At 36.6% G+C, this 288,358-nt stretch overlaps 1 protein-coding gene and 2 long non-coding RNA genes across 3 annotated transcripts; 1 reads left to right on the top strand and 2 right to left on the bottom strand.

Annotated features, from left to right (window-relative positions):
* Positions 1 to 2,862: 2,862 nt before the first annotated feature.
* On the top strand, positions 2,863 to 4,613 carry LOC126371779 (uncharacterized). Its single transcript, XR_007567076.1, has 4 exons — positions 2,863 to 2,946; positions 3,061 to 3,129; positions 3,636 to 3,761; positions 4,503 to 4,613. It is a non-coding gene; the product is annotated as an uncharacterized LOC126371779 (long non-coding RNA).
* Positions 4,614 to 65,499: 60,886 nt separating this feature from the next.
* Positions 65,500 to 285,954, bottom strand: LOC126371991 (uncharacterized). Its single transcript, XM_050017488.1, has 6 exons — positions 285,720 to 285,954; positions 69,758 to 69,943; positions 67,487 to 67,674; positions 66,774 to 66,993; positions 66,216 to 66,444; positions 65,500 to 66,024 (listed from the first exon to the last, which is right to left on the bottom strand). The coding sequence occupies exons 1-6, from the start codon at positions 285,952 to 285,954 to the stop codon at positions 65,547 to 65,549; spliced, it is 1,536 nt and encodes a 511-aa protein (XP_049873445.1). The 3' UTR covers positions 65,500 to 65,546.
* LOC126371780 (uncharacterized) lies at positions 229,259 to 230,148 on the bottom strand. Its single transcript, XR_007567077.1, has 3 exons — positions 230,052 to 230,148; positions 229,718 to 229,773; positions 229,259 to 229,616 (listed from the first exon to the last, which is right to left on the bottom strand). It is a non-coding gene; the product is annotated as an uncharacterized LOC126371780 (long non-coding RNA).
* Positions 285,955 to 288,358: the final 2,404 nt, after the last annotated feature.

The following is a 288,358-nucleotide window of genomic DNA, read 5'->3' as shown; positions in this document are numbered from 1 at the left end:
GTAGATTTGCCGCAGATGGCATTAACTACTTGGCCGGACGAAAACAGATAAACACAAAGTACCTGATTAACTGCAATTAACTATAATTTAGACAGGATAGGAGACAGGAGATAGATTTTCAGTGATTGTGCCGATTACGCTATTTCAAACGAAATTTTATGATCAATATTTACAATAAGGTGGCGCAGCGGATAATGCGCTCGGTCTGCGATTGTTGAAGTATTTACCTTGCTGTAGGTAAAGGACCGCCAGTCATATGTTCCTTCTTGGCACATTTTACATAGTCCGTGACGGGTCGCAAGTACAAAACCACATACCATAGCGTTCGATATGATAATAAACGTAAATGTATATCCCAGTATTATCTGCCAATACGAATGTGTCGTTTTCAATTTACAGTAATCTGCTATCCTGTAAATTCTGAAATGGAGAGTTAGGTGAATAATTTAAGGTGATTCTAACAATATTTCTGCTCTTATATTGTCAAAAAGCATAAGAGCGAGTAAGAAATATTTTTATTTAGCTATGTGTTGAATTAGTACAAAGATTAAAAAAACGTAATATCTATACAACTGTACACAGTTTAAAAATAAATTATTATACGAAGGGTATACAAAGCATTTAGTATACACCGATTAAGCACAAAATTACGCACACGATAATCTCACAGTGAATTGTTTTTGGATTATTTTCAGTAAGGCCGGGAGTCTCATACTTTGCTGGTGATTGGACTTGAAATGCATTTGGGGACTTGTCAGGTCTACCTTCTTCCGACAGAAAGCAAACATAATTTGCCCTGAATGGCTACAGCGTGGAGAAAGGCTACAGAGAGAGACTCTTGGGCACTAAAATCACAATGTCAATTTCGCTTTACAAGTCCCTAACCATAACCATAAAAAGTAATACTCACACAAAAAGTTCATTAAAGTTTAATATGTGTGGCCAAATTGTAGGATTCCTAGCACAGACGTCAGTTGACAATAGCGAGAAAATTGGTAGCAAAGACGTTATATCTAATAATAATCTCTTGACAGACTTGGGCACATACTCCCGCTTCATTGCTTCATCTTTTACTTGTCTATAAAATAATATTAAAATAAATATAAACTAAAACCTGACTTCCGTAGTAAATCGTGTTCTAAAAATGTGAAATAACTTCTTATACAAACAAAGCAAATAATGTCGGTACACTTCTTCTTATCGTGTGGGTTATGAGGTGGATTACCAATCGCATCAACCCTGATCAGGGTTATCATTGAGCCGCTAAAGGCCCCTGACATGACTCATGTAACGACTACACACTTACATCAGTAAGTAGTAACCGGGACCAACAGCTTAACGTGCCTCCCGAAGCACGGATCATCTTACTGTCGGACAATCAGGTGATCAGCCTGTAATGTCCTAAACAAACTAGGGATCACAAAGTGATTTTTGTGATATGTCCCCACCGGGATTCGAACCCAGGGCCTCTGGATCGTGAGACCAACGCTCAACAACTGGACCACAGAGGCCGTTTACACTTCTAATAATAATATATATTTTTTTGCATTAAAATAGTTAGGTCTTTAAACTAAATAATAGTATTATTAGAATTAATAAGACAACTTCTTTATTTCAAAGATCAACCTATTTTAACACGTTGACAGTCCAGTGATCCATATACGGATCATGACGGACTACCTTCATAGCACCCCCCGTGGAAAAACGCAGTAAGTGGACTAGCGACATTTTTTTTTTATTGCACCATTCAATTCAGCGTACACGAATACACCTTCTCACAAATTTTCATTAAGATATCAGTAAAAATGAAGAAATTATTACAAAAACAATGAAATTGTGCAACATTGATAAAAATATTTTTCCACCATAATAAGAAAGTAAGTATAAATACGTGATTTTTTTTTGGTATTTTCCCATATAGTAAAGTCATAATAACACTTACTTCGATTTTACACGAAAGTTTTTTAGGATGGTCGAGTCGTAAGTAAACGTACTGACATGTTTCACGACATTATACGACACGACAGTGGTTGTACGTCTAGTTACTTCGTTATTCCACGAATGTTTTAGCGTTACTATTTGTTGTAACTCCAGCTACTTGCCTATTCTGCGAATCTTTTAGTGTAACGGTTTGGTGTAAATATAATCACGTAGTTTTTTCCAAGCAAGGTTTGATATTACTATTACGTTATTTCATTTATCTTCATTTTTCGATGATATATATTTTACACTATACTCTTCGTAAATATGAATACAACTCTTTTAAAGACAATAATTTGAATCATTTGTCGTGTTATTCTAATTACCTGCAAATATAGACTACTTATTAATGTCCTAAGTAAATATACTTACTTATCACTAGCGTAAATCCCTATGTTTTATTTGGTTACTGTACTTACGCCGTGCCAGCGGCGGCGGGCTGCACACTCAAAGAGAGGTATTAGAAAGATATTAGAGAGGTATTACATCTATCCACCAATTTTTCGTCAATCTCGACTTTTTATTCAACCAAAAATCGACCCTATTATTACTGTACTGTGATCGTTATTTGTAGGGTCGTATGCTGATTGTGGTTTTACCACGGTAAAACCAAGATCACCTATAGACAAAATTATTGCCGACGAAGTTTATAAAAAACGACCTTATTATTATTGCACTGTGATCGTTATTTGTAGAGTGAAAGCTGATTGTCTATTTGTGATCGTAGTTTTACCACGGTATTCCGTCAGTCAGCATACGGCCCTACAAATAACGATCGCATCGTAGTAATAATAAGGTCGATTTTTGTCAGAATAAAAAGTCATGATTGACGAATGTTGGATAGATGTAATAAATATCTCTCTATTTAATTTGTTCATGGTGGCTACTCGAAGCGTGCATATCTTTGTGTGGAAGTAAAAAACCCAAGGATTATACGTATGCTCAACTTGGACAAAATCGAAGATGGTGAGTTATTTACTTATAAATAGACTAGCTAGATTTTAGGTACCTATTACCTCACCTACTTAGTATATTACTATTTATTAGACTATTAATATTATAAATATTTTGTTTTGTAAGGTTTACACAGAAGCAGATCCTACCTACCTACCTACCCTACCTACCTACCTACCTGACGACCTACTTGACGTAAGTTGGTTTGGTTAATGCGTGATGATGATTGCACTGCTCTGTACTAATTATTAAAGTAAACTAAGCATGCCTATTTGCCTATTCGGTGCTTTTAATCTATAAACTAACTACCTATTTAAATTGGGGTGTGCCGTTTTTGTACATTCGCTATCACCTGGCATAGCACCTGGTATATGAATAAAATAAAGATATTTGAACAAAAAACTGTTACGTGATCAACTGTAGTATTTCGGCTTGGTTGTGAATTATCTACCTAGGTATATAAGTTAACTTTTGCAAAAACACCCTTGATTTTGTTGTTATTTGTGCGCTTGAGTTTGATATACATTTTATTATTAACGCATTGGTACTAACCTTCTATTTAATACCTAAATAACGATAAAATATCTAGGTTTGTGTCTAATTTTTAGGGTGATTTGGTAATGGGTTTTTTTTATTGCTTAACGTCTATTATGTACCTACCTACAAACAATGTATTTAAACCATTATGTTACAATTAACAGATTCCACTAATACTGCAACCCAATCCAGTACAACCCAGTGGAAGAATGACCAGAAATGCAAAAATATTTCAAGAAACTATGAGATATCTTCTCGTCGTAGTCAACATGAGACACATTCTCTTGAAGGTTCGTATGTACCTATCCGTATCCTACTAAAGTTCTTCTCTCGTGTGGGTTGAGACAATAATTGACTGACCTCATCAACCCTGGTATCAGGGTTACTACTGAGCCGCTATAGGTCCATGACATGCCTCATGTAACGACGACATACCTGCATACTTAATTAAGCCGCAACCGACTGCCTAACGTGCCCTCCGACGCACAGATCATCTTACTTTTGGGCAAAAAAAAATAATATTAGTACCATTTCTGATTTACGACTTGGCCGGGAAGCTAAGCAGCTGAAAACGTTCCATGTTTTGTATGCCGAAATATCCTTTCAGTATTTGTATTCTAGATTGATATAGGTATTTACCTACTAACCTGGAAGCGGCGCGTGGTAAAGTTTCTCTGAAATAGTCAGTGCCTGTGTATTTATGGTATAATTATTCTGTTATTTTCCTCTTATCATAACAACCACAGATATATTTTTGATTTGCTTAATGTAGTTTTTTCTAGAGTTATCTCCTATGCAAACCAACTGGCTTTTATGGGGTTTTAGCCAAGTTGCAAACGATTAAGTACGTAAAACGACAGTGACAGACCTTATGTCAATCACATACATTTTTATCACTGACACTGTCGCTTTTCGGATACGTTGGAAAATTGGCTCATCTCTAAGCTTACTATAATAGGTATTAATGGATGTTTTTCTTTTTAGTAATTTATTATCATACTTAATAGTTTTTTATATTTTGTCATTTGCAGGTTCTACCGAAAAGCAAAGAGGGGGTGATCGGAAAGGAGCAAAATGTTCAAGAAAACACTTAATGACTAACTGTAATAACTGAAAATGAAGGTTTTTCTAATAAAGGCAAGTGCCATACCGTATTAATATATTTTGTGATTATGCATGTATTAATTAATAAACGTTTTAAAATTAAAAGTTGGATTTTAATTACAAATAGAAATAACTCCCTGAAAACTAAAAACCCATGCGGGTCAAACGGCTTTCGGCACAGCTAGTAAATAAATATTTTTTTTTAATACAAATTAGAATAAACACTTAATTGGGTGGCCCAAAAGTTCACGTTCAAAATGAAAAATTTGATGGAGGGGCTTATTAGCTACCAGAAACACCCCCGTGTATGTTCAGCGATTATTTACGGTTTAGGAGATATGACCCATTTTACACCTTTTTCTTGATTTTCTATCTTACTTCAGAAATCATCATTTTGTCGCTATCCCTTTCTTAATAATTCTATTTTTTTCTTTCTAATTTCTAATTATTTTGCTTCATAACTATGCCTAAGTATGTGTATCGCTAGGTGAAAAAATAAAAACAATCGAATGAAAGATAAAAAAGTCATTGGAAGTTGGAAGTCAAAGTGAGAATTCGTCTAAAATTGTTACAGTTGTAAGTCTTCGCCGAAGAATAATAAACACATGAGATTTTCATGAACCCTGAAAGTGTTTTTAAAAACTGTTCCATTTAATAGGCTTTTAGACACATCCAAAAAAGTACCCTTAATAGGGGCATAAAACTAAGTAATTAGCCCTCAAAGATTGCAAGACAGACAGATTTTATTTTAGCATCTTATAGTATGAATCACCAACAGTGTTTGGGGATAACTTTTTCCTTCATTACAATATGAATACCAAAAGTGACTGCAAGTTTTGTCTTCAGACTGTTGCTATGTCTACCCTGTTAGCGATTATGAGCGTGATTTTTTTTATTGAAAATGTGTCTTTGACCACAAAGGTAGTTAAAGGTTGTTAAAGAACAACGTTAGAAAGAAGCAGCTACCTACATTGTATGAGAATGTAATTTTTTCCTTCAAATCTGTCTATCTTGCAATCTTTGAGGTCTAATTATTTAGTTTATTGCTTCTATTAAAGGTACTTTTTTTGATGTGTCTAAAAGGCTATTAAATGGAGCAGTTTTTTAGAGATATCTACTTTCAGCGTCCATGCCAATCTCATGTGTTAATTATTCTTCGGCGAAGTTTTAACAACTGTGACAATTTTGGTCCAATTCTCACTTTGACTTCCAATAACTTTTTTTTGTCTTTGATTTGACTGTTTTTATTTTTTTACCTAGCGGTATATATCTTTAGACATAGTTGTGAAGTAAAATAAAATAATTATTAAGAACGGGATAGCGACAAAATGATTATTTCTGAAGTAAGGTAGAAAATCTAGAAAAAGGTACAAAATAGGTCATATCTCCTAAACTATAAATAATGGCTGAACATACATGGGGGTGTTTCTAGTAGCTAATGAGCCACTCTATCTAATTTTTCATTTTGAACTTGAAGTTCTGGGCCACCCCGTATAATGTATGAGCATACATACTTCTACATTCTAGACTAACTCCTGCAACAAACAAGTATTTAAAGATACATACAATTATTTTGAGATATTTCCTTATTAAAAAAGCAATTTCTATAGTTACACTATCAAAGATCATTTACTTTCACGTGGAAAAAATAGGTTTCTCAACTTATGCAAAACATGTTGTTAAAAGTTTTCGTGTAAGAACGAAGTAACTAATACTTACAACATCCGAGTAAGATGAAATCGGAAGGTGAACAACGTTGTAGGTAAAGTTACAACTGTCAATGTTGTTCGCACTACGTAATAATAAAGCAGTATCTGTACTTACAACGGAACGTTTGATTATAGTTTCGTGGAATATCTACGCAACCGTGTTTTTTTAATTTTTTTTCAAATATACACAATTAATTAAAAATTAATAAATGTGGGTCAATCCGGGCTACTTTTTGCTATTATTTTCTCTTTGAAGGTTATTTCCAGGACTTATAACTAATTAGTAGGACAGTTTTTTTTAGCTCCTGAAAAGTTGATAAAATCAACTTACTGCGTTTTTCCACGAAGGGTGCTTACGTCCGTGACCCATACATGACCCATACACTTGAATCCCGGGTAACTTAGCAAAGGTTTAAGTAATATGCGGGACTTGCAAGGAAGTCAGAACGTTTTGTATGGGGACTGTCAACGTGTTAATGCAAAAGGTACTTTTTAGACATAGCAATATTCTGAAGATATTCATGGTCGTACGCCAATCTATCTTCATATTTTACTTACTATTTTCAGTTTTTGCGTCAAAGAGCAACAAACATACATCACTCCTGACAAACTCTCGCGTTTACAACATCACCAAGTCGTCTGAAGTTAGATTGAAGCAATAATTTTGATAATATTATGCATAAGGTAATGCATTGTGTATTACCTGTGTATTATATATAAAAACGTGTCACAGACATACACTGGATCACCAATATACCGGTAGTATATCAGGATATATCCTATTAATCCTTGTTCTTCAGTTCCACAACCTGTGCTTATGGAAGAATATATCGCTTTCATAGGACACTGTGAAGATATAAAAAATTTAAATGGATTACTTATAATGAAATAGTGCCTCAATTTATACTTAACTTTTAATGATTCCATAACTTCGTCTTATGTATGTAAAGAATACATCATAAGATTCTGAAGAATCAAATATTCTATAAAATATAATTAAAAAGATTATTCAGAATAAGAATCTTATTCCCGTTGTCCCATTTTTACAAGGTCCGCTTAACTAAGCTGAAGATTTTACAGGTCCGGTTTTTTACAGAGTCAACTGCCTATCTGACCTTTCAACTTGAATAAGAATCTTGTTCTTTATTAATTACACAACCACTTAGCACGTTTTAGGGTTCTGAACCTCAAAACGAAAAACGCAACCCTACTAGGTTCACTTTGTTGTCCGCCCGTCTGTCAGTGTGTTAAGACCCTTTTTCTCGGAAACGGCTGGAAGAATAAGTTATTATATCAGAGGTTCCATGAAGCTGTAAAAAATCAAGCTTTCATAAAATGCAGCAAATATTAGCCTCCCTTTCATACATTTGCTAGGGGAAACAAAACCTTTGGGGTACTCCCATATATCTAGAATCCTGAAATCAGCAAAAACGAAGGACTTACAGCACAAGGAAAGGAAAATCTCCGGAAACCGTAAATATGTTGTGCCATCACAAAAAAATATGTTGGTAAACTTATCGTGAACTACGTAGATGTGTTACGGGAAGAAAACCGGCTAAAAGAATGTATAAAGATCGAAGCGGAACGTACATATTTGAGAATATTAGTAATATTCACTAATATTGTATTCTGTTTAAAATGAAAGCTTAACTTACAAGTAAACATTTCAGAAAGGCTGTGCATACGATAATAAACTGCCACCACCGGCTAAACGGCAGGAAAATAATTTTAACCCATCTAATCGGCTGTTTATTATATTCAACATCATCGTCGGATTCCGTGTAGGATAACATTCTACGATATCACACTTTAACATCACAAAATAATCGTCTGTCCTGTAAATTATGTTTTACAGTAAATATCATTCGGGAAATGTTTGTACCTGCCATGCGTGACAACCAAAGATGACAAAATTTGCCACCAAAGAGAATATAAACCATTCTGCCACAACCAAGCCACAACGAGCATTTTATTCTTTGACAACGAGAACTGTTTTATCTTAAAATCGGGAACATAGAAAAACATGGACCTCCGGTCATATCCTAACCTCCGGCCCGTCGGAGACCCGTATTGCTCTATATAGCCTCCACCGTTTTTACAGGCCCAAGTAGCAACCGATTGTCTTAAAAGAGAATTGTAGATATCTTGAAGGCAAGTAGACTAAATCAAGCCCTTGTCTTGGATAAGTCTTATATGTCTCCAAGATATCCCTCAAGATATCTTGAAGATACAGTTTAGTAAAAGTGGGCACATACTTTAACTCTTATACAAGACAGACTTAAGACAACGCTAAGTCAGACTTAAACCCTACTTTAGACAATGTTCTTGCGTATTCTAAACTTAGAATTCTTGTAGTATCACTTAATACCAAGAATGTATACTTGAAGATATCTACAATACTTAGTTAAGACTATAGGATTGAATTGCACTGAGTCAATTGTAACTTAACGAAGTAAAACTTCAGGTCATACTTAAAACGATTTTTACTTCACGCGTCTTTATTTTAGAATATAATGGCGAACATTTACATTAACACAAGAAATGTCTGTAAGAAAATGGCGACTAAAATACTAGTTGTTATTTTAACAAAAGGTTATTCCGCCGTTTCACATACAGGAAATTATAAACGCATGATTGTTTCTCGTGTAAAATCGATAGAAAGTGTTAAAAAACAGAAGGGCCTTGAATATACCAGAAAAATAATAATAAAATTTGTATTGATTATTCAGCAAATAAAAAAAATGGTGACATATGGTACAGATAAATTCATTTTCTATTAATATGTGACAGCTGAACGCAGTAATTGTTACTACAACAGAAATATTATATTAATTTACTTCAGTTTTTGACGATAATATTGTCAAAAAAAATTACTTGTTTTCGTCCCGTAAGTGCAAAATGGCGTTAAGTAATATTTTTCTAAATGAAGTAAGACTTTAGAAACAATTGATTTCGTAAGAATCAGTTTAGAAAAGTAAAGTCAAGTTGCACTTCATCAAGTACTAGTTAAGATAAATTTTACTTCAATTGTCTAGGAGTATACCAACTTAAGACAAAAAGTATTTAGTGAATTCCTACTTAAAACTCTTATATCTAAAGTTATCCTCTATTTTGATTTAGTGAAGTATTGTCGTAAAATCATGTTTGTTTATTTTGTGCCAGAATTAGCTATGTAACAAGTAACAATTAAAATCGAACGAGCTTTTAAAACGTATGGAAAGTATGTTTGTTTAAGAGGTAAGTTTTTCGACTCGTGGAAGATAAACAATATTGTTATGCTAAGTTCTTACTTGGATAGGAATGTGATTTACTTAATTGTTTAATATTTATCAGAAATGGAACTAACAAACATAAACTCAATTTGCTAATGAGTCTCCGCGCATACATTCTCATAGGTTACCTACATGGTTCGCTGACGCAAAGTAGGTACGATCACCGCGCTTCTAATTGCCAACGGAAACAATGTGATTATTGTAAAAATTTACGAGTGTCCGTTGAATATTGTATATACGAAGAACCCTTGCAATTTGATTAACGTCGTGTGTGTGCGCGGTAGTTTCTAATCCCACCAAAAACATTATTGTTAATAAAGGCGGCCAAATTCCCGATGACTTTTATCAAGCTAAAAACATTGGAATCGAATCTAATGCTCACTTTAAATGCATTTAACCATACACAAAACTTAAAATATATTTATGATTGTGAATAAAGCTTAGTTAAAAATAGGTACATTTTTAAAATTATTAAAAGGAATAATGAAATGAAAGAAGAAAGAAAAGTATCTAGACACGCGGTAGCGTGTCAAGCCAAGTTCAAGAAATAGAACTGGCGAGCCGCACCGTGTGTAATATTACACGAACCATCTGGAGCCACTTTTGACCCCCTCATAAATCAAAAACTATATCACATAAACGTATCAAATTTGGCTCATATATTGAGACTTGCAACATACATATGTGTTCTAAATTTCATAAGCTTATCTCAAACGGTTATTTAGATATTAATATCCAAAAATCCTCATTTTTATCATTGTCTGACTGACCTATAGATCAAAACTCTAACCCAGTTGCAGATGACCTAGAAAGTTAAAATTTGGTATGCAGATAGGTAATTAGATGAATACAAAGGAAAAAAAAACTAGCAACTTTTAAATAATTAGATTCTATTATGAACGCTTAACATAAATACCTAATTAGTGCCTGTACCTAACTATAGATGTAAGAATCAGTAAGTAATCAAAACTCATGACAGCCGGTCTTTTTGTGGTAGGTATGTAGATTAACTTAACATAACATATCACGCCTATATGCCCTATCGGGGTAGGCAGAGCACTAAGTGATCATGGAACCACTTGATGCCACATTCGACAAGTACTATGAGGGTAGGTAAGCAAGTTGGAACATGTGTTTAGTGGTGATAGGTTGTCAGCTTTTCGCCCATGATACAACACAACTCTCATCCATTTTACTGGCATATATTTTTTTTAACTTAACGTGAATCTTAAACAAGTTTAATAGGTATTCAAATGTTTTATTTTTATAAAGTCGACTTTTAGTTTTGAATTTGTCCTTTTAAAAGGACCCACGCGTTACGAGGATATGTACTTACCTACAAAAAGTAATGATATCCAATCAAAAACATAAATGTGAAATGAGAGCCAAGTTCAATATTATCGTTAGCAAAGTTTTTTAGTTACAAACAAACTCAATTTGCTAACGAGTCACCGCGCATACATTCTCATAGGTACATGGTTCGCTGACGCAAAGTTGGTACGATCACCGCGCTTCTAATTGCCAACGGATACAATGTGATTTTTGTAAAAATTAACGAGTATCCGTTGAATATTGTATACACGAAGAACCCTTGCAATTTGATTAACGACGTGCGTGTGCACGTTAGTTTCTAATTCCACCAAAAACATTATTGTTAAAAATGGCGACCAAGTTCCCGATGACTTTATCAAGCTAAAAAAATATTGGAAGCGAATCTAATGCCCACTTTAAATGCATTTTACCATATACAAAACTTAAAATAGATATGTTTATGATTGTCAATGAAACTTTGTTAAAAATAGGTACATTTTTAAAATTATTAAAAGAAAGAATGAAAGAAGAAAGAAAAGTATTTATTTATTATTAGACTAATAGGTACCTACTTTTAAATTTGAACTTAGCAGGTTTTTAATATAAAACTCGATTTTTCATGGTGTAGTGTTGCCGTGCGCTTAGACTAGGTTAGACTAGTTTAATCATTTTTGATAAGATTTGTGCGAGACGTAGGTACCTGGGCCGCCACACGCTGGTTCGGAATTGAAAAACAGGAACTTACGATTTTTTTGACAAAATTGAATGATTGTGTTATACTAATCGATAGAAAAAATTGATAGCAATGAAGAAGATATCGCATCGCTAACAAAAACAGTAGGATGTGCATTATCACAGGTTAATTTTCTGTATTTAATTTTCTGCATTCGAAAACCACCAGATCTTTTTATTTTTTGAACTTCGTCCATCTTTCTGCTTGCTTCTATTTCGATTTTATCGTCCAGTGAATAGACTTTTCTTATGTTTTACTTATTGTAGTCAAAAACGAATAAAACAGTCTTGTATAAGAGCAACAAATAATCTTAACTAATCTAATCTCAAAGCTTAGTATTAAAATTGCCTTAAGTATATCTAGGCAATTCATTTTTTACTTTACAAGACTAAACTGATACTTCAGTAAATCAATTTAGTATTAAGTGAGCCTTCAAATAATCTGAGTAAAGTAAAAATATACTTTTAGACTTAACAGTAGGCTGAGACAAGACTAAATAGTTTTGAGAATACTTAACTTGGTTTTGTGTATTCTAAATTATCTAAAGTAGGATTTGTTGAAAACTATATAGTATTAAAGAAGGAAAAGAATTTATGAAGTCCTAATAAGTCCTATTTGATTTGGATAAATCTCACTTTAGCTAAAGTTTAGACATATATGACTTAATCACAATTCTTGTTTGCTACTTGGGGGGTCCACTTACCTAACTTAAAGATTTGACAAGTCTAGTTTTTCACAGAAGCGACTGCCTGTCTGACCTTCTAACCCGCGAAGGGATAACCCGCCCAATACAGTTTAGGTCACATACCTCCGAAACGCATTATTCGGGAATGTGCGTTTCCTCGCGATGTTTCCCCTCACCGCTAAGCACGCGACAATCATTAATGATCCAAACATGAATTCGAGAATCGATTTCGAAAATCGTAGATTTAGGCCCGTACTGGATCGAACCTGCGTTCTTCCAACTGGGTTACCAGGGCTCTCGGCTATGTAGCCTCCGATACATCGAAACACCAAACATGTTTTATTATTGAAAGAAGATTTTATCTGAATTATTCGAGATCCAGAAAACATTCTCAATATTTTCAATGGAATTAACGAAGTATTAAATAAATATGGCAACCGCCCTAGAAACACGTCCTATGTAAATTAAAAGGACGCAATAAGAAGTATATACTAAACAGAATGATTTTATGTACATAGTGTGTAGTAAAGTAATCTATCGAAGTGAAATAATATTTTATGTTAAAAAAGTAATTAAAAAAAACCTACCTATTTCTAAATGTGTCTCGTTATTGAATACAAAGTAAACAAAGTCTGACATCGCAGTTCGCAACCTTTCAAATGCCCCAATATGGTTGCTTTTACAACGGGTAGAGCATGCGTTTCCTCCGTCTTTCTACTTGCAGACTTCAGAATTTAGTTTCTAATATTGTATTCATTAAAATATTATTTCTTACATTTTTTAGACAGGCTTTGGTCTCGGTTTGTTTTTTAAATTACTTTTTTTTTAATACTTTCTTTTTATACTGGAGACTCAAAAATAATCACAAGTACGTTTACTATGTTTCTTTATTTTAGTATCTTTGATTTTCGATAGCCATTTATTTGTGGAAAAACACATATTATGGTATTTCGCGCACGTGTTCAGTGCAATTCCAACAATTTGCATGCAACGCCATCTATCTTGCGATGCATATACTAGATACAGTGTTAGCTACGTTGCACGTTGGGATGTAATACGGAAAAGGTAAGCACACATTCATTCAATTTTCCTTCATAATTTTCTTTTTCATAAGCGAATGTAACGTTTCTCCAACCACTTAAATTTCAAACGTAATAAATAATATTCTCTGTAACCATTACGACCATTATCACGTCTTCAATTATTTATTAACCTATTTCCATTGTAACACGATTGCTATAAAAGAAACAGCGCCAATTACCATTTCATTTTCTGTGGAATAATATTTCAATTATTTAAAGCCACGCTACGGTGGTTGTTGCTTTGAACGAGTATGAACATTTGTGTGTAAATGCAAATTATTAACGTTTTCCAGAAAGACCTTTTGTAGAAATTCAGTAGCTGCCCTATATCAAGCGCTTCATCGTCTTATCCATCTCACACTTCTTATCAAAAGTATCTGCAAGTCGTTTTCTGATGACTTGGGGCTCTATGAACTGTATTAGGGAGATTTTGTGTGTCTACTGATTTCTCCGGTTAATAGGTCTCCTCGAAGTTTTGGAGCCGTGACACACAACCAAGAGAAAACCCACGCTCTTTACAGTTTGTATTGAATCTCACAGATGACGCTACTGGTAACGTATACGAAATAATTTGTACAACTTGGTTATCTGCAAGTCACTAGAGTAAACTAGAGGCTCTTCTGAAATATTCTGATAGGGCCATATAAATATTCGATCATAAACATAAGTTTTTCTTTATTTAACATTTAAAAGCAGTTTAAGTTTTTATTTTTTATGTTTCGGCACAGGATGGTGTCCCTTTCTATAGTAAATTAATGCTTAAACCGTTTCAGTGTTTTAAAGTGCGTAATAAAAAGTTTGTCCTATTTTTCTGTTTCATCGACTCCTAAAGTCGCGCTACTAAAGTTTTCAAAGTTAATGATAAAGAAACTTAAGAAGGTAAATCTTAAAGGAATAAACTACTCACCGACAGACCCACCGATCACGATCACCGATCTCACCTATTGGAGAGCTTCCACCTTTTGGATTTTGTAGTGAAATGATTGCACCCGGTGTAAACATGGCCAAGTGTGGACCACTTGCAAAATTACTGCTTTCTTTTTTCTCCGAAAAAAAATTGTAAACTGTTAATAAATTACGAATGGATAAAGAAAAAAGTTTGGAATGATATTCGATGATGATGTCTTTTTCATCCGGGACCTTGACCCAGAATTTTGATTCCACTATCGAAACGCGTAGTACAGCTTTTATAGCCAAAAAGTGCCCGGATGAAAAAACCTGACGTGTCTTCGCGCTGGGGGAAATGACTAACGACTAAGTTTGCGATACCGAAGTAACTTGAGCAAATCTTTATCCCTGTCTACTCTTTACTGAGTAGCTTAGCTTCGAAATCGAATCTTACAGAATTAACTCGGCTTTACTTTATTTTTTCGACTTTGACAAGATTCTCCTTAATATTACTACTAGGAGACATTATTAATATTATTCTTCTTATTAATTTATTCAACAAAAACCTGCCCGTGATGGTGTATCCTTCACTTCGTTATTTTGTTTTTCTTTTCTTGTTTATGTCCAATAAAACGTTTGATTTTGTACGCAACTCTGACGAATCCCTTCATCGTGAACTGAGCTTTATAAAACTGAAATGTTCTTCAAGCCATTCCTGACAGACATGATGCTACTTTTCGGTTAACCAAAGTTTATTTGTTGTATAAACATTACTTTATCTACAGTATATTTCAAGATAAAGAAACATAATCAAATTATCTCGCCTTTAAAAGACTATTCAAGAGAAAATCGAGAAAAAATGAGCAGAAAATGTACGAATATTGCTACGTAACGCCCAGAGGGTCTTATTAATTTTATGGATTTTAATTCACCAGCTTCTCTCCCCTTTTGAGATAATTTTCCTTTGAATGTCTTATCCAAATATTATTGTGCTATTATCGCCATTTTATTAACGCCAAGAAGAGAAGTACGTCGTTTAGGGGTGGTTGTAGGCTTATTTTGCACCGCTTTTTATACAACGTACGCACTTCTAATTTGAATAACACGAAACAGATGATTTTTATCATCCTCGGTGTGTCGTCGTTCTATGTGAACCGAAGACGGTATAACCACTTAGTACAACTGGTTGCACCACGGGTAACACAGGGTAGAAATTGTCTGACGTACTTTCAAATTCGTGGAAGGAACCTAATATAAGTTTAATGGGCTGCTATGTGTACCACATACGTCCTGAACGATGAGCCAAGTTCAGCACAAAAAGGGTACTGCGGGGTGGATAAAACGTGATAGATCCCGGAAAATGTGGCGTGATGATCTCGATTGTTGTCGAGGAGACTGGACAGAACTCGCACGGAACCGAGAGTTATAGAATGACATTGGGTTGCCCTGCAGTGGGATCGAATGGGCTGAGAATACAAACAAAACACCCATTTACAAAATGATCTCCGCAAATTCCTTTTTCGCAATGACTTAAATCTTCATTTCTTGTAAAGATTTTCAGGGTTACAAAAAGAGCAATATTTTTGATGAATATACACCATTATCATTAGTTAAAATGAAGAATTATAATGTTGGTTAGGGGTGTTACACACATATTCGCATGTTGTACAAATTCACATGCATAATTCTGGATTAATTAGGCATTTCTTCGTCTGAAATTTTGAAATGTGCTAATATTTTATTTGCGTCCTGAGGTCCCTAAAATAAACCTTAAAATAGAAGAAACTAGAACTAAACGATATATTATTAAGAAGCTTCCCGCCCGCGTCCCGGTCACTCGGACTTCGGTTATCAAAGATAACTCTTATGTCTTACAGGAATAGCTTTCTACTAGTGAAAGAATTTTCTAAATCGGTTCAGTGGTGCCAGAGATTATTTCATACAACCAAACTCACCAACTTCCAAAAGATTTGTTTGCCTCGGATGGCAGACACTTTTCATTCACTACCTGGGCGAACAAATGAAGAACGCTGAGAGCTCTCTTTATATTTATACAGTGTGTTAGTGACATCGTAAACAATACTAAGGGGGATGTTTCAGACCATGTTTCTGAGTTGATATCAAGTGGAGTTTTCCGTCGCAAAATTCATGATTTTTTTGTGTTGTTTCAAATTATTTTCAATTCTATACTTTTGCGATGGAAAATTCCACTTGATATTAACTCAAAGTAATGAGCTGGATCCCCCCTCAGTGTTCGTTACGATGTCACTTACATCCCGTACAAGTACATATGGGTGTTATTGACATCATAACGAATACTGAGGGGAATGATTCAGTTGATGTCAAGTGGATTTTTCTATCGCAAAATTCATGAACATTTTAGAGATTTTTTAAATTATATTCACATATTTTTGCGATGGAAACTTCCACTTGATATCAACTCAGAATCATGGTCCGTATCATCCCTCAAAGTTTTCGTTACGTTGTCGCTAACACCTTTTATTTTACCCCGCTCCACTCACACTGCTCGTAGGAAAAAGAACCTTATCGCCATCACATTTTCTCTGACTATAAGTATGGAACACACTTTACTTAAGTTACTTACATATGAGATATGTACTCACGCGCACACATTCGTCTCGGTTAAGGCTTGGCTACGAATTTATGACACGATTACGTGATGTTGTAGATTCTAGGGTGGGGTGGCATAATATTGGACTATTCCAGATACAATTGGCAAGCGAGTAAAAAAAACAATGGTTCTGAAGGGACTGTTAAGCACGATTGTAATTTTAAATGTACTTAGTTTCAGTTACATCGCTTAAAAACGCTAATTCCGTACTAGTAATACGTAATAAATAAGTAATAAATTGGAAAGGAAATAATTCAAGTAACATATTATGTAGTATCACAAGTGACATAGCCTATAAGCGTCTTGAGTACCACTCCTCATCAATCTCAGAGGGTACAGAGTATATTCCAAAACGCCGCTCCCGTATAACGCACTTTCTAATAAATATTACTATTGCAATTCTTGTACACATCTATTTCTAAATATTCACTTCATCAATATAATCGATATGCAATGCGTTTCGCGTTCTATTCAATCGAAATCAATAACTCACATCGCGTACTGCGAGTTTAAAGCTAAAACCGGTCGCAAATTACACTTCCTCTCGATTCCAAAGCAAAAAACGCCATTCGCCTTTTCAGCTTGAAAACGCTAGCTGCAATCAACCCGGATTGAGATTCAATATTAAAGGAAAATAAATGGACTAGAGCTAGCTTGTTCCACAACCCTTTTAACGCCTCGTGAAAAAATATTTTATATCTTCTTCTATCTTGTAGGCTCTGAAGAGGATAATCAACCTACCAGACAGGTTACCGGATGCAGTGTCAGGGTTATAATTGAGCCACCAAAGGCCCATGTATCGACTGCGTACTTACATCAATAAGTACTAAACGGAACCAACGGCTTAAGGTACCTTTTAAAGGACAGACAATCTTCCTTTCGGGCGAGTTATCAGCCTGCAATATCCTAACCAAACTCACTAGTTTATTATCCTTCATAAAGTGATTTTTGTGTTAATGTCCTTATGTCCCCACCGGGATTCGATCCCAGGACCTCTAATCGTGAGCCAAGCGAAGCTTTATTTAAGTTTGAATGCGGAAATATAGAGACACGCCCATAATACCTTATAGGGTAGACTGAGCCACAAACAACACTGATCATCAGAAGGCGAACTTGCATACATTTTTGTTCATCAATCAGTACTGAACTTGCAATTTTTATTACATTTAAGTACCTCTACTTAGAAAAATAAGAATAACACGTGTGAATTTACATAGGTATATATATTATGTATGAACAGCTATACAATTCCGTTCGCAACTGAATACGCTGTCTTAAACAAGTGTGAGCGAATGAAGCCGCGTAATGGTGGCGAAGACAAAGCACCGAGCATTAGACTGATTGAGTTAAATGGACTACCTTCCTTCTCTGGGTGTTTCGTGAGCTCCACTGCTTACAGAGTAACTTTACGTACAAGAAATGTTACATATCCCATAATGTACCAGGAGCGAGTACAGGTGATGAAAAAATATTTTAGAACGCTATAGGGAAAGCTACTGAAATCAAAAGAAAAATGAAAACTTTATATTGAAATTTGCAAATGGAAACTCAAAACCCGGTGCGGTCTTCTGTCGACTCCGCCAACCCCGTATATTGTGTGTGTTATACCTATTTCCTGATGTTGGGTTAACAATAAAACCATTAAGTAAATTAATATTATAAATTCCTTATATTATATAATAATATGTATACAGCAACGTGATGTTTAAATTAGCAAGTAGCGACAGCAGAGCAAACATTCAGACACGTGACAATCGCTATTTGTGCAGTAAAGCTAACTGTTGCGAACGAGTTTAAATTGAATCCTGAAACTAAGACGGGGAACTTCAGATTTACTTTGATGTTGGATTGTGTAGAACATGTCATATGCATTATTCATAGTGATACTTGTTAAATACTTCAAGCTTAGGACTCAGGCTAGACTCTGGCTAGAGTCGATTTCAGGGTAATACGTACGGTGGGCAGTTCGCGTGCGTACTGTAACAAGACGATGTCTGTAGCAACGGCGCAGGGAGCGCAGTTCAGAATAAAGGACATAAAAAACACCCAGAAACGTAATGTTAGTCATACATACATACATAAACATCCTATTTACGTCCCACTGCTGGGCACAGGCCTCCTCTGAATCAATCGGAGGGGGTATGGAGCATACTCCACCACGCTGCTCCACTGCGGGTTGGTGGAGGTGTTTTTACGGCTAATAGCCGGGACCAACGGCTTAACGTGCCTTCCGAAGCACGGAATCATTTTACTTTTTCCGTCAATCAGGTGATTGAAGCCCGAAAAGTCCTTACCAAACAAAGGACAGTCTCACAAAGTGATTTTGACAATGTCCCCATCGGGAATCGAACCCGGACCTCCAGATCGCGAGCCTAACGCTCTAACCACTAGACCACGGAGGCCAATGTTAGTCAATCAACCTGAAAATAGTGGCAATCAATGAGTTATAAAGACCTATTAAATCATTGTCAGTATCGCTGATAGAATCCATGGGGTTTCAACTCATTACAACTCTTCAATTGACAATAATTATAGTACTACCGTGATCGAAGACGATTTGAGTATAGCGTCCATACATTTTGAGTATATTTTTGTACAATTTATTACATAACTTCTAAATACATGAATTCAATGTGCGTTACTTTCACTGATTTAATAACTCGTTGTAACTCATCGATACTATATGCGACAATTGGTTTTGGTTTTTCGTCCAGTTTGAGCACTATTCTTTGTATTGATGTGTTCTTGATGGCTGCGGCACAGGCAAAGTGACTGTATAGCAGCAGAGGTAGCCACCGCTACCCCGCCGGCGTTGCTGCCGCCATCGTCCAGTTTGCGGCATTAAAGGAACGGTGTTGTCTAAAGTGTCTCCATTTTAAAGCAAGGATGGTCCATATGGAGCATGCGCTTGCTCTGGAAACAGTCCAAGAAATCACATTCAGTCAAGCACAGTTTTTGGAAAAATAATGAATTTCCTTGCCGATTATTATATTGACTTTTTATTTTTATATTGTTATCATATTGAGAAATACGAAACGTTAAGAAAAGAAAACCGGTTAATAACGTCATTTCAAGCTAAGATCAAGTCGATTTACTTTTCTATAATCTTCTTATCTGCGTACTGACAGTACCTATGTATCTTTTGGTAAGATCAACCAAGATTTCTATCACGCCACTTCGTTGCTTGTGGACGGCTATCTTGATAGTTCGCAATCCGATAATCCTCCGAATCACGGCTAATCTTCGGTCCCCGAGAACTAGCACGGACTATGAGGTATTATAATGGACTGGGAAAAAAACATAATGCTGAACTGCGTATGAGTCCTGACATGTCGTGAAACTGTGATCAACGAATGAAAGTATATGCAAGTTGTTTTCAGATTACTCGAGCACTCTCTATTAGGGATCATTGCAATAACTTCATGTTTATTATTATCGTAACAATCGCGCTCTTAAAGCAAAAGTCGTTAAAGGACGCCTTCACAAACAATATCAAAGAATAGAAACCTCATAACAAAAAGACTAGAGTATCAATTGCAAAAGTTTTTCAATTAAAACTGTATTCATAACGGTGAAGACACGGAAGCGATGTTAATTGCCGCTGCAGCAAGTGTATGGCGCTTCTGAAACCTCTTAAAGAGCATAGACAAACAAATATTCATATTTTGACAAATTAAATAAACCCCTTATTATTTACTCGGAGCCTTGCATCAAGGACGATGCGAAGGTACGCATCACAGTTGCGAGGCATCTCGATTGCGCAAGTTATATTTTAACGTGTGTAGAAATATAGCATTTTCCACTTGGCTAATGTTATTGGTGAAGAAAATGAAAAAAAAAAAAACTCAATATTGATATCATGAACTTTACGAAACGACTCTTGAAACTTTATATCCGTTTTCTCAAAGTTCTAAGTATTGAATAATAATCGTTGGTCAGCTGAACCATTCATTGGTCGGCGCTCGACCGCTTTCAACTCGCTATACGTTTGGCTAGAGGTTCGCAAACTTGCAGGATTGAGTTTCAAGACTTTGTTTTATTGAGAATGAGAGAATCTGCGAAAGGGCAAGAGTGAGACAAATAACGGAGCAACTTGAATGAGCAAGAGCACTTTAAAGTGTATTGCAGTGTGCAGGAGCATAGAGTAAACAATTCGTTATAATGACGTGGTTAACTCAACTGACGTATTTAATACTTCTAATCTCTGAGCCCTGATTTTTCCAATAGGTTAAAAGCTTCTAGATATTTCTCCACAAAACGAACACTGTTCACAAAATTCTGTCTGTCAAGTATTGAATCTGAAGCGACGTTTGATTTTGGAGCCAGATTAGGCACTTTCGTTGTTTAAAATTATTTTCATGTTTATTTATTTATTTATTTGTACACAATGAAACAGACACAAGAAACATACAAAGAAAACAGATAGTACAGGCAAGCTACACACATACATGTTATACACGAGTGGGTACTCATTAAAATTAAAAACATTAATTTGTAAAATTACATTATCGTCTAATCCCACAAGAACGTGTATCATTCCTAAATAGCTCTCTTTGTGTGCAAGTCTACAAAGTTACAAGCAAAAAATCACGGAACGAGGGTCCCTATTTGACAACCGCTTGAATCTGATGAAGTTCATGTGGAACTTGCAACAATTTCAGCCAGTTACATCTTATCTTATGTGACAGGGATTATTGTAGATTTAAAATTCGTTATAAAAATAATATCGTCTTATTGAAATGCTAAGTGAGCGTCAAAATGGTCGATTACTCAGTTTATAAGTTGAAATGGTGCTCAATCATTGTTTCCCTATTAATGCTGTTTAGTGCCTAAATATACATTTGTTTCCAACATAAATATTTAAGAAATAATATAGCGTCAAGATGACCCATAACCTGGATCTAGATTCCAAGATGGGTGTAGTATTATGAGCCAAAAATCGCTTCTTTTTACTTCCTGCAAACTTTATAACACGTACAAGTTCCGGTAAAATATTAGTATTCAACAAAAAAAAATAAGAGGTATATGTATAGGTATATGTATGTATTAGTATTCAATGTTTCGGTTAGATGGCAATTGAGTGACTCGAATGAGATTTTAACGCGCTATCTATCCGAAACCAAGAATATCTAATTTTATTACTTTTATTTTTATCTATTTTATCGAACGGTTGAAAGATAAACACGTTCGTACCTTTAGGTTCCATAATATGTTCACCACAAAGCCTGCATTTCACTGATGCAACTTTGTTTCGCATTTTCAGCCAGAGTTTTCATTGACTATTTTTCTGGTTCCAGCCATGTCGAGGTCTGCAGTTTTGCAGGTGAAAATAGAAATTGCGAAATCCCCTTTTGCAAAGCATTTCATCATTAGGCAAGATTGTAGCGCATTGCTTACAATTTTATATGAAACATTTTTCTTCGACGGCCATTTTGTGTACGTTAATTTATTATTTCATAGCAAGATACATAGTAAATAAGATAATTTATGTGGCGTATCGTCCGTTATTTGACTTTAGTTTCCGAATAAAATATTATAATTTGAACAATATTATTAATAGACAAAAAACAAGACCAAATCTGTGAAGTTGCAGGTGAGATTAGCGGACCGAGAATAAAAAATAAAATTATGTTTTTGGGAAATCATGATAGATTTCTGGTAAGGTCAAACAGAGAGCTCGGTGAGGTGGGTACTTAGTTCATCTTGCGAAGTACCTCTGACTACCCTAATTGGGATGCTAATCGTGAGTAAGTCAATATTCTGGTGAGGTTAGTAGACTCTGGAATAAGAAAAATGGAGTTATCATTTGACCGATGATGATAATATTTTATTATACAAATAAGTAATTTACAGTCTAAACATTTTTTATAAATGGAGTGTTATGGAGACGCTTTTTAACGAAAACCTTCAGCAGGGTCTAGCATCATCGAGCAATTTTAAAAAGTAATAAAGTCCTCTTTCCCGGTTTATGTCCATACTAGCGTTCATTTGGTCTGTTTCAATGCTCGCGTGTAAATAGAGATTGCTCGCCAAAAACCTAAAAACTCGGAAGCGTTGGAAATGGTGGCACTTTATTAAAAAAAAAGTCGTTGTATCAATTTACAAATAACCGTTCACACTTCAAGAATTAAGTTGTTGAGTGCTTCAAACATCAGGAAAGTAGGTTTCTATATGTAATAATTATTATTCTGAAAATAATACAAGTCCTCTCTACCACGATGAAGATATTATGGTGTCGACAAATTTTTCAATAGGCTAGTTTCCAACTAGTCAAATCAGTTACTTTTTACTAAACGTCAAAACACGAAATTTCTTTGGAATTTGTATGAAAAAGCAACCTGTGACGTCATAAAAACGTGACAAAATAGTGCACTTATTGTTACATTTTTCTTTATTAAAATTCATAATTAAGTTAAATAGAACGCTTAACGCTTACGATAACGCTTTTTTCACCTTACTTTCCACCTAGGAAACTACACAATTCTTCTTTTAATACGAATTAATTTTATTGTTGAGATACTTACTTAATTAAATAACTCCGTTTCATTTAATTAAAGTGTGTCAGATATTTAAGGGATTGTCCCTCTTTATAATTATATTTAGTAGTTCTCCAGTTGTTGCCAGGATTTGACCAATTAATTAGAATCGGCTTTATATAAGAATTAAGCCGGATTAGGCTGAAGCAAGGCTTGATGTTAATTGATGATTTACTGCCGATCTTTGTCTACTAATCCAGATTTTTTTATATTTGAGGCCAGGCTTTATCGCAGATTTTTCTAAGAGAAGGGTTTCTGAGTATTTGTAATACTTATCTGTTGTTATACCTATACAAAAGTAGAAACATTTTTAGCCAGAAACGGTCGGTATAATCCGTTAAGGCGATCCTTTCGATAAGAGTTCAAACTCTTTTCATTTGATGTTCTTCAAATATCGTAACGCTTCACCGCGCATGCTTTCAGTGAGTTTCAATCGAGGGTATGCAGACATTTCTTACAGAAATATGTTGAATCTAACTTTCTTGATTGTTATCAATGTATTATAATTTGTTTGTAATGAGTTCATTATCATCAGCGTTATTCCGGTTTCACAGGGTCCGCGTTTGTTTGTCATTAATAGAATATTAAAATAGCGATTGCTTTTTGCGTTGCGTCAGTATAGTAAACGCAATGTAATTGAACCTAACTTCTTGTTTTTACTACTGCTTTTTTGTAACTTAGTTTTATATTAATTAAATTTCCCTACTTGTTCATAGACGTAGAGAACGCCGAATGGGGTCAAAAATTAAAGTTGTAGCGTGCCGATTTTATGTCTCAGTTTTATGTCAATAGTTTGTAGTTTTATAGGGTGGATAATTATTTGACCCGAGATTGACCAGTGAGTTAACGTCACAGGTACATTAACTACCACATACATTTCGACTATAGCCTTACAAGGTCGTAACTTTGCAGCCAGGAAATACGCTGGCAGAGGACGATAATGATTCTTAGGGCTGATTTTTCAATAAACAGATTAATTATTTTGTCAATCGAAAAAAAAGAAATGTATGCTAAAAATCAAATTTGAAACACTTTATTCTACGAATAAATGTTATCTCTCTAATGAGAAATCGGCACTCAGTCCTTTAAAACTGTTTTAAATTTCTGTGTATAAAGGCTTACTTACAACAAAGAAAATATTCTTTGGAATACTTACACACACACACACACACACACACATTTAGTACACTTTATAACTAGAAAGAACTCGTCCAAACTGACTGTTATAGGTACTGAAACATTATTAATGAATATGTTAATAGGTATTGAATTATAATAAAACTATACTTGTCAATAATGTATACCTTACTTTTCTAAGTACTTTTTTTTAATTAGTTTATTTCGGGGCTATATCCAAAAGGCATACTTAAGGCACCTAATTTTATAGTGCATTTCTCCTCTACATAACGCGTCTTTATTACTCGCTAGTGTTATGGCTATTACTGTCTAAATTTCTGCCACTTTACGAGATAACCGTCACTAACACCTGTCCTTAATGAAACATTCGCCATTCGAGATTACCACTACATCAAGATTGACTTGCTTTTTATGTAGGTTTATTATAAAGTTTTCGAAATGCGCTGTCTTTTCAAGAGTGTGTTCTTCAGTCCGTTGGCAATTTTACGTTTTAAAACAAGGTAAGTTATATTCATCAAGGAAAGCATACTCCCCACGCAACAATTTGTCAATTACAGCAGTTTTTTTGTCATTCTCATTTCACTCGCAACCCAAATTAGTCCTAAAACAAACGAGCTATTTCCACATGTAGCGCCAGGTAACGGGAACGCACTGAAAACTGTATTTTGCTTGCAGTTTGTTGCAACTTTTTAATTAGTGCAGTGTATTATTTCCAACGGTAAACGAAATAAAGAGAATACTTTTAGCTTTGAAATAATGTTAATGTGGAAAATGGGACAGTGTAGTAATTTACATTTCAATTTGGAGGTTCGTGTAGTATATCGCAGCGGGGGACCTCCACACCTTATATTGTTGGACTCTATAATATTTCACACTGTTCAACGTCTCATTACGAGTACAGCGAAATAAGATTCAAATTCAAATTTAAATTCTAAAATATCTTTATTCAGTAGGTACACTTTGAATCGTATTTTTTTACACAACGAACGTCTCATACGCCTAAAATTATTAAATATAATATCACGCCTGTATTCCCAAAGGGGTACGCAGAAGTATATACCCACTCCTCGCCAGCTATGTTTAGGTTCCATTTAATAGGGGCGAGACTATTGCCATATAAATAGATTACTATTTTGCTGTATGTGTTTGCTGAAGTGGCAGTGAGCAGGACACATAGCGAGGAGAACCGATGGCCGATGAGGCGGAAAGGTTCTAGAATGGCGACCACGTGTCGGACGACGCTCAGTGGGTAGGCCCGCTACAAGGTGGACCGACGATCTGGTGAAGGTCGCGGGAAGCCGCTGGATGTGGGCAGCGCAGGACCGATCGTCGTGGAGATCCTTGGGGGAGGCCTGTGCCCAGCAGTGGGCGTCATACGGCTGATGATATACTAGTTTTTATTTTGCTTTTGTATTGGTAATAGCCATCATCTAATTTGTGGTGAAATAGCTAGCATAGACGAGCGGGGCTACTAACACAAGTAAATATTTGCTTAAAAGTAGCCCCAAACACGAGGATAGTATTGATTTTTGGTAAATAAATAATTTTTGATTTTTTATTTTTGAGCTAGACAATCTTGACCATCAAACTAGTGGACAAGGGTTCGATACCCGATTGAAATAAATAATTGAAAGATAACTTTTATAATAATGTAGACATTGCAAGTACTATCCCTAGTTATATTATATTATTATTTTTTATTTTTCTGTTTTAATGCGACGAATAGGTGCCGAGACAAACCTCTGTGGTTTAACGGCATCATTCAAACCATGTATTTAGATTAAAGATATAAAGAAAATAACTAAAAAAAAAGTTGTATACATAGGTATTAAGAAAATTAATTAAGAACTCGATTTTGTTGGATTATTACACTTCGATTTGGTTTGATGGTAATTATATGTGTATTTATTTTCGAATAGATTTAAGCGATAAGGCCGCCATTTGCCATGTACCTAGTTAAGTCTTTTGTAATTCTTTGTTTTTATTTTGGTGCAATAAAGTATATTTGTACTGTATTGTATTTTATATGTGTCCAGTTTTGTACACGTATTGAGTCCCTTGATAGGCAGCAAACATAACTCGTATAACTCGTCAGTTCTTTTCTTCTTATAAAATACTTAAAAAGTGATTATACGCTTAATGCAAGCTTTACAAAATAAAAGTTAAATAAAATTCAACCCACCGCGTTAGTATAGCAATTATAAATCAACAATAGCACTGGCACAATAGCTCCGCGTTCCATGTTTAATTACGTTAAAGTGTTTTAAACTGGCTTAGCTTGTATATTCGTAATGAGATTTTACATCTTGTGCATTGTGATGGTTAAACACTTTAGTACTTTGATTTTATGAAGTAACACTTCATTTTGTTCACAAATATGTATTTATTACTAAAACTTTGTACGGCCTCCGTGGTCCAGTGGTTGACCATTGGGCTCACAATCTAGAGGCCCTGAGTTCGAATCCCGATGGTGATATTATATCACAAAAATCACTTTGTGATCCCTAGTTTGGTTAGGACATTACAGGTTGATCACCTGATTGTTCGAAAGTAAGATGATCCATGCTTCGGAAGGCACGTTAAGCCGTCGGTTCCGGTTACTACTACTGATGTAAGTATGTAGTCGTTACATGAGCCATGTCAGGAGGAGGTTGGTATTCCACCTCACAACCCACACGATAAGAAGACTAAAACTTTTTTAAATATGATACGTAACAACAGTACATGTATTTTATTGCTACAAAATGCAAATTTTTAAGGAATGTTTGTAGATGTGTCTTGGGACACATTACAAGTAAGTAGACACCACATTTACAGTTACAACAGAAAAAACACCAGTCTATACGGTATTTGAGTGAGTCGAATATAAATTATAAAACTCTAATTAGAAATTACATGATTGAAAATCAATAACATTTTTCTTTTTGATTTATCTTCGAAATTATAATATATAATGAATAACAAAAAGTACGACTTTTGACTGTTTTCACTGATGACGTCATAGGACAGAAATTCTATACTAATTAGGTCGTCTTCATATTCTGTAAATAACCTTACTCACTGCACATATTGAACCTTCGCATTCAAATGAAATCTGTAAGACTGTGGAATTATTCTGCAGTGCACTGAAAGTGACAGCTGATGTTGATTAAACTTTAATCAAGTCGCGGTGAACGTTAGAACACAGCTCCCGAGAGAATAAGCTGCTTTGATATGCTCTCAATTAGAAGTATACGCTCTCGTTTCCCTCGACTCTGTCTGTGTAAAGGTAGGCTACCTATAGACATAAAGTAAATCGTCATCACAGGCCTTTTCATCTTGATCAGAGGATTTATACAGCGTTTCTGTGGAAACGTCTTGTTTGGCTGAAAAGTCCAATACGAGAGCGGTAATAAGCACGACTGGCGACTTTCAGCTGAGAGTCGTAAAATAAATAATTAACCTTATGATCATTTCGACGAACATCCGTTTTGCTTTATTGTAATTGCTTTGTGAAATTTTTAAATGATGTTATTGTCTTGTTTTTATATGGCCTCTTTTTAGGGAGCCCCCCCCCCCCCCCCAAGTACCATTAAAGACATATATTGTAACGACCATGATTTACCTCACGTTAAATAATGTATAATAGTTCACTATAAAACTAGACTACCCTATCTGTTAGAAGCATTTCGTTTCAAGGGCGACACGATCACATCAATATATTAAAATTACCCATTAACTTTGGCGATAAGGTTTAACTAAAGTGTCGAGGTGTTGAATCTCATTAATTAATAATACAATAGGATAGACGATCAATTGAAGTGTCGATTGCTTTAAGACTCATTAAATATGTACAGAGGTTACACTACTAATCCACCGGCTTCCCTAGAGATTTACAGTAACAGGTGTTACCAAATACTAGTCGTTAATAACGCTATAACGCGCGTAATAGTTACTGCGACTTGAATATGTGCCAACTGCTAAGTAGCGTTTACTATCATTATGCAGTTAGTGGAATAATTAATGAAATGCAGTTTACGCTTCGATGATAATTATTGGGATATCGTATCAAATATTAGGTATTATTTTTATTAAATTCGATTCATACGCGTTAAGCAGTTGGTCGCGGCTATTAGCCATAAAACACCTCCACCAACCCGCAGTGGAGCAGCGTGGTGGAGTGGTATGCTCCATACCCCTACGGTTGACTGAGGGGAGACCTGTGTCCAAGAGTGAGACGTATTCAGGGTGTTAGTGACATCGTAACAAATACTTAGGGGGATGGTTCAAACCATGATTTTGAGTTGATATCAAGTGGAATTTTCAGTCGGAAAATTCGTGAAATTTTTTGTGTTTTTTTATTTTCAGTTCTATACTTTTGCGACGGAAAATTCCACTTGATATCAACTGCGAATCATGGCCTGAATCAACCCTCAAACTTTTTATGACGAAGTCACTAACACTTGTATAGGCTGTTTATGTTATGTTCAATTTTATTAAGCATTTAAAATATTAAGTGATTTACTGGAAAGGCTGGCAGACCTAATTACCGAACTCATTATCGTATTTGGTAAAATAAACATTTCGGGAAATTGCTGCTGAAAAATTATATTATATCCTTATTATCAAAAAATAGTATTCCAACACTTTATAACAATATTACTACACCCCGGACACTTCATACAAAAACCCTCGTTTAACATAGACGCTACTATACATTGACGTTATCGTACACGCGCATCTGTGTATTACGTCTGCCGCCCTTACGATTGAAGACTAAAGTAAGACCGAGGGGGTGAGGTAAACCAAGCTCAGTCACTGGTGGGGAACAGAGAGTTGCCGTTCTATGTTTAGTATTATTCCTTATTCTGTGGTATTACTCTGCTCTATGATCCGCGTTGATTTGAAGGTAATCTTTACGTCATATAAATCCAATGAAGATCACACAATTATAAGCTCAAACAAAATATCATTAACAACAACAATGCAAGTTTCTTTTTTTATCGGTTGCCCTCTGTTATATATGTAAACCCAAAATTAGGCTTATTTATTATATATTAACAATAGTAAGTGGCATTTTGTAAAATGATTACAGCAAAGTACCTATTCAACGATAAATTGATTAAGTAATCAAAGACGATATTAGCGAAAACATTGACCCATCCCTAAAATTTCCCCGAGGTGTAAGTGTAATTTTGGGCAAGTTTGTAAGGTGAAGCAACAATTATTGGGCTAATGAGACAATTAACTCAAATTGTATTGCCAGGGATGGCAGTAACGTCTCTTTTATAGTAAAGGGTGGCGTTATTAGGTCTTCAGATAATAAAATTAACTTGTCCAAGGAAAGTTTTCTTATTAGCAACTTAAGTCAATGGGCCCGGATTTAAGGGTGGCTACCGTCGCCTGAACCCGTTCAGAAACTTTTTAACTAAGCACTGTAGGTCACCAACTTAGTTTACGCTCAGTCAAATTTCTCCAATTCAACTTTAACTTTGCGAAGTTGAATGAAGGTTTGAGCTGGCGAGAGATATACGAAATGTTGGTGTCATAGTCAGGTATATTTATAATACATATATCTTTATTTTCTTCTATCGTGTAGGTTATGAGGTTGATTTCCAACCTCATCAACTCTGGTGTTAGGTTTAGTTATGGAGCCGCCAAGGCCCCTAACATGGCTTATATAACGACTATGTATCAGTAACCGAGACCTTCGGCTTACGTGGTTAACGTGCCTTCCAAAGCACGGATCATCTCACTTTTCGGACAATCAGGATTCAGTCTGTAATATTCTAAACAAACCAGGGCTCAATAAGTGATTTTTGGAATATGTCTCCACTGGGATTCGATTCCGGGACCTCCGGATCGAATCGGATGTATCACTGTAAGTACAGTCATGAGCAATATCATGCACCCACTTTAGAACCCTGTCGCAGTAACATATTTGACATTTAATGAGACTTACGGTTTATTTGTGAAAAAAGTTAATGTGACATGGTTTCAAAGTGTATACATATTAGTACTCGTGACCGTACATGTAATACCATTATGTAAAAAATATTTTAATATATACAATGTAATAAGGTTTTATCATTTTATATCAAAGGGTTTTATCTGTATTTATAATAAAATACCCGCAGTGGAGCAGTGTGGTGGAGTATGCTTTTTACCCTCTCCAGTTCTTTGAGGGGACGACTGTGCCCAGCAGTGGGACGTATATAGGCTATTTGTGTATGTATATAAAATAAAATATATTTAAAGAAAAAATAAATAAAAACGTAAACTCGATTACGAGTAACAATATTATAAAAGCATCACTATACTGTTAAACATGACAAGAGTTTTAAAAAAAATAAAGAAATTAAGAAAAATATCTCCGCAAACTGTAAGCACAAAATTAACAGGCAATCAAAACCAATTTTGACGTGCCAACTGCTCAGACCTCAAGTTTATCAAGTGTTCCATCGGCCATAAAAGACGTTCCCGGCGAGATGAACTTTCATAAAACTCCACAGGGCAAACTCAATCTCGCCCGCGCGGTACTATAGGTTCTGATTAAAAATTAATTAGCCACGTTATTTTGTAGGGCCTGTTTCAAGCAGCAATCGCTGTTAATTTTCGATATGACGTAGTTTATAGGTAGATGGTAGATTTCACCTTGTTAACAGCAGCATTCTTGGCCAAATTTAAGAAGAAAATTGGTTTCCGAAAACAGATATTTCGGCGAATTATGAACCAATTTCGAGTTGTTTTTATTTAAGGGTTATGTGTAACAAATGAAATATTTTTCTTCTGTCTAAGGGCTATTACAGACGATCTGCTTTTAAACTTAAAACCAGCTCCATTATTGTAGATAGGATAAAGTTTTGTTTGCAGTTGTCGTAACTGCATTGCAACTTCAAACCTCCTTCAGCAGCAATAGAATGCTGTTGCAGTTCCCGTGTCCATGTCTAACATAATTGCTCCATTATAATATCAAAATATCCAGAATTTCACCACTACTTATGTGCAACTACCGAAAAAACTGTAGTGTTCTTCGCTCTGTTGAGAATAGGTAATCATTGCAAGTTACCAACGATCTCTCACTTTATTTGGATTCTAAGTACTACACAATCACACAAAAAAACACAAAGAAAGAAGAAGGAGAAACCTCGGTGAGGTGTGGGTATTTAGTTCATCTTGCGAGCGATTTACTTCTAATTACTCAAATTGGGAAATAGTCGTGAGCTTATGTTATGTTGTTGCATGTAGAAACATCTCGAACATATGAAAACTCTCAACTCGGACGTCTCTGATAGATGATTCAAATTCATGCCTATATATTTTTGACACATTACAAAACTTTGTGAGTTACGTCGAAATAAAGAATTGTTGCGTTGACAGCGACTCCCCGAATGGCGATTCCCGCATATAAGTACTTGGCAAATGTATTATTCGTTATCACGATTTTTGTCATTAGGCTATGTCTAAAGCTCCAAATACTTGACGTTGTCTTTACAATTATCTATGTATTTAGTACTACTAGTCCGTCACTCAGCACTCATTCTCTTCTTGTGATATTTTCGTCATCCGTGAGTTTTATCTGCATTTATAATTGAATTAAAGAAGATATAAAATAAACTAAAACGTATTCTTGTCTTCCCCTTCCTCTAAACCTTTCACTTTCATGATAAGCACTTACATAATGATATTATCTTCCTTTCGCTGACGTGTGATCAGAAATTGACGTAGATGACGAGTTCGTGTGAATATGACGACGTAGTGTAAAGGACGCAGCCGGTGAAGGGTTAATGTTTCAATCTTCATAAACGACGTTCCTCGTTGTTCGGGAATAATGGCCGATTAGCCCGCTTCATTTTACAACAGAGCGTATTTTAATTGCATCAGAGACTAGATTAGGCTATCGTCGAGAATTAAAATATGAAATTTAAGCGCGGAGTAAGGAAAATTTACAGCAATTAGTTTTTAATATTAGTTTTATGATGTAGCATTTATATTGTAAAATTCATACTATTTTGTTAACGTATACTATATATACATAAAATCAAACCAATTTCCGTCCTGTATTTTGTTTCTTTTTTTGACGTGACTTATTGTAGATTTGCCGCAGATGGCATTAACTCATTATCATCAATTTAAGAGTCACGCTCTTGTCGGTGCAGCATTTTCCATGCTACTTTTTTAGGGAAAAATAGGGAAGTGGTTTCCCTCTAACTACTATGGTATGTGTGTGGTGACATTTACTACTTGGCCGAATATTTTGTGTTGCAAAATCCTCTGATTTAAGGTCTTTTTAAGAAATTAGTAGAGTAACTATTTCTAATAAAACTCCTACAAAACTACATAATTATAGTAATATATATATTACGTTATATATATGTATATATCGATCGTCGTGGAGATCCTTGGGGGAGGCCTATGCCCAGCAGTGGGCGTCATACGGCTGATGATGATGATGTATATATATATATATATATATTATATCGTATTCTATCGTATTATATCGTATATATATATAATATAATTATTCACATATATATATTACATATATATATATATATGTGAATAATTTGTAATTTGTTTGTGTTTTTGTTGTTATATATATCTACCCTTTACACACAAATTATTCATTACAGCAAGAAAAGCCGCCAAATACATTGCTGAACTTGGAATACGATTAAGAAGACCAAACAGCAAAGTGGTTGCTAAAGTATTCACTCATTTGCGGCAATCAGCAAAGTATGAAATCTCCGTTTTAGGTTAAAAGCTTGAACGACCGGTTTAATGTTTCCACATGGGAGAATGAGGACGTCTTTTATATCAAGTTATCTCTTGCTAAGTGACGGTGAGGGTTGTTAAGGTGTAGGTATAAAATATTCATGACTTGACATGGGTCACGCGTTTGAGTCCCGCTTGTGGCCAGATTTTCGTTCTTTACGTTTATTTAACATTTAGGTATGCCATTAAAAGAAACAACATGGTAATATTAAATACTTCCATAATTTACAAACCTACATTTCCCGGTGTTGTGGAGCCGTATTTAAATAAAATTAAAACCATGAATCGGTTTACCATCTTACGGATTCCCTAAAAAATAAATAAACACTCATGATACAATAGATACTTAGTATCGACCTATTCTTTGACCACTTATTGAATGAATGAATAAACTGTTTATGTATATCTTTCACATTTACAAAGAAAATCTTTTACTAAAGTATCTTGGCAAAGACGACCAAAGTATAAGCAGACTTAGTATTTTTTTTTTCGAGATACTCTCGAGTTATAATGAACTCAAAATATTTTCACAAGTGAACTCTCCGCTTTAGAGCGGAAACGTCTCACAATCTCGGCGCATGACGTAACTGGCGTAAGTCCAATAAACTCTGATTAAAATTTAATCAAGCGTGTAACTCCGCTTACACTGCGTTTTTGCTAACAAGCGAATGCAGCCTTCATCTCAACGTCTACATGAAGTAAGTACCTACAGTACCGATTGAAGGGTGCCCGGGTGGCACTGTAATCAAATTTTATGTGAGATATTTTAAGTTATAAAGAATTTACTTACTTATACGCTGTTCTTAGCAGTTAAATCTAAACCAACTTGACTTTTGAGACAAACATTTATTATGAGTAATATTTTGAAGTGGATATAGGCTTAAACAACATGACGGTAGCCGCTGAGTTAGAAAAGCCTTAGGAAGGAGACCCAAAGCAAATGATAGACGCGACATCAAGGCACTCGCCGTAAAGAGACTCGCCGTAGCGGGAATCGCCGTTCCGGGAGTCGCTGTCAACAATTCCTGAGAACAGGCAGACCGCTCAAATGTAAACTAGTTTCATCTTAATATTGACTTTGTCTTCAAGCTAAAATTATAATAAACTGGTCACTGTTTATATAGAAAAATGATCTCATGAATTATTCATCGCACTATCATAAAAAGCGTTTAAAACTCTTCTTCTAGAATAATTTGTTTTATTACATAAAATATTAAAGTACGACCCAGTAGATCCGTAAGTTGAGATAAACACGATAATCGATATTTAATTTAGTATATTTAAAGACTATTTACAATTTCAAATGAGGATTCCATCGTTTCAGTTTCACGGTCGATTTAACCCAGACTTATTTTGCCGATACCTACTCTCTATATAAACACACGTATTTATATACGATGGCTATAAAGTAGGACCGGCCGAAAGAAGTTAATGATCCGTAAACTCCTCCACTGCGCGACTAATCGGGATGAACACGGGAGGGTTATGACGTCATACGATCTTTACAAATAAAGAGTTGAAGGGAAAGTTAAAGCTTTGAACAGAAATAGTATGTGCTCTTTAACTTCCTTCAAGTCAAGTGTCGAAAGTATCATACAGGGTGTTAGTGATATCGTAACTAATATTGAGGGGGATGATTCAGACCATGATTCTGAGTTTATATCAATTGGAAATTTCCGTCGCATTATTCAAGATATTTTTTAGTTTTTTTTTTAATTTATTTTCAATTCTTTATCTTTATCATAGAAAATTCCACTTGATATTAACTCAGAATAATGAGCTGAATCATCTCTCTCAGTATTCGTTACGATGTCACTTACACCCTTTACAAGTACTACAGGTAGCCATACAAATAGGTATGGGTGTTAGTGACACCGTAACGAATACTGAGGGTGATGACTCAGACCATGATTCTGAGTTGATATCAAGTGGAATTTCCTGTCAAAAATTCATGATTACTGTTTTTTTTTAAATTAATTTCTGTTTCATACTTTTGCGACGGAAAATTCCACTTGACATCAACTTAGAATCATGGTTTAAATCATCCCTCAAAGTTTTCGTTACGATGTCACTAACATCCTGTATTAGTATAGTAGTCCGTTGATGAAAATCATCGTTAACCTTGGCATTCTTGCCATGGCAACCATTGCCGTTACACTGTGTTGTGACACCTTGAAGCCAGAGGCCTTGGGTTCGATTGTTGCGTTAAATTCTGAAGTTTTATATTATTTATCACCTAACTCTGCGACACTGTCCACGTGGACTTGTTATCGCGCGCGCCACATTCTCTTCCACCCCATTTTTATCCAGTTAAGAGGCGATTTCGAAGTAAAAAACTATCCCATGTTCTTTTCTGCATCTCAAACTATCGCCATTCGCCATACCGATTTCATTTACGATTCGGCGGTTTAAGCGTACTAACGCAATATAGATAGACAGAGTTATTTTTGAATTTATTAATATTATGAAGTATGAATGTGTTGATAAAAACATGCAGGGTGGTTTTGTGTACTAGTTATTTTGGTGGTTTTATGCTCGTAAGAACCGGATTTTAAAAGGCATCTAGTTCTTAGGAGGTTATTAATATTCTTTATAAACGCATTGATGTGAATTTTACATTAAAGTAAGTAAATACAAAAACGGTTAAAAAATGTTTTATAATTACTTATAGCTTTATTTTGTTTTATAAATGAATGAATACGATACATGGTAATGGGTGACGTGTGTACCACTAGCATCGAATATTTCATTCGTACCCACAGACATGTCTAACTAGACACGACATCTGAAAATAATGTGTACGTTACACACTACTAAACTAAAATTGACGTTAATTTAGTTTACAATAATGTAACAGATATCAATAAACTAAATAAAGCTATAAAAATTACTTAATTTAGAGGGTAAAGATCTTAGCCATGATAAAAGGACTATTTTAATGTAAAAATGTATAAATTAAGTACACTACAAATATAGTTCATAAATAAAATTTTCACAAATAAAAGGTATGTCTTTCCTTTTTATTTGTATTATGAATGAGTAGCATCTAGACTTACAAAATTCCGTGCTTGTTACAAATTCGGAAGCTATTATTTTTAAAGATAACCATCACTGCGCCCCAGTTGGCTTAGAGCCTAAAATAATTTTACATTAATAAATTATTCTAGTTATTTCAATGCTGTAAACACAGTTAAGTTATGGCTGAAAGACTTATTAAGTAGTGTTATCAGACAAAGTATAACTTTTCGTGGCTACTAAGGAATATTAATTTTAGCTCAGTATTAAAGACAATTAAAACTTAATCGCAACAAAACATGCAAACTTTTGTGGTAAAGCAAAATTGTGGAATTTGCGCATCCAAGATTTTTTGTGGCAGATACCTGAAAGTGGTTGTCTGGAAGAGAGTGCTTCAGAGCAACAAGGCCACGCATTTGTACTGTTGCTAATTGTTTATATGTTTTGTTTGTGTGCAATAAAGTGCATTTGATTTGATTTGATTATGGTAGCTTGGGAAATAAAAAAGTACATCGTTCATAATTGTACAATAATTTTGGTGAAAGTGTGGTTTTAACGGCTGCAAATTCTTGCAAATTTTTGCTCAACGCGAGTTATTAGCGACAATTACTTTTTATTTATTTAAGCAGTGCTGTGAAATTATATCGGTTTTGAACCCTCAGCCTTTGTCAAGCCTTCTTAGAAAGCTTGTGTATGTGAATATAACTACTAACTAGAGAAGTGTATCAAGATCGAAGCAAATGGAAATTCTAAATAGACGTAAGTCTATTGTGTATTATGTTTTATTGTCTTCCCATCGTGTCATTTCTATTTTAATATTATCTCTTCACATTCCATACCGACTATGTGTTTACCGTATAAAAACGTAAAAACTAGAACACGACTTCCGGGAAATCTGTTGTCCGCTGGACTGCTTTGTTATTGTTTAGTTACAGAAGTGTGTTATGTCCAACTGCAGGTGCAACTAGGAACAACTTGCGCACAGATAACGAACTGGACTGCGGTCTGTTATACTCAATGTACATCTCGATAGTGATGTCCGGAGAAAATGTAGCGCGTAGCATATATCTGTCTAGTATTAGAAAAAAAAAAAAAACATAAAAGTATTCACCTGCTTTTCATCCTATATGTCGACTAAGGGGATTAGCCAATTACTGTCACTGTACGATACATCTTAGGAGTTTTTATTACAAGTGAGTGCAAATTTATATTTTAATAACTTATGCCTCTGTCAACGCCTTTAGGTATTAAAATAAGAGTAATAAAACTTTGTTTATTGATTAATGTCGCACACAGATGTTGTGGTGCTCTGCCTGGTGTGTATGAGAAGATGTTAAAGAATACAGCGACTTTAAGTTGACCACGTTTTTTTATTAAATTAATTAGGCACACACAATTTCCGTTATTACAAACTTGATCGTAGAAGAAGAAGGGAAAAAAAAGTATTGCCATTTTATGAATTAAAAAGTAAAAATATTAAAAATTTTGTTGGATGTTGCCAACAATTAATGAGTTATTTATGTTTCAGTTTTACCTTTTTTAAGATACGAGTTGGCAGCGGACGACGTGAGGCAGCAGCGGACGACGTGTTGCAGCGACACAACTGGTTTCTATATATTTCTATAGCGGCGACATGTCGTTGGCAATGAAAGATATTTCATAGAAATAAATTCATATTCATTTAATCATTGCAAAGTCACAATGCAGTTAGGTGTTACATACACGGTATTAGGTACATGTGACGCCCTGCAAGGGCACAGCAACGTAAGAGGTGACAGCAGCATCATTATAAAAAATTTTAGTAAGTAACATAATAAATAGAAACTAGTAGTGCCTCTGCGACACGTTGTCCGCTGCTGCCTCATGTCGTCCGCTGCCAACTCGTACCTTGAGTTTAGCCTTCATTTTCATTGCCTTATCTTTATCGCTTCAACTACAAAAGTACCAAAATTGAATCACTATTTAGAGGTACTAGTGCAGTACTGTTTCTAGTACAGGAATAACAGTTACACGTTCAGCCGATAAAACTGTCGCCACCGCTCGGCGCGTTGCCGCCCGTCTCTATGTTGCTTGCCTTTGTTTATGAGGCACGCCGAACGTAAACTCACAGACCATAGCCCCAGTTAAAACTGTTTCTACTGTACAAATAGCACTACCTAGTTTGAACAGAGGAAACGGTATCTGATTACAAATCCTTATTACTATGTATGATTTAATATTAAAATGTATTTTTAACTTTTTTCGCTCCTCTATCTGTCTATGATTGTATTTTTTCTTAATCTGTCTTCAACGTTATTTGCTTAACGACTGTCAAGACACGCAAAGCTCTGTTTATACTTATGTTGATTTCTAAATCACTTATTTTATTATTAAATATTACATTCATGACAATTCTTGTGGAAATCATAAAAAATGCATAAAAAGTCACACTTCAAAAACTCTACTTGGCGACTGGCCAACAATTTCAGTATACGTAACAAGTTTCATGAAATACTAATTTGACAGTTGATAGAGTCGTTATATAGCACGATGAGTCAGTGAATGAATTATTAAAAACTCAGTCAATTGTACGTTTCAGTTCTGTAACGGTACTTTCCTGAACATGGACAGTTATGAGGTATATGACAATTTTTTCATTGTATGATGGTTAATACGAACATTGTCACTTCACCATCTCCCTAGCACTATCACGTTTTCACAGGGTACGCTTACCTAACATTAAGATTTGATAGGTCCCGTTTGTTACAGAAGCGACTGCTTGAACTTTCAACCTGAAAACTGGTTTTCAGGACTTTTGGACTGGTCCAATAACAGATTAGGTAGATATTTTCGCAAATTATTAGTGTAGGCCCGTACTATTGGATTTGAACTTATTCTTGCAAGTATATAATTATTATATTGACTTGTATTCTAATTCAGAAGAACAGTACCTCCCTCACAAGTAAAATGTTCTTTTAATACGAACAATTGAAAATGAAAATATATTACCTAGATATATACGTATTGTTGTTGTAATTGTGAATGCAATATGTACCTTTAATTGGGGTACATAACTTAAGGCTTGAACTTTATAACTTTACAATATGTGTACTGTTAGTATGCCTATCTAAATAAAAATAAACCTAATTAGGTGTATTTGGAAATCTAAATTGTATTCACTTTTATAATTAATAGAATATCTACTTTATAATCAGAATTTTTCTTAGATAATCATTTTAATTTACTAAAGCAAGGAATACTCACTTTTTAGAATATGATGCCGTCTACATCGTTTCCTTCCTCCTGGCTTATTACATTCTGTAAAATGTTGTCAACACTATAATATTTTAGCTTAAATTACTTACTTACAAGATTTTAAAGAATTATTTATTACTTGGAAAACCAACTTACAAAACTAAACAATTCAGATTTTAAAATACAAAAATAAAACAAAAAGGTTTTCACCATAAAAACATAATAGCTAAAGTCAGCCGCTGGTGGCTGACAAAAGATTTTACATCACTACCCTCGCTCAAGTCACATCATACGCTATACTAAGGACTATGTATGTTTAAAACGCGCTGTCAGATTAGGCCATAAGCACATCGGTAACATAAAACTCTACTTTCCTTCTGACAGTCTCATTCAATCTACTTCAGTCGCGGCCGATATGCAATTCACATCAAGTTTATGTGCAAAATCCAAACCTTTTACGCTAAAAACGGCTCTATGAAGCATAAAACGATCTGAACGTATCCATTCCCTTCGTCCGAACGTTTAGTTATTTCCCATTTCGTCGCGAGACGCCTGTACTCATGGGTGTGTGCCCCAAACAAATTGCGCTTCCGATGAGTACCAAAGAGATAAGACAAATAATCGAAGTGTTAGCCCTTAATCGGACATATTGAGGTATGGTCCTTGGACTTACGCTCGATTGCCCTTTGATTGGCCCTGTCCGCCCCCACAGGATGTTTCCCCCATTTGTAATAGGAGATTAACGTATGTGATGCATAGTGGGTGTTTTAACGGGTTGACTGGGTTTCTGGGAATGATAATGCGGTTTTAGACACCGAAATTACGGAGAAGTACTAGGGTATTCGTCGTTACAATGAAGTCTGTTTTGTAGTTTAGTAGATTATAAAATTATAAATAATATTTATTATTGTATACATAGATACGATTACGCCTATTTCCCGTCGGGGTAGGCAGAGGCCACGGAATTCCACTTACTACGATACTCGTACACCACTTTCGCTTCTTCCTCTCTCATCCGACTATTACAACACAATACAATATAATACAATGAAATATAAATATAGTTTATTGCACACAACATACAAAACAAGTTTTACACAAAACATATACGAAGATATAGTACAATCTGGCGGCCTTATTGCTAAGCAGCAATTTCTTCCAGGCAACCAGTGGTAAAAAAAGAAACATTTATCATAATTGGATGCGGGACGGTACAACATCTAGTATAAAAAAAGTATATAATAAATACTTAAAAAAGCAAACAACTACCTACTAGCATAAAATATATACTATTATTGCAATTGTTTTTTTGTTAAAATTCATGTTTCGAATATTATACATGACTACTGTTTGCATACCTACAATTATATTTTGACGTAGTCTAAGATTGATGATGTATCTAAACACTATATAACCGCTTGGACGTTTAAAGTTATATTCATTTGTATGTTACGTCCACAGTATCCACACTTAAACTTTGTTACGTATTTACTCGTACACACTTAGCTTCTATTTTAATCAGCTTAAACATTTAGTCACATCCTGGCGTATGAGGAAACTTTCGCAGACAAAATTCATACCTAACAAATTTACCGTTAACAAGGCTTGTAATTGTTAGAAAAAGTTCCTAAGCAAGTTTGTTTTATGGACTTTGGGAACAAGTCTGTGTGTGGTGGCGTGCGCGGTTTGTACTTTCCCTAACTTTGTCCCATATACTCCTTGGGAACATTGGCTATCCAACAATTTACTACACAAAAATACGTTGAACTTTTTTGCTACTTGTCCATTGTAGATTCGTCCTCGAATAGCTTTCATTCACTACTTCGTCGTAGAATTGATAATTACATGACTTGTAAGTCAAATTACCAATACTGTAACACAATAACACAACACAACATCTCACATACTATATAATTATATTGCATTTCAATAATTAACTATTAACTATCGCTAAACGTTATGGCTCTAGTTAATAGTTTGTAGAAAAATTGAAATGAATTGTTTCTTACATTTTAATATTATTCTATTCTTCACCACAATCCGGCAAAGTAGTTAATGACATTTGCGGCAAATCTATAATAAATCACTTATCTTCAAAAAACAGAATCTTTACCACCTATCACGTCGATCTAACAGAAAGTTCGATGAAGCGTGGATACTCAGTTCACCATACGAAGGATGCACTTCTGACTAACCCAATCGAGAATATAGTCGTGAGATTATGTTATGTTACTTCTTTGGTAAATAAAGTGACACCCATAATTTTAATAACCATTTTATTACTACATCGCCATAGCTACACAAACTCCACTCGATTACAATTTAAACCAATTTACCCGCCAGATAACCTCACAGAGTTCAATTTCTAATATTTATCGTCTGCTTAGTCCTTCCCTCCTCCAATTTCGTCCGTAATGGTATATCAATAATTGATTGTTCCCACTCAGGCGGGAAATAAGATACCACCTGTAATATCCCGGGACTAACAGAAAGGATTTAAAATAAAGGGAGTGCCTTGAACGAGCATGATTAACGTTGAGACTGCCATTGTTGTTGGTATCTGGCACTGGAAATTATGCCAAACGAAACCGTTTGAACGATTCTGTAATGTTCCTGTTGGCATTTAAGAGAAAGACCTTTGTTAAAAAGCTTTAGGGGATTTTTTTTATTTATTAAACGGGTTGGGATTAAAATACTGAAATTAAATTCAAAATTATTGTTTTGATCCTGCCGTTTCAATTAGATCCCAGCACAAGACATGTGCCCTCAGCGATGGCAAATGGAACAAAGTAACCGGAATTATGTTTGCTGTGGCATCTACATAAAATTAAACATAAATATACGTACCTCCGCTGGGCACAGACCTCCTTGGAAGCAAACGGAGGGGTTATGGAACATACTCCACCACGTTGTTTCACTGAGGGTTGGTAGAGTTTTGAGAATATGTTACATACACCTTTAAAAATAAATAAACATAATACTACTGAATAATACAGGAGCGTACAGGAATCAGCACCGATGTAATGTTAACTAGGAAATTAAATCAGAAATCAGAATCATTTATTCAACGTAAATATCATGGATAAACTTGTTGAAGGTCAATGTAACATTTTTGAATTCACGTCATTTCGCAAGATGTTATTAAATCTTTATGTTGTAACTCTAAAAATAGTCTTTTAGATATTAGGCAAGTGACGATGGTGTTTAAGGTAATTTAAAGAGAAAGTTTTAGCAGGACCCGGAAGTCGACTTCTGTAGACATCGCCGGCGAAATTATTTAACCATTACCTCCTCTGATAAGGAACAACTTCATTCATAAAATACATTATTTATTAGGTGAAACGTTACTTGGACATTTTTAAAATGGACTACAAAACTGTTTTACATTATAAATGTATGTCAATTACGGCAAAGTTTAAAATGAGATAGGAGGGAAAAAAAAAACTTAAAATGTTGCATGATGCTCCCTCACGTGAGCCTAATTCATAAACAATGGTCTGGTAAGCGAATATTTCTATGTAGTTAGTTTACTCATGAGTGTTTGCATGATTTTTAAACAGACAAATGTTCACCGGCTTGCTTTTCAATTGGAGAACGCCGGTTCAAATTCCTGCCGATGAGTTATTAATTTATTTTAGGTGACGTTTTCACTAACACAGTTGGCTCGACTATTATATACGGCGATACGGCTCACCACCCATCACGGTGGTCTAACGAAGAGCTCGGTAAATTGTGGATACTTAGTTGGTCTTGCGATGGATGTATCTCTGACTACACCAGTTAGGATATAGTCGTGAGCTTATGTTAACACACTGAATAGTGTCCGCGTCCACAAAGAACATAACCACGTAACCGGCTATACGTTAACCCTTTCACGGACAGAGACCATGGGTCATTGATGGTTCATAATAGATAGTATGACACCTTGGAATCGGAACGTCATTAGACGTTCTGTCCTCGAAAGTGTTAAAATGGTTTACTTACATGATACACATCTTTACCGATATTAAAATAATGATTACGTAATCTTGTATAAATAAGTAATATAATATTCCCAAGAAGACCAGGCCAACCGTAAACTGTGGGATGAGAATCTCATAAAATATTAATAATACAACTTTATTCTTGAGCGAACTTTGACAAAGAGTACCTAATAAAATTACGAGGATAAACTTTTAAGACGGTAAGGATCGTCGACGTAAAAAATCAACGGTTCCTGGGAAAACATTGCCCCCTCAGCAGTCGGGTAAAAATATGGAGCTACTTCGAAGATTAAAGATTAAGGGATCCGTGGGTGTTCATGCGACACTTTGGATTCAATATAAAATTATAATATAACATAGTTTCGGACTATGGCGTTGTTATCATACAAAAACAACAATATTATTATTGTGGAAAATAGCACATCTTTTTATAGAATTTTACCTTTTTGTATATAGTTTTTTATTTCTTTATTGTCTTTGTTTTTGATAATCACTTTTGCCTTTTGTTCTTCTTGTAAAAATATATTATAATGCTGCTTGCACGAGAACCGTTTTTGTTATTGGTAGATCGCCAATAAAGCTTTATTGTTAAGTTATTTAAGTGTGTGCCCGGTTTGTGTTTGCCGCAAAAAATTACAAATTAAAAGAAAATCTTGTTTTGTGCAAGTGAAATATTTTTCCTGTGTAAGCGCGAAAAGATTCTAGATTTAGGTATATTATCCCATTTCGTGTATTTTTTGCCTATGAGAAATTCAAAGTCATTAATAAAAAAAAGTAATTGGTTCTGATTCCAGCCGACACCTTCTAATTAAAGGAATTTTCAAGTTTTTAATTACTGTATTCACTGTCCTATATCGCATTTGTTTTTTGTTGTCATTTTTCCAATGATATAAAGAATAATTTTGGAATCCAATAAGCTCGTATAAACCCACATTTCACTTTCACCGTCTCGTGTCTGCACTTTGTCGTCAATAACATATTTGCGCACGTATTCAACTGGCGAGTAGTACGTGTCTTGAAAGATATAACTTCAAATTCATCCCTAACGTCCCGCTGTTTTGTTAACTACAGTATGAGAATCGCGGGACTTGGTGGTAAAATTCGATTTATTCCATCGAGAGGTGCCGAAGTGAAATGGAGCGTGGCTTGATAGTGGGACATGACGTTTATTCCGACTGAAAGGATCTTGGTAGTGTTAAAATGATATTTTAAGGCCCGGTTTGCGGTCGAGTGGACACATTATTGTATATGGATTGAGATGGGTAAAAATGGCTTTGGGTCAAACTATGGCTGCCCCAAGTGACTACTTATATTTCATAGGATCGCCTTATGTTTATCATATTGACGCTCTTGAGTTTTTCCTCATATCAACCAAAAAAAAAAAATCGGACTGGATTAGAGTTTTCTGACCTATAATTCGCCGCTATAAACAAGGCACCATTTTTATTCGAACCTATTTCTATTTTTGGATGGCGATAGGGCTAAAATCACTTTGATTTAACAAAAAGCTCGGTGAGGCGTAGGCGTGGGTACTTACGTAGTTCAGCTTACGACGGATTTACCTCTAAATATCCCAACTGTGATATACTCGTGAGCTTATCTTATGTTGTGTTTTATTATTACTTTCATAATTTTAATAAAATATTATTAAATATGTACTACGGTATCTCTTTACAACATCACATCTGGTTTTATTTGTAAAATAAAAACGGTAAAATAAATCCTATGTTTATTTATTTAAATGTGTCGGCGGATCCTCAGGGATGTTTACACTGTAACTTTTACTGACAGCTAATAAATAACTGTATTGAGCCGTAAAAACAAAGTTACTAAACTGTCACTTTATCCATTGACGCCGCCGTAGTTTCCAAATAACGAATACTGAAGACTTCGTAGCTTCCGTGCTACGCCGTAGACTTCGCTACGGGATTCGGCGTCGAACTGCTACGTATAGGGTGTCAAAGTATTATTAACCTTTTACACAGCATTTGAAAATTTTCAAGCAAAAAAATGTTTACATTTTTAATTTCCTACTGTATGGGACATACCTAATAGTCTACCATTTATGGTCAGTCACATCTCTAGCGCGAGCAAACCAACGCGTCTCAATGTTTGGATCTTGTAATTTAATATAATATCCTAAGTAATATAGTTCATTCAATTATTTGTGTGGGGTTTTATTACAATTACCAGCGCTCCCTACACCTACTAAAACAGAATTAATATTTAATTTTATGGTAACTGGAAGGAATTAGTATTTTATATTAAAAATAACACCCGTTTTTCGCTAATCTCGGCTTTGGTGAAAGGTGGGCTTCTTGACGTTGCTTTTCATCAATATTTTGTAGAATCAATTTTTTCATATAATATATTTATTTTTATTTTATCAGAAAGTAATGAAACGTTAGCCAAAACAAACATTCACTACTAACTACAATTAATTAATGTTTTATTATTGACTTTAATATTGTTATTTATAGATTGAATAACTTAGCCACTATTAGGTGGAGACTTGTAATTAGCCTTTAGTTATTGTCTGGTTATTATGTTTGAAAATGTATATGGCCGTAAGTCTTCCTCAAAATAAATAAATAAATAAATTGCAAAGTACAGCAGAATAGGATTTACTACAAAGACGTATAATAAGAGAGAAGGAAATCGACAAGATTTATATTTGAAAGCTATTATTCATCTCACAAATCGTGCTTTTGACAGGAAAGCAGCGTGTTCGCAAATGGGCCCGACATAATTTGTATGCTGAAGGGAAGTATGGCGCGTATACAGGATGTTAGTACCCTGTATGTCATAAGATATAGCGACGAATTAGTGTATAATACAATGCACAATACTTTATTGTACAAAGGAGGAAACATACATTAACATGAATACAATACATTCACAGGAATTCAAATTAAACAAACGAACTTGTGTACGAGCTGCCTTATGGCAGCCTCATTGCTAAGGTATCAATTTCTTCCGAACGACTTTTGGGTATAAGCGTATTGTTATCAGCATTTATAATACTGGATATAGAACGGCAACTCTCTGCTCCCCACCAGCGGCTGAGCTAGGTTTACCTCACCTCTCTCGGTCTTAGGGTGGTATTAATAAACGAATTTCAGCTGAGACTGCCCTCAAGATCATGCTCAAGTCTCTGTTTTTATATGAGAACTGTCACATTGACATGATCTTGAGGGCAGTCTCGAAGCTGAGATTAGTTTATTAATATTACCCTTAGTTTAGTCTTCAATCGTATGGGCGTCAAACTTCACACACACAGACGCGGGTGTACGATAATGTCAATGTGTAGTGTCTGTGTAAAGCTAGGATTTTTGTATGAACTGTCCGGGATGTGGTATTGAGCTGGCGACAAGTGGGGTACATACACCTCTGCCTACATCTTCGGGGGTGCAGGCGTGATGTTATGTTACGTTGGTTGTATGTATTCAGCTTCATTGAAAAACGTCTTCTGATAAAACAACGTTTCATTCTTCTCTTTTCAATACGAGTATATACAACAAACATTTCAAAAAACCCCTAAACAAATCATTTGATAGACTGCAACACCACTTTTTCACCAAAGCCTGATGAAAATCCGCAGTAATCCCATTCATACATATTTAAATCCGTTTAGCCCTTTCAATCAATATTTGCTATCAAACTTTATTCAGGGATACATATTTCCGCTTGTAACTCGCATTCGAGTCGGTGCCCTAACCTTTCGTCCCGAGCTTTATTTATTGTGTAGATTTTTTCACGCGACAGGTACGGTGCTCTTCTTCATACTTCCCAACACCATGTGGGCAAATTTAAATATACTTTTCAATTAAAATAAATCCGTTAGACAAGCACCTAGGTGTAAGTAAGCACCAAAAACTTAAGACAAACTGGGAATAAAGTTTCTATGGTGAGTAACTCTAGGTTAAATGGATGAAAACGTTATGACACTTTTTATTTTTTAAAGATAAAAGATAAAAAGATAAAGATAAAGATAAAGATAATTTATTTGCGGTTTTTCTTCTTAAATATCTAAGGAGCTCGAATTATGTTGGAAATAATTTACTAAACATGCAATGGGTATTTAGTTAATATGGCTGCTACATATTGTATAATAAAAAGGGTCATCATTTATACCCAAAAACAAAGATAAGAGATGCATAATTATGTCTGTTAACCATGAAAATAGAAGGTAAAACAAGGGAAAATCTGTACAGCGCTATCTATTTTGTTTTTGAGGAACGTTACTGGAAAGTATTCTTATACTACCTCTGGATTGGCTGGAAGAGATCTCTCTTAGAGATAAGTCCTCCCTTGTAAACGTTAATTTCATGTTCATGATGTAACTAGTTGTTAAGTGCAATAAAGTATAATATATATAAAAGTTCCTCATTGCAGTATTGTTGCTCCTCCGCTTTTTCAGAAATCGTAAATATTACCATAAAACGAACCAAAATAATAAGTTTACGGGGTCGTAAACAATGAAGCGATCGTTAGCTCACATTACGTGATTGTTTTACGAAATGGCCGACCACAGGGATCGTGTAAAACAATAATTAGCCGCGATTAGCCTTACGGTTGATGTTCAGGAAACAATTAAACAACCATAACCTTCCCGAGTTTAATCGTCAGTCGACGCCGCAAACGATTGTTATTGCCGCCCTTTGTATTTGTATTAAGGCAACAAATATAAACAAAATTATATTTGTAAGCTTGTAGTAATTTAATTATTATAACTTGTAAAAGCTTGTGTTATTATATTTAGTGTTTTAAATATTATGAACGTTTGGGGCGGTAATGAGGCCGTTAATGTATTTGTATTAATCATAATTATTATTTACCTTTTGTAGTCAAATGATCTTAAAAAACTATTTCAATAAAAACATCACGAAAAAATCTTTGAATATTGTAGGTACATCACTCACGAATAACTGATTGGACTTTAATTTGACTTCACCAAAGTAGTTTAGAGTTCTGGTACTACTTAATAACAAAACTACATAAGCCATTTTCATTATGGAGTTCCTTTTTCCTCTGGCGTCAAAATTGTCTTAATTAATTTAAGAGCTACGCTTTTGTGTGTCTCGTGCAAGTGCACCGTTGGCATGTCTCTTTACTCAATGCCGACTCTTTGAACTTTTCACCCCAGTACATAATGTTACTCCATTTAGGTCGTGCAATTTCATTTACACCCATATCTCTGCATTGTCTTTTGTTCTTTAATTATAGACTATAATGGTAACGCATTAAATGAAATATAATTATTTTTACAGTGAATTACAACAAATGTTTTTGAATGCATCTTTAAGAATGTGTTATTATAATTATAGGTCATGTAAAGTTCATTTGTAAATAAATCATTCGTAAACACGTGTTCAGCATTAATTTATTTAATCCGTTCATGTTTAATATTAAGTATTTAATTTGTTTTAATAATACCCCCGGGCATAACTGTTTGAGTACTCGACTTCTATAGAAATAACGAATTTGTATATAAATTAACGGTTTATTATATATGACGACTTAGGGTTTTACTTACTCTAAATGCGCGGTAAGTAAAGTAAGTTAAAAAAGTCCCACTAAAGCCTACTAGCACTCTATTTAAATTCAGAACTGAGAACTTAATTGAACAAAACAACAATAAGTTTCTTAGTTCTCAATTCAAATTCTGATACACGGTAATTTATAAAATTGCTCAATATGGAAATGACCTAGTATTCTTTTGAATTAGGAAATACGATGATTTCCAACTGATGGGTACTTAATTAAAAATATACCATGGAGTCTATCTTAGTAAACAGTGACCATCCTTACTAAAGTAAGGATACGACATACGATCACGACAATAGCACGTACAGTCATGAGCAATATAATGTACCCACTTTAGGACTCTGTCGCACTAACATATTTGACATTTAGTGAGACTTACAGTTTAATTTGTCAAAACAGTTAATGTGACATGGTACCAAAGTGTATACATATTAATGCTCGTGACCGTACATATGCAAATAATAGGGTGAGCACATAACAGACGCATGTAAATCTAAAATGTGAACATCGTGTAAGCCGGTTAGGCACAGGCGTTATTTGATTATTACGTTTACATTTGGGATCGGAAACTCAGAAAGTAAAGGCTTGAGGCTGTTTATTCAATTACCTATCTAAATATGTTTCTTATGTTTGCTTAAAGATCTCGTATGAGTTTTGGAGAGATGTTTTCGTGATTGAGTGGATATAAATTGTTTTATGAATACATGTTTACGAGTTTTACCGTCGTCATCGTTTGAAATATTGGTATTTGTTCGACCATTCAAAGGTGTATATATACGCTATCACCACACGGTTTGATTAATACCGGTAACTGAGACACATACAAACAAACAGACAGCACTGACTAAATCAATAAGTTTGTTATCTTGGAACTCGAGTTCACCAGATGTATTTGAAACGTGCATCTACCAATCGGAACTTTGTCTAACTGAAACGTTTTGAAACTACATTTTGCATTTATGCCAAATCTGAATAGGTTTCACATATGTGAATCAGTTTCTTCTTCTATCTTTGTTTACCTTCTGAACTCTCGTAGGGTCTTCTTATCGTGTGGGTTGTGAGGTGGATTACCAACCTCACCAACCCCGGGTGTCAGGGTTATTATTGAGCCGCCAAAAGCCCCTGACATGGCTCATGTAACCACCACGTACTTACAGTAAGTAGTAACCGGGACCATTGGCTTAACGTGCCTTCCGAAGCACGGATCATCTTATTTTCGGACAATCAGGTGATCAACCTGTAACGTCCTAACCAAACTAGGGATCACAAAGTGATTTTTGTGATATGTCCCTACCGGGATTCGAATCTCGTAGGGTGAATGAAGGCATTACGTATGGTGGAAGCATACAATACATTGGCTCATATAAAAGAAAATTTGACTGAAATTGGGCCGAAATGGGCCGCCAGTGTACAATCCTGAAAGTCCACCTTCGACCTCACTGTGAGGTTTGCATTACCCTGACTTTATTGGCTGTGTCTAAAGGGTTCATATGCCGTCACAATTAGTACATTGTCGCATCCTACTGAATCTAGCATACGTAGTTATTGGATGGATGCAAGCGGCAAATAATTTATCCTGTCGATAACGTTAAATATAATATTTAAATAGGTACTTAGAATTTTGTACCGTTTGAATCTAATTAGAAGGCCGTTATAGAAAATCTGCGCAAGACAGAATAAATATAAAATTAATCAGAAATATTTTCAATTAAAAAAAATCCTTTTATTATATTGATACTTACCTATAATATTCGATATTATTCTGAAAATAGCATGGCACGTGCAGGTCTACCTCCTTGAGCAACCACTCGTGGCATCATGCAAGGTTATAGAAACAAGCATTGGTGTGGAAACAATGTGTAATATTGGGTACTTACTCGCTTTGTTCTCAACCTTATTTGTTTTTCCTATAATACGCATGATGTTTTTTATTTCTTTTGAAGTAACTGTAATAAAAAAACATTATAGTAGGTACCTATTGAATAGACAATTTTTATGCAAAATTTGGGAGTACGCCAAGCTGAAATAATTTATTGTATTTTATAATAACTTTGCTCATTAGAAAATCTTACGATAAAAAAGTTTATTCTGGGATACATTCATCTTCGCTCGTCAGGCTGTACTCAAAACGTGAAATAATAAATCAAAAGGAAAGAATTATCTTGTCAGCATGTACTTAGATAAAATAATAAAAAAGGTTTCAATGCCAATCAGGTGTTTAATTCCTAACCTAACCTTCCTAAATTAACAAAAACATTTTTGAAAACTTATTGATATAAGATGATATTATATTTTCTCCTACATTTTTGCTCTTTATGAAACTTTCTATGTCATGTATTTGATATAATCCTAACTTGATATGCTTTATTATTATGCAAGAACTTATATTATTTATTTATAGAAATGACAACGTTCTTCTTAATAATTATTATAAGCTCATGTACATTTAGCCAGGTTTATTACGATAATGTAATTGTGCGAGTTTACTAACTTAGATATAAGACTTTTGTTACTAACGATTGCTATGGGAAACACCCGAAATAAATGATTTTTATTTTATTTTATTTATTTAAAAAAATTGAAGTCCAGGGGATATAAAATATGGAATTGAAATTTCACCTTATGTCAAGTATATTATAAGTACGTTTTTATCAATGTCACTTTTAGAAATCGTTTACAACTTGGCTAGCCCCCTGCACAGCGGCACAGGATCCGCGCCTTATTATTTATAACAGTATTTTCACGTAGATACATATTTATTCCAAAATCTCTATTTTCACTGAATAGATGATGGATGACCCAACTTCATAAATTTCGCGTGAAATATTACTTTGTTCGGGATTTATTCTATCAAATCACGACAAAAACTTTAGGAAAAAGCTATACACACATTTACATTTTGAGCAAAAATCTCAAATTGAAAACAATCACTTTTGGATATGATGAACCTTATAGTAACAAACATGGTTGTGAATGATGTGGGTTGAAGTAATTATTTCAAAATATACAAAATATTTTTTTGTCAAAAACGTGCGCCATATTAAGTATTTAGTGATTTTAAAATATTTTATGTTTGTCTGTCTGTGATTTAAGCGAAAACATAACAAACAGTGTCGATTGTTTGTTTACTAGCAGGCTCAATGTTAGAAAGATAATATACCTTATAATATATGTTTTTATGCGGTATGCGATATGCTTCCTACATACGTCGAATCGTCACACCCATAGAAGTACCCTCATTTCAATGGGCTTTAGTTAGACCAACATGACGGGACGCGGGAATCGCGGGACGAAAACTAAATTGATATCATTAAAAAAATATTTATTAAAAATATTTATACATAATACAGCAAGGCGCAACAGACGAAGTTATTTCTCAGGCAGCAGTTACAAAAACTATAAGCATTTATCATTATGTTGAGCTGAAGTTAAGTATTTTAACTTCATAATGATGAGCAGGACTCATTTCAGCCATTCTTATCGGACAGAGTCGCAACGTTCACTTTCATAAACACTATTCAAACTAGCGCAAGTTTGCCACAACGGTAGTAGTGAGGATATCAATCATATTTACTTACACATCGTCTGTTCCTAAACTTGTCACCAAGAATAATCGGCCGAAAGAAAAATGTTTTCTTAAGGGAAACTTCGATAATGTTTCACCCAGCTCGTTCCTCGTTCATAAGCTAGAGATGTATTAGGTAGCAGTTATATTGGAGTAGCTGGTATGATACTTCTTTGTTACTTCATTAGTTTATACATATAAAAAATGCCATACATGACTATGGCGATCTTATATTATGATTCTAAATCATTCGTAACTAAGTTAACATTTCATTACTGTAACTAGCTAGCTGACGATGATGGAAGCAGTCATGGATAATAAGTAAGCCCTCGCGGCATAAAAACCGCACCTATATCGTTATATCGAGTGAATGAGTGAATGAATCTACGTCGCTGCGTCTATTGGTCAAAACCCTCGATATAAATCGCGGTGCGCGCCACGCAGTTGCCGTGCAGTATTTTTTTTTCAGCACGTGTACGTCATATGCTGCCGTATACTGTCCAATGCTTTACAGTACCACAATACAGTACAGTAGTACAATAAATTAATACCACACCCAAGACACTCCATACAGAAATCTCATTCTAAACATATGCCGCCTAAGCGTCGCGTAAGTGTGAGCGCGATACAGTATGTGCGCTCTCCCTCTTACTCCTTAACGCTTTACGACCATTTAAGAAGGCCCAAGGAGTGTAGAGGCGCCCTATACGAATTGGTGTGGGGCGGAGAGTTCCCTTCTGTACGTAGTATTATCCTTTATTCTATGTTAAAACAACAAGTTACACTGTCTTTAGGAGTGATAAACATCGATACTTCTAATTAACAGTTGATATTTTTTCGTAATTATGGTAATAAAAAGAAATACTAGCATAGTCGCAACACTACAACGCGTGACGTGTGAAAACATGTTTTAAATAAGGTAAGGGTAAATACAGGTAAGTAATGACGTGAGCCCAGTCGATGTCGTTAGACCGGTGAAAGGAAGTCCTTGCTTATTTAACGCGTAAATGTGGACACAGCCTTTACACGGGACTTTCAGGGTAAAGTCTAGTTACGGTATGAACAATGTTTCGACGGAATTGTTTAGTAGTGGCTTAGGTTGAACTGAGAACACTTTAGTGCGATATCAGCTTGTATGGTTTTATATTAAATAACAATTAATTAGTTTTGTTTTTGACGAGGCACTGAGTGATTTGCCTCAAGACAGTATTTATTGACACACATATAGTTTTTTTGTATTATGTTGTGTCTTTTCTTTCTGCTTTCGTTTAAGTTTGTTCTGTCGGGTGCAACATATTTATAATGTTTTCTTTCTTACTACACAGGTAAACAATTTTTGTAGAGTAGCGTTAAGTTTTCCGATCAAGTATTTTAGATACATTGTTTTAAATTTACGCCGTTATTATCATAATTAAAACACATTATAACGGGTTCTTACCGCGTAAGAACCCGTTATTGTGTTAAGTATTTTACATTATAGTTTGGGAATTCAATGTTACTACCTACTTATATGAGGATACATTCATAATACCCACCTAAAAATTATCTTATTTAAAATATTGTTTTACAGTATCTAGCAATAAAATGAAAACAATAATAATTTTGAAAGTACGCTACATTAGGTTGGTAATAAAAGTTTTTTGTACGCATAATTTGTAAGAAATATTCTCGTCATTATTCCTTCAGGAATTTCTATCGTCTTCATAACTTATTATTATGCAACTAAAAGTCTGTTAAATAAGTTTCTGTATTTGTGAGTACATTTATCTCAATTAGAGCTTTCATTCTCTGAACTACTCTAAGTTCAGCCAGCCAACTCCCAATGGATGCTTGTTTAAAACTTAAAAACGTATCTGGTGTACGATTCTGTACATTCACCGCATTGAAATAAAAGTAGATACTTTTTCTTCTATCGTGTGGGTTGTGAGGTGGAGTACCAACCTCATCAACCCTGGTGTCAGGGTTATTATTGAGCCGCCAAAGGCCCCCGACATGACTCGTGTAACGACTACTTACTACTAAATATACTACTACCATACACACTACTACTAGATACTAGTAGACACTTAGTACTAAAGATAGATTTAAGACTTTTTGATAACTTATTTTGATAATTATATTACAAAACAACATTTCTATCCATATACAAAAATAAAAATCATGAATGTACGTTTATTATACGTATTGTAAGTATGTTTACTAGAATGAATTCTTTATTTGCCTTAAATGTGGTGCGAATATAGATGTAATAATATTTTTTAAAGTTACATTATTACACTTTTAACCAATTAGAACGAATTTGTTTTAGAATTCATGTTTGGATCATAAATGATTATCACGTGCTCAGCGGTGAAGGAAACTCACATTCCCGAGATAGTATCTTAGGAGGTATGTGACCTAGCCTATATTGGGCTGGTTTTCCCTTTGCAGGTCGGAAGGTCAGACAGGCAGTCGCTTCTGTAAAAAACCGGACCTATCAAATCTTCAGGTTAGGTAAGTAGACCCTGTGAAAAACGGAATAATGCTGTGGAGATGATATGAGTTGGTATGCAAAAATAGAGTCGTAAGACCGTGTCAAAAGTTAATATATCAATTACACTGTTAGATTAGTCAAATTATAGATGTCAAAAACTCCTCTGATCACGATCAATAAGACAATCTTGAATCTCCTTATCGGCAAGTCTGTTGCGCGTTGGGCTCACGATCCGGAGGTTCCGGTTATGAATCCTGGTACATATCACAAAAATTACTTTGCGATTTCTGGGTAGGTTAGGACATAGCAGGCTGATCACCCAAATGTCCGAAAGTATGATGATGCGTTCTTCAGAAGGCACGATAAGCCGTAAGTTCCGGTTACTATTTACTGTTGTGATTTATTGATTGAACGACTACGTAGTCGTTACATGAGCTAGTAACCCTGAGTGGGTTGATGAGGTAGGTCGTTGATCTCAGAAACCACTCGAGAGCTATCTCTCAATGAGCAATTTACCAGCAGGTTTCATAACCTTTAAATTGCTGTCGGGCAATAAAGCCGCCATTGTCCTGTAATACTGCTAGTGTATTTTTAAATATATCGTATATGTGTGTGTAAAGAATATTTGATTTCATGCCTTCAGGCAACTTGCGTCACTACTGGGAATTCTTGTAAGGCATTTTATTATAAGGATGGTTTACGTATGTCGTTGTGTTAAAATAAAACACCTAATTTCCCTCCGAATAAAGTTCATAGAATCAGCGCCGAGACTTCTGGCTGGCAAGGCGCCATTAGTATTAATAACACAAACGTTTGGTCTCATTAAAGTCAGCGTCCTCTGAAGGGAGTTCCCCTAACTATATCGAATCACGCTACCAGAGAAAAGAGTGGAGATATTGTAGTTATATAATTAGAAAAAATAAATACAGACGAACTACCCTTTTAGTAATGGTCAAAAACAACCCTAAATGCAATCCAATTGGGATACAGTCGTGAAATTACGTTGTGTTATGTTATAAAAAAAACAAACTTGGAAATTTCGTGACGACATTAAATACAGAAGATCCTTCTATCACATCAGTGTCCAAACTACAAGTATTTGTCTTTGTTAATATAGGAAATATTAATTATCAATTAAGATGTTACTCGATTAAGATTTTTTAAAACTTTTATTTTTCTAAACTATTTCATATTTTTCTTTAACCCCCTAGACACAACACAGACGGACTTAAACTTTAACCTTACTTACACCATCTTCTTTCTTTGTTTATACCCTGAGTTTATATCTATTTAGAAACAAAACATAGAAATAAAGTATCCTAGGAACCATTTCGTTTTAGCCAAGCTATTCAACCACTAAACTCCATATCTTTCATGGCCAAGTCACGTCAAAAACCATAACCCTCACAAAACTACCTTACATTATGAAAGAAAGTCCATCCTCACATTCAATTCGGGTCCCTTCATGGTAATACGAAACATGTGACGGTGTTAGTACATTTACGAAGACCAGGCAAGGTGCACAAAATCAGAATTAACATATAGATGCGGACCCTAGCCTGGTCCCTTTTAGCGAAATTACAAAAGACACGCTTTTAACAAGCTCTTACTAAGTCGGACCCTGTATAAACAGTGCAGGCTAAATAAAGTACATTAGACGGAAAATGAAATTAGAAGTGACACTGTATAAATTTCGTAAAATATTTACTAAGTCATTAATTGTGATAGGCTTGGCGATCAGATAATTTTGGCCTTTTGGCGCCCTGTCTGAAGATTTAAGTATGCTATGGTTTGGTAACTTGTCACATTAGGTATACCGTATGTCAGCTACCCGCAGGTTATCAGAAATGAAGATAAAAATTAGAAGCTCAAAAAATGTAGGCGCAGCACTTTTGAAATTGTTCCTAAATTTTGACAGTTTTCCATACTGGTGCTAATTCCTGTAAATACCATCTAATTTTATTTTAAGTTATATCTGTCATTTTCTTATCCGCCGAAAAGGAAAGGGACGGGTAATCGACAAGCATAAAATTTATGGAACACACGTCAATTTTAAACACAAATCTAAACCAACCGTCTAAAAATTTTACATCAGTCAATAACCCGACACATTCATTTACTCATTCTTCCTAAAATTAAGAGCTGTGAATCATCCGTCCCTTTCCTTTTCGACGGATATGAAAATGACGGATATAACTTAAAATAAAATTAGGCGGTGTCTCCAGGAATCGGGGCCATTGTCCTGCTAAAATTTAAATTGCTATAAAATGTGAAGCAACAGTAGCTACATCTAATAGGAGAAATATACAGTTTTTATCCTTATTGTGCTTTGCATTTCAGTCGGCTACTTAATATCACCAAATCATTTTCATACGTTTCTTTCTATTTTTCATATACACGTCAAAATAAAATTAACAGTTTTTTTGACCTGACTTATTGTAGATTTGCCGCAGATGGCATTAACCACTTGGCCGGAAAAAAATAACAGAGATGTATCTACCTCTATACTAAACTACTAATATTACTTTATGACATTTACCATTAACAAAAATTATGACGGGACGAAATTTAAAATACAATACATTAAAAAAAATACCTTTTTCTGAAGTGTCTCTAGTTATGTACAATAATTAAATATTAAAAACTCTAGTAATCATTTCCATGGTGAGCGTATTCATCCCCGTGACAATAGAGTATATACCCATAGGTAACCTTTACGTCACCCGTGGCACAAAACTGCTCGAGGCTCTAAATGAGAATAGAAAATGAGTCGGTTTGCTCTTCGACAATGGAATTCATTAGCAGGCCGTCCCACAATGAGGTGGTGTAAGTATTTTTAATTGAAAGAAGGTAGGAATACAACGCGGGACCTATTATACCACCGCCGCCGGTTATTAAACAATCTACGTATACTTACCTTCTATATTTAAAAAGTTATGAAAGTGGTTTCTCGGTGATTTTCTGGCATGAAGTCACGGTAAAAATAAAGTTACCGACAGAGACTCTTATTACGGAAGAGAATGCATTAAGACAACAAAATATTTTAGAATACATTCACCACTTTTAAAACAAATTTAATTATGTATAGTAGTATAATTTTATGTATAAGTTACTTTTAATTTTTTTCATTACTAGCGCTTCCCGTAAAGCCAACGTAAACTTTCACACAGATTGGCGAATCCTTCACCAAGATGACGTTGTTGTATGACGTTGTACGTACAGCAAATACATACACAACCGCCACAAATTTGAGGGTACTTTGAGCAAAGGCGGACTACAACGACTTAAACACAATAGGTTATACCGAACTAAAACCTGGGTGGGGGTTGGTTTAGCGACAGTAAGAGACGTAACACGAAGGATGATACGTATAAGTTATTATAATATATTGAACGAAAGATGCTAGGTATAAGTTATTCCGATTTCTTTGTAGATTTTTTTTTACAACACGTTTTTTTGTAAGTATGTTTTCTACACTAATCAATCTGGATAACATTAAATAAACATGGTCAAATTGTAGCTGTCTTTACAAACAGTAATAAACGTAATGATGTCATATTAGCGCGGTCAAAATTTCTACTTCCACAAGCCGATTAATTTCACTCTTAGGTAAACATAATTGATTTTTTTATTTGTTTAAGTTTATTTTTATCAAAGACAAATAAAAATTGCAATCGATTTAGAAATCTCATTTGTCCGGTATTTCGCCATCCGTCGTAATCTGAAACTAGCAGATATTGGGGTTGGATTCCAAAGGATTAGGGGAACATACTCGGAGCAATTCGAAGGATCCGATTAGGCTCGCGGGTCCATTATGGTTCCCACTGAACAAACATGTTCGCTCCGATGGCCATCCCGACTGTTTTCATTATTACATCATTATAATAGGTCTTTGTACCGACTCATTTCCTTGCGAATAAGTAATAATAGGTTTATGATTATATTAGGACACCCTAGTGAAATAGCCCTAGCCTATTATTGCTAAAGATCAATTTCTTAGTCGAATTATGTTCGATAACAGTGTAGTTGGTAGTACCATGAGCAGATTTAGTTTTCGATAGCCTATCAGACAATTATCAATAAGTCCGCTCCTTAAGATTTCTAACTTTTACGCTGTGTCCTTGAGTTATAAAGGTATTATTAGCTTTGAATAAAAAATAATACTATCTACATATAGAACGGCAACTCTCCGCTCCCCACTAGCGTCTGAGCTGGGTTTATCTCACCCCCTCGGTCATACTTTAGTCTTCAATCGTGAAGGCTGAGCGCAAACCGTTGTTTTTGTTTTTTATCAGTTTAGTATAACTGTTTGAACGAATTTTGAAATTGGGCGCTGAACTTGTATGGTCTGATTCGAATATTTGATTTCACATTAATTGACCGCGCAGGCGCACCTGCGTGGCGCCTATAAATATTTATTTTTCACGGTGATTATTCATCAAAACTTACTAATAATTTACAAAAATCTTGAACTAGGATAAGTGCTTACTATAAAAATATGTGGATGCAATTATTTACAAAAAAAAATTCAGATATATTTTAAGTCACGTGTAAAGCTTATTTGCTAGTATATGTATTGTGAACCTTCATTGTTCAAATTTTTTTGTTTCTGATTTGTGTCATAAATAAATATATAAATATTAATGATTTTTATAAAAGTTTCTTTCGTTAGTAGTACTACCTAAATAAACGACGGTTAAATTAGGTACTATAATTGGCAGCCCTCACAAAACACACACACAGATGCGCGTATACGATATCGTCAATGTGTAGTGTCTGTGTAAAACAAGGTTGTTTGTATTAAGTGTCTGGGGTGTGGTAATGGTAGTAGTTAAATGTAGATTACGTCACATTTAAACACTTATTCTTGGACCGAAGCAGTCCGTGGTAGCTCAATTTGGATAACTTATTTATAGTCTCACGGGTTTGAATCCCGGATCGGGCTCCAAACCACTGACATCGATTTTATGAGTTCGAATTCATGTTTGGATCATACATTTATAATTGGTATCACGTGGTTTGCAGGATTTCTGTCCGGTTAATGGCAATAGGATCGTCTCCTATTACAATGAACGTAAACATATCCGGCGAACTGTGTTCAATGTATATTTTATACACTTCGGAATAATATATATGATAATGTATATTCAGTCCCTTTGGCCTATATGTTGATTGTCAAACAACTGTTCGTCCAGTTTGTTTACTTTTTGTGATTGGCAAATCATCTTATAATTGGTAACAAGTCAAATTCAAACGGATGGAATCAAACGGACATACGTTAGCGATACAACAAAAAGACAAAAATAGAATAAGGGTTACACGTACTTATGTTACGAATAACTATTTACACGAAGTTTGGACATAATAATCTTTTAGGAAGTCCACAGGCTGAAGAAGGTAATTACAGGGTAATCGATCAATCCCTACGAACTCGTGCCTATCTCCAGGCCAAAACAATACGTTTAGAACAGTCCAAAACAGGTGTTCATACAGAGATAGCCATCGATCAACGTTTTTACAAGACACCCCTTAAGCTGGGAGTACACCAAAATTCTTCCCCATCGTACGCGCTAGGTATCATAATTTCCAGCTGTGTATATGAAATTAAAATCACTATTACAGAACAGGATACGGTCCACTTGTTTAATTATTTTGAAAAATTCTGATGACGTCATCAAATTAAATCGGCGCGTAATGTCACTGGGTGACACCCGTATTTTACAAAAAATAACAAAACAAAATCGCTGTTCTGTGGTAGAGATTATAATTCCATAAAAAAGTTATTCCTGAGAGCGCGTGCGATGCGGGTGAATTTTGGTATGCTCTCAGCATTAGAAGAAGACAAATGAAACCTTTGTAAGGGCAATTTATCTCGCCGCCCGCGAATCTTCCTTTTCGAATATTCCTTTACATGGGAGTAAGTAAACAAAACAATTTTATTATTCCACTGTCACGAAACAGGGTCCTTTTGAGTCTCACAGACATTCGTTTTCTATGTTAGAAAATTGTTTTTAGCATTCAAGCCTTAATTAGCAAAAAGCACCTACTTACATAGTTATATTCGTAAAAAAAGAATGTCAACAAAGTTGAAATTTATTCATAATATTAACACTTTGACTTTTTTTTAAAAGAATTTTAATCTAGACTTTTCTAAGATCAATACAGCCTGCATGAGTCTCAAGTTTAGAAGGTTCCATAGACTCATAATTTACAAAGTTACCTCGCTCGATTCCGCTTAAAGAAAGTCATTGTCGCGATGTCGGGGCATAAATCTATTGAGGATTGAGGCGTGCCTTCGACGTTCTATAGAGAAAGTTCTTGTCGCCAAAGGTTGCATTCAAAAAGTTTTATTAAGTTTGTTCAGTCAAAGGAATAGTGGAACAGGTGGGACGCCGCGGCAATATTTCGGAATTTCCAAACTAGTTTGAATAAGCAAGTCAGAACTTCCGTAACGATCTGTATGAGGCTTCAGAAGGCTCATTTGCCCTGAATCTCGTGCTCTTTGTATGCCTGAATGTAGAATAGATTCGTTGTCAAAGGACTCCTGGACATCTCCATACATACATCAAAGATATTGTGTTGTTATCTCGTCAGTTTTGAAGATAATGCCATTCAGATTTACTCGGGTGTTTTCTTCGGGCTAAGTGCTTTTAGTAATTAAGGTAAGAATGTGATTAATGTAATAATACTTAGTAAAGATTACAGACGTTTTCATTTAAATGTTTGTGACAAGTTTTATATGATAATATAAAAAATTTAAACGAACAATTTGAAATTTAAATTGAGATTTTTTTCAAATGCTTCTCCTCAAAAACACACTTCCACACTACCAAGCATTATCTCAAAGCATAGGTAGCGGATCTTCACCAACTAACACAAATTTTCAATCTGGCAAGCGTTGCCACAATCTGGATTAATTCGACAGAGGTTTGCGGCGGCGTCAGGTAAGCGGACCGCGCGTTTAACACCAACTACACACGCTCCTAATGACATTAACTGGGGTATCTACTATCAGTTTACTTTACGAGAAGGTGCTTACTAAGGTGTAGAATTAGATTTAACACGTAAATATTGAGTTTATTGATTCTTGACAGCCTCCGTGGTTTAGTGGTTAGAGCGTTGGGCTCACGAGCTGGAGGTCCGGATTCGATTCCCGATGGGGACATTGTCGAAATCACTTTGTGAGACTGTCCTTTGTTTGGTAAGGACGTTGCAGTTTTGAATCACCTAATTGTCCGAAAAGTAAGATGATGGTGCTTCGGAAGGCACGCTAAGCCATTGGTCCTGGGCTACTAGTTCAAATACCTCCACCAACCCGCAGTGGAGCGGCGTGGTGGAGTATGCTCTATCCCCTTCCGGTTGATTGAGGGAAGGCATATGCATATTATGTTATGAATTTACTTTCTATAGTTTTAGTAAATTTGTGATTTCCATCTTTTTAAGTCATAAATAAAAAAAATATCTATGTATATTATTCAGTGATACAACGTGACTTATAAAACGAAGCAAAATTATTGATAAAATTCTAGCCCTACAAACATTGTTTTCAAAATATTTTATAAGAAAGTATACCTGTACTATATTATTTCAAATGCGATCAATACAAAATATCTAAAGATTCGTTTCAAATCCTAAATTCAGAAAACGATCGAAAGTATCGAAGCCCGATCCCGAACCCGTGTTAGTGGTAGCACCCTAATTCAAGGACACCCGAGTTCCCCTAATCCGAGGATTTCCTCGGCCGGCACGGCAGTTGTCCAGTTGCCCCGTGTAATGTGGGGAACTACCTGCGCAATATTGGACGACCGCTTCAAATCCGCTTCCAGTAATGAGTTTCTAAGCGTAAAAACAATTTAGCTGCACCTGTATTTAGGTTTGAGGTTGTGACCCTTTGACGGCCATTTAGAATTAGTTAACATGATATCTTGGGAGAAGAGAGCCGTGCCAGACCAGATCGCATAATGCTTGACTCTCACTTTGAGGCCGCAGGTTCGAATCTCAACACTGGCTTAAACCAATTATTTCCGAACAGCCTCTGTGGTCTAGTGGTTAGAACATTGGGGTCACGATCTGGAGCTCCAGGTTCAATTCCCGATGGGGATACTATCGAACCTCACTGTGTGAAACTGTCCTTTGTTTGGCTAGGAAATAGCAGGATGAACCATCTTGTTATCCGAAAAAGTAAGATGATTCCGTACCACGGAAGCCGTTGGTTCCAGGCTACTAGCCAATATGCCCCCATCAACCTGCAATAGAGCACCGTGGTAGAATACGCTTCATAACCCTGTGTCCAGCATTGGGATGAATATAGGCTATTTATGTTAACATTATGTTCTGAATTCATATTTGGATCATAAATGATTATCACGTGCTCGGCGGTGAAGGAAAGCACCGTGAGAAAACCCACATACCTGAGAAACGTGTTTAGGCTGGTTTTCTCATGTCAGACAGGCAGTCGCTTCTGTAAAAAGCGAACCTGTCAAACCTTTAGGTTATGTAAACGGACCCTGTGAAAACGGGATAACGCTAGGGAGATAATGATGACGATGTTGATGGTGATGATGATGTTTTTCTCGCATGTTCAATAATAAATAGAACACCTTTCTGATTTTTATTTCAAATCTTAAAATGCTATAATTAGCGCAGTGTAAATAATATAAATATTTTTTCCGCAAACTGATGCTAAAAAGTTCAAAGAAAAAAAGTATCAATATTGGTATCCTTGTCAGGGATAGCACCCTCCAAGAATTCCCATAATCCAGGGATTCTGTCGGCCGGTATGTGATATTTACATGTTCAGTTTGACCCATGTTATGTGGGTAGCGTACCTACCCGTATGATATTGGCAAACGTTTCAAACCAGCTTCGAGTAATGAGTACTTTTCAGAGACTTAGGGTGATATGAACAAACTAATCTCAGCTTCGAAATTGCCCTCAAGATCATGTCAATGTGACAGTTCTTACATAAAAACAGGGACTTAAGCATTATCTTGAGGGCAGTCTCAGTTGAGATTAGTTTGTTAATACCACCCTAAACGTATAGTCACTATGAGCCAAAAATGTACGGTACCCACTTTAGAACCCTGTCGCATTAACATATTTTACATTCAGTGCGACTTACAGCTCAATTTGGGGCAAAAGTTGATGTGATATGTGTACTAAAGTGTACATAGACATGCATATTAACCATACCTGTTGTAATAGCTCCACGAGGATGAAGTAGCGAGCGAAAACTGAAAGAAAATATGTCGCTTCTCGTTATCCTCGAAAATAGGTCAATTGGCGCTTACGTTACTTTTCTCAAAATAAAATCTTGGTACTTAGCTACAATGTCAATCGTACCTGGAAAACTATTCTAAATGTGTCATCAGGATGTTGATGCTTCTATTTCCTGACTGGCACATATTTTGTCCAGTTGACCTACGTAACGTAATGTGGACCTATACCTGCAGGATATTGTCACCGCTTCGAATCCATTGCAGTAATGAGTTTCTAAACGGGAAAAGCAATTTGAATTGCAATTGGGTGTGTTTGTTTTGTAGTATTTTAAACGGGTATTTGATGCAGGTAATGTTTTTGTTCGCTTTGGGACGATTGTGCTTTCGTATTTAGAAATATGTAAGTTCGATAGTTTGTAATCCTACAAATAAAGTTATATTTTTACGTTGCGTACCAAACTTTAACAAACATGCCTACACGGTGCATTTGCATCTCTGTATTCATACAAACCCACTGTCAACCGAATCCTCCACTCTATACAGTCATGAGCAATATAATGTACCCACTTTAGGACTCTGTCGCACTAACATATTTGACATTTAGTGAGACTTACAGTTCAATTTGTCAAAAAAGTTAATGAGACATGGTACCAAAGTGTATACATATTAATGCTCGTGACCGTACATATAGTAACAGATATTAACAAGAGATAATGTTTCAAAACAATAAATGCGGCGATGGAGGGCTCACAAGCACAGAACAGATTGGCACGGACGAAACGTTTATTCATTTGTCTTCCAAAAACATTAATCCGGAGTCTTTCAGCATCTACCCTTCTTACTAATGTAATGAAAATTGCTTTCGCATTGATGAAATAAAGTACAAATACAGTTCAACACAATTTTATTGTTTCATTACAATGTCAGCCTTGCTTTTATAAATAGATTTTTACATTATTTACATCACAAACACTTCTTGAGTACAAATTCCGTAAAAACTTTTCATTGTCAATTCATTTAGATATGCGAAAATAATTTATTCATACTATCAAGATAGATAGAGTATAATGGTAAAGAGTACAGTTATGGATCCAATGAAAGTAAATATTAGTTGGACCCTAAAGTAAATCTTTACAACAATGATCATAACATCCTTAAATGATTGTCCGTTGAGCTACATTCGCTCTTCTCGTATTGTCATTGACGAGAAAGCCCTAAACTATTGGCTATTTGCGAACACCGTGACACTACTTCATCTTGAAGAAGACTGAAAGACATTGCTATTAATATGAGTCCGAAAACTAGATAAGCACAACACGCAATCATTTGAATGTATTCACTTTTGGTGGTTTCTGTTGTTGGTTTTGAGGTAAGAAAACTGGTTGGTACGAAGTCACCAAATCCTATGGTTGCTAATGCGATGAAACAGAAGTATGCTGCGTCGAGAAAGCTCCAGTTTTCCCAAGCGGAGAATATCGCTGCGCCTACGCAGATGTAAGCAAGGAGGAGAAACAAGACAATGCCGACAGGTATGTGGCAGTGCTCGACGCTGGGGTTGATGTGATGCGGCACGCTAGTAGAAGCACTGCTGCTGGGCACGGCGCAGCTCTTCATCTTGTGATTCTCTTCCTTCCAAATCAAAGGCACTCGTGACGGGGTGTCGTGGGGACATATTCTGTAAATAGGTAAATAAATATATTAATTAGGCTTCAGTAAACTAGTTGCATTCAAATAATTTCCAATTTCTGAAAGTGAATCAACTGTAAGAGCTTGGCTCACCATTAACTGGTAATTGTCTCAGAGTCTATCCAGACAGATAACTATTACGAGCAAGTGATGAAACAGGCCCTGACAATAAACACTTACGCTTCATCAGTGTCCTCAGAATCGTCCAGGTCTTCTTCACTCCGGTTCATGGAGAGTTCCCCACACTCCTCGGCTATTAGCTGATCTATTACAGGCCCCCGCGGCCTTTGAATGGTCCCTCGTCCTCTGCCCCGTCCGGGTCCGTGCACTGTCGCCAAACATTTAAGACTGCCCATTGCCTTCTTCCGATCTAATGTCTGTGTCTGTAATGCTGTTGATGTGTGAGGCTCTGTAAGATTTAAACAAGGACTTAGAACGTCACGAAGTTTGGAAACGTAATACTATGCATAGCCAATAAGCATCCTTCTCCAATTTAGTTCTTACAATATAATTATGCTGTTCTTAAAAATCGGGCTAAAGAAATCATAGATGCTTTAGTTCTGTATTTACGTCTTAACGAGGTTTAAGGCTCTGTAACCACAGACAGCTACGCTAGTCTTTGTAATTATGTGTAGGTTAAAACTCCGTAAAGTCTTAACTTGCATCAGGTTTTGTACGAAGGAGCTAAGAGTAAAAGTAAATGATAGAAAATAACAAGTTTTCAAAAGAAACATTTACCATCAGCCAAGGCACTGCGCTTGACGCGCCCCAGAGTAGCCGCCCTAGGGCTTGGTGGCGCCCGCTCAAATACTTGCGAATATTGACCTCTGTCACCAGCCCTAGCCCTCACAGTTCCAGGAGACCTGTGGGTTCTTGGTGGGAACGACGTGTACTGGTTATGCTCTGTAGGTTGGGGCAACAGTCGCTGCTGCTCATGCAGTTGGAAATGGTTTTCCATCTGGGGAAGTAATAAATATTTGGTGATAAATTGTTGTGACAGCATTCAGTACTGGTGTTGACAAATCCTTTTCATTTAACGCGTAACTAAGTCCTTATATTATGGTGAATAGAATACCATAGAAAATATATCAATTTACACATACATACATACATAAACTCACGCCCGTAATCCCTAACGGGGTGGGCAGAGCCACAAGTAATCAAAGACAACTTGCAGCCACTGTTGATACGATGTCGTAATATATCAATTTATCCCCATTTATTAAATTATTCTTTATTACAATAAACTTATTAAAAATATATTCTTTCTAAATAATACTGTTATTTGATGTAATTAATTCTTGAAAAATGTATCCCCTAATCTGTCAAAATACTAGACTATTGATATTATCTGCATATAAATCTGTGTTCTGATATTCTAAGGGTAAAAGTAGTCTTGCTTGATCAGTATCTGGTTGGTTTATATCTTTGAAGCATTCGATCAAACTTACTTCGCCATCTTTCCTCCAAGTGTTGGGCACTTTCCTCTTGGTAGCCTTCAGCCATGCCATTCGAGCTAGTCTAGCTAATGAGGCTCCTAGACCAGCCAGACAAGCTAAGGTCAGCGGCACTCCTGCAGCCGCGTACGCGACAGTTGCTGCTCGTCCCGCTGCCGTGCGCGGCGATACGTTTCCATACCCTGAAGATGAGAATGTTATTTCGATTACTGTTTTTGTTAGGTGTGCAAAATTTCACCTGTATGCATAAAATTTCACATATCCTTTTAAACATCAGCGTAAGAGCGATAATAGGGTCTAGAAACGCCACACTGTAGCAATTCATCTTAAAAAGCAATATTGTCACTTGTCATTTGTAGACATTGCGTACTTGCCTTTATATGCGCAAATGACAAACAACAATATTGCTTTTTTAGATTGTTTCAATGTGGCCTTCTTATTATCCCACAGCTTATCAATATGTTAACTCAGATTTCATGCTCAGATGTCACTTACTTGGTTAAAAAAAAAGTAAGTTCAAAAACTAAAAACCGACTACCTACGGAAAAATCACGGTCTAAAAAGTATGAAATAAGGAAATATTTCTCTAGAAATCTTCCCAATAGTTATGTTTGGGAGATAACCGTGGTCGTATGCCAATCTGTATTAGAGTTTGCTTAGTCGGGTTTTAGTTTTTAAACTATTTTTATTTGTATTATTTTGGAGTCTTAATTATTAAGACAACGTGCTTCCATTACGTGTTTTATTTTATGCAAGATTTGGAGATAAAAACCTATTCGGAGCATGTATGTCTGAAAAGTTATGATATCAATTCAACGTAATTAACAAGGACATCCCCAAGTAAAGTATGGTAATATATACATATTTGAAACGTGCAAATTAAGCTGTTTCATTCTGTACCCAACACAATACCATTGGGAAAAAAAAATCACTAGAGGGCGCCACATTGAATTTAGTGTGACGTCACATACCCTATAACCACCGGACAATCAAGAAGCTTCTAGTGCTACCTCACATGTTGTATTCTAACAGATGGTTTAGAAGTTTGGTGGTAACAAACGTGCATACACACACATACATAACTGTTAAACACATGCCCTCTACAGTCGGGTACACACTGTACCGAGAAATAACCTGATCACAGATCTCGAACTGTAAATAAGGAAGTGGTAAAATATGATTCAATAAAAACACTGTATGTGCACTGTAAAATATAAACCCTTCTCGTATGTGCTCTTGTTTTGTAAAGGTTGTGCATACTTATTTGCTGAACGTGCCTTTCGTTGCGTTTGACGCCGCCGCTTTTCTGATTATCTGTTTCTATATTATATATCTTACAGCAATTTCATTATATTTTGATTATATTTTTATATTTTGATTTTATTTTAGGGCATTATTATACTAGCGGATTACAAGCGGCGAATGCACAGCGAATACGTCGCGGACGCGCAACGCAACGCGCATGGAAGCCGTTTTGTACGTCTCGTACAGACCAGCTTTTGTCCGACAGCTGAAGTATTTTTATACTTTTTCTATTCTTTTATATATTTGAATTTACATTTTGTCAACGAGAAAATATTCGCTCTCTTCCAGTCGATTAATTGATAATGGATCCTCCCAAATTCTTCGATGCTTTCGTTTCAGTCTACTGCGTCTTTGAAGTAACAAATCCAACAGCAGTGTTTCTTCGTCGTACATTTTATTACTGAGTGTGAGTGTTTTATTTCATACGTCTTGAACACGCTGCGAACACTCGACGTAAATGTTGCGTATCTTCCACGCGTCTGCGACGTCCTTGCTATGCAGCAGAAATGTGTTCGCGACGCATTCACTGCGCGCCCGTCCCGCCCCGTAGATGCTTGCAATCCGCGTATGATAAGACTCTTAATGTTGGAAAGAAATAATTCAATATATGTTATTTTTCAAAAATAGTCCTAAGGAATTTTTTTAAATAGTTATAATATGTAAGGCTGTCTTGGACAATGTTTATTAGAATTGTTGACACTTTTGTCTTTTTTTTTGACGTGACTTAATGTGGATTTGCCGCAGAAGGCATTAACTACTTGGCCGGAAGACACTTTTGTCCTCGAAGGAAATATCGTAGTACAAGCTGTTTATGTTTAATGAACCTATGTGTACTTACAAAGTATACCTTTAAAAACTCACATGACATACGTAAACATGAACTTACGAGTATATTCCCAAGTTACATACATCGCAAGATGTATTGAGCATCCACGATTCACCAGAGCTTTAACAACCTACCTATGGTAGTAATCAGCGTGATGCAGTATATAAGTGACCCGGAGAATGTCCACTTCGAGTCCAAGGTCAGTTCAGGTGGCTGCGAGTCTGTCTGCCTCGCCGCAGCCACTATTGACGACTCGAACTTGCGCAGCTGCTCGTGAACAAGCTGCGTCCAATTACGCTCGTACAGGACGTTCAGGCGCTCTGGAACAAGACAACATTTTCGATGTTAGTAAAGATTTTTTTGTTACTCAAAACTAATAGGGTGAAGGACGGGTGCTTAATACATTTATACATATATATACAACTCAAACACGTATCAAGTAAAATCATCAACGTATTTATCTAAACACCTATTAGATATCTTTCTAAAAAAAGAAAATGTTTATGTAATTATGTAAAACAAAATTAAAAATAAGTTATGTGTGTCCATATTTAAGACAAAGTCCCAGCAAAAAAACACAGAGTATCCTTCTGTCTGTGACGCCATCGTAACTCTCTGAATAGATTAACTGGTTTAGATTTATTATTTATATGTTTGTGTTTACCTCAAATGTATTGTGTTGTCATACAACAACACCATCATCTTTACAACATATTAGTAATCCTAATTGTACTACAAATGACACATAGACCTGTAATAACAGAAACAACGGTAAAACAAAAATCTGACGTTTCCCTTTTCATTCAACGACAACATTTACACGTATAAAGATCAACTTCCACGCCCCCACGCGGTTTCCTCAATTCATAAGTAAAGCAGACGTGTGCTGAGTGGAAATGAGCCACGAGCAGCAGTGGCGTAATTAGGGGGCACCTCTTTCGGGGTGGCACCTCTTTCGGGGATGACACCTCTTTCGGAGTGACACCTCTTTTGGGGTGACACCCGTGGAAAAAATTAAACTTACACAAACCATTATTTATGGTTGTCAATGATAAATAACGAAGGTGTGAAGCCATTTTGGCTAAATTATATTTTCAAACGTGCTCATTATCGAGTATTACATGCGGCAATTTCTGTACCGTCGGTGAAAAGTAATACAACTCGAGTTGTATCACTTTTGAGTTATTAGCACACACTTCATGTTCAAAAAAATCTCTTTCTTTCTGTCTAATTCTCGTAACTGTAGCTATTATAAATACGGAGATAATTTTTGTGTTCAGTGATATAAGTACTGTTTGTGAAGGATTCATGCTGTTATAACACGTGTAACATAATTCATCTTAACTTGTATTAAAGTGAAATGAAGATTTTCATTAAATATTTTGGTGTAAGTAAATGCAACTCAACATATATTAAAATACACGCAATCCTTGAATTCTCACGGTCCGTGTTTAATGATATAATTTTAGTTGTAACATCAAACACCAAATTTATTTTTTCGTGAAAAGTAATATAAATTAATATATATCAAAATATTTCATAAAATACGATCTTGGATAACGTGTCGTGTATAATGATACATACAAGTTCGATTCCATGCGCCACCAGTGTGTATCCTAGGGTGACCTCCGCATAAACCTGTCTATGGGAAGACATTTTGTCTAGAGCCACAGCAAACCATATCTGATCCGCATTGCGAATGGGTATAGGTTAAGTTAGTACTTCAGACCAAACCGTGTTTTTTCTCTTTCTGCTATAGCCACCTTGTAGTACTTAATTACAGTACCTCAATAAGTTGTGGGTCCTGATCATGGCGTCGTTATCACCATGGTAGGGTTAGTCAAGAGGTATTTGAGATTTGTCATAACTGTCGTTAGTCTCCTTCCCTTAGCTCGAAGCATAGCTGTTTTACATAGTTTTCTTGATTACATGCAGGTTAAGCGGTGGCAGATTGAACGCTGCCTTCATTGCTAAGGAGGTTGTAGACGTGAAATAATGGCTCCAAATATTATCGAGCTCCAATTAATATGCAAGTCATTCAATACACGCTGGTTAGATCTTTGATGCAAGCGCCGGTAGTGGTATTTTTGAACCTACACAGCCGTAGATGATCGTACATACTTTTGGGTTTAAGGTCCTACTGGGATCCAGCTCGGCATCGGCAGCATCGGGATCTGCCACATCTTCTCAAGAGAAGATTACCAGTTTCTCAAACACGTTGAATGGTGTAAATTTGTCGAGCTACCTCATTTTTATAAACGGAATAACTACTCTGAACTCTTGAGCACCACCAGTAAATTTTTTTTCTGTATTTTGATTACATAAGAGAGAATTATGCACAGGACTGTGAAAAATGGAAAGAGGAAGGGGAGGCCTTTGCACAGCAGTGGGATCTTGTAGGATAGATTAGATTAGAATAAATAATTGGCAACACCACGGGCACAACCCCTTAATTAAACCAGGTCACAAAGTTTGTAAAAATCCCAGGAGGTATTTGAGCTTCTGAAAGGAGTTAGTAGGCTTACATAGTCAATAAAAGCACGCATAATGGACCACTTGCGTTTATGCGGAAAACTGAGCCCATTAAAATAACATTACATATGGGACATTCGAGTATTCATTGAGTCAAGTCAGGGGCCTATGGCGGCTCAGTTATAACCCTGACACCAGGGTTGATGGGGTTGGTAATTCACCTCACAATCCACACGATAGAAGATGAGACATTTGCCCATACATGTTGTGTCGACCCCACCTAGAGTGAGATAAGGGCAGGAGGATGATGATGATGATATAGTGGAAAGTTTGCCCACTACACAATAGTGGTCCATATGCGAGGATACGCGGAAAGTCCCCCACGTGTGCTTACGTGTAGAGTTTTGCGGAAACGAGCTCATTTAGCTTAACCATAACAGACCCCTACCCTAACCTACCCTGAGGATAGCCCTGTGTAACCTATAGGTTTGGAGGTGAACCAATGATCTTCATTTTCACTACCTATTCTTATCGTCGACATTGATTCGACTCCGTTTATCGTTTTGTCAATGTTGCGGGCTCCCATTAGACCGGGAATTTTGATAATTCGAAATATAGAATGTTACTTTACCTTAGGGGATTTTGATTGTGGAATGAGTTGTGATCTTTTAAATAGTTTCAGCAGGAAAGAAGTAACACTTACCGGTTTGTGTGATTTTGGTTTAAAAGTACGTAGGTACATCACCTTTATCTTCAGGCCATACTGCCAGGCTAGCCCGAAACATTCCTAATGACCAGTCTTAATATGATTCCTCTTACCTTCATTTGTTAGGAGTGGAAATATTATCATAATTGAATTTGTAAGATTTTGACTGCAAAAATGAACCAACAGTGTTTTTGATTAGGGGCGTAGTGTGGTGGACAAAATGTGTTTGTAGCGGACAGCAGTAGTGGTTTTGACCGGTTATTTATGAGTTTTGAGAGTAAAATCATAACAAAAATATTTTATTATCGCCACCTTACACTGTATATACGTGTATCATCTTTATATGTATTTAATACTAGAAATTCGTAAAAACATGTATCATTTTACACAATAAAACCGAAAAAATAAGTCATGTTATACCACTTGACACAAATTCGTAATAGTTTATCGTTTGTGTCAATTGATATAAGTTACGTTTCTTTACTTTTTAAAGAAAATAAATAGAATTTTGCCTTTCTACAACTTTATGAAATAAACTTTCTTCCAAGACATTTTGTTTTTTGTAGAATAAGACTGTAAAATTATTAATTGAAATATGATATATCAACGATGACTTTTGTATAGTTATGTGTGTAAAAAGGTATAACTAGACTTGTATCAATTTACACAGTATAAAAGTTGGTGTCAACTGATACATGTAATTTATTTTGATCCTCTACCATTTCAGTTTAGGTTCTAAATATTATAAAAGAAACCATCCATCATCACCTATCGACACATCTAACTTCTGTTCCATTATTCCTTATAAGTCGCGAGCTAGAATGTTTTTAACTTTAAACTCGATTTTCTCAAAACTTGAATTTTGGACTTGTATTACTTTTCACCGACGGTACAGATTTAATACATTTCTGTACATCCAACGAGACAAGTTGAATCAATAAGACAAGAGTTACAATAGTAACATATTATTATACATCAATGAAATTAAACAAATCTTTGTCGATGGTCAAAATCATACTTTACGGATATTTTTGTTTCAATTACTTTTAAACGTAATATTAATTCCTAACCTAACCCAACCCTAGCTACGCCTCTTGCGAGTCGGCAGTGAGAATGAATCATGAGTCACGACTCATGAGTTGCGACTCTCTCAAAGTTGTTAACACGATATACTACATACTTTGTTTATAAACAAACTCCAATTTCAAACAGAAAACAGGAATATTCATAATGCGTTCGTATTGCGCCTTTATACGAAAACGCGTGATTATGAGGCGGAAGAGATTATGGAATATGTCTAAATTACCTACGTGTGGACTGAAGAAATAATGCGTGATTAGCGGCAAAAGGATCAGCGTTTATTTGGAAAGTTTTAAGACTTGTATGACAACGCAAATGGACAATAATTTCTAGAAACAACAACTGAAATATAATTTTCTATATGGGGTTACTTATTTGTTTATATTCAGCTACTATATTAATCTTTATTAATGCTCTAAGTTACCCGATAAAATAAAATAAATTAAGAGACATAACACTTTGTTTTAGATATAACCTGAGAAGACATTAACTAGTTTGTTGTCGCGCGATCGACTTATGAAAGAAATGTATTATGCACTTCCTAGACTTCCTAAAAATTTTATATTATACAACTTTGAATAAAGAAATAAATGATTTTATTTTCTACTTACTATTCACTTTATCTTCATTTCTGACACAAACTGTTATATTCTATTGACTGCAACAAAGATTTCTTTTACTCAAGTAAAAATAATATAGCCATGTCCCTGTATTTGCTGGGATATTATTACTACTTCCCCACGACGGGAATAATAGGACACACAACACGGATATCAGCCATTCCTTTTGTTTCTGCAGACAAAGGTCACATGATCCAGAGTGTTTGGTATATCTGTCTACATATCTCTTAGACTGCGTGTCTCTTTTAGCTCAAAGAGCTATTATAACTTCGCTGAGCCACTCAAATAAATGACAATAGCATTCGCCCTATTTGGTTTAATCAAAAAGAACCATTTAACTTTTAAAACGCGAAAGTCTTAAGTTGACGGCTGGTGGGCACGATATAACGAAAAGCGGTTTTTTTTAATTATCCGCTCAAAAACACTCCTTAATTGTATTTTGTGGTTTTTAAAAGGATTCTTCAAGTACAAAAGGCGGAGAAAACAATGTGAAATTATATAGAGTTCGCTGAATTGTTGAGCTTTGATGATGAGCGATTTAACAATAGACATAGTAAAGTTAATGTACTCGTATTATTTACTTACTTAGTTTTTGTGTGCAAAAATCCAAAAAAAAAGATAAAATCCAGCACACAGCACCTAGGTAATGTGACTAACCAGGCTAGCGTTTCCCTTCTAAATAACTATGCTAATTCAAGTAATCTAAATAGCTGCCAGTCCGTTTGTCACTAGAATTGCTCGATAAGAGGTTGAACATACCAGCATATTTAATTCACATTTCCACTATAATTTAATCAGTAGTAAATTGGAGGTTTTAAGAATTACCTTAAGTTTTCCGAATTAGTTACTTCGTTATACAAATATAATGTTATTTCTATGTTTTGATTTTTATCCACGTGTATAGTTATTACTTATCATGATTTAGATTTTGTCAAATTAGGTATTTCATAATTTGTGGAGCATATTTGATCCCACCGCTGGGCAAAGGCCTCACGATTTTTCTACTCCTCTGATTTTGCGCGATCTCCGAATTAGATTTAAAAATAGAAAATCTTTGAGCATCAATATTCTGCAACTACCTACACTAGCTATGAGCCACTTACCGAAGAGAAGTATAGAAACCGGCATGATTCCATTCTATTTTTGAACTATTCAAAATATTTAATTTGGCAACATTTAGCACAGTCACAGCATATTGTGCGGTATCGTATAACTTTTACGGAAACTCAGCGGATTCGGAACCACGTTGGCAATTATATCGTTAAACCGTTTCCCGGATTCAGCATCTTTTCTACGTGACCGGGATGCTCTTGATTAAAATTCCGCCCGATTAATCTGTAAACAAGGGCGCAATCCGGACAGAGTTTTTGTGTTAATTAAATTCCTCCATACCAACGCTGCGTGTTAATTTGGCTGATTTGACTGCGCAATTGTTGGACTTTCAGTTCTGCAGATTACGATGTGGCAAAAATGACGCGCACCTACTAACTACGTCACATGTGAAGTGATTTTTACTGCCTGGGGGATTAAAATGGCCATATCGAAGCAATTCATCTAAGAAAGCAATATTGCAATTTGACATTTGATTGCATTGCGCACTTAGTTTTATATGCGCAAATGTCAAATTGCAATATTGCTGTTTTAGATGAATAGATGGGTAGTAAAGTAGCATGGAAGATGCTGCACCGACAAGAACGTGGCTCTTAAATTGATGATGATGAAATGTGTAGTGGCCGTTTTAACACGTTAACAGTCCGGTGTACCGTATGTGGCACACGGGGAGCGGTTCCGCCGAGTTCGTGTACCCTATGAGGTACACGAGACCAGTGCAGCTTTATGGGCTGTCAAATCACGGACTCGTAAAATTTGTTGATATTTTCATAAAGGACTTGTAGCCAAAGACCTTATAAATAGAAAAAGTCAAAAACATGTCACATTGAATAACAAACGAAAGCCAAAAAATATAATATCTCATTTGGACATATGGCATGTTTTGAAACGCTTGTATGGGGACTGTTAACGTGTTAACTTCTCAGTTACAGTTATTTGACGTGACTTATTGTAGTTTTGTCGCAGATGGCATTAACTACTTCACTAGATAGATAGGGAGCGCTAAGGGCTCTCACCCAGTACAAAATTTAAAGCAACAGGCCTGACGGTGCCCAGTTGGACGCTAACCTCGGCTCACTGTTCAAACTGTTAGATTCCTTCCGCTTCGTGCGCCGCCAATTTTGGACTTGTGCATTTATAATTACGTATACACGTGAATTTTCGAGTTATGAACCATATTATGCTGAAAACATGCATTTCCTAAAAGTTTTGAGGTACTCAACTAATAAGTATATAACATGCAGCTATATTCGTATTCTCTTGAGAACCAAAGTAAAGTTTTGACTGCCTAGCACAACAGATTTTCCTTATCATTCTCGCACATACATGAGAGATGACACGAAAACTGCTTTAATATTAATGCCTATCCTCGGAAGCACATCTACAAACACCGAGAAGGAGTGCAAATAATAGACCACTTTTTTGATAATTCCGGAAATTGATTTTAATAAAATTAAGTCTCTTATTTTGATTTGATCGTTTCTACCAAAGTTCTACGAAAATTATTGATTGAGTGATCGATTGACCTTGTAAGTATTTTCATTGCCTTCTTAGGTAGTATTTACTATCCAGATGGGTATATAGGTACGTATGTTATACTAGAATTCTTAGTATATGCCGTAAACCGATAGAGAGATTGGTAACATAATTGTCGGGACATGTTCATTATTATCCATCTTACAGGTTTATTTATTTATTTATAAAGTACACCTCACATACATTAAAACATTTTTACATTTAGAAGGTTACGGTACATAACTTATGCAATTAAGGGTAAGTATTTAAAAATAAAGTAAAAATTAAAATTACAGAGCTAACTTAAAAATTTGATATTAGAAAAATATCAGGTAAATATAAGTAATTAACATTTGTTGAGCTTTATATATAATCTAGAATTTTTCTAAATGAGTTTTGTTTTGTTTGTAACACGGCTACAAAAAGGCTAGCGTTTGACCACAATCTCGCCTGATTGAACGACTGTGGTGAAACGACTATGTGGTCTGGAGTAGATCCCGCTTACCTAGCAAATGCCTATTCACTCTAGCCTTGAAGACTCCCAGATTGTAACGACTTAGAAAAACAGACGATGGCAGATATTTCCAATCCTTCGCTGTTCGCATCAAAAAGGAAGAGGCAAAACGATTAGTACGAATTGGAGGTATATCCACAACACAAAGATGAAATGCCCGCTGACGCCTAGTTGTTCGTAGATGGAATGGAGTGAGTGGAATTAACTCGTGAATTTTTCGCTCACACTCACCGAAGTGTCTCCTATAAAAGACCGACAGACAAGCTAAATTTTCTGCTTTGATAATTATCTGCTTGTAGTTCTTACCCACGAAATTATGGTTTACGCGCGTAAGTCTATTTAGATATTTAATTTTGGTCTTATTGTTAGGCCAGGCCTCTCCACCTCTCCTCCAGGGTATGGAGCATTCACTTATACGTTCACTGATCACGGCTTCCGAAGCTTTTTTCAAAAACAATCTCTCATTTTTTTGTCGTATTATTTATATTTTTCCACAAACAAAGTTAAAATGATTTTCTAGAGTGAAAGAAAACAACAAACTGCACCGACTAATTATGTTTTGATGAGTTGTTATTAAAATGACCGTGTTGCCACCGCCGCCTTCGTCGTCTTGAATATTTGTATATTTTTACAAAGTTCCATTTTACTAGTAACATAAACGTTTCTTTATAGGCAATTCGCGGTAGAAACAAAACAACTTTAACAGTATTCCGTTTACGCTTTCACTCGTAAACTGCGAAGAAAAATAGATAAAATCTACTTTTTACAAGAGCGAAATTAATTTTACTACGCTTTTGTGAGCGTAGCCAGTTAAATTGGAAGTTCTGTTCGGCGGATTGCTGATCGAAAATGCAAATACATTTTCCGTGCAAGACTATGTCAGGTGCACACGTGTGACTGGATATAATCTGTTCTAGATCCATATTGCACGTGCCGCTACTGCTCACATACCATGTAATATTCAATCTGTTACTGTCAGTTACTCTGTACTTTTTGCTGACCTAAAATATCGCTAGTACACAAATAAATAAAAACTTATAAATTTGCATAGCCTGTTATTTTAGCCTTCCAATCAGCCACAAGTCACGCAAAAGAATTATTTCGAATCAAAAATATTTCGCATCTTTCATACCTAAATGATTCCTTAGATACTATCATTCTTTTCCATTTAAAATTAATGGTGATAATATCGTTACTAGGTGTAGCTTTTCCTCCAGTATGTATCCTCGCTTAGTCACGGGGCGTCGTCGAATGCGGGATCACGAACTCAATTCAGATTGTGGGCTGCCAACAATACAGCGATCGAGATAGGACTAGCTCCGTGACACAGGGGAACGTGTTACATTTCTATATGCCCGTCTTTTTTCACAAAAATTGCCGAGATCTGATCTGAATTGAATATTGGATGTCCACGTTGTATTTTTAAGGAAAATGCGAGTTTGATATTTCCCATTTTGTTTTTAGTTGGAGCTTGTCAGTACGAAATTGTTGCATCACATCCATCAATCTTATCGTAACAAAAATGCTTACGAGTTGTCTTTTGATTCGATTGCCTATTCCATTAGGGGTTACGAGAAAAAGTTCGTGTATATACGAATATTGTTCGAAAAATTGCGCCCAACTTAAAATTGCCGTAGTTTGGATTAAAAGCCCTACAACTGTTGTCGACGATCGTATTTCATAAAAAAGCCTATCTCCGCGTCACGGTCGAATGGATTGTGAATAAAAATCGTACGAATAAATTCCGATGGCAGAGAAATGTAACTTGCTATGCAACGGACTTTCAATCGCGGATTCTGATATCCTGGGAATTAAATCTTCGAAATTCTTTTCAGATCAGAGATAGGTAACATAGGTTAATACTAATGCCGATATAGCCAGCATGATAACTACAGTAATTACCTAATGACTATTATTATTAACCTACAACTAATTTTAAGAAAATATTCTCAGTGCAAGTGAAAATGTTACAACTTTTGCATAAAAATAACCCTTTTAAAAGCTATTTTCAATTACTGCAGAATTTTCTCGAGCACTTAATGACTTTTAGAGAAAAAAACAAAATACTTAATCATCGTGGTTTTATAAAAATAAGTATGTAAGTACATTAAACATTTATTTAGGGCATTGAAAATGGAATTTACCTCAAAATGCTGCGGTGAAAGAAATGTTTAAAATATTTACCCATTACTTAGTATGTATAATGTGTATAAATGTAAATTATAATTCATAAAAAAAGAAAGAAGATAATTCATTGTACTTTTTTATAGTTTTGGAAGGTTATGGAATAAATTATATCATCATTACGAAGCTCATCTCTGGTTTTCTCATTTGTATTTCCTCCGTTTGCAATAACTTTATTCATTATTCATATTGTCGCTTGACAATATGATTGTCACTTGCTCAGCGGTTAAGGGAAACATCGTGAGGAAATACTATACTTACCCGAGAAACGTGTTTTCGGAGGTATGTGACCTAACCAGAAATTGGGCTGGTTTTCCCATCGCGGCTTGGATGATCAGACAGGCAGTCGCTTCGTTTAAAAATCCGGTTTTTAAATTCTGCCTGTCAAATCTTCATATTATAATAAGCGAACTATGCAACAAACCAAAAAAAGAAGAAGAACCATAACTATAGAGAGGGATAACTAGAGAGATGATAAGCCTGATAGACAAAATGAATAAAAATAGACTAACAAGGCAGTAAAAATGAATAATACGAATATTACAAAGCCTTATAAACGTCAGTACATTACGTAATGTGAGTATAATACGTTATGTTGGCACATTCTCCCTTTGTACCTATTCGAAAGTTTGTCATCCATCATTATGTGTAATTGAAAGGGGAATTTTCGCATTTTGCCCAATGCGCATTGTGCCAGGGTTACACGGGTTACACGTTTGTTTCATGGTCACGCAAACTTTCGTTTCGTCTTTGTTATTTGAACGAAACTTTTCAAAATGCTTTCATGACGTTTCAGACTTGAATTTGTTTAAATTGAAGCTTTGATTTTATTAATAAATTATATATTAGTCCAAGTTTTACTTCTTCTATCGTGTGAACGAGCGAAACCACTGGACCACGGAGGCCGTTAAAATTTTAGTTCTAGTTTTACTATTTGTCATAGATAAAATGGGATTAATAACATAATATACTTGGAATACAAATTCGGGTGGAAACGATTTATCACGTTTATTGTTCGACTTCTATTATATTGTATTGATAATAAAGGGTGTTAAGGCCCGCCTCGACCGCTCTGCCGACGCTCTCCTCTCGCTCCAATCCCGCAGGGAAGAGTCGCTGCCGCAGCTTCTTACGCCGATGAGACAGGTGTTTTTGGGATTCTTCATAAGTAAAAGCGCCAGTAACAACTTCACATAGTATAATGTTAATAAGAAATTACAAATTAAGTATAAATGTCGTCATTTTTACGTTAGGACGACGCGCCCGTTACGCGCGTGCGTTGTTGCGGTCCAAACCCGAATATGGCGGCGCTGGAGTCTTCCTCGCCTCCCGCTGCCCCCTTGTAGTGACGTTCCACGTCCCACAAATGACATATGTCACGATCATTAACATGCTCCCCCCCCTTGAAAGCTGGCTTTCAAGGAGCTCATGAGAATCTCTAGGCACCAGCGGACACACTTTGGTTAGTGTCAGCCTTATCATGCCCTTTGAAGTTAGAATATCAGCAACGCGGCTGATGCAGGTCCATGTCCAGGATGAAGAACTTTGATGCGTCCCCTGACCCATTTCATGGGTGGAACATTGTCTTCCTTGACGACGAACAGGTCACTGACGTCGCAGCTATGTCCCGGAGTTTTCTACTTCGTTCTCGTTTGTAATTGAGACAGGTACTCCATGGTCCACCTGCTCTAGAAGTACTGACGGGACGTTCTACGAGTTGGTATCGATTGAAGCATATCTTCTCGATGGTTGGTGAAGGACTCGACGTTAGTGGACGACCAAGTAAGAAGTGCCCATACGTTAGGAATGTCAAACCTAAAGGTCAGCTGACAACGGGTCAACAGACGAGTTTAAGACTGCCTCGATTTGAGAGATCAGTGTACATAGATGGTAAACTCGTGTTGCCAGCTACTCGTAATAATAAAAACGGAATTTGCCGATTTAACATCCGCCCTCTAGATCCCACCGAAATTAGGCGAACACACAGGCGTAAATTGAAAAAACAGTGCCCTCACCGCACGCAAATTCATCAACCTCACGGTTACAACTTTGAGCTAGTCTGTTCAACTCACCTATTATTGTACCTATGAAATTATTTTCATTGTCACAGAAAATAGTGCGTGGCTTTCCACGTCGCGCTATAAATCTTCAAAGGCAAAGTATGACTGTACTTAGGTAGAAAAACAGACAAATGTATACAAAGGCAACATTTAGATATTTTAACTACACGCCACTTGCGGCTGGAGAAATAGAAGGACTATAACAAAGTCGGTGCAGCAAGTCTAAGAGTGACACGAGGTTGATGTAAATTATAAGTATTTATAGTGATTTATATTATGTTTGAAATACGTGGACATCTTTAACAAAATAAGATTCCCGCTAAGACATGTTGTCTATAAGGTAAGTAAATTATTTACTTTGTATTTAAACTTTAGTAGCAGTAGTATAGTTTAATTATTTATTTTATTATTTTAAAGTCGTTTATAAAAGCATAAGACAAAGACATACATTATTATAATAAGTATATTACATATTAGTATTTGTAATTTTAGTTATATAAGAATGTTTGTAATAAAATAGTATAAACTTGTATTAACAAACTAACCATTGTTTCAGGTAAAATAACTTTATGAGGTGTTAGGACATTCACTACCTAGACATAGATGACAAAGTATATTTACATTAGTTAAAATCTTTTATTATACACTTTAAATGATGAAGAATATCCATCTTTAGATTTCCACAATTTAGGAAGACTTTGGTATATCTCGAGAGAAATAGCATTGTACATGACAATTAAGTAGTAGCAGTAGGATTTACACCCGTCGGGCCGGCGACAAGCCAGCCAAACATAGATTGTTGAAGAGTGGGTTTGTTTCGCCCAAGTCTAATTTGCTGCGACTCCACGACTTCCCAAAAGGCATCTGCCCCTAAAAGAACATGTATCTCGGAGGGACGAAAGAAGCCCGGGTCCGCCAGTAGAACATTATTAGGAATGTTAAGACGCGAGGGGTCAATTTCCACATTAGGTAGTTGATTAGTAATTTGTGGTATGACAAGACACGACAAATCAATGTGGAATGAGTTGACCTTAGATTTTACTCGTAAATTACAGACTTTAGTAACACTTGTTTTACTATTATTGATTCCAGAGACCGGCATTGGTCTTACATTGTTGGAATCAAGATTCATTATATTTTGCATTTTTTCAGTTATAAAAGAAGATTGACTTCCACTGTCTAGCAGCACTTTAGCAGGGTAAGTTTTATTACTTTTCAGGTCTACTAACTCCACCTCAGCGGTACAAAGGAGCACCTGTCCCGGCGTTGCCGCAGAAAGAGACAAAGAAGACGACGGCGACACCGCGGCGGCAGGCGACGACGACTCAGCGACAGCAGGCGACGGCGGCACTGCGGCGGCGGCACCAGCGACGTGGCTGGCAACGGCGGAAGCAACAGGTAAGTGCGACAACCTATATTTATTAGTATTTGTTTTAGATTTATGTAACAAAGAATTATGTTTTTTCTTACAGAAGCGACACGGACCTAGACGGCACTGTGCAGGTCGGTGCCCTGTACGAAGACAGTTCTGACACAAGTTGAACTTTGAGACATGAGCCAACCTATCTTCCAACGACATTTCTTTAAATATAGTACACTGGTATAGAAGATGAGATTGTTTACATATAATACATTCTTTATAATTTGTAGTATTGCCAAATAAAGCGACAAAAGACTTGGTAAATCTTTGTTTTTCATTCCCTGCAGTCCCACTGTTGTGGTTGTACTGCATGGTTTCCAAAACGTCAGCACGAGAGCGCAAAAACTTAATAAATTCTTTAAGAGTTGGTGATTTTTCAAGATTACTTTTGTGCTCCTCCCACGTGCGTGCTGTAGCACTGTCCAGTTTTGATGCCATCATAAAAATAATTAAGGTATCCCAGTGTTCCGTGGGTTCCTCTAACTGTTCCAATGCACTTAAATTCTTTGAATAATAATCAATCATGTATCTTAACGATTTGTAAGATTCTTTTGTGATGGGATCAAAATTAAATAAACATTTGATATGATTATTTGTTAAAATTCGTTTGTTATTAAACCGCTCACAGAGAAGATTCCAAGCAGATTTATAATTATTAGCAGTGAATTCAATTGATTTAATAACAACTGCTGCAGCGCCCTCCAGTGAGGAACGCAAGTAGTGAAATTTATTTATATTTGGGACAGAATCATTTTTGTTTATCAAAGTATCAAATGAATCATGAAACTCGAGCCATTTTAAATAATTACCGTCAAAGTTCGGTAGTTTAATAGTTGGCAGTTTAATGTTACAATTATTATTTGAAGAGTGGCAGCTGCCGTGACCTGACTCGGAACGCGGGTGCCTTACTTCTTCAACTACATTATACTGATCGCAAATATTTTGCGCCAAAGAAATCAATTTACAAAAACAATCTTCAATTTTGTCTCGTTCCAACATTTGTTCCTCAATATTAGTAGCATAAATTTCAATTTTAGATTGAATATCATCAAACTTTACAAAAACTTCTTGAAATCGAGACAATTTCAATTGTAATTCACTTAGCATTACTTTATCAAGTTTACTAGTTTCAATTAATTTAATACTGTCCACATATTTATGAAAAATAGTTATCCTTGCCTTTATAGAGCTTCTTTGTTTAATTAAAGTATTCAATTCGCCTTCCATAATGACTACGTTACGTTATGGAAGTGACAACAGATAGACAAGTTGAACAGACAACGCAAAAATAGTAATATAAAAATTAAACCATATGCGCCGCAATGTATTGCAAAGCGGCAATGGACGCGGTGTTGACGAATCACGCGCAGTGGAGTGCAGTGCAGTGCAGAGCGCAGCTGTGCCACGGTGTCACTCACTCTCACGCGCTGCGTATAAGCCGAACTCCGGTGTGGACTCCGAAGACGGTTGTAGCTCAGCGACTCTGAAATATGTTCAGCAGAACACTTCAATATTTGTTTCACATTAATTTAAAGACTTTATAAGATCTGCCTACCCTATTAGGGACTTAGCATGAAGAATGAGTGCTTAGCAACTTATGGCAATAACTTATAAACAAGTTGAATAAGATTAGAATATTAGTATGACTATGCAATAATGACAAATGACAACATAGAATTTATTGCATAACAAATAAAATTATAATTGTGCTATTATTTTGGATTGTTTCACCTAATAGCTAAAGAATAATTAAAGAAACTTAAAGACTACTATTTGGATTGTTTCACCATAGCTTTAAAAATTATAAATTAAATGTTTTATGCTATATTATTTGGATTGTTTCACCATAGCTTTAAAAATTATAAATTAAATGTTTTGTGCTATATTATTTGGATTGTTTCACCATAGCTTTAAAAATTATAAATTAAATGTTTTGTGCTATATTATTTGGATTGTTTCACCATAGCTTTAAAGTATTAGTTAATATGTATGTACCTAGCTGGATTGTTTCACCAATGGTTACATAAAATTAAGAATTATTATTTTATGTACCTAGCTGGATTGTTTCACCGATGGCAACATAAAATTATAATTATTGTAAGCTCCTCAATGGATTGTTTCACCGTTGGTAGCACAACATTATAGAAATAGTTTATGTACCTAAATGGATTGTTTCACCGATGGCAACATAAAATTAAAAATTAATTATTGTATGCTCCTAAATGGATTGTTTCACCGATGGTAGCATAACATTATAGAATTAGTTTATGTACCTAAATGGATTGTTTCACCGTTGGCAACATAAAATTATAATTATTGTGTGCCCCTAAATGGATTGTTTCACCGGTGGTAGCACAACATTATAGAAATAGTTTATGTACCTAAATGGATTGTTTCACCGATGGTAACATAAAATTAAAAATTAATTATTATTGTATGCCCCTAAATGGATTGTTTCACCGATGGTGGCATAATAGAATAAGTTTGGTACACAAAGTACAAAAACATTAGTTTGCTTATGACCTGCCTGATTGTTTCACAGATGGAACATAGCTAAATATTAGAAATAAGCAACAGCGGCTTGGTTAGTGCTTGCAGAAGCAGAGTAGGTTACTTGCTTGGACAGCAGATAGGCAACTTAGGGTCATGACAAACCTTAGTACTTCGTGCAAATAAAATTAAAATTAACAAATAAAAAACACTATCCAAGCCAAAGTTGTAGGTTATATGTATTAGTTATTTGGACATAGAACTTACATGGAATTGAAATTTTACGTTATGCAAACGCGGCAAACAGAAATGAAAAGATGCATATTATGCAAATGGCGGACGACGCCGACCAAGAAGCTCACATAGCTTATTACGAAATTATAAGAGGCATATGCACACTGATCACCCAAAACGAAGCAATCTGAAACCCACTGAAACGTTTTCACGAAATAAGTGACTTTAAATTATTATTTTTATACCAAAATTGGGCTTACTTCCATTTTAATCATGCCGCGCCGCGTAATCTTCACATTCTTCGTAGTTTACATTGTAGAAATTACGTATCCATGTCCATATTGTAGATGTTGATTGCTACTGGATCGCCTCAGACCTCAGAAGATGTACCCGAAGATTGTTGGATTCTTTGTTTTGTCTACGGTCGCCATGTTAAGGCCCGCCTCGACCGCTCTGCCGACGCTCTCCTCTCGCTCCAATCCCGCAGGGAAGAGTCGCTGCCGCAGCTTCTTACGCCGATGAGACAGGTGTTTTTGGGATTCTTCATAAGTAAAAGCGCCAGTAACAACTTCACATAGTATAATGTTAATAAGAAATTACAAATTAAGTATAAATGTCGTCATTTTTACGTTAGGACGACGCGCCCGTTACGCGCGTGCGTTGTTGCGGTCCAAACCCGAATATGGCGGCGCTGGAGTCTTCCTCGCCTCCCGCTGCCCCCTTGTAGTGACGTTCCACGTCCCACAAATGACATATGTCACGATCATTAACAAAGGGGGTTTGAATTTTCAGAGCTTATAGAAACGCAACATTGTTCTAAGCGTACGGCACCATCGACGCTCTCTGTCATTTAACCTTTATTTATTACAATAACAATTAATGATAATTTCAATTTAATTAATTATTTAAGTGGACAAATTATGTAATAATAATTATATTATGGGTGGGTGTATTAATTGTGTTGTATAATTAATATTATTGCCTGAAATAAACAATTTTTATTTTATTTTATTTATTTTTATTTATTTATTTTATTTATTTATTTTAAAATTAACCTTTCGAAAAACGCGCCAGGCAGGATGATATGTCACGAAGAATTCACGTTATCACAGTACCTAAGTTATGCCAAGGAGATAATACATATATAAACAGTTGAGTAACTAAAATATTGAAGTAAAGTTTTAAACTGTACAAAGTTCCATGATAGCTAAGTTGATACTTACTATAATTATAAAGCTTCTAATATTAAACCACGTTTGGCAAATATTGATATGAAAATCACAATTTGATTTGCTTGGCTTATTTGTGAGTGGTGTGGTTTAGCTAATTTGTATTTTGGTGATGTATCCGCTAATCCACAACATGATACAGCTAATCTAGAATCAATTATGCTTACGTGTAATAAACTGGGACATTCATTAATTTGATACAAAGCAGTCCCATTATTAGTGTTTGCATTTTGTTTTGAATTGAGTCTGGTTGTTTTATCATCCTGTGTTGTTTAAAAGAAACAGTGATGTACTTCCTAACTACTCTAGGCGATTCCCTAACGACTTAATTTTACCAAAAATGAGAACAGGTTTATATAGAGATAGCTGCTACCCTATGGCAATTAGAATTTATAATAAATTGCCTGAAATTTAAAAATATGCCAGACATTGTATTACTTCATAAGTGGCTCGTCACTAAATGTTATTATAGTGTAAAAGAATATTTTGCAGACAAAAATACAAAATTAATTTTATGACGTAAAAATAATGTAAGAACTTAGTTTATTTATTTTACTGTTTTGGACATTTACCTGATGACTTGTTTGTGACATGATATAATGCCTATAATTGTATTACTTCCTATGATAACCTACTGACATTTAATTTAATTATAATGTTCATTTAACATTGGATTGGGGAGTCATATCGTATAACGAAACATTTTTTTTTGCATGCTATTTTAAGCGAAATGTGTGAAACTATAATTTTACTACTTTTATTGCAATAAACGAATTTGAATTTAAACGAAATATTTTTAGCATGAAATATTTTTATTTTTTCGTTGTAGTGTGTTGGAAAATCGCTTGTCTCTCATTGTGACGTCGCAGCTTCAGAGCATGGGCCTGAAGCAATGATTTCCGGAATTGTTTTCGAACGAATCTACCAATCCAAAACGTCCGTTCAAAACCGTACTTACACGTGGTTTTCACCGATACAAAAGTACTGAAACAGAAAAAGCGGGAACTAGGATTTCATTCATACGTCGAAAACAAGTTAGGTACAGCCCGATGATTAAATTTTCAACGCACATCCAACGCAGAGCTTTTTCGTCTCCAATTTAAAAGTTTGACGTTTCGAAAATTGTTAGGCGTATTCGGATTTTCTTGACGCCAACGGATTTCCAGTTTAAATTGTTACTACCTAAATATTTTATAGAGAATCCAGGAAATATGATGTTATTTATATATCATAAGTGCAACTTGTAATCCAGTTACAACCTCAGTTGGCGGTAAATGACTAAAGGCGCGGGCCCACCGCGGTGCACGGATAGACTACGCACGTGTATTAGTGTCCACTGCAACGCAAGAAGAGGCTATGCATGAATTGAGGACTCGAATAGGCGGTTACACAGCTCAACGATATCGGCGTAAGTCTAAGTAAACAAAAATGAAAAAGCACATTATATTTATAACACATTTATAGAACTCTCCCTGGTCTAAGTCTAAATATAATTTTATCTACAGGGTATTAGTGACATCGCAACGAAAACTTTGTGGGATTCAGGCCATAATTCTGAGTTGAAATCAAGTAAAATTTGCAATAATAGTAATAGTATAAAACAAAAATAAATAAAAAACACTTTAATATTCATGAATTTTCACACAGGAAAATCCACTTGATATCAATTCAGAACCATAGTCTGAGTTATCCCCCTCAGTATTCGTTACAATGTCACTAACACCGTCCTATCTATTCGACACAGATTATTCTATCTCCATTCGATACAGATTTTCTTCACCGCGGGAGTCGAAGTTCGCGCCCATCTGAGCACCCTCAGGCATGTTGTTTTAATTTTTGTACCGGGTGAGAGCCCTCAGCAGTCTCTATTTGACCATGTAGATATAATGCTATATACAATAAGTAACCGAGGCCTTTGAAATGTGGTGTTGGAGGAGGATGGAAAGAATAAGTTGGACAGAAAGGGTTACAAATGAGGAAGTGCTAGTAAGAGTAAGGGAAAAGAGACAAATACTGAGAATTATTGAGGACAGAAGAGGCAAGATGATTGGACACCTAATAAGACACGACGAATTCATTAAAAACATCATAGAAGGAAAGCTAGAAGGAAAGAGAGGAAGGGGAAGACCAAGAAGAGCTTACATGGAACAGATTAAAGAAAAGGTTAACGTCGTGTCTTATAGGGAAGTCAAGGAATTGGCCTTTGATAGACTGGAATGGAAAATGCTACACCGACAAGAGCGTGGCTCTTAAATTGATGATGATGACAATAAGTAACATTAAATAGATACAGAGTTCCTGACCCCAATATCATTATTTTTCATTCTATTTGTCACTGGCAGATGCAAACAGTTTCACACTCGGTGGCCTCTTTCCGTATATACCCTACTTCCTAATTGAATTTTCACATTCATTGAATAATTGATGAGAGAACGACTAACACTGTACGGCTTTCAAGTTAAATATGTCGACATTAGGGCAATTAATAATGTTGAGAGTGCTACTTAATATGTATGTGTCTATGGAAAAGGGATTTTATTGCGTAGAAATTGTGTAAAAGTATTTTTAAAGTTCGTTAGAAACTTGGTCTGGAAGGATGAGACTGTGAGAAACCTCAAATATTTTTAAAATGAATGAGTTAGCAAGTTTTGACTACATTTTTTAAGTCTTATTTTTGGAACAATCTATTAAAATTGCTTCGATGAGTCCATAAGCTAAGGCCAAAGAAAGTGAATTGGCTAGTGGTATTCCATGCTCTCATAGCCTGATCCAATGGAAAATAGGCATAATTTTATATATGTATATAAAAATATAGGTCCAATATAAATATGAGTTATTCCTGTATAAATATAATCAGTTCAACACGAGTATACAGCCAGTTACGGATACACTCAATGTGTCTTACAACATTACCATAAACGATTATATCCATACGAAATTAATCGGAAGCCTTGCGTTAAATCAAATTCTAGAAGCTGGAGAATGCAAACACGATTATGCATAGAGCCAGTACAGTAATTATGCCCCAATTTGGCATAATTCCGCAAAATTTGGCACCGCCACGCATGCACGGAACCACCGAAATAATGCTGAACGGTTATGCGAAACTCTCTTTCAGGTAGCTGTACAGTTCTCTGGAAACCTAGTGAATTAATATTATCCGAGATAAATCTACAAAATGTAAGGTAAATAAAAAAATCGACTCACAGTCAGTTGCAGAAACGCTCTTTAAATTTTAAAGGCGTCTTTAAATACTAATGGACTATTAAATTGTTGCACAAAACAACATTAACAATATTTTTAATGCTCCTTCAAATACGAGTATATTTAATTAAATGTTAAACTAGGACTGGCTGTGGACAACTGGCTGTTAAAACAAGAAAATAGGCAGAAAATTAATTATGTAATATAGGCAGAAAATTTTAGGATTTAAACCAAAATGCAAGTAGCAAGTAAACAACATGAACTCACGCCTATTTCCCACCGTGGTCAGCAGAGTCTATGGAATTCCATTTGCTTCTACTCACTACATACTTAACTTATTTGAAACTTTCACGTCAGTCGCAAAAAAAGGATAGTGAAAGCAAAATAGGATAATACTTAGCCGAAGCGAAGTCAACAACACTCACTAAATTAAATTACTTACCACGACGTTTTAAGCAAGAAAAGCGATGAACTATTGTTCTGAAGGAAAATATCCGGGGATAAGCAACTCCCTTGTCGAGTGAGTTAAATTTCTGAACATAATACTGTATAGCATACCACCGGGACGAAGGCACCGCAAGGCAATGCAATTTAGCTTTATTGCGAGATAAAACTTTAAAGCGCTGACGGGAGATTCTTAAAACGCTTGCGAAAGATACTAGAGAAATGTAGTGGATAAACAATTTGATAAAAATATGGTAATCACATCACCATCATTATCACAAATTTAAGAGCCGGTGCTATTCTCCATGCTACTTTTTTAAGGAAAACAATTGTCTCTTGCCTTCCGCCCCGCAGTAATCTTGACGCGAGTGGGATAGCGCCCAGAGTAGTCTATTTTCAAAGCCGTACTAGGACTCATGTCCTCCGCCTCTGTATAGTACTGACAGTTACTGCCCTCTATCAGGTTCCAGTCCGGTGAGGTCTTCACCTGTCTTGCCTGGGCAAAGGTCCCGAACGCAACCTCCATCTCACTCTGACCTACTGAAGTAAGAGGCGCCCACCCCCGCGGCAAGGACGCGCCGAACAGGAATTGCCCCAGTGGAGGGCAAAGATGACTCTGTCCCCCATGAAGCCGGGTTAATGGTCTTGCATGGAACCAAAACCAACGGTAAACAAAATATATTTATATTATTATTATTATACTCACATAACATAAACATCCTGTATCCGTCCCACTGCTACGCACAGATCTCACCTCCATTAACTTGAGAATGTTTTTTTTTTGTTTAGAGTCATACTCGTTTCAGGAATAGTACAACTGAAGTCTACATTATTTAAAGATCAGACTTCCGAAGCAACTTTGGAGCTATAAAATCTTGTACTAGCTTCACTAAAGAAAAAACTTTTAGCTTAAGTGTTTGATTTTAGTAGTTTTTTGACACTTTGTTCATCATTGTAATTAATTACACAATCGCATGATTGAAACCCTAACGCAAAAACTTAATTTTACGCTGAAATTACATTTTTGATCAATTTTCTACTACCTACACATTTTTTCCGTTAATTAAAGTATGCAAATTGAACGACGATTGATCGATCTTGACCACGATGATTGACGTGAAAATGCAATCTAATTCCGACTTTATGAGCGTCATATTAGAGATCGTTTTGCGGGGTAATAGAAACCAGTAGCGTGTGCCGTGAAAACACGGAAGCGGGTGTTTTCGACATACAGTAATGGGCAAACGTCCTGTGTTTACCGGACTTTACCGAACTTTTCCGGACTTAACCGGTACAATAATAGTGCCTACGCCTGTTGCAGCTACAAACACCTTTATTAGGGTTCCGTACAGAATGAAAGCGGGGATCGCTTATTGAACTAGTTATTGCCTACGAACTTATTGCACAGCTGTCCGTCTGACCCTCAGGCCAAGCCGTAATAGTTCCTCTAACATACATTAGGAGTTTCGTACTGGTATTTTTGCGTTTATGAAAAAGTGTAGCCCAACTTTGTTAATATAATGTACACGCTACTGTAAAAGCAATAACCGAAACCAGAAAACTATTAAGTTAAGGTAAAAAATATATAACACAAAAAACATTGCAATATTTGAAAAACATTGAAAAAAACCAGTTGTTGAATTCGATGTTGATGTACGATTGAATCTTAATGGGTCGTAAGTATACAAAAGTAAATCTGGATTGATACTTTCGTATTAAAGTTAACTTTTTAAAATAAACAATAAGTACGAGTAACTAAACCGCTTTTCCACACCTTTTACACGTCTTTAAATATTCAACAGCTTTTCAGCAAGAGAGGATTTTCTGAATTGAAAATTCACCTTACTACATTAGTAAATAAAAGCAGACAGAACCTCGTTTTAAAATAATACTACTTAAATGATTTAAAGTGTTTTGTAGACAACATATTAAATGTTATTGGCAAAAGTTATCGAACTAAAACCAAATTAAGTAGTTAATTTGTGCTAGTATAAGATTTGATCATAATCTCAGCTAGTGAGTGAAGATATGGCCTAAGGCAATAGAAATAAAATACAGGTGAGTAATTAAATAACTTTGATCTACAGTAATGTATTGTTGATTTCTTAAAAAAACCTTCATTTTCTTTCTATTCGCACATGAAAAAATATTATATAGTAGGTATCTACTATGCGACACCAAAACTGGATAGAACTCTAATAATAATCAAGAAGAAAAAATCTACAGAACCACAAAATATACATGTTCGATTCGATATTTAGCCTTTTTCCGACGACGGCGAAGCAAAATAAAGGTAAATGGTTTCTTTATTATAATATCGTGTTGTCGGCTTTTGGGTTGGATATTTTTTATCAGATCGAGTGAACAACGACTTTGTAAGATGATACGTGCTGATACGACACAGGAAAATATTCGTTAATTTGTTAAGTAAACAATATAATATGAATAAAAATTATTTTTCCTTCGTTACTTTTACAGATAGCCTGATTACCTGTTTGTCTGTGTCTGAATGTCCTGATGTTTCCGTGCTCCGGAGGGCACGATAAACCGTTGGCCCCGGCTATTAGCCGTAAAAACACCTCTACCAACCCGAATTGCAGCAGCGTGGTGGAGTATGGTCCATATCCCCTTAGGTTGATTGAGGAGAGGCCTGTGCCCAGCAGTGAGACATATATAGATAGGCTGTGTTATGTTTATGTTTACTTTTACAGAAATAGCTTTTATGGTATATTTTATGCGCTCATCCTAGAAAGGTTATGGAGTTTTTTTTTTACGTTTACGTATTTTTCTACGCTTCTCTACAATTTTTATGACTTCGATTTTCACTGAGACGTACTGGGTAGCGTGGAAAGATCTCCTGACTGAATTTCCTGTACGATTTAGAAACAATAACATAGAAGCATCATTTATCATGCTTAACTTAAGTTTAGGTACCTTTTTAATCTTATATAATTTATATTAGAACTTAAGTAATTTTACTTTACCACTACGTAGCGTAATATAGAAATAACACAGTAATTCTCATATTGCTGCAAATGTATCTATAAATATAATTAACAAGACTGATTTTTATTTTGTTAGTGTTATCACGTGGATTTTTTTGTGTCGATGAGAGATCGCTCAGGACAGGCAGAAGTGGAAGCTCAGAGGGATTTCAATATTATATAATATAAAAACTCTGTACCTATTGTTATATACCTACATTCACGTATAACTTTCGACACGCGTCTTAATGAGATCCTAAAATAAATGTAAACTGTATACATAAGCTGTGGATAATGGTAGTTGGTTGCATGTAAATTTTTTCTTCAAGCTTTTACAATTTGTAACATTATAATAATATGTAACTGTTTGTTATCCCAAATAAATAAAAAAAGAGGGGCGGCCTTTGCCCAGCAGTGGGACAATCCAGGCTAGTTAAGAATGGCAATAGGCTCGTCCTCCATTACGATACATACTTTATACCTCTGACTATACGTTTTGGGACACAGGCGTGGGCGTGATACTATGTTGTGTCATGTTGTTATAAGTATCAGTTAAGATCCAGATTTTACCATCTTACTACCCTACAACATTACTAAGATCACAGTCTTAATAGCTGCTTACCAGGTCTCGCTACAGCAGTGAAGGATGTTCAAAGCCTTCTAAACCCAATCAGAGCTACGGTGCCTCCTAATACAAACAGTTCTTGGCCTGTCGCCAACTAATTAGTCATGTAAATGGAAACTACACAACGCACTGTGCGGTGACACTGAATATTTGAGGCTGGAAGCGTCTGCAAGGCTGCCGGTGTTCCGATTTAGGCTCGTTTGAGTCAATATTTAAAGTACTTAACGATTTTCACTGGAAGCATTATTGGTGTACTAGAACGAAGCGGTTTTGGCACGTTTGTAGTCAAAGTGTATTATAAAAAGAGAGAGGTAGGTAGTCAGAGGCACAGCCATTGTATGATAGAGCTAAGTACCTATCACACTTAGTTTTTACACGTTCACTGTGTAATTGAATATTAGATATCAACCCCTCAAATGTTATAATCTCGATAAACACATTGGCATTTTGTACATAGACACACTATGGCAAAAAAATGTGCCCCACATATGGGACATGCACGTTTGAGTTTCAAATTTACTGTCTCATATGTGGTTCATACACAGTGAACGTGTTAAGTATATTATCGTAGAATTGAAAGAAAATCTATGACATTGTCATAACGTCGTTGTCAAATCAAAAACCTCTTATGTGCTTCCCAAAATACTAATTTAATTATTTTCAAGCGAAATATTGAGAATTGTCTACTTCATATTTTGATAAAACTCCTATGTGCGTATCATATTTGATTCCAAAGATACTATTAGAATAAACATCTACAATATTTTTTGTAATGATATGTGTTGTGTTTTGTACGTTTCCGTTATTGTGCAATAAAGTATATTTGATTTGAGAAAAGAAAATAGCTTACGACAATATCTTTTATTTCTGCTATTGCGGTTACCAATTCGCCAATCAATTCCAGTTCATAGCGACATCGGGTGACTCGACCAAGGAAATGTGGCGGCTCTACCCGATCTGGAATAACTTAGACAAACATATTACCCCGACGTGCCATTGCTATTACTAGTTCCCAACCTGCGACTGAGAATAACTTATGATAACAGCTGTGACTTCTGTGATTCAACTTCTCTAACAGTTTGAGTAAATCGATGGAGTTCGGGAGTTTTCACAATGTTTTCGGACCTTTCATTGAGTTTGTTTTATCTTTTGAAAGGTTTGCAAGGTAAGTAGCTTTTGTAAAAAAACCTAAAAATATTTTATCAAATAAAATGAGGTTGAGCCGTTGCTCCCGATTATTAACCGTAAATTAACTCCGCCATCCCGCAATGGAGAAGCGAAATGGAGTATAATGTTCTATATCTCCTCCGGTTAATGATAATTGAGGGGAGACCTGTGTCCAGCAGTGGGACGTTTATTATTGTGTGTGTGTGACAGCCTTTGTGTGTGTGTGTGTGTTTAGGTTAGATAGGAAGGTAAGATCTTATAACAACTGGATAATATAATACGTATATATAATATAGGATAGAATTGCTAAACGACATTGGAGATACTACCCATTACTACCAACCTTTGTTACTAACCATTTTATGTTAATTTATTTTATTTTTATTTAATGTAATGTAATGCAATGTGTGGGCCTAGTTGCCTGAATAATGAATTTGATTTGATTTGATTTTGATACTCTTTCCTACTCCGCTAGGAATATTGAAACAATGTATCTTAGTAAGAAAAGTGAGTGACCACAAAAAAAAGTTTTCATCTCGAGCTCCTCCATGCTTCGGAAGGCACGTTAATCCGTTGGTCCCGGCTGCATTAGGAGTCGTTAATAACCATCAATCCGCACTGGGCCCGCGTGATGCTTTAAGGCCCGATCTCCCTATCAATCCATAGGGAAGGCCCGTGCCCCAGCAGTGGGGACGTTAATGGGCTGATGATGATGATGATGATGAAGAAAAGTATTTTAGTTCTGCGTATTTCGTCCAGTATTCTATATACGTATATTTCGTATACAGGGTGTTAGTGACATCGTAACGAAAACTTTGAGGGATGATTTAGGCCATAATTCTGAGTTGATATGAAGTGGAATTTTCCGTCGCAAAAGTATGGAACGGAAAATACTTTAAATAAGCTCTAAAATTTTCATGACTTTTCCGACAGGAAATTTCACTTGATATCGACTCAGAATCATGGTCTGAATCATCCCCTTCAGTATTCGTTACAGTGTCACTAACACCCATACCTAATTGTATGGCTACTGTATGTACTTGTATGGGGTGTAAGTGACATCGTAACGAATACTGAGCGGGATGATTCAGCTGATTATTCTGAGTTAATATCAAGTGGAATTTTCCATCGCAAAAGTATAGAATTAAAAATAATTAAGAAAAACTAAAAAAATTAACATGAATTTTGCGACGGAAAATTCCACTTGATAATAACTCAGAATCATGGTCTGAATCATCCCTCTGAGTATTCGTTACGATGTCACTAACACCCTGTATATACGTAGAAGCTTTATAATCAATTAATTGAAACCATTATCTCTTTCTGTTTTGGATTGATAGATAGATACGGGTTAAGGGTTTTTAAATTCGAATTGATTGTGCGAATTCTCGAATAACACGTTTCAAGCCTACGCTTTTATCAATTTACTCTTATTCCTTAAAAATCGTTATTGGAAAAAGTTTTTTTACAAAGTACATCCGAAAAAGACAAGATAGATGACGAGTCAAAATCTTAATGAATATGTCTTTGCACATTTCGGAAACACTTTAATTGGATCGTCGATGGAGCTCGGAAACTTTTTATTACACCTCCCCTAATCAAAATCTTCGCCATCCAAGAGTTTTATTAGCGCGAATCTCCCGAATTTAACATTTTAATGACTTGCGACTTTTTCTTACTTGTCGCTGTAAATACAGAAAGTTACGTCTTTGATTAAAGTTTAGCGATCCAGACTCCTGATAAAGCGAAAAGGTGAGAAGCTATTACAAAACCAAAGTGACTCGTACTCGCAAAATACTTTTTATTAGTTATTCAACTAACTTGAGAGAAGGTAAGTAGCTCTTGAGTTATACTTAGGTAAGTAGTTTACCTACCAATAAGCTTACCTTACCTTAGCAATAAGGTCGCCTTTTGTGCGTTTGTTTAGTTTGTATTCCTGTGTTATATTTTCCTTTTGTGCAATAAAGAATTGTGTATTGTATGCCGAGGGATCATAGCCGGTGGCCCCCGTGGCCCAGTGCTTGAGCGTTATGCTCACAATCCCGAGGTTCCGGGTTTGAAACTCGGTGGAGAAATATCTATAAAATTACTTTGTGATCCCTAGTTTGGTTAGGACATTACAGGCTGATCACCTGATTGTCCGAAAGTAAGATGATCCGTGCTTCGGAAGGCTGGTTAAGCCGTTGGTCCCAGTTACTACTTACTGATGTAAGTCTTGAAGAATTCTGATGTAAGTAAGTAGTCCTTTGACGGCTCAAAAGTAACCCTGACACCAGGGTTGATGAGGTTGCTAATCCACCTCTTAACCCACACGAGAAAATAAAATATAATATATAGGTAAAATAAAATATATAGGAAAGTAAACATTATAATATTACTTATTATTAAAACACTACAATTCGGATTTTGTATTTAAATGGGATCCATTCAATGTATTAATGGATTTTATATTATTAATCACTTTACAATAATATTCAAAAAGTCGACTATATTTATTTCAATTTAAATAACAGTGCAACGGCAAGCGAATCATATCGCATGGCGTCCGCAATCCATTTTGTAACCGGAACAATTTCACGTAAAGCAATTTTTCCGGATGCAAATGTCGTAATTTCCGTTGGAAAGTTACTCTACAAGTAGGTTCTTGTTCGAGAATGTATGAAAAATCCGACAGGTACAGTTCTCTTGCAAATGCGGGCATTTCCACGATAATCACATTTAAGCACGCCCCTCGTTCTATACTCGCCTGTACCTTGGAGCACTTTGACCCGGATATTATGATGGCACGATCACGTTTATTGCTGGAAGCTACAGATAGTCTTTTGATGGTGATAATTGAGGAATATTTTGTGGAAATTGACACAATCATTTTTTGTACGAAATAATTACATCCTATTTCACTATACTTACTGTGAGTTATTGAGGTGTGTGGGCTGGTTAACAAATCCGGCTGCCAACCCTATCTCCTACTTAGTTCTACTAATGACATTTTGTCAATACCCAACTCACATAAACATAGGTAAGTAAGGTATGTCAAAGTTGAGACAAAATGCATCGAAGTTAAACAATCTAACTTTTATAACCCAAGTGCATAACGTATTTTGTGCAATATATCGTCCCGCTTGCGTTCTTTACTGTACGCCAAGTTTATATAAGTTATAATTAAACAACTAAAAGTGATGCCGATATGTCACAGTGTTACTGAGTTGGATTTTTTCGACGAGCTCTTAGTTATGCTGGACTTGATTGAACTTGTGTGCTGTGAGTTATAGAATACGAGTAAGTGACGGCTTCTCGATAGGTAGATAGCGATCTTTCGAGACCAGAAGCGAAAGGTAGCTATCTACCTTTCGAGACTAGAAGCAAAAGTTTAAACTACTATACCGTCACTTATTCTATAACTCACAGCACACAAGTTCAATCAAGTCCAGCTTAACTAAGAGCTCGTCGCAAAAACCAAACACAGTAACACTATGACATATCGGCATCCTTCTAGTTGTTTAATTATAACTTGTATAAACTCGCCGTACAGTAGAGTACTCAAACGGGACGATATATTACACAACTGTATGCGTTATGCACTTGGCTTATAAAAGTTTGATTGTTTAACTTCGATGCGTTTTGTTGGATGCGGTTGAATGCGCAATCCGGTTATGATGCAAATGTGAAATACCGGGTGAGTTGTGTTGTTGTCAGAGGTTTTCATGGATATTAAATTAGTTCAGCTTATACTACGAGTATGTTATGATTACGAGAAACTGTTGAAAACTTTGTTGGAAATTACAGGATTAGCAACAGAAGGATGAAATGCAAAACAAATTACTTTATTGCACAAAAGTACAACACGACATTTATAATGAAACAGTTGATTAAGGTCATGTGTATAAATTAATTTAATATGCGAATTAAAGTAATATTTATATGTAATGTTATTGTCGTCATTCATGTTTCATAATAATTTCTTGATATTATTCCCACTCATATACGTAGATTTGCGAAAACACACATATTGAGAAAATTTTAACGTTGTCCAAATTCTGTACCTATCATATACAAGTTCTTTAATTGAATATTATCAGTAATATTAAATAAGTCGTTTCAGTTCAATTCCATTAGGATTTATTCTTGAATACAAATCCGGGCTGATTAATTTTAGTTCGTAGTGAGCATCGAATATTATTGTAGACAGTACGAATATTTGATGACGGCGAAAATAGTCCGGTAAACACAAATAGCATCACTGTATTGGAATTGGAAATGATATTGGAATTAAAAATAAAATAAGGTACAGACCAAACCTTTTTATTATTAAAATACATGCGGGACGTCTGCGTACGCAACGAATATTCAGAAATCAGGAATCCGATATTTGTTATCTACGTAACTGGATAGCATTCGAATTTTTCAGTGAATATAATTCCATTTGAAACTGGAAATTCTGACAACTTTTGACATCCAAGAAAACAAAAATATTATACATTACATAATTTTATTGGCTATCCAGTGGACCGTGATATATGGCTATTTAAAAAAATATATGTGTAAGAAAGAAAGTGGTAGATTAAACACCTAACTTTTTTATATTACTCGTAAATTCATGTACGTAAATCGGAAAATGAATACGATAATTAGTACGAAATATCTTATTATGCATAAAAAAATATTTTTCGTATGAATTGGATATCTCGTGACATACCTTTATTAAATTAATTTGCAACCATATTTTAACAAAGAATATCCTTTTGCGAATATTGTTGGCATAATTAATTGTATTTTAAAAGGCTGGTTATTTCCACTTGCAACACTTGGGCGAAATAATTGGTGTGCCAGCCATGCGTGCGAGATACATAAATTGCCCCACTTTTTGTGCCTCTAGCTTTGTCCAATGTTATTATGGCTTTTTTTTTTACAAAAATCTTAATAATCTAATAAACTAAAATTATTATTGTTTTTGTCTTATTCCCTGCAAACAATTATTGCACACTATAATAGTTGAACTGAAAAAATATTTACTTTGTTCTAGTTCTCTTAAAAATAAGTACCAGAGTCATTGGCCCCGACTCCTGCAGGCACCTCCATTTTTATTTTAAGTTATACCTGTCATTATCTTATCTGCCGAAATGGAAAGGGACGGATAATTACACATTACATTATTAGTTAGGTCACAGACAACATATGGGTTTCACCATGATGTTTTCCTTCACCATTGAGAACGTGATTATCATTTATGATTCATACATGAATTCGAAAACAAATTCGAAAATCATTGGTTCAGGCATAGGCTAGGATTCGAATCTGCGACCTCAACGTGAGAGTTAAGTGTGGGTTGTGAGGTGGAATACCATGGTGGATGAGACCATTGACCCTGGTGTCAGGGTTATGATTGAGCCGCCAAAGGCCCCTGACATGGCTCATGTAACGATTATTCACTTACATCAGTAAATGGTGACCGGGACCAACGGCTTAACGTGCATTCCGAAGCACGGATCATCTTACTTTCGGAAAATCAGGTGATCAGCCTATAATGTCCTCACCAAACTAGGGATCACAAAGTGATTTTTGTGATGTCTCCCCACGGGGATTTGAACCCTGGGCCTCCGGATCGTGAGCAGAACGCACAACCACTGGACCACGGAGGCCGTTAAAAACAACGTACCTAACTGATTGAAGATTTTTATTCTTTCGTTCAAATCTGAGGAATCACAGTTGTGATCAGATCGTCGCTCGAGCATGCCACATTTGAATACACCTGTCCCTATATTTTCACTTTACAAGCAGTTGGTATGATATATTTCCTCAGTGTATTCCAAGATGCATTTGTATGCATTCTGCGATCCCTGCTGCTTGGTGAGAAGTGGGATGTTGATATATGGTGGCGCGAGATAAGCCTACGTAGAAGAATTTTGCTTTACATTTCAAAATATTTATGAAATTTTCGGGAAAACTTAAACAATTTTATCTTAAAAAATAAGTATTTCTGTAGCACATTTTTCATTGTTTATTGAATTGTGTTTTAAAAAACATATAATCGATAATTTTATGAAACATTTTGAGTTGTGGTACAAAGTATAAATTGATATCTCACATCAAAAAATAAAATAAATCACCGTATAACGTCAAGTGAAGCTAGCGTTGGAGATGTTATAGCATAAAATATATTCAAATAGGTAATTTAGTCATTCCTAGTGTCTGTAATTCGCAAGCTTTGTACTCTGCAGTAGCGTAAATTGTCATCATAATTAACTGTATGCCAGTAACATATATCAAAGCTTTAAACTACATTTACTAGACCAAACTGTTACTAAACACTGATTGTCACAGCCAGAACTTCCCTAACTCGACCGGGCTCGTGTGTTCGACAAAGGCCAGTGATAACTACTTCACCATGTAAGTGGGGCTATGTGTGTAAGTATATACTCTGAGTCCATCCCTGGAAAGTAACCCTTGTTCACTCCAGGGTTTTGACTTACCTAGCTAGGTGTCTGCCAATTTTCATCCAGCGAACACTACATACAAAATTCTTACCGTGTACAGCCTAACGCGTAAGTGCGAGCGAAACACAGTCCGCTTACTTCTTAGGCCGGGTTTGCACTGACGCGGAGATGGGCGGAGAAGAGCGGAGATGTGCGGATTTGACCAATGACAGCGTTCGAGAGAGCGAAAAACGAAGACGCTCTGTCACTCTCTCCCTCACGGTGATTGGTCGATTCCTGCACATCTCCGCTCATCTCCGCACTTCTTCGCGTCAATGGAATCGCACCCTTACTCCTTAGCGGCTCAGAGCCTTTTAAGACTAAAGTAAGACCCGAAGGTGAGGTTGGGGCCCGATAGAAATTGGTTTGGAGCGGAGGGTTACCTTCCTATATGTAGTATTATACTTTATTCTTTAAGAACACATTAGGCTATATTAGTCACGTCAGGGCTCATGAGCGCCGATCTTGGTTTTTATTCTGGATAATGCACAGTCATCGAAGCCAAAATCGGCTAGAAATAATAATAATAGACAGATTTAGTCACTTTTTCAATTCCAATAAGTAATAGTACTTATAATACTCCTTACACACCTGAAATATATAACTAGGTACATTATTAAAACGCGTCCCAATAAAATGATAATTCTAGAAACTTATAAGTTTCTAGAAAGTAAGCTTCCAAGTCGTGACGTAATTATAGTATACCTACTTGTTGTCTATAATATTTCAACTTACTAAGACAGTCTGTAGTAACGATTTTAGAAACGTAGTGATAATAAAATTAATTATACTTTAACACGGGCAACTTGCTTCAAAAGGATTCTAAGCCTTATTAAAAACTTGTACCTACCTATAAGGTTCTTATTAAAAACCTACCTACATTGAGACAATTAAACGAATTTGGATAAGATTATAAAAGCGACGTCGAAGATATAATTAAATAGTTCAAATATTACATATGCGGTTGTACAAAAAAAAGTCATAACTAAAGCAAGTAACTTTTCTAGTTTCAAAATACGAACCATTTAGATTGGCCACTTTCCAAAGCGGTATATTTCGTCATTTCCCTATCTCCGCTGAACAAAACATAACCTGTTGTTGATTGCACATCTTCCCATCCGCCCGTCTTCGTTGTGATGGAAAACGGCCTGAAGATTTATAAATAGATTCATAGTAAGTATATTAATTCTGAAATTGTCAACCGCTGTCACGAACGGACAGTCTTGTTTTGGCATAACATTTTCAAATTTGATATTTGGGTCACGAACCAAGAGAAATGTTTAATTTGGTATTTATTTTTGTTCCAGGGATATATTTACATTACCTGATGCGTTTGTTTTATGAATATACTATACATTTTGTTATAAATCCTTAATTAAATAAAAGACAAAAAAATATATATAATCGTGTCATTTGGTCGTCATTACGCCTTATAATTCAAGAACTGTTAAATATATTTACGCCAAATCTTACGAATTTCAACGGATCACATACCTACCGTAGGCACCAAGTAATGTCCCAAGAGGACACTATTTTACATAAGCAAGTACCTGAAACAATATAAATAGTTATAAAATATAAATCAGTTAATTATAAAGTACCTGTACTTATAAAGATAGCAAAAAGACACACTTCACACAAGCACATTTTCTTCCTTTGACAATAATTAATAACACTATTTTCGGTCTCTAGAAATCAATTAGAACATTAATATTTTCCACCACCTCGACTTCAATTAAAATATTTCTACTTCACATTTTAATTCATTCAACATCAAAGAGCGTTCCATGCATTCCAGTGTTTAGAGTTCATGTATTCAGCGTATCGAGCGTCTTCAAAATTTGGCGATACGTTTCATCTTCGGCTTACGCAAGTATGACCATATTTCTGAGTTTCGTGCGTCGTTAAAATGGCTCCCTATCCGACTTCGCCGTGATGTGCACATCCTTTCCTTCCTTTACAAAATTCTCTATGATCCTGGTACCCCTTCCTATCTACGGTCCCGCTTCCACCTCCTGCCCCCTCCCTCACGTTCTAGGCGTCCATGTATTACTAAGATGCTGGAGATGCCTAGGACCAATACCAATTTTGGCTTTCACTCATTTTCCGTCCGTGCAGCCATGCTCTGGAATAGGCTGCCGAGGGTAGTTCAGGAGAGTTCCTCTTACCTAATTTTTAAGAAGAGAGTCAAAGAGCACTTTTTATCCATAGAGTATTCGTAGTCTAAGTATATTGTTATATATATAATAGGTATGTATGTAGGTATAGTATATTTTATATGTGTATATATTTATAGAGGCTTAGGCATATGTTTGTGTATATATATATTTTTAAACGGTTTTATATGTAGATATAATTATTATAATGTATTTAATATATTGCACCTCTTTTTATTCTTCCGCAGTTACTCTAATACTACCTCTGGGTTGGCTGGAAGAGATCTCTCTTAGAGATAAGTCCACCCTTGTAAACGTCCATTTCTTGTTTGTGATGTAACTAGTTGTTAAGTGCAATAAAGTATATTCAGTACACCAAACGAAGCATTTAATTTTATTTCATTGAAATACCCATTACCTGACGACATTGCTGACGAGTTAAATTATAACCCTTTTTATTGACTTCACGTTAACTTAATAAATCAAAGAGCAAAATATACGAAAATTTTGAAAGCTGGCGTTTTGGTTTATCGTCATTAACGTAATAAGTCAATTCGCGTGGATCTTTTGTTGAGCCACCTTGAAATGTTAATTAACTTAGGATGAAGTTATAGAAGCCTCTCCAACTTTATATTTGTTTAAGAGCTTAATGACCTAATGAACATAAAATACAATAATGACCTAAAATTTGCCAATCTCTAACATAAATTCAAATCAAAAGTATAGGTAGCACTACTTGCAGCGTAAAATTCCGTTTCGGTTTTCACCTAAAAAATGATTCAAAACGGTCTGAGCTATCCATGGTTGTTTCGCTTATTGCTCGCGGAATGTTCAGAAAAGATAACCTTTCTTTGAATGCGTTCTATTTTCAATTTTGTTTCTTGATGTGTTGTCACTGAACGAAGTAAATACTCCTTTGGTAAAAAGAGTATTAACTCTATGGTTCAATCATTCAAAAAGAAACAGTGGAGGATTCTGAAGAAGAAATCAAGAAAAGAAGACAGTTGCGAAAGACAGCTGTAGATCGAGAGAGAAAAGTATTGGTCATGGTTGAACTACAGATATTTAACGGTTAAACGAACTTACCTGTAAGTGAAGTTCTATCGTAATTATACGAGTGCTTCGTTCGAAGAGATTAGTAACCTATAAGATGATAAACTTGAACACAATGTAGTAACGCATAGTGACACCATTCATTGCACACATAGTTGAAAGCATATAGAAAAAAAATAATAACAAAAGTAATTCTTTTTTTTTTTTTTTTAAAGGGTAGTCTTATATTGTCTGCCCCACTCGAATAGTCTCCGCGCGCTTCATTAGTTTAGGGCTCTGTCTGCGATATTTGCAGAACAGATTTGGGGTCTAGGGCGGGCGGGGGTTACTAATCTCTTCGAACGAAGCACTCGTATAATTACGATAGAACTTCACTTACAGGTAAGTTCGTTTAACCGTTAATTATACTTCGTGCTTCGTTCTCGAGATTAGTAACCTATAAGATGATAAACTTGAACACAATGTAGATGTTGAGAGCAGGTTCGGGAAATATCGCAGTAAACTATAACGAACTATAGATGAAATGTATAATTTTCTAGTACTTATTATTATAATGTGCCTAGATGATTACAAACTAAATAAAATTACAAATTATTATTTAATATAGCACGAGCCAACTCTGCCTCGTTTGTGGTCATGATGGTTCTATTGTAGAATTTTCCAAACGTGGTGGAGTTTTGACTCCAACTAGCAGTTTTTCGAATCTGGTCAATGCTAACCCCTGCGCTGTATGCCTGGAATGTGGCAGCGTGGCGCGTGCTATGTGCTGAAAAGATTGACACATCCACACCAGAATCTTTCAGTGTAGACTTAATCCAACGAATAATCTTCAATCCAATGAATCCAACGACTGAGTGTTTGTGTGGTGACGGCTTTATCAGGCCGTTTAAAACTGATAAACAGGTAATCTGACTCTCTAATTGAGGCCGTTCTATTTATATGGCTAATTAATGACTTGGCTGGGCAAATCCCATGTTTTTGCAAAAAGAAAGGTAAGGTAAGGACTGGATTATTCGTACAGACTTTCGAAGTTTTGATGAGATCTGAAATTTTGATAACAATCTTAATATCTGGAAACATCTTAATGTTATAAATATTTATTTTCGACAGGGTTATGGGCGGTAACCAGTACCAGTAATGTTACACATTTTTTTTTTTTTTTTTTCAAGTTTTTCCATTGATATGGCCTCGTTAGGGTACAAGAGAGCCAGGTAAATCTAGCACTCACCCAGTGTCCCAAGTGAAACTTGAGTACTTGGGAATAGTAGGTCTTAGCCTAAACACACCTTTGAAGAACCTTTGAATACGATAATCCGTCGATATATTGGGTCCTAAATTTAAGGACAAGGCTGCTCTACAGCAATTTAAGAATAAGAATAAGAATAAAATAAATTTATTGCCAGTAACAATTAACGAACCATATTGATTGCCACTATTAAATAAATCAGTAAGGAACTCCATGACTTTAAATATTGATGCATCGTATAAAGGTGTGTTATTTTGTTTACAAAAGTCATACCATTTATTAATATAGGTGTTGTACTGTTTAAAAGATGAATCAGCTAAAGAACTAATCATTATATCTACTGCCGAGGCTGGTACGGACCGTCGCGATAGTGCTGCCCGGATAATATTCCGGCAGCCAGGGTAAGGTTCGCGTGAATGTTCCTCCTGTTTTCACATTTCTTGTTCAGTCTACTGGCGAACAGGTCAATGTCTGGAGAACCAAACTGTGAAACTAACTGGTCAAAAGTAGAGTTTTCTACCTCCCATTCTATGTCTGGATGTGAACGTCGGGATTCAGTGTCAGCTACGATGTTTTCTTTAGATGGGAAATATGAAGTCTTTATAAAGATTTTCCTATGTTCATACCATTGCCAGATCTGTCTAGCAATGTCAGTGAGATGTGGGAATTGAATCCCGCCCATGCGGTTAATGTAGGATAGCGCAGCATCGTTGTCTATGCGAATTAAAACTGGACAATTTTCTAAATGTTTTGCAAAAATTTTAATCGCAAAGTAAGCAGCTAAAGTTCGAGATAGTTGCATGATGTGCATCCCGCGCTCCGACTGTGACCAAGGCCCATTCGCGGTGTCACCCCCGCAGGCCGCGCCCCACCCCGTAGTTGAGGCGTCAGAAAATATTTCAACCGCGTAACAGTCGTCTCGAATACGGTGCGCAGGGCTCTATAGCACGTAGCCACCCTTGAAAATCCGAGAGTAAGTTTTCCGGGATTTTCATATACCTGTCATAGTCATCATGAGGTTGTAAGTTTAAATACTTACACCGTTCTAACTGTTTTGTATATAACATTCCATATTCCACTGCGGGACACGCAGACACAATATACACTTATAGGACTTCTATAAGTTGAGCAAATTTTCTAATTTTACACCGAGTAATGTTTATGATTTTTTGTAACTCTGCTTTGATATGTGTTTTCTTTTCTGGGGGCAAAGTTATTTGCATAGTACGTGAATTCAAGATGAAGCCTAAAATTTTACATGATTTTGAAGGGGGGGGGGATAGGCTGATCCCTTATCACCATAAGGTTCATCATATCCATCTTAGGACTTCGTATCAACAGTGGCTGCAAGTTGTCTTTGATTACTTGTGGCTCTGCCCACCCCATTTGGGATTACGGGCGTGAGTTTATGTATGTATGTATGTTGAAGGGGTCAACTGACTTTTTTCCCTATTGATTATAAAACCAAGAGCGGTAAGTAGATTAATAGTTGAGTTCACGTTGTAAGAGCATCCAAGATATGATCTTCCTAACAATTGAATATCGTCAAGGTATATTGTGGAAATATGTCCAGCTGCTCTAAGTAGACTGATTACAGGCTTCATTAACTTAGTAAAGATGTAGGTAAGGCGCCGTGTCCAACCCAAATGGTAGCACATTAAACTCATAAAGTTTATTATTGTTCCACATAAATCTCAAGTACGAGAATCTTCGTGAATTTTTATTAAGAAATAGGCGTCCTTTAGATCGACAGTGGCCATAAAACAGTCCTGTGACATTAGTTTAATTGATGTACGAATATCTTCTAGCTTAAAGTGACTTGTGTCAATAAACTTATTCAAGTTCTTTAAGTTTAATATAAAGCGCATTTGACCGCAGGTTTTGGGCGCAGGAAAACACTAAGTAGATATAAATTGTCCGTCGCAGTGTTCGCATGCTGAAATGGCGCCGATGCCTAGTAGGCTATTAATAGCCTCTTCAAAGCATTGCATTTCACTGCTAGAGTAGTTTGGGATCGGTTGTACATAATGTTGCACGACTGGTCGGGCAAAGGTAATTTTATAACCTTGAATTGTATTCAAAATATTATGGTCGAAAGTGATAAGTGACCACTGCGAGTAAAACTGTGCTAGTTGTCCAGCGTACAGTACCGCGTACAGTAGCGGCGGCGGCGCGGCGGCGACGACGGCCTGGAGGCGGCGGCGCGCGTGCGGTTCGTCCACGTCGTCGTGGCAGGCTCGCGGTTCTTCTGGGCCCCGGCTCCCGTCGGCCTGCGCTGCTGCGGTGCTGGAGCTTTCCAGTTTAAACCTTTGTTTCCCTGAGGTTTCAGCGTTTGAACAGCAGATTTTTTCCCCACCTTGTTTATCACCTTAAGCTCGGCGCCCGATTTGTTTACTGTCTTAGCCGCTTTCAAGGTATCGGTTAAGTTTTCTCCGAAGAGATATTTATCCACTTTGGAAGTACTTAAGTTTTCTTTTAGATCCTTTTTAAGGGAAAACATTGCAAAGTTTCATCTAGTGATGGATTCTGCATATTGGATGTCGCATAATAGGCGAGCAGTGTCCATTAATTTCTTAATGAGTTCGTGATCCTTATTTTTGGCACTACTTATGTGGTCAGTCATTGCGGCCCCAAGGACAGTAATAGCCGTGGCGAGTTGTTTCTGCCGGGCCTTAATAGCCTTATGCCTCTTGAACATACTATCGGGCAGAGCGGCTTTGATTTCGGCGTTGAGTATAGGCGCGCCGATGAGGCCGCAGTTACCCGGAATAGGATATTTGTCGATCTGTTCCTTCCGAACATTTTTATCTAACCCATTTGTAGCAAGGTGTTCGAAACGGGATGCTAGGTCCTTATGTATATCCGGTCCATATTGTATGGTTGCAGAGGGGTCATCGCCGAGAATCTCTAACAATGCGCTATCTAGGACGTTCTCTGCAGCAGGTGGTGTACTCGTGGTAGTCCGAGCTTCACCCACGGCGGCGGCGACGGCAGTGGCGGTCGCGGTCCTCTCAGGCACCGCGTAGGACGGTCCCGGTTCGACATCAGAGTTAGGTCCGTGTAGAGTGACGATTAACGCCGTACTTGACAAAAATATACACGTATAAAGATACGCGTCGTAACTAGGGGGTGGTATGATTCCCACAGAATCATACGTCAGCAAACTCCGAGATTACGAGATAGTCCCACAGACGTCTCTGTACTCGAAAATTAATGTAAGGTGTATTTCCCATAGAAAAACACGCAAACATATTTTAATTCCTGAGGAATTATTCGTGTGAACAAAAAAGGTGCCTAAATATCTATACCTATATCGTACTCGTGGAGGACTCCCAGAGAGTCAACCGATTGAGCATAGTAGGTATGTGGTTATAAGTATCTAGGTACTTATATAATATATAATTATATATTTGAATCTGAGCACGTTGTGGCGGTGGAAAAACTCCCAAAGAGTTATCCGATTGCCGATTGTGCCGTAACGAAATTTGAATTTAGAACAGGCAGATTGTTGGTCATGTTTTGACCTTGACCTTGTTTTATGCAGTGGCGAGATAAACACCTAAAGTGTCTGACGAAGCCGTGCATAATAAAAATTTAAATATCGAACTTGACGAAAATTATGAAAGTTTGTACTAAGAAATACCTTGTGGGTTCTTCGAAGTAGGTGATGGTTCCCGTGACGACGCTTCCGACGATGATGATTCAATAACTCGAGCACGAGGTCTTCGTGAACGCATTATCATGCGTTCTAATGTTTTTAGACATTTGTTAATGTGATTCACGTCACCAATATCCTCACTGTGTCTTTTGGACATTATTAGCTAGTAAAACTATTGTATTTTAAGAGTTTTTTCTCGAATTATAGGTCAATTATTTGAACCGTGCAGAATGGCGAAGCACACAAAAGCGAATGAAGCGCGCGGAGACTATTCGAGTGGGGCAGACAATATAAGACTACCCTTTAAAAAAAAAAAAAAAAGAATTACTTTTGTTATTATTTTTTTTCTATATGCTTTCAACTATGTGTGCAATGAATGGTGTCACTATGCGTTACTACATTGTGTTCAAGTTTATCATCTTATAGGTTACTAATCTCGAGAACGAAGCACGAAGTATAATTCATTATATTCGTTGTATTGAATACATACTGGTAATTGGTAGACTGGTAACGGTCTCCGTGGTCCAGTGGCTGAGCGTTGGGCTCACCATTCGGAGGCCCCGGGTTCGAATCCCAGTAGGGACATGTCACAAAAATAACTTTGTGATCCCTAGATCACCTGATTGTCCGAAAGTAAGATGATCCGTGCTTCGGAAGGCACGTTAATCCGTTGGTCCCGGTTACTACTTACTGGTGTAAGTAGGTCAGGGCCCTTTGGCGGCTCAATAATAACCCTCACACCAGGGTTGATGAGGTTGGACCTCCACCTCACAACCCACACTATAGAAGAAGAAGACCTCAGTTCTGAAAGTAGCTGTTAGTTTTTTAAGATGACGTACAACATTTAGGTCTGCCTACTCCAGTCAATCAACTGTGGCAAAGTAAAAATAGAAGAATTTTATTTCTCAATTTTCCCAGAATGTTACGCACGTAGTAGGTTATTCATGGTTACGAGAACAGTCGCGGCATCACTAAAAACTCGAACGGCCCAACGACTTTTTTATGGGGACCGCAAAAAATAGCGGTCGAAGGGTTAAACTTCGGGGATTGTGGCCAAATAAAACACGATATAGTAACTGATGAACAGACGTTGAGAAAAAAAAGAAAACTGATTGACGAATGATTGTCAGTTTTAATTGTTTTTCTTAGAAAGTTCTTTGTAAGGCACATGGTACATGGCACATGGTATCTCCTATTCATAAAGGTTGCCTGGAAGAGATTGCTATTTAGCAATTAATCCGCCTATTCTACTCTCTCTACATCTCTTTTGTTTTGTATTTCCTGTTCGTGCAATAAAGTATTTGTTATGTTATGTTATGGTGCGAAAAATAGAATAAAACGTTTTAGTGTGCAATTACGCACTTACATCATTCAGTTCGTAATTCCTATTGTGATGCGCCTTCCGTGGCCATGTGGTGAGCGTAGGGCTCATAGTTTGCAGGTCTTGGGTTCGATTCCCAATCGTGACACGGCTAAAATCACTTTGTGCGACTGTCCTTAGTATTTTTGGGACATTGTAGGCTAATTATTATAATTAATTATGCTTCTCTTCTCTTCTTCTATCTTGTAGGTTATGTGATAGAGTACCAACCTCGTCAACCCTAGTGTCAGGGTTATTATTGAGCCACCAAAAGCCACTGACGTGACTCATGTAACGACTTACTTCAGTAAGTATTAGTGAGTAAGTACATCGAAGAGTGAGTAAGTGCTTCGGAAGGCACGTTAAGCCGTTGGTCCCGGTTACTACTTACTGATGTAAGTAAGTAGTCGTTACATGAGTCATGTCAGGGGCATTTGGCGGCTCAATAGTAACCCTGACACCAGGGTTGATGAGGTTGGTAATCCACCTCACAACCCACACGAGAGAAGAGGTAAGTACATTATTATGATTATAATGCATTATTAACTAAAGTAGGTACGTCTAGTAACTTCATAAAATATTCAAAAAGAACTTGAATTATGGCTGTAAAATAAAAATAAGTAAAGTGTCGTTTAAAATTTATGACTTTCAGATATAAACTTTGTTGTTGAAATTGGTTTCTCAACTTACTTTAAACATAGTGCCACGAGTTTCGTAAGTTTTCCAAAATTATAGTGTAGGTGGAAGTTTTCACGGCGAGTAATGAAGTGTGAATAATTTAAATCGATTATTCTAATAAAGGAGGAGGAAGAGGAGCTAAACGCGCTCGGTCTGCGATTGTTGAAGTTAAGCAACTTTCGCAAAGGCCGGTCATAGGATGGGTGACCACAAAAAAAAAGTTTTCATCTCGAGCTTCTCCGTGCTTCAGAAGGCACGTTAAGCCGTTGGTCCCGGCTGCATTAGCAGTCGTTAATAACCATCAATCCGCACTGGGCCCGCGTGATGGTTTAAGGCCCGATCTTCCTACCCATCCATAGAGAAGGCCCGTGCCCCCGCCGTGGGGACGTTAATGGGCTGGTGATGATGATGATGATTTTAATAAAGTAAAACTTTATTTATAACTTTTGCCTTTCTTGTTATCATTGCGTGTTAAAGGGTTAAGCATTATACATTTAATTTTACATATAAGTGTTTTCATGTAGTTTAATGGAAAGAAAACAATACATTACACGTAGCTATTGGTGACTTGGGTTTGGGTTTCATGAGTGGTGGTGGCTGGGTGATTTGGGTTTCGGTATTTAAGTGCTTGGTGTTTGATACCTGGGTCCAAAAGTAATTCGTAGGCCCAAAAGTATATAGACTTTGATGTTCAGACTGACTGACATTTTGTTTCTTAGACTAAAAATTTTTTTTAGGAGTGATAACACAATAAGTACTAGGTATATTTTTGTCAGAATTAACCAATTTATCCAATACTGAAATTAAACAGTCCACCCGATTTCCCGACTACCTACAATAATTGAACACGTATCTAAGTCGAGCCAGTAACCGTAAAAGATTATCACCGGGCGAATATTTTATTCATATCACATCGGAGAGACCCGCGCCGCTGAACCTCCTCTGCATATAAGGAGTTCGGAAGTAACTCTAAAGAGTCTTTATGTCATTTTACTAATAGTTTTTAGGGACCTACGTGCCTGCGTTTTAATCGTGACATTTGATCATCATAGTTAATATATTTTTTGTATATATTTGGATGAAATAAATAAATAAAATAAATGAAACAGACACTACGTACACATAAGCGTATATCTAATGAAAGAGTTTATGTCAGCTGATCTTCAAGACAAATCTTCTTCTGTCGTGTGGATTGTGAGGTGAATTACCGACCCTATCAACCCTGGTGTCAGGGTTATTACTGTGTAACAAATACAATAGCATCATGTCGTATTACCTATTCTTAAGGTTACTGGCGTGATTTATTGTAGATTTGCCGCAGATAGCATTAACTACTTGGCCGGACAAATGGGCAGTTAAGGAAATTGAGCTCAATAAAAAACATGATGGATTCCAAATTTTTCAAATAATTTAATTTTTTGAACTCAATATTTCAGTTGGTAAGTATGAATCAAATTTAAAAAACTAGAAAACACCTATGTACACATACTTACTACTTATACTTTATGCAGAATGTCACAACAAAGGGCAAATTCATCAAATTTTATAGCTCGAGTCAATGTTTCATCAAGTATACAAATTTAAAAGAGAACGTATTTTCGTCGACACTTAAAACGAACATAAAGCATCTTGGAAGTCTTTTGTGTTCTTTATACCTGAGGATTTAAAAAATGTATATTGACATGAACGTTGGGAATTTAAAAAATATGAAATACGTGTGCTCTTCTGGATTTTTACTTTAAAATATCATGGGATCGGCCCCAACCGTGCCATTCGCGAAATTAATGTCAAACCTCATTCATTACGGAGCATTGTCTCTGCTAGGAGAAGATCCGGACAATCGCGGGTTGGTCTTAAAATGAAGGTTCCATTGCATTCATTATAAAGATTTTTGTGAGTTTGTTTGGGAAAATACAAAGTCATTCTATATTTTTGTTTATAGTTATTCTTATACTAACAGCCTCCGTGGTCTAATGGTTAGAGCGTTAGGCTCACGACCTGGAGGTCCGGCTTCGATTCGCGATGGGGGCATTGTCGAAATCCCTTTGTGAGGCAGTTCTTTGTTCGGTAAGGAAGTTGATTCCGTGCTTCGGAGGGCACGTTAAGCCGTATTTAACATATAAATATTCTGTATTGTGAAATACTTGAAAATTTCATTTTTGTGTCGATAAAATTATTTGCGAAATTTCATATTAAAAGCAAAAAGAAAATAATTTGTCCGTTAACACGATTTACCAATCACACAATTATTTTTCAAGTCAGACAAAAATAGAACAAAATTTCCAAACTTATTATGTATTTGTGGAACCCATTTTACCGGGCTTTTTATGCCTATATTTTTTCGGAACACAAAAAGGCTGGTGAAAACGATATTAATTATTTAACGGCGGATAATTTGGGCTTGGCGTGATGTTTACGCCTCCGACGAATTTATTAGGGCAGCGACAGGGTCTAATTTAGGTTCCATTACCAGTCTAAGAGGCCACTACACAGATTCAGTATTAATATTTTAGTAAGGATACCTTTAAGAGTAAGTAAACTTGCGTGTAAATCTATGGGAATGTTTTTTTTACATAGCTGACACTTCATATAGGCCGTTTATGTATGTATTCGAACACACCGCCCGCGCCACGCTTTTCGTTGTCATCGAACTGGCGGTCACAGTTATGCTAATTCCGGTCCTGACTTTCCATGTCGTTCGCGTCACAAGCAGACGTGGATAACTTGCATAAACGCGGGTAACTCGTTTTATCGTTACCTCCATTTAAATAATGGAAATTATAATAGGCCACTTAGTGATTCACTCAATCCACTAGTAATTACTTGCTGAAACGAATGTATTATTTGTTTGACGTAAGCATGATCGAAACAATTAAGTATACGGAACACAATAGCCATTAAAAAGTTTTTCAAAGTCGTTATAGAAAATATTATTCAAAGCGGTCAGATAATTTTATATTGAAGACATTTATATAATCGATTTATTAGAAAACTTGTAAAACTTGATTAAGAAATGAAAAATCAAATACTATTGCCTTCAGTTTCTCTGAATCAGTCTAATTGGAATAGACAGGATAAATTTTAAAGCAAAAAAATAAAATATTAAATTAACGTAAACTTACAAACTTTCGAGACTGCTACTTAGCTACGCCGCGCTACGTGCTACGACAAGGCTACGGCGTAGCAAGGAAGACTGCCTTTGTTAAAGTACAGGCTCATATTATGTTTACGACGTGTAATAACACGGCTTACTTAGGACTGCTATTATAGACCTGTCTAAGCCAAGTATACAAAGCATGGCCACATTGTGTTAACAAACCTCTAACAAACTTGATAAAACCCGCAAGTGGGACTTGTAAATGGGTCGGGTGATAATTTATTCTCATATGCACTAAAACTGGAGAGTAAATACTAAAAAGTTTAGTGTTTATAAGAAAGCTCTTAGTTGCAGAGCAAATGCAGGATTTATGTCTCGTAAAAAGTGTGTTTGCAAACTAGAAAGAGTCTATTTACTATATCACTGCTTAAAGACTAATAATATTGTAAAAATATAGTAAGTATGATAATATGATAAATATAAATTTTATCACTGACTAATAATTAAGTATGTTGTCCTTTCTAGCTGTTGCAGTGCCCTTACCGGGTCCATGTTATTACTATAATACTTACTTCTGTATTTTTATGACAACACATTTTGTACGAACATTCGCAATAAAACATTTCTATATCTATTTCTATTACCTTGGATTGAAAATATTAGGCTTAAAATATTTGGTAACTGGTCTGTTTCCTAAGCTGATCTGGCAGAGAATCAAACTGTTCTTTGGTTGTGATTTAATGTTTATTATCGTTTAATATTTCCCTATTATTTTCATTTGTAGAATAAATTCACAAACCCCAACTTTTTAATACTTACCCCGACGTTTAACCCCCTGAGTTCTTTGTAAATGTGATGTATGTATTTTAATGGCAATGCATATGTGCTGTACAGTTAATTAAAGCGTCTCCATTCTTTATGAGGGGTGTCAGTTTCGTTCCCGGCTAATTAATGACTCGCCTGAGATTGAATATTTAAGTTCTTCCAAGTTTCTACCAAAGAAAATTGCGTAAAAATCTAAATTGTGCCAGTCATTTTCCTAGTTTAAAAATGTATATAAGTGCACTTCTGATATACGTTCAAGTAGTAATAAGGACGTTTTTGAATGTTCCCATCTCGTGTCATCATTTTTATAGCCTTCTTGGATAAATGCAGATAACTAAGGTGCTTATCACATGGCGCGGTGAGGTGGTTCCGTGTGGTAACAATCGACGGTGTAGATACAAATCAATACAACCCTGCCAATCACTTCACCGCCAACCGCAACCGCGTCGTGTGATAACCACTTAAATAATAATTGAAACCGCTCATAAGTTCAGTGGTTCTCGAGATTATACAATATAGATGATGCCTATATACGTCCCACTGCTGGGCACAAGCCTCCCCTCAATCAAGTATGTAGCATACTCCACCTCGCTGCTCCAATGCTGGTTGGTAGAGGTGTTTTTACGGCTAATAGCCGGGATCAACGGCTTAACGTGCCCTCCGAAGCACGGACTCATCTTACTTTTTCAAACAATCAGGCGGTTCAAGCCTGAAGAGTCCTTATCAAACAAAGGACAGTCTCACAAAGTGATTTCGCCAATGTTCCCATCGGGAATCGAACCCGGACCTCCAAATCGTGAGCCTAACCACTAGACCACGGAGGTTGTTTTTTTTTTATTTACTGATGGAATAATGTAGTCGTTATTACTCATAAAGGCTCACCTTTGGCAGCTAAATAGTAACGCTAACACTGATGACAACAGTAATATTTGTGTCACAATCTATACGACATAAGAAGAAAGGTACGTCACCTGGTTGCGCAACCGATGTGTTGACAGCTACTCTGTGGCGCAACCGCGGTGTCGAAATGATATGGAACCCTAAGTCCCAGTCCAGAGGGCTTTGTATCATAAACAGATAAGTCACCTCAAACACGGCTCCGAGTTTACAAGAACGCGAGTGCCTCCGCTCAAACGGAAGGTACTCGTAATCTTCGCAAAATAATATCTCAAATCCGAGTTTATTGTTTCTAACGCTATTATTTAAGAGATTTCAAGGGACGGGACCCGATTGCAGACAGAGACATTTCAATTACAGTATCTATATTCCATTTTAGCACCCAATCTGGCTGTACCACTGATATGTAAGTCTTACGCACAACTATTGTCTGCTGTTAATCGATTAGCTGAAAGTTTTTGGCAGTTGAAGCCTCCGGCTATCAAAACAATTTGAATTGCAAATTCATTAAACTTACTTTAATATTTAGTGTCGAATTTGTTGCAGATAAGCACTCAAAATCTGTTTTATTATGTCGACTTCGTCGTTGGAATAATTATCTGTTAATATTTTCTGTGACCATCATGTTATATCTAGATGTCAAACGTGATGGATAAACATTTTAATCGCTTTTGTTTCTTTTTTTAACGGTTTTATTTAGCTCACCCCGTTTGTTTTATTCTTGGGTCAAATTTAGTAATTCGAATTTCACCCTCTTCCTGTCAACCGATTAATCTGAAATTTTTTCCAGATTCACACAACAACTTTTGATGTTGATGTAAAAAAGCTCCTCCGTGCTTCGGAAGGCAGGTTAAGCCGTTGGTCCCGGCTGCATTAGCAGTCGTTAATAACCATCAATCGGCACTGGGCCCGCGTGATGGTTTAAGGCCCGATCTCCCGATCCATCCATAGGAAAGGCCCGTGCCACAGCAGTGGGGACGTTAATGGGCTGATGATGATAACTTACTTAATTATATATTTAAGGGACACAAATTTTACCTTAATTTAGTTTAATACCTCTTCAACTATTGCCATACTTCCATTACAGTAGGTACAAGTACCTCTTCTAGAATCTATAAAAGCAAAAAAGACATTACTGGATGCGAAAAACGCGCGTAAGCGGGTCAAAAAAAGGGTTAAACGTAAAATTTAAAAAAAGTAAAAAGGATCGCAGATTGAAAGACAAGCTTACGAGGAAATTTTAACCTTGCAGGTACAAAATGAAGTGGAAAATGGAAAAAAATATGGGGAAGAAATAGCTTTGACATTTTCTGCTTGTTTACTCATCGGTTATAAGTGCTGCTTCGATTTGCTCACAACATGAACTCAGCTGGGCGTAAGAGAATATTCCTTTTGTTTCATAGTACTAAAATTCTCCACATAAATGTCTCTTCTACGACTTTTAAAAGACACTTTATCTAAACAAACATATTTTGGCACTTTTATCTTTTTAAAACCTTTTTCATTTTAAAACTATATTATTAAAGAAGCCAAGAGATCAGCGTAAGTTTTCCATCTTGGGATTAGTTTAGCTAACGCCCTCGAAAATTGGGGCTTAACGGCTCGCAAGAAGGTTGTAAATGACACAGCTAGCTGTTATCGTTGTTTACACGAAGCGTGTGTTTTATGTCCGGCTTTGCTTTCATTGTTCATGGACAATAATATAGAAATGAGGAGCTTGGTGGCGCAGCTGTAAACGCGCTCGGTCATAGGATAGATGACCACAAAAAAAAAGTTTTCATCTCGAGCTCCTCCGTGCTTCGGAAGGCACGTTAAGCCATTGGTCCCGGCTGCATTAGCAGTCGTTAATAACCATCAATCCGCACTGGGCCCGCGTGATGGTTTAAGGCCCGATCTCCCTATCCATCCATAGGGAAGGCGCGTGCCCCAGCAGTGGGGACGTTAATGGGCTGATGGTGATGATGAATTTAGAAATGTATACGTCAACAAATCAATATATACGTAAGTAGGTATATAACAATACCTAATATGTTCCAATACAAAAACAAATCCAATAAAAGGGAAACGTCACTGACTGACTCACTCATCACGAAATCTCTAATACTACAAGCGCTATGAGACCCAAATTTTGCATGGGAGTTCCTTTTCGAACGCTGGTGTTCATCAAGATGAGATTTTGCTAATTTCAACCCCTAAGGGGGTTAAACAGAGGCGGCAAATTTTGTATGAAACTTCCATACTTTTAATAGGAGTTCACGCGAACAAAGTCGCGAATAATAGCTAGTAGTAAATACATAGAGGCATCTAACTAGCAGGTGTACCACCACAAAAATGTGGTGATGTGAATGTGATGTGTGTGGGTGTGATGTCCTTAGAAAAGGTTTAGTAACATTTACTCTGAACCGGCGTGTATGAAACGATTGATGAATGTGGAGGAAGCAAGAGAATCGCGTCAGGATCGAAGAAAATGGAATTCCATAGTCTGTGCTTACCCTGGTGGGAAATAGGCGTGAGTTTATGTATGTATAATATGTGAGTGTGATCAGCTATATTATAACAATTTATCATAAAGTTTTGTGTAAACAAACAAAGTAAATAAAGTGTCTGACTTAACTGCATTCGAGGAAACTTAAAAGCAAAGTGGGATTATTCGTCTGTTTAAATATACAAGGCAAAGAACGCTAATGCAATAAGGAAAAGATAAGAAATAGTTCGTGTTTCCTTCGTTTATTTTTCAGTAGGGCTGTGTGTCAATATTGTATGTTTCAAGTTATCAGAATTCCGTGGGTAATTATTGGTGTGATTTGTGCTAGTAAAGTAAGTAGGGTCTTAGTTTAGGCCTTAACACCTTTATAGACACAAAGGTCATAACCGTCATACTTAACGTAGTAAATTTGAGAGAACTGTTATGCACGTCGTTTTAAATTTTGCAGTAACGACAGAATGGTTAACACTGTCTAGTAACACATTATCCTGTTTTTTTACAGGGTCCGTTTACATAACCTGAAGATTTGACAGGTCCGGTTTTTTTACAAAAAGCGACTGCCTGCCTGACCTTCGAACCCGTAGGGATAACCAGCCCAATACAGATTAGGTCACATACCTCCGAAAATGCATTTCTCGGCAATGTGGGTTTCCTCACAATGTTTTCCTTCACCGCTGAGCACGTGATAATCATTTATGATCCAATCATGAATTGGAAAACAAATTCGACAATCATTGGTTCAGGGCTGTGCTGGATTCGATCCTGCGACCCCAAAGTGAGAAGCAAGCGTTCTACCAGCTAGGCTCCCACGGCTCCGGGTCTATTGTGTCTAATAACACAGGTATATTTTTGTGTAAAACATCACCGATGCTCGATACCTGTGACAACAGAAAGGTCATATCCGTGTAGACAAAATATTTAAGTATATCAAAACATGATGAAAATCTAACCATCAACGTATTAACTAAACACCGTGATAAATCAAAGATGTCTTAAAGAAGGGTTTTTTTTAAAAAACCAACTTTAATATAAAGAAATACTTAATTCAAACAAAAGTGTATTAAGATACTACGTGCAGCCTAACCAAAAATACTTAATTCTAGACATAGATTTGATAAGAAGAGTAAAATTGTGTAGGTATATCAGTCAAGATATTAGTAAGTTTGTTGACTCTCTCAAATAAACGCTACATGGTGTCTCTAACATGAATGTATTTACTTTTTAAAGTCAATAAATAATCAACAAAAAAATGAATTCAAGTACATTGTTTGAGGTTTATGCGGTTATTTTTTAAATTAAGATGGGTTTGCTCTTGACTTCCTTCTTCCACGAGGAGAGGAAGAGATCGACGGTGGAACGAGCTTATCCAGAAAATGCCTATTCACCCGTGATCAACATCATTATTAAAACAAATAATAACGGGTTCTTCCCGCTTTAAAATCAGGGATATGAGACTCCCTATATCTCAAAGGGATGACGGTCCCTTGATCATGGCGCTTGCAACAGTGTTGAAATATCGGGAGTTTCATATCCCTGATTTTAACCGGCTACTACTTACTGATGTAAGTACGTAGTCGTTACATAAGTCACGTCAGGGGTCTTTGGCGGCTCAATTCTATCTTACAACCCACAAGATAGAAGAATTCGACCATCAGAAGGGAATTAATAAACATATTCTTTACAAATATAGAAAAAAATTACTATAATATTTCTTGTGACTTACACCGATCTTTACGAGAGACAATGGGAACAGTAGCGTGACAACAGAACTACGGCCTTCCACTGCGATAATAATGGCATGCCATACTGTTCTCAATACCACCAACATTACAAATATTACAATAGAGAAGGCGATCTTCTAAATACCTGTCTTTTTTTATTGTCCCGAGGATTTATGAATATTATTAATATTTTACACAATATTTAGGACCCTATCTCACTGTGACACTTTAGTTGGATCTTTTTTTTTTGACGTGACTTTCGTATTTAATACTTGGCTGGTGCATTAACTACTTGGCCGGAGATAGTTGGACCAACAGCGGGAAATTGTTCGGGATTTGGTTGCTAGCAACAAATTGGTTGCGCAACTAGGTGAGGTACCCTCTATAAAACTGCATATACATTTTGTTAGCGGTATGGTCACAGTCGAGAATAGCAAAATGCTCCAAAGAACACTTACAGCCAAGCTTGAGTTGCAAAAAAAATACATTTTATTACTTACAGCCTTTTAGATAGATATATAGATAGAATACTGTATTACAGTGAACAGAAGATACAGAAATAAGGACAACAGATACAGAAAGACACAACAGGCGGACTTATTGCTTTTTGTCAGTTTTTAAAGACTTAAAACGTACTATTGTGACAATTTCCACGCCATGTTAGTCCACGCCATTCTCCATTGGGAGTTGTCAGCATGAATCTCTGAAAACATGACGTCACGTCGCTTTGCCGCAGTTTTTACTTCATATCCTGGCTTTGAAACATGTTTGAATCGTCAGCAAACTGTGTGTGTTGATATCCGTAAACGTGTTTGGTAGAAGGGGATAGAAATTGAGTAAGTTTTAGTCCAAAACATTTTACATAACATAAAATAAACTCACGACTGTATCAATCGGGGTAGGCAGGGGTATATTCATCGCAAGATGAACTAAGTATACGAGTTCCGAGTCACCGAGTTTTTTGTTAGGCCAACACATCCGTCTATGATGGTCGAGCCAACTGTGTCTTGTGAAAACTGCACTTAAGATAAATTAATAAATCATTGCTGCAAGTCCGATAGCGAGGTGCGAACCTGCACTCCACGTTTGAGAAGTAAGCCAGTTAACCAGAAGACCGCAGTGACCATTTTACTACTGGAAGTACAACAAGAAGTTTTAATAAGTACGTGGTTAACTAGATCATAAAGCTCGCCATCTTATTGTCACCATTAACTCGACTGACATATCAATAACGCCCTTACCTAGATCTAGAAGCGATGGAAAAAAAACTCCTGCTTGAAACAATTCTAGATAAAAAACGCATAATTATTATTAATTTTAAAGATGTGATAATGTCTTCAACTTTATTTTTAGGTATTTCAGACTTATATTTTTTTTGTAAAACAGATATTACTTCCCTATTAACATTTTCAAAAGCAAAAGCTTATGATTCGAAATAGACTGACGTAATGGTACAATGGTTTTAAATATAAGAAAATTGAATTCTGTAGAAATTGCTGCATTTACTTAATAATATTTGAAGCGTTAAAAAGAATAATACAATTCTGAGGAATTCCAATAGGTACCTACTTAACTTTTCCGAATGAGTAGATGTCAATAATACCTACCGTCTAATAAGCTATTTCTGAAAATTTTCGACATCAGTAATTATATAAATGTACGTATATGAAGAGTCGTACAGCTTATTACTTAGATACTTAGGTAGAACTACTTAATTAGCCCTCTTTTGTCGATAGACCTTATAAAAGTGACACATACATCTACCTACCTATACTTTTACATTATAGTTATACCTACATGAATTATTAAATAGCTATATTACCTTTACAAGATATAATTTTATTTTCCTTATTAAAAACATACTTTTCATCTGATTATCATAGGAAGTAAATCAGGATTTTAATACTGGCCTTATTAGTTTAGATCCCGATTTGGAATTCTTAGATTCGATTTCTGGTGGATTCATTTTCAAATCAAGTAAATTTGTTTTGGTAAAGAAGATTATACCGGCTGAATAACCTCTTTATCTGACAGTAAGAAAATTCAGTGCTTAGGAAGCACGATTAAGCTGATGGTACTACCCAACTGGATTGATAAGGTAGGGCATCTACATGATGTTTGCTAGCATATAAAGAAGGTAACTGAGCCGTCACACTTAATAATATAACATTATAATACAAAGTCAACAGCAACAATATCGCTAAAGTTGGTACTACACTGAACTCGGGCAGTTTACGACGATCACTCAAGTGTGAACGGAGATAATGCCGCTTTTGCTAACTCCTGCTAATGTCGGAGTTACCTGCTCTGTTTATTTGAATACAACTGTTGGATTGTTCTAATATCTGAATACAATGACCTTTGGGCGTTTGCTCGCGTGGGATTTGTTTTTTAGGCAGAATATCATATATTTATCAAATTTGTTTACGCATACCTTGGACTGCGATGCGTACGAATGAGTCCATATTAAAAGAGCTCAAGATCACGACGCGGCTCTCCTCAATATGCCGGATCGTGCCCTAAGTTTCTTCGGACATTATTATGCGGTCTCCGAAGCACAGTCTGGGCAAATGGATGGCAAACGTGCGCGAGGAAGGGCACCTACGAGATGGATCCTGAAGAAGACGGTGGGCGGCAGCATACAGAGTGGTCCACGCAGCATGTAGCCGTACCGAGTGGAAAACCATAACCTGTGGTCGCGATCCTCAGCAGTGAGGGAACGACGAAGAAGAAGAAATCAAATCAAATTTGTTTATTGTCTTCGACTCATTTTTAGTAATCTACTCATGGCCTGGTATTTTGTCAGCGTCAGAATAGTCAGTCACAATTTTAAAATGGATCTCGGGTATCTGGTATCTTCTACCTACAGGGTGCTAATAACACCGTACAGAACATTGAGATGGATGATTTAGCTCGTGATTCTGAGTTAACATCAAGTGGCATTTCCGTCGCAAAATTAATGAATATTTTTGTGTTTTTTTAATCTTTTTCTCATCAAGTGGGTTGTGAGGTGGAATACCAACCTCATCAACCCTGGTTTCAGGGTTACTTAGCCGCCAAAGGCCCCTGACATGGCTCATGTAACGACTACATACTTACATCAGTAAGTAGTAACCGGGCCCAACGGCTTAACGTGCCTTCCGAAACACGGATTATCTCACAATCAGGTGATCAGCCTGTAATGTCCTAACCAAACTAGGGATCATACAGTGAGTTTTGTGATATGTCCTCATCGGGATTCGATCCCGGGGCCTCCGGATTGTGATCTCAACGCTCAACCACTGGACCACGGATGCCATGGCCGTATTTTTTTCATTATTTTCGGTTCCATACTTTTGCGACGGAATCCAGTACATAGTAGAACCTCGACGCTAAACGTGACGACTTGAAGGCCCGTCCCCCTGCCACTATTCAATACAATTACAGGTCGCTAGTTTAAATCCGGGTTCAAATTAATCCGGGGCCTTTGGTGGCTCAGTAACTCTGACACAAGGGTTGATGAGGTTGGTATTCTACCTCACAACCCACAAAATTTTCTATCTGATATTAACTCAGAATCATGAGCTGAATCATTCCCCTGAGTATTCGGTACGGTGTCACTAACAACCTATATATGTATATATACTACGATATAGTTTATTAATCGAGCAGAACCACTGGCGATGCAATCTCACGTTCGGCCGCATCCCGCTGCACCTGACAGCCACATTACGCAGGATATTCCCAGCAGTTTAACATTTTCATCTCTACGAAAATAGAAATATTATTTAAGAAATTTCATTGTAATTGTAACCGCTATCGCAATATTCAGTGTCAATAACCTGAAATCACGCGTATGTTAATACAAATAAATCCACAATTGAAATAAAGAAAGGAAACATTTATAACCATATTATAAGCCACATTAACAAATATAAATGTAAGTAAGCAACAATAAGACAATATACTTAATTAAAAATATGAAAAATAATACGCACACGTATGGAGGATGTTCGAAGTAACAAAGGATTACCCTCAGAAATGTAACTATTGTAATTTAACCATGTCTTAGTGAGACTCAGATCCTACAGTCAAATTGCTTGTGCAATTTTGCAGGACATTGCATTTATACCAAGTTAGTTAAAGTCTTGATAATAATAAATAAATAAATAATTGAATAAATAAATAAATAACTGTGATTTCTGTTTGTGTTTCTTTCTTCTTGGTCCAATACCATAACATAAATATCCTAAATATGTCCCACTGCTGGGCACTGTGCCCCTGAAACAACTGAAGGGGATATGGAGCATACTCCATCACGCAGCTACAGTGCAGTTTGGTGGACCGATAAATATTTTTTTATTTCTTAGTTGTAGGATTGAAATATCAGAAATGTGATCTACAAAAGTTAAATGGTTCTAGCTAGATAGTTGAGAAATGTAGAATGGGGTGGCAGCTCTTATTTCTACGAACAGTCCTCTTGGGTTGCAATACTTTTTCCTACGCTAAACAAGCGGCAAAAAATACGGAATAATACTATGTACACAACGGCGACTCTCCGCTCCCCACGAGCGGCTGAGCTAGGTTTACCTCGCCAACCCTCGGACTTATTTTAGTCTTGAATCGTATGGTCATCAAACGTCACACACCGTGCGCGTGTACAATAACGCCAATGTGTAATGTCTGCATAAATTCTTTATACTACATGTAAAAGTGTGGCTACACAATGAAGGACATTGCGACGCCTGATCTATGACATTTCATTTCAGTTTTAAGAAGTGTTGCCACGACGCAACGGATCAACAAGCCTCGTATGGTCTCTCTCTTACATACAATATGAGTTCACGAGTTCAAGCAACAGCGTACAGCAGACGTGGACGATAAACATAACGAGTTAAGGCCCGTCCCCTGCCGCTATTCAATACAGGTCGCTAGTTCAAATCCGGGTTCAAATTATGAAGAGGTTTGTATCGTTTCTTCACAATAAAAAAAACGACAAATCCGCTTGAAATCTGAATTTATTTTCGAAAGAGCACACGTTACACGTCAGTGTCGCAGAGAGAAAGGGGAATTAGACGGCCGAGTTGCAATATATAAAAAAAAGTCCAACAGTGCTCACGTGTTCTGTGTGCGGAAGATCACTGTGAAGATAGGCTACATAAGTCATCTTCGGGCGCATCAGCGTCGTACCGACTAGGAGTCGAAATGGCCAAAATAGCTCGGAGATCATCATCATCATCATCACAATATAATTGGTTTGTTCGTTGAGCGGCACTGAATATGACACAGACCTATTTTAATTAAAATTTAAGATAACTTTGACTAACTGGAAGTATCTGGAAGTTTTTAGTCTAATTAGTCCCTTTAAAACTACAGAAATGTGACATAAGACGAAGGCAACCGAAACTTTCTGGACCTTCTTGTTAATTAAGGTTGAAGGTTCAAACCACATGTAATGGCGGTCACTGACCTGAACGTCATTGTAAGCATGATTAATTTGATGTTTTTAGATTATATTTTAGTTTTTGGTCTAATAGAAAGCTCGGTAAGGTATGGGTACTTATTTATCTTCCGATGGGTGTACCTCTGACTACCCTATACTGGATAGTCGTGAGCTTAAGTTATGTTTTACGTCCATTTTTGTGGCATTGAGTAACAGTGTTACTAATCGGTAATTTTTTTACCAATGGGTAACAGTGTACAAAATGGTGTGACTAAACGGGATTAAAGGTTAGTTTCCTTTTTAAACAATAATCGTTTGCTGAAATAATTTCTTTTTCTTAGGTACTTTCATATGTAAATAGAGATATTTGATACAGATAGGCTCAAAATCCAATCAATATTATAAAATGTTATAATCTCCCGTGTAAATTGTGGGATCACTGCCCGCCCTTACTAATCCTGAAGTCGAGGTTACTAATGAACCGCCCAATGCCTTTGTAATTTAAATGTTTATTATCCATTTTTCTTAACTTATACATTATCCGTAAAAATTACGTCAGGCAAAGGCTGTAAATAAAAGTGTTACAACTTCAAGTACCGATGTCTACTAATACCACACCAGTAAATCAAGTACAACCTGAAAATAACCAGTAAAACGGCACATAAATGCCAAAACCCAACTACAGAAATGTATGGAACTGCATCTCTTTTGGTTTGTTATTTATAGGCAAGCGATTCAATTTTATTTACACGATTTATATTTTCTCCTGGGTGGTTTATTGCAAGCAAGGTAGTAAGAGGTGCAGTATTTGTGTTCAAGAATCAAAGATTGATGACTTTTGGTGAGATTGTTTGTGAGTTTTATCGTCAATGGATCGAGTGAAATATTTGAGTTTAAATGTCTATGTGGTGGTCGGTTTCATAAGCACATTTCTACACATCAAGTGACTAACGTACCTACTTATTTTCTGTTGAAAATTATTGTTACTCATTTCCGAGTCTATCGCGTCTTCTGTATAAGTTCTTAGAACATAGTACTACAAATATCTAAGTGCGCTTACAGAAAGAAAGAAAGACACATATAACACAGGACAGAAACCACACGGAAAATAGTATTTAAAAAAAAAACGCTAATATTAAAAAATATACACACAGAGACGCGTCGTAAGATGTACTTGTAACCTTGTTATACAGTTTGCGTACTAACTGCTGTGAATATAGAAGGGAACTTCCATGGTGTTCGGATGTCAGAGTTGAAAACAGTCGATATTTGCATCCGGATTGCAAGAAAACTGCAGTAGCTATACAGTCCAGGTCACCTTGCAGCTTTCGCACAACACCCCTTATTTTTCACGAATTTATCCAGTTGCATTTTTGACACGGTTTTAATTTGACCGGCCAAATGGGAATCGAGAGGTCTACTAACCAGCGAACAATCAGATTGGCAATCCATAAAATCTACATATTAAAAGCGCGAAATAGTTGTCATACATTGTGCATTTTACAACTAAACTCTGAACTGGGACAATAAATAATTCGATTTACAAAACATGACGAACACTGAACACAGAACTTGTTTACTGAAGGCTATTGAACAGTGTCTGTCGTGCCAATTGTATGGAACTCTTCAAGCGTACAATATCCATCGCCGCTTCGATACCATCCTCGATTCAGTCTCGCTGTCAGCGCCACAATGTATTGTGAAGTAGTGGAAACATCGTCCTGCCATTGTTTCGCATACGTCGACACTTTCCTGCTGTAAATGAATGCAACTGGGACGGTTATTGTGGTTAGATTGTCGTCGACTTCACAAATGTAATGAAAAAGTGGAAAATGTAATGAGTTGCCGAGTCTTTTGGTCGGAGCGAGTCATTCTTGCGATAGTTCTGAGGTTTAATAGAGGTGTAAAAGTAACAGGTAGTAATTTGATTAGTTTTAACATTGTTGTGTTAGTAAAACGTCGTGTTTTATCACCGGTAACGCTGAGAGTAAAGGCATAGAATAAGTAACTCTCCGCTCCCCGCGAGCAGCTGAGCTGGGTTTACCTCAGCAGCCCCCTCCCCCACCTCGGTCTTACTTTAGTCTTCAATCATATTATGGGCGTCAGACGTCACACATACAATTGCGCGTATACGATAACGTTAAAGTGCAGTGTGTCCGGGATGTGGTAAAGGTTCTAGGAATAAATATAAGTACTTTAGCCACAGTCTCACAACTTAGACAATTCCACTGCCGCTCTTGGTATTTATGATCAAAATAAATACCTATGATGAATTAATCTGCGATATGTTATCGATTATGATGAGTCATCACTGGAACTACAGCAAAGTATTTTCACGTTCAAATTTGTATATGGTGTGACAAAATATGGAATAGAGGCAAATAACTACACAGAATTTTATTATTGCACTAAATAAAAATTCACGCAACATAAAACCAACAAAGAGAAATAAATTGGTTTGGTGTCCATAGTTCAATAGTCAAAGGTAAAAAAATACCGAATTGGAAAATAGTTAAATCTGAAAAGTTATGAATGCATTGAGGTGGCTGTTTCATACATAAGTATGTAATAAACTCACGCTTCTTTCCCGCCGGGGTAAGCTGAGATTTTGGAATTTCATTTGCTTCGATCCTGACATACTCCTCTTGCTTCCTTCACATTTTTATCAATCGTTTTATATACACATACACACATACGCACACATTAACACACCCTCAAACACATGTAATCAACTTAACGATATTATACCAATGTTAATGAATGTGAGAGAATATAAATTTCGGAACCGAAACCTTTACGTCTCCTCCGAAGAACGGAAGAGTCAGAAAACAGGGAACAAAACAGAGCTCAATGACTACCTACATGACTTGAAAAAAAAAAATATTCAATACTAGCTTTTGCCCGCGACTTCGTCCGCGTGGCGTGTTATAAAAGAGTGGTCTTTGTGTGTGTGTGGGAGTGCATGTCAAATTTCAAGCATCTAACTTATGCAGTTTAAGATTTTTTCATACAACATTTTTTTCATGCTAACTCCCATTTTTCAAAACACACAGCCATAACTAAACTTTATATTTACTAATTATGCATGCATGCTAGATTTAGATCATCTACTCGTATTTTACGCGGTTTAGATTTTTCCATACAAATGTTTTTTCCCGCTAACTCCCGTTCCATGCCAAATTTCAAGCATCTAACTTAAGCGGTTTAGATTTTTCATACAAAAGGATTTTCCCGCTAATTCCCGTTCCCGTGGGAATTTCGGGAATTCCTTTCTTAGTGCACCTCTACGGTACCTAAGCTACGTCCCTTCCAAATTTCAAGTGCCTACGTTTAGCCGTTTAGGCTGTGCGTGGATATATCAGTCAGTCAGTTTCTCCTTTTATATATTTAGATTATTTATTTGCATACTATGATGGTGTACAAATTTGTAGGTTAAATATAAGGTTCACATCGTAGACCCTTTCGGGCACAACAAAATAGTAGTTAAAAGGAATAAAACAGTTCTAGGTATTAGGTAATCCATTATTAAGGATATTTTTTTATTTCCCTCATCTTCCTGTAGCAGGTTGGACAGATAAAATGAATCGCTTTGCCCCTAAATCACGATAGCACTCAGAAAATGATTTATTTTGAATGTGTTTTACATTATTGTGCAAAATTTAGGAAATCTCGATTGTAAAACCTTGTCTGGAAAATATATTATGTACTTACGTACTTATACAGAAGATTTATGAGTGAGCGTTTTGAATAAATTGGTTTAGGGATATTATCTACGTCTAATTTAGATTTGTGTCCTTTGAATAAATTGTTACTATCGGAAGATCGGCCTCGGTCAGTCAGATATGCAAAAATCTTGATATATGTTAAGAGTATATTTTAAAAAATTTGCGTCCTTCGTCAATATTTATTTCGGACAATCCCATTTTTGTGTACGTATGTGTACATAAACATATTTATTTCTCATTGGTATAGCTAAAGATCACGGAACACTTACGATCCTGAATCCTGATAGAGACTTTCGCTTCATCCTCACTTAAAATCTTCATGCGTGCTCGCCGGTAAACTTTGAAAATAATATTTTTATTACTTTCAATTAATATTTAAATAATCAAAGACTCTCCGGTTGATTGAGAGGAAGCCTGTGCCCAGCAGTGGGACGTATATAGGCTATTTACTTTAATCAAAGACTTATTTCCTGTCAACAGCCTGTGTGTTCTAATTATTGAGCATTAGGCTCCAGATCCGGAGGTCCCGGGTTCGAATCCCGGCGGGGAAATATCACAAAAATTACTTTGTGATCCCTAGTTTGGTTGGCTGATCACCTGATGGTCCGAAAGTAAGATGATCCGTGCTTCGGAAGGCACGTTAAGCCGTTGGTCCCGGTTACTACTAACTGATATAATTACGTAGTCGTTACATGAGCCATGTCATGTGCTGAGGTTGGTAATCCACCTCACAACCTACACGAGAGAAGAAGACTTCTTTCACCACCAGTTCCATCCGCTAAGGAACCAAGAAGTCTCGATACAGTTTTTCATCCAATCCCACGATACCGTCTAGCACAAATCTGAAATTCAAGTGCTCCACTGCATAACAAATCGAATCTGAAATGGTAATCGAACCGGCGAACCAACATATTAGAGTGGTGTTCGGTAATGCGACTTCTCTTCGGCGAAATTACTTTCTTTTCATAGCACTGGATGGCGCGAGAATGAGGGGCTGGCTGTATTATTATACGCCTTTACAAAGAAGAAATCATCACGCACGTATTTGGTGACGTATTGGAGTAGGCTAAAGTTATCCTTTAATATAATGACCAACGTAACCATGTCATAGTGAAACTCTGATCTTGCAGTCATGCAAGTTCGCAGGACATTGCATTTATACCAATATATTATTGCGTATGGCAGACAGAAACAAAATTTCGTGGATCATATATCTAGCTTAAGCTCCCCTAACCAAGTCTCTGCCGCATTCGTCACACAATGCAGCTCGGCTATGCCACTTGGGAACCGGTGCAGAGGGCACTCGTTCACCAATGCTACTAATACCAATACCAATTTGCCTTTGTACGCGCTCTTGGTACTTGCCATCAAGCATTTATATGTCTTAATCTCACTACTGTATGTAGTTTTATGAAGAGTACCTCATCTAGTTGCGCAATCGATTTATTGAAGACGTCTCAGGCTCTGTGCTGAAGATTTTCTTGCAGCTTCTTTTCCCCGGCTATACAGGTTGTGAGTTTTAGGCGGATAAGTTTATCCTTTTGTAAAAAAATGCGATTCAAAGTGTTACTTTATTACTTTGAAGGCAACTGAAACCCAAATAATGCTCGTTATCACATCCGAGACAAATATACAAAATCATCATCAAGTCACGTATAAAGGTTAAAGGACTCTGCGGAATCGTCAAGGCAACAGGGTTAAATGCGAACTTTTCTGATTGGACTCGGCTTTTATCCACTCCAACGGAGCATCGCAGTAGAGTGTGCTCCCTAACCCATCCGAACTAAATGATGACGGAAGACGGGTACAGGTCTTCCGAAGAAGAAGGGAAACATTTCAAACTTTAGACTCAAGCGTTTTATTTACTTAAAACATTATTTATTTTAAAATATCGCTTTTATATTCTGCTAAAAGTTGGCTAATATTAGTGCCAAGTACCGCATTTGTGATAGTACTCTAGCGAGAGCTGTAAGCCAATTCCATTCGGAACCTGAATAATGTTCGAAGTTTGTATGATTAGTGTGCGCTCCCCAAAGCGCCAGATACTACAGTCCACCAGGGAGTCACGTTACTTGAAGTAAGTAAGTGTACTGATATTGATCCCAGCAGACACTGAATTTTAATTTTGATTGACAGTTGTAAAAAACTAACTCTGTCTTTTTCTTACACTTATCGCTAGAGAAGAATAGCATTATTAATTAATAAGGTTTCTTGATGTTATAAAATGTTTCGTGTATGTGTGTGAAATAAAAAACACTTGATTTTATTTAGCACGAAGATAAGTTATAGAAATGAACTTCACTGATTTTATAAATTATTTTAGTGAAGCTAAAATAAAACCACCATTGTATTTGTATACTTGAACATTTTATTTCTTTTTATCCTTACCACATATTATTATCATAATTTAGATACTCGTGCGTGTTCGATTTTTTGAACAGATTTGATTTTTTAAGTTAAGATTAAATTTGTGTCTCTTAGAATCAGCACCGTTTACTGGAATCTGAAACAGTTTTTTTATATAAAGTATTATTTTACCAACATACCAAAATGGTATTTAGAGCAAACAACAACAAATGATAATTTAGCTGTTTTTAGAAATATGAATGTTATTCTACCAAATAACGAAGATGACGATGATGACAATGCACTTGTTTACATTCTAAGTTAGATGTTTTTTTTTTTCAATTAAGATTTGCCGCATATGGCTTTAATTACTTGGCCGGAATAATTTCGAGGTAAAGTTACTTTTCACTATGTGGCGGCGCATGCCGTAATTTCATATTAATTATTCGTTTTAAAAACTAGCGTGAAAACACAAATAAATTTTCGCTATAAACTAGAGAAACGAATCGTGTGTAAACACCATTTATCATTAATCCCACTGTTATATTTCACCCTTTATTAAGGCTTTCACTCCAATAACACAGTATCAGACTGAGCCCATTTATAAAGGAGTGAATTACAGCAATTATAGTCTAAGAGCATAATACCCGCAAATAGCTTAATCGAGGGTAGGCCAGAATTTACATAATAACGGCCATGGAATATTTGTGGCGTTTTTTTAACATCAAGCTAAAGCTACTTGGTAAAGTTGATAAACGTTTACTTCGGAAAGTAGGATGGTATGAAATAATTCATCAGTCTAATTAGCGCGTACCATTCACCAGCTTAGCATGAAAATTTCACGATGCTTGAGAAGTGGTAAGCGAGACTCAAAGTGTGTACTTATGACTTAAAATTCTGTTTTTCATAATTAGCTTTTTCTCATTGACATAGTTTATAATTTTTCTGAGATTCAGTATCCCTTGTCACACTGGTTGTTTTGGATAAAATTTTTCACTTCTGGGCGGTAGGATTTTTTCGCTGAACGTCGCTTCCTATAATCCTCCTCAACAGACGTCTTATCTACATTCCCATTATATCTACATCGCTCTTCACTTTACTGCCTAGAATAAGGAATAGAACGTATAGAACGGCAACTCTCCGCTACCCACCAGCGTCTGAGTTAGGTTTACCTCACCCTCCCTCGAACACAATTACCTAAACAAGCATCGTAAGGTGTCAGACGTCACACACACAGAAGCGCGTGGACGATAATGTCAATGTGTAGTGTCTGTGTAAAACGATATTGTTTGTATGAAGTGTCCGGGGTGTGCTTACTGTAAGACCTTCAACGCCGCGCCTACTTATGATACTATCATAATTATCATGATATCATTAATCTCTTTCCAAAATTTATTTTGATATTGCTTAATCATAATGGAAATGGACCCCATAGCGCTCTTAAGGGTCCACGTTAAAGTGATCACAAACTTTTTGTCGGCTTTTACACAATGCAATTACAAAATTTCCGGAAGTCTTGATATTTTAATAAGTTGTAGTCGAAGGTTATAGTCGAAACAATTTAAATACGCATACTACATAATATTTATAACATTTGACGGTAGTATACATAGAAGAACGTCATTCATTATACACAAAGATAAGCAATAGATACTGAAAACCCTTATATGATAAAATTTGTCACGAGTCGAGCAAACTTCGACGCGGATAAGGGAACCACTTCTCTTTCCCGCTCTTCAGGAGGTTACAAGATCTCTCAAAGCTAGTTTGCAACTAATAATTGCACTAGAACGAGATAGTTCGCAACTAGCCGGGGTAAGGGGAAGTGCAGTGTGAGGATGCTCCGGTACTAATTGAGTTTTACCTTCGAAGTTTTTCATTTACGGCTGTAAGTCTTGAAGCTGACAAAAAGGTCTGCAAACCTGTAATTACACTTAAGGTGACGAGAAGAATGTATTGTTTGATAATGATAACAATACAATTTACTTATTAAAATAACGAGGCTCTCTGTTAGTATTACTGTACTTCAGTTATGCCAGAGTGTTGGTAAGCGAATTAACGACTACACATTTATTAAAATAATATTTTATTACGTGGATCATGTTGCCAACAGCGACGACGGAAGAAGGGACTGTCTATCCTGAAAATGCTATTGAAAAATTTTGTACATAGACTCACTTGCTTATTTTTTTATGATTTTGGTTTGTTTTTCTTTTTTTTTTTTTTGTTAATGATTTTTGATCTTGGTGTTCCTTTTTTGTTTTTTTTTTTGTGCTGAATGTAATGTAACTGAATGTCTGTGTCTGTGGTGTCCGGGAGTAATAAATGTTTCTCTCTTTCTTATCCTTATCTGGGTAGACTGAGTTCCTGGTCAATAAGCAATAAAACTATCTTGAGCATTAATACTTAGATGCAAAGGAAATATTTTAACGTTAGAAAATTGCCAGCTCTCTTTCCTTGGCATGCTATCTTGATGAGCGATCTAACCGAGAGGAATTTATTACAGAACTTCATAGCACAAAACAATATTTTAATAAAGTCGAGCGGCTAGAACTTTCCGGAATATTTGCCGGGAATTCTATTAAGCGCCTTCGGGACAATAATGCAGGCTAATCGAGTTTCTCTAAAAGAATTAAGTCTTCGCAAATGTGGCGCAGTTTTTCTGAAAATGGGTTTCTATTGTGCATAGAAATTGCATGATCCTAGCTCGTGGCTTTCTTATGCATTTTGTTTTCTTCCATTCTTCTTGGATTTATTTTTCTCTTAGAACAGGAAAGTGGCGTGAGAAAACGTAATTATTGGGTCCTGCCATTACAGGAGGCAGGCGGGAAACGGGTTATTAAAAGCCGGTTGGCATCACAGCAAATGCAAATTACAATACTAAAGATAAAGAATGAAAAGCGACTGTGACAATAAGCGTAAAGTTGTTAAAATACCTACAATTTAAAATGAATTAAGTATTTTGTTTTTAAACTCATATCAAATTTACAATGTCGGCGTATGTCGAGCCATATGTTGTTTTTTCCAGGTTAGTATTAAAACTTAATAAATAAATGAAAGGGAGCATTTTTATTTGAGCCTTACATTATGTATCCATAGTTGTTTTTATTTTAATTTTATTTATTTATAAATTGTTAAGTTGTAGAATATTTACTAGAATTTAATTAATCGATTCCATTATTTATTGTTATTCAAATTCAAAAATATCTTTATTCAGTAGGTAACATAGTTACACTTTGTATCGTAATTTTTTACATAACGAACGTCTCATCCGCCTAAAACTACTGCTGCTTCTCACAACCTGTGTAGCCGGGGAAAAGAAGCTGCAAGAAAAACCTCGGCACAGGGCCCTAGACGTATTACAAAAACATATATATGAACGTAAACAATACATCACAATTAGGTAAATTATGATGAACTAGGCATACAGAGTGTAGTAGTGTGCGTTTCTCTAAATGTTTTGTAAACGAGTGTGCACTAAAACGTTATATATTATTATCTATATATATGCTCCGGCAGCTGTAGAGTAGCTTCAAAATTTAGATTTGTAATTCACGTACGAAATATGCAGGTTGAAAATAGGCCGTACGATAATAATGTTACACCACATTTAGATTAAATTGTCTTAAGGGGCCTCTTCGTGTAGGCTTCGGCCCTACACAAGCCTTTCAAAAGTCCGGGACTCCATAGGCCCCAGATATGGCAACGACATACAAATAATTTAATTTTATGTATACTTCATCATTATAAATAACATTTTATAAATAAATATTTTTAAGAATGTTTTTACTTTAATTTCAAAGCAGTTACACTTACAAGTAATAATTAATAATGTGTAATTTTAATTGCATTACAAGTAGTAGTTATGATAAAAGCAAAAATGCAGATAATTCATTCGATGATTGAATAACAGATCGGTGGGGTGTGGGTACTTAGTTCATCTTGCGATGTATTGTACCTCTGACTACCCCAATTGAGATACAGTTGTAAGCTTATGTTATGTGATTAACTGCTTAAATGCTGCTTGTAATCTCATAAAGTATTGTAAGTAAAACATATCCAGTACAAGATAATGTAATAATTATTTAAAATTAATTAATTGTGCTGAGCTTTTGGAAAATAAGGCTACGTGGTTACGCAGGTTAATTAAAACCTTTTGTGGGCAAGACACCGTCGTCGCCAATCTGGTGACCCCTCGACTGAACATGTTCTACCTACACCTTTGGGAGTCGGAGTCAATTGCGTCGCAACTGCACGGGATACCAAACAGATCACAGTACCCCGTTAGCCACAACCTTTTGGCCCGGAACGATCTTTTGGTCCCCAAGGAGGGTTTTACTGATTAATTATATATTATTATTAAAACTTTTTTATTTATTTATAACACTTCATAAATTATAGAAAGATTGTTTTACAAACATTGCTAAAACTAAACAGATTTGTTTCGAAGCCTTCTTCTTCGGCATACGCCACGCTTTCTCATTATTACATTTATAATGTAAGCTATAAAAAAATTGTTTTATTTTAATATTAAAATCTACTTACCTACGTGAATTTTCTCCTAGTTAAATCTATGAATTGTGCCTGACAGAGTAGTGGATCATTTTCTAAGTGTGCCGCATTGATAAATATATTATCGAATAGATAACATTACATCGCGCCTGTTTCCCAAAGGGGCAAGTAAAGGTAAGGGGGGAGGTAGGGGTAGGTGAATACTTACGTAATTTACTGGCGACGGAAATGTCGTGAGTAGAACCTTGACAAGATTTCAAAATTCTTTATTGGCATTTTTTTCCTTTGAAAAAAGTGTGCTAAAAAGGATACCATATTCCGTGGTCCATACCAAAAGTGAAGACTGAATTTGTGGCTACTTAGCACATAAATAATTAACGACGTTAGAAGTAAACAGCCTCCCTTGTTTGTACATATCATAAAAGGCGACAAGGCCAGCCTAAGTAAACGATAAAAATAATAATTAAAACCAGAATAAACATACAACGTAACCTTATAGTGAAAATTTCGTAAGCGCCATATTGAAAAACGACATTCGAATGAAACCTCACAATAGACGAGCTAGTTTCTTTTTTTTTCTTTTTTTTTTGGCGTGACTATTGTAGATTTGCCGCAGATGGCATTAACTACTTGGCCGGACAAATGGGGAGCGCTGAAGGCTCTCACCCGGTACAACGTTTACAAGCTAGTTTCTATCATGTTAAAAATGTATTAAAACATATAAAGCGGATTCTTACCGCGTTTAAAGCAGGGATATGAGACTCCCGATATTTCGACACTGTTGCAAGTGCCATGATTAATCGCGTAAACTTAAAACAATGTTTAAAAATGTATGTTCAAATTTTTTACGCGGACTATAATGAAGAAGACGGTGAACGGCAGCATACAGAGGGCGGTCCACGCAGCATATAGCCGTACCGAGTGGAAAACCATAACCTGTGGTCGCGATCCTCAGCAGTGAGGGAACGACGAAGAAGAAGAATAATGATAGACTTTCCAGGCAACGTTCCTTAAAAACAATATAGATGGCGCTGCACAGACCTTCTAATTTAATGGATTACAGACATATGCATTTTTAGATAAAAATGATAAAAAAAAAACATAGATATGTTTTTAGGTATCAATGGCAAAAAAAATGGAGAAATAGTTTTTGGCAAATGCAATTCTAGAGTATCTGCTTACCCCGGTGGGAAATAGGCGTAAGTTTATGTATGTTTGTTGGGTATCAATAATGACCCTTGTTATTACATCCAGGCACAATTACATCTTCCATCCATTATTATTCTGATCAAAATAAAGAGAAACAATATAGGTAGCAACATAATTCTATACATCATCTGACCCAAATATCAAGCAACAATTATTTTTCTGCCATTTATTTTTATTTTTGAATTTTACCCGAGGATTGAGAAAATAGGTAATTTTTCTGTTAAATCTGAATAACGCCTTTTATATTGTTTTTGGGAAAAGTAGCCTAGAAAATCCCTCATAGATTGAAGTTTTTTTTTGGCGTGACTTATTGCAGATTTGCCGCGATGGCATTAACTACTTGGCCTGACAAATGGGGAGCGCTGAAGGCTCTCACTCGGTACAAAGTTTAAGACAACAGGCCTGAGGGTGCCCAGTTGAGCGCGAACCTCGGCTCAAGGCGTCGTCTGAGAGGAAAAAATATTTAAAAGAATTAATTGACCGATGCGTAAAAATTGTTACTGTTGTTGTTGTTGTGTCATAGATTGAAAGAACTCGATGTTTTGTTAAAGAAAATATTTTCATAATGTGCTTTTTCAAAATGGCGCTTACGGAGGTTTTCACTATTAGGCGTCGATAAGGAAGGCAAGCGGAGGTGCCAGGAAAACAACCACGCAACAAGTGGCTCCGAGTAGAGATACAATTAGCGAAATAACTTCCCGCCGGCGTCGGAACTACCTCTAGATTCATCTTTTGTTTTTGTTGAAGACACGAATGTGCTAAGAGAAAAGTTTTGTAGGTACAATCTCTAGTCTTTGTGTAGCTTTGATAATTATCATTTAAACACAAAATCTACATAAACATAAATAAACTTACGTCTCTAATGGGTTTGTCACAGCCAACAGTAATAGAATAGAAATAATTTGAGGAGCTCGGTGGCGCAGCGGCAACGCGCTCGGTCTACGATTGTTGAAGTTAAGCAACTCTCGCAAAGGCCGGTCATAGGATGAGTGACCACAAAAAAAGTTTTCATCTCGAGCTCCTCCGCGCTTCGGAAGGCACGTTAAGCCATTGGTCCCGGCTGCATTAAATTAGCAGTCGTTAATAACCACCAATCCGCACTGGGCCCGCGTGGTGGTTTAAGGCCCGATCTTCCTATCCATCCATAGGGAAGGCCCGTGCCCCAGCAGTGGGGACGTTAATGGGCTGATGATGATGATGATGATGAGAAATAATTTAATATAAAAGGGCGCCACACACAAAAAAAGACAATAACATCTTATCAAATTTCCACTAAACAATTACAAAAAAAAAAAAAACGCGAGACGGATGTTTGTCGAAATGATCATAAGGTGGTGGGGGTCGTCCTGAGATAAAGGGCGTGTGGTCTTTAGGGCTCTATATTACTAGAACGCCATGGTAGTACCACTATGGCCCATGGTGTCTTAGTGAAATAGGGCATTTAGGACGAGGTATTGCTGTAACAGAAGCGATAAACAAAAATAATAAAGTAAATAAAAATTGTTTTAACCTAAAAAGCTCATCAAAATTCAGACTGATATAGAATATAATAGTGTACGAACACTAAGTCGGTAAGTAAAGAGAGTGTATCAAAATGTGCTTGTGAAGTATAATGCAAATCCCGTGTATATTTTACCGTATAAGTAGCTTCGGAGTTGGTGATGAAAAATTCATAAAGTACACAATTCCGCCATCCCGTGCACGGCACTACAACTTTGTACGTCGAAGTTTCATGAATTGCTCTCTATTGTGCTCCTACGTGCCGTTATTTATTTATTTATACATAGTTCCATGCACGGTTAGAGAAAAAAATAGCAGAAAGAAAATAAAGGTCGGCTCTACGGTTTTTTCTATGTTAGACGCGGGTGTGACCGCAATCTAAATCACCTAACCAGAAGTAATGATGCCGCCTTAGGTAGAACACGATTAACTAGTATCCACATAAACGGCACTTAAACTGCTGGGCACAGGCCTCCCCTCAATCAACCGAAGGGGGTATGGAGCATACTCCACCACGCTGCTCCAATGCGGGTTGGTGGAGGTGTTTTTACGGCTAGTAGCCGGAACCAACGGCTTAACGACCTCCGAAGCACGGAATCATCTTACTTTTTCAGACAATCAGGTGATTCAAGCCTGAAAAGTCCTTACCAAACAAAGGACAGTCTCATTAAGTGATTTCGACAATGTCCCCATCGGGAATCGAACCCGGACCTCCAGATCGTGAGCCTAATGCTCTAACCAATAGACCACGGAGGCTGTGAACTAGTATGTAAATAAATATATTTCTCTAATTAGTCCATCACTGATAGCATTAATTTATTTGGATATTTCTATTATAAAAGTACTGACACATTTGGCTCGACCATTATAGACGGCAATATGGTTCACCACCTAACACGTTGGTCTAACACAGGCTCGGTGAGGTGTGAGTAATTCATTTCGCAATGGATGTATCTCTGACTACCCTAATTGGGATACAGTCGTGAGCTTATATTATGCTATGTTGATAACTGTATTGATAAAGAAAAACAAGATAAAAAAAGGAGACAGAGCTTATTTCCTCGAAAAGAACGTAATCAAGCAGGGCAAAGGCAATTCCTCTTCATTAGACAAAGTTTCAAAAATAAAATCTCTTTTCATTTCATTTTTTTTATAAAGTAAAGTAAAAAAGTCTTAAAATTACAAATTAATTACATTACAATATTATCTGATAACAATCAAACAGTTTAACACAGTTTAATCTGTGTCAGCTGTCACTAAAGCAAGTAATTCCATTGCCATTTCCGTGTTACCTAAGAGCTTCCTCCTTCAGCGAACTTTAAGAAAATTCCAGTAAGTAAGTAAATAAATAATTTACCTATCGGTTCGGTTAGCATACCGCGTAAAAAGCCAGAAATTATCCGCCACTGGGACCATCACACAAATTGCTCTGTTGCATTTTTCATGAGCAAGAGTATCCGTACTATGAATCGTTGATTTAATTATTGAGATAGCTTCGTTCTCGTGTTTGAATAATGGTTATAGATCTTCCCTTTTTTATTTTACCAAGGAAATTGTGGCGCCAGCGAATCATGGGGGAAAATTAATGAGTTGACACTTGTAATTGGATTGATAAACATTGATTGTAATAAAATTACGACTTGGGTATACATTTTCCTTGCGCTGGATTCGAAAAGAATATAATTAAATATATAACTCGCTCACCTGTTAATCTTTCCGAATATTTCGTAGAACTTAATGGTTCGTCATAAATTAATCTGGCCAATGAGCTAATTGACTGCCACCGTACTGTGAATCGTTAATTCATAATCGATCTTAGGACTACGTAGTTTTTTTAAGTTGGTACTTAGTGACGTCACGAAACACAAATATTATTATAATTTTAGTCGTTAACCAAAAACGCAAATTGGAATTTTAAACACAAAAGCCTAATAGTAATTACCATTTTGTCAGACAATTTAGGCAGTTGCGGAGCGTGGAACGGATGTAATCAGCGACTGTCTAAAATTGTTTATAACGTTCAGAAAATCTCTCGCGATTTCCGGTTTTCTCGAGATTTTCCAACCATACTAACAGTCAGAAACAATAACTTTATCGTCCTAACTACAGACCCGTTTATAATTAACCAAACTTAAATTGACTCCGAAGTTTCTGACGTTTTAAATTGAGAATCACACTTTATATAACTTATTTAACATAACAGAAACATAAGGTCACGACTTGTGTTAGTCAGAGGTGCATATACACAAGATGAACTAAGTACCAACCCACACCTCACCGAGATTTTGTTTAATCAACGTGATAGGTGGTGAGCTATATAGCCATATATAATGGTCCAGCCAATTGTTTTAGTGCAAAACTGCTAGCCTATTTGTGCAAGTTCGGTACCGTGGTAATTAATTTCAATAATTATTAATTTAGAAAAAAAACCGACAAATGATGACCTTATTTCTTGTCTTCAATTCCACAATCATGGCCTTTTCAGAAGATGTCTCCGAAGAACCAAGAAACGCTTTTATCTTTGTAGATACGAAAGCAGGTAGAATAAGTAACTTTATAGCCCTACAGGCTATGGTTTGTTAGGGTAATACTGACAAACGATGCCCTTGAGGAGAATAATTACCTTAACGAACGCTGTAGCGGTTGCTTTACACCTCCAGGAATAAAGTTTACAACCACGTAGTTACACCTGTTGTTTTATTCAGTATACAGCTTTAATACTCTTTATACAAACGCTTATTCTTATTACAGAACGAACATAATACGAGAAAGAAATATTATTAACGCGTGATGGTTTTCGGAGAAATTGGATTGAATTCGCGCAAGACTCGTGGGGAAAAGCCATTGCCTATTGTGGCATCAAGTAAGGTAATAATAATAAATAATATTGCCGGTAAATAATGCAAGGTGAATCACAAATGATTTTTCAGAAAAAAGTCCTTTGACGATATCGGAATTCTAGCAAACTCAATTTTCGGAATAAAATACATTACGACATGAATGCATACATTCATATTAGGTAGCAGGGGACACACACCGTGTAATTCCAACAGCGATCCTGACGCACTTTTAAAACATAAAATTTTGTAATAAGTAAATAAGCATAAGCATTAAGTACAAGTAATGCTATTCGTTCCGAAAGAATACCATTAAAACATAATATTTTGATCAAAAACTTTAAATCCTGCAAAAAAAGTGTAAATCCAATTAAAAGATTTCGTAAAAACGCGAATCAAGATTTTGGATATGTTATTATTTCGGGGTTGAAAATTAAGTAATACTTATTAAAAGTTTTTTCCTAACAATGTTCCATGGCACACAGTCGGTAACTCCTTGTTCAAGAAATTTTGAATAATAATTCGTAAGCTTATAATTAATTCATCATTCACCTGCCCGAATAAATTTGTAATTTTGCTGAATTTCGTGTTGGTTTATTAATAAGTAGTAAATAAGTAGGTACTTAGATTCATGTTTATAATTTCAATTCAAGTTAATAAAATGCACTATATTCATGATTAAATATTTCTGTTTGTAAATTATCTATTAGTACAGGTATCTTTTTAATACATTTGTAATGCATTACATTTCTCATGATTCAAGAATAATAATATATCATAAAAATTAACTAAACGCTTATCATAATAGTCAGAAGCCGTATTTATAAATCTTATGGTAAACATTCTGGAAATAATTATTACTTTCTCTCCGCTGAATCAGTTTTGTTCTTTTATTTATTTTCATTTATAAATAAATTATAATATATTTAACATATAACTAAGGACGATTGGTCACAATATATGGTGTACTTATATATAATGTTGGATAAGTTACGATACAGTTACATATATCATACCGGTATAAAATTACGGTACCGATTTTACGGACCATAAGGAAATCAATGTTGTAATTTCATATCGGTATGATAATGGTTGCGTTTCCTTATAGCTCAACCCTGTGGATCTAAAAATCCCACATTTAATTTTCAATTTCGATTTAATATTTTTTGTGCATTAAAAGTAAGTGCGCAATATCAACAAAATTAAATGTTAATGACAAGTAACAATATTGCATTTTTAGATGAATTGATTCAATGTGGCCTTTTTAACCCATGGTTACAGTGACCGGTATATTGCCATAGAGGCAGCCAATCAGCTCGCGACACCAAACACTTCAGGACCCCGATACCGACCCCGCCGGCGTGGTCGACGATTTCCCTCATTCAGCGCTTATCGCTATCGACCCACTAGGGTCGATTAATTCTTTCAAATATTTTTCCTCCCAGACGACGCCCTGAGCCGAGGTTCGCGCCCAACTGGGCACCCTCAGGCCTGTTGTCTTAAACGTTGTACCGGGTGAGAGCCTTCAGCGCTCCCCATTTGTCCGGCCAAGTAGTTAATGCCATCTGCGGCAAATCTACAACAAGTCACGTCAAAAAAAAAAAAGTGACCGGTATAATATGGCAGGTGATTCAGGATTCCCAGCTGTTTCCCACAATTTCTAACAATGGGGAACAAAAACGGCATGACAAAATGTTCGGATCAGAATCCAATCTGTTAGGAGCACACTTTAACTGTTTACTCCACCGGTTTACTCCTACAATATAAAGGAGTCATCAGAGATTTTCCCGTATTTCGAATGCAATCTTACTGTCACGAGAGCCTATTTGTTTGGCATACAATTCTACGAGAATGAACAAATTTGTTTGGATTTTATGTGTATACGTTAAAGGAAATTCTTTGGTAAAATAATTTCTATTGAAGAGTTTATAGAATATTACATAAACAGCCTATATACGTCCCACTGCTGGGCACAGGCCTCCCCTCAATCAACCGGAGGGGATATGGAGCATACTCCACCACGCTGCTCCACTGCGGGTTGGTGAAGGTGTTTTTGCGGCTAATATCCGGGACCAACAGCTTAACGTGCCCTCCGAAGCACGGAATCATCTTACTTTTTCTGTCAATCAGGTGATTCAAGCCTGAAAAGTCCTTAACAAACAAAGGACAGTCTCACAAAGTGATTTCAACCATGTCCCCATCGGGAATCGGACCCGGACCTCCAGATCGTGAGCCTGACGCTCTAACCACTAGACCACGGAGGCTGTTAGAATAATAATAGGCCGGTAGAATATTACTTTATAGTAATAAACAAACTTTAAAACTTTTAATATCAATTCAAAATAAAACGCACACTTTATAATACAGATAACACGTAATTAACTACCTCATACGCGAAACCCTAAAGTATTGTGGCAAATGCGGTGCAATCAAGAACTTTAGATGAAATGCAATATATTTAGCAATCGGAACTTCTAATTAGGTATGTTGGTAATCTTTCGCTTACAAGTTGCTTTAGCCACAAGTGCGGTTGCAATAAAATATTGCTTAATTAAGTTTAATTGCAGTTATTTTATTTTGTACTTAAGTAACTCATTTAAATGTGTAAGAAGGATTCTTCTCCGTCAAATAATTTTAGGTACACTCTGAGGGCTTTCACTATAGCGTTTATGTTTATTCTTCTTTTTCTTTTGTATGGGTTTATAAAGTCGATGAGAGACCTCACCATACAGATAGACGGCTATGGCCCCATAGCCAAGCGGCAAACGATTACGAAAAACAATTGGACATTGATAACAATATATGGGTTTGGCATGTCAGCACTCTAGCCATAGAGGCAGCCAATCAGCTCGCGACACTAAACACTTCAGGACCCTGAAGTTCGAATCCAGTACAGACCTCAACCAATAATTATCGAATTTGTTTTCGAATTCATGTTTGGATCATGAATGATTATCAGTTGCTCAGCGGTGAAGAAAACCACGTAAGGAAACCCACATTTCTGATAATTGCATTTTCGGAGGTATGTGACCTAACCTGCATAGGTTTTCTCTTCGCGCTGATTGTACGCTTCTGTAAAAACCGGACCTGTCAAATCTTCAGGTTAGGTAATCGGTCCCTGTGACGAACGGGATAATGCTAGGGAGATGATGATACTAATGTATGGCGTTGACATAAAGTGATATGACCACTGTCGCTTTTCGAAATCGTTTGCAGTTGCAAACCCCCCTGGTGTCAGGGTATCATTAAGTCTCCACATATGCCTGTGACATGGCTTGTATAACGACTACTTTCTTACTACAAGCAAAACAAGCATTTTATTCATTGGGTAATGTTTGCTATTACAGCGGAAATATGTTTATAATTTTAACTACTTCACAACCCACAACAGCCTCGGTGGTCTAGTGGTTAGAGCGTTGAGCTCGCGATCTGGAGGTGCGGCTTCGATTCCCGATTGGAACATGGAACATTTTATTTGTAAGGATATTGCAGACTTGAATCAGCTGGTTGTCCGAAAAAGTAAGCTGATTTCGTGCTTCGGAGGGCACGTTAAACTGTTGACCGACTATTAGCCGTAAAACATCCTTCCCATCCCAGCTCCACCAACCCGTAGTGGAGCAGCGTGGTGGAATATGCTTCATACTACCTCAGGTTAATTGAGGGGAGGCCTGCGCCCAGCAGTGGCACGTATAGAGACTGTTTATGTTATGTGTTAGTCTCCTTAGCTAAGTATCAGGCAAGATAAATGAAGATGTAGGGGTTCAGATAAGTATGAGTAAATAGAAGTAAGTTTAAACTCACCGAACTAAAATTACATTACGGCAGCATTACCTGGAAGCAAACAACAACATCGTTTAGCGGTAGTCGATAATATTACTTACTTACCTCGTTCCCAACCAGACGGTGAACTTTGTAAATCACTGTAAGTGAACGTAATAGTAATTACAGTATGTTAGTGTACTTAAGCGATGTGTAAGTAACTAAGTACGCTAACATAGAAAGCTGAAAGAAAAAAAAACATTTATATGATAGATATAACAATATAAACTAAGAAAAATAAGATTAAAAGAATAAAAATATTTGTTTGACTGAAGTTAATAACATTATAATAATTATGTACCTAGAGTTACCTAAAAAGGAAAGCATTTCCGAGTTTTTGTCCGACGAAACACGAGTTTAATCTAATTTGAATTTGGAACATTATGAATATAAAAAATTAAAAACTTTGTAGGTACAATAATACTTACTGTAAAATGACTTTTATTATTTCTTGTTAATATTACCCAGATAATTCTTACTAAACATTTTTTTTAATGATAACTATACGTATTGATGGAACTTCTTTCTCAAGGAATCAAATAATTAATTATGATGTGAGCGCGGTAAAGCACAGAACAATTTCTAAGTTCTAGTTTCACATACAGTCCATAAACTACTCAAGTTGCTTTAGCCCTTCAATAATATTAATCAAAATAGCGTTTCCTTCCAAACTGACTAAATATTGAATAACGCTTGATACAAAACTAGCAATAAAACGGCAATTCGGAAAGTAACTCAGTAAGGAATCCGGTAACAGGAACATGGTGAATGATAGAAAGAGAGTATAGTGTAATACTGGTACGGTAGTAAAACCTACGTAACATATAAATTATACAAAGTGACCGTAGGCCAGAAGGCTAGCGGAAACGTTTTAGTGAGCGCGCCCTTCCATAAAGACTGCACTTGGAAGTGGAAAGTGGAAACGCACCGAGACCACAGCGGCACAGTAAATATATAAGCTTACTAGCTGTTACCCAGGTTTCGTACAAATTTCATGCAAACTTTGCCGCCCTTTTTTACCCTCTTATGGGTTGAATCTGGCAAAATCGTGTCTTAGTGAGCACCTACGCTTTAAAAGGTACCACCATGCAAAATTTGAGTCTCCTAGGTCTTGTAGATTCTGAGATTTCGTGATGAGTGAGTCAGTCAGTTAATAACATCTCGATTATTTTTATTTTTTATTTTATTTTATTTGGGTAGCTTACAGCCTTTTTTACAAAATGAATGAAAAAAAAATGCCAATGAAAAGTTACCACAAGTGAACATAAAACGTTTTAAAAGTCCATACAGACTCAGATACAGCCAGAAATTAAATTCGGTTCCTTGGTCAGCAAGGTTTTTACACTTTGAACGCTACTGGAAAATAGGTCAAAGCGAGTATCAGTATTAAGCTTATTAACTGATCTTAATGTTCTAGTTAAGAAGCTATTGATTCTATAATTAGTGCGACATTACAGATTATATAATTATTATGCGTATGTGACGAAATTCTATACGGTTAATGGCAAAAAACAAAGGCTCCGTTTCTTCCCCTTATACTACTACGGTGCTTGGTAGTACTATGGAAAGAAAATTCTACCCGTGGTACTACTAACATTTAGTAGAATATATTCTCCCAGTAGTACAGTCACGAGCATTAATATGTATACACTTTGGTACCACGTCACATTAACTTTTTTGACAAATGGAACTGTAAGTCTCACTAAATGTCAAAAATATTAGTGCGACAGAGTCCTAAAGTGGGTACATTATACATATTGCTCATGACTGTACCACGGGCGAAAAACGAAAAGCTCACCCCATTTTACATGTGACTTAGTAATTTTATATAAAAAATGAAGGTATGTAGGATTCGTGCGTTATTTCACTCGTTGGAGCCTTTCACTCTTAATTTTGTATTTATAACTCACGTTTGAGGAAACTCGTGACTTGATGGATGGAGGACTTACTGCTACATTCCATAACACGTAACATTGCAAGTTTTGTGAGGGAAATTTCTTACAGTCCTATACACCTGTGCCTACCCCTTTGGGGATACAAGCGAGATGCTAATTAAGTTCCTGGGAATTTCAATTCAAATCCTTAGTGCCTACAAATTACCATCAACATTATGATTATTTTTTACTCCAGTGGATAATTAATGGCAAGTGAATTGTGTACAAGAATGTATCAATAGCATAGTATGAGGGACTAGTTACCATAAAAAAAAATACTACGTGTAAAACGGCAACTCTCCACTCCCCACCAACGGTTTACCTCACCTCTCCTCGGTCTTACTTTAGTCTTCAAGTATGGGCATCAAATGTCACACACACAGATGCGCGTATACGATAACGTCAATGTGCAGTGTCTGTGTAAAACGAGATGTTTTGTATGAAGTATCCAGGGTGTGGTAATACGTTGCGTAGGTGTGGTAGGTGCAGGTCGTGTCGTATCAGGAGGTGAAGGATTTGGCGGCAAGAAGAGAGGAATGGCAATTACTCCACCGACAAGAGCGCAGCTCTTAAATAAAGAGAGAGAGAGAGAGAGAGAGGTATGATATTAGGTAGTAGGAATGTTAGTGAATAAGCTGCATAATATTTCATCACCTTTAGTTTGTACATACGAACGCATTTTCTGATTAATACTGTTATTGTGCACTAGTATTAACAACTCATATTTTACTAATTCATATTTAAAGGTACCTTCGGCGTACAATAAGAAAACCGCCCCAGAGATTAATCAATCCATCGACAAAATATCAGGCTGACTAGTAAAAAAGTAAAACCAAATATTGCCTAATGGAAATAAAATTCAGACTGCCTGATACAACCACTAAAGGTACAAAGGCTTCTGTTAAACCCGACTGTAGAGTAGCTACTAAAGAAAATAGCGCTATACACAAGAACATTCGGTCTCATTGTGCTAAAACACAGGACATAAAAAACAGAACATACGTAAGTAGTTCCGACCCAGTTTTTACGCCGAGAACCACGCTGGTCGACGGATACATTTATCTAAATGCCCGCACGATTTTGTGACGAAGTATACGAGACCTGCTCTACTATAAAGAAAGATAGAAAAGGTAAATAATAGACCGTTTCTCAATACACGCGACAAGAACAAACTTGAACCTGATTAGTTCATCTGTCACTCTGTCTGAAAGATTATTGTCTCAATATGTCAAGATTGACAGCCACTCGGCATAAAACTGTACAAGTGTAGAAAGATTTTTCGTGTATCATACATTATCAATTTTAGTTTAACGGCGACTGTATACAAAATACAAAAGAAATCTATGACTTGGGAAATTGATTGAACTACAATAAACAGATTGTCCATTGATAATATAACAAGGAATACTCAAATGTGACAGCTATTTCAGGGTTAGCCGCACTGACGTCATCTCACCATCCGTTGCCATTTTGTAAAAATAAATCACCCACGAGTAATGTTTTGTTTTATTATACCATGGTCTAAATATCGCAATGTAGTTGTACTTGGATAAATACGTAAATAAAGATTTACTTATAAAACTTCAGTGAAAAGCAAATCCTGCCTGAATTGTGGGACATAGGTACGTGCTCACTACCTAAAACAAGTACAATGGGGAATACGAGCAAGAGGCGAAAGAGACGGTAACAAAGTGGTCAGCACGAGCTCTCCGCCAGATAGCTGCGGTATAATGTGTCCGGTGGTTGGCGAATTCTGTCGCAATCCAACAATGTCTTGTTCCAGCACGGATAAAATCTATTTCGATTTTATTTGCTTTTCCATTTGTCTATACCACGACTTTGTACTTTAATAGAGTATTGTTTTCTTGTAAGTATTCTGTTCCTTAACAACTAAGTATTAATTTAGGTAGCGTATATATAAGTTTTCACGTCTGAACTCCCTTGTATACGAGTTAATATGAAATGAAAGAATGTAATAATTGAATTTTATTCACATCTTGAAGCACAGCTGAAGATTTTTTTTAAACTGGAATAGTTTTGGAAGTCAATAGACGAAAATTTAAAGTTTAAAAAAGAGACATTTCAATCGCGATCCTAGAACTCAACATAACCCCTCAAGGGCCTCAAATTACAGAATACATCTCACAACACTTTTGCGCAAATTTAATTTTCACAGAATATCATTAAGAATGCTGACAAGACCACAGAGCGACGGACGTAGACGAGAGGACACTCGTAACGAGGAAGTGAAAGGTTATTTCTCCAAAAAAATGTGCACGATTTAACGAAGCCAAGATAAATCCTCGAAATTGCTTGCCGTTACACTTAAATAACTGGCTGGAAAACTCACGAAAACCCAAGTGAAATGGAGACGAATATAGCTTTTGTTTCTGATGATTAAATGCAAATAACGGGGGAGAAAAACTCTTAAGAAATAATGAGCGCAGGTGTAGGTATTGTTTCATGGCATTTTGTGTCTGTGACGTAAATATAGAGACGGGAGTTGACGGGAGATATTTTTTTTCATTGCGATATTTTTGTGCGATAAATTTTCTTACTGCTAGACTTATGCCCAGCTGTGCTTGGTAGATTGACTCGTGCACAGCTGGGTACAGGTGAAGGGGGTATGGAGCACACTCCACCACGCTGCTCCACTGCGAGTTGGTGGAGCTGTTTTACGGCTAATAGCTGTAACCAACGGCTTAACGTGTCTCCCGAAGCACATATAGATTGATGGTCAGATATACCTCTACATGTATTTATAACATAAATTCAAACGCAGGTGAAGTCCAAGTTTTTTGATTCATCTTATCCATCTAGAGAGTTGGCGGTAAAGTTGGCATAAATATACGAATCAGTACTCCATTTACACATAGCTCAAAATTATAGGAGACGCGGAAGAGCTAATTATGTTATTTTAAAAGTCTGCTCTCAAAGAATATACAAGAATTATAAAGTCTTAGTTTAATTTCGCCGAAGAAGTGCTCTAGCCGTCTTTCGCAACTTTATGAAATTTCACACTTATCCCCGGAACGAGAAAAAAGATCAAAGAAGCAATTATTGTGCTGACGAACTTTAATTACGACCTCAAAGCCTCAATTTTGAAGGGTTTCAACATTAAAAAAATCCGCCAATGCCGTTGTGTAATTGCATTACTATAAGAGTCTCAAGACAAAAGATTTCCAATTTATTTTTGCCTAAAGAATTTGTGTTAACAAAACAAAAGTACTCCCCGTTAAGATAATGGAGGCTTTGAAGCTTTTGTAAACTTTCATTACACAACCAAAGGTTTCTTCACAATTTTAAACCACAAGGATTGAATTAAATTCTGACAGAAACGCACGTAACAAGATACTTCTTGCGAGATCTCGAGTAATTTTTCGGGATCCATCCCGAAGCATAATAATGACGAGATTGACGGAATTAGGCGAATCTCCTTGAGTTACACCTTTTGTTTTGATTATGCAGATTCTCAAAGAAAAGTTAATTATTTAGTTAGTAACATTGAAGAATAAAGGTTTTTGATTTGTTTTAAAAAATATTTATTTTTAATTAATCTCACTATCACAAACTAACCGTTTTCATCGTTTTTAGCCATCCTTACGTTACATTTTTTTATGAACTAGACGAGATCCTGAAAATTTCGGGATCTCGCGAGATTGATATTTCCAATCCCACGGGATCTCGAATTTGCGATCTCGAGTCGGGATTGCACTCCCTAGTAGCTATACTGCCCAGTCATTCTGAGTGTCTAAAACAATGTCCGTGATATATTAACCTGGCCTGACAATGCTACTGTGATGGAACTATCTACAGATTCGACCTTATACAGTTCAACAAACGTCAACGGCAAAAGACAGGGCATACATAGTTTATGCTCATAAATTCCGAGGAATGCTCCGAATGCTCCCGCTATTGTACCGGGGAGCAATCATGCAAGATTAATAGTGCAAAACGTGCAATGTGCATTGTGTAGTGTAAATCACAGCAACCTAACACTGACGAATAGCGCCCTGTTCAACGCATGTGTCAAACACCGACAATCTGCCTATACAGTCACAAGAATATAAAAGAATTACGAATATGAAGAACGAAATAATAACGTAGATGCATTCCTTACTTAAATAGGTAATGTTGAATTTGAATTTCGTACATAACTTATGCAATTGAGTTACCGAATCCTAACAAAACTAGGGATCACCAAGTGATTTTTGTGATAATTCCCGGGGTTTGAAATCATGACCTCCGGATCGTATGCCTACGATTTACCACTGGATCACATAGGACGTTAAAGGTCGACTTGCCTACCGTCTATAACCGTACGTTTCATTATAACTAACTAACTTAATAGTTAGTTATATAATAAACCATCTCACATTAACTTTTTTGACAAATTAAACCGTAAGTCTCATTAAATGTCAAATATGATAGTGCGACAAGGTTCTGAAGTGGGTGCATGATATTGCTCATGACTGTAAAGGACGTATACCACTACAGTGCTATTTTTTTTTATTTATAACTTGCATTTAAAACAAAAGAAACTAGCGTGATTGAACAAATTGTAATAAAAAAAAACTCTCTTATCTAAAAAATGCAGCCTTAAAGTAGGTACAATTTGTTTGAAAAAATTCTTCAAACCCTGTAATGTTAAGCCATTTTATGGCCCATTAACACGACAACTCGACCCAGTAATGTTGATAAAACTTGAAACTTTGAGCATAAACGAGACTTTCACAATTTCTTTAACCTTATAGGCTACACGTGCAAATTTGAAAGAATTACCTATTGTATTTTGTCACAAATAATAAATCAATTTTGCAATTATTTTATGTTTTTTTTTATCTAAGAATGACCTTGTGGATCTGTAACTGTCCGATTGATAGAGGCACAAATCATAAAATACTATAGGTACCCAGTTATAACAACACATTAAACCCAACAACTTGAATGTTGCCCCAATATTCGGGCATATGAAATCAGTTAACGGTAGTCAGAAGCAATATTCTAAATTATCCAAAGTTTTCACATCGCAGGCAATCAATCGCAACAAATTTCACGCATACCACGCGTCTCAGGCGATCTCTGAATGCGTGCACAACGATGCCGATAACACAATCCATTTCAATCTTCGCCTATTTCGTCAGTCCAAAGCCGTTTTATTCAACAATACAACGTTCATGAATTCTTTTTATTGGAACGTGCTCATAAAATTGCGTGTCAAATGATCCAAAGAATCCGAAGGGTCCAAGTTTTGCGCCAGTAGGAATCAAGACCGTACTTATCCGATCTAACGTTTCCAATGGATTTTATTCGAATTCCCTTTCAGGAGGTATTGTATACGGTATTCGTCGCAAGGTATGCCTATGGTATTTCTTAAGTCATGTGGACCCGTAACACAAAAGGCAGGGTTTTCTGTCGTTTAAAAGCGGGAATATTCACCTTCTTTACCTTTAAAATATTATAAGCAACCTTTATAAACATAGGTGAAATTAAAAAAAATGCTTTCAGAATAAGTATCAAATTCTCCTTTCGTCTTGTAGTTTGCATTGTTGTGTTGTCGCAAGGTATTATATTAATGTTCTACTTTATACAATTAATATTATATACAGGATGTTAGTGACATCGTACCGAACACTAAAGGGTATGATTCAGCCTGTAGTACATGAACCTTTCTGGGAATTTTGTATTCCTATTCTAAGTACTATATTTCTTTATACAAAACAAATAAAACATAGTAACTAATAAAAGTCCTAAACTCGTTCTGCAGTCGAAAGTTCATTATCTTTCAATTCACATTTTAATTAACATTAGTACTACCCCAAAATCATTGTAGGTTAGCCTCATTTACTACTTGGCAGTATAATATAAGGATCCAAACATCCTGTACAAAGGAAAAGAAAGTCGTTTAATTTTCCGCCAAAACAGACTAAATGACCTGGCGAATCTTTATTACTTTGGCCACAGACTCTCTAACTTACAGACCTCTTCATAATAAAACTTTGCAGCAAATAAGATTCAAACTGTACTATTATCATCATCTTATCGTTATCGCGTTATCACAGGGTTCACTTACATAACCTGAATATTTGACAGGTCCGGTTTTTTACAAAAGCGTCTACCTGTCTAACCTTCCAACCCGCGAACGGAAAACCAGTCCAACACAGGTTAGATCAAATACCTTCGAAACGCGTTTCTCGAGTATGTAAGTTTCCTCACGATGTTTTCCTTCACCGCTGAGCACGCGATATAAGTAGGTACATATATATATTATAGTCGTTACATGAGCCGTGTCAGGGGCCTTTGGCTGCTCAATAATAACCCTGACACCGAGGTTGATGCGGTTGGTATTCCACATCACAACCTACACGATAAGAAGTAGAAGATGAACAAGAGCCCATCGCTTTCAGATAACGGGGATTCGCCTCTAAGATTTAGTAAAACTTAGGTTGTTGTTTACAAAACAGAGTGATTCCTCAATTTTGTATTACTTAGTAACATAACTGTTAAATTAATGATAAGGATTGCTTTTTTATCAATGGAAAGCATATAACACATAGTAAGTATACTCCATTGCGTTTTACTATTAAGTATTATTCCGATTTATTTTTAATATAATTGGCGTGCACACACTGGCCACTCCTCCGTGCCATGCATATGCTTAATGCACTCCTTGCATCAGCACCAGAGTGTGATCTGTTTGTGAGTGAGTGGACGTATGTGTGTCGCGAGTGTCTGAGGTTCTGCGAGATGATGAATGATGTGTGAAAATTATATATAAAATTATATATATGTTTTTATATTGTTTACACATAAGTATAATGTTTAATTATATGCGCTTCTGCACTGTAAAGTCGTGAAATGTAAATAAATAAATAATACTACACACGTCCTTTGTAAATGAGAAGTGTTCAATTTTGTTTGACGGTTTGTCTGTGTATATCGCTTTAATAAGACTGACGAGATTTCCTTGTGATTTTATTGCCACTCCTGAGGGAGAATCGCTCGTTTAGACGTAACGACCTCCGATTTACAGATTTCTTCATGGCGTGTCCTAATTCTCTTTGAGTTTTTATGTCTCTTCTTTCGTAACGATTTATAGTTTACGGCTGTACAGTGGGTATAGTAATCGGCCATTCAAGGTTTTATGACGGTTATATTTTACGTTGGGTGACACCTATTGATCATGCACCTGGCCTGCCTACTTCCCTGGTCGTTTTGGTCACGATTTATTATCAAATTGTTAAAATTGGCCTTATATAACACACTCATATATTTATACCTTTTAAGCTATCACGTGCTTTTTTAATAGTTTATTGTACACAAAACAGTATATATAACAATTAGACTAACATAAGACAGACAAACGGTTCAGCTTATTTCTAGTAGAAATCTCATCGAGCTGACCGGGAAAGAGATGAGATGACAGAACTTAAAAACTAAGAGAGGGCAGATAGGCGTGTATATCACTAACAAATAGAAATAACACATACAATATATTAAACAATACTTACATACATACACGTTTACTTACATAAGTATATGTCTATAAACGTAAATATACATATAGATAAATAAATAATCAATATATTATATGAATAAATATATTTGTGCTTCGAAAGGTCCCGGTTACTACTTACTGATATGTGACTAAGTAGTCATTACACGAGCCATGTCGAGGCCATTGGCGGCACAACAATAACTCTGGCACCATGGTTGATAAGGTTGACAGAAGACTACTCGTACCTGGTTATTCTTTCATTCATTTAAAAAAGGTGATGGCGTGCTGTCAAAGTAAAATTGTTTTCGATTCGCCGTTTCAACGTTTACAAATAACTACACAATACAATACAAATATACTTTATTGCACCGAAATAAAAATAAATTATTACAAAAGACACATCTGCACCTACACCTGTTGTAGAAGGAATTGAAACAATTGATTCGGAAGAATAAATCAATAACAGCGGATTTTTCTTTTACTCTGACAGTATTTTCTTTTTTTTTTACAACAATGACCATATTAAGTTAACGGAGGAAGCAAATACATTAAAAAAGTAGGTCGAATTTTCTGACGACGCAGACGTTCACTATTCAATGCTTTTGATACGGCGAACGAAACATGCGGGCATTGTATCAACAAAAACCCCTTTTAGCGACGCGGTTGAAAGGTCAAACAAAAACTCTTGCAATTACTTTTCCATCATATTATTAAAATTCAAATTGAACGTATGAAAATGTTTATTATTTCATTAAATATAAGATACAAGCAGTTTCAATTACAATTACACACACTGCACACTTAAAGCAGTAGAGTGTTAAAAATACTAAACTAAGTGATCCAATAATAAATAAATAAATAAATAAAAATTTCTTGCATTGTATGGAGTTCCATATTGCTTGAATGATTTTGGTCATGAGTATCTATACCCATCTATATAATATTATCTAGAAAGTTTTATGTCGATGTTAATCCTTTGTGAAAAAAAAGAAGATAAACGATAATGAGTGAATGTTTTGGAGGGCAGGAGAGAAAAGATTATGTACCCATTTACTGAGACAAGAAAAAAATATTCAAAACATGATAGAAATAACGTAAGAAGGAAGACTAAGAGGAGTTTAAATGAAATAAACTACGAATAAATAAATTAAAGAGATTAAAGAGTGGACTTATAGAAAGTTGGAGAATGCTACACCGACAAAAACGAGTCTCAGCTTTTCTAAAAAATAGTAAAAAAAAGTTAACATTCAAACCGCAGCAGCAATCAACGTAATTCAACAAGTTCTAAAAACGAGAAACTGTTTTGAAGCGACTAGTAATTTAAATAGAGAAAAAAAAACAAATCCAAGATTGTGCAAAGCCACGTTTATTTGGAAAGTTATTAACTCCAGTCGTAAACAGTCGCTCACTCTGTGAACATTCACAACTTTTATTTTTACCTTATAAAGGTTGAAAAGAAATCCAACTTTATTCTTAGTAATCTGCAGTAAACTCCCTTGCCTTAGTAGTTTTTCTTTGTATGGACAATTTAAGATATACAATTTTCCTACCCAGTCCCGAGGGCACAAAGCGTAATGTACCTGGTAATAGAATTAAATGGAAGAGATTACATCTTTCGATTTGAAAAAGGTCCGGCCTAACGGTTTCAAGGTGTTTGACAACAACGGTTTCTTTGGAATAGAATTGTCACAAAGAACATACAGAACTTGGGATACGAACGAAGATTGGTTCAGGGTTAAATACGTACTAAAAATAACATTTTGTGACTTCGGGAGGTGATGAGAGCCATGAATCCCACAAGTAATCAAAAGACAATCAGCCAGCTTTGATATGTCCTAAAGATGGAAATATAAATGAACCGTACGGTAAAAGTTTAACAATCCATTGTCCGAAAGGAAGATATGGTATACTTACTTGTCTATTTATAGTTTTTTTTTTTTCACATAAGCTTGTGGATTTATCTCTTCCGGGGTGGACAAAAGGGTTGAAATGACAAATTATTGGCGCTACACGCCCCGTTTGCCGCCAGCTGCCTCAGCTCCACGTATTTTCCTATATATTGTATTAAATATGATATTTATATAAATTTGATATACATATTTATATAATTACCATATTATAAAGTTTTTTGGAAAATCTAACCACAACAAGATAAAGCCAATAATGAAGAAATTTAGCAACCGATTAAAGGCGAATAACACGACTGATGGAATGCAAAATCTCATTTAGCTTTGTGAATAAAATACATACATAAACTCACGCCTATTTCCCACCGGGGTAAGCAGAGACTATAGAATAAAATAATATTTAATAAACTTTTATACTGTAATGGCATTGTAATTGCTTAGCACAGTCCTCATTAAAATAGTAAAATAAAACGTAGCTGAACTAACGTAGAATGTAACTAACAACAACAAATATATTATTATAATCCTTTACACGACCATAGATAGTCCGCCGTCATATCTTTTTAGTATTATAACTCTGACAAATGCCTCTAAATATTAAACCACAAAGCCGTAGTGGACAAGTGAAAGCAAGATATATACAAATCCACCTGACCTTACCTGTAATAATTCTTCCAGAAAAGCCTTATGTTGCGACTAGAGCGGACAAATTCAAAACATTTGTCAGTCGTGCTCAGGCCAGACGTTGTATCATTAATTATTATTCACTATGGCAATTTATCTTCCTAAAGTAAACAATAGAATGAGTGGAAAAAAACTGTTGAAGCTAGACTGCAGGGGTTAATAGAAATGGAGCTGTTAGCTAAGATTTAGTAAGATAATGGCCCCGATTCCTGCAGACATCTCTTAATTTTACTTTAAGTTATACCTGTCATTTTCTTATCCGCCGAAAAGGAAAGGGACGGATGATTGACAGCTCTTAATTTTAGGAAGAATGAGTAAATAAATGAATAACCCGGGCGAATTTTTAGACGGTTGTTTTAGATTTGTGCTTAAAATTGACGTGTGTTCCATAAATTTTATGCTTGTCGATTACCCGTCCCTTTCCTTTTCGGCGGATAAGAAAATGACAGATATAACTTAAAATAAAATTAGATGGTATTTACAGGAATTAGCACCGTTGACACCTATATTTATGTAAGAAATACCTACGTATTTATCTGTAACTCAAAATTACTGACTACTTTAAATAACTTCTATTATGTTAGTAAAATTGAGCTCATAGACTGAATGTCTATACAAAATGCAGTACGTATTTAAACGGCGTAACGTAAGAAATTCGTAAGCCTTCATTATTTCCTTTTGTCGCGCGGTAAAGGGAGCATATCTGGGCCATATATCCACCCCAGTGAATGATATCTGACGGATGACGTCATTAATTTAGGTGTAGACGGGTGTAGACGCTTAACCATGACTCGCTGACCTGTGACTGTGACAGATTCGCAAGGTCCCACCAAGATGAAAAATCCGGGTTCCGATGTGTAATGTTGCGGAAAAAAACGTGGCGAAATAAACAAGATATCATTTGATTGATGAAATTCCTTACTCTATTTTATTGCGGAAATAATTCGGACCATTGAAAAACCAGCTAAGTAAGTTATGAGTTTTTATGAAATTCGTGAATAATTCTTAAGTATAAATCGACTAATTGAATCTAGAAATGTGTGTGTTAAATAGAAAACACGTAAAGAATCTATCGGAAGATCAAAAAATAAGATGTAATAATCTCAGCCTAAACAGTCTGTCGGAGTTACCTGAAAATTCTAGATTCGTAAAGGGACGTCTGGTAAATTTCTCACAAAATTTTCTACCGCGAATGTATCAGATATCGACCATAATCGTTCTCCTCTATTATTTCCCTATGTTCCAAATTACCATTTCCCACGAAAAAGAGACTCGCAATAACTACCTAGTTTGTAATACTCATAAACTCAGCTCAACGCGATATGATGGCAACTTTACGACCTTTATCGGTGAAAATAAAAATATTTCCTCAAAATCTCTCCCTTAGTTTGCAGAAAAAGTAATTTTCTTTAAATGGAGTCGCTTGGTTTCGCACAGGTTAATGGTTTTAGGGCGGCGGAGTGATCCTGGCCATTTGACAGAATGAGCCATGTCCCAGTGTCATTACTGTATATGTGTTTACGTTTGTGTGCGTGAGGTCTGCCATCGATCTGATGGTTTTATTGCAAATTGAACGAGCTATATGAACGAGCTTTATTCCCAGGATGTGGAGGCTGTTAAATAAATGAGGACTTCTTGATATATATTTTTCGCCTCTGATTGAATACTCGTTTTCTGCAGATTTTATACATTAATCAATTTGTGTACTGTAATGAGATTAAAAGCAGTAGAGCGTAAAATTGTATGAATATTATGATTGTAATAATTAGGGTAATAAGTACAGTCACTTTTACATAACACAAACAGCCTATATAAGTCCCAGTACGGGGCACAGACATGCCCTCAATCGAAGAAGGTATGGAGCATATTCCGCCTCGCTGCTCCATCGCGTCATAGTTACACAGAAGAATACAGTCACTGCAAATGTTGCTTGCTTGCTTCAATTTGTTATCTGATGAAGTTTTTTGTTTTTTTCTTTGCTCCCTGATTATATTCAAGTTCCTTTCTATCAAAAATCTTGTAAGGTTTATTTAGTGTAGGCAATTGTCCTGTCTCGGAACGTAACAGAGGATCCCATCAAGCCACCTTTGAGTGTTGTGAGTAGTAACTTGTATCCTGAACGACCACAGAGATCGGACAGCCCCTTCACACTATTGCTCTACTAGGATAAGTAGGAATTCTATTTGCAATAAAATTTTAGTACAGGTCTATAAAAAAGTATCCTAAAAAGTTGGGTTACTGGTGCTAGAATAATCGTGTACAAGACTATTTTGTTCAACAGATTGAACTTAATGTTAACGTTGATTGTAAAAACATTAATGTATTATCGATTTTCCAAGTTATATTGGGGTGATATAGCGTATGCTTCTATTTTTTCCTCTGTGATATATCTTTTTACAAAGGCTGGTAATTCTATATTTTATTCTAAATATTAACAGAGTACTATACCAGAGTAACAGAGTAGTATTATTTATTTTAAGATAGTATTTTTGCAATAAATTCCAAATATAATTGCTTTCCCTAACTTAGTTTTTTCGTCTATTTTCGAGCTTTTTTAAATAAATTTATGCCCTATTTTATTATAAAATCAAGAAACAAAAAGAAAACACATCATTTTCCTTAACTTTTATTTATATAAGCGCAAGATTTGAATCTCTTACATCCACTCAAGCGCTGCCGTTTTCGCTAGACCACAAAATAAATATCTTTGAATAAAGGCCCTTAAGAGTTTAATTTAAAGTCACCAGGTATTACCAGCCTCACCTCATCAGCTAGTAAAATTCAATCAAGGATTAACCCAGCGTACTTCCCCGGAGCGGCTTTTGGCAATTGCCCTTTTACCAAGGCCAATCCTAACTGGATTGTAAAGAATTGGATAAAAAGTGAGATTAGGATCTTTTCATTTGAGCTGGGGGACGAAATATTGGCCCTTAGAGCCTTCGAGGCAGTTACTGTGAGAGGATTGACTCCGCTAAGTCAACGTTTCGACTTAAATTCGAGAGTCTAAATAGCTCGGAATTAACATTTAATTGGGGAAGTTTTAGGGTGGTTTTAACTGCTTAGTAGTTCAAAATGAGGTTTGATACTGTTTGTGTTTTTATGTTTATTATGAAAATCATAAATCTATAACATAAGCTCACTACTTCATCCGAATTGGGGTAGTCAGAGGTAAATACATAACAGGTAGAATTAAGTTGAACCCGCAACACACCGAGCTTTCTCTTAGGCCAACAGATATACCATGTATGCAGTTGTTTAATGAATACCTCTTACCTGGTTGCGCAGCCAATTTGTTGCCGGCAATTGAATCACAAATAATTTTCCGCTGGTGGTGTCCTGTCTTAGTGTTAAAGGACCCTTTATATACATACTTATTGTTTCGCGTTAAATGTTGAATTTATTCAAGGCTGACCAGACTTACCAAGTAAATAACTAGTGTGCCTAGCCTCCTACGGTTGGGATATGACTATGATGAAAGGTATCATAGTATCTGCCATAACCTAGATAGATCCTATGCCAAACATACATAATCTCTAGACTATATCTCAATAGGGTTGTCAGAGATAAATATATCGCTAGATAAACTAAGTACCCACATCTCACCGAGCTTTTTGCAAGACCAACGTGATATGTAGTGAGCCGTATCGCTGTATATAATGGTCAATCCAACTGTGTTAGTGAAAACTGTAGGAAAATACGCATTATTCTTTGCAAACTACACAATTTTCTACCCAATTCATACCCGTGTTAGCAACTACATTCATAACTTTGCAACACCACTCACATACCTCAAGCTTCATCTACAGGCTGTTTGATAAATGGCCGAGCGCCTCCTGCTCATTTCCAGGGCCCTTGATTGATTAGTTCCAATATTGAAATTTGCAGGCTGTATCACGGTTAACAAGCACCCTGTATTGTAAGGGCTTTGCCAAACCAATTACTACGTCCTTCTGATGTCTTAGTAACTGACGTGGATGGCAATTGTACCTTTTTTGTGCATTTTTAAAACAGTAATAATACAGTCATAACTAAAAATATATTAAATTAAAAAGATAATAACTTCCTTTGAGTTCGTAAACCGTTTATCATATTGCGAAACCCATTTTAAGGTTAATCGTATTCAGGAATACGTTTAAATCGATATGAAAATAATCAATCACTATGCAAATTAGATTGCAAAATTCCAACAACTTTAGGGTAGGACGGTTTTGTGTAGGTTTCAGAAGATCCGAAGAGATAAGCAATTAGTTTAGCCGTCTCATGTTTAATGGTACAGCCTACAGCGGTACCGTGGTACACCGACAGCGGTTCCGTAAACTGTTACGGGAATTACAGTTGTTGAAAGATTTATTTTTATCCGAAACATGGCGATGTTTGTTTGAAACAAGTTTCGGGAAGACGTCTCGTATTTGGCTTGTAAGAAGTTTTATTTTATGGTATAAGGATAAATCGTTCACATAATATTCATAATTATTTTGGAATTTAGGTAGGTAAGTAAGCAAAAAAAACTTATAAACAAAAAATAACATGAACACTTTTTTGTTCACAGATCTTTGTGGGAACGAAACGTTTCTATTTCTTTGCCAACTGGAGTTATTGATTCATGGTGAAAAGTAGAGCACAGAATAGTCGGAAATTACCTTTAAAAGTAAGTACGTTAAAAGCTATATTTTTTAAATACATATTACCGCATCTTAAGCTTATCAAATAAGTTGTATTATAATAGTGTTCCGTACTGTTCTTCGAGGTAACTTTTCCATTACGTGCACTACTTATAACTTATAGCTCAGATAAAAGTTTTGTTTCGTTTATATCAGGTATACACTTACGAAGTTGTCTATAAAAGCAAGCGGTTTCTCTGCTGGATTGAGAGTAGGTAAACTTAAGTATTATGGTTTCAGCGAAAACCTCGTAGGAGCATATTTCCAAAATCACCATGTGATTCGCAACAACTTGTTTTTAGCGCGACTTATTGTAATTTTGCCGCAGATCACATTACTTGGCCGGATTCCTCCAACAAATCCCAGGAATAGACACGCTTGGTAAATTTGAGCTGGCAATTTTCGAGCAATGAAACTAACATGGATACTGCGAGATTTTATTGAAGAAAATCACATTAAAATGTCTTATTTTATCTAGCCTACTCGATTGCACTGTATGAAGCGCTGGTTATTATAGTAAAACCCCATACAAATATTGGAATGCTGCATTACTTAGGATATTATATTAAGTTACAAGATCCAAACATTGATAAAAAAATAAAATAAAAATAATTTACTTTACAATACAATATGTGAATAAGTCTTCCCAATAAGTACTAAAAAGACTTGTGTAGGGAATGACTCGCTTGCTTCCATCCTTATTTATATAAATAAATGAATGATTTAGTTTACACTAATGAACTTAACCAGATGTATTAGACGTAATTTAATGAAAATAAAAACAAATTCAATAATAACAATGGGGTAAACTAGTACCTACTTAAGGTATTACTAATGTAAACTTAACCGTAGCTATAAACGCAGCAGTACTCACCCTATACTAATATTTAGGAGTAAACAATTAATTTGACAAGATAGTCACAATAAGAGTAGATTTAGATGGGATTTTTACACAATTTAGACAGATTTGTAAATCCAGGTGAGCCAATTTTCACGTGCCAATTGAGACGCGTTGGTTTGATCGCGCTAGAGATGGAGATACCAATAGGTATGTTCCATACAGCACTGCTCGAAATCTGCCTCCCCTTAATTTACACAGCACCTGAACACATTATAACTAACATTACAATGTGATATAGTAAAAATGCGCTTGCGAGGTTTTAAAATTTGTCAACGTTATTGTCTCATACATAACGTAAAAACCAATAAGGGATTAACTTATGAAAGTCATGAACGGCTGGTTACTCGTTACCTAAGAATTTGTCAAGGCTGTATTAGGACATTATTCACATCATCTCCCTAGCATTATCCTGTTTTTCACAGGGTCCGCTTACCCAACCTGAAGATTTGACTGGACAGGTCTTAAAAACATTATTCACATTTGTGTAAATGCCTGGTTTTAGACTAGTAACATAAAGACAATGACACCTCTATGGTAAAATAGTCTTCATTTAGTTTTTTGTCTTGGTTTTTTTTTTGGGTTTTTTTTGGTATTTCAAATATTCGTCGCCATGGGACTTAAACACAACTGGCGAAGTATGAGGTTACAGGTGTAATACTATGTGATGTCGCCAAATAATGGGCGAATAATTGTCGCAGATACCTGTAAAATTATTACAGATGACCTTATAATCATCACTCCAATCTGTAACACTTATCTTTGTAATAGCAACAATTTAGTTATCATTCTAATAACTTTATAGTCACAAGTTAATAGATTAACTTTACAAACTTTTTTCAACAACTTTACTAACAGGTCACAAGCAGCTAAAAAGTTTGTCCACAGGGCGATCCTAAAACAATTTTCCCCTATTAAAGTTCCACTAAACTCCACCAAATTAATGACTATGCAGAACTTGCGGCCAGATGCGGTCGTGACGTCAGCGGTGACGTCACTGATTGATTTACACGCGATAGGCCGGTTACATTAATCATCTGAAGGAACAGATGGTTTTTGGGTATCGGCGGTGGTTTCGGTCAGTCTCCAAGTCATTATAGTACGTGTTGTGAGACATATTATGATCTTCAAGGATATGTAACCCACAGACTAAATTAGAAGTAGTAATTATATAAGCATATCGTACCTTAGATCGTGACGATGACGTCACCAAGAGCCATACTCACCGACACGCTAAGGTCACGTCGACAACGTCGTCAAACAGTAAACCAAAGCGTCGCCAAGTGAGTTACCTGCCATACCTTTCTTGGCGACAATCGTCGGTGACGTGGTCTTGGCGACTCGGAATGTTATGCCTCCTGGCAACATCACATGAGATAAAAAAAAACATGTTTATTAAAAAAAGTTTTTACTTAATTATCTACCTGTAACCCCCTTCTATAAGAGTAACTTCTCGCTCTACTTATTATAACCGAATAGAATTCTGTCTGTATATCAGCGTGAATGACCAAATAAAAAAAACTAAAACTTTCAAGAAGCAAGGATTCCGGACCCAAATTCGACAAAGATAAATGATGATTGATGGAATAACATTATCAACAAAGGCTTGATTCTGTGGAACTTTACGGTAAACAAACATACATAAACTTAAGTCCATAAAGGGATAAGGATGAGCAGAGGCACAAGTCATCAACGAGAATACTAACGGTCTGTGGTCCAGTGGTTAAACGTTGGGTTCGAGTCCCGGTAGGCATTAATCACACAAAAATCACTTTGTGTTTGGTTAGGACATTACAGGCTGATCACGTGATTGTACAAAAGTATGATGATCCGTGTTTCGCAAAACACGTTAAGTCCTTGGTCCCGATTACTACTTACTGACTAATCGTTACATGAGCCATGTCAGGGGACTTTGGCGGCTCAATAATAACCCTGCACCAGGGTTGATGAGGTTGGTAATTCACCTCATAACCCACACGATAGAAGAGAACAAGAATCCACACTACTAAGAGCCACACCTGACATTCTTTCCAAGAGGAATCTGATATACCGCATGGTGAAATTTAAATTGCAAAAATTCTGACTCGCACGGGACTTGGACCTGCAGCTCTTGTCAAGTCAAGACGAACGTGTTAACTATTACACCACCGGGTCCTCCTCCAGTCCATTGTAATAGTTAACATGCTCGTCTCGACTTGACAAGAACTGCGGGTTCAAATTCCGTCCGACTCAGATTTTTGTTCGATACAATTTTCTTTTTGTGAGTTCCTCGGAGCACGGGTGAGTGCTATAACATCAAAAATCATTTTAAACCGCACGGTAATTGGCTATCAGCCGTTAAGGAGTAAGGGAGGGCTCGCGATCTGTCTGTCTCACTCGCACCTACGCGTGAAGCGAGACACAGCAAGAACGAGGCTTCTGTAAACTATGCACTTGGATCGTGTATGCATAATGCTCTTCCCTCAATCAGCGCTTATCGCTATCGACCCGCTAAGGTCGATTAATTCTTTCAAATATTTTTCCGCTCAGACTTGTTTTAAACTTTGTACCGGGTGAGACCTTCAGCGCTCCCCATTTGTCCGGCGTAGTTAATGCCATCTGCGGCAAATCTACAATAAGTCTACAAGAAAAATGTATACATGCAATCCAGCAGGATTGATTATTTATGTTTACTGAACTCAAAAGTTGAAACGATTCTGTGAAAACGACTGCTTAGAAACGCGTCTCGTTTAAATATATGTTCACAACTTCACATCAGCTCTCTAAAGTCAAAGTGATTGATCGAAAACATTCCGATTCGAGGAAGCTGCTCGAAATATCAAGTGTAATCCTTTTTACTTATATTTATTTTCCTTCCTCATTTGAACTTTCCAAACAATGCTTTGGAATTTGTTCTTTCGTATCATCTTTCAAGTCAATCATTGTCAATTATGAATACCTACAACAAATCCAATGGTAATTTATTTTCTTTTGGTAGGAGCTTACGTCTTCTGACTTTTACGAGTAAAACATAACAGTTCCATTCTAAAAAAAGCTTTATTGTTAAGTATTTACGAGTATTCCACTAGTCAGCTTTTCCATAAATATTTTATGTGGCTTTAGTGTATTGTTGTTAACGTTAGAGTCAATACAATACAATATAAATATATTTTATTGCACAAAAATAAAGAGAAATAATTAAGTACAAAAGACTCTTAACTAGGTTCATGGCAAAGGGCAGCCAACTGTAATACTGTTTCTTGAAATTTTCACATGAAGCTCTGCCATAACACCTTGCGAAATATGACGTAGCTTCAAAAATATTAAATTGACCTTCAACAAGTTTATCTATAATAATTACGTTGAATAACTGATTCTGATTCCTGAAGCAAATAAAAACTTCAAGTAGATACATACATATGAACTCACTCCTATTTTCCACCGGGGTAAGCAGAGATTATGGGATTTTATTTAAGTAGGTTCTTACTAAAAATACCTCGACACCACGGACAGCTTCTATTTACACACAAACACACCTCGGATACTATACAAAAATTATTTTTTTACAGTATGCGCGCGCTCTTCCCTTATTCTTTAGACTAAAGTAAAACCCAGAGGGGGTGAGGTAAATCTGGCTTGGCGTCCGATAGGAATTGGTAGACAGTTACCGTTCTACGAATAGACGCAGTATTTATTATTCTTCATTTTATGTGACAAGGATTCTTACCTTACCTTGTGTACGGAAGCGTTATCCAGTTACGTAACTCAGCCAGATATTTGTTCAACTGCTCTACTTTCAAAGACGAAAAGACTAGAGACATTGTTTTAGGAATACAATGCTTTTGCAAATAAATTGAGCGAGAACCATGCGAGTCTCTTTGAAAGTTTTCATATGCCCTCGAGAGATGTAAACGTTTCTATTTGTATGAGCACTTGTAAAATGCAGCGCCTGTTGCGATTGAAACGTCGAAAGCCTGATGGAAGGATGTAATTTTTATTCATCATCTCATCGTACTTGTACGAGTATAGTTTGGAGTAGGTAGAACATGGACAAAAACTCTATTCCTCAACCACTTCAAGGCACTTATCAAAGCGTAGCTATGATATCAAGTTCCACACCAAGGCGATAGGATCATGCGCAGGGTTAAATTGCACACTTTGGTGAGTTTTTTTTTGACGTGACTTATTGTAGATTTGCCGCAGATGGCGTTAAGTATTTGGCCGGACAAATGGGGAGCGCTGAAGGCTCTCACCTGGTACAACGTTTAAGACAACACGTCAGGTTGGTGAGAGTCTTAACCGACCGTTACCTTAAACAAATACATGACTTCTTTAGGGCTATGAAAATTTCACCAAAAAGAGGCAGAAGCCCCTCAAATGTTCAGGAATGTGAGCCCCTGATGAGCAAAAACTGTGTCATCCTTGGAGGTAATCAAATGACTCCCGGCGGTCACACTTCTCACTCCTGTCAAATAGGTACTACACTACTTACTTATATAGGTTGCAGGGCTTAGTGGTGATTTGAAGCATAATTATCGTAGTGATACACAGTGCATGAAATAAAAAAAAGGTTGGTTGAAGAAAATTCTCTGCTGGGCGGGGAGAAAAATAAGCAGCTGTTTTGATCACGGGCATGTTGTAAAAGTTACTTGAGGATATGGATTAGCTACCTATTAAAATTAAATATGGTTTAAGGCTGGTCACGTATTATTCATCGTATCAATTTTAAGAATTCAAAACCAGTGTGGCTGTATGTATCCAGATAGTAAATCAAAGCGAAGGTGCTCTCAGACAGGGAAACTGAATTTTGTATGTCTATTTTCGAAACTCACATTGGAAGGAACGCATGATAAATTACCGGTCCTGACTACTGAGATGTATCGGCTAGTAATTCCTAGAACATGTTAGGACGTCCAAGTGACATGAAAACTGAATTAACGGGTCGACTGCGCCGTGCCGTAGACGTCTTCAGTCATCCGCACTTTACGTAGTTGAATATTGTTCATGCCATACCAATGGTTATTCTATCGAGTGGGTTGTGAGGTGAATTACCAACCTCATCAACCCTGGTATCGGGGTTATTATTGAGCCGCCAAAAGCCCCTGACGCGGCTCATCTAACGACTACTTACTTACATCAGTAAGTAGTAACCGGGACCAGCGGCTTGACGTGCTCTCCGAAGCATGGATCATCTTACTTTCGGACAATCAGGTGATCAGCCTGTAATGTCCTAATGAAACTAGGGATTACAAAGTGATTTTTGTGATATGTCCCCATCGGGATTCGAACCCGGGACCTCCGGATCGTGAGCCCAACACTCAACCACTGGACGACGGAGGCCGTTACCACCACTGGTTGATAACATAACATAAGCTCACGATTATATCCCAATTGGGGTAGCCAAAGATACTTCCATTGCAAGATGAAGTATGTACCCACGCTTCACCGAGATTTATGTTAGACCCATGGTATAAGAAAGCCAGGTATGCTCAAAACTGACAACTAACATTTCAAGGTTGGCCCAGCTGACGTCATCCCGCCCTGCATTGCCATTTCGTAATAAATAAATTACCCACGACCAATGTTTTTATATTTACTTTGCAAGGAAATTTTGACCTTTTAGTAAAAGATTTACTTACAGTTTTAATATTTTTTATATATTTGACAAGTAATTAAATACATTAGTCGGTAATTCACTTAATTTACAATAATAAAATGTACTTCCTTGGAATGTTGGAGATACTAATTTAATGGTAACACTTACTTCATCAATGAGCTAGCAATGGCGGCTTGTCATAGGATTGGGCATACCTGGTGTTTTTATACCATGGTTAGGCCAACAAGATAGGTGGTGATCCTTATCGCCGCCTGTAATAGTCAAGGTAGGTCGAGCCAACTAATTTTATTATATCAATTACTATAATAGATATTAACATTACCGGAAAATGCAGGTTTGAATTTATAATATGATATCGTAGACTTCCCTGCTTTCCTCTAATTGATATTACCGGTGCACCGATATACGTAACTAAATTGTTTCTAAGTATAAATTGCACAGTATCGTACCTTTTGTCATTTTGGTTTGACGTTGTCTTGTGTTGTATAGCTAATCTTTGGAAAATGTACGCAATTCAATGCCACTAAGCAACTAAGTAAGATATTATAGCGATTTTTAGGGTTTCGTACAAGAAGCTACAAGGAAAGAGAAAAAAGGGAAGACCAAGAAGAGCTTACATGGAACAGATTAAAGAGAAGGCGAACATCGTGTCTTAGAAGGAAGTGAAAGAATTTGCCTTTGATAGATGAGAATGTTACACCGACAAGAGCGTGGCTCTTAAATTAGTGTTGTTTAGGGTTTTGTACAAAAATGCTAATAGGTAACCAAGGAGTTTATACGGAATGCCAACCAAGGCAAATTTAAAATAAGAACTGTCAAAAAAGAAATTCCGCCAATTATAACTTCCTGTATTGCTTACTAACTTACTGTTCGTCACAAATTCTTGCAGGAATAAGGTATTTCTTTTTATTTAGTACCGTGTTACCTGTGCTGCACAAGTTACCAGCTCTGTGTAGAACAATAAGAGCCACAATCGGATGATCTCGTGCGCGCCAGTGCGGCGTCACACGCAATCCTGACATTTATGTGTCACTGACGTTTAACTAACTGCCACGGGAATAACTAAAATATGCCAAAGTATTACGAAAAATAATAGCTGAGCTTGATTTATGTGGCCTTATTACACGAATATTACTGCAATAAGGGAAAAATGTGACTGATTAGCTCCAATCCTTATATGACGGGTTTAAAAAAATATGTTTTCAATCTCACTTTTGACTCTAAGCGTAACACTTTCTATCTTAGCGGGAAGAGGGATATTGCGCAGAGTCGAAAAGAGTGGAAAAATCAAGGAGAGCCTTTGCGCAGTAGTGGGATCAGGTAGTCTAAATATGATAAAACAAGACAAGAAAAAACGTCGTGTCTTGCAGAAAAACGATTTTTATATTATACATAACATAATCAGCTAAGGGGTAATGGTAAAGCTCGTTATTATCAACATGCTTTTCTTCGAATGATGAACAGAAGACACGCTTACCCACTAAGCTTGATCTTATTAAAGATGAATTAGCTATCGGAGCTAGTAAGTTCTAGATAACTATCACGAACTCAAGACTCGGCAGCTTGACATCAAAAAAAAATTATGATGTACTTATTTTATAATAATTAAAGGTAAAATATTGGGAACAAGGTGTTTTACCTAGGCAAAGTACGTAATAATAATTCGGCATTTGAAATAAGTAACTTATCTCCCAAAGTAAATGAATATTCTACAAGCGTAAATTATTCTTGAATTCAGAATTCCATCATAAACTTTATGAACAAATTTTATTAGGACGCCGAAAACAGCCGCCTTCGGCCATCAAACTCGGAAATTTCGTAAACAACTCACTTGCCCGGAGACCGTGCAATTAACTTGAAAAATGTTTCCCTTGCCTAATCGAAGGCCTGCTCTAATAGGGTCGTCTTACCCTTAAATCGTTGGACTTATAGCTCGGATAAAATGCCGGTCACTTTTATTGGCCGGTTGTTTTAAGGATAAACTGTATAAGGTAGTTTGTTAGATTGTTGTGACTACAATGTCTTTCGTGTAGGTAAACGTCAAGTATTTATACCATAGCATAGAATAAGGAATAAACAATACTACGTAAAGAACAGCAACTCTCCGCTCCCCACCACTGCTGACCTAGGGTTTACCTCACCCCTCTCGGTCTTACTTTAGTCTTCAATCGTATGGGCGTCAGACATCACACACACAGATACGCGTGTACGATATTGTAAATGTGTAGTGTCTGTGTAAATCGTGGTGTTTTGTATGAAGCGACCGGGGTGTAACCATAGATAGATGTGCAATGCCAAAGAGTTATGCAGAGTTAGTCAAAGGACAATTTGCAAGCACACTCCGTTTTGCTTGAAGTCCATCCATCCAGTTGATACCATCATCCCCTTTCCATCTTCGGGCAACTAGACATGGACTGTTTACCCCTATGTCGTTAATATCCCACCAGCTCGTACGAAGCGTTCCGCTTCCTCGATTCTAATACGAACTCGGTAGGTCCGAAAGTCTCTGCCCGCGAAACTGTTTGCCGATAAATACAATAGCCTCTTCAAGGCTTGAGTGGATAGGCACTTTCTAGGTGAGCAACAACGTGTCTTACCATCAGGAGAGATTGTGATCAATTGCATGCCTACATCTCCCATAATAAAGTAATAAAAATCCTAAACCTTAAATGACACATCCACAGATTACTCATCCAATAGTCTATCATTAGACTTTTACCCGGACAGAGATGAAGATGAACGTATATAATATTCTTTGTTTTATCTCTATACTCCTAGTCCAGCGAAGTTATTGAAATACAACTGTTTACCTAGCATTTATTTCCATTTTCTTCTTGCGTCTAAAATGTATGTATATTAAAAACAATAATGTTGATGTTTTTAAAGATATCCTCTCTGCTCAACTAGCCGTTTTGCCTTGTCGGGTCAGAAAACAATAACAGAAGATCTTTAAGGCCCCAGGGACATAAATAATAACTTATTTATGAATTCCATGAAACTTTCGACCCGAGGTTTAGAAATTTCTTTAAGTTTAAAACGGGAGGTATACGGATCGTTGCGCAAATCTTTTGTAAACTAAACTGATTTCTTAATAATTTAGAAAAAAAATATATGTCCGACTGTCACTCAGACAACAATAAAATCCCAAGGTACACCAATATGAAAATAGGTTTGATATCGTTAAAACCGTATCAGATGAATTACATCATAAATATTTGATGCTACAGACCCTGTCTTAAAATACTTTCTTGTATAATAATAATAAGTTAGGTATTTCTATAAAGCCAAGTCAAGTTTTTTCTTGAACATATAAAATTGGTATATTTCTGTGTAAATAAAACGTACTGTGTTGTAACTGCACAGTCATACCTAACTTAGAATATCGTCATAAATTTTGAAAGTGAAAATACGTAAAGTGAAGTGAGGTGTAGTGATGTAAGTAACTCTGTTTAAAAATACATACATACATACATAAACTCACGCCTATTTCCCACCGGGGTAAGCAGAGACCGGCGTGCGTGTATGAAGCGATTGATGAATGTGGAGGAAGCAAGAGAAGTGTGTCAGGATCGAAGCAAATGGAATTCTATAGTCTCTCTGTTTAAAAATATAAGTTTAAATCTAAACGTTATTATTTGGTAGTATTTCAGAAAAATATTTTCTCGTTTTATATTTTTAGAGCGCGATTTTTCCGTAGTCGGGTTGGTTTTTAAACTTATTTATTAAGATAACTTGTTTCCATAATGTGTTTTCTGCAAGATTCAAAGATAAAACCTTTTATTAGGGGGTCAAAAGTGCCTCCAAATTGTTCGTCACGGTGCTGCTGGCCCAGTTCTGTTAATTGCTGAACTTGTCTGGACACGCCTCTGCATCCACATCGATCCCGAACATGTCTGAGCAGTTATGTTATCAATTAAACGTAATTATCGAGTAAATACAAGCAAACTCGCAAATCAAAAACTAGTAACATATACATATTTGAAATGTGCAAATTAATACCCAACACAATACTATGGGAAAAAAAAACATCCCAAGTTTATGTCCTCTAGAGGGCGCCACATTAAATTTAGCATAACGTTACATAATCTATAACCACCGGACAATCAAGACGCTTCTAGTGACACCTCATTGGTCAAATTAAGACTGGTGTTTTAGAAGTTAAGTTGGAACAGACGTGCATACATACACTTAATCCTTTTTGCTTCGCTGCAGTCGAATAGAAATGACCTTACTTATACTACCACAAATTAAATTATATGAAATATAGTCCTAGTGACATTTCAACCACAGTTTCTAGGCCTCGTAAATGCCCCACATCGGCCGTAAACACACATACTTCAGAAGTAAGAGGCCTACCACAAAGTCAATCGTCAAAGTGCCAGAATCCAGGTCAGACGGTTGGAAATAGCGAAGTGCTCTCGACGATGACGATGACGAGTGAAGTCTCATGCTGGTTACATTCGCAAAGGTGATACGCTATCTTCATAATATGCTGTGGTTTTTATTTTTTTTTTTACGGCCACCATAGAATTAACAGCTCTCTACTAGAGAGAAAAATGTTTGCCAATGAAACTGGAAACTTTTTTACGAAAAAAAAAACAAATTTGGAAAAAATATTTTATGAATAGACGCTACGTGACTATTGAGAAATTGGCCCTAAAAATAATTATAAAGTATTTTGTATTTATTGAAATACGCATAAATATAAACCTTAAAATATTCAAATTTCAAATACAGAAAATGAACAACTAACTTCAACTTGCTAGTTGATATCATAATCAAAAGCGTCATGCATGAGTTATAGACGAAAGCAATCAGTAATGTCAGAAGCAATTCGGAAGCGTAATTTCAATGTTTGCAAGCTGATTGGTGATCCCCTGATGTGATTGGCTGAAGATCAAAGGCTCTGAGTCTATTACTAGGTTTCAAACGAGATCGACTTTGATATAGAGGCATTGTCTCGTATATAAGAGAATGCTCTAGTCATTGGCTAAGGTGAGGGTCAAATGCAGATTGATTGAAAAATTATTGTGTATAAAAATGAATAAACAAGTAGGTAAAGTGTGTTTTAAACAAATATTTGGCAGGTTTTTATTGATATGCCCCATGCAGAACCTACGCTGAACTATGTTTAATACAGATGTCAACATTATTATCAATTACACTTGCACTATACAATCACTACTAACGTGCTCATAGACCAAAATTTATCGATTCATTAGATACTAGACGTGTTCTCAATAATTCAAATTTCGACAAACAAATGCATTGTAGACAAACAATTAGCTTCCTGTACCAACCAATAATTTTGCAAATACAAACTCGTAAATATTACAGAATACAAAACGTGCATTGTCGAACAAATAACTGACGTGAAATTCAAAACAGATTTGAATAATAGCTCAAAATGTTAACGTTCAGTTTATCCATGGAAGGATTTATCGTTTAGCCCGAAATAACGACTTTGACTTAGGACGTCAAAACTTGCTGAGTTATAGATGAGAAACAGAAGTAACTTATACGACACAGAATAATTTAAATTATTATTATAGAAACACAATACATCTCGAATTCCGGGTTGGTAACTCTACAAAAAGTCTCAACAAAAATACTTGGAATTCAAGACAAACCAGTAGAGTAAAGAAAGATAATTATATACCTAAGTACCGTTAAATTCAACGTTGAGTATTAAATTGAACATCAGAACAGATTTATGAATATACCATGCCAAAGTATCCGTCCAAATCATAATACTAAAAAAGTAAAAATCCTGTGGAATATCTGTAACCAAAAGATATGCGTAGCGATATCACAAAAGGTAAGCTTCCGTAGTTAGACACAAAAGACTAACAAAATATTATATTCAAAACACTAACCTATCGCCAAATGATTTACATAGCATCCATTCTCCTCATTCTTCGACAATAGAGTTTCAATTGAGGTAAAGTTAGGGCAAGTCCCTAGACAGATGGGCGTAGTCCTAACATCACAACCACATAGGTAGCTAACCTTTTAGACCGAGGTAAAGGGACCTCACGTTTCAAATCTAATTTATTATAGACGTGAAACGAAGCAAGAACCTAATCCTTCCGTGGGACTTCACAAACTGGATGTGGAAATAGAAAAATAATATCATCCCAATTGGATGTGCCGTCTGACTGTATTTGACTTTTTAAAGAAAATATCTTTTGTGTCAAACCTGTAATATCAATTGGCATTGTTACACGTGCTCACGAAGAGCGTAGCCTATTCAGCTATTTTGTATATATGTTGAACAGGTAAATTCAATTTTGGGAGATGAGGAGCTTGTAAGAACTGGTAAAGATAACCTTACTAGAGCACTGACGGTGTTATTAAGGTATTTAAATTTCAATCAAAGTCACTTTTTTACAGTATCAAATAAAATATAGTTTATTTTCAAGATCATCCAGAAGCGCCTCTTTGACTACTTAGAACAACATATATTATTTTATTACTTACTTATAGTTAACCATTCAATGCGATTACGATAGTAATCATGATAAGGATTACCTTATCATGATTGGAATATTATAGAATAATAATATTGTATTGATGTAATAATAATTGCCACCTTCCAAACCTTCGTATTCTTCACTCAACATCCTCAGCATCTATTCATGTTTCGGCATTTCTAATCTCAGTGTAGACGCAATCCACCGTAAAGGGTTGACCGTTATCTTTCGCCCACCTTACCCCTATAGGGTAAATGAAAAGATTAAGGTGACCAACCCTTATTCTAATTCCATGTTTTACACGCATCGCATACATAGGCTTTTGTGGAGATTACATGCTTGATTATCATGCTGGTATTTCGTAAAGTTCTCTTTGCCTCCTTCAGGTGTGTTTCTAACATTATTGTTATAAAAAAATTTATCTTTTGGGTACCGTATCTTTTGTTTTATACTTACTCAATTTATTCGAGGTCCACTCTTTATTGATTACGAGATCTAATGTCTACTTAAATATAAATGTAACGGGCTGAGTAACCAATCCTCTACTGGCAAAATCACGAAGCAATATAATTACTTAACCCAAACAATTCTCCAAGGCTTACTATTAGAAAGTAATAAATTTAGCTCTCATAGTGAGTTTACCCTAATTGATTATTATGATTATACCTACTTATGTAATTTATGGACCATCCACAAAGTATTTTGGCTGGAAATTCTTAACTGTTAAAGAAAAATGGTAAAAAAAAATCAATCGTCAAAGCATGAACTTAACTGTTTTTCAACATTTTATGATTCAATTGAACCGGAATAAATACACCGGAGTCGTAAAACAAAACTCTCTTTGATAGAAAAAAGACATAAATATACTTTGAAAACGGTTTTCCGTATCATAAAATTCGTGTTCAAATAAATATTACTATCTACTCCGGAGCCATTCGAGCGGGGAACGATCGGGCGTTCAGATGCAGCGTTTCAACATTCGTAACGCAGATAAAATATTATTATGACCTAAATGTGAATGTCAGAAGATGGGTAGGTATTAGGTCGAGCCTTCAAACTTGGACGTATGCCAGCTGACATGGAAAGCCCGGCTTTTTCGATCAATGTGTGTTCTAAATTCCAAATTGCCAATGCCGTGCGACAAATCACAACGGCCTCACATTATTACAGCGGTGTAACCGTATGTTCCAGTCGTAAAACTATGTATCGAGTGCGCACTTCGCATGTCGTCGCTTGCTAAGCTGTTGCTGAGAGACATTTTTAACACGTCAAGTGTTTTTTGTGTCTTTATGATGTCAGATGATTCAATGATGATAATTATGATGATTTAATTGATTTTTTTAAATTGATTGATTTTTTTTTTTTATGATGATTTTGATTTTGTCTATCGCTTATAATTTATTGCCTTTGTCAGGTTTAACGATATTATGCTCAAGAGAATAACCAACTAAACGCGTCGTAGTAAGTAAAGTAAGCAAAATGTTTATTTTACATAAAGACACAAAAATACTGTTAGAATAAAAACCCCACAAAACCAATTCCTCGGTTTGTCTGTGGGAATGCAGTTGACATAAAAATATTATGTAGTTTACTTAGAGCTAAAAGATCTCCTGTATAATTTGTTTAAATAAAGTTTTTCGCTCCCAGTCTACTCAGGAATAAAAGATTAAGCTTATAAAAACTAAGATTATCATGTAACTCATCATCTTCCATTGAGATCCTGTGTGTCACAGGCTTCTCAAACGAAGAGTGCAGCCGGTTGAAACTTCGAAACCCGGTACCCAATTACACCAATTAAATTTTGACAAATACAGTTGGCTCGACCATTGTAGACGGCGATATGGCTCACCACTTATCACATTTGGCCTAACAGAAAGCTCAAGTGAAATGTGGGTAACCAGTTCATTCTTCGACGGATGTACCGCTGACTAGTCCAGGTCTTGTTCCTTTTTTTACAGGATCCTTTTACTTGACCTGAAGATTTGACAGGTCCGGTTTTGTACCACTGGCTGTTTGAACAACTCTCTGACTATCTGAGATTATGTTACTGTTGTATTTGTGTGAGTGGCTGCGTCCATCCACAGTTACATATTTATGAAGGTGTTTATAAATAAATGCCAGTGTGTTCTAACCCGTCTTTGATTCCACACGTATACATCGATACCTAACAGTGGCAACGAGGATATGTACCTAATTTTACTTATTTTATTTTGTAAGCTACTATATAAAAACAAGTAAATCTATAAAATATTTACGCTGTAGTCTCCACAAAATTGTTCAGGAAACTTTTATTTTCATCTCTTTGTAACTTTTCGAAAAAGTCCAGCATTTTAATTAGCCAACTTTAAGCCACTATCTGGCCGCGGCGAGTCAACTCTTTATTACTGGGCAGAGTTTATCATAACTGGTACTTTTTCATCTTCGCAGACTGTAGAAGGACTTTAAAAGGCTTTGTCTAAATTACGTTAGTGCAGTTTTCAGTTGTAAGTACAAGAATATTTATGGAATGCCATTAAGTTAAAAAGTATTGAAAGCTCTAATAATTTATAGTTGCAGATAGTGAAGAGATATTCGAGTACAGTTTGGTTACATAAGGAAGGATGAAAGGCATATTATAATAACAGGGATGAGTATAAACGTGGATGGATTGTGTGCAGGACATGTGTGTGAAAGGTGTGAGTACTGAGATGAATCCATGTTGCACGGCAAAAAGCTGGATTCTGTTTTTTGTTGCTAGATAGCTTTCCTTTGACCAACTCACCAGATGGAAAATGCCTATAAGAACCGAATGTGGGTTAAAATATTTTGAAAATTCTTCTACGTAATTCTGTACGCGCTGTTAGAATAATAATCACTGGTACAGTACAGATAAGATAGGTTTTTAGTGGTTTACTAAGTTTCACTGCACTAGCTTAGGGCGCTACCTTACTATTCTCACATTGGTTGCGATCATATGAAGTGCTCTTTATACAACTGCATTAGATTTTGTTGGTGTTACAACCGTGGTGGCAACACCATGGTGTTCTAGTGAGATTATAGGAGATCCTTAGATAAATACCTCCGAGTAAATTACTAAAAAATGTGAAAATAAACTTTATAGATTACAGAAGTTTGCGTGAAAAATACAGACGACTACGGAAGCATATTCACAAACCGCCCTTCTAAAATTAGCTCGAGTGAGAACGCTTGCGCTCGTAATTCGTTAGGTGGTATCTCACAAGCCTGAGGGCCCTTAGCTCTGAACCTTGGCACGTATTGTATCTTGTCTCAGGGGACCTTGGCATGACCTTGTCTCCCACTAGACCTAAGTGACACTAGTGAATCTTTATGTGCAAACAAGAGCGAATGTGAGAAACACAATGCTAGAGTTAAATAAATTAGAACTAGCGTGAAGTAACGAGATAAAACATACATAAACAGCCTATATACGTCCCACTGCTGGGTGAACGTGATAAATTAGTTTTAAAAGAAACGTATACGTAAATCATTATAATGATTTTACCTCTATAACCATAAGAACTAAATACAATTAACGTAAATAATATTAAATGCAAAATATATAAGGTCTAGAAAATTGGAAAATACCAGATTTTATGGAAAGAAAATTTAATGTTATTGTCTAAAAACTGTAAACCTTTGTTACATATGCCTACTATAAGACTATTGCCGACGCAGCAAACCCTTCGTTAGCGTTAACATCTAGATTGAGGACAAGCGACGACACGTTCCGCAGACTCAATATTATTTCCCCACTATTTCGACATTTACTTTTTGATGTATAATTTTAGATTGTCACTACTTATTCTTGTATCGAACAAGTTAGGTTCTCTTAGTTTTAATTAATATAAGTTTAAATATTGTAATTTCAATTACTGAAATTAAATAGTTTTATAAATCATTTCGGTTTTTTTTTCGATCCTCCGGCAGCAGCCTACGTAATTGGCGCAGTCGGTAGGATACTCACGAGTAGATCCGTGGGCACCATAACTCTTCGCACATCAAGAGTGATCGCCGCAAATCTCTCGGGTAGCTATTGAGCTCCGTTCCTGAGTATCCTGAATCTACGAACCAGCTGCCGCCAAGAGGAGAATCCAGACTTCGATTCAAGAGAGGAACCAGAGATGAGATATATGTGAGTACACTTGAACTGTTCTCGTGTTGCTTGCTATTTTTACCCCCTAGTTCTCTTTAGTTTTACACAATTTTTCATCCATCGAAAAATTCCCTCCCGCGGGAACCTGCATCTCGACAGGCTCGCCGCCACGTAGTAGATAGTAATAGGATAATAAATCTAAATTCATTAAGTAAGGATATAAAAATGGCAGTCGATATAGATAATGTCTACAAAGCACTGCGCATGGTCCCGGAGTTTGATGGGAACCCGAATGTGCTCACAAGATTCATTAGAATCTGTGATCAGATAGTAATCGAATATATGAGCAATGATCCAGGTAGTGAATTAACTAACTCGTGTGTATTAAACGGAATACTTAATAAAATCACCGGTTCCGCAGCAAGCATTATCAACTCCAATGGGATTCCTGATAATTGGTTGGGTATTCGTACGGCGTTAGTTAATAATTTTTCGGATCAACGTGACGAGACAGCACTGTACAATGACCTCTCATTAGCAACGCAGGGTAATAGAACACCGCAGGAATTTTACGCGGAATGCCAAACCTTATTCAGCACGATAATGACTTACGTGACATTACATGACTCTATACAGACGACTATTGAGGCAAAGCGAACTTTATATAAGAAGGTCGCTATGCAGGCATTTGTTCGAGGGTTGAAAGAACCCTTAGGGTCCCGAATACGGTGTATGCGTCCCGAGACCATCGAGAAAGCTCTCGAGTATGTGCAGGACGAACTTAACGCTATGTATTTGCAACAGCGTAGTGATGTACCAAGGTCCCAATACAAGCAGTCCACCCCGTCTAATCAGAATTACCAAGCGCCGCCAATACCGTTCAACTGGCCAGCCCCTATGGCACAACGCGCTATGCCACCCGCGCCTCAGCCGTTTAAATTCCACGTTCCACCAAATCAGCCGCAACTTCGTATGCCTACTCGTACGCAACAAATGTTCCGCGCTCTACCACCTAATTACAACCCCAATAGTAACGTGTTCCGGTTACCACCCAAAAATCATTCACCGCAAAACTTTCCTAAACCCATGAGTGGTGTACAGCATTTCGTCCCTAAACAGTTACCCCATACTATGATGACAGGACATGATTGGCGTAAATCAGGCAATCCACCACCAACAAGTTATTTTAAAACCCGCGAAATGAACATGAATGAGTGTGCAAGTCCCGACGATTCATATTACAATTCCGAGTACTACTGCGAACCTGAGTACGTTTACTACGCGGATTACGATAATACTTATCCTGTTGAATATGACACCAGTGCATATCGTTGCGATACGACAGACAATCAGCTGAGCGATGAAGGTCAACCACAGCCAGGCACCAGCCAGGTTGAGCAGGATTTTCAGACGGCTTCGATATTAAAAAAGCCAAAATAAAATTAAACTTGCAAACTCAACGTCAACTGCCGTACATAAAAATTTCAAATCCACCACTTAAACTTTTAATAGATACCGGTGCAAATCAATCTTTTATTAGTCCCGAAGCTGTTGAAAAATACTTTTCGCAGTTTCCTCTCAACTACGATCCCTTTGAAGTTACGAATGTTCACGCCACAAGTAGGAACGACTATTCTATCACGTTACCTTGTTTCACCGAGTTCAATGACAACGATAGTATCAAGTTATTTGTATACCGTTTTCATGACTACTTTGATGGACTTATAGGATTGGACTTACTGACGACTTGGGAAGCAAAAATTGACTTAAAGCACGGTAATTTAGTTACGCGATCTGCTATAAATCCAATAAGAATGTACAATTCACATAATGTTAACCTTTATGAGGATATCATCCCCGCCGGTACTTCCAAATTGATTCGAATCCCCATTGATGCACCCGACGGTGACGTCATCATCCCACAGCAGGTAATTTGTAACTGTATGATTTACGAGTGTCTAACTACTGTATCTAATAACCGTGGCTATTTAGAAGTCGAAAATACAACGTCAAACGACATTATATTCTCACTCGATCACCCCGCCCGAGCCGAGTTGTTCAACGTAGAGTGCACGCGCACCACACAAGCTATGTTGCGCGAGCAGGACGTGGTATCGCGATTGCGTACGGACCATCTTAACGAAGAGGAAAAAGCTAATCTCACTACTCTTTGTTCCCGTTACGCAGACGTTTTTTATATCGATGGTGAAGCCCTAACTTTCACCAATAAAATTAAACATCGCATTAGAACAACTGACGAGGTCCCCGTGTACACGAAAAGCTATCGCTACCCATTCGTTCACCGACAGGAAGTTAGAGATCAGATAGCTAAGATGTTAGACCAGGGTATTATACGACCATCGGACTCTGCCTGGAGCTCACCCATCTGGGTAGTACCCAAGAAAGCGGATGCTTCTGGTAAGCAAAAATGGCGTCTAGTAGTCGATTTTCGTAAACTTAACGAAAAGACTATAGATGATAAGTACCCGATACCCAACATTGCCGATGTCCTTGACAAGCTAGGGAAATGCCAGTACTTTACTACCTTAGACTTGGCAAGTGGTTTCTATCAGGTAGAAATGGACCCGCAGGACATCCCCAAGACAGCCTTTAACGTCGAGCATGGTCATTTCGAATTTCTTCGAATGCCTATGGGACTTAAAAACTCGCCTTCCACCTTCCAAAGAGTTATGGATAATGTCCTTAGAGGTCTTCAAAACGAGATATGCCTTGTCTACCTCGACGACATCATTGTGTTCAGCACATCCCTTCAGGAACACATGATTAACCTGGAAAAGGTTTTCCAACGCCTTCGAGAATCCAATTTTAAGATCCAAATGGATAAATCGGAATTCCTTAAACTTGAAACGGCTTATTTAGGTCATATCATCAGTAGTGATGGCATAAAACCTAACCCGGACAAGATTTCAGCCATACAGAGGTATCCAATCCCAAAAACCCCCAAGGAAATTAAGCAGTTCCTAGGTCTTCTCGGTTATTACCGTAAATTCATCCCCGACTTTGCTCGTATAACAAAACCTTTTACCCAATGTTTAAAAAAGGTAGAAAAATCACGTTAGACTCCGACTATGTTAACTGCTTCGAGAGATGTAGAACTCTTCTCACTAATGACCCCATACTTCAGTACCCTGACTTCAATAAGGAGTTTATACTGACCACAGATGCTTCAAACGTAGCTATTGGAGCTATATTATCCCAAGGGCCTATAGGATCGGACAAGCCCGTGTGCTACGCTTCTCGCACTCTTAACGAGAGCGAAATGAATTATAGTACCATCGAGAAAGAACTTCTTGCCATAGTTTGGGCTACAAAGTACTTCCGACCATATCTCTTTGGACGTAAGTTTAGGATACTGACTGACCACAAACCACTCCAGTGGATGATGAATTTAAAAGAACCAAATTCACGTCTAACTAGATGGCGACTAAGACTTAGTGAGTACGACTTCACAGTTGTATACAAGAAAGGCAAGCACAATACTAATGCCGACGCCCTTTCTCGTATTGAGATCCATAATGAGGAGGTTGAGTCCTTAATTAAGGAAATTGAGGAGCTCAGTTCACTCCTAGGCAACCCTTCTGAAAAACCACCGACTCTAGCTGACTCATCGACTAACACCGTACATACTGCTAACGAACATCCCATCCTAGAAGTCCCAATTACAGACGAACCCCTTAATAAGTTTCACCGACAAATCCGTTTCACTGTAGTTAGTGACGTTAAACGTAAACCGGTAATGACTACGCCATTCGACACTCACACGAGTGTAGCTGTTCAATTGTCCGAATCAAATCTAGAGAACGATGTAGTTAACGCTATAAAAGAATATGTCAACCCTAAAGTCAAAACCGCAATCTTAATAAATCCACCCTTAGCCATGTACTCTATCATCCCGATCATCCAGGACAAGTTCAAAAGTTCTTCTATGAACCTTGTTTTATCCAAGGTTGAACTGGAGAACGTCAAGGAATATCTTCGCCAACAAGATATAATTCGCCATTACCATGACGGTAAGACTAACCACCGCGGCATTCACGAGTGTTATCTCGCTCTATCACGAAGATATTTCTGGCCTAAAATGAAGGAGCACATAACTAAATTTATTAACGAATGTACAACATGTGGACAAGCTAAATACGATAGGAATCCCATTAGACCACAATTTAATCTGGTACCTCCAGCTACAAAACCGTTTGAGATAATTCACATGGATTTATTCACTGTGCAAAGTGAAAAATACGTAACTTTCATCGATGTTTTCACGAAGTACGGACAAGCGTACCATTTACGTGACGGCACAGCTGTTAGTATCTTGCAAGCGTTACTGATATACTGTACTCATCACGGTCTCCCTATGACTATAATAACTGACAATGGAACTGAATTCACCAACCAACTTTTCTCTGAATTTACCCGACTTCATAAGATAAATCATCATAAAGTTCTTGCCCACTCCCCAAATGACAATGGTAACATAGAGCGTTTCCACTTGACTGTACTTGAACACCTCAGAATATTAAAATTGCAACATAAGGACGAGCCAATTGTCAATCTTATGCCATATGCAATTATCGCTTACAATAGCTCTATACACTCTTTTACTAAATGCAGACCGTTTGACTTGCTGACTGGACATTTTGACGCACGTGATACCCTCGACATGGATCTTACGCAACACTTATTGCAACAGTACACGCAAAATCATAAAGAGCAAATGGAAAAAGTGTATGAAATAGTTAACGAATCTTCACTTGCTAATCGTACCGCGTTAATAGAGAGCCGCAATAAAGACCGCGAGCCCGAAGTAGAATATTCACCGCAACAACAAGTTTTTATTAAAAATCCTTTCGCGAGCCGACAAAAAACCGCACCGCGTTATACCCAGGACACTGTTCTCGCCGACTTACCCATACATATTTATACCTCGAAGAAACGTGGCCCCGTGGCTAAATCGCGCCTGAAACGTGTTCCCAAATTGTTACAGAATTCCGCTGTTACTGGTGATCCGTCTGACTCGACCTCAAGAGATAAGACTTGAAAGCCTTGACGATGGACCTGGACTTTTACCTTACAAACTTGGAGCTACTAGACTGACAACCCATTACCATACTTTCCTTCAATACGTACAACTGGACGAGATTGAAAACAAAATTAATCTGTTACAGGCTCAATTACTTACCTACAATTCGCGACTTAGTAACGACACTTACCTTCTATACGAGTTACAAATAACTTATCTTACGAGTAAGCTTGGCAAAGTATTAAGTCAGTTAAGATCATTAGAACCAAACCGCGCTAAAAGAGGTCTTGTAGACAGCCTGGGCTCTGTAATAAAAAGTATATCTGGTAACTTAGACTACACTGACGCTTTGAAATATAATAACGCTATCAATTACTTACAGAAAAATCAAGATAAAGTTGTATCCGAGTTAAATAATCACGTTAGTTTGAGTAAAGAATGGATGTCACGACACAGCAGTGCATTAGCCCAGCTGATTGAGAACCAAAATAAAATTAATGCCACTTTAGAGTTACTTTTGGACAAGGAAACCTATAGAGAAAGTAGTTTAATTAAATATGCGAAATTTGCCCAAATTTTAGAAATAGTCACTGAAAATGTAGAGGACCTTATGTCAGAAATAATTAGGTTGGAAAATACGTTAGCTTTTATTCGTGCCTCTAGCACGCATCATTCTATGATAGATGTAGAAGTGTTAGAAACTATGATACGTAAATTAAAATTAATTATAATAAAGATCAAATTTTAAACTTAGAATTGAGAGAATATTACGATATGATTAAACCTGGGTTTTATTACATAGATAGGCAAATAGTTATCATTTTTAGATTCCCTATAGTTTCAAAAAGTACTTATGACTTGTATAGACTCTCTATAGTGCCTAATAAAAAGCACTTAGCTCTCATCCCCTCTTATCCTTTCATAGCAATCAATACTGAGAATAAGTTCGTGTACATAGAGGCAGAATGCCCGAAGTTAAATAACTGGTATCTCTGCGAGGAGAACATTAACCACCAGATTCGCACCAAGTCTGACTGTATACAACATCTCATTACTAATCAAGCTCTGGAGAATTCCTGCCACTTTACAGAGGTATCACTATCCAGAGAAGCCATGGAGAAGATCGATGACCAGCACTACGTCGTGTCCTTCCCACAACCCACGAAAGTACGCCTAACCTGCGGAAGAGAAGACATCAACTCACTGCAGGGAAGTTATCTCGCTACTATCCCCGTCAACTGCTACCTGCGAACACCGAAGTTCACTATTACCAATGATAACGATGAGATAAAAGGCCAGCCTCTGAAACTTATGAAGATACCATATGATGAAGAAAAACGCCCTACCACTACATCTCATATTAATCTCCACTCTATTAATCTCAAGGGATTGCATGAGATAGAAGATAGGATCATGATGGAGGCTCCTCTTCAACTGGAACGAGCGCAACCAAACGCCCTGTATCACACCACCATACCCTTCTACATCGTGATATTAAGAGCAGGCGCACTCACCCTCTACATCGAGTTACGTCGCTACCGGCTATGGCATCATAAGACGATTGAGGATCCAGCATCGCCAGCCCCTGGACGACATATTTATGAAAAACCTGGAAATAAGAAACAACTTCAAACCCTGGAGAACGTCCCCGCAACATTTTCACTGAACGTGCTAAAATAAGTGCTCATCTTAGGGGGGAGGTGTTACATATGCCTACTATAAGACTATTGCCGACGCAGCAAACCCTTCGTTAGCGTTAACATCTAGATTGAGGACAAGCGACGACACGTTCCGCAGACTCAATATTATTTCCCCACTATTTCGACATTTACTTTTTGATGTATAATTTTAGATTGTCACTACTTATTCTTGTATCGAACAAGTTAGGTTCTCTTAGTTTTAATTAATATAAGTTTTAAATATTGTAATTTCAATTACTGAAATTAAATAGTTTTATAAATCATTTCGGTTTTTTTTCGATCCTCCGGCAGCAGCCTACGTAATTCCTTTTAGGTATGTTTTTCAAATAAATACCTTCTGCTATAAGTGAGAACACTATTTAAATTAATTTTGATTAATCTAATTGAAAAAATTCAGAATTGATTTAATTACTTATTTAAATATAGGTTAAATACAAACATTTGGCAACTGAAGTTCGACCCCATCATTGTTTTCCCTATGCGTTATGATACCTTATTCCACACGACTTTTTTTATTTTCTAATCGTTATGTGGGCAATATCTACTTCTCCAGGAAGTATTTTATTTTTACCTTTCTATCTTATTCAACTGCAACATGAAATGTGAATGGTACCCATCAATTACATTAATTCAATATCGACTACTTTACGTGTGAAATTTTATCCGCTGAATCGCTCCGATAAATTTTCGCTTTGAGCCACACGATACCTACCCATTGCATATTAATTTAAATACACTTCTATTAAATTTTGTCTGGAATGTCCCAATATATCTTTTTTTATTTTCAGCGATTGTATAGTAAGTATAAATAAATAAATGTTAAAAATAAAATTCAGATGCGGGAAGGTAAGTGGACAAAAAGGTAAGTGGAAAAATATTGTTTTATTTAAAATGGATTCGTATTTTACTGAACTGGGAGCAACAACTTACATAACTCACGCCCATTATCCCTAAAAGGGGTGGGCTGAGCAGTCGCTGTTGATACGTACTAAGGCCTTGTTTCGCAGTAGCGATTGATCCGGCGATTTTTCAGCGGTTTCATGGCGAGATCGCAGCGAGTGCATGCCGCAATATCTTCATGACAATTTTTTAGCAGAAAACTACCCTTTATGGATTACATTTAACACGTTTGCGATGAATCACAAAATAGTCACTTTCTGCTAAGCGGTAATTCCATTCAATCCTACGAAATTTTCCAATATTTTTGTTCTCGTATTCTATTTTATCGTCTTCTAAGTAAGACAGCTAGAAGTATCTCCTCGTCGGAGTACATTTTGTGAATTAAAAATGCGCGGGCACGCGTTTATGGTAAATCACGGCATGCGCGGCGCGTACGCAGTCCCGACCAGCATCGGAACAGACTGCTCAACGTGTCCTGTGAACCTGGAATTATGTTACTTTCGAACAAATTGTTTTTCGTGACATGATGGTGGAAACCGGGACGCTAACCCGGTCTTTTTCTTATGAATACTTGTGAGTTTGACCTCCTTATTATGCATTACCAGTGAATTAAACATATATATTATGTGCTAGTACATAATATATATGTTTAATACACTGGTAATGGCCCCGGCTTCGCTCGGGTGCAATGCTGAGGAAAAAATGAAATTATTTACGACATCACATTAAAAACCTCAAAAATAACAGTATTTCTCCACTATTTAATGGATGTTATTAAACATATAAACCTTCCTTTTGAATCACTCTATCTATTAAAAAAAACCGCATCACAATCCGTTGCGTAGTTTTAAAGATTTAAGCGTAAGTACATAGGGATATAGGAACAGAAAAAGCGACTTTGTTTTATACTATGTACTTAGTGATGTAAACAATATTATGTCGCTTAAAAGTGACATCAATTATTTTTTACAAAAGCCACATCAAACTTCCAATTGTATTAAACAAATTGGGAGGAAAGCCACATATTTTCACTTGGGGTTGGTTGTTGAGTAAAATAGTGATTGATGTAGCTGTCATGGCTCGTCGGCGCTCGATGTTCTGAGCTGTTATCCATCATAGCCCACTAGATGGTTATCGACGTTAACGCCCCGGTTGACAGACAAATAACCTTTTATTATTCGGTAGCTTTTAACACGTTCACTGTATATGAACCACATATGAGGCAATAAATACGTGCATGTCCCATATGTGGGGCACATTTTTTTCTTGCCATAGTGTGTCTATGTACATGCATTCCAATGTGTTTATAAAAAAAAAAACATTGCACGTGAGGGGTTGATTTCTAATTTGCACTTACACAGTGAACGTGTTAAGCAAGTAAGGGCGCGAGGAAAACTTTTTTTTATAAATTATGTTATAATATGGTGGTGAATGTAAACCAACAGAATCGATTTACCTATCACGTAGCGCGATAAAATATTTGCTCAAACCAATCAGAAAACAGTAGAAGGTTTTCTGGAAAACGTTTCGCTTAAAAAAAACTAAAGTCTAGATACTGATCTGAGATGAGATCATTTTGGGTCAGTTTCTTTTTTTAGTGTACATAAATGATTTAGCTGATAAAGTACAGAACCAAGCTGACATTGTACTGTTCGCGGATGACACTTCTCTTATATTTAAAATCGACAGAAAGTTAGAGGAACTTGATGAAGCAAACAGTGCTGTGTCGCAGGTTCTAAGTTGATTTACAGTAAATAACCTAGTTCTAAATGCTAAGAAAACGATGTGTATTAAATTTGTTCTACAAAACGTAAAGAAAGTAAATAATAACATTAAAATTAACGACGAGAAACTAGATTTTGTTGAACACACCGTTTTCTTAGGAATTACTGTAGATTCAAAACTTCAATGGGGCCCACATATTATATCACTAGCGGGCAAGCTAAGTTCAGCAGCATATGCCGTATGAAGGATCCGACAACTCACAGATGTACCCGCTGCTAGACTTGTCTACTTCAGCTACTTCCACAGCATAATGTGGTTACGGTATTTTATTGTGGGGGTCGAGCCGCTGATTTAGAAACTATTTTTATCATTTAAAAAAGAGCAGTTCGCGCTATTTATGATCTGCGTTATCGGGACTCTTTAAGGGAGCTGTATAAAGAAATAAATATACTGACGGTTCCAAGTCAATATATTTATGAAAACATTATGTATGTACGTAAAAATGTATCTCTGCTTCCGAAAAACTGTGAAAGGCATACTTACAATACAAGGGATAAAAATAAAATTGCTATTCAAAATTCTAGATTAAGTAAATTAAATTCATCTTTTTTGGGGTTATGTATACAATTAAATACCAGATTAAATATAATAATATTTTAATTTGTCAGAAAATAATTCAAAGTTCATGTGAAGCTTACTTTATGTCAAAAAGCTTATTATAAGATTAACTACCTAAATGATAAAAATGTCTGGTATTGAATGTGTTCCTCTAGTTATTAAATAAATTGTAATGTAAACCCTCATTGGTTTTTAAAAGATGTGTTACTGTTGCAGTTTCTTGTCATTTCTTCTCCTCAGCCATAACACCGTGCGAAATGACGTAAATTCCAAAAATGTTATATTGACCTTCAACAAGTTTATCCATTATAATTACGTTGAATAAATGATTCTGATTTCTAAGTATAATTAAATGATAGATGTAAGTAGCTGAATAGATTATATGGGGGAAAAATCATAATAGCATAATTTGAGTTAATGAACGCCTGTTGTACACGTGTATAACCACTATGAACTATATTCGTTAGGAACGAATATTCTTAAGATTAATACGAATGAATATTCGTAATATTCATTCCTAACCTCTTCCTAACGATATCTAATTTTATTAACATATTCCCACGCCTATCATAGATCATTATGCTTACAATCATAGACCATGTTGAATACTCAAAAAAAAAATTAAATGTTGGTTTAGTGTTTCATTTCTAGAGGCCTGGTTTTTTTTAAATAGTTATTATGCTTATTTACGTTATAGGACTGCGTTCGATCACAGTACTCCTGATGACAAATGACGTATATTGTAAATTATTCTGTGATTAAAAAGTGTGATTCCAGCTATTGAAAATATTAAAGTATTTTTTTCTGATTAAGTACATTTTGTGAAAATATCTTACGCCCATCAGTTACGTTGGTTGGTACCAATATAAACTGTGATTTATCCAATAAAGAAACGAAAAATTTAAAATTAATATGCTAAATTTTCATTTTTTTATTTAATGTCCAGAACGACATGATAATAAACCCCCGTACTATAACTGTAAAAGGGGGCAGATGAAACGATTAAGTGCCATCGACCTCCGGGGTGGTAAACGGCACCTAATTAGTGCCAACCACCACCCCGGTGGCAAGCCTAAAGGGGGGCAGAATGGGAATAAAGGATTATATCGAGTGGAATTTTCTATCGCAAAGTATGGAACTGAAATTAATTTAAAAGAACGCTAAAATGTTATGAATTTTCCGACAGGAAATTCCACTTGATATCAACTCAGAATCATGGTCTGAATCATCCCCTTCAGTATTCGTTACGGTGTCACTAACACCCATTAACTGAGCGTGCAGAGTTGAAAACATCATAAAATATTTACTCACTTGCGCTCATAAAGCCTAACGCACTTCTTACCATTTGCAAACATTTTGTACACAAAGTACTCGGTAAAAGAAAGCATAACTATAACATTCCAAAGGATAAGTAGAATTGGATGTCTTAAACACAGGCTAGCACTCACACTCCTGGATGTCAGTATAATAATGGGCGTGTATGTTCATAATTTGCGTAGAAGCATACACCCCCGTCTTAGTCGTAGCATAATCCATCGAGTAATACCTTCGTGAAATTAGCAGGTAAACTAATTGTTAGGCGGTAATGCATACCTTGAGATGGGAGTAATCCCGACCGAAAGGTTTTGGGCCATGAGATACGAGTACACTGGAGGTAGCGGTAGCGAACTTGAGACTTTCTTTTTTCGAAATTTATTTGTAGTTTTACTTTTTATTGGATCATTTAGTACGTATCCTGTTTAGCGGAAAGGTACCTAATTACAATGCCAGTTCGGTTAGCTCATAGTTTATTAAACATGGCGGTTCTCTTCTTGTCGTTTCGATGGCATTCATCAGCTGTATTGACATAACATAAGCTCATGACTATATTACTACGCATGAATTAAACTGGAAATTAATTAAATCATACAATATTAAATAAAAATCAATTATGTAAGCAAGTAAAATTTCATAATTTTAGTTAGAAAATAATGAAATTCGCGCGCATCGTGGCCCTTCTTTTAGTGACTGGTAAGCATGACGGGTTGTAGCCCAAGAAACATTCCATCCAGAGAACATTCCCGCCAAAACAAATCTCTGACATTTATTAAAATAAAACATTACATTAAAATAATACCCGTCATGTTTTACATACACTAGACTCCACCCGCGCGGCGCGAATCATATCGAGGTCTTCAACCTAAAATAACCCTCGATATGATTTGCGCCGCGCGTGGGACGAAACCCTTGACTCCAGTGGAACCCGCGGCCATGATATCTTCCGAATAGATGGCCAGAAGCAAAATACCAGAAGATAACGTGTCCAAGATTGAATGATTAGTTACTTAACTGCTCATTCAATCTAGGAACTTCCGTCCGAGATGCTAAGCAAGTCTTTTCTTTACTTCGAGTTCAGTTTAGAGTTAATATATATTTATATGGACAGTACAGCTCCTACATTACTTACAAAAGATATATCGTGGGTTGGACATTTCAAAGGCAACAACCTAATATCGATCTATGTCTGACAAATGAAGCTATTTTATCAACTGTCACGAGTACTTTCAATGGAAATACTTGCCTTCTATGTTTTATACACACACATACATAAGATAAGACAAGATAACCATACTTTATTCTACTTCTTCTTCCTGTCGTGTGGATTACCAACCCCATCAACTCTGGTGTCAGGGTTACTATTGAGCCGCCAAAGGCCCCTGACATGGCTCATGTAACGACTACTAACTTAACCGTAAGTAATAACCAGGACCAACGGCTTAACGTGCCTTCCGAAGCACGGATCATCTTACTTTCGGACAACCAGGTGATCAGCCTGTAACTACAAAGTGATTTTTCGTGATGTGCCCCCACCAGGATATATACTTTATTGATCACAACGGACACAAGATGAGACACACAGACATACAAAACATAATAAACACAATTATTAGTTATTTTTAGTTATTGGAAACATAATTATAGATACATAAAGATCACGCCTATTGCGCGTTGAAGTACCCAAATCACGGAAAACCACTTACTACGATCCTCATACACCACTTTTTCTTTTACCATTCTCATGAAAGTTTTCTTGCATGCTCGCTTGGTTTAGAGTACTGTTCACCTAGCCTATCTTTAAAACTTCGTAGATTTAGGCCTCTTCAAACTCTACCACTTACGCATCATAAATCTGTATGTTTTATATTAAGTATATTTATAATCTTACAACTATGTTATAAATAGGAATGAAATGCAGTTCGATGGTAAGCACTTAAGTTTCGGGCAGCTCGACCGATTTGGCTATTTCATATTGTATTTTTCGAGAATCATATCTAATCAGTAACTCAGGTTTAGAAAGTTCATAATTCAACTGTGTACTTACCCTTCTCGATCGACACTTCACTATATATTACAGGTGAGACCCCTAAATAGTTTAAAGGATCAATGATTCCGAACAATGTTGCCCAAAAAACCATGACTTCTTTGTGGTAAATAAAATGTAACCATATATACTGGTCTTGGATAATAATAAGGGTATGTGATTTATTTATTTTTAGTTTGCTGAACGGACATAGTAGATCGTATGTATCCCGAGGCCTTAGCCAAGTTGCAAATGATTACAAAAAAGGACATCAAATAAATAAAATTGACATAAGGTGACATATCAATCCCATAAATAATCGATTACACTGTCGTTTTTCGTAATCGTTTGCAACTGCGCTAAGGCCCTTGGAGTATTTGCTGTCGCGAGCTGATTGGTTACCTCTGTGCATACAGTGATCGGAGCGACAGGATCAATTTGGAAGCCGCAATTACCAAGGGATTTGGGTGTGGAACAGACGCGAAGACACGTCTGGAAGTTTGCCATAGATATTTTGGTTAAACCCCGATCATGACGACGTGGTGCATAACAATACTTCTGCGTGGAGGCTCTTTTATGGCCAAACGTTTGTATCCATCGCTCTACGGCCTCTGTGTTCCAGTGGTTGAGCATTGGGCTCACGATCCGGAGGCCCCGGGTGATGAGTCCAGTCGTTGATCTCACACACACAAGAGAAGACAAGAGAAAAATCGTGCAATACACCCAATGCTCCAGCAACAACCGTCGCGTCTATCAACAATGTTTTAAGCCGCGTGTCCACTTGGCAACATTTGGCGCACGACATGTTGCACAACAAGTTGTTCAACATGTTGAAAGTTAACGCGGAACTTTTGTTTACCAACGTTGTCTGTCTACACATCTACTACACGTCGGTCGTCGACAAAAAGTGGAAGTAGTGTTGTTGAGCTTCACGTCTCCACTTGACAACAATCGATGCTCAATTAACAATGATCTCTAAACAAACAACAATCTGCACGATATGTTACGCATCAGCTGACAACGTCGCGCGCTGTTGTGCAACGTTGCCGTACATGTTGAGCATTACGTGTTGCGCGTTGCGCGTTAATAGTTGCCAAGTGGATACAAGGCTTAAGCAATAAAATAATGACGTAACGGTATACGTAAGTAAGAGTCTATTCTTTTAAATACTTTTTCACTGCTTCGTGTTATTTATATCAAATAACCGCTAGCACTAATAATACTGGTTGTTGAAGGTCGAAGCTCGGAACTTATAACTTATTCAAGTAGAAGTAACCTTCAAAGTAACTAATAGGGCTTGATAAACAGCGTGTCTGTCATAAATATTAAATTAATGCGTTCTCTGTTATACAGCACAGCGAATATTCTTGACGTCGTCGTCATGGAGTGGGTACTTAGTTCATTATGCGATGACTGTACCTCCGACTGCCCCATTTAGGAATATAGCCGTGATCTTATGTTATGTTGTTCTCATCGTTTAAGTACTTAAGTGTTTTTATTTTTATTATTATTTTTATTTATTTTATTTTAATTGCCTTTACTTACTATTATATAGAGTTTTGGATTCATGACATGCAAATAAAACGAAAAAAATCGAATGAAATACAAAAAAATCTAACACACAATACATAACATGACTGAATTAGGGTAGGCAAAAGTACATTCATTGCAAGATGAACCGAGTACGCACACCTCACTGAGCAAAAAACTAAGTTTATGGTATAAAAACCACCTTGGTATAAAATAAATATCTATCCACTTAAATCACATTTCATCTTAAAACGCATACAAATAGAAGAACACGGAACAAGATTCGTAATTAAAACACACAATACCGAGTTCTTACCGCGTTATTCTCAGGGATATGAGTCTCCCGATATTTCAACACTGTTGCAAGAGTCATGATCACAAGACGACTGATGAAATTGGCCTGGAGTAGATACATCCTTTCTTTGCCGCTCGTTTCTACATTTGATGTCGGAATGTTTGGAACCATTTGAACTTGCACCAAACTCACTACGTCAAACTGCACTGACTGTGTTCTTGCGTTTTGTCACCACTTTAGGACGTTTTAAGTTTTTTTACAATACCTATCACTGAATTCCACATCACTACATAGTTTAAAACAAATTTGTTTGTTCTGTCCCTATGTACGCTTAAATCTTTAAAACTACGCAACGGATTTTGATGCGGTTTCTTAATAGATAGAGTGATTCAAGAGGACGGTAAATTAATCTTAATATTATCTGAATAATATTCATATCTTAAACTTAATCAGATAAATTATGTATAATAACATCCACTAAATAGTGGAGAAATACTGTTATTTTTGAGGTTTTTAATGCGATGTCGTAAATAATTTCACTTTTTCCACTTATACATTGCAAACGCAGGATGAACCCTACAAGATTTATCAAAATAATGTATTGTATTCTATAATTTAAACCCGTCACTCGTAACTAAGCTCCGTTTTCGCACCAGAAAGAAGCTTTTCATGCTCTAAAGGACTCTCAGAAGATGTAATTGTCTGTAGCAGTGAGTGAACTGCTCTTTAAGAATTTGATCCTGTCTGTCTTCGAGCCTTTAATAGAATGAAAGAAGGGAAAGACGGGAGTGAGCATACTACTTTGATCCTGTCTGTCTTCGAGCCTTTAATAGGAATGAAAGAAGGGAAAGACGGGAGTGAGCATACTACAGGCTTTCTCCCGGTAATTATTTTTTTGTAATATTAGGACTTTGACATAGTAGGACTACAGATGTTAGGACATGCGATAGATAGGATGACATTACGAGTAATTTGTATTTCTTTATTTTATTTAATTTGTATTAGGATCATTAAATATAACAAAATACACAATCATTATTTTTCAAAGGGTGCCCTGGGCATTGACTTATTATAATAAAAATCAAGGAGGTAGGAAAAGTTTTGAAAACACTTTTAAAAAAATTGGATTTCGACACTTTTCGTGTAGGCGTAGCATAAATAAAATAAATGTTTAATAACTAAAACCCGACGACGGAAAAATCGTGCTCTGAAAAGTATTAAACAAGAAAATAAATCTCTGACATATTACCACCGGATGATCAAAACGCTTCTAGTGATATCTCATTTGTTAAATACTGTCAGGTGGTTTAGAAGTTAACTGGTTATAGATGTGCATACACACATACATAAGTACATATATAGCGGTAAAACTCATAACCCTCCTTTATGCTTCGCCACAGTCGGGTAAAAATACGTCCGTGATATATCCGCACTTCACGAGAGTGCGAATTCGATGTCAAAAACCCAGTTTTCATAATATCAGAATATGGCCCCAATCTAAACTCCGTTAAAGTCCATTGTCGAGTTTTTTCAGGCTAGCAACAATGCAAAGGTATTTCTAATAAAGTCAGTTATGAAAAATTTTCATAGCCGGTCGTTCATACTTCCGTCCATGAAATCACAAACTAAATATTCAATAAAAGTCCGGAAAAAACAGAGGAAGTTCAACATCAATAACAAAATTCAATACAGAACTAAAACTACAGTTTTGTTAGTTTTATGATCATATAATATATGCGCATGCGTGTATATGTCACCGTAAAATTGTAAATAACGTTAGATTATAATCTATCTCGCGAGATTGTGAACTGTCGAAAAATTGTGAAACGTAATATACTGCTTACAATTTAACGTATTATTATTCGTCAGATTATAATCTATCGAAGTAAAACTGTTAAATCACAATCTTACAATTGTCAAATTGTCAACTGTCCGACGGCTGTCCCTGATTGGTCGGCCTTACAGTAGACCGTTCTGTGTCCATAGAGTTAGGAATAAAACACAGATGTCAGTCAAATAAAATAAATGCTTTTCCAGATTGTGAAATCAAGTACGTATTTATTAATTATTTAGTAGGTAATCAATATTTCTGACATCACATGGTAAGAAAAAATTTAACGTATTATTATTCGTCAGATTATAATCTATCGAAGTAAAACTGTTAAATCACAATCTTACAATTGTCAAATTGTCAACTGTCCGACGGCTGTCCCTGATTGGTCGGCCTTACAGTAGACCGTTCTGTGTCCATAGAGTTAGGAATAAAACACAGATGTCAGTCAAATAAAATAAATGCTTTTCCAGATTGTGAAATCAAGTACGTATTTATTAATTATTTAGTAGGTAATCAATAATTCTGACATCACATGGTAAGAAAAAATGTATCAAAATTAAAAAATCTGAAACGTATCATTCAGTATACTTTTCGTGTGTAAGATAAACATGCTGGCGGCATAGGGGTGGCCCAAGGGCCACCCCCGCCGCACCCTAACCTACTGTTATGCCTTGTAAAAATTATGACAAAACACTATTATTCAAAAAAGAATTATGGATATCTATTTATTAATCCCAAAAATAAGTTATACCTAACAAACCAGTATTCCTAGATGTTATTATGGGAAAGTAAAACTATTATGCTAAAAAACGTTATGCAAAAAGGATTATGATAATTAAAATTATGACAAAAACATTTATGCATTTTAACAACAATCTCGCGAGATTCAAATCGATAGATTATAATCTAACGTTATTTACAATTTTACGGTGACATATATAACACAAATAAATACATCAACTGGGGAGCAGATACTACATTAAAATACTATAGCGCTAATTCCTTCACATGTCAACTTATATTATTTTAAGTTATTCCCGTCATTTTCTTATCGACCGAAAAGAAAAGGAACGCATGATTGACAACTAACTGTTAATAGTTTAAAGTGAATGAATGAATAACCCGAGCGAATAGGTATCTCAGTGGTATGGAACCCCTTTGACGTGTGCTGTCGACTTAATTCTGTCGGGTTATTGGCCAATGTACAATTTTTAAAGAGTTGTTTTAGGTTCCATAATTATTATGGCTGACGATTACCCGTCCTTTTCCTTTTCGGTGGATTTCATTTCATTTAATTGATTCATTGATTTTACATGTGTATATACATAGGATCTTATAACTAGCTTAGCATTAATGTAAACGCTGATTAAGGCACTGCAATATTTTATCGACATTTTAACAAAAAACAATAACAATATTCGATTGTAAAAATAAATATTAAATAGAATATAATTTATTGAAAAGTTTAAAATATATTTAAAATGTAAATTGTAAAATTAAACAATAAATAAATGTCAAGGATAATTAGATGTTCTCTACGGTAATAAGCATCATTGATGTAAGTAAGTAGTCGTTACATGAGCCAAGTCAGGAGCCTTTAGCGGCTAAATACTCGTAATAACCCTGACACCAGGGTTGATGAGTTTGGTAATTCACCTCATAACCCACATGATAGAAGAAGGACCATTGTATACTTAGACTCACGTGTATTTATCCCTAATGGAATGGGTATACCTACAAGTAATCAGAAGACAACTTGCCACTTTTGGTAAGAAATAAATATAAGTAGGTACCATACAGTTCGCAAGCAGTTAACATGATTGCTTATCGGCGGTGAAAAGCTATTACCGCGCACCAACGTTCATATCCAGTTGCCAATTTTCTGCAACTCCACATTGATTACAAACTGCTATTAAATGACTGCACACTGATATTACGCTGGAAAAAAACTCCGGCGATGTAACGAATTTCCGGTTGTGGTAATCTATATAAATCAAACCGATGTTTTGGTAATTTCTCGATCATAAAAAGCTATGTCTGAATGTGTCTCCAAAGGGAATTGTACATACATACATAAACTCACACCTATTTCCCACCGGGATAAGCAGAGACTATAGAATTTCATTTGCTTCGATCCTGACACACTTCTCTTGCTTCCTCCACATTCATCAATCGCTTCATACACGCACGCCGGTTCAGACTAGAACCACAGATGACAGATGACAACACAGATACAGATGTAAGACCTCCTAGGTCTTCCTCTGCCAGCCCTACCATCAACAAAGGGAATTGTCTTCTTAAATATCTAATAATAAAATTAGGTTAAGTACTTTCCTTTTATATTATTACTAGATTTCGCGGTTCGCGGAACGGCTCCCCATTCATAATGTAGGTACCAAAATTGCGAAAAGTCCCATATAAAAATTCACCCCCTCTTTGAAGTTGGGGGCAGATTTCCACAAAAAACATGACACACGTTTTTTTGTTGGTCACAAATTGTCCGCATACCAATTTTAAGCTTTCTACCTTAAAAATCGCGGAACGCTACGTATAAACTTCCATCCCCCATTTTAGGGAAGTGGGAGTTAGAAAGAGACAAAATATAGCCTATGTCACTCTCCGTTCCTTTAACTATCTCCACTTAAAAAAATACATCAATTCGTCGCTCCGTTTTGCAGTGAAAGACGGACAAAGAAACAGACACACACTTCCCCATTTATAAAATTAGTATGGATTATATTATTATTATTGTACATGGCTGAAAAATATCCTGCGAGGATCATAATATATGCCCACTTCAAGCTTCCTCAACCAACTCTCTGGCGCAACCGCAACCGTCACACTATGCAATATCAAAGTCTTATGTCACAAAGTGAACGAGTGCCCTTTACACCGGTTCTCAGGTGGCATAACCGAGGAGCATAGTAGCTATGTTTAATATGTTGTTATTAAATTTCGATCTACTACCAAGCAGAGTCACGAGCCACTTTCGATCATAATAACCCGAAACAAAAGTGACATATGTTTACCAACTAAAGTCCACATCAATCAACGTCTCCTAAGTAGCGTTATCCCAAACGTAACCGAACCTGAGGATTTGACAGTCCAGTTTTTACGAAAGCGACTGTCCGCTTGTCCTTCCAACCCGCGAAGGATATACTAGCCCAATATAGGTTAGGTTAGGTTCCGAAACGAATTTCTGGGGAATGTGGATTTCCCGTGGTTTTCGAAAAGAATTTCGATAATTTCGAACCTGCCACCTTGTAGAGAGAGTCAAGCGTACTTCTAAAAGGGCTACTACGGCTCTCTAGAGGTAGACATACCTATTTTAATGTAGCCCGGATACCTGAAGTGCGTAGGGTCAGCAATGAAGGCTCACCCGTCACCTACAGTATGATTGTAATCCACTGTATGATAAATGGCTGGTTTGGGGAGGATTAGTCGATTGCGGCCAAAACCCCCTGAGTCATAGCCAAAATTTGCCGGGTAAGTCATAGACGGTTGCAATATGAAGCTCAATATACAGAAGTACAGGATGAGAAAATATTTTTCCTATCTTATCACACTGCTTTTTAACCTTTGATAGGTTTACTCTTGGTCCCAGACTTGCCCGAAGGCATTGGCGAGGCCTAAGATGGAGCTCGCCAAAAGGCACAACAGGTACCTTTGCCAGTTCACTCTGGCCTTGTAAGCACCCGGGTTATATGCATTCGGAAATACAGAAGACGGCAAAGACACTCCATAGCAGTGCAATGCTAAGCATGGACCTCGCTACCTTCCGTTCTTCTCTGTCCCGAGTAATCTCTTTTCACTCTTTGTGAAAAGTATACAACTCATTTCTCTAGCAATTCTTGGGACTGACTGCCTTTGCCTTTTCGTCCAGGAGGTGTTCTTCAGTGACTTATTTTGCTCTTCTATTCTGCAAATATCACCAGCCAGTCTTCTGAGCACAAGAGAATATTCATGATTTTTATTTATTCAAATCGCGCCTCACTCTCTACTTGTACCGTATAGTTAAAGGAAAAGTTGGCAAGGATGAAAACTACACTTCTCATCAAAAAAATCGAAACACTTCCGTTTTGATTGTTTCTGTCCGAATTTAACACAAAAAAGAATTCATACGATGAAAAAAAATACATAAATGTATAGCTGGCAGTTTGGCCATTACAGTAATAAGCGAAAATTCTAAATTCAAAATTAGAATTTCATTTGTTTATCTTATAAACGAAATGAATCACTGTTTTGAGACAAATGTGTGTTTAGGGTTGGAGTACATTTAGCGTTTAAAAACTAAAAATTGGCGCCTATCCTTAAACTTTTTGTTTTTTATTTCAATACTGTGACTTTGGGACGTCTGAAAAAAGGTTTTTTTTCTAAAACGTATGGATACTTCGCCCACAGAAGCCGCCCAAGTTGTGGCATTGCTGGATTCTGGCCTTAGTCAGCGTGTTGTGGCTGCAAGACTGCATCTAAGCCTGTCATCTGTTCATAGAGTCTATAAACGTTATCGGGAGACTGGTTTGTTCACGCGCCGTTCAGGATCTGGCAGGAATCGGGTCACTTCTGAGCGAGATGATCGATTTATTGTAACAACTTCTTTAAGAAATCGACGCCTTAACGCTTTTCAACTGCAGCCGCGGCTTCGTGTTGTACGAAGGGTGGCTGTAAGTGACTCTACAATTAGAAGAAGGTTGAAGGATCGTGGACTGGTACCGCATAAGCCAGCAAATGGGCCGAAATTAACTGCAGACCATCGAAGAGCGCGCCTTAACTTTGCACGTGAGCACCTAAATTGGTCATACCTACAGTGGAGCAAAGTTCTCTTTTCTGATGAGTGTAAAATTATGCTGTATGGTAACGACGGAAGGAACAAGGTCTACAGAAGAGACGGAGAACGCTATGCACAATGCTGCATTGAAGAAAAGGTCAGCTATGGTGGCGGTTCGTGGACGGTTTGGGGAGGAATCAGCGCCGACGGTAGACAGAGCTTGCTTTCGTGTCTGGGCCACGTCTGCCTGCACTAAACTGTCATCGGTACGTCGAAGAGTGTCTCGAGCCTCATGTGATGCCCTATGCACATTTATTGGCAACGGCTTCATATTCATGCACGACAATGCTAGGGCTCACACCGCGGGCGTCGTACGAGATTATCTTAACGAAGTCGATATCTCTATTATGAATGGCCAGCAAGAAGCCCGGACATGAATACCATTGAACATCTGTGGGATGAATTAAAGAGACGAATTCGAGCAAGAGATCCTGCCCCAGAAACACTTAGCCAGCTGCAAGATGCAATCCAAGAGGAATGGGACAATATACCACAGCATGTGATCGTGACTCTCATCCGATCGATGAAGAACCGTATGGACGCAGTAATTAGAGCTCGGGGAGGGAATACAAGTTATTAAATAAACGTTTTTTAGCTTTTTTTTTCATTTACGTGTGTTGTTTTATCCATTTCCTTTATACTCCATACGGAATAAAAATGACTCATTTAACAAAATACGAAACCTATGAAAAATTCATTTAATTTAGAACATTAACATTAAGATTTGATAAGCTCATATTACTCACTATTAAACGACATTTAACATTTAATCCTAAATGTACACATTTTTCTGATAATCCTGACAAAACGTAAACTTGCAAGGTGTTTCGATTTTTTTGATGAGAAGTGTATATGGTACAGTGTCTTGATCTATTTGTGTGCCACATTTTACCCCCCAGCTGTTAGGTGTGAAGCAGACAGTGGTAGACACTTCAGTATTTACCAATTATACTTAAATTGGGGTGGAAGGAACTGTTAATCGTTATTGAGTAAAATTTTGTTAGTAGTATAAGATTAGTCATCTCATGAAAACACCAAACTAGTTTGCTAAACGATTTTCGATAAAGGTAATCGTGCCATATACCAATCCCTTTCCTCTATTCCCATGAACTGATATCCAAAACCACAGTTTTGGCACACTTCCAAAGTAATAAGTTAGTTTATCTCAAAGTATCCTCCCAAAGGACCAAGATTTTTTTTTTTCCTTTCGAACTCTAATTTAAAGTAATTGTTAGAAAATATTCTATCGACAAGCCGCCTTCACCAACCTTCCTTCTTTTCTTTACTTTTTTCTTTTTTTTACCTTCTTCACGCCGATTATTTACGTAGGCTTGCTTAAAATAGACATAATAAATAACCCCCTATTAGAAACCCATTACAAGTAAATAAATTTCTCTAAATCTTTTAAATATTTATATAATATGTTTTTTGAGGAAGTTCGTTAATAATTATAACAAAATGATTTTATTTATGGATTGAAATTACATTCGAGCCATACTGGAAATGACAGGATTGTTCTAAATGTATCCGTTAATTTCGCACAAATGTCATCAACTATATTACAAAAAAAAATTACAACAGGCAGGCATTCACCAAACAAGATTCCAGGGAAGCCCTTCAATTAAGTAAGTACTATCTAGACAACTTGAGATCAACCCTTGGCTTTTGCAAATTCCAATCCCAATACTTACTTTAGACACAGTCAATTACAAAACCACAATTCATCAAACTACGTATGATATAATTTTGGACAAAGAAAAAAATCACAATAGAAAAAGAGCAAATAGTACCAATTTCACCAGCCTATACCGACCAAGATTCATACACTCCATCAAAAAAGGGTATGAAAAACAAAGAGCATGAAACCCCCTATAAAGTGTTCGTGTCAACATCGATCACGCGCAATCTGTTCGTGTAATACTTGCAGAACGTCTGACGATATAAATCAACGCCTGCAGCCAATACTCACTTCCCCTTCATAGATCGTAGGGACGTACTTCATACTACGACGTCACAGGTAACAGCTCAATAAATCTACTCAGTTGAACTAATTAGCACCATTTGGCTAATACGTTGCCAGTGATGTGCAACGTTGAAGCGACCGGGCGTAACCGGGGGAATATTTACAAATCCTACTAGTTTAGGAAGTGTTACTCTACACTGCAAATACTTCCGAATGGGTTTTAATGCAATTTTACAATAATATAACTTTGTTATCTGCGAGCTGTTTTGACAGGCGTTGCAAAAACTACTGTTAAACTATAATACTCGTATATGATATATGTATAACGTATTGCAGAAAGGACAAAAAACGCACGGCAGTATACAGGTTGTTAGTGACATCGTAACGAATACTGAGGGGGATGTTTCAGACCATGATTCTGAGTTAATATCAAGTGAAATTTTCCGTCGCGTCGTATCTTTTATGAGTACTAATTGTACAGTTTATAAAACATTCAGAACAATGCCAACCAACGTGTTTCTACGAAATACTCTGTAAGCCACTAAAACAGCACACTAAACTTAGTACGTAGGTGTGAAACATAAGCTGTGACAATGTAACAGGTAGCACAGCCCTACCCTACATCCTACCCTTATTATTTATCGTCGTTCGAGATTGATGTAGCTCCAGATCTGTTTCCTTCACGGCAATTAACGTTTTGACAACGGACGACACGGGTTTCAGCCAATTCTAAACAATGAAATATTTACAGGATTATTCAGTGAGACTCGCCTTCATTACAAATTGATTGAAATGTATATCATTCTGTCATTACGGTTTCATATCGCAGCTGGAGATTATTTATTTAGGATTCATTGATTTGAGAGCAAATTTATTGAAGTTTATTAAAAAGTAAAATAAATCATGGATGAAATTGTTGTTGTAAGTTCCATGCATGGACAGGAACATGAAGAAAAGATAAGATATTTCATCATGGTACATTCTCCGCACGTGGTGCAATGGTGCAGAAGTGGTGTAGAGGAACTAGCCGGCTCTACAATATTCCCTAGAAGATAATTAGTATGTTTCATTAAAAGAAAGAAAGTATTTGCGGAATGACAGGTAAATGGCGGACGGTTGTTTGCACAAGAGAAAAAGTACAAAATTATACAACGTTTAAAATAAAGAAAGTTAAAGAAATAATAATCATTTCCTTTTTTGTTCGGCTCTTGTTGTGTGGACTGTAGTAGATGGTGAGAGGTCGAGGGTTCTACTTCCAAGTGCAAACACCAGTTTGTTCCTTGTCACTATTTATTTATATAAAATATATTTTATACAATTGTTACACATTCGCGGGAGGCGTCGGCCATTGAAATCGGTACAAAATTGCCATATCAAAATATTCTCAATTAGATAATATTTTCATACTTGTGTTGCCAGCAATAACTCATGTATGTCTAACGTATAAGATTTATTTATGTCACAATGGATTGGATAACATAACCTAGTTACTATACAAGTTCATCCTTTGTGGCTCCGAATAACTCAATGGATAACAAAGGCGATTTACGCATTAACAGAATGTAACTTAACTTAACCGACTTACCTTTACGTATATACAAGTATCAGTGATATCGTAACAAAACATTCGAAGGATGATTCACTTGATATCAACTCAGAATCATCTCCCTCAGTATTCGTTACGGTGTCACTAACACTCATACGTGCTCGTATGAACATCTGTACGTGCTTGTACGTGGTGTTAGTGATATCGTTACGAATAATAAATAGGATGATTCAGCTCATTTTTCTGAGTTTACATAAAGTTAAATTTTCCATCGCAGAAGTAAACAATTCAAAATAATTAAAAAAAAAACTAGACTTGAATTTGGCCACCGAAAATTCCACTTGATATTAGAATCATGAGCTGAATCATCCTCCTCAGTATTCATTATGATGTTACTCTATTATATTATATAATAAGAAATTAAAAAATGTTCTGCATTATCAATTCTTGACCCCATTATATGGAGTAAATGAACAATTTTTAAAGTCTTCAATGTTTATTAATAAAGTTACTGTTTTAATTACGATAAGTACCTTATCATAAAAAGCGGTAGAAATTGTGATAAAATAAGATCCGCGTTTAAAAAAGTAAATTAATTTTAAATTAATAAGGTTCTACGAACGATTTTAGCACAGTATTAATTACGTGGAACCACAATAAATGTAACCTTTATTTTTAATATATTACGTAGTAAATGAAAGTGTACTATATTTTATCGAATTTCGCAACCCTGTGCAAAAACAGTCTTAAATATGCCTATGCCCAGTCGGATTCTTATCTGGCATCCCTAACAATGGTCTTTCAAGAATACTCGAGCATGTAAATGATGCTTGAGTTGCGCTTAGCGTTTGAGAACTGACAATTATTCTCGATTGTTTTTTTATTTTTCATTATAGAGAGCAGTCAAGAGGTTCATGATTGACGTGAGTTCGAACGGAACAAAATACTGGAATTGTAAGTTCGACTATCCGATTCCAATTGTATATATCAGTGAATAGAACACGAAATTAAACATCGCAATACTGGAAGCATTGACCTCTTAAAGTTTCGTTTATGGAGACACGACATGTTTAGCGGGGCGTAGAGCGGGTAGGGTTGTGCGTTGAGCGGAGAGTTAGGTTGAGCATTGAGCGGAGGGTCGGGTTGAGCGTTGTGCGCGGAGGGCCACGTTGAGTGAACCATTTAATGCCCTGCCCAACGCCTAGTTATCTACAAACCTACACAAAATTACCAGTACTTATTATAATAGGACAGAGGATCAATTTTCTTAATATTAAGTATTTAGTACAAGTTTCACTGAGTATTTAGAACCCACAAAACACTCTTCCATATCAAGTTTTTTTACAAGGACAGTGCACTATTATGCGTTAATAAAGTAAGTATAAAATTTTAAATAAAGCTTCTACCTATCTAGTATCTACTTATCTATGTACTTATGCACTTTAGCACAAAAACAATATTTTAAGAGCATCAATCACAGTTTTCAGCGGTCACGCTCTGAAGTTAAATCTCTATTGTAAGTGTTTCCTTATTTTGTTTGATGCAATAAACTTTAATTTGAATTTAGAAACATTTCAAAATTAAAATAATTTACTTGCCTCTTTATTTCACCAAGTTTTGCGAACTCATTTGTGTGCAACAACACAACGCAGCTGAACATTTTTAGGTCAATTTTAGTGAGTTTGGAAGGACCTGAACAAAATGTTAGCGGTCGGCGGAACATGAAGTGCCACTTAAACCGACTGGTTAGCAGACCGTCGAAACCTCTTAACCGAGAACTTTTGAATTTTACCTGATCATTTTCAAGTGATTCTACTTACTGTGAATTGTGCTACTACAATAGAGCCAATGATGTATGTTATAAGCTTGTTCAACAAACATTTTAGCTACGAAAGTACCTACTTGATACCTCGTCTTTATAGCCCTTCTTTAAGCAGTAAAGGCGCTTTTTTAGTATAGTACTGTAGTTATAGATCTTGAAGTATCTATTGAGGAGTCCCTATTACAAGTTTTTGACTGACTTCCTAAAGGAAAAGTTCTCATAAAGAATTTCCAATGAGTTTGAAGGAGGATTATACTCACTGTGGTCCCCGGGCTTGCACCAATGAGTTACTAATTTATCTTAAGTGCACACTAACACAGTTGGCACGACTATTATAGATGGCGATACGGCTCACCACCTCTCACGTTAGTCTAGCAGTAAGCTCGGTGAGATGTGGATACTTAGTTAACCTTGCGATGGATGTACCTCTTACTACTCCAATTGGGATATTAGTCGTAGGCTTATAGGCTTAAATGACTAGAAGATATGTTCCAGTACAACAGCGTTACTGAGGATATCATTCTATTCGTCAAGTTATATCACACGACATATTCAGCATAATCATCATCATCATCATCATCACCAGCCCATTAACGTCCCCACTGCTGGGGCACGGGCCTTCCCTATGGATGGATAGAGAGATCGGGCCTTAAATCACCACGGTGGACCCAGTACGGATTGGTGGTTATTAACGACTGCTAATGCAGCCAGGACCAACGGCTTAACGTGCCTTCCGAAGCACGGAGAAGCTCGAGATGAAAACTTTTTTTGTGGTGACTCATCCTATGACCGGCCTTTGCGAAAGTTGTTCAACTTCTACAATCGCAGACCGAGCGCGTTTACCGCTGCACCACCAAGCTCCTCAATTCAGCATAATAAACAACATAAAACATTCTTGGATTTCTGTTTCGTTCCTGACCGACGATGTGCGCGGAACGGCACTCAAGTTGTTGTAGAGACATACCGTTTCAACAATTGCATATTGGCCATTATTCTCGTTATTATGGAGGAATGGCATAAAATATTCCAAGCATAGAACTATCGAGCCTTGACCGGAACGGTGTAGAGCCCTCCACTGCATAGATGCGCCATTTAAAAACACTCAACTACAAACTGGGTTACGAGACTAAACGGAAAATGGCGTTGTTTGTACGAACAAATAATGGGCTTCCAAGTTTTAAATTAATATTCTTTTTGTTTATTTTTCTCTGAAGTTTTCACGAACCTCTTCCTTAGTAGATAAACAGGGGGTAAAGCGCCGATTTGGGTGCTTTAAACTTAGCTATCTTCTGACTTTCTTCACGATGTAATGCGTGGTATCATTGTAAATATTATACAGGTGTGTGTGTCACATTTATACAATGCAACGCCACATCATAAACTAAATATGTATATCGATGCTGATTCCAGTACACACAATATCATTTTATTTTAACACTTTGAAGGACAAAACGTCTAATGACAAGTCATCAAGTTGTCATACTCTCATACTACCTATTATAAACCATCAATGACCATGGTCTCTGTCCGTGAAAGGGTTAAGTTACACCTGTCATTTTCTTATCCACTAAAAAGGAAAGGGACGGACAATCGACCAGCATACAATTTATGAAACGCACGTTAATTTTAGGCAGAAATAAAAACCCTCCCAAAATTTTATATTGGCGAATAATAACACGACAGAATTAAATTGACAGCACACGTCATATAGGTTCAATATTAGCGGGATGCCTATTTTATTCGCCCGTCTTATATTCACTCATTCATTTTATAATTAACAGTTGTAAATCATCCGTCCCTGTCGTGTTTGGCGGATAAAAAAACGACTGGTATTGCTAAAATAAAATTAGGAGGTGTCTACAGAAATCTAGGCCATTGCAATAGTTAAATTAAACTTAATAGCCGCTATAGACAGGTACTTAGTAATGTCGCGTAATATTCTGTTCTTGTGTGGGTTGCGTGTAAGTTGCCTTAATATTATGCAATAGAATCCTTATGGAAAGAAATAAAAATAATTCAATACGTTAATGTCTTACAGTTTCTGCGTAATACTTTGCTTTAAAAAGGAATTTAATAACACAAAATTTCTTTCAACTATTTTGTACTTAGACTTTGGAATAACATTAAATCAGTCAACCCGAGCAATTTCGAAGAAAAAGTACCCAATCCCTTTCAAAATGTCACTGTAATAGCAACAGAGGAACATTTATTGCAAGGTTATATTGATTGGCTAGACGGGTGAATCCTTTGCCCTTGTAGCAAAAAGTAAATAGGTACTTACCTAAAAATAAATGATAAAAAAAAAAATACAACTGTTTAGATACAATCAGCTTCAGACAGTATATTGGTTTTTTTTTATTGACGTGACTTATTGTAGATTTGCCGCAGATGGCATTAACTACTTGGCCGGAGAGTATATTGGTACATATTGTAATTGTTATTCAACGTTCTTAGAAGATTAGATGTAACTCCTGCGCTAGGCTAAAATCCGTATTGTATACGTAGAAGTCACTACGAGTAAATAAAACATCAAAAACTATTCTCTATTTCATGTTTACGTTAGAATCCTTTCGAGTTATTGAGTTATGGTAAAGCTGTGGATTCAAGATGGCTGACATTACCATAGATACTAAAAGAAGATTCGGTATTTAGTGTATGTGCGTGTAATTACAATTTTGGCTTAATTTGAACGTGACTTTTTTACGTTTAGATAATAATTTCCGAAAACCTCGCAAATGCATTTTCAACAAATAAAAATTGGACAGGTTAAAAATTATTCATATCAGGTTAGTAATTAGGTATAAAAATTGTTTTAAATTGGTACACATACATACATACATAAATAAGAGCAGGCTTATTTTACAATCCAAAGTGTAATACAATAGTGATTCACTTTTGATTCGTTAACTGTGGTCTCTGAAACCTCCCACAGTGGTCCGCGAAGTCGCCAGTGATCATTAAAATTATATTTTGAATTTTAATATAAATGTCAATTAACGACGCAAAGCTCTCACATTTCTTTAAAATACCTTTCGCAAATAAACCATTCCAAATACTTAATATCTTTAATTCTTTATTGGTGCAATCATGTGTACAAAGGTTCTTAAATTAATGTTTATTGCGCTAATTAGCTAGTGGTCATTCAAACGGTCCCTGAACATTAAAAGGTTACGAATATTCGACTCTCATCAAAATTTTCATACAATAACTTCACTTTACACTTGATACAAGTAAAAATGTCAAGAACTAAAGTGAGCTAGCTCTAGTGTTTGAGTTCGCTTTCCATTTTAAGGCTGCATTAACCCAATTTACATTAACTAAAGGCATGTCTGACTATGCAAAGCCTAAACTAATGAGGCATCCTCTTCATAGAATTCTTCCTACGCATGTATCGCTATGAGAATACATAGTACCATTATAATGAGCATCACTCGATAGGTTTGTTGCAATCGACTTGTTTATAGTACATTACGAGTATTACGTGTATTGAGATTTTGTTGAAGAATTAGGTTTGCCTTAGGGACCACTGAAGGCTCACACCCGGTACAATATTTAAGACAACAGGTCTGGAACTAATAACTTATTTGTCAAACTGCCGCAATGCACCCAAGAATACGTGGATTGTGTCGAAATAGTCTACAAAACAGAGCTGACGACAATCTGATGGAACGTCACAGATTCAGTGACGAGAAAGGTTGTAGGAGTTGGAGCCTTGCCAACGATACCGAGGACTAGGTGAAATATTAAAAAAGGGAAAGGCAGATTTCGACTTGTGTTATTGCTAATGAGTTGGTAAAATAAACTGCCTATATGCGTCCCACTGCTGGGCACAGGCCTCCCCTCAATCAACCGGAGGGGTATGGAGCATACTCCACCACGCTGCTCACTGCGGGTTGGTGGAGGTGTTTTTGCGGCTAATAGCCGGGACCAACGGCTTAAAGTGCCTCCGAAGCACGGAATCATCTTACTTTTTCGGACAGTCTCACAAAGTGATTTCGACAATGTCCCCATCGGGAATCGAAACCCGGACTTCCAGATCGTGAGCCTGACGCTCTAACCACTAGACCACGGAGGCTGTTAATGAGTTGGTACTTGATTTTAATCTGATAATATACAAGCATATTGAATGCGCTGAAGTTACACGCACGCCCGGGACAATGTATACAAAAATGTGAATCTTATCGAGTGCCGCTTTACTTACCACGTAACTGCGAGCGGGACAGACAGTCCGCGCGCTCTCTCTTACTTAGCTGCTTGCGGCACTTTAGACTAAAGTAAAACCCAGAGGGGGTGAGGTTGCGGCACGACGGGTGGAGGTGGAGACCCAGAGTCCCGACGTGCCGGTAGTACTACAGGAGTAGGTACTAGTAGTAGTACTCGTAAGACAGGAGTGGAACAGTAAACACAATACAATATAAAGAACAATAAAGAAATAAGATGCTTACTCTTATCAAGATCGCGGATGTAATGAGTCAGAGCAGAATAAAAGGAATTGTGGAATTGAAAAGAATTTCCAAATTTAAAAATGTTTGGTGGTAAAAGGAGAGGCCAGTACGTGCAGAGTTTGCACTCTGCTTCTTTTGCTACAAGGTTAATCAGCTCGGCGCTCGATACGGATTGGTGCGGGTCGGAGAGGTTACCTTTCTATAGATATGCAATATTATTCTTTATTCTATGGTACAAATTACCCCGGACGGCACCCGTAGCTAAACTAAGCTTTAAAATCCTAAGTTGGGTTTTATGACATGCCAGGGATAATAAACAGCGAAATAACAACAATAAATATAACTTAAACAAGGCTAAAGAAACTGAGACTTAGGGTGCGATCCTATTGAGTCGAAACGGAGCGAAGCGAAGACCTGTAGATATGATCAGTCACCAATCGGAGCTCAAAAGAGGCCCCTTAGAGCATAGAATAAAGAAAGAAAATACTAGTACGTCATCATCCTTCTGCCCTTATCCCACTCCAGTCGGCACATCATGTATTCCTCTTCCATTCATTTCTGTCAGTCGCCATCTCGGAACTCACACCTTTAACACACATATCCTTCTTTTTACATATAAACTGCCTATATACATCCCACTGCTGGGCACAGGCCTCCCCTCAATCAACCGGAGGGGGTATGGAGCATACTCCACCACGCTGCTCCACTGCGGGTTGGTGGAGGTGTTTTTTACGGCTAATAGCCGGGACCAACGGCTTAACGTGCCCTCCGAAGCACGGAATCATCTTACTTTTTCGGACAATCAGGTGATTCAAACCTGAAAAGTCCTTACCAAACAAAGGACAGTCTCACAAAGTGATTTCGACAATGTCCCCATCGGGAATCGAACCCGGACCTCCAGATCGTGAGCCTAACGCTCTAACCACTAGACCACGGAGGCTGCTTTTCTTTTTACAATTCATCTAAATTTTCTTGGGTCGTCCCCTATATCCATTCATATTCATAACTTTCCTCGTTATATGCCTTTCATCCCTCCTCATTACATGCTCATACCATGCTAACCTGTTGCTCCACAATTTCTCAGTGACCGGCGCTACTTTCAGACTTCCTCTTACCTAATCTTGTCCATTCTGGTCATACCACACATCCATCTTTACATTCGTATCTCTGCCACATATACTCTTCTTTCATCCGTCTCCTTTGTCGCCCAACATTAAAAATAGGTACTAAGTACGTATAGATTGGTAATTGGGTATTTGACTGAACTGAACAGAAGCCAGTCTAAGATTGATCAAAAATCTATCACATTTATATTTGTTCTTATTTTCGAATTTTATTTATGAATTAAGAAACAATGAGTACGACGTCTGACCGCTTTTATTGATGACGTCACAGGACAGTATTTCCACCAAACTCCAAAGAGAACTTTCGTTTCGATATTATTATAAAGTATCTCATTTGACTAGGTTTTCAAGTAGCCTATTCTCCACCCCGCATTAATTCGTATCGGGCACCGAACTATGTCTTCTGGATCTTACTTTAGTCTTGGATGGCTGTATGTCGCTGAGGAGTAAGGGGAGAACGCACGGATGATATCTACCTGCGAGTTAGGCGGCTCACAGTAAGAATGAGATTTTTATTAAGTCTCCGGGGTGTGCTCAGCGGGCTTAGTACCGTAAGCATGCGAGTCTTTCTCGCCTCGACATACGTCACCCATCACTCTTTCACAGTACTGCACAGAATGAGACAGATGATCTCTGTCACGGTGAGAAAGAGTCGCGTGCTTACTGTGCTAAGCCCGCAAAGCGTCGTCTCTCTCGCACTCGTGCTGGAAAGAGAGTGTCTTCTTTCCCGCTCCCTGATTTGTACTCTATAGGTACGTCTCCGCTCCGCTACGCTCAGTGGAGACACACAGCGTACCCTAAATTGAAGATACCAGTAAAATACAAGCCATTCTGTGTTATCTCCGCGATGAAATAATAACTTCAGTCTGTTTTATGACCGCCGCGTTGTTAATAAGTTATAGCCAGTATACTTGGACATTAAATGAAGATGTTTTATTACTACAATATTGCTTGTCAACAACATTCGATAGTCATAAAATTAGTATATAAGTATATTTACATACAAATGTTTATAATTTTCTAAATACACACACATACATACATAACTAACATCACAAATCGAATGAACCTATTTTGAATCACATTTCATGTACTCATATTTTTTTAGCTTAACGAATTTGGATGTGGTAGACGTATTAAGCAATGAACAGCATATTTTTTTTCACCTAAACTTCACAGTGATGTAGTAAAAGTCATTACCAGCTGAGAAATACAAACACATCCATAACGGCACATATAAATAGGTGTTACTTACTCTTACTACTCAATAGGCAGCTTGTTCCTCTACACCATCGAAAGTCTATTTATTATGCTCATAATAAATTGTAAATATTACACATAAACAGCCTATATACGTTCCACTACTGGGCACAGGCCTACCCTCAATCAACCGGCGGGGGTATGGAGCATACTCCACCACGCTGCTCCAATGTGGGTTGGTGGAGGTGTTTTTACGGCTAATAGCCGGGACCAACGGCTGAACGTGCCCTCCGAAGCACGGAATCATCTTACTTTTTCGGACAATCAGGTGATTCAAGCCTGAAAAGTCCTTACCAAAGAAAGGACAGTCTCACAAAGTGATTTCGACAATGTCCCCATCGGGAATCGAACGCGAACCTCCAGATCGTGAGCCTAACGCTCTAACCACTAGACCACGGAGGCTGGTAAATATTAAAGGCATCCGTAATTTAAAGGTATGCCAACTATTGGTGCAATAAATCAACCGTCGACCTCTGCGGTAACAACGGACATTTTATTTGCTGATATAACATGTAAATTATCATTTACATTCACATTGGCCCCGATTCCTGCAGACACGTAATTTTATTTTAAGTCATACACGTCATTTTCTTATCCGCCGAAAAGGAAAGGGACGGATGATTGACAACTGTTAATTCTAATGATGAATGAATAACCCGGGCGAATAACATAGGCATCTCGCTGATATGCAACCTATTTGACGTGTGCTATCAACTTAATTCCATTAGGTTATTAGCCAATATAAAATTTTGGGAGGATATTTTAAATGTCTGCTTAAAATTGACGTGTGTTCCATAAATTTTATGCCTTTCGATTACCCGTCCCTTTCCATTTCGGCGGATAAGAAAATGACAGGTATGACTTAAAATAAAATTTGTGTACTGGAATCAGCACTTTAGCCTATAATTTTGCTGGTTTTAAACTTAATTTTATTTATCTTAGATAATAGGTACCGATTCTAAACCGGCAATCTTGAATAAAGTTAATATATATTTATTCTAAATACATCGTCTATAAATAAACACGAAACCAATAACTTAATTTAATTTCGAAGTGTATTTAAAATTAACCGGTTTATTTATAAAATTAATTTGAAACATAACAGATTGAATTTGCCTTTATTTAGATACTAGCTTTTGCCTGCGACTTCGTCCGCGTGGCGTGTTATATAAGAGAGAGATCTTTGTGTGTGTGGGAGTGCATATCAAATTTCAAGCATCTAACTTATGCAATTTAGATTTTTTCATACATTTTTTTTCCCAATAACTCCCATTTTTCAAAATACAGCCAAAAATAATCTTTATATTTACTAAGGTATGCATGCATGCTAGATTGAATCAATTGATTGAATTGATTTTTTTTTAATTGATTGTTCATTGAGTTTTAATTTTAATACACACTTCCTCTCTTCCCTTCAACGTTGCTGTGCCCTACAGGGTCCATGTTTTAGTTCCTATGCCTATGTAACACCCCATTGTACTACATGGAATTCAATAAATAATTAATTGAATTGAATTGAAAACATCTATCTTACGCGGTTTCGATTTTTTCATACAAATGTTTTTTTCCCGCTAACTCCCGTTTCCGTGGGAATTTTGCAATATCCTGTTGCAATTAAGCTTTAAGTTAACTAAGGTACCTGCATGCCAAATTTCAAGCGTCTAACTTAAGCGGTTTAGATTTTTCATACAAAAGGATTTTCCCACTAATTTCCGTTCCCGTGGGAATTCCGGGAATTCCTTTCTTAGTGCACCTCTACGGTACCTAAGCTATGTCCCTTCCAAATTTCAAATGCCTACGTTTAGCCGTTCAGGCTAAAGTACCTGCATGCCAAATTTTCCCGCTATCTATGGTACTTGCATGCCAAATTTCAAACGTCTAACTTGAGTGGTTTGGATTTTTCATACAAAAGGATTTTCCCGCTAATTCCAGTTCCCGTGGGAATTTCGGGAATTCCTTTCTTAGTACACCTCTACGGTATCTAAGGTACCTGCATGACAAATTTCAAACATCTAACTTGAATGGTTTAGATTTTTCATACAAAAGGATTTTCCCGCTAATTCCCGTTCTCGTAAGAATTTCGGAAATTCCTTTTTTAATGCACCTCTACGGTACCTAAGGTACATACATAATAAATTTCAAACGTCTAACTTGAGTGGTTTAGATTTTTCATACAAAAGGATTTTCCCGCTAATTCCCGTTCCCGTGGGAATTTCGGGAATTCCTTTCTTAGTGCACCTCTACGGTATCTAAGGTACCTGCATGCCAAATTTTAAACGTCTAACTTGAGTAGTTTAGATTTTTCATACAAAAGGATTTCCCTTCACTACTCTGCTCCTATTGATTGTAGCGTGATGAAAAGTATACTATAACCTGTCCAGGAGTGTGAAGAATAATTGTACCAAGTTTCATTAAAATCCGTCCAGTAGTTTTTGTTTCTATAAGGAACATACAGACAGACAGACCGACAGACAGACAGACAGACAGACAGACAGACAAAAATTTTACTGATTGCATTTTGGGCATCAGTATCGATCACTTATCACCCCCTGATAGTTATTTTGAAAAAATATTTAATGTACAGAATTGACCTCTCTACAGATTTATTATAAGTATAGATGTGAGTAGAAATTATATTAAATTAGATTTTCTAGAAATAGGTATTTAACTCATACCCTATCTTATCGTCCTTTCCATTTGAATTGAGACAGGTAGGGACCTAATAGTGACGAAAATTGGATTAGTGTCAATTCTGGTTATCCAGACCCATTTATATGGGTCATTCCCATTTATGATCTCGAAAAATAAATCAAAACATAAAATAGAAGAAATTTCACTCTTATGACAATGGGGAAAAAAGGAAAAAAAAACTACAAAAATAAACAGAACCCAAAGAAGGACAAGTAATACGCAGATCTACAAAAAAACTCGCATCTTCCAATCTCTTAAATTCACATTCGAAGGACGTGCGGCAATCCATCATTTTTCGAATGAATGCAAGTATACTACTGACACGTACTAAGAAAGGGCTATTCATTTCACTTCACCATCTTCTGAGGAATGACTGAATAACCCATGCTCCTACGAACACTTAGGTAAATTAAATAACCCTTTAGAACTCACACTAGTCTAGGCAGACATATGAATAATTTTGGAGATTACTTAGTGCTTAGTCTAAGTCGTGTAATTTATATTGTAAGATCCTCTGGATAACATTACTACGTTAAATGACAGGAATTCATGCACCTTCAAGGTAAGTTGAATAAATTGCTCGTGAATTACTTCAATGAAGATAAAAAGCTTTGCCTGGGTATTGTAATGTGTGATTATTACCCAACGTAACTCATTTGAGAGCATGAATGTCTCACAAAAAATACGCTTCATAAAATCTCTGGTTTCTGAGAGAGATTACAAAGTAACAGAGAGATCTGATGTCATAAATAAAACAGACTAATATTTTAATATGAAATTATAACGGAAAAGTTAAATTTATTGCCATGATGTCCATTGTCCGCCAACAACATAACAATAACATACCATAAACTTCCAGATCGTGAGCCTAACGCTCTATCTACTAGACCACGGAGGCAGTAGTTCTAGTGATATAATTTTAATGCGAATACATAAGGTCGGCAACATACAGTGTCGCCCGCTTGAGTCAAGTGTATCTGAAATTCGCGTTATTTAAACTTATGTTTACTTTCCTTTATCTTTCGCACCTTTCTCATCACTCAAGGCGCGGTACAGCAGTCGCGGTCAGACTATGGGCATAGAATGGTTGTATTTCCGCCATAACGGTTATACCTTGTCCTTTGTCACAACCCTGTCCACAAATAACACATTTAACTCACGAAACGGAATGTTCGTAATCTTCATACGCAAATGGTGTTCGATAGATAACTTGTAAGATAGCTCTTATGTAAACATTTTAGTACCTAAAAATACAAGAATACTAAATACCCCAATGCAAACAAATAATCATAATGGTGCGGTATTAATTTTGATAAAATAACATGCTTCTATAAGCTACCACTTATACACATTTGTACGTGTTTTGTATTTTCCTTACCTTGCGTTTTACGCGCGGCTCGTGACGTCGATATGTACTTCTATAAATATGACTTAGTGCAATAAACACCTTTCACGGGAACGGACACTTTTACTCTAACTTTCCTAATTCGTGAAAACTCAACATTTAACTACTATACTCAACTTGAACTTTGACTTAACCACTATATACATCGTGTAGAGGCATTGGCCTCTACAATGCTGTTCAGAAAACTCATGTTTAAAAAAAATATATTTAGGTACTTAAACTATTTCACTATATTTGAATATCTTTATTCTTCTTTTTTGTTTATTATTTACGTGTATTTCTTTCACTCAGGAGTCCTCTTAATAAGCAAGTTTAGTACCAAACGCTATGAATCAAAACATTCTTATATGACTCTACCTTCTTCTATCGTGTGGGTAGCTATTTCAATAACCAACCTCATGATCCCTGGTTATGTACTAGGGTTATGTACTATTACACTGAAAGCCCCTGACATGACTCATGTAAGAAGTACATATTTAAGTACTAAGAAGTAAATAGAGACCGGGACCGAATGCTTAACATGCGCTCCGAAACACGGATCATCCTACTTTCTGACAGTCGGGTGATCAGCCTGCAGTGACCCAATCAAACTAGAGATTACAAAGTGTTTTTGTGATTTGTCTCCACCGGGATTCGAATCCGGGACCTCCGGATCGTGTAAATGTACGTTTCTATGTATTCCTATGTTGCATATTGCGAAATTAATTAGAAAATGGTATGGTAATAAATAAAACCACCGTTTCTCCTCCGCAATCAGGAGATTGATAGCAGGTATAGCATCTAGTTTGAAATGGCAACATGCCAGTTATAACTTTTGCAGTACAGTCCACGTACAGTCATGAGTAATATCATGTACCCACTTTAAAACCCTGTTGCACTAACATATTTGACATTTAATAAGACTTATGGTTTAATTTGTCAAAAAAGTTAATGTGACATGGTATCAAAGTGTATACATATTAGTGCTCGTGACCGTACATAGTATGAGTACGGTCACGAGTACTAATATGTATACACTTCGCAACCATGTCACATTAACTTTTTTGAAAATTTTAACTGTAAGCCTCATTAAATGTCAAATATGATAGTGCGACAGCGTTCTAAAGTGGGTACATGATATTGCTCATGACTGTACGTACAAACGCAACAATTTTATCAAGAAACCATTAGTGAACTTTGTAAAAAAAATACAATTCTTGTACAAACGCAAACTTTTTTATTAATGTTTGGATCATAATAACTGATATCACGCGGTTTCCAGGATTTGTGCCCGGTTAATGGCGATAGAATCGGGCCCCTATTACATAGGTCATAAACATAGCTAGCGAGGAGGGAGTGTAGATATTATTATATACTTTATACACCTCTATCCCGACGTCGTGATGCTAAGTCGTATTATGTCATGTAATTTTTTCTAGACAAAATGAAATTTTAAAACGCCTATAAATAGTTTCGGATTATGGATTATTTTGTATACTTACAAAGATGTTATTATAAAGTTAGTTATTATTTAAAAGATATGAATTCATGGTCTGTCTGAGAACTGATATTAGGCAGCTAAATTACTCAATTGTATAACAATATTTTATGTTTATTTATTTTTTAAAGAACGTCTAGGGCCCTGTGCCGAGGATTTTCTTGCAGCTTCTTTTCCCCGGCTATACAAGTTGTGAGAAGCTCCAGTAGTTTTAAGCGGATGAGACGTTCGTTATGTAAAAATTGACGATTCAAAATGTAACTATGTTACCTACTGAATAAAGATATATTTGAAATTGAATTTGAAATAACTTACTTAAGTACCTATCTTACAAATATATTTAAAAATAAAGTAATTTTCCGACACTTTCCCTTTAAAGTGTTTTTATGTCAAGAGAACCTAAATAATTTTAATTTGACTTTTTTTTCCGTGATAGATTGTGAGCGAAGTCACCTGCAGTTAAAACTTCATATCTCCAGAGGTTGCAGCCATATTATTTTCCGTGCCACTCGGTTCTTGCCTCTAATTGCTCTCTTTCGAGCCCACCTTAATGACTTCCCCAATTTTCAACGGGATTTTGTTTTAAACCTGCCTGCGTGAACCTTTGTTCGGTGTATCATTAATAATTTACTCGCGTATGCTCTAGAAATGGAATTAAATGGTATTGTGGTTCCATTCAGTACGGCCTTAAAAGTACTTAACAATGAAATATTTTACTTAATTTCGGACCAGCACCGCTGTTATTCGTCGCGGAATGGGCGTGCAGCATCATACCTGTTTTACCGAAATGTTGTAATCTACAGAACATTCATATACAGGGTGCTATTAACATACATACATACATACATAAACTCACGCCTATTTCCCACCGGGGTAAGCAGAGACTATAGAATTCCATTTGCTTCGATCCTGACACACTTCTCTTGCCTCCTCCACACTCATCAATCGCTTCATACACGCACGCCGGTTCAGAGTAGATCGTATTGAACCTTTTCTAAGAACATCTCCAATTTGATCATCGTAAGTCCTTCTCGGTCTTCCTCTGCCAGCCCTACCATCAACTTTCGCTTTATATACTGCTTTTGCAATTATATTATCCTTCATCCGCTCAACGTGTCCAAACCAACCTAACATTCCCTTCTCAATCCTAGTCACTATATCGTCTTTTACACCACTTCTCTGTCTTATCACCCTGTTTCTCACTCTATCACTCAACTTCACACCGCAGATGCTACGCAAAAACCTCATTTCTACGGCATTGATCCTACTTTCATGGTGCTATTAACCTCGTAACGAAAACGTTGAGGGATGATTCAGACCACGATTCTGAGCTGATATCAAGTGGAATTTTCCGTCCCAAAAGTATAGAACTGAATACAAAGTGTTAACGACGGCCTCCTTGGTCGTCCCAAGTTTTGTTCTTTTTTAAATATATTGTCAGATTCGTTAAGTTCTGTTGTTTGTAAAAAGTTTTTTGGTTCTAATAAATCAGCTTACAATGTTTTGGCTTTCTTGATATTTTTCACTGTATGCACTCTCAACACAAAGAAATTATTTAAAAATCACTAAAATTTTCATGAATTTTCCGACAGGACATTCCACTTGACATAAACTCAGATTCACTCATACCTACTTGTATGGCTACCTGTATGTACTTATACGGGGTGTAAGTGAGATCGTAACGATTACTGACGGGGAAGATTAAGCTCATTATTCTGAATTCAAGTGGAATTTTCCATCGCAAAAGTATAGAGTTGCAAATAATTAATAAAAAAACGAAAAATAAATCATGTATTTTCGGCAATAGGAGAAGAAGATTCAAGGTTCATTATATTATATATCTTATCATCATAATTATGTTCCCAAACTTCTTATTGTTAGAGTTCTTGTTCCTAAAATCTGTGATTATGTGAAATGTTATCTTTGTAGTTCAATATAGGAGATTTGCGTGTCTGTTCTACAAACATACCGATGATACCCTGTTAAGCATACATTAAAGGGGCAATCAAGACGCGTACATTAAGCAAAGGGAATTAACGCAGGAAACATAAACGCTAATGCCCCTTAATGCATTCGATACGGAACCCTCCGTGATAGCCACTAACTGGCCTTAAGTAACTTATGCTTCGTTTATAACAGATTATGTCGGGGATCCCTGTCTATACGTAGTTACATTTTAGGCACTGCTTTTGGGATGGGGTTCAGGACTGTTCAATTCACGTACTACTCGATATTATTATGTTATAAAGGCAGTGCCCACCGTGGAAAACAGACCATATTGAAAGTTTGTTTATTCATTATACAGAAATACTTAGTCCTTTTTTAGGATTCCTTACCCAAATGCAGCAGCAAATAGGCAGCAGTAACTGTCAGTACTATTCAGAGGAGGAGGACAGGAGTCCTAGTATGGCTTTGTAATAGACTACTCTGGGCACCATCACACTCGCGTCAGACAGAGTACTGCGGGGCGGAAGGTAAGAGCGAAACCACTGCCCTATTTTTCCCTAAAAAAGTAGCATGGAAAATGCTGCACCGACAAGAGCGTGGCTCTTAAATTGATGATGATGATGATGACCTAAATGGTGAACGGGACCCTATTACTAAGACTCCGCTGTCCGTCCGTGCATCCGTCCGTCCGTCCGTCTGTCACCAGGTCGTATCTCATAGTCAGATAGTTGAAATGTTGAGATGTTGTATTTCTGTTGCCGCTTTAACAACAAAAAAAAGCAAAAATAAATATTTAAATGGGCTCCCATACAACGAACTTGAATTTTTGCCCGATATTAATAACAGCAACAGGAACATACCCTTGAAAAATTCACAGAATATTTAGTTATTCCCTTAGAACCCTTAGTGCGCGAGTCCGATTCCAACTTGGTCGGTTTTTTGCCCTTACGCCATTAAAGGGCTCGCATAGGTTCGCCATCTATCACATAGGACTTAATCATAGCTGGCAAGGCATGGGTGACACCACTGCCTACCCCTATGGCGTGATGCTATATTATGTAATGTTAGTCCTTTTTTGTAGACGATAAGGTTCGCTTGTGCAATCGTGAGCTTATTTTTTATAAGGTTCATACAGAGAATATCTATAACGTTTCTAAGCACCGCACACCCTATTATCCTGTTAGCATGCTAGAAGCCTTATATACTTAGTATAATATTATAGACGTAGATAGCAAAGAAATCAGATATTGTTGAACAAAATCTCGCTGGAGAGAAGACTGAGAGGAACTGAAGCTAATTATGTAGTACATTCAACATAAAAAGCAAGTAAATTTAAGTATGTTCGATCCTGGATGGAGAAAAATAAATTTTACATAGTATAGGTTTACAACATAATATAACATAAACGCACGACTATATCTCGATTGGGGTAGTTAGAGGTACATACATCACAAGATGAACTAAGTACCCACGCACACCTCACCGAGCTTTCGCTTAGACCAACGTGATAGGTGGTGAGCCGTGTCACCGTGTACGTATAATGGTCGAGCCAAATGTGTCAGTGAAAACTAAAAATACACGTAAACCTACACTGAGAGTTATTATTACAAATATTTACTTTTCATTTTACAATATCTGGGGGCACGGGAGTCCCTTATTTTTCCTAATATGTAGAGTTTGTAAACTTAGGGCGTGTAGAGTTAGAAGCTTGGCTCTACATGAGACCTGATAACTTTTTGACACGTCGATCGCTCTGATCTCGTCTTGACAACATTTTTATTAAAATGTTTTTATTGAGATTCATCATCACCAGCCCATTAACGTCCCCCACTGCTGGGGCACGGGCCTTCCCTATTGATGTATAGGGAGATTATTGACATTATTTTATATAAATATAATAATAAAACAAGTAAGCCGAAATGGCCGGGCTATTGAAGTTGAAATTTATTCAGATATTCAACTTGTAAGTACCATGAATTCTATGAAAAATAAACCCAATTACTATTTTTAACAAAAACAGCAAAAAAATTGCACGTTTTCCTTTGTAAACTTTCAACGGTCAATTTACCAAAGGCTGCGGGGTCTCATTAAAGTTATTGGAACGTAAAAAATGGCTGTACTATATTTAACTTGCTAAGCTTAATATAAATATCCCACAGTCATGCAATGACGTTGCACTATAATGTTCTATTATCATAATTTCACACAAAATAAACGGTCGCATTCGTGATTTAGGGCCACTAATATTGTTGAAAATGTTATTTCCTTAATGAGATGCGTGATGTGTTAATCTTTGTGCGGAATAAAAGCAAACGCTTATTCATTGTCATATTTTTCACAAAACATACGAAATGTTCTTAGGTACTAAGCTTTTTTTTGCTTTAGGCTTACCTCAGTGGGGTACCCTGACACCAGGGTTGATGAGGTTGGTAATTCACCTCACAACCCACACGATAGAAGAAGAAGACCTCAGTGGGTTGAGTTTTACGCAAGTTTGAGAATACGGTTGATACCTTACCTTATCTTACGGGCTGATCCCTTATCACCATAAGGTTCATCATATCCATCTTTGGACTTCGTATCAACAGTGGCTGCAAGTTGTCTTTGATTACTTGTGGCTCTGCCCACCCCATTAGTGATTACGGGCGTGAGTTTATGTATGTATGTATGTTGAGAATACGGTTTTGACGCATAACAACAAATCTAATTTGCTAAATACCAAGCATTTTTATTTTATATAAGTAAGGTGAACATTAATCTTATAATAAGCTTTTATAATTTATACAATTTGTCGCTTAAAATTACGAATAATTAAAACATTTAAAATTATAACACAAACTATGACTAGTGAGTCAGTCTAAAATACCGCCCCTCTCGTACCCGGTTCAAAGGTGCCCATTATACTGGCCGCGTTACCGCGCACTATTGCCAAGGAAACCTGTTGAACCAGGAACGAGCTGGCGCGGGGGTCAATACCGCGGTCCCTCAAGCGCCTCCCCAAAACACGAATAAAATCCTTGGCCGCCGAGCACCACACACCCGAAGTCTCGACGGCAAAAGGGACAAAATCGTGGGTCCGCGTTAAGTCCCCGTATTTCGCCAGCTTTGGGCTAGCAGCCCACTCGGCAGCTGCCCCTGCGGTTCGAGTAGTACGAGGCAGGTGCGTTGCTGCAAACGTGCAAGCACAGGTGGCGTCCCACAATAAAGCGCGCCCCCTCTCCCAGGGTATGAGCGTGAGCCCATCAGGCCTCTTACCGTCTGTACGGCTTAGACCCGGCGGTTCCAACTTGCACGGCACGTCGATCGACGCCAGTGCACGGCGGATGACATCATTCAGCGCATGATGCCGGGGGTGTCTTCCCGCGCACTTTAGGCAAGCGAGGCCGTGCCGCCCATCAGAGCCAACCGGCTTACCACAGCGGCATGTATGTGGCTCACACATTCTACACCCCAGCCGAAGGGCAACTCCTATCCTCAGGGTGTTATCGTCCAAGAGCGTGCCCACGTGCGGCGAAGGCAGGGCGTGAAGCCAAGCTCCGGACTCGGGACAGAGGGCCGCACGCAATCTGGCCAAGTCCGCCCCTGACGACAACTCCATAAGGTCCGCAACAGCTGATTTGGCCCAAAGGTCGGCCCAGGTCCTCTGATACTGAGGCTTTTCGGGGGACGTGGTATTAGGGCAAAGCGCATTCCATGCTGATTGGGCTTCGCCCGCAAACGGGATCCTGAAACTGTCACCCTCGAAAAAGATAATATTAGTGACAAGTTCCAGTGAGCCGTTTGCTGAAGCTAAGAAAGCAGACACCCCGATATCCTGCACTCGCCTCACCCCTAAACCTCCATGACGAACCGGAAGACCAGCCTGCCTCCACTCCCGTTCCCCCAGGCTAATGTTAATAATATCTTCCAGAGAGCACCTGAGAACTTCGTCTATGTCGGCAACCTCTTGAGGAAATAACCAAGTAGGACTGGTTCTTATTAAGTAGGTGAGCTTTGGAAGAGAGAGGCTACCCCTGAGAAGAACCAGGCATAACATCTCTAAACCAAGAATGGTTTGTCTCGACCATCCGTTTTGATTGCAGACCGCGAGCTAAGTTAGTTTAGATTAGCTCGCATAGCTGACACAGTTTTCCAGTCTTTCTACAGTTTGCAGTCTGCACATAAATATGAAACGTCAATGGAACCTAAACTAACTAAGGGTGGTAGCAAACTAATCTCAGCTTCGAGACTGCCCTCAAGATCATAAACAGGAACTTGAGCATGATCTCTAGGACAACCTCATTAAGCACACAGAGTGAATGCCACCCAAAGCAAATCAACAACAAATAAATCAACTGTGGACATGAAAAAATACGGGTGAGATTCACAGAGTAACAAATATATTGGAGAATACTTCACTAATTTTCTTTATCAAAAATGAGTCAAAAGTTGTCGTCACAGACCTACAATGCAAGTTTTTAGTTTATACAAACATACTGAATACATTAATATTATTTAAATACTTATAATAATATAAAATTGATTGATTGATAGATTGCAAAAGCGGTATATAAAGCGAAAGTTGATGGTAGGGCTGGCAGAGGAAGACCGAGAAGGACTTACGATGACCAAATTGGAGATGTCCTTAGAAAAGGTTCAATACGATCTACTCTGAACCGGCGTGCGTGTATGAAGCGATTGATGAATGTGGAGGAAGCAAGAGAAGTGTGTCAGATCGAAGCAAATGGAATTCTATAGTCTCTGCTTACCCCGGTGGGAATAGGCGTGAGTTTATGTATGTATGTGTATAATAATATACCAATAAAAATATTCTAAAAGTACTTATGACTATCAAGTTTGAAAGTCAACGAAGAAGTTTGACAATAGCTTCGAGTTGTAGCGTTGTTAACTTATTAGAACATTTCATGAAAAGTTAGATTTACTATGTACGGTCCAACTAGCAGTAGGTACTTAGCAAAAGTTTGGTGTTTGCGACGATATTTTGTGGCCGAAATATGCTGTTTTTACTACAACTCTTCGTTCAGCTCATAAATGACACAAAAACCTGGGGGATTAAAAAAGCCACATCGAAGCAATTCATCTAAAAAAGCAACATTACTATTTGACATTTGTTTGCCTTGCGCACTTGCTTTTATACACACTAAGCAGCTACACTAGTCCGTATTGCAAATATCGTAGAATTAAAACGGAATTTTTAGTGACTTTTTTTTAGTAAGTAATTTGGTAGTAAGTATCACATTTAGTACTGTTGTTGAAAAATACAAATATTATTTGCTTTCACAGCAGACGTTTAAGATTATCGAACCTCCGAAGTTACATAAGTAACCAATCGCCAATTCATACAAATCAGATCCTTCCTTACCACACTTTGCCTTCCAAAACAGCCACTTACTTACCTGAAACAAAACGAAGTAGCAGTCAATTAAAATCGACACATCACACAATACGACAGGTTCGTTAAAGCAAATTCTGCTCTGTCAAAAGCCTAATTATTTACGTCGACACACCTTAAAATGCTGTTGAATTTTCAATCTTGATGGGATGTTTTAGAGTCGAGTTTTAGATTGAGTCGTGTTTGCCTCATTCCATGTCGTTAGTACGCGTCTGTCTCATTAACGCGTGTTGAAAGCGTTGGAAACGTCTTCCCTAAGCCGGCTGGGTTGACCGAGATTCCTTTTGCATGTTACCACGTTTTATTTCAGTGTAAACATTCAGTGCCGCGTGAGTTTTAGAAATGAACGCTTTTTTTTAGAAAGTTTGGTTAAGATGTGAGGATGTCTGGCCGTGCAAGTATCTGTAGTCTGTCTGTATTGAATTTCCTAATTTGTAGAGATATTTGAAGGACTTAACAAAAAACAATTCAAATATACTCTATCACACTCAAAAATAAGGTGACCGTTTCTATGTGAAATAATGAAAAAGCATTTTCTACAAAACCGCAATCCAAACACCCAGTACGCTTGTCTCGCTTTCTAAACTCTACTATCTAGCTATAAAGTTCAAATCCCCAATTTCATGAACTGTGATTGTCATCACGAATTTTCAAGATATTTCATAAAAGTGCTGAAACAGTATCTTAATAATAACGAAATTTCAACATTAAATTCAATGCATAATATTATGCCATCATCTTCAGAGGCTGAAATTAAATAGCATTATTCAAATCACATCTCCGGTCAAAGTTTCGTAATAAATATAAGGTTTTTACAACCTTTGTAAGTCTTAATTTATACAGTGGAAACAAGGAGTTTTACGGAGTTGTTTTGTAGAGGTGGGGTTGCCAACCCTGGTGTCAAGGTTATTATTGAGCCGCCAAAGGCCCCTGACATAACTTATGTAACGACTACGTACTTACATCAGTAAGTAGTAACCAGGACCAACGGCTTATTTTAGAACCAAGGATTACTACGTACATCAAATTAACGGCTCTAGTAACAGCATCACATGTAATATACATCTTGTTACGGGTTCGAATACCGGGATTTTTTTAAATTTCTGCCTAAAATTGACGTGTGTTTCATAAATTTTATGCCTCTCAATTTTATGTCCCTTTCCTTTTCAGCGTATAAGAAAATGACAGGTATAACTTAAAATAAAATTAGATGAAGTGTACAGGGGATATGAAATTGGCCATTTTGGCGATGTGGCCATCGAAGCAATTAATCTAAGAAAGCAATACATTTTAACCCCCCAGGAATAAGCACCAATTATGCTAGACTGGGAGCAACGCAGAAAAAACATAACCACTTGACAGTCCAGGCGCACTAGCAAATCTAGCCTCAACAGTCCAGGCATTTCGAACTTGCGCGGCGTTCGGTGGGCGATATCGTGGCGTGTTATAAATAGGCTTGTAACTCAAAAACTACTGTGGCTATAATAAAGAAAATTCAGAAACAGCAAGCCAGATGTGCAATGATTCTAATTAGATAAAAATAAAAAAGATCACATTATAAAATCTATCTCAAATCCAATTAGAATTGACAGAATCCGCTCATTTTTTCAGTTATCCCAGCCATGCCTGTTAATAGCATGTAAAGTATCATGTTCTAGGGACTGTAATAATTTTTATTTGAAAGCGCATTTCTTACACTTTTTACTAGTATTCAAATTATATTTTAATGTTATTTAGTTTAAACACAAGAAATATAAATATAACACCTGGTCACGACTTATTTGTAACACCGTATTCTTACCAAGATGGCCGCCCTCGCTAAGTTTCTGTTCGCACTGAGCGTTTCTGCCTTTTTAAGTCGATGGTAACTATGGTTACCAATAACGGGTAAGATTGACATAGACATTTTGTGTGTGTGATTTCAGGAATTAAAGAAAACCAGTAGAAAAATTAAGGTTTATTAATATGAACTAAAACCAATTTATAATTGAATGCTTGTTTTATTTACATTTTTTACCAAGCACTTAACATTCGGACCTTAAAAATATATATTTTTTATTAGAATTTAAAATTACAGTCTTGCAATACAATATACTTGATTGCACAAAATGACGTACCAAACAAATAAATCGAGACACTAGAGACAAAAGGCGGCCTTATTGCTAAATCTAATTGCGCCTGCCGCTTTCTGTCCGTAAGCTCCTGTCGGACATCTACTGGCAGTTTAGTAATTCGTTTTTTTTTTGTAATTACTCTCTGTGTCCTCTCTATAGCTGAACTATAGCATCTCTGAAAAAAAAGTCATTGTTTAGAACTGAAGTTAAAATAACGCTAGCGCTCCGTTTGTACGAACCCTTAAACCCAGATAAGTCGATGGTAGGTTTAGTTACCATGATGAAAGTTGACCAAATTTGGTGTACCCTGCAATCAATATCCTGGGCATCTGCTGAAATAATTGTTTATTTCGGTAAATAATGTGTTTCCACGAGTAACTAATAAGTAACGTGGTATATTTAAAACATTATAAAATATAATGCGTCGTGTAATATTCCGTAATTTGCCTCCATTTTAGTGTCAAGAGACGTTTTTTTTGATACGATATTTTTCTCTTAATGTTTTTGGAACAAAATCATGGCTTAAATGTTCAGGTTTTTGTAGAAAACGGTAGAGGATATATTCAAGATGTATGCTAATCAATAAAAATAATATATTTTATATACTTACGGCATATTTCTTGTCTAAAACACTCAATCGCAAACACAGTAGTTGACAGTAGACTCGACCAACACTCGTCTGACTTCGACAGTTGTTTTTTTAATGTTACCAACTCATAGGGAAGAGATGCAAATACCACCTAGTAAGGATTTTTATAGTACACAATACTAGTATAATTTTATAATCTATACTAGCTTGTAAAACTAGTTAATCCATAAAATTGGTCACCCTAACGGAACCCCGACTATTGGTAAGTATAGCTACCATCGACTCCTGAGGTGAATTTGGAATCGGTAGCTATAATTACCAACGACTGTAGAGTGGATAACGTTTCATGATGCTTATCGGGCTTGGGCATATTATATGATCAGGCATAGCTTCTTCTGGAATAAACAGGTAACTTATATGTACAAACAAATAACCAAGTAACCACAAACAACAGGTCGTGAGACCATTAAAAAATATGCTTATCAAATATGTATAAAACACTTCTACCTTTCGATTAACCTTTACCACCAAATAATTTTACATTCATGAGGAAAAAAATAACATTTTTTTCCCTTTAAAACAACCTTCGCGCGGAAATGATACAAAAATAATCACAAAGCGACGTTCTATAAAGTCGGGAATTTCTGCAAGTATCTGTAAAAAGTTATCCCGGAAATTTATGTACGTATAAATCCCCGCTTATATTCTAGGCCCGGATATAATTTTCGCGGTCTCTCCCCTCGCCTTTTGTTTTTATGTAAATACCCAAAATAATAATCAGCACGACATAAAGCGATCTATTGAGAATAACCCTTAGTCACAATGTTATTGTAATGGTGATTTAAAATCGTAAGACCGAATGTCATTTTAATATCCATACTTTTACTATTATGTCTGGAAATGTCGACAGCAAGAGGATAAAAGTAATGTTCTGTTATGTTGGCTCTTTGACCCCTTGTTTTTGAAGTTATTGGTACCTATTTCTACATTCTATAACGGGCTCTGTGGTCCAGTGTCTGAGCGATGGAGTGAAGTCCTGGGTTTGAAATCCGGTGGGGACATATCACTAACCAGACTGATCACCCCATCGCCCGAAAATAAGATGATCCGCCCTTCGCGGCTTCGTTAAGCAATGAGACCCTGCTACTATTTTTCATGGGCCATGTCAGGGGCGTTAAGCGGCCCAATGGTAACCCTGACAACATGGTAGATGAGGTCAGTCACTGACCTCACAACCCACTCGAGAGAAGAAGAATGGGTAGAGATGTTTTGATTATAACAGTGTTATACTATTAATAGTTGCAATAGTAGTAGTACTACTAGTACTAGTAGTAATCACTAGAGAGACTACAGAAATGTTTTTGCCTTCTTAAACCCTAAATTTATATTTACCTACCTAGTCAATTGGCTAGATAGATAAATATGAATATAGCGTAGGTCACTCACCCCTACGGAGTTGAGTTGAGAGTTGTTTTTTGTATTAGATATGTTTTTCTTCAAAGTTTTCTTCGTAGTTACCCAAATATATAGGCACAACTAATAAGAGTTTATGTGCTATAAGTATTTATATGTTATTTATATTTATGAAGTAATTACTTTTCCGATATACATTACGTTAGAGTAATATAAATGAGCGGATCTAATACAGGCTAAGAGGTTCACGTTCAAAATGAGAATGGTCGAAAAAATGGTCGAATTCTCATTTTGACTACCAATATTTTTTTTTTATTTTTGACTGTTTTTATTTTTTAACCAGAGGTCCTCTTCCTAAGGAATCGGTATGAAATAACAGAATTTTTAATGAAAAGATAGCAACAATGTCATGATTTCTAAGGTAAGGTAAAAAATCTGGAAAAAGGTACAAAATGGGTCATATCTCCTAAACCGTAAATAATCGCTGAACGTGCATGGGGGTGTTTTAGTAGCTAATGAGCTATATAATTTTTCGTTTTGAACGTGAACCTTTGGGGCGTCCTGTATAAATGGCTACTTGGAAAATTGTCGTCAATATTAATAGTCCTATTAAACGGCAGGCATGGGCCTTGTTTAACTATTCAACAGTTATTTTAAGAGCTTTCGTATCGTGGGGTTGGTAATATAGTACGTTTAATACTTAATATGTATTACTTTTGTTGTATACTATAACATATACAGAATGTAAGTGACATCGTAACGAACAATCAGAGAGATAATTCAGACCATGATTCTGAGTTAATATCAAGTGGAATTTTCTCGTCGCAAAATTGGTGACTTTTTCTAGTATTTTTAAATTATTTTCAATTCTATACTTTTGCGATGGAATATTCCACTTGATATTAACTCAGAATAATCAGCTGGATCATCCCCTTCAGTATTCATTACGATGTCACTTACACCCCGCACAAGTACATACAGTAGCCATACAAGTAGGTACGAGTGTTCAAGTGGAATCCTTTTCCTGACAGAAAATTTATGAAAATTTTAGTGTTTTTTTAATTATTTTTCGTTCCATACTTTTGCGACGGATAATCCCTCAAAGTTTTCATTACAATGTCACTAACACCCTGTGTAGGTTCTGGGAGTAAGAGCCCTATCTCACTAAGATACAATGGTGGTGCACCACGGTTACAACAAAATAATAACGTAATAATGTAAGCGCTAAAACGATCGCCGAAGCGAGTCAGACAAGTGCTTGATCCGCTTTTTTAAATTATTATATACTTAAATAGATTTGTGTTTGGCCACAATTTCACAGTTTACCACCTTAGGAAACAACATTTTGGGTGGTACACACTTACGCTGTTACACTGTTGAAAAAAAACGATTAACTCACACTGATCCTTGGAACCAAACCGGTTTTGTCTGTCTAGTTTTCAGTTTAGGTAAGCGAACCCTATGGAAACGGAATAACAGTAAAGAGATGCCTATGGAAATTTGTTTGTCTGTCTGTGTATTCTTTTTTTAATAAAATAGGGTCGCGTTTCACCGCAATCTCACCTGATGGTAAGTGACGATATGGTCTAGGGTGGATCACGCCTACACAGTAGCAAAACTACTCACTTACTTTGTCAATTGACATAACATGTTTTACGGTGTAACTATTATGCATGTACTCGTCAATTGGAGATACTGGTATAAATTCAACTTTATGCCTAATTAAAAAGAAAGTTTTTCAAATACTAGCTTTAATTAATAAGCTTTTATTTAAGCTTCTTACTGGCATGGAAACGCAAGTTCCAAGTCAAGGCAGAAATGAAAATATTTTTTTGTTAAACGTTGCAATAAAGTCCATAAAAATGTAGTTTCTTATATTCCTCTTGTTAGAAGTCTGAAAGCACTTCACTGAGAAATTCATTTCAAAGACGTCGTATTAAGCAAAAGTCTTATACCTACAAACAGCCTTTGTAATCGTCGAAGAAATAAAATATGCAAAAAATATGTAATAAACGACTTTGTTTGGATGCAAATATGAGACAGTTTCTTTTGAAAAATTGCTCTTATGTTTTAGATGTGCTTGTGTAACGAAGTAAAGATTTCCTCTCTCACGTGAAAATACTTCAATTTCTTGTTTCTTCAAATAAACACGCTTTCGCGTTTATTCGCATTCAAAGTCATTGGAGCGAGGTGAGAAAGGCTTTTACATGATAAAAACAACATAAAGGTAAACAGTACCTATAATTTATTTTATTATACTTACCTTTAATTTATTAAAGTTTTAAGGCGGAATATCCTTTTAAAATTCAAACCCCATAGTTCAACTATTGTGTCCAGAAATCTCGTAATATTAGTGTCAAAATGGCAGGATCACTTACAGTACAAATACTGAACATGAAGTAATAGCCTAGTTTTCAACTAGTCAAATCAGTTACTTTTTTTGAAACACGAAATTACTATGGAATTTGTATGAAAAAGCAACCCGTGACGTCATAGAAAAACATGTAAAATGTCGCACTTATTATTACATGTTGTTGTATTAAAATTCATAAATAAGTTAATAAATAGAAAAAAGAAAACGTTTTTTGCGCCTTTGGATCTTTCTTTATTTAGTTATCAGAATTCATAATTTATGTTTGACCTAGGAAAGTACCCAATTATCTAGCTCCGGTTTATAGGCATCTCGACGTCAAGATGGCGAGACCACAAAATTATCGTGTGTCTTTTGAATAAGAAAGGCACAAACATTTTTGGTTAAGGTATCAAATAGTATCTCCAACCATGTAGGTATGGAAATCAGAATCATTTATTCAACGTAATTATCATGGATAATCTTGTTGAAGGTCAATGTAACATTTTTGAATTTACGTCATTTCGCAAGGTTTTATGGCTGAGGAGAAGAAATGACAAGAAACTGCAACAGCAATTTTAATGACAGCTAGAACAAGAATGAAATGATTCTTTCAAAAAAGTACATTGTTATTCCATTCTCACCAAGGAGACGGCGGGTTTAGAGGCCATAAAATGTAAACACAAAGGACCTCATTTACATTTCGCCTAGTGAACATTTTAAATTTTTCAGGACTCCCTAATAGGCCCTTTTGACCTCAACCCGGCTTCATTAGTTACATGTGGGTTGGATTGGGGGAATAAAAACCTGTTTAAATGTACTATCTAGCTCTTGTAATTTCCATAGTACAGGGGTTAAAAGGCCACATTGAAGCACATTTAAACAACATAAAAAGCCTATGCACGTCCCACTGCTGGGCACAGGCCTCACCTATAGTTTTTTTTTGTTTTTATAGCACTTATCCGTACTTAGGGAAACTCGCAAAGAGAAAATTTAAATCGACAAAAACCTTCGCTTTTTCTCTTTATGTATAATATTCCTACGTAATATAAAGGTAGGCAAATGATATTGATTATTTAGTACTATTACGTATCTACGTAAAATTTTGTTCATCAACACAATTTATGTTTGAATGATAACATGAAAATAATATTTATCTCGCAAAAATCATTTGATTTTGGAATTCACTGTTTCTGAATAGGAATTTGTGTTTAAATGTCGCTTATCGGAGATATTGGCCGGAGATTACGTAAAGTCGAGGAGAATGGAAGAAACAAAGGAAGGCCTTTGCCCAGCAGTGGGATCAAGTGGGGTAGCTTAGCTAAGATTTAAATATTATAACAACCCGAATCCCGGTGGGGACATATCACAAAAATCACTTTGTGATCCCTAATTTGGTCAGGACATTACAGGCTGATCATCTGATTGTCCGAAAGTAAGACGATCCGTGCTTCGGAATGCACGTTAAGCCGTTGGTCCCGGTTACTACTTACTGATGTAAGTACATAGTCGTTACATGAGTCATGTCAGGGGCCTTTGGCGGCTCAATAGTGAACCTGACACCAGGGTTGATGAGGTTGGTAATCCACCTCACAACCCACACAATAGAAGATTATAACAACAGCGAATGCAAATTGTTTTAGGTTTCTTGTGGCTCTGTCCGCCCCATTAATGCTTATGGGCGTGAGTTGTATGTATGTATGTATGTAAATATTATAAATATTTATCATAATTTCAATATTGCTTTCATGCTACAAATTGCGCCCTTTCGGTGAATATTGGCCTGAATCAAACATGTCCAATTTATTACTGATAATAGCTATCAGTTTCACTAAATCAAACGACCTTTGACCGATTCCACATACTGTAATTAACCAACAACATTTGAGGCCTGATTTTGTTATTTGGACTTTGTGTAAAATAGTAGTAACCATTTTGGTTGATAATCCGTGAACTATAACATTTAATTAAGATGATTGAAACAAAATCATCATCTTCCTAGCTTACCATTGCAGACATTATCAACAGGTCCAGATTTTTTAAAGAAGCGTCCTTCAGTTTGACCTTCCAGAAAAAACAGCCTACCTATTGCCCAGTAGGGCTAACATAACATAACAAAATATAATTGTATATAATAAAATTTAATTGTAAGCTGTTGGTTTTCTCAATAAACAATAAAATAAAAATAAAATAAACTGCCTATATACGTCCCACTGCTGGGCAGAGGCCTCCCTCAATCAACCGGAGGGGGTATGGAGCATACTCCACCACGCTGCTCCACTGCGGGTTGGTGGAGGTGTTTTTACGGCTAATAACCGGGACTAACGGCTTAACGTGCCCTCCAAAGCCCGTGCTTCGATGATTCCGTAATCATCTTACTTTTTCGGACAATCAGGTGATTCAAGCCTGAAAAGTCCTTACCAAACAAAGGACACTACTTAAGGTAAAAGCACACATTTAAATAAAATCAAGCGTTTTAAAGTTCTTGTACTCATTTTATAATTGGTGATAGCCCTGTTCGAAGAATGCGTGACTGACATCGTAATATCACGGGTTCGAATACCGACTCGGGCTGTAAACCGCACTTAATTCAACTTTATGAATTTGAGTTCGTGTTTAGATCATAGATAATTGATAAATCTATGTAGGCAACTGAGTACAAAGTAAGAGAGAATACTGTGGAAGGATAATGAATGGGGATTTGGTTGTTTATAAATACTTTCTTTCTTTCTTTCTTTCTTTCTTTATGTTACGAATTTAGGTTGGTTAATGAATATGACGGAAGGAGGTTTTTTAAAAATATAAATTGGTTGTCTATTATTAGATTGGAGTTGGAATATAAGGGGCATTTAGTTTTTTGGTTAAAAGGACAAAACATAAATAAATCATCTCCCTAGTTTCACACGGTCCGCTAACCTAATCTGAAGACCCATATTTACATTTTTTACAGCAGCGACTGCCTGTCTGACCTTCCAACCCGCGAAGGAAAAACCAGCCCAATACAGGTTAGGTCACATACATCCAAAAATACATTTCTAGGGAATGTGGGTTATGTGAGTGTTATAAAAACAAAAATCAAAAAATATTATGCTAAAATACAACACCTAACAATTACAAAAATGGCGTGTGCGTCGAGTGCGAATTAATCTGTGTCACAACTAGTATAATTTCCGGGCAAACATTATATTTTATCCACATAGTTGGTTTACACCTTACCATATCGTGTTGTAAGCGCAAATGCGTGCTTGCCTTAATTTATAGCTTAAGTATACGAGTCGTTGACCATTTGGGACTTAAAAAAATACATAACAAAGTCAAACTCAAATACGTATATACTTTACAATCTAAGGCTAAGGAAACGGAATAGAAAGCTAATTTAATGCACTTTAGCTTAGAAAAATCTCTTTCTTACCGTGTGCCGCCTAACCCGTTAGTGCGAGCGAGACACAGTTCGCGCACTCTCTCCCCTACTCCTTAGCGCCCTACTGCCATTCATCATCAGCCTATTACCGTCCCCACTGCTGGGGCACGAGCCTTCCCTATAGATAGATAGGGAGATAAGGCCTTAAACCACTACGCGGGCCCAATGCGGATTGATGGTTATTAACGACTGCTAATGCAGCCGGGACCAACGGCTTAACGTGCCTTCCAAAGCACGGAGGAGCTCGAGATGAAAACTTTTTTTTGTGGTCACCCATCCTATGACCGGCCTTTGCGAAAGTTGCTTAACTTCAACAATCGCAGACCGAGCGCGTTTACCGCTGCGCCACCGAGCTCCTCACTACTGCCATTAAGAGTAAAGTAAAATAGGAGGTGAAATCGGCACCCGATACAAATTGGTGCGGGGCGGAGAATTACCGTTTTATACGTAGAACTAGCTTTTGCCCGCGACTTCGTCCGCGTGGCGTGTTATAAAAAAGAGATATTTTTCATACAAAAGGATTTTCCCGCTAATTCCTGTTCCCGTGGGAATTTCGGGAATTCCTTTCTTAGTGCACTCCTTTCTACGGTACCTAAGCTACGTCCCATCCAAATTTCAAGTGCCTACGTTTAGCCGTTTAGGCTTTGCGTTGATATGTCAGTTATTCTGCCAGTCAGTTTCTCCTTTTATATATTTAGATTATTCTTTAATCTATGCTAGACGGCAAAACTGATAGACAAAATAATATCATGTCTATTAAACATAGACAAGATAAGTCACCATTGCGTGTCTAGTGGTTAGGTTGGCATTCGCACCCGACTGTCCACAGAGGGAGAAATAAAAAGTTTACACCTGTCCCGCCCATTTGTCACCTTGTTACGTGCCCCTGGCTTTTACCACGTTTTTTTTTTATTTGCACATGCTACTGTTGCTACGCCTGTGCCTGTGTTGGCGGATAAGCGACGCTTATCAAAATAAGCTTTTGTGTTTAAAATAAAATTGGGTTTCAGGTATACACTCTCTCTATGATTTAATTATTTCGTAATCTGCCTTTCGTAAGTGATCTAATCAGTTACCTACACATTGAAAAAAGTTTATTGAGTATATAAAACTAGTTACAGTAATAAATTATGCCCTGACTCCTAAAGTAGTATAACTGTGTACTTAACTTACTAAAATAATACCCTTTTTTATAAATAACTATATTAAGTGTAAGAGTAAAAATACAATAAACAAAAATGTGTGTTGTGTGTGAGTGCGTGTGTGTGTGCGTGCCTGCGTGTATGTGTGCGTGTGTTCATTAAATTTGATTAAATTGACTGTGATATGCGAGTTATTAAGGTCAAAATACCTTAGAACTAGAAAAAAATAGAGATTGAAAGGCCAACTAACAGACTGGTGAATTGAGGTAATCTATTTATATGGAGTTAAATATTTTCCAAGTATATATTACTTATTCTTTTTTTTGACGTGACTTACTGCAAATTTGCCGCAGATGGCTTTAACTACTTGGCCGGACAAATGGGGAGCGCTGAGGGCTCTCATCGGTAAGAAGAATATATTAGAACATGGTATTTTTATTATACATTAAACTACAAAACTCTTTATTACACTTGAGACGAACATTAAAACAAACAGTTATAATCAGTTTGGTAGTACCACAGGCTTCCTTATTGCTAAGGTAGCACTCTCTCTGAGCAACCTTTAGTTTTAGGGAATGAATTTACTAAAAGCGCTATTATTTTCAAGCGCGTAATTTAATCCCGATTATTATTTTAATTCCGATACTTGAGTTTATTTCTGAAACCTACTTAGTTCTTTTATGTTTGTTCAATTGTTTTTTATGATAAATCGGCTGCAGCTGAAAATCAGCGCCTTAATCAAGCTACAACTAGGCTATGGCATTTGATGAGTTGCAATCGTTTCGGCATTATTTATAATTCTATTGTCAATTACACCACTAAACAATGTATAAATATGTATTTTTTGCATAGTAAAACATCATCCGTTAAAAAAAAGTTACGGCAAATGTTATAAGTAAAGTTCTTTTAAACTCAATTTGTATCGAAATGCAGATAATGAAATAATTAGTAGCTCGAGGACATGCTTCACCATTCTTTACTGGATTGGTACTCGCTATACACCAGCCCAACTGGGCACCCTCAGGCCTGTTGTCTTAAACGTTGTACCGGGTGAGAGCCTTCAGCGCTCCCCATTTGTCCGGCCAAGTAGTTAATGCCATCTGCGGCAAATCTACAATAGAGATTGATTGATAAGTGACGTCAAAAAAAAAAGCTATACGCCAACAGTCGAACTAATGACTAATGTCACGCGAGGTTATTGTACGTAAAATTTATTTTGTGAATTGCGCATTATCTGTAAATGCTGTGACCTGGTTTTGACAGGTAAAGATCTACGACAAATACTACTGATTTTAGAGAAACCTTCTTAATATAATGTTCCGTGGATTTGAAATATAAATTCGTTATAAAATACGGAACAAAATATAAAATACCGACAGTGACTTTTTTCTAACGTACTGTTGATTCACTGATCCTTCGTCGTACCACATATGTATAATTGTTAGTGCGTGCTCTAGTTAAAAAGAACTTTAGGCCGGGTTTCCACTGACGCGGAGATGGACGGAGAAGAGCGGAGATGTGCGGATTTGACCAATCACAGCGTTCGAGAGAGCGAAAAACGAAGACGCTCTGTCACTCTCTCCCTCACGGTGATTGGTTGATTCCTGCACAGATGATCCACTGACGATCCACTGCACAGATGAGACGGAGATAAGCACAGCTCCGCGTCAATGGAAACCCAGCCTTATATTGTGGCTCCGCTGTAGAGCAAATAATTACAAAATATACTATTTATCGTCTACTGTTTAGGTATATGAATAGTAAAATGTTATTCACTCCAATGAAAATAAAAAATAATCCAATAACTTTATTTTATACTTTCCTTGCTAATGAGTTAGAGACGCAACGCAATTTTTATCAAAATGTTTTTAAAAACTGCAATCTACGCAGAGAAATATTATCCAAGTATTTTATGAAACGGGCTATTTATATGCAAGCGCTTAATATTATAATCCACGGGAGTTAATAACTCCTCATTGAAGCAATTCATCTGAAAAAGCAATATTGCATATAAAAGTAAGTGCGCAATGCACACAAAATATGAAATAGCAATATTGCTTTTTAGGTGAATTGCTTTGATGTGGCCTTTTTAACCCCCCAGATAAGTCATCATCAACAGCCTATACACGTCCCACTGCTGGGCACAGGCCTCCCCTCAATCAACCGGAGGGGGTATGGAGCATACTCCACCACGCTGCTCCAATGCGGATTGGTGGAGGTGTTTTTACGGCTAATAGCCGGGACCAACGGCTTAACGTGCCCTCCGAAGCACGGAATCATCTTACTTTTTCGGACAATCAGGTGATTCAAGCCTGAAAAGTCCTTACCAAACAAAGGACAGTCTCACAAAGTGATTTCGACAATGTCCCCATCGGGAATCGAACCCGGACCTCCAGATCGTGAGCCTAACGCTCTAACCACTACACCACGGAGGCTGTTAAGTTGGCCCCAGATAAGTATTCCAGTTCATTTCTGATAGTTGTTGTTTTATGTTCCTTTCAAAATAATATAATTTTGGATTAAGTAATTAGAACACAAAGACATAGAGTAAGGAATAATACCACACAAATACTAAGCCGTTATGTTAACGGCAAATATTTAGCTATAAAATATTTTCTACCTTTAGTAATATTTTGAAAGAATGAATATGACAATTGTGTATAGAATTGACTAAGGTATAATAATTATATATATATTGGCAAATATTACAAACTATTATTGCAGAATACTTTAAAACAAAATTCCGGTCTACGTTTCCTGTCATTGAAAATGTATCTTTAAATAGCAAAAGATGGTTTTCTGTGTTAGAATATTTTTTGTTCGAAATCGAGGTCGGGTATAAAACCTAAGTTCAATGACTTTTTGTCTCTTGTATCTTTTACCTGAGATAAGTAGATTTTCTAGGAAAAAGGTACGTGTATTTTTAAATTCTATCTCAGAGAGCTGCCGTGTTCCACGTGATAGGAGGGAAGGGGGGAGCGGGAGGGGGGGGAGCGGGAGGGGGGGTGGTCGGTCAGGTGGTGTTTGTGTGTTAGATATCAACGGATTATACAAGTCAATACGACCTACAAACCGCTTCACCTCCAACCGCGTGTGCGCTAGGTGTCACATCTGATATTGAAGCCTTATATGAAAAAGTCGACTTCTGCGATCAAAACCGACTGAACGCATTGCATTTTACTTTTTGACTGTTTTAATATCACTTACAACAATTACGGCCTCTCTTGTACGGTGGTTGAGCGTTGGTCTCACGATCCGGAGGCCCCGGGTTCGAATCCCGGAGACATATCACAAAAACCACTTTGTGATCCCTAGTTTGGGCAGGACATTACAGGCTGATCACATGATTGTGCTTCGGAAGGCACGTTAAGTCGTTGGTCCCGGTTCTACTTACTGATGTAAGTATGTAGTCATTACATGAGTCACGTCAGGGGCCTTTGGCAGGTCAATAATAGCCCTGACACCAGAGATGATGTGGTTGGTAATCCAGCTCATAACCCACACGATAAGGACTTACAACAAATTAGAGCAACATTTTACCAAACGCCCCTTTATCGCTTGTTATTATCAAGAACATTTATGAAACAAATAAAAGAGAAGGTGCAGGTCGTGTCGTATCGGGAGGTGAAGGTTTTGGCGGGAAGAAGAGAGGAATGGCGATTTCTCCACCGACAAGAGCGCAGCTCTTAAATAGAGAGAGAAATTATCAAGAAAGTGTACAATTTATTTCCCAATACACATTTTAGCTAACAAGCTTATCATTAATCTGTATCAACTGCATCGCGTAAACCTTTAAATTCTGAGGTAAGTTCACGGATCAACCACCTACAAGAGACCGATTTGATCAGTTACTCCCCGCAATCCATCCCTGTCTCCAGTATATCCCATAGGACAGGGTTGGTCTGAGATAAGCCCCAATGAAGTAAAATAAATTGTATCTACCTGCGAACACCGAACGCATACACACATATCTACACAGTCTGGCTATAGACATTTGTTTGCTTCGGCCGTGGTCATAGGGCGTAATTTTAATGTAGGAAAACATTTTTCTAAGCCCGTCACGTAGTCACTTATATTTATTATGCAGTTAGCTGTAGCTATCTATTTCAGTATAGTTTCCTGGGGCCTTACTCAAGTTAAAAACAATTACGAAAAGCCACCATGAAATCCAATAAAATGTATGGGATTGACATGTCTGTCACCTTATGTAACATGGATGAGACCTCTGGTAGTACGCAAGTCTACCCTATTTTCACGTCTTACCGTCATAGTGCAACACGGACTTCCGTGTTACAGTAGATTTGCCTAAGATGACATTCACTACTAAAGCGGAAAATTGGCTAATTTACAGTTACAACAACAAAATATGAAATAATATGATAGTTTAAGTTTGTCATTATGATCATTTTAAATATTTTATTATTTATGTTCAAGAATGCGATTTTTTATTTGTGTATTACAAGACCTGAAACACGTGCGGCCATAATTGATCATCAAATAAACAAAAACTATCCGTCAGGTTTCAAGTTATACTGTTTGACAGTTGTTTGTTTATTGAAATGTGACGTCCCTAAAACTTGAAATTAGTGAAGAAAAAGGTTTCTTTTTTGTATTATATGAACCTTTTTCGAGAAAATAAAATATTTTAAGATAAGCGTTTGTAATTTTTAAAATACTTATCCGAAAAATGTTAAGTAGCCAATTGGGGAACGTTTGTAGCAAGCACACTGTAAAATTCCGTGCGATCTTGGCTCAAGGTATTTTCTGACGTGGTTCAATGCGCGAGAGTACGGTCACGAGCATTAATATGTATACACTTTGGTACCATGTCACATTAACTTTTTTGACAAATTGAACTGTAAATCTTACTAAATGTCAAATATGTTAGTGCGACAGAGTCCTAAAGTGGGTACATTATATTGCTCATGACTGTACGTGAGTAAAGTTAACTTTACTCACAGACATTGTCTATTGTAATTTCCATTAAAGTGCCTAAAGTGCATTACTACATCATTAAAGCGTTAGTATCTCCTAAAACATACTACTTACTTCGTATATCGTTCTCAGTTCGATAAAAACATTCTTTCAAGAATATAAGAGCAATCTTAAATAAGCCCTAGTGAAGTAAAATAAATTGGTTCCACCTGTGAAAACCCAACGTTTCTCCTCGAGATTGGTTCGAGTGGTAGCGTATGTGAGAAGGCGCTTTAAACTTCAACATTCCGAATAGTTCCGATAAGTACTTGGCAGAAAATGCACTGTTGATACCTGAATGTTCCAGAAAATTGTGTTTGATTATACGTATATAGAACACATTTTCTAGTTTGAATTTATCATGCTGTAGAACATTTAATAACGACAGATCACACACATAGGTCTAATTTACGCAAATGAAATACTTTTTCAAACTTAATACGCTTGGTTACCTACTTAATTCATAATTACAATTCGCAAATAAGACAAAACGAAAAATGAGCGTATTTTTGATTATCTCAAACTAGTTTCTAGATTAGCATTTTATAATTTATCTTTGATCACAGTCGTCTACCGTATTCGCCGGAAAAATTACAGTATCACTCAGTATTGAAATCTTAAGATTGATTGTACTCAAACGATGACGCCCTGAGCCGAAGTTCGCCCCGAACTGGAGACTCTCAGGTCTTAAATTTTGTACCGGGTGAGAGCCCTCCCCATTTTTCCGGCCAAGCAGTTAATGCCATAAGCGCCAAACCTATAGTAAGGTACGCCAACAAAAAAGATAGATTAATATTAAGTAACAATAAAATTATGTTGACAATGTACAAGTGTATCGCCATGTGCCTTGGTCGTATTATATGTCTTTTTTAATTTCAATCCACCAGCAGGAGTTCATTAAAAACCCATCATCATCATTAATAGCTGTAGTAACCCATTTACAAGAAGAAGAATGCCTGACACAATTTATGTTTGGATGTTAAATGTTTCACGTGCTCAGTGGTGAAGAAAATCATCGCGAGGAAGCCCACATTTATTTATTTATTTATGGATCACTTACAGCCATGCACATTATAACATTTAGTTAGGACATAATTAAACAAAGTAAAGCAGTACTTATGTGTAAGCCAATTACAAGTGAACACAACATTCATCATAAAAAGAAAACAACATCTAGTCACCTTCACAGAAAACAGATTCTCGAGAAATGTCTTTCGGAGATTGACCTAACTTGTGTAGGGCTGGTTTTGCCTTCGACGGTTGAAAAGTCAGACAGGTAGTCGCTTCTGTAAAAAAAACCGGACCTGTCAAAACTACAGGTTAGGTAGCGGACCCCGTGAAAAACGGGTTTGACACTAGGCAGCTAGACTGAGGAGATCATTAAAAACAGCTGGGCAATAAATTTTACATCGCTCAACTTCGCGTTTTATTCTATCCATCCATCACGATCTGAAAATACGTTTCATTGAATAGTTTATGTTTTCAATCAAACTGGAATACTTTTTTAACTTTCAGCAACATTCCTGAATGATATCGAGAGGAACTTCGATCAAACACAATACATTGCTCCAAAATTATGCGGAAAAGTTGAATGTTTACATTTTTGAAAACTTTTCCCGCGAATGTTGATATTCAAAATTCAAACTTCGTTTTTTATGTCAATCTTTGTAATAAAACTGATATAATAGATTTCTTTTATAATTTCTATTTAGGAGACTAATATTCATGAGAGTGCAACGGGCATAAAATATCAGATGAATCGATTCGAAAATTGACCTTTATTATGAAAAGAAAATGCTGAATGTGATAAATAACATATAGCATCATGCCTATATCCGAGAAGGGGTCTGCAGAGGCGTAGAGTAATTATGCCTGAACACCCACGGGCCACGCTTCGCCAGCTATGTTCAAGTTCCATGTAACACGAGAGGAGCCTATTGCCATTAACCGGACACAAATCCTGGTGACTACGTGATATCAATTATCTATGATGTAAACATGAAAAGTGTCAATAAATTTTGAAGTCTACTCTTAAAAAAGAAATAAAATAATATACCTTCTTCTATCGTGTGGGCTGTGAGGTAAATTACCAACCTCATCAACCCTACCTCTAACTTGTATGTGAATAAAGAGTGCTCTATCTTAGATTACATCGTCACTTAGCAACAGGTGAGTCGTACCTTGTCAAACATGCTGAAAAGGCTGAAACTTACTCAATATCTATAAAGAAGTTCGTTCAAGATCCAATAATCTGTATATAATATGTTGAAAGTCTAACAACCGTTTTCTAGGTAAGTTTACACCTGCCACTTCTTCTTCTATCGTGTGGGTTTGTGAGGTGAATTACCAACCTCATCAACCCTGGTGTCAGGGTTATTATTGCGCCGCCAAAGGCCCCTTACATGGCACATGTAACGACTATTTACATCAGTGAGTAGTAACCGGGACCAACGGCTTAACGTGCCTTCCGAACGGATCATCTTACTTTTTGGACAATCAGGTGATCAGCCTGTAATGTCCTAACCAAACTAGGGATGACAAAGTGTTTTTTGTGATATGTCCCCACCGTTATAAGTATATAATATGAATAAAATGGAAATAGGCGTGAGTTTATGTATGTATAGTCTAGTTTTGATGGATCGTAAATCCGATAAAACGAAGACTACTAAAAATAAAGGTAGGAACAAACCTGCGCGTATATAAATATGAGGCTTCATCTGTCACCCATTATCCATCACTCATCGTTTAAATATAACTTTTCGGGATATATTCGTAGGAGACAAATATCTGGAATATTCCAGAACTGTGTTTCTTTGCAGTGCCTCATGTAGCCACAACATCATTCATATTCCCGCCAAATTTATTTTTATTTCAACATCAACAACGTAAAGTTCCGTCTAGAGTAAAATTGAAGTATGTAACCGCCCAGTTGGAAAAACGCTTGGCTCTCAATGTGAGGTCGCAAGTTTGAATCCCAGTACGAGCCAAAATTGATAATTCCTTCTTTTTTTAATTCGGCTAAAAACGATGCTAAAAATGAAAATTAAAATGGTACACGCTTCCTAATTTCCGAGAAAAGTATCCGCTAATTAATTTTATATCTCCCTATCCGCTGAAAAACCGAGAAAATATATTTTAATTGGAAAAATTGAGCTCAGTATCACTTTACCCCAAAGTACAGCCTTACAATCTAAACAAAAATCTCGTTTTTACCTCGTGCGGCGTGCGTGCGAGCGAGACAAAACAGATCGCGCGCGCTCTCTTACTCGTTAACTGTTTTGAGCTTTTATGGGCTAATATAAACCTCCAAATTCGTATTGGTGCGGGACGGAGAGTGCCCCTTCTATACGTAGTATCTATTATTTTTTTATTCTATGTACTAGGAAAATTCGAACATCCCTACAAAATCATTTTCATGTAAAATGTAGCCAAGACGAGATCATATCGATCGCAATGTCTAAAAGTTATCAGATCTCATGTAGAAGCAAGTTTTTGCTTAGACTTCGTGTCCATTTTTCGTTTAATGAGTTACCTGATTACCTTACCGGTTCCAACTGAAAATCAGCGTCATAGTCTAAACTATGGCATTATACTGAGGTGTACAGCTGAGGTGGAACCGTTTTTTGCATACATTCATAATTGTACATATTATTATTTTGTTTTATTATGTGATAACATACCTAAGTATGTAGAATAAATATTTATTTTTTCTTTCATCTTACACGTCCGAACTATGAAAACTAAGTTCACAAACTCTACACATTAGACAAAATATGGGGCTTGCCCTTTTTTTTTTTTTTTTTTTTTTTTTTTTTTTTGACGTGACTTATTGTAGATTTGCCGCAGATGGCATTAACTACTTGGCCGGACAAATGGGGAGCGCTGAAGGCTCTCACCCGGTACAACGTTTAAGACAACAGGCCTGAGGGTGCCCAGTTGGGCGCGAACCTCGGCTCAGGGCGTCGTCTGAGAGGAAAAATATTTGAAAGAATTAATCGACCCTAGTGGGTCGATAGCGATAAGCGCTGAATGAGGGAAATCGTCGACCACGCCGGCGGGGTCGGTATCGGGGTCAATGGGGCTTGCCCGTTGCTACAAGATCTATAACAAAATGGCAAAGAGCAGTCAATACATTTGTTACCTTACGCTCATAGTGACGGAAGAAGAAGGCATCGAGACAAACCTGTTTAGGTTTAGCGATGTTTGTAAAACAATCTATGTGTAATTTATGAAGTGTTATAAACAAAAAAAAAAGCGATATGTTTTTTTTACCTTACGCTCATTGCGATGGTAGCAAAACGGCCAAGCCACATAATTTGTCTATTTATTTTGCCTGCCCTTGCGCTTCGCTTCGCTCGTCTTGGCGAGATAGGTACTTTTTAACTTTTTATTACTGACTGTCGCCATGTCATGTCAGTAGTAAAAAGGCTCTCGAAATACGCGTACGAACATAGTATGGAATATGGATGTTACTCTCTGTCTAGGTACATCCGAATGAGCACTTATGTCATTTGACATACGTATAAATATACACAAACGCAACTTTGACATTCATTTTTTTTTTCATGTATATTATACGATATTAGTAGTAATTCTGGTCTGACGTATCTACTATCTACGTAATTCTGAAATAATCAAATCAATTAGGTACTTACACTATATTGCACAGAAATTACTTTTAATGATCGGACATAACACATATGGATACAATACAACTTGGGTGGTTTTATTGTTCCAGAGAATGTTTTACCAGGCAACCACTACCAGAAAATAAAATAAATGTATTGATAAACGAGATACAAAACCATGAAATATAATGCAGCGAATTCTCAACTAATAATGGACTTTCGAAATTAATTAGGCCATAATATTTAATCCATATAAACCTCTAGTCAGCCAAAATAGTATCGGCAATAATTCATTCGAAATGATGATAAAATTAAACGTATTTTCAATTATAATCCCATGAGATTCAAAGCGCATTAATACCTATCTAGACGGAATGATGAATGGTTTAATGATCGCCACTGAATATTGGAAATATTTGGACTCCCAGCGGCAGTGTTGTCGGGACTCTTTGAGGGAGCTGTTTAAAGAAATAAATATACTGACGGTCGCAAGTCAATATATATATGAAAACATTATGTATGTACGTAAAAATGTATCTCTCCTTCCGAGAAACTGTGAAAGGCATACTTACAATACAAGAAATAAACATAAAATTGCTATTCAAAACTCTAGATTAAGTAAATTAAATTCATCTTTTTTGGGGTTATGTATACGTTTTAACAATAAAATACCAGATAATATTTTAAATTTGTTAGAAAATAAATTTAAAGCTCATGTGAAGCTTACTTTATGTAAAAAAGCTTATTATAAGATTAATGACTACCTAAATGATAAAAATGTGTGGTATTGAATGTGTTCCTCTAGTTATTAAATAACTTGTAATGTATATCCTCATTGGTTTTTAAAAGATGTGTTGCTGTTGCAGTTTCTTGTCATTTCTTCTCCTCAGCCATAACACCTTGCGAAATGACGTAAATTCAAAAATGTTACATTGACCTTCAACAAATTTATCCATGATAATTACGTTGAATAAATGATTCTGATTTCTGAGTTCTGAGTGGCTTGACTATTGATCCTTCCGATAGAGTCTAAAGTCTTAGCTGTAAAACCTGTGCAGGTAAGAAAACATACTATAGTTTAGAAACTTAACTTTACTACACCTTCCAACCCGCGAAGGGAAAACCGGCCCAATACAGGTTAGGTCACATACCTCCGTAAATGCATTTCTTGGGAATGTGGGTTTCCTCACAATGTTTTCCTTCACCGCTGATCATGTGATAATCATTTATGATCCAAACATGAATTCAAAAACAAATTTGATATTCATTGGTTTAGGCCTGTGCAGGATGCGAACCTGCGACCTCAAGATGAGAGACAAGCGTTCTACCAACTGGGCTATCACGACTATAATCAATCAATAATTCTTATTGCACCAAAAATATACTAAAATAAACACAATAGGCAGCCTTGTTGCTAAACAGCAATACCTATTACATTATACCACTACCTTAAAATCAAAAATATTGAAATATATCTTATCTCCTATAAGTATTATGTTTTTTTTTTACACAATAATTATATTTTATTATTATTTAGAAGATCAAAAAGACCGTAACAGTTGCTCATGGAAACTTAAAAATGTTCACAAAGCTTTTTTTATAATATATCTTATTACCTACTTAGCAATAGGCAAACACTAAGAAGACATTTGTATAAATTTGTCCATTACTTACTTACATAAATTGCCTATATACGTCCCACTGCTGGGCACAGGCCTCCCCTCAATCAACCGGAGGGGGTATGGAGCATACTCCACCACGCTGCTCCAATGCGGGTTGGTGGAGGTGTTTTTACGGCTAATAGCCGGGACCAACGGCTTAACTTGCCCTCCGAAGCACGGAATCATCTTACTTTTTCGGACAATCAGGTGATTCAAGCCTGAAAAGTCCTTGCCAAACAAAGGACAGTCTCACAAAGTGATTTCGACAATGTCCCCATCGGGAATCGAACCCGGACCTCCAGATCGTGAGCCTAACGCTCTAACCACTAGACCACGGAGGCTGTTGCTTATTTATTAATAATTATTAAAACACCATTACCATTACAGTTTCCTAAAATTGGTTACATCATAAGTCAAATACATGTCACACTATGATATTATTTTAAAAACTAAATAAAAACTATATTTTTCATTCCATTTCCATAATTATTGTACAATATTTCAAGAGTTGTTGTTGGATTGAATTGGAGATGTCCTTAGAAAAGGTTTAGTATGATCAATTCTGAACCGACGTGCGTGTATGAATCGATTGATGAACGTGGAGGAAGCAAGAGAAGTGTGTCAGGATCAAAGCAAATGGAATTCTATAGTCTCTACTTACCCCGGTAGGAAATAGGCGTGAGTTTATGTATGTATATGTATTTCAAGCGTTCTGCCAACAAATAATGCCAAATTTTAATGTCGATATGTTGTGCAATCAAATATATATCCCTTATGGATAATTTGTAGGGCGTTACATGAACCTTCTTTGGCATGCCATAAATGAATAATGAATATGAATAATTAAGAGATTACACGTAGACAAAGTTGCATGCGGGTGGTAGTGTTGATTAAATAATAAAATTTAAAACTTATTATTAAAATATGGTTTAATAAAAAACTATTTATTACAAAAGCCTCCACTAACTACCACTGGAGCAGCATTGTGGAGTAATCTCTCCAGTTGTTTAAGGGGAGGCGTATGCCCAGCACTGGAACGCATATAGGCTATTTACGCATGTTTTATAAAAAGTCGCATTATCATGACGTATTTGTTTTCCTTAATGTACTTATTGTTATTGTCAAAAGGGACCCATATATTATGCTACCTGAATGTATGTACGTATATAAGTAAACACTACACAACTTCTGGTAAGGAAGGCTTATCGCGAACTTAATATTCTTACGTGACAAGGGAGGGATAAAACGCGATACGTAAGGGATGAAGGGTCTAATTAATTAGCAACAACCCCTAGTTGAGTAAACAGGGAAATAAAAGCAAATACCAACCTCAAGTCCGGAGATCTAATTTCGTGGATTTTGAGACCATAGTCACCAAGCAACAGAATAACCTTTGTAAAGTTCTTATGATAAAAAATTGACAATTTTATTAGCAATATTTCGTTTCGAAGGTACTTGTGTGAAAGTGACCAAACCCGACTCAACTGGTTTTCAATTTTACAAAACTATCGTACCTCACAAATATTTAGATTAGCTAAGCGGACCCTATTTAATATAAACAGCCTATTTAAAGACCCCCACACTAACGTCTTTCGAGCATCGTCGACGTGGCACGAGTGTGGGGGGTCTCTAACATATACGTCCCACTGCTGGGCACAGGCCTCCCCGTATTGATGGAGATGTCTTTCACGGCTAATAGCCAAGACTAACGACTTATAGTGCTCTCCAAAGCATACATCCAATAAATAATGAACAAAATAAAATGACGGAGAAGTTCAATCTCGAAAGAATTTCGAGACTAAAAAAGTAGCAAAATTAAGTTGAAACATTTTAAGGGAATTGTTTCCAATCACAATAAATACAATTACAGTTGTAAAAGAGTATTTTATCTATTTTCTCGAAGGAGCAACTATAATGCCGTAAAAGTATTAAATTGTATCCACTTCATAGAATCCTTACTTAGTATTTTACTCGCTCGATTCATCTGTGACTCAAGAGATAAAACTAACATTGTATTTTGCAACTTTACAAGTAAAATCTTTGGAAGTCTTACGGTATAAAATCCTTTTCTTGCGACTTTTATTGTTATTATCTGCACTGGTGCCGAGCTCAGTAATACTTATAGCAGATTTGCTTCCCGACATTTTCAAGTTGTTAAAATCTTCTCTTGAAATGACTATTTTGCCCATGCGGTCATTCCTGATGAAATATATATATGTATGGATTGGTAACTTATCATCTTAGGACTTCTAACCTATATCAACCTTCTACTTCTATCGTGTGGGTTATGGAGTGGATGACCAAGCTGAGAAACCCTGTTGTCAGGGTTATTATTGAACCGCCAGACGCCTATACTTACATCAGTAAGTAGAAATTGGGACCGACGCCTTAACGTACTCGTATCTTAATTTAGGACAATCAGTTAATCAGCCTATGTCCTAAGCAAGCTAGGGATCACAAAGTGAATTTTGTGATATGTCCCCTCCGGGATGAGAATCCGTGACCTGCGGATGATGTCCTAACGTTCGACAACTGGACCACCGAGCACGTTATTCGCCATCAAGTGTAGCTGAAAATTTACGCTACTATACTAGCACCCATATCCCACCCTTATAAGGACGTGAGTTATGTCTGTCTTTCCGTAAAATAGAATAATAAAATTTCCATTAGTCTTGAGAATGTGGCAAAGGAACAAAGTAGCTTCCTAAGAATTCGCTTTACTGAAGAAAGTATTATAATGTAGCAGCTTCCTTTATCCTTCCAGTTCTACATCACAGTGAACTAGCAACGAATATAAGATTATTATTTGCCACATAATTATCCAATTAAATAAAGTATAATATTTATTGGACGCGGGACAAAACACAGAGACACAATACATAAAAGTAACCAACTTCTATAAGTTTTTTTTTTTTCTTTCAGAGACCGTTACTTCTTACTTCATTAGAGGAGACATTCTGTACATAGGCAACTTCAAAAGTCATGGAATACTTGCAGCCATTTTATATATTGGTGTCATAATACAATGCAAGTTACCAGACTATTAAATTAAAAATATAATTATTACATTAAAAAGCAGAATGTAATACAATTTTCATTAATCAAACACTACCCGTGACAGATTTTAATTTAACGTAGGTAGATAATACTCATATCGCAATTGGATTGGCATCGGCGATAATCCGGAGAGCAGCCCGCATTACACGTACTTAATGAAGATTACTTTAATTTCATTAAAATTTCAATTAATTTGAATAAATATAACCCCTAGCTGACAGGTATTGAAACCGTATTAACATCTCCACACTGATGTAAAATATCGTATGGAAAATTATCATGCTTTAGCACATATTGAATCTATTTTATTATTTATTTATTTATTTAAAAAAACGTACACCAACAGCTAATATAATGAAATATTTGATAAAATAAAAGTTACATCAGGAATTAGACTGTTACACAAGCCAATGACAGGTGCGCACAACATTTGCAGTGTAAGACAACGTAATCGTTTAGGTAGATAACTAAATTATACAAATACAATTATACTTACAGATAATTACAGAATATATAATATGCTGGAGGATAGAAATATTTATAAATTGTATCCTTATACTGCGTAATAGAATTGAAAAATAAGTCTAGATCAGACATTTTTCGAAAGGGTTCGTATTTGACCGATGTCACCTGATGGACTGCGACAAGACGGGTCTAAATTGCGCACACGTGCCTAAAATGTCTTGTTATTCTTATTTTGAGCAATATATGAATTGGTGTCGTGAACCATACATAATCATGTAAGGTCACGAATTATCTGAATTCTGAATCATATTCCAATACTGAATATGTGCATTAGATAGATATGCACATGCATCTGACTACACTATGTCTCTGCAGTGCTCTTACCTACTACAATAATTGATGGAATCAACAAGTTGTTTAACTATCTGAATATGGGGTAGAACCCCGCGAATGGCCTCCAACCGCCCCTTACAGCCATCCCTGTCCACCTGAATGAATTGATATGTTCAACTGATTGCCTGATAGAATCACCACAGCGATATTACCTACTGAATGCTTTACTGTTTACTGTCTGTTGTTCTATTTGGTAGTAACATTTCTGTATCAGCTAACACACATATAGCATAAGTGATAATTAGTAAAATATAACCAGGAAAACTGTATTAAAAGACTTACTGATAATTCTCCTTCCCCAACACACTAATATTGCTTATAAAACAGAACTATTCTTCTGGTTTTAACTACTGTAAATTATATCCTTTTTGTTATATTCGTAAACACCGCCGGCCATCTTCCATAGAGTCCTCGCATTCCCTTTTTTCTCGTGTCAGTGTTGTCATGTCATAAATGACACTACAAATCGATTACTCATTCGAGTAAATATAAAATCGATTGGATGCTTTTATTATGACAAATTATTATGAATTCGATTATTTAAATCGAGAACTGATTAAAGTTCGAGACACTGCCCGCCGCGAAAGTTATGAAATAATATAACAAAATTAGTTTGACATTTAGCTTTAATATTCGAAAATTAAAGAAATAACAAATAAAAATGGTAGTAGCATACTTGAATCATTGAATTGTGAATAGTAGTAATTAAATGTTTCTTTCCCTTTTACAAAATTATACTGATCAGCTGTTGCGTCCACTGTTTGACTTTCTCTCTAGCTCTCTGGGCAGCTTCTCTCTTCGTCCCAGTTTTAATCTGGTCAACTTGTTCAGTAGAATCTGTGCGACCTGATATGTCTAGTCCTGATACGTCATGTGTCGGGGTGTCTCGATATACAGTAGGTGTTGTTGGTGTTTCTGAATCTGTTTTTGCTGTAATATGAACTCCGTCTGCATTGTCATCTTCACTGTCTTCGAACTCGAGGGGATATAAATGACCGATTGATCGGGTCAAAGTTTCTCCATTAGGCATAGTTACTTTCACAACTCTGATTTGACCGTCCGAACCCTGGATTACCATTGAAATACGCCCAACTTTCCAAAATGCTCTACTCTTATCGTTTTTAATTTGTACTCTATCTCCAATATGAGGAATCTTGTTTACAACAACTCGTGATTGTTTATGAGTGTTTCCTCTCTCACGCAAGCTGGTTAAATATTGTGAAATAAACATGTTAATATATTCTTTTAAAATCATCTGACCTCTTTTCCATCCTTGAATTAAGTTATCCTTAGTCACTGTCGCGTTGTCTAAAAATTCTGTTTCCGATATATCTGTCAACTGTGGACCACCAACTTTTAAGAAATCAGCTGGAGTTAAAATTTGTTCAAATTCTTGTCCAACTGTAGTAAGAGGTCTGTTGTTTACCACTGCCTCTACTTCTTTTATAGTTGTACACAATTGGCTGTGGTTAAGCAGATGTTTATCAATTGTCCTTTTCAGGCAATTTTTAACTATACCAATCAAGCGTTCATAAAAGCCCCCAAACCAAGGCGCTAGTTCGGGAATAAAACGCCATGCAATTTTATTTTTGATGCAAAATTCTGAGGTTAATACGTTTGAAGTCAACTTAAACTGAGTGGCATTATCTGATGTGATAACTTGTGGAAGTCCTCTTACAGCGACAAATCTTCTAATAGCCATTAAACATTCCTCGGCCGATAAATCTCTAATTACCTCCATATGTATAGCACGGACCGCTAGACAAGTAAACAAGCAAACCCATCGTTTTTCTGCAATATCCTCCTGAATTTTAAGAGGACCAAAATAGTCTAATCCCGTAAACGTAAATGGAACTGAATATCGTACTCGTTCTGCTGGTAAAGGTGGCATTAACGGCATTTTGTAAGGCCCTCCCCCATATTTCCGACATTGCATACAATTACGTAAAACTCTTTGAACTTGTGAGCGACCTTGCAAAATCCAGTACTTATTCCTGACTGTGGCCAAAGTATGTCCTACTCCAACATGGTAATTATTTTTATGTATATCCTCTATAATTTTGTCTGTGAATTTAGAATTTTTAGGGAGAAGTATTGGGTTCTTCTTATCATCACTCCAATTTGCGTTTCCAAATCTGCCACCACATCTTAAAATACCTTTATCGTCTTTAAATAAGTCAAGTGACCTGGATAAATCTGTTTTGCAACCTTGTGTTTCTTTAGGGAAGTATTCTTTTTGCAATTTAATAATTTCTACAGATTTTGCGGTTTCTTCATTTTTTAAATTATTGCTTGCTTCTCTCATTTCTACATCTTCCTCTGTCATTTCCTCTACATCTTCATCTGCAACTACGTTTATTTTTTCTGTGGTCTTTTCTTTATTTTTATCTGTTATATTTGATGACTGATTGTTTTCCTGTATCTGTGTATCTATATTTGTATTTTTAGAAGATTCTCCGTTAAGCGAAGAAGTTTGAACCTGAACCTGATCGATATTGTGATCGTTTTTGAATAATTTAGGCCATTTTTCTGTTGATAATGTTAAAAATTTAGGGCCTGTCAGCCAATATTTGTTATTAACTTCTGCATTTATTGGTCTGGTAGCTCCATCTGCTGGATTTAATTCGCCAGGAACATAACGCACGTGCAGGGTTTTATTCTGTTTTAATTCCTTTATTCTTCGTGCAATAAAAGGCGGCAACAATTTATTAGAATTGAACCAACTTAATACAATCTCGCTGTCAACCCACAAGAAATGATTTTCTATATGCAGTCGTAAGAATTTGGCGACATATTGAATCAATCGGTTTCCGATTACGGCACCTAACAATTCTAATCTTGGTATTTGCAATTCTTTCTGATCTTTTATAGGGGCAACTCTGGATTTTCCCATTACAAAGGTCGTGTAGGCTTTCCTTTTATTATTACTGTATACACGTAAATATACGACAGCTGCATAAGCTTGCATCGATGCGTCTGCAAAACAGTGTAGCTCATAAACCATCTTATCATCATTTTTATTGGCAACGGTGTCAATGAGTGGTCGAGGAATATGCATGTCATTTATGCAATTGAACGTAGTCTGTATAGTTTTCCACTTTTTTGATATTTTTTCAGGTAATGTCTCGTCCCAATGTAGTTTCTGTTTCCAGAGTTCCTGAAGCAACAATTTCGCAGGTAATATTATCGGAGCAATAAACCCACATGGATCATAAATAGCTGCAGTTACTTTAAGTACTCCTCTTTTTGTGTTTATATTTGTCGCAGGTTCATAATTGGGCTTTAATCTTAATTCATCTCTACTTGTGTTCCATTCAATACCAAGAATTTTAATCACTTCATTGTGATCACGGTCATCTATAGGAATTTGATCAACAAATTCTTTTGAATTTGAGTTCCATTGGCAAAGATTCATAGACAGATCTTTAAAAATGTCCTTTGCTGTTTTATATAATGTTAAGGCTTGTTCCGTGGTACAGCTACCAGAAACCACATTATCAACATATATATCTTCAGCAATTTGTTTGTTAATTGTGCTATCTGATTTAATCAAATGAAATCGAAGCGTCGCATTCAACAAAAAGGGACTGGAAATTACACCAAACGGAACACGACAAAACCGTAAATGTAAAAGATTGTCTGATGTCGCTTCTTTGCTGAGATCTTTAAGCCATAAAAATCGAGTGACGTCGCGATCATTCTGTTGTAGCCCGATTTGCAAGAACGCCTTTTCTACATCAGCTACAATACCAATTTTATGTTCCCTGAATCTAATCAAAAGTCCCGTTAACTCCTCTAATAAAAGAGGTCCTTTGTGTAGACACTCATTGAGACTGCTATTGTTTTTAATTTTAGCAGAAGCGTCGTATACAATTCTTAATTTAGTTGTTTTATCTTCTTGTTTGATGCAATGATGTGGCAGGTAATGTACAGGATGATCGTCAGGTAATGAATGATCATTAATATCTTCAATAATACCTTTGCTCAATTGATCTTTTAAAACATCGTCATATTGTTTGATGGTAACAGGATCAAGACGTTTAAGTAAATTTGTTAACCTACCCAAGGCTAAACCAAAATTCACTGGCAAATTTTCAGGTGGATACTCCGTCCACGGCCATTGCACATAATAGCGGTTTTCAATATATTCAGTTGTCTCGTTGAACCTTTTTATGGCTTCTTCTTCCCTTGTAGTTTTAGGGGAATCTACTATTCCAATTGATTCTAAATCCCATAACTGTTTTAGATTATCATTTTGAAGGGGCAAATCAGGTTCGTAAAAAGGAGTCATGGTATCTATGCTGGATTGAAAATATGTTAATACTGATAGGTGATCCTTTTCATGTTTGGACATTAGACACTGTCCTGACCACATCCAACCAAAATCTGTTTTAACCAAATATAAGTTTTCGTCAACTTTGACTCTTTTATTAGCCATAAATGAGTAATAGTAATCATTCCCCAATAGAATGTCCACTTGATCATCTCTAGAACCATCGTCAGCCAAAATTATATCTTCATCATGTATCAACTCCTCTACATTTCGTATATTGTCGTAAGGACACGGAACTCTATTTGTTATTAGCGGTACAATATTTGCATGAATAGTTGTTCTGGTGTTTGTCCGAGTCACGATATCAAAGGCTACTAATGGACTGTCAATCTCTTTAGGCGTTTGTGCACCGAAGGTAAATACTGTTAATTGATTTTCCTCTATAACTGGTAAATTCAATTCCTTTGCGACCTTGCTGGTTACGTAAGAGCGTTGACTTCCACAATCTAACAATATACGACAGTTAACATAGCTTGAGTTATCTCCTACTCTGTGAATATGCGCTGTGCTGGTTTGTAAAACTGTAATCGATTTAGACGTATTAACATGAAGCGTGTTAATATGACTCAGACTAGGAACAATACTGGGGCACAGAGCACGATTATGTATTCCGTACTTATCACAATGTCTACAATTTCTCTTTGCTTTGCAATCACTTCCTTTATGTCCTTTTCCAAAACAGTTAAAACAATGACCCTTTAACTTTCCTTTTCTGTCCTGTAGTGTTTTGAATGTAGAACATTCATCGTTAAAATGATCTTTCTCACAAAAAATGCAAACAAGTTTATTCCTTTTTGGTGCTGATGATTCGTACTGAGTTGGTTTAGTATTGTCATAGGGCCGTTTTTTATTGAAGGGTCTATCAAATTTCTTGTTGTCAAACTTTTTATAGCTTTCTGTTTTATTTTGTACATTGTATTGTCGTCGTCCTTGAAATCTCTTTCTGCTATTATTCTCTGTTTTTACGTGAAGTGTTTCAATAGTAATGTTTTCTCCTACATCCTTTTCAGTTTTTCTTTTAATTCTATTTGAAGTCTCTCTGGCTGATATAATGTATTCTAAATTCTTTCTAATATTCTCAATCGAATCTTCATCTGAGCCTAATTTAACCCTAAGTTCATAAATCAAGTCTTCGGGAAATTTCTCCATAATCATCACTCTTAGGTGATTATGATTTACATCTTCGCCTAGAGATTTCAAAACTCTTAAGTGACTTTCGACTTCACTGAATACGTTTCGACACTCTTTAACTGAACTACCTGCTGTGGGAATACGATACAGTGCAACGTAATGAGCATCAATAATTACGTTTGGTTTGCCATAACGTTCTTTAAGAGTTTCAATAGCAATTTTGTAGTTCTTGCTTGTGGTATCCAAGCCTTCAATAGCTTGTTTAGCTTCACCTCCTAAGACGGATTGTAAGTATAACAATTTGTCAACGTCATTGATATTACGACTGTCTACGTTTGACGAAAATTGATCCCAAAACTGGTGCCATTTAAGTACATCGCCATTGAATTTGGCTAGCTCCATTTTAGGTAACTGGCAAGTAACATTAATACCAGAATTTTCTCCAATTGCTGTTGGTGAGTTTGGTTTCAGTTGTGTACGGACATCTAGCTCAGCTACGATTTCATCTGCTTGAATTTGGAGTGATGTATACTGAGATAAGTCATCTGCTGAAGGCACTTGTACTAATTTGTAGTAATTGTACATTTCTGACACAAAACGCTCGTTCATAGTTTTAAGTTTATTATTCGTAATACACGCCTCTTCAATAGTAATACTTTTATCGCGTAATTTTACTAGAGCATCTTGAGCATCGATTAGTAATTTTTCTACTGAATCGTTTATGAATTTTAGACGGGTTCGGACTACTTCCTCCATCTTAATCAAACACCGTATGTACGCAAACGAGAATGTTAAAAAACCACCGACACAAGACTATGTTGACAGTAAGTATTTCTCTCTGTAACAATATCAATTAATATTGTTAAAAACATTGATGAATTAAGAAAAAAAGTCTAATGATGTATTTGATTTGATAAATTCTACTTTTTGTATATCCCTTTTTTTGATATTTTTATCTATTTATTTATTGAATTTATATTCAACTATTCCTGTTACACTAGCAAGACATTTAAATTACAAACAAACGACAATCATAATATTTTACTCTGAAATACATGCATACTGATGATTTACTACCTAACATTATGATGTATATAATATGCGTATTAAAGACAATAAAGTAAAAGATAAATAAAAATATAGCCAAATAACACAATTTTTTCAATAAAAATATTTTTAGAATCGATTAAAAAAAATCGATTTTTATTTTATTTTTTACTAAACTTTCGAATAGGCTGACTATGAATGATTTCATTGCTTGTCCAGAATTTGTGAATATAACTTATGGCGGTAAAAACGTTTCCCGCTTACCAAATAAAATTGTTATTATGATGTTATTGTAGAATCAACAATAATCATTCAACGCTTACAAATGAACTGAATTATTCAGAGATGTTGATCTCTGCTGACTAAGTATTGATTAAGCACCTATTATGTATCTGCTGACTTTGTACTGGGTTATAACACTAAATTACATATTTAATCAAACGTCCCAGCATCTCCACCATGTCGTGAACCATACATAATCATGTAAGGTCACGAATTATCTGAATTCTGAATCATATTCCAATACTGAATATGTGCATTAGATAGATATGCACATGCATCTGACTACACTATGTCTCTGCAGTGCTCTTACCTACTACAATAATTGATGGAATCAACAAGTTGTTTAACTATCTGAATATGGGGTAGAACCCCGCGAATGGCCTCCAACCGCCCCTTACAGCCATCCCTGTCCACCTGAATGAATTGATATGTTCAACTGATTGCCTGATAGAATCACCACAGCGATATTACCTACTGAATGCTTTACTGTTTACTGTCTGTTGTTCTATTTGGTAGTAACATTTCTGTATCAGCTAACACACATATAGCATAAGTGATAATTAGTAAAATATAACCAGGAAAACTGTATTAAAAGACTTACTGATAATTCTCCTTCCCCAACACACTAATATTGCTTATAAAACAGAACTATTCTTCTGGTTTTAACTACTGTAAATTATATCCTTTTTGTTATATTCGTAAACACCGCCGGCCATCTTCCATAGAGTCCTCGCATTCCCTTTTTTCTCGTGTCAGTGTTGTCATGTCATAAATGACACTACAAATCGATTACTCATTCGAGTAAATATAAAATCGATTGGATGCTTTTATTATGACAAATTATTATGAATTCGATTATTTAAATCGAGAACTGATTAAAGTTCGAGACAATTGGTTTTAGCATAAAATGTTAATATATAAAATAAAACATACAAAATTATAAGCCCATTACTATATTCCCAATTGTGAAGAAACCCACATTCCCGAGAAATGCGTTTCAAAGTAACGTGACCTAATTCGTATTTGGTTTTCCTTTCTGTAAAAAAACGGCACCCGTCTTCAGTTTAGGTAGGCGGACCCTGTGAAAACTGGGATGATGACGACGATAAATTATACCAACTTACATAAATAGCCTATATACATCCCACTGCTGGGCACAGGCCTCCTCTCAATCAATCGGAGAGGGTATGGAGCATACTCCACCACGCTGCTCCACTGCGGGTTGGTGGAGGTGTTTTTACGGCTAATAGCCGGGACCAACGGCTTAACGTGCCCTCCGAAGCACGGAATCAACTTACTTTTTCGGACAATCAAGCCTGAAAAGTCCTTACCAAACAAAGGACAGTCTCACAAAGTGATTTCGACAATGTCCCCATCGGGAATCGAACCCGGACCTCCAGTTCGAACAGCCTCCGTGGTCTAGTGGTATACCAACTTATAATACCATAAATGTGCATAGTTGGTTTCGTAACAAATGATATTACCTTATGTATCTCCTAGTTGCTCATTGCAGTCATAACTTTGCGAGTCTATTATTATGGAAATGTAATAATATTTGTTCTTCATGAACATGATTAAAAGCACATGAATATGTAGATATATTTTGTTCATATTTCCGGAACGTGTGTCGGTCTGTCTACACAGGTGCTAGGATTTCCCAATTAGTACGTCTTGAAATTGTCTTGGTACACGAATAACATTCTGTGTTGCCACAGAGATAAATTATTGTAGCTATTATGTTAGAGCCCTATCTCACTAGGACAGTATAGTGACGCCATCGCCACCACGGTTGCGCTATCAACACAACCTATGCAGTTGTATGAAGGGTATCCGGTTGCGCAACCAATTGTTGCCGGCAACCAGACCCCGAATAATTTCCCGATGGTATTCATGTTCATGGTTTGGATCCATTCAAACCCGAAAGCGCAGCGAGCGGAATCTTCAACTGAAAAGTGTTTTTTTTTTTCGAATAATTTACTCTGCTAAATAGAGTAGATGATGAATATTTTAATTTTGACAACCTTCCCATTAATAAACGATCAACAACTACAATGCATGTAAAAATACTATCATCTATCAACAACAAAAAATAAACAGAAGCCATCAAAATGATGGGATTCGATTACGGTACCGTCCAGAAAAGATTATAAATCATGGGATCGGGAATATTTCGGGATATTTTAAGGTACGCGTAATAAGATTTCGGGACCTTTTCGGGACGGTTCCGGTAGATAGGTAATAATTTAATCTTCTCATTTTACGTTACCTTGTTTCATTTTGTGTATGGGCACGTTCTCAATTCATGGCTTCTCTTTGAAATGTGAGTGATAGACGTTTGTTGAGAAGGGATGGGGAAAACTTAGGTAATGGCGTATTGGTTTGGTTAGTAACATTATGTAAGTGTTAGGGTGGTATTAATAAACTAATCTCAGCATCGAGATTGCCCTCAAGATAGTGTCAATCAGACAGTTCTTGTATAAGTTTTTATATATTATGCTGGAGGACATAAACTTATATAATATAATTCCTACTTATTATGTTCTATGCATTCGTATTTGTTTATATCAGGTGCGTACTATATCCGCTTGCATTAATTACTATTATAATATTAAGCATTTATGTATACGTTTTTGTGATAAATATATAAAATATATTATATGTACACCTACATTCTATTTTAAGTAATTTGGTAATATTTAATCTATGTACGAATATTAACGTATGTTTATGGAACACGACGTTCGTGCCTCACCCAACAGGGTCCACATAATACCAGCGTCGTGGTTCACGCCGCGACTTGTGCTGAGTGAGGCCCTTTTATCTCAGGACGTCCACCACCACCTTATGATCGTTGTAATGAACATCCTTCTATGCTTTTTATTATTGTTTTGTAAAAAAAAAATAAGTGATGTTATTGTCTTGTCTTTGTGTGTGGCGTCCTTTTATAATAAACAATTTCTATTCTATTCTATTCTATAAATATCCTAAAAGTTCCTGTTTAGGGACTTGAGCATGCATGATCTTGAGGGCAGTCTCAGCTGAGATTAGTTTATTAATACCACCCTTAGAGTAAGTAATTGTGCTTTGGTTAACATGAACATTAGGAGCTGGAAACACATTACCTATGACTGTGTTTTCAGCTCTCAATTTTTCAGCTTCATTATGATTATATCATTTAAATAACTCAAAATAGTTTTTCTTTGTAAGTAAATAAAAAATAGACACCCTCTCTGTCGGAAAAATACACAGTCGTTCCAAGTATAAAAGCACAAAATATCTCTTCACAAACATTTCCTTGAAAACCTTTTTTTTTTCTTTTTAATGTTGCCAGCTTTATATAAAGAGCTCTCATATCTCACATGACGTTATATCCGGTAGCCGGAAACTTTAATAATGTGGTTTTGAACCAGGTTTATCCACCTTTTGGCTGTCTGTGGGTTGTGCCATGGCCAAGCGTGTAATTGTACATTTAAAATAAAATCACCGCATTGCAGCGCGGTTACATTATTTGTATTCGTTTAAATGTTAACACGGAGAATAAGTATTTTTTATGTTTTATAGACGATGGGCTGATCAGTTGGGACTTGTGACTGCAGATTCTGAGCATATGAGCTTCTGGATATACAAAGTTGGTTTGCTTCCCAAACGAGGAGTACCATTCCACGCTCCAATACATTAAGTTCTTTCACCCTAAGATTGCCAGGCAGAAATTGCTGTATAGCAATAAGGCCGGCTATTGTGCTTATTTCATTCGTTTGTACATGTCCTTTACTTATATATTTGTGCAATAAAAATATACCGGACTTTCACCAATGAGTTAATAATTTATCTTAAGTGCAGTTTACACTAGTTGACTGGGCCATTATAGACAGCGCGACGGCTCACCGCCTATCACGTTGGTTTAACAGAAAACTCGGTGAGGTGTGGATTCTTAGTTCATCTGGCGTTGGATGTACCTCTAACTTGTATGTGAATAAAGAGTGTTCTATCTTAGATTACATCGTCACTTAGCAACAGGTGAGTCGTACCTTGTCAAACATGCTGAAAAGGCTGAAGCTTACTCGATATCTACAAAGAAGTTCGTTCAAGATCCAATAATCTGTATATATGTTGACAATGTAACAACCGTTTTCTAGGTAGGTTTGTTGGCAACACCAACAATAAAATATTTTTTTTTTATTATTATTGTGGCAACTTTAAAATAGCTCACTCTCTTCCTCCTTCAACGCCATCAAGATGTAACGTGTATGTCGTGTGCAAGAAAATAAATATTTTTCTAATACTTTCAACTACGTCTTTAAATACGACCAACCGCAGACCCCAACAAGGTTTACACCTGCCACTTCTTCTTCTATCGTGTGGGTTTGTGAGGTGAATTACCAACCTCATCAACCCTGGTGTCAGGGTTATTATTGAGCCGCCAAAGGCCCCTGACACGGCTCATGTAACGACTACGTACTTACATCACTAAGTAGTAACCGGGACAACGGCTTAACGTGCCTTCCGAAGCACGGATCATCTTACTTTTTGGACAATCAGGTGATCAGCCTGTAATGTCCTAACCAAACTAGGGATCACAAAGTGATTTTTGTGATATGTCCCCACCGGGATTCGAACCCAGGACCTCCGGATCGTGAGCCCAACGCTCAACCACTGGACCACGGAGGCCGGCCACTTATTTAAATCTAATGATAAGTAAAGCATATCAAAATTATCTCGCATCTTACGTGCTGTCGGAATTTTCAGTTTTATATGGCATTGGGGATTATAATCACTCATTACGATTATAGAATAGAGAAGGTCGTTAATTGTTTTGTTTGGTTTGAAAACTTTTGATGACGTCATAAGAATAATTCGGCGCATAATGTCACTGAATCGCATCCCGAAAAATCTCTATTCTGTAATACTTAATAATTATAATAATTCCATATAAAACTGGTAGTTCTGACTGCGCGTACGATGCGAATTAATTTCGATTTGCTGGCTCCTTTATTTACCACCAATAATAGAGTAAACACAATATATATGTTGTATTGATCTTCTATTTATCAGGCAAACCGATTAACTGCGCGCAAACAGGATAAGACATTTTCAAATTTATTTGCCTTTGTGGGATTTGAAGCCACATACGATCCTTATTTCCACGAGGTAAAGGTTTTATTGGTAAAAATAAAGTTGCCAGAATGGGTCAGGGCCACTTTTCTTTTTCGACATGAATTATTTTAGATTTCGCTTGGCCGGAATAGGGATACCAAGCTTCCCAAATTATGCACATTTCTTGTTTCAAAAAATATTGTGCTAGCTACTTAGTTTCGTATCTAAAGATTTATGGCGCTAAAAATGGATTAATTTGTATTGGCTGATTAGATACATTCTTCATGCTACTTTTAAGGGTTTTTTTTTAAGTAGCATGGAGAATGCTACACCGACAAGATTGTGGCTCTTCAAATAGTGATTATAATGGTTAGATACAAAGTTCGAATAATCTTCGTCAAATCAAATATCTTCAAACTTCCTATACACAGTTGGCAAATATAAATAATTTAAATCTACCACTATCTACTCGGAATGTATCCACCCACTGCTGGATATAGGCCTCCTCTCTTTCACGCCATCCTTTCCGGTCCTGTGCAAGTCTCATCCATTGCTTTCCGGCGTACCTTACAATGTCGTCCAACCACCGGGCTGGTGGTCTGCCTCGATATCGCATACCATCCCTTGGCCACCATTCAATAACAGCCTTAGTCCATCTGTTGTCTTCCCGTCTTGCCAAGCGTCCTCCCCATCTCCACTTAAGCCTAGTGATTCGTATACCTACATCCTCGACTTTAGTATGTTGCCGAATTTAGACGTTTGGTATACGATCTACCAGGTGGATGCCTAACATGGCGCGCTCCATAGCCCGTTGTGCCACTCTAATCTTATAAATGTGCTCTTTCATGGTGGCCATAAATACTTCTGCCAATAATTTAAATAAAGAAAAATAAACAAAATAGAACTAAGTTGCGACTACTTGCGACAGACTATCAATAAAATTCCTCGCGACTGACAACTTTAACGAAGAGAAACCACTTCGCTATGCAGTAAAACAAATCCTTGAAAGATAAAAATATTCGCACGATATTAATCAAATCGGTGATGACAGAGAAGCCTTCAAAGAAATTCTTACTTAGTCGCTGAATCTATCTCTTACTTTGTATTATATTGCCTGCTTTAAACAAAGCTCGGTTACGACTTGGCATATTCGCACGACAGCGAATACTAAAGTGTAAAATGGAGTCGGATTGATTTTACCCAAGGATTTAATGTTTGTTTTAAAGGAATTAAAGACAGCAGAAAGGCTCGACTCACATTTCCTTTTGCCATTGTTTTGTTGATATTTATATACTTGTTTTGGAAATTTTAAGGAAATTGAGGATTTGAGCGAGCTTTTAGGTGTAATAAGATATATCATTTGGATGACACACGTCTCTTCCGTATGTTAAGATATCTAATTACAGAGGATACAATTCCAAGAATCATGGAAAGTATTTGATTAAATTAGAGATTGAAGGAATAACGCGGTTCACAACTTTGAGTTAGGTATTCATGTTCACCAGCCACCAGTATTAGTGCGTATTAAATAGTCAGTGTTTATCACGTTTTCGCGTAACATATTAACGAATTAAAAAATAATAAGTAAGTATATTTAAAAAAGAAGTGAAGCCGGCTACACCTCATTTAAGACATGGTGTCGCTTGGCTGGAGTCGGTCACCGGGTCTCCCTCAATAGGGTCTCACCTGGTGGACAGACTCGCCGGCGGCATCACCGGATTTGACAGGGCCTACGGAGGGGCGAACCTCGCCCGCCGTAACCCGCCCCCGTGCCCCGCCCACCTTCGCGGGCGGCGAGAGCCGCCACACTCTGGGAGCAAAGCCCCGAAGGTGTCCCCCCGTGACGACAACCACGGAGAGTGTGTCAGGATAGAAGCAAACGGAATTCCATAGTCTCTGCTTACCCCGGTGGGAAGCGACACCCTGAGCCGAGGTTCGTGACCAACTGGGCACCCTCAGGCCTGTTGTCTTAAACGATGTACCGGGCGAGAGCCTTCAGCGTTCCCCATTTGTCCGGCCAAGTAGTTAATGCTGTAGATAAATCTACAATAAGTCACGTCAAAAAAAAGGTGGGAAATAAGCGTAAGTTTAGGTATGTATGTATGTTTAAGTATATCTAGTATAAAATCCCGGCGCGGGTTCTAAACCATTCGACTTAATGAGTTTTAATTCATATTTGGATCATAGATAATTGGTATTACATGGTTTCCAGAAAGATTTGTACCCGGTTAATGGCAATATGCTCGCCTCCTATTACATGATACTTCACAATGTTTACGAGGAATGGGTGTATACTGATGATGATGATGATATATACTGTTGACGACAGGTCAACATGGCAATCGGGGCATGAGGTGAGCCGCGGAGGCGGGGTCGCCCCGCACACCCGCACAGTCCCCGCGGCGTCATAGTCTTAGTGTCGCACGAGTCCGTATCGACCGCGTTTATCGATTATAATCTCGCTCACATAATTTATTGAATTAGAAATTAACATTAACACAAAAGAAAAACAATAGATTTAAAAGAAATCTAATCTAAATATTTATGGTCAATCAAAATTATAAATATAGCAAGTATATTTTACATATACTTGCTAAGAAATTATTGAAAACTAAGAATTATATTTTAGAAATAAAATTAACGTTAGATGATTCAGATGAATAAATATTAACTTAAATGAAAACGTGGTATTATTTTATTCACATTTTGTTACATACATAATAAAAATATATCGATATTGAAAACGTCACGTCACTAGAGAATTGCCATGTCGACCTGTCGTCTACTATAGGTCTATACTGAGGAGCTCGGTGGCGCAGCGGTAAACGCGCTCGATCTGCGTTTGTTGAAGTTATCCAACTTTCGCAAAGGCCGGTCATAGGATGGGTAACCATAAAAAAAAGTTTTCATCTCGAGCTCCTCCGTGCTTCAGAAGGCACGTTAAGCCGTTTTGGTCCCGGCTGCATTAGCAGTCGTTAATAAGCATCAATTCGCATTGGGCCCGCGTGATGGTTTAAGGCCCGATCTCCCTATCCATCCATAGGGAAGGCCCGTGCTCCAGCAGTGGGGACGTTAATGGGCTGATGATGATGGGTGTATACTATGCACCTGATGCTATATTATATTTAGTATATTATTGTGTTACAAAAAAGAAACAAATAGATAAGTCAATCTTTTTACAGGACATTTGCCTTTTACAGTTTTTACGCTTAAATATAAACGGGTGAGTACCTATGAGTTTCGTTTTTCTCTGAGATATAACAAATTGGCCCCAATTATAAGCACTCGTTGTTGAAGAAAAATGTCTTGACAAAGGCGAAGAAAGATCCAACTTTCTTTGTTAGGACGCACTCGAGACAATAGGCTGTTCGCCTCGACTTTATCGCTGACATTCAACGATGTAAAAAATACTCCACTAACTCATCGTGGAGCAGTATAGAGTATGCTCCAACCGCCCTCTCCCGCGGCTAATTTATAATTCTACATTTTAAAATTGATACATAAATTGATTTAATAATCAAGTCCAAGTCTAAGTTTTCGGCAACTACCGGTTTTTATTAAAACTACTAAATGATTTAAGAATCTGTGATTTAAATCTTATTAACTGACTTCAAAAAAACATGATTTACCCGTATGGTTATAATTATTATGTATAATGTTGTTCATTGTATTCAACAATATATTATTTTTTACTTTTGAATTGAAAGATTTTGAAATAGGTTTAATTGTGCTATTTGATAGTCTCTGTTTTGATAGTCTAAGTTATAAAGTTCTAGGAATGGAAGTCAAGCAGTGTACCAGCCAAAATTGAGAGCCATTTTATGTAGCATTGATTTATTCAAAAAGCGAATAAGTTCTAATACATTCTTAAAGCCATAAATCTCTCCTTCACTTCTCAAGGCATTCTTAAATCTAATTAAGTACATATTATTAATATGAAATAACATTTGACACTCCATAATACTCGGTGATGAAAGGGATGAGAATATCAAATTAACGTCAGTGTGAGATGGACGGGTTCATTCGAATTACAGCGACGAATTTTCTATAATGACTCATTAATTTACAGAAAGAAGGTTGACTGGGGTTGGTATTTATGATGATGACAGCATTATCTCATAACAAACCCTTCTTCTTTTTTTTCTATCGTGTGGATTGTGAGGCGAATTACCAACCCCGTCAACCACTAAACACACACTAAACACAGTTGATTAATATTGCTTACTTTTAATTTTAGAGAAATATCCAACTAGTTTTCGGTGATAAATAAAAGACCATAAACATCCTAGATTCGATGTGATGTAAATTAATAACTATTTACTGCATAAACATAACATAAACAACCTACAAACGTCCCACTGCTGGGTACAGGCCTCCTCTCAATCAACCGGAGGGAGTATGGAGCATACTCCACCAAACTGCTGCTGTATTTTCCTAAGCACGGAGACTTACATTTTCGGACAATCAGATGGTTCACACCTGTAATGTCCCTACCAAACAAAAGATAGTCTCACAAAGTGATTTCGACAATATCCTTATCGGGAATCGAACCCGGACCTCCAGATCGCGAGCCCAGCGCTCTAACTACTAGACCACAGAGGCTGTTTACTTCTTAGTACATTAATACGAATTCAGCTATTACCACAACCGTTGAGAAGGATTGTAAGATTGCCTCTTTGCTTCGATGTGGCCTTTTTTGACACCTCCCTTCGGGAAATGAAATAAACGTTATAATGAGCGAGCACCTACCGGCCTGGTAGACCTCGTCGCTATTGTTTGTAGGCACTTGTTTTTTTTTTCACAATTTTTATCATAATTGGAGTCGCGCGATGTGGCGTAAATTTTCCTGCTGCCCACGATTTTTTCACGAATTTATTTGTGATTGTGTAATTGTGCGAAAAGACTTGATTTGTTTTTTACTTAAATACATACGTAAACTCACGCCTTTTCCCCACCGGTGCAGGCAGAGACTATGGTTTACTTGATTATAAAAAAAGGTTTAGTACGATCTACTCTGAACCTGCGTGTATGAAACGATTGGTGAATGTGGTTGAAGCCAGGGAAGTGTGTCAGGATCGAAGCAAATGGAATTCCATAGTCTCTGCTTACCTCGGCGGGAATTAGGTGCGAGTTTCTGTATGTTTGAAAAAAAGTAGGATTTTTTTAAATCAAATCGTTTTGCTCTTTACACCATGGTTAGTTTAGGTTAGGTTATTTATGAATTAGTATTTAGAGTCTAATATACTTTAACAGCCTCTGTGATCTAGTGGTTAGAGCGTTAGTCTCACGATCTGGAGGTCTAGGTTCGATTCCCAATGGGGACATTGTCGAAATCACTTCGTGATACTGTCCTTTGTTTGGTAAAGACATTGCAGGCTTGAATCACCCGATTATCCGAAAAGGTATTATGATTGCGTGCTTCGGAGGGCACGATAAGCTGTTGGTGTCGGTTATGAGCCGTAAAAATACACCTCCACCAACCCGAGTATGATCCATAACCCCTCCGATTTATAGAGGGGGGGCCTATGTCCAGCACTGGGACGTATATAAGCTGTTTTTTTTATTATAAGTTAACAATGTCCTAGGTGTTGTCCAAAGAAATTTTCAGCGATAAATAAAGTAAATAAAGGACCTTATCCGTAATAGGTCCAATTTTCATAAGCGAGATTTATGTGGGTCCCCATACGAGGGCTCGTAATTTCTAACTTGTGTCCCTCGGTTGTTGACATTTTGTGGACTCTCTTATATGTTTGTTTTTTTATAAGTACATATATTTTAGTTGTACCCACTCTCCGCTACGCCAGCTATGTTTAATTCCCATGTAATAGGGGACGAGCCTATTGCCATTAACCGCAAATCCGGGCACAAATCCTGGAACCGGTTTTTTTTTTTTTGACGTACTTATAATTTTGCCGAAATGGCATTAACTACTTGGCCGGACAAGTGGGGAGCGCTGAAGGCTCTCTCCCGGTACAACGTTTAAGACAACAGGCCTGAGGGTGCCCAGTTGGGCGCGAACCTCGGCTCAGGGCGTCGTCTGAGAAGATAATATTTGAAAGAATTAATCGACTCTAGTGGGTTGATAGCGATAAGCGCTGAATGAGGGAAATCGTCGACCACGCCGGTGGGGCTGAAGTGTTATTTTTGTTTTACATATTTCCATTTATGTAAACAAACAAATTCGAGATAATATATTATACACACACTCACAACTAGTTACAAAATAAAAATAATTTTGCTTAGATTATTCGAGAAAAGAGTCGACGTTTCTAGTACGAGACCATAAGGTTTATAAGGAGCGGGAAAAAAATCAAAATAAATAAAGAAATGTATGTATGCTTACACAACTAGTTACATACCTAACAGTGAAAGACAAATCTTCTCTCATAACTGTTTAGGTAAATCTAATTACCAACGTGGCCGAAGGGGTTCTACCACCTATCACGTTGGTCATAACAAGAACCTCAGTGAGTACTTGGTTCATCATAGATAGATAGATAGAATATTTATTTAGGTTTAAGACGTTACATAAACTTCTTAATATTAAAATTTGAACATATATGAAATGTAAGACTTAAAACTAAAAAGGGTACTAGCTCGGCTGTCGTATCGACCTACATGAGGGACAATAGAGGGACAATACGACGCCGATTTTCAGCCAGACCCCATCATGGTGATGTATCTCTGACTACCCCGATGGGGAATATAGCCTTGAGCGTATTTTATGTTATTATGCTACAAAATATATTTAAATACACTGTAATATTGTTATTAATTATGATTATAATTAAAGATGAAACAGTTTCTATATTATTGTAAAATCTGTCACACTGTTCAGTATAATATGTATAATATATTATGGTTAATAGCAATAAATTATAGTATGCATTTACTATAAATTAGGCCCTATATTAGCATTCTATCAATTAATTAATTCTGCGCAAGAACGGAGCTATGATTTACTATAATTATGTACTACTCCTGTAGGTATTATACTTCCTCTTGTTACATCTCTATCTGGCTAAACTACTAATTAGAATAGTTGCTACGCTGACGTCTTGAACGCGGTAGCAACGGTATCTATGGATCAGTGGTTGAGCTTTGGACTCACGCTCCGGTGGTCCCGAGTTCATTGGGGACATTACACCAAAAAACAAAATCTTATCGCTAGTCTTGTAAGGAAATTACAGACTGAACGCCTAATTCTTCGTAAGATGGTCTGTGCTTTGGAAGGCACGGATAACCGTTGGTCCCGATTACGGCATTCTGATGTAAGTAAGTGGTCGCTACATGAACCAAGTCATGGGCCTATCAGCGTTCAATAGTGTGACAGATTGACAATATCACATCGCTTAAACAAACTTCGAAACCAGAGAGTTCTAGAATGTTACCGTAATCCTTCTTTTCCTTTTAACACCAAACTTTTCTGACGCATAGCAGCGTCCTTGTCTTTCTTTACTAGAATGGTCAAGGAGATTCCACCCGAGACTATTCGAGAAAAGAGTCCACAATTATAGTAAGAGACCATAAGGTATATTAGGAGCGGGTAGCGCAAAGAGAGCCAGTTCAGTTTCTAAAGTGAAAGGAGTAAGAAGAAGTGGAAAGTGGAAGTGAAGGACAGTGTTTTAAGCAGTGTCAAGTGCAGTGCTAGTGAAGTGTTTCGTGCTGTGTTGGAGTGACACGAAATAAAGTGAAGATACGGTGACGAAGTTATACCGCGAAGCCCTGTGCGGAAGCTGTACCGTGTGTATAGTGAATAAATTCGTTTCTCCTTGGACTCAGTGAGTTGAGTTTCCTTCGAATCCCGAAACCCATTTCCGTAACAATAGTAACTCTGACAACAGGGTTGATGAGTTTGGTAAACCATCTCACAACCCACACGATAGAAGAAGTAGTTTCTCTTTATCGTTCCAAAGATATACAGAATCGAAATGAAATAATAACAGGAGCTAGATTATTTGAAGACAGTTTTCTAAACATAAGGTGTATTTTAAAATTAAATTCTATCCTTTTTTCTATTACAGACGATGCATGTTGGCATGTTGAGTTTCGTACGAATCCGGACATCCAAACGGCAGAAATCGGATATGTAAGAAAACACATTTGAAAAACCTACAGCAGAAAATCTGAAACTACCGACTGACGACGGCGATAGAAATCGTGTGGATTTTTTTTTTTTGAAAAAAGAACGAGGTGGTCCGACCGACTTTTATTTTCTACATTACTCCCAAACGTTCAAAAATGTTGAACAGATTTGGTGGTATCCAAAAAGTTTTTTTTTTAATAATGTAAGCTCGCGTTTGACCACAATCTCACCTGATTGTAAGTGATGATTTGGTCTAGGGTGGATCACGCTTATCTTGCAAATGCCTATTCACTCTAGCCTTGAAGACTCCCAGATAGTTGGAATAACAGACGACGGCAGACAGTTCCAGACTTTGCTATTCGCATCAAAAGGAAGAGGCAAACCGTTTAGTGAGGACTGGTGGTATATCCACAGCATAAGGCTGAAATGCCTGCCGAAGTCTAGTTGTCCGTAGATGGAATAGAGTCGGCGGAATTAACTCGTGAAATTCCTGCGCTCGCCGAAGTGTATCCTATAAAAAAACTGACAGAGAAGCTATCCTTCGTCCTGGTCTATAAGCACACTAAGTAAACGTAAAGTGATTTATTATCTATGTAAATATGTTTACTTAGTGCACTTATAGACCATATTATAGACCAGGGAATGTAACTTTACATGAAATCTGTACCTCAGACTACTCGTGTTGGAAATAAAGTTACTACCGCAAGATACGAAAATATTGATTATCTTTGTAAGTAAATATGTTTACTTAGTGCGCTTATAGACCATATAGATCAGGGAATGTAACTTTACATGAAATCTGTACCTCAGACTACTCATGTTGGAAATAAAGTTACTACCGCAAGATACGAAAATATTGATTATCTTTGTAAGTAAATATGTTTACTTAGTGCGCTTATAGACCAGGGAATGTAACTTTACAAGAAATCTGTACCTCAGACTACTCATGTTGGAAATAAAGTTACTACCGTAAGATACGACAATATTGATTATCTATGTAAATATGTTTACTTAGTGCGCTTATAGACCATATAGATCAGGGAATGTAACTTTACATGAAATCTATACCTCACACTACTCATGTTGGAAATAAAGTTACTACCGCAAGATACGAAAATATTGATTATCTTTGTAAGTAAATATGTTTAATTAGTGCGCTTATAGACCATATAGACCAGGGAATGTAACTTTACAAGAAATCTGTACCTCAGACTACTCATGTTGGGAATAAAGTTACTACTGTAAAATACGAATATATTGATTGTCTATGTAAATATGTTTACTGTAAATGTGTTTATGGCAAATAAAAAATCGTACCTTATCTTATCTTAGTGCGCTTATAGACCAGGGACAGTCCTTGGTTTGTAAGTCCCCTTACTAATAAAACAATATCTCGTAAGATAATAACCTACTTTTAGTATTGTACTGTATTAGTATATACAAACTCTATAACAATACTCGATTTTAAATAAAATTCTCCCTCACACATTAAATCTCCAAAGCTATCTGTCAACAATGTGATTAAAATTTCTCCTCAACCATAATAAGACATTCTCCCAACAATCCCCGTGACATGCATATTAATAATAAAAAAATGCTATCTCGCATGGAAATTGCCTTTAAACTCGTCGGAACACAGAGACGGATTTAGAAAAATAATAGGAATAATTACAGAACACCACGATACACCGAAACACCGGTGGTTAGAGAGTTAGGCTAACGATTTGGATTTCCGGGTTCGATTCCCGATGGGGACATTGTCAAAATCACTTTGTGAGACTGTCCTTTGTTTGGTAAGGACTTTTCAGGGCTTGAGTCACCTGATTGTCCGAAAAAGTAAGATGATTCCGTGCTTCGGAGGGCACGTTAAGCCGTTGGTCCCGGCTATTAGCCGCAAAAACACCTCCACAAACCCGCAGTGGAGCAGCGTGGTGGAGTATGCTCCATACCCCCTCCGGTTGATTGAGGGGAGGTCTGTGCCCAGCAGTGGGACGTATATAGGCCGTTTATGTTATGTTATTGAGGAGCTCGGTGGCGTGTGCGTCAAGCTAGCGGCCTCAAAAAAAAAATGGGCACGAAAAAATAATTTGACCATACCAAAAAATAGTACTCTTATTGAAAAAAATAGTACCTGTTGTAAAAAAATTAGTACCATCACGGTTCTGGATTTATAGCCATGTTTTATTGCACTTGCTAGCTTGACGGTGAGCGAAATTTGGCGAGAGTTAATGACAAGGTCTTTCGCTTTGATTTAAACGCCAAAAAATAGTATCGAAATAGTACTCATCCCCTGCAAAATACCGAAAGTAGTACTTCAACGGTTCCAAAGTTATAAAGGTAGTTCTTTGATCCCGCTAGCTTGACGTTTTGAAAATACCTATTATCTGGGGAATGCTTGCATACTTCAGTTTGTAACTAATGTCAATAAACTCGTATGAAATAGTACTCCCTACCATCATAATTTGGACCTGATTCTCTTTGTAGAAATATGTCAAAAAGTCATTATAACCTATGTCATACATTTATCAAGACAAGTACAGTCGCGAACAAAATTATTACACATGGTCAAGAATGTTGTCAGATTTCAGTATTTTTCCCCATTTTTGGGTAAAAATTGGTGAAGTGCCAGGGTTGTTAGATGAAAGTAATATCATTGTTGAAACTCTTTGAGTTATTCTACAAATACTGCAAATTGTTTATTAACAAACACTTCGATCCGTAACAAATTCAACATGAAGGTATAAATTATAAAATAAAACAGCAGATTAAAAATGTATTATGATGTATTAAAATCACAGATTGTTTTCGATAAGAACTAGACCCATGCAGCCATTTTCTATTAAAATTAGTGCATATGGGTGTATGCAATAGGATTTTTTTGTAATAGCAGCACTGAAGTGCAAAGAAATGGTAGGGTAGACCTCCAAAATGGCAATACTTACGAATAAATTGTGAGGTTATGTAATTGTCTACGTGACTGTATCAACAACAAATGTATGGCATAGGTTATGATGATTTTTTAACATTTCTACAAAGAGAATCGGATCAAAATTATGATGGTAGGGAGTACTATTTCATACGAGTTTATTGACATTAGTTACATACTGAAGTATGCAAGCGTTCCCCAGATAATAGGTATTTTCAAAACGTCAAGCTAGCGGGATCAAAGAACTGCCTTTATAACTTTGGAACCGTTGAAGTACTACTTTCGGTATTTTGCAGGGGGTGAGTACTATTTCGGTACTATTTTTTGGCGTTTAAATCAAAGCGAAAGACCTTGTCGTTAACTCTCGCCAAATTTCGCTCACCGTCAAGCTAGCAAGTGCAATAAAACATGGCTATAAATCCAGAACCGTGATGGTACTAATTTTTTTACAACAGGTACTATTTTTTTCAATAAGAGTACTATTTTTTGGTATGGTCAAATTATTTTTTCGTGCCCATTTTTTTTTTGAGGCCGCTAGCTTGACGCACACGGTGGCGCAGCGGTTAATGCGTTCGGTCTGCATTAGCAGTCGTTAATAACCATCAATCCGCACTGGGCCCGCGTGATGGTTTAAGGCCCGATCTCCCTATCCATCCATAGGGAAGGACCGTGCCCCAGCAGTGGGGACGTTAATGGGCTGATGATGATGTTATGTTATGTTGTATAATTACAGAACACGTAACGACCGTATAGCTTTGAAGAGAGAATAAAGCATACTATATATATAGAACGGTAACTCTCTGCCCCGCGCCAATTCGTATTGGGCGCCAAGTGCCTACCTCACCCCCTCTGGGTCTTACTTTACTCGTAAATGGCCGTACCCCGTTAAGGAATAAGGGGGAGCACGTGGACTTTCCGTTCGCACTTATGCTTTAGGCATTTTTTGTATGGAGTGTTCGAGGTGTGTTTAAAGACAAACCAAATACGCCCCTGGGAGAGCCGCCACGATATTCCATAAAAAGAAAACATGCAAGATTCGAATCAGGCGTAACTTTCAGCGTTGAATGATTAATTGTACGAGACTGTCGCTATAAATGGATTCCTAAAGAAAATAAATATTTATTTTCATTGTATAAATGTTTCTGTTTATTTAAACGTTACTAGAAAAAAAATAAGTACTTAAATATTTTATTTAGAACACGGTTACAGTATTACTTTTTTTATATATGTGGCCTAACCTGTGTTGAGCTGGTTTTCCCTTCGCTTTGAAAGGTCAGACAGGCAGTCGCTTCTGTAAAAAACCGGTCCTGTGAAATCTTTAGGTTAGGTAAGCAGACGCTGTGAGTAACGGGATAATGCTAGGGATGATGATGAGAAAAAAAATACACTTTACGATTACGATTTCAATTAATAAATATTTTATTTAAAATACAGTTACATTATTACTTTTGTTTAGGTCACACAATCCTTATTTTTCTATAAGGCTTTTAGTTTTTGAAGTATATATTTTTATCTAAACGCAAATCGCAAATACACGTAAGTTTTTTAGGGACACTCATAAGTACAGTCATGAGCAATATAATGTACCCACTTTAGGACTCTGTCGCACTAACATATTTGACATTTAGTGAGACTTGAACTGCAATTTATCAAAAAAGTTAATGTGACATGGTACCAAAGTGTAAACATATTAATAATGCTCGTGACCGTACGGGTGAAACATGAAGCTGTTGTATTATTTTTTGATTTATTAAAGCCTTTATATCATAATATAACAACATCCCTCTACCTATTAATTTACACAACAGAAAGCGCATTTTTTTAAATCAAATAAATGGGTTTGGTCTTGACACCATTCTGCCTCTTAAAGAGGTTAAGAAAATGTCGACGGTGTAACGAACTTACCCAGAAGGTGACTACCCTTTTTTCTTTATTGAAAATACGACATTACCGTCATACAAATAAACGAGAGAGAAAAGTGTATGGAAATTGATTATTCCCGCTAAATGTAGGAGGAAAAAGTTCCGGCCAAGTAGTTAATGCCGTATGTGGCAAACCTACAAAAGACTAAAAATATATAACAACCCCTACTTTTCCTATCATTCATAGGAAGAACTTGGCTTATCAGGCGCTTGATAGTAGACAATAGAGAAGGTAAGATACGCTAAAGGTCATCGAACTAATAGAATATACAATTCAGCTTTCTTGAACCTGCCCCACAACGAATTCGACAGATAAACAAACTAAAATTGTTTACATATCAAGTATCGGTAAAAGAAGCCCAGGTCAATGACTCCAGAACTGAGCACTTTAAAAGGTAAGTAAAGGTAAGTCTACCAATAACAGGGCGAGACGCATTAAAAAAACTAATTCATAAAAAGTCCAAACAAATATTTACACATATTAATAGGTACGGTCACGAGTACTAAATATGTATACACTTTGAAACCATGTCACATAAACTTTTTTGACAAATTAAACCGTAAGTCTCATTAAATGTCAAATATGATTGTGCGACAGGGTTCTAAAGTGGGTACATGACTGTACAGCTTTAAAATAGAATAAAACAATAAATTAAAAAAAATAAACCAACTTCAATATCTGTGAAATAAAAAATAAGAATTTGGCGCACGTGTTTAGAGCTCACATAGACTTACATATACGAATATAACGGAATTCCAACAATATTATATAGTCGTTTTGTTTCATTTGTGCCCAGAATATAAACAATATGGCCGCCAGTGACGTTTGTGACATAACTAAGGATGGGAAAGTTTTAGATTTCTTTCTAAAGGAACTGATTCATTTATCTATTAAATTCATAAGACACATGTACAAATAAAACAACTTATTTTTAAATTTAATTGAATTCGTAGTGGTTCCAATGCTCTTAGTTCATTCCACTTACGTGAGTGAATCATTCATTATAAATTCAGATAGGTTTGGATGATAAATTAGTAGGACTGTCATGACATGATTTATATAATCCCTAGACTTCGATCAAATTTTAGGTATAAAGTGCCTATTTTTTTCTCATATTATAGAACGTAATGAATTATTAAAATTTTTTTTTTTTATCACAGGGCATAATCGTTTTCGAAACAATCTTCAAAAAATATTTAAAAAATAGCGGAATATCTTATAAAACGTACATTTGACTCGGACCAAAAAAAAAATACGTTAATAATACGTTCTTCATTGTGTTCTGATTTGAGAAAGAAAAGTAGACACCGCGCCTTATAAAATCTGTTTAAAAGTCTACCTAACATGTCAGTCCTATACATTTATCATCCACAACACCAATCTGAATATAATGAATGACTCACTCAATTTTGTGAAATGAACTATGAGCTAAATGCATTGAAAGCGCTACGAATACAATAAAATTTAAAAAAAAACGCTTGACAGATAACCTCACTTTTCTAGTGTTCCGAAAAAAATCATTAATTTGGTGTAATTTTGTGAATATTTCATAGTTTTTGCGTGTGCCCGTAAAATATTGTTTATTTTATAGCTATATATGTCAGGTTAGTCGCAAAAAAGTAAAAAGATTGCGAGATTTCAGTGATTTTGTCGTTTGTTTACATTCTGGGCACAAATGAAACAAAATGACTTTACACATACTCGTGTCATAGCAATAACATTCTTCTTTTTTGAAGTCGGTAAAAATACTTTGCTAAATACACAGGGCAGCAGAGAAGATTTTCATTATGAGGTTTCTTTTTCCGTTTATTTTTCAGGAACTTTATATAATTATATGGTTGAATTTCCAGGCTTCGTTCAAAAACAATATAGATGTAGCTGTACAGCTTTAACGTGATAATTACGTATTTTCTCATTACTCCGGTACATAATTATTCCAAAATACAATGTAATAACAGAAGCATGTACAAAAATAATTGATACTTGGTATTGGGATCACACTACGTATAGAATTGTGTTGCTACCTATGTTGCTTCTCTTTATTTTGATCAGAATAATAATGGGTGGATGACGTAATTGTGCCCGAGTGTAATAAAAAAGGTCGTCATTTATACACAAAAACAAAGATAAATGATGCGTATGTCTGTTATCAACGAAATTAGAAGGTTAAACGAAGGAAAATCTGTAGAGCGCAACGCGCGAATGTCCTTCATTGGATTTTGATAAATCAGCCAGAAATGCGGGTACTTCTAACATGTTGAAACAAAAACAAAGTCACGGCAATTCCCTTGTCCAAAACACGTTTGGGACAGTGGACAAACTGAGGCCACGTCCGCAAATATTGAATATTATTAAAGGTATAATGAGAAACGCGGCCAGAGCCATCTGTTGACCGGCCATTAATAACTTGGATAGACAATTGTTCCCACTTTCAATATAGAATTCAATTAATTTATACACGACCAAGCCTTTATTCGAGGAAGAACTTTTCAAATCGGCTGACGGTTTTGCTTTACACAACTACTGTAAGTGATTTATGATTGCAAAGGCGTTGGATATTAAAATTTAATTGGATTTACTGTTCAGTCAGGTATTTTAACGTCCAAGTTGAGAAAAACAAATGATTTTATAATCCGTTTTCTTATAGGTGAGCACTGAGGCCTTAGATAATTCATTTTTATTACTGTCGACAGTGACAGTGATAAAAATGTATGTATGACATTGACATGTCACCTTATGTCAATCCCATACACTGTCACTGTTCTGTGACTGTCGATTGCCATAATCATTTTGCAACTTGGCTACGGCCCCTGGTCCTATTTTGAAACAAATACCGCTAATTATGCTGCTCTAATGTCAATGTGATTACCAATCACATTTGACAGGGTTTTGAATCATTTAATTCACTTATGCATGTTAGTTGTTACAAAATGATTTATCTAATGAATTTAAGATGTCTAAGTTATTTTCATTTGATAGAATAAAAACAGATTATAAGTATGACGCTTGGGCATACCAATCAAATACCATACATAAAAACATAAACAGCCTATATATACGTCCCACTGCTGGGCACAATCAACCGGAGGGGGAATGGAGCATACTCTACCAACTACTCCACTGCGGATTGGTGGAGCTGTTTTACGGCTAATAGCCGGGACCAACAGGTTAACGTACCCTCCGAAGCACGGAATCAGGTGATTCAAGCCTACAATATCCTTATCAGACAAAGGACAGTCTCACAAAGTGATTTCTACAACGTCCCATCGGGAATCGAACCCGAACCTCCAGATCGTGAGCCCAACGCTCTAGCCACTAAGCCACAGAGGCTGTTAATCAAATACCATTAAAAGATATAGGTACCGAGAACTTTAAGAAGAGGTTAAAATTTTATTCCAATATACTTACCAATTCAATATGACAAACCCAATTTGCCAATGTTTATGCTTATTTGGCAAAGAAACACAAAATATTTATTAGACTAGATATATTTTTACTTCAATGCGTTGAAAAGAGACTATTTATGCGTATTGGATATTTGAACCCATTACAGTCGAGCGGCCACTCTAACCCTTTCTAAATAGTTGAAACCAATTCTAATGTCTAGGGCAGAAACTGAAAGGGGTAACAAATGACTTCAATGAATTGCTATCGTTTATTTCAATAGATAGTGTGATTCCCTAGTTATCTCAGATTACTAAACTTTGCCGCTGACAATTTTCGGACAAATATTCGTGGCAACTTAGTATCATTTATTTCGCAGTAATAGTACTATTTAGTAATGACAATAGTAACATAGTATTATAATTATGACGAATAGTGTAGTAACTCTTTAACAATAAGTATCAAGAAGTAGTACCAATATTACTATATCTATACGTATAATTACAGGACAACTTAACATAAAAAATAGTAGATATTATAATAAACTTTGTAATGGCAGGTATATTGCTTACAAAATGCAGTTCATCAGGAACATACACTAAATGCATTTAAAGCTCTCAAAAAACTAGCGTATTTTAATAAAATTATGATTGAAAATCCATTAACACTCTCACAATAGTATCACTCACAATAGTACAAATTATTCATCCATAAAATGGCTCTTGTTCAATAGTATTAAAGGTCATTCAGACCAATGCCGTGATGCCAGCAGTCTTTTTATATAGAATTGAATAAGTAACAAAAGGCATTTTCGTATAACAATGTGCGTAGTCGCGTATTATATAAAATAGAGGTCACTTAGTGAGGGGATGACAGATATTCTTTGTCGCGCCCGCTGGGAAATGTTGGTGATTTGCCCGGATTGACATACATTTGGGATAGTCAAGTCGGATAAAAGTTTCATGAAGGTAAAATTCTTCTATTTCTGTTTGGTAATAAAAGGAAAAATGTGTCATTTCTTCACAATCACTAAGCTTTTTTACCTTTTTATAAATATTTAAGATGAAGAACCGGATATCAAACACGACGGCGCGGTTCATAATATTAATTATGTAGCAATAGTAAAAGTATAAATAAAGTCTGGCAACGCAATTTATCGTAATATACAGGCAAACTTGTATATTATATACAAAACTCCTTGCAAGCTACGTTTCATCTTATGATATAGGGGGCGAGCATATTGCGACTATCTAGGCACAAATCCTAGAAACAACGTAATATCAATTATTTAAGATCCAAACATTATTTCAAACTCCTAAAATGAAATTCTGTGATTTAGACCCCGCACCGAAATTCGAGCTCTGACACTAAGAAGTAAGGCACTAGTTCTTAGAACTCACGGATTTACCACGCAAATCTAAAATATTTAGTTAAAAATCGCTTAGGTCTGTATGCTGATGAAGAAAACATCATTACAAGATAAACCATGATGACAAATTTAATATTTTTCCTATAAAAACGAAAAATCGTAGTACAAACGTAGCAAGTCGCTACGGACAGTAGCAAACGACTACGACGTATAAGCCAAACCGCAAAACGTGATTTTATTTTGATTTTAACAGTTTTATTTACAGCAAATGATTCTGATCGCAACCTCCTCTGATGGGTGAGGCTTAAAATGAATCACGCTTACCCAGTGAAAACCTGGTACCTAGTAAAATGCAAATGCTAATGTTTTTAACTTCACACTTGACATGCATAACATAAAATAAATAGTCTGTATACGACCCACTGCTAGACACAAGCTTCCTCGCTCAATCAAACGGAGGGTGTATGGAGCATACTCCATTAAGCTACTTCACTGCAAGTCGGTGGAGGCGTTTGGGCTAGTAGCCCGGGACCCATTGCTTGCGAAACAATCAGGTGACAAAGTCCTAGCCATTCAAATGACAGTCACTGAGTGACTTTCAACAGTATCCCCATAAAGAATCGAACCCGGACCTCTAGACTATGAGTCCAGTGCCCTAACCACTATACGGCAAAGGCGGTTGAACAATAAAACATCATACATTAATCACAAACAAGCTGTTACCTTCCTTTCGTCGAAACAAAAGCCATTTGATTCAAATCCGGCACTTATTCAAATAACTCGTCAAATTCAAACTAGCCGTCAAAGCCGTATTATAATAAAAGTCAATGTCTACTAAACAGTTTAATCTCATGAATATAAGTGTGAGGTTTATAAAGGACTGGGGTTGGTTTATCAGCAGCACGGCTCAGTCGTGTTGGTTTAGGACCCTCAAAAAAAGGTTTGCATTTAATTTCGCCTTAACGTAACAAATTGTCTATGCCACAGGTAAGCCGTATTTTTTTGTTTGAAGTCAACGTTGAAGGGAAAACGGGGAGAGATCGGGAAACCGGAAATTCAAATAACACATAGACAAGTACACGTGCTCACGACCGTAATCCCTGATGAGATAGGCAGAGCGATAAGTAAAGCCTCGTATCCTATCCACTAGGCAACAATTAACGCACAACATGTAACGCTCAACATATACGGCAACATTGCACAACAACGCGTGATGTTGCCAACCCAAGCGCAACATGTTGCGCGGTTTGTTGTTTGTTTAGAGAGCTTCGTTAGTTTACCATCACTGTGGTCGAGTGGAGTCGTGACGCACAACAACTCTAGTTCTTCTGGCGACATGTCGTCCACGACGAACATGAAGTAGATGCGTAGACAGACAACATTTCACAAAAGTTAAACAAAAGTTCCGCGCTAACTTTCAAGTTGTTGTGAAACATGTCGCGCACCAAATATTGCTAAGTGGCGCTTCCACTTTTCACACGAATTCATAGAATAAAGAGTAACCTACTGTTACTTTTATAATGGTCACATTTTTGTGAAGCTATTTAAATTAAAGATATTTGTAACCCTGATTCTTGCAGACATCTATTTTTTTTATTTTCCGCCGAAAATGGAACAGGCGGATGCATGACAGCTGTCAATTTTAAAATGAATGAGTGAGTTAATGAAAAAAAGTCAGGCGAATTAAGTAGGCTTCGCGCTGATATTCAAGCTGCTCTGTCGGATAATTGGTCAATGTAAAATTTTGAGAGGGTCGTTTCTGTCTAAAATTGACGTGTGTTCCATAATATTTTAAGCCTGTCGACTACCCGCCCCTTTCCTTTTCGGAGGATAAGAAACTGACAGCGTATAACTTAAAAAAATAAAATTAAGCGGTGTGTACTGGAACACACAACAGCCTCCGTGGTCTAGTGGTTAGAACATTAGGCTCACGATCTGAAGGTCCGGGTGCGATTCCCGATGGGGACATTGACGAAATCACTTTGTGAGGCTATCCTTTTATCGGTATGGACTTTCAGGCTTCAATCACCTAATTGATAGGCCGTAAAAACACCTCCACCAATCCGCAGTAGAGCAGCTTGGTGGAATATGCTACATACCCGCTCCGGTTGATTGAGGGGATGCCTGAGTCCAGCAGTGGGACGTATATATAGGCTGTTTATGTACTGGAACAAGCACCTGTTTGTACATAAGCACAAAGGCGTGTATTAAGACATGCTGGGATTTGTTAGGCGTGCTACGAACGTATAAATTGCCACTCCCGAGTGGGGTCGACCACACGTGTGGTTCTGGCAAGCCGGTGTGTTATTTTGTAATTTGATTTTTAAACTTTGTTCGTCAAAAACCTCGCTCCGAACGTGCCATCCTGTAATAAAAACGCAACGAAAAAAATATTCAAGCTATTTACGCGAAGACTTTTATGTTTTGTTTTTGAATGACGAATTTATACTATACTTGTTATTATCGTATTTTTTACAACATCATAAGTTTTCCAAAATGGATTTTTAGCTGATTCAATGCTTGTCTGGGTAAGTGTACCACTATCTGCTGTACTAGCATCTGGTGATGGTGAAGTAGACCATTCATTGTTTAAATTATTTGATCACTTACCTGTTATAGCCCAAAGTTCTTTCAAGCACTCTTCTCTCGACCGTTGTATCGCCGATCTCTTCTGCACCTCAGGTCCTGACTCCAAGTATTCAAACAACAGCGCTCCGAGGACTACGTATATCACCACTAGTATCACCAAACCGATCTGCGAGCAGGCGGCGCGCGCGCATCCCCCCACCACTCGCCGCCCCACACCTGGCCGTTCCCGCTCGTCCAATGAATCTTCAGAAGACATCGCTTCTGATTTCAAATTTTCAAATTGTTCATTTCTATTGGCACTTCATTTTCTTTTCTTTTTAATTTACAAACGGATATTTATTTACATTTAATTGAATTTTTGATTTCGAAGCTGTTGTCGGTTTAATCGATTACTGAAACAAAACAAATAGTTGATGTTAAAATAAATATTTGTTATAATAGTGTTACCCAAAAATTGTGGGCATTCTTATTTATTTCATTTTATTCTGGGAACATTTTATTTCTATCGGAATTTGTTCATAATACAATCAAATCTAATATTTTTTATTCGCATAGGATTCATGGTTTTGTCAACAGTTGGTAGGTTTTAAGTATCACATGATCTGCTAGATATAAGCATGCGAATATTTAAGAGGTAAGTAGACTAGGTAGGTACATAATGTTTCTTTTCCTGTTTATTCACTGAATTATTTTTCATTATTTTTGTACAATAATTACGTAAAAAGTGATAAAGATTACCGTTATCTCTGTATAAGACTAACAAATACACGAATATTATTCTAGTAAACTTGTTAAGTATATAATTTTGTGAATTAATGTTAAACGATAGCAAAACCCACTATTAATAGTTTTACTAGTAAAATTACAGCTTTGATATTGTTAATGCAAATCTATATACTTCAAAATGATAATCAAATGGTAAGAAAACACGGCTAAGGTAATAAAAATTGAAATATCTTATCAAAGAAAGTAAAAAACATAAATTTTATTAAAAGAAAAGAGGGATTATCGTAGTTGTATAAGAATTAATGTGAAGTAGACAGTAGTAAGTAGTTTATTTAGAAAAGAAGAAAAAGCGTAATGCGAAATTGACATTTTAGTCAGGTCCAATGAACCAAATCCCTCTGCGAAGCCTTTTTCAAGATCACTGTCATGTCAGGCTCGAGCAAAAAGTGAGGAGACCCTTGATCCTTAGGGTCGTATTCAATTTACCTATTAGGGGGGTCGGGCTCATTAAATTCGGTCGGTGTCGTCGGGAGGGGATGAGAAATGACTGGAAATGACGTTAGGCCACGCAGTGACGACGTCCAGAGACAAATCGGGGCTTCAGAGTTTCATCAATGAGACCTTTGACTAACTTCATGTTTATTTTTCATCCCAATGCAGACGGTGTTTCCCAAACCTACACCAAGATTATAATCTTTGAATTTACAACTTGAAAATTTCGAAGCTAGACCGAATAAGTTTTGCTATATAACTAAAAGGTCAAAAGCAAATCTAGTTTTCTAATCTAATCTGGCCTGAACCTGTAGCCTGTGTGTTTAGATTGAGAAGGGAATGTTAAGTTGATTTGGACACATAGAGTGGATGAAGGATAATAGGATTACCAAAGCAGTATATAATATAAAGCGAAGGTTGGTGGTAGGGCTGGCAGAGGAAGACTTAGAAGGACGTACCTACATTAACCAAATTGGAGATATCCTTAGGAAAGGTTGAGTATGATCTATCTGTCCGTCGTGCGTGTATGAAACAATTGATGAATGTGGAGGAAGCAGGAGAAGTATATCAGGGTCGAAGCAAATGGAACTCCATAGTCTGTGCTTACCTCGATGGGGAGAATAGGCGTGAGTTTATGAATATCTAGCCTGTAAGATCTCAGATCTGAACCATGACGCATACGGGACTGGCTGGAGTAAGCACAAGACCACGACCATTAATTAATTTTTATAATAATATCATTATTTTATTTTTGTTTTATTATTACGCACTAATACAAAGAAACAACCATACTCTCACGTCTACTATCACACACACGCTCACTTACACACACATTACACACACTCATACACAAAAACACTTTTTTTTTGGAATTTATTATTTACTTTCTTTAATTTTACTCTTTTACTGTATTATTTACTAGCTGCTCTGCAAATTTTTCATAATTATTTTAACTGTTTAATATCTGGAGGTGGATACCTGGTGTCCTACATGACAGGTTTTACCTAGTTCAGGCACCAGCCTCTTCTCAAAAATTGTATGTACAAACCAAATGTCTTTTGTTATGGGTTCTTTTTTGTAGAGGAAATAAACTTTTTACTTACTTACTTACCAACGGAAGGAAGCGTAAGTACTTTTACATAACAGTCCTCCCCTCAATCAACCGGAGGGTGTATAGAGTATTTTTATAAAAAACCTGGCTACGACCCTTGCTGCGTCGTCATGTGGATGTCACGCGTTATTTACACAAGCGTCACAAATGCGATTTGATTGTAAAAACACCGGCTGAACCGAAGCTTGGCAACAGCATTAATTTGACAGATTTACATTATAAACTAATCTCAGCTTTGGGACTACCCTCAAGATCATGTCAATGTGACAGTTCTTATATAAACAAGGACTTGAGCATGGTTTTGAGGGCAGTCTCAGCTGAGATTAGTTTA

The sequence above is a fragment of the Pectinophora gossypiella genome, chromosome 13 (genome assembly GCF_024362695.1).
Source record: "Pectinophora gossypiella chromosome 13, ilPecGoss1.1, whole genome shotgun sequence".
Classification (NCBI taxonomy): Eukaryota; Metazoa; Arthropoda; class Insecta; order Lepidoptera; family Gelechiidae; genus Pectinophora; species Pectinophora gossypiella.
Note: the sequence above shows the minus strand (reverse complement) of the source record. Positions and strands in the feature narration are given on the sequence as shown.

Excerpts from the sequence above, each read along its gene's own strand:
- LOC126371991 (XM_050017488.1), bottom strand. The coding sequence starts at position 285,954 with ATGTCTTCTGAAGATTCATTGGACGAGCGGGAACGGCCAGGTGTGGGG. Across the intron at positions 67,675-69,757 it reads CACGCTGATTACTACCATAG|GGTATGGAAACGTATCGCCG; the intron begins GTAGGTTGTTAA and ends TCTCATCTTCAG. Across the intron at positions 66,025-66,215 it reads TCTGAGGACACTGATGAAGC|AATATGTCCCCACGACACCC; the intron begins GTAAGTGTTTAT and ends ACCTATTTACAG.